This window comes from Lutra lutra, chromosome 7, assembly GCF_902655055.1.
Source record: "Lutra lutra chromosome 7, mLutLut1.2, whole genome shotgun sequence".
Lineage (NCBI taxonomy): Eukaryota > Metazoa > Chordata > Mammalia > Carnivora > Mustelidae > Lutra > Lutra lutra.
The window spans coordinates 139,205,342-139,493,033 of NC_062284.1; the positions used below are offsets into that span (position 1 = coordinate 139,205,342).

The 287,692-nt window shown below is 46.3% G+C and overlaps 2 protein-coding genes across 8 annotated transcripts; both read left to right on the top strand.

Annotated features, from left to right (window-relative positions):
* The first annotated feature begins 1,850 nt into the window (after positions 1-1,850).
* AK7 (adenylate kinase 7) lies at positions 1,851-74,942 on the top strand. 2 transcript variants are annotated; one of them, XM_047738354.1, is made up of 18 exons: positions 1,851-1,978; positions 6,845-7,033; positions 11,647-11,755; positions 21,631-21,725; positions 34,128-34,238; positions 44,975-45,055; positions 47,312-47,400; positions 48,116-48,206; positions 49,250-49,327; positions 50,187-50,336; positions 53,911-54,039; positions 55,500-55,629; positions 61,953-62,081; positions 62,453-62,521; positions 67,842-68,039; positions 70,934-71,154; positions 73,669-73,827; positions 74,076-74,942. In XM_047738354.1, exons 1-18 carry the CDS (start codon positions 1,877-1,879, stop codon positions 74,112-74,114), a joined length of 2,169 nt encoding a protein of 722 aa, XP_047594310.1. In that variant the 5' UTR covers positions 1,851-1,876; the 3' UTR covers positions 74,115-74,942. The 2 variants fall into 2 exon arrangements, with proteins under 2 accessions (XP_047594310.1, XP_047594311.1); XM_047738355.1 differs by lacking the exon at positions 34,128-34,238.
* A 12,969-nt stretch (positions 74,943-87,911) lies between these two features.
* On the top strand, positions 87,912-147,025 carry PAPOLA (poly(A) polymerase alpha). Of its 6 annotated transcripts, none has more exons than XM_047738348.1 (22): positions 87,912-88,146; positions 102,480-102,653; positions 103,234-103,300; positions 107,809-107,890; positions 109,894-110,003; positions 110,448-110,501; positions 112,912-113,023; positions 113,700-113,789; positions 113,880-114,018; positions 115,553-115,625; positions 116,941-117,061; positions 117,987-118,071; positions 123,001-123,054; positions 123,565-123,684; positions 125,150-125,259; positions 129,174-129,295; positions 133,555-133,697; positions 136,580-136,677; positions 136,909-137,129; positions 140,781-140,843; positions 142,725-142,799; positions 144,856-147,025. In XM_047738348.1, the coding sequence occupies exons 1-22, from the start codon at positions 88,139-88,141 to the stop codon at positions 144,949-144,951; spliced, it is 2,217 nt and encodes a 738-aa protein (XP_047594304.1). In that variant the 5' UTR covers positions 87,912-88,138; the 3' UTR covers positions 144,952-147,025. The 6 variants fall into 6 exon arrangements, with proteins under 6 accessions (XP_047594304.1, XP_047594306.1, XP_047594309.1 ...); XM_047738347.1 differs by having other exon boundaries at positions 87,913-88,146; positions 136,577-136,677; XM_047738350.1 differs by lacking the exon at positions 140,781-140,843.
* Positions 147,026-287,692: the final 140,667 nt, after the last annotated feature.

A 287,692-nucleotide genomic window follows, 5' to 3' on the forward strand; every position in this document is an offset into this window, starting at 1 on the left:
TGATTTTGAAAAAAGGAGTAACAGTAAAAGAAAGGTACATTACTTGTTAATAGAGTTTCATTTTCTCACCTACCAGTACGATAGATGATATAAAACTCTCTGGAAGCCATCCACTTATAACTATGGTGCTAGCTCATTTAGCTGTTACCAGGAATATAAACAATAAGAACGAAACAACGTGAGATATTTTATAGTGACACTTCCAGTTGAACAGCTTTCAAAATACCTGCTTAACTGCATATCAATGGGGACAAACTAAAAATCAAAAGGGGGCATTCAGTGAATTCTAGACTATTGGAACTAACAAGTCATCAAGAAGATCTACTCCATCAAGTTTTGCACAGGTCTTGCATGAATATTTTTACATCTTGTTAACTTCAAAAAAAAGAATGTTGCTATGAGCAAGCTGTTCCCAAATTGAATGCAAAATTTCAAAGTGTTAATTATTTTATCAAAACAAGTTTTAATGAGACATGTATAAAAAAAGACGGTGGGGTGGGGTGCCTGGGTGGCTCAGTCGTTAAGCATCCGACTCTTGATTTGGGCTCTGGTCATGATCTCAGGTTAGGGGAGATCCAGCCCAGCATGGGGCTCTCCACTGGACATGGAGCCTGCTTAAGATTCTTTCTCACTCTCCCCCTATCTTTGCCCACCATTAGTTAATTAGTTAATTAATTGAAAGGGTGGAGGCCAAAAAAAAAAAAAAAAGGAAAAAGAAAGGCTCCCATTTGCAGAAGTGGGCCTTATAAGTTGCAGGAAAAAAAAAATTTTTCACCTTTGGACACCACTACAATAAAGACTGTCAAATATGTCTTATTCAATCGTAATAGCCCTGTTAGGCTGGTGAGTTCATGCCTGTTTTAAAGCCAATTTAACAGCTGGGGTAAGGTTAAAACATTGTCCCCATCACTCACAGATGGCTGCAGAGCTGGAATTCAAGGCCAGATCTGCTGAGTGCCCAGATCCTCCAAGCTGGCTGGAACTCCTGGGTCACATCATTTTTTTTTTTAATCAATCAGTTTAAAAAAAAAAAAAAAAGAAAAGAAAAGAAAAACACCTAAAAATCGCAGTATGTGTTCAATATTCACATTTAACAAGTTGTTTGGAACACGAAGAATTTCAATAGAATCCAAGATAAGGGCAGAATGCCCACAAGGACATCTGTGGTCCTGTGATAAGACAAAGTGAATGTCCTCTTTTAACCTGTCGGTTTATCTGGGCACCTCCCCGTATAATCTCATTTGGGAAGTCAAAAGCCTAAATTCCATCCTTTTGTGAACGTGGACGACAGCCTAGCACGGAGGCCTCCACCGGCCACCACCCCCGCCCACCCCCAGGGGTCTTTCCCCGCGGCTCGTAACAGCCCCCGAGTCCGCCGAGCCCCACAGACGGAGCAGCGACTGGGGGCACCGTGCGGGCCACACACGCTGTCGTTCCGGCGTCCGGGACCCAGAACTCCACGGCGGCAGCTGCTCTCGGCGCCCGGGAGGACCATCCCACAGGGGAATGGGCTTCAGGCTTTCCCCGTTCCGGAGAACCAGCAGTTATTTTCAGTCCCCCGGGTCTCGTGAACCCTGGGGCGCGTTTCCCGTTTTGGAATGAAAGAGATGAAAGGGAGCAGCGGTCACGTGGCCCCGGCGTCAGGGCTCCGGAGGCTCCGAAAGCCGACTGGCCCCGGCCGGAGAGCACCGGGCGTGGAGCCAGAGCGCGCAGGGATGGGGAGAGACCGCGGCCCCCCAGGCCCGGGTGAGCCCCGCCCCCGCCCCGGAACGCCCCGCCTCGCGCTGTAGGCCCCGCCCCGGAGAGCCAGCCCCCGCCCCACCTCCTTGGCAACCAGAGGGACGCTTTCTCCTTAGCAACCAGGGCTGCTCCCACCATGGCTGAGGAAGAGGTTACTGCAGCCACGGAGAAAGTTAGCCGGAGCCAGAGGGTGTTCATAAACCTGCTGGATTCATACAGCAGCGGGAACATCGGGAAGGTGAGCGGCGGCGGGTCAGAGTACAGAGAGCCCCAGTCCCCAGCTCCCAGGCCCCCGCCCCGGGGTGCCCGAGCTCCCGAACCCAACGAGGGTCTGCGCCGCGGGGCGCTGCAGGGCCTCCCCTGAAGGAGGGTCCCTCGTCCTGGGCACAGTCCGCACGCGGAGCGCCAGCTGGAAGCCCAGGTGTTCGGAGCTCGCCGGTGCGGCGCGGCGTCCTCCCCATCTACGAAAGGAAACCCAGGCGCAGCGTGTTCGTTCTTCCGTCCCTTCCACGTACATTTGGAGGGTCGTTTGAGGCACGTTTTGTTTATGTGCCAGGCACTGTTTGGGGCCCTGAGTCCCACCGAACTTCCCCACCCTCCGTCTTTAGCCCTGGGGAATGAGGATGTTCTGAAAGAGGGTCCTGAGACCGTTCGTCGGGAAATACTCAGTAGTCAAAAGGAAGCCATAATTTTATCATCTCCCAGACCGGGACTCATTCATCTCCGATCTCCCCTCTGGAACAACACAGACGTGTGTCCTCGCCCTGGGCACACTTGGGGCAGGCTAAGGATCCCACTTTCAGACAACACATGCTACCGAGAATAGGATGTGGCTGCAGTGCATACCATCTGTACTGGTTTCCTAGGGCTGTGGTCAACAAAGTACCGCAAGCTTCATGGCTTAAAACAACGGGGTTTATTCTGTCTTGGTTCTGGAGGCCAGAAGCCCAAAATCAAAGTTTTGGCAAGGCTGGTTCCTTTTAAAAGCTGCGGGGAAGATTTCTGCTGCACACATCTCTCTCTCTCTCTCTCTCTCTCTCTCTCTCTCTCTCTCTCTCGTAGTTTTTGGCACTTGCCAGCAATTCTCGCATCCTTTGGCTTGTAGACTCATCACTCCAACCTCTGTCTCTGTCTTCCCATGGTGTTTCCCGCAATTCTGTGTCCGAATTTCCCTGTTTTTAGGACACTGATCTTTGGATTAGAGCCCATTCTAATCCAGTATGACCTCATTTTAACTTGATTCCAGCTGCAAAGACCCTATTTCCAAATGGGGATGGGGAGTAGGGGGCCACTACTCCATCCAGTACACCATCTAAAGATCAGTCAAAAAATATATAGATTTAGGGGCGCCTGAGTGGCTCAGTGGGTTAAAGCCTCTGCCTTCGGCTCAGGTCGTTATCCCAGGGTCCTGGGATCGAGTCCCACATCGGGCTCTCTGCTCAGCAGGGAGCCTGCTTCCACCTCTCTCTCTCTGCCTGCCTCTCTCCCTACTTGTGATCTCTGCCTGTCAAATAAGTAAAAATCTTTAAAAAATATATAGATTTAGATTACTTATATGTAAAAATAGTAATACTGTATATATGGCATGCAACAATATATATGGTAATATTTGTGATGGTGTTGTGAGAAAGGAAGCTACAAGGCTCAAGGAGGAGTCATTTGCCAAGACAGCAAACCAGGACTTAATTAGTTTCAATCTCTCCAGGAGTGGAATTTTAGACAATCATCTAGAATTCTCTGCGCAGCATCAATGAGGTGGTCTGTCACAGGGCTCTCTCCATTCCCCAAAGGAAGATGAGGTAATTTGCATGACGACCCCCCCCTTCCCTAAGGGAAGGTGACCTTGCTAAAACAATCCTTTCTTTTTTTGCTAATAACTCCTCACCCCACCCTCCTTCTCACAAAAACCTTCCATTCTGTGCGGCTTCTCTGGGCTCCCCTCTGCTTGCAAGATGGGATTTCTGCTGAATTCATGAATAACTTAATAAAGCCAATTAGATCTTCTAATGTTCTCAGTTCAGTTTTATTTTTCAGCAGTATGTACTTGTATGTGATAAGTATCTACTACGAGAGACTAAAAATATACGATACATCTCCTACATGACTAGAAAAGCAAGGGGAGGGGCAGAGAAAGGACAAGGGTACAATAGGCAAAAATAAGTAACAAAATATGTTTATTTAAAGAAAGGAAGCTTTAGGGGTGCCTGGGTGGCTCAGTGGGTTAAGTCTCTGCCTTCGGCTCAGGTCATGGTCTCAGGGTCCTGGGATTGGACCCCACATCTGGCTCTCTGCTCAGCAGGGAGCCTGCTTCCCCTTCTCTCTCTGCCTGCCTCTCTGCCTACTTGTGATCTCTCTCTGTCAAATAAATAAATAAAATAAAATAAAATAAAAACTTTAAAAAGACAGGGGTAGTATGAAGGGATTTATGTCTTTCAAAAAGATACAGATATAGAGAAGATAGGTAGGTAGATCGATAAATAGAGATGATCTGTATGCAGAAAATGTCTCAAAGTACAGGCACGTGAGTGGTCCAGTCGTTTGAGCCTCCAACTCTTGATTTTCGCTCAGGTCGTGATCTCAGGGTCATGGGATCAAGCCCCTCGTAGGGCTCTGTGCTCAGAAGAGAGTCTGCTTGAGATTCTTGGTCTCTCTCTCCCTCTCTCTGGCCCTCACCCTCACACCCCAGGATAAGCATCAAGCCGGAGGAGCTGATTCAAAGGCAAGCTCCAAGGCAGACGTTCTGAGTGGGAGTCGGAGGACAGAGAGGTGAGCGTGTGGGGAATCACGCCCGGGACAGCAGGCACAGGGCCCAGGACCCTTTAGACTTGGCGGCCCACAAATGTGTTTTAATTTCTTTTATAATCAGAAGGAAACAAATGAGATTTTAAAGTTAAAGACGGTGGGTCTTCATGGCAATACAGTCATGAAATATAATTTTTAGTATTTTTTTTTCTTGGAGGAAAGGACCCATGAAAGTCCAAAGATGGCCCTGCTCAGCAGCTCTCTGGTGCCCCATCCACTTTTTGCATAAATTTAACGAAGCGGAATCACACACGGTGGGGGGGGGGGGGGGGGTTGCTGTGGGGAAATGTAAGGGAGAGGAACAAACAGACTCCCTGGGGGCTCGATTTCACCACCCTGAGATCACGACCTGAGCTGAAATCAAGAGTCAGAGGCTTAACCCCCTGATCCCCTGACCCACCCAGGTGCCCCTCTGGATTATTTAAAAAGGGAGGTGACTTGATTGAGATCAGGAGGGTGGGAGGCAAGAGAATTTAAACTTTTTCTTTACTCCCTTTTGAACTCTGGCTATTTTTTTTACAGCACAATGTTTTCAGAACAAAAGTTTTCTTTTAGTTTGTAGAGATCTTTTCCAAAAGCTTATCGATAACAGAATGTTTCCGTTATTCCTTGACTAACCTGGGTTCCAGTTCTGAAATTTTAGGGAATTTCTGTTCTCCATACCAAGCCGCGCAGGAGTGGGAATATGAAGCATATAAAAGAAATGGCGGGGCGCCTGGGTGGCTCAGTGGGTTAAGCCGCTGCCTTCGGCTCAGGTCATGATCTCAGGGTCCTGGGATCGAGCCCCGCATCGGGCTCTCTGCTCAGCGGGGAGCCTGCTTCCTCCTCTCTCTCTACCTGCCTCTCTGCCTGCTTGTGATCTCTCTCTGTCAAATAAATAAATAAAATCTTTAAAAAAAAAAAAAAAAAGAAATGGCGGCTGGGTCTCTAGTCTTCAGGCTCCTGCCCAGCTGGGCAAGGCCAGCTGCTCCCCTGCCCCCACTCCCCAACACGTCCCTGGGAGAGAGGAGGGTGGGGGTTAGGGTCCATGTCCCGCCTTGGGGATCAGAAGGTACAGTTGCACCCCTCCCTGCCCATGCAATCTTGGGCAAGCTCCTTATAGCTGGACATCAGTGTCCTCGACTATGAAATGGGATAATAAAATGGAATGTGTATTTTTTAACTTTTTAAAAAGATTTTATATGTTTATCAGTCAGAGAGAGGGAGCACAATCAGGAGAGGGGCAGGCAGAGGGAGAAACAGGTTCTCCACTGAGCAGGGAGCCCAATGTGGGGCTTGATCCCAGGAACCTGGGATCGTGACCCAAGCTGAAGGCAGATGCTCAACCATTGAACCACCCAGGTGCCCTGGAATATGTATGTTTGAGAGAAAAATGAAAATATATATGACATACTTAGAAGAAATGTATTCCCTTAAGTGGGTGAACCTGACAAGCCGGGATTACTTACGTAAAATGACTGTTACCAAAATAAATGAGGTGGGACTTCCAGTCGGCTTGGGTTTTTTTCTGTATGTTTTCCTCCCAAGGTATGATCATGTCATGATTGCTTACATACGTTTAACATGTAAATTACAATAAAATCATTCTTATTTACATGCAAATAATTATATGTTAAGTATACACACATATACCATACACATATATATGAAACTCTTTAACATTGCATAAATCACTCCCAAGGATAACTTCTGTAAGATAAGAAATAAAACTTCACCAACCTGATTTTTTTCCTCTTTTGAGAGAGAGAGCACAAGCTAGCAAGGGGAGGGGGGAGGGGCAGAGGGCGAGAGAAAGAGAGAGAGAGAATCTTAAGCAGGCTCCATGCCTGATGGAGGGCTGGATCTCTTGACCCTGAGACTGAGTATAAGTAAAAAGGAAGATAGAAGATCTCACTAGTAATTTTTATATGGATTACTTGTGAAATTAGGAATATTTTTAACCTGTTGGGTTAAATAAAACATGACTACATTCATTTCACTGGTTTCCTTTTACTTCTGTTCATGGGGCTACTAGCCAGTTTAATTCACCAGAGTAGATAGCATGACATTACTCCATTTCTATTAGGCAAGACCAACATGGTGACCGCAGCCCTTCCCTGCCTGTTGCCAGAGCAGAAAATACCCTTGCCACATGCTTTAAGCTCTCTGAGCCAGGGTTCCTCCTCTATAAAATAGAATGTCGTGAGAGCACGCACTTTGCTGTGTCACTCAGTTAGTGTTAACTTCAGCGAGCTACCAGTGTACAGCCCTCACTCTACACTGTTCTTTGTTGTTTTCTTAGTACGTTTATGCTTTCTTGCAGTTTCTGTCTAACTGCGTTGTTGGGGCTTCCCTTGAAGAAATTACGGAAGAAGAGGAAGAAGACGAAGAAAATAAGTCAGCCCTGCAGGAAGCCTCATCAGTCAAACTTAAGGAAGGCACCTTCCAGATTGTGGGCACACTCTCCAAGCTCGAAAGTGTTCAGCCCGACTTTGCCGTGGAGACATACACTGTAAGTCTAGGTGGCTGTTGCTAAGACTAAACCAAGGGCAGAGCCACCTCGAGCTCCCACACCTTCACGGTACACTCTTAAGTCTTTGCTTCCTCTCTCTTCTGCAAACTTGGGAGTGGGAGAAAGTGAGGGGCAGATGGAAGTAGGTCCTTCTCCTCTGATGGAGAACAACCACGGTCTCCACTTTAAATGTGTGCCTTTACAAACAAAGCATTTAAATTAGATATTCTTGGAAGGGGTGGATCTAATCTAGACTTTCAGACTATACAATTTTTAACCTTGGGGCGCCTGGGTGGCGCAGTTGGTTAAGCATCCAACTCTTGATTTTGGCTCAGGTCATGATTCAGCGGTGTGAGGTTGAGCCCTGCACTGGGCTCCATGCTGTGTGCAGAGCCTGCTTAAGATTCTCTCTCTCCCTCTCCCTTGGACACCAGATAAAAAAAAAAATTTCTAAACTGTGTTTAAAATGCATTCGACCCGAAGGGCACCTGGGTGGCTCAGTGGGTTAAAGCCTTTGCCTTCGGCTCAGGTCATGGTCCCAGGGTCCTGGGATCGACCCCCACATCAGGCTCTCTGCTCAATAGGGAGCCTGCTTCCCCCTCTCTCTCTGCCTGCCTCTCTGCCTACTTGTGATCTCTGTCTGTCAAATAAATAAATAAAATCTTGAAAAAAAATAAAAATAAAAATAATGCATTCAACCCTACATTACCCAACAACCCCGGGCCATCGCGGGTGGAAGAGAAACCTCCTTTGGTAATAAACCCACCACATAATAACACATCATTATGTTACTGTCTTATTGAGAAACAGTGCTGCTCTTGTCAAAAACCCTCCTCTGCTCTGGAGCTGAAGTATAACACGAAGACAGAGTTGGGGGATAAAGAGGAACAATCATTTTATTACTTTGCCGGGCAAAGGAGGCTGAAACAGGCTAATGCCTTCACAACTCAGACCCTTCCAGTTAAAAAATGGGCAGAAGGCATGAATAGACCTTTTTCTGAAGACAGCATGCAGATGGCTAAGGGACATGTGAAAAGATGCTGAGCATCAGTCATCATCAGGGCAATTCAGATGAAAACCACAATAAGGTATCACTTCACATGTGTCAGACTGGCTAAAATTAACAAGTCAGGAAACAACAGATGTTGGCAAACATGCAGAGAAAGGGGAACCCTCTTGTACTATTGTGGGAATGCAAGCTGGTGCAACCACTCTGGAAAACAGTATGGAGGTTCCTCAAACAGTTACCCTATGAGCCAGGAAGTGCACTACTCGGTGTTTACCCAAAGGATCCAAAAATGCTGATTCAAAGGGGCACCTGCACCCCAGGGTTCATAGCAGCAATGTCCACAATAGCCAGACTGGAAAGAGCCCACATGTCCATCGATGGGCAAATGGGTAAAGAAGATGTGGTGTATCTACATGGAATATTACTGAGCCATCAAAAAGAATGACGTCTTGCCATTTGCAACGACATGGATGGAACTACAGGGTACTATACTAAGTGAAATAAGACATTCATAGACAAATACCAAATGATTTCACACATAGCTCAGATTTAGGAAACAAAACAGATGAACACACGGCAAGGGGAAAAAAAGAGTGTGGGGAAGCAAACCATAAGAGACTCTCAATAATAGAGAACAAAATGAGGGTCCCTAGATGGGAAATGGGGGGGTGGACTAGATGGATGATGGGTATCAGGGAGGACACCTGTTAGGATGAGCCCTGGGTATTATATATAAGTGATGAATCACTAAATTCTATGTCTGAAGCTAATATTACACTGTATGTTAACTAACTGGAATTTAAATAAAAACTTGGGGGAAAAAACAAATACTGTAGACCCACTTTTATAAGAAAACACAGGATCTGAATGGTTTCAATAAGAATCTGGTCAATGCTGGCAGCCTCGCTCCCCCTGTCTTCAAGGAGGCCTCCTGACCAACACTGGCACCAGCCATCCGAGTCTTGTTACTAAGTGTAAGTTGAGGTCAGTGGGTTGTCAGTATGAATACCCAGTTCCCGGGACAGAATTCTACAGAAAAGCAAGTGAAGGGGAGGGGAAAGCTTCAAGAATGGAGAAGAGAAAAACATGTTCCGTTTAAAGTCTAAGACTTCAGAAAGCAGTAGCGTGTCCATCTGAATTTCCACCCATCTTTACATTTCTGTAGCGGTTTTACTGCTTCTCCCGTGACCCATCTACTCAATCCTCATCCTGGATATTTATGTACTTCTGAGAGGGGTGTCCCTCTCATCACCCTGCCTGCCGCTCTTCAGGCCCTACCCTACAGCTTTGAAGACACCACACCGTGCAACAGCCTTTCCTCTTCCAACCCACCCAGTCCTATTTATCCATCAGGGTTTGACTCAGGATGTCACCTCCTCCAGGAAGCTCTCAGTGATTTCTGTTTCTATACTCCTTGTTTCAATACTGAGCTCTTTTCTTGTAGTCCCACAGCATCTTTACCTGCCTACATCATCACACTTGTCACACTTGATGGTTATTGTCTGTCTCTTGTGGGTGGCCCAGACCATAACCATCACCCCCTGGAGAACAGACACCTCACTTTTTCTCCGGCTCATTTGTGCCATCTTTGGCCCCAAGCACATCGACTGGCAGAAAGTAGCCCTCAGCAAACACTTGTGAGATGAATGAATGAATGAATCCCCTCCTGCCCTCTGAGGGAACTTTCTCCACCACTTACCCGTTTTCACACTCTCCAGGGGCTTTGCTCACCACCAGGTTCTTTCTTTCCACCTATCCACATGCTTCATGCTCCCATCTTTCCAAGAGTCAAAAACATCACATGTGGCCTCCCTGCTGGCTACCGTCCTCTTTCTCTGGCCCTAGCCCCAGGCCACCACTGCTACATTCACCAGCCTCACTCCTGCATTCATGGCCTGTGAGTCCCACCTGCCAGAAGGCTCTGCCCCCACCAGGGAGCTCTAAATTCCCAAAGTCCTGTCTTCCCTGCTTTCTCGGGAGTCAGTCTCCTTCCTCCTTCCTCAGCCTTCATAACCTGGCTTCTCTTGTGCATCTGAGGCTCCCTTTGAATGCGGTTTTCCCCAGAGCCCCCTCCTTTCTCCTAACGGATGTCCTTCCTCAATCTCATCCAGGCCTGTGGCTTCGGCTCCCCAACAGGAACCAATGTCTTTCACATCTGCCACCAGCCCTGTTGACATCCAAATCCAGCTGCCCTAGAGTGCCCACCCCTGCCCCCAGAAAGCCCTGCTGGCACATCTGAATCAATATGCCCCAAATTAAATTTACTATGCTCCTCTACAAAACCCCTCTGTCTTTTAGACTCTTCATTTTTATTAAGAACCCTGCTCTCTGCATCAGTCTGGGCTGTTCAGGTCTATAAGCACTAGGGAAATGTGGCAATGCAAACTGGCTTAATAAAGAAATTCTTCAGTTTATGTGGCTGGCAGTCTCTTAAAGAAGATGCACTTTCAGGGCTGGCGTGATCCAGGGGCTGCTGTTGCTTTTCCTGCCCCTTCCTGGGCTCTGCCTCCCTTTGAGGGTGATTTCATTCTCAGGCTGGCAGGAAGGAGGCAACAGTCTGGAGCCTCACAGTCACAAACAGCAATGTTTGTAGCCTCCAGACTGTGGGACATGCATGTCTGTTGTTTAAACCACTCAATGTGTGACCCTAAGTAATAGCAGCCCTCGGAAATGAGTACTGGGGGACTCCAAGGGCCTTAGGGAACTGGGCTGGGGAACCTAGCTGGCTGTGCTGCGGGTTTTAACGGGGGCATGAACCCTGCCAGGGTCCTCTCTCTCTCTGGAAAGGCATTCACTTTGCTTCTGTTCGTTAACCAAGTTATGTGGTAAGAGATCACATCTGGTCTGAAATGTTCTGCTTTAATGCAGGTGGTCAAGGAAATGGGGGGAGTATCTGATTCTCAGGATAACTGGACTAACAGCCAATGGAAATCCTGATTTGGAAATGCAGGGTCTTCTGATGGTTACCATAATACCCGCCCACTGTAGGGCACTCCTAGGAAACATACCAACTTCCACACAGGAAGGAATAACTATTTCAAACGTGGTGATCACCAAAGTTACTTTGTCTAATGTAAGAATTTTATATTTTTACCCATTAAAAGTTTCTGTATTTTTAAAATATTCCCAACTGTCAGCTGTAATAAGTCACCTTACATCTACAAAGAGGACCGATTAATTCCATCTTGAGGATTCTGAAGCAATCTGCATTAATCACTCATCAACACTTGTGAGTGGCTCATGATACATAATGGCTTGAATAATCTTGCACAGAGTTGGAGTTAATTTCAAATGCCTCACACATTTTCTTTCAGTGTGTTGTAATTCTTCCCTTCTGAATCGGGGTGTAAACAGCATGCAGAAATAGTACCTAAGATCATTATGCAATTTTTTAATCATCTGTTCCCAACTATTTTTCATAAACTTATTTGTTACTTGGAAACTACACACAGAAGAGAGCCAAAATTTCATTTTAAATAGACATCCTGCAAATGTTTCCTGTAGGACACTTCATTCACAGTATATCTAATTTGGAAATTGTCATTCCGGCTAAATATGAAGGTTAGCTCCTTTCAACAAATGACTCTCAATTCTCTTTTTTCAGACCATCTCTCGAGAAGACCTTCTCATGCGCCTCCTGGAGTGTGATGTCATCATTTATAACATCTCCGAGAACCCACAGCAAGCAGAGGAAGCCATCTGGGCAGTCTCTGGTCAGTGAACCAGTCTCTTCTCTCTCCAGGGAAACTACTCTCATGCAACGTCCTTACCCTCAGAGCTGTCTAATGACCACGAGGCAAATTATGACCACGGGAAAACCGATCTGAAACTTCCCTAAAACATGAAATGAAGTTAGGCTAATGAAGATGCCTTTGGGTCGTGTTAAAGATAAGCTGGGGCATAGGAAAACCTTCTAGAGTTGATGTGAGCAAAAACCAGTTCAGGAGAGCTTGCCATGTGGGAAGCGGTTAGAAGCGCTCCACGGACAGGAACCAGGGCAAAGACTGACCCGGCAAAGGCAGAGCAAAGCAAGCAAATGATTTGATTGGCTATAGCTTAAGCATGGCCTGACCTGGAAGAGCCTAGTTAGCTGTCACGATGGGTCATCCTCAGGTTTTGATTTCCTAACCTTGCGGCAGTTGTAGACCGAGGCTTTGGTTTGCTTATGGGGACTGCTGTGACCTTAGAGCCACCTGAGACTTAATGACCCCGTTACTGAATGAATTAAACAATGCATGCTTCCGAAGAATAGAATATTGTTACTCGTGAAAAGAAAGGAAACGGTAACTTTGGAGATTCAACCTGTATTCATGCTTAAGGAGGTGGGGTTGAACACATTGGGAACATACAAAAACGAATGAGACAAAGATTATACCCGCGAGGTCCCTGTAGTCCCAGGGGAGAGCCAAGGCATATGCGAGGAACTTCACTGTGGGAGAGAGAATGGCACGTTCGCAAGAAAGGCATCACGAGAGGGATGTGCCTTTAAGAGGAGAGGACTTATTTCTGTGAGGATTTGATTCAATTTAATAAATGTCCCCTGATAGTAAGGGTCAGTGAGGCCTCAGGAAGAGTGCTTGCATTTTTCCAATGCTTTCATAACTGTAATGAACTCTAAGGACCGCAGGTCTTAGAGAACAAGGTGATGTCTAGCAATTTGGTGCTGTTATGATTCATCTCTTGATTAAGTTGGGAGCAAAGGAGAAAACATATCAGCTTATTCAAATCACCACCCTAGACTAGCAGGACAGCCAAAAAGACACAGCACACCTTCTATTTCAATATTTTATACACATCAGTATCTTTGTTTCAGGCAGATTAGGTCAGAGGTCAGCAAACTTTCTCTGTAAAGGGCCAAAGAGTAAGTACTTTTGGCTGTTGGAGCCAACTATTGTGCTGCTATGGTGAGAACACAGCCATAGACAATATGTAAGTGATGGGCTGGGTTCCAATAAAAATTTGTTTATAAAATGAGGCACTATTTGCTAACCCTTGAGTGAGATCAACAGCAAAATGATATATTGGGTTAAGTTCAAAGAAAGGGAGTTGGGAACCCAGGTGACTCAGTTGATTAAGCCTCTGCCTTAAGCTCAGGTAATGATCCAAGGGTCCTGGGATTGAGTCCCACATTGGACTCCCTGCTCAGCAAGGAGTCTGCTACTCCCTCTGCCTCCTGCTCCTGCTCCCCCTGCTTGTGCTCTCTCTCTCTCTGTGTTGAATAAATAAATAAAATCTTAAAAAAAAATAAGGTAATGCAGCTTCAGGAATGCCTGTACCATACTCAGGGAAATAATGGAAAAGGACTATCTGTGGATGTGTGGGATTCCTCGGGAGCTTAGAATGATTTCTTTTTTCTGACTTTGTGCCTCCATTTCATTCAGTGAGAAACAAATCAAAAGCATGAACATTGTATCATCTTTTGAAGCAGAGCTTTTTTGAAAAGCCAACTTTCTGCATTTTGCCCCTTTGCAAATATTTACTGATGATGTATAATGGCACCTTCTAAAATAATTGCACTTATATTTGATTGCAGTGCAATCAGAGCTAACTAACATTTGTTGAGTTCTTATTTCGTGTCAGGCTTTGAAAATTGATTTTTCTATATAATGCATACTTGTAATGTTTAAATTTTTTTTCTGAAATTACCCCCAGATATGTTTTGAAAATTAAAAAGCACAGTAGGGCTGGGGCATCTGGGTGGCGCAGTCGGTTAGGCATCTGAGTCTTGGTTTCAGCTCAGGTCGTGATCTCAGGGCCCACATTGGGCTCACACACAGGGCAGAGTCACCTTCAGATTCTCTCTCCCTCTCTCTCTGCCCTTCCCGCGTGTGTACTCACTCTCAAAAGTAAATAAATAAATCTTAAAGTAAAAAAAAAAAAAAAAAAAGCACAGTAAGGGGGCACCTGGGTGGCTCAGTGGGTTAAAGCCTCTGCCTTCGGCTCGGGTCATGATCCCGGGGTCCTGGAATCGATCCCTGCATCAGGCTCTCTGCTTGGCAGGGAGCCTGCCTCCCCTTCTCTCTCTGCCTACTTGTGATCTCTCTCTGTCGAATAAATAAATAAAATCTTAAAAAAAAAAAAAAAAGGCACAGTAAGGCTTAGAATAAAAAGCTACGATTCCTTGCATTTCCCTTCCACTCCATCCCTATACCCCTAAAGGAACCTTGTTTACCCCACTTGTACTTTTTTTTTTTATTCACATATAATGTATTATTTGCTTCAGGGGTACAGGTCTGTGAATCATCAGGCTTACACAATTCACAGCACTCATCATAGCACATACCCTCTCCAGTGTCCATCACCCAGCCACACTCTCCCTCCCCTCCCACCCTCCAGCAATGCTCAGTTTGTTTCTGAGATTAAGAGTTTCTTATGGTTTGTCTCCCTCCTGATCCCATATTGTTTCATTTTTTTCCCTCCCTACCCTCCACAACCTCTCACCCTGCCTCTCAGATGCCTCATATCAGAGAGATCATATGATAGTTGTCTTTCTCTGATTGACTTATTTTGCTTAGCATAATACCCTCTAGTTCCATAAACGTCATTGCAAATGGCAAGATTTCATTTCTTTGATGGCTGCATAGTGTTCCATTGTGTATATACACCACATCTTCTTTATCCATTCATCTGTGGATGGACATCTAGGCTCTTTCCATAGTTTGGCTGTTGTGGACATTGCTGTTATAAACATTCAGGTGCACGTGCCCCTTCGGATCACTACATTTGTATCTTTAGGGTAAATACCCAGTAGTGCGATCACTGGGTCATAGGGTAACTCTATTTTCTTTTCTTTTCTTTTTTTTTTTAAGATTTTATTTATTTATTTATTTATTTATTTATTTATTTGTTTGTTTGTTTGTCAGAGAGAAGGAGAGAGAGAGCGAGCACACAGGCAGGCAGAGAGGCAGGCAGAGGCAGAGAGAGAAGCAGGCTCCCTGCCAAGCAAGGAGCCCGATGCGGGACTCAATCCCAGGACCCTGGGATCATAACCTGAGCTGAGGGCAGCAGCTTAACCCACTGGGCCACCCAGGCGTCCCAGGGTAGCTCTATTTTCAACTTTTTGAGGAACCTCCATGCTGTTTCCCAGAGTGGCTGCACCAGCTCAGGGCTGCCTTTGCTATGCCCCAAAGTGCCGCCTTTTGACAGCGCACGGGAGAAGAATGAGGCACAAATGAGTCAGTTGTAAGAGAATGGGAGCTGGGGACAACAGTAGAAAAGACTGTCGCCCCGAACAACTCCTCAGTCTCATATTTATTAGAAAGTGAGTAACAATCAACAAAGCCAGAGGAGATTACACATTGACCATGAGTCTTGTACATATGTGAGAAGAAAGGCAAAACATGTCTGGTCATGTAGTACGTGACCTACACGAAAGGATTGTCTGACTGCTGGTGCTCTCCAGGGGAGGAGAGACAATGGAAAAATGAAGCAGGCGGCGTTCCGCCCTGAGCGGGCCGGGCATCCCCAGCTGCTCTGCTTCAAGGACGTCCTTCAAGGACATCCTCCCCCAGAGGCCTGTTGCCAGTACATGCTTTTCTTAAGGCTATATCTAAGCATGCTTGGTAACTAGTATAATTTCTCCTAAATTATATTTTAAGCAGTACATTGTTAGGAGGGATGATTACACCAAAGATTTTGGACAGTTCTGTTTTAATTTTCATTTGTTTCCATGAATTTTTTCAATTCTTCTTTAATTTCCTGGTTTACCCATTCATTCTTTAGTGGGATGCTCTTTAGCCTCCATGTATTTGAGTTCTTTCCAACTTTCCTCTTGTGGTTGACTTCTAGCTACAGAGCATTGTGCTCTGAAAATATGCAGGGAACAATCCCAATCTTTTGGTACCAGTTGAGACCTGTTTTGTGACCCAGGATGTGATCTATTCTGGAGAATGTTCCATGTGCACAGAGAAGACTGTGTGTTATGTTGCTTTGGGATAGAATTTTCTGAGTATATCTATGATGTTCATCTGGTCCAGTGTGTCATTTAAAGCCTTTATTTCCTTGTTGATCTTTTGCTTGGATGATCTGTCCATTTCAGTGAGGGGGGTGTTAAAGTCCCCTACTATTATTGTATTATTGTCAATGTGTTTCTTTGATTTTGTTATTAATTGGTTTATATAGTTCATTACTCCCATGTTAGGGGCGTAGATATATAAAATTGTTAGATCTTCTTGTTGGACAGACCCTATGATTATGATATAGTGTCCCTCCTCATCTCTTATTATGGTCTTGAGCTTAAAATCTAATTTATCTGGTTGAATGATTGCCACCCCAGCTCTCTTTTGATGTTCATTAGCATGGTAAATTGTTTTCCAGCTCCTGACTTTAAATATGGAGGTGTCTTTGGGTCTAAAATGAGTTCCTTGCAGACAGCATATTGATGGGTTTTGTTTTTTTATCCATTCTGATACCCTTGTCTTTTGATTGGGGCATTTAGCCCATTTACACTCAGGGTAACTATTGAAAGATATGAATTCAGTGCCATTGTATTGCCTGTAAGGTGACTGTTACTGTATATTGTTTCTGTTCCTTTCTGATCTGTTACTTTTAGGCTCTCTCTTTGCTTAGAGGACCCCATTCAGTATTTCCTGTAGGGCTGGCTTGGTGTTTTCAATTTATTTTAGTTTCTGTTTGTCCTGGAAGCTTTTTATCTTTCCTTCTATTTTCAATGACAGCCTAGCTGTATGTAGTATTCTTGGCTGTGTATTTTTGTCATTTAGTGCTCTGAATATATCATGCCAGTCCTTTCTGGCCTGCCAGGTCTCTGTGGGTAGGTCTGCTGCTAATCTAATATTTCTACCGTTGTATGTTACAGACTTCTTGTCCTGAGCTGCTTTCAGAATATTCTCTTTGTCACTGAGACTTGTATGTTTTACTATTAGAATAAGGGTGTTGACCTATCTTTATTGATTTTGAGGGGGATTCTCTGTGCCTTCTGGATTTTGATGCTTGTTCCCATCACAAAATAGGGAAATTCTCTGTATAATTTGCTCCAATATACCTTCTGCCTGTCTCTCTCTTTCTTCTTCTTCTGGGATCCCAATTATTATAATATTGTTTCATCTTATGGTATCACCTATCTCTCGAATTCTCTGCTCATGGTCCAGTAGTTGTTTGTCTCTCTTTTTCTCAGGTTCTTTATTCTCCATCATTTGGTCTTCTATATCACTAATTCTCTCTTCTGACTCATTTATCCTCACAGTAAGAGCCTCCATTCTTGATTGCACCTCATTAATAGCTTTTTTGATTCATCTTGGTTAGATTTTAGTTCTTTTATTTCTCCAGAAAGGGATTTTATTTCTGCAGAAAGGGATTCTCTAGTATCTTCCATGCTTTTTTTAAGCCCAGCTGGCACTTTGATACTCATCATTCTGAACTCTAGTTCTGACATCTTATTAATGCCTGCATTGATTAGGTCCCTAGCCATTGTGTTGCCTCTTGTTTTTTTTTTTGTGGTGAGTTTTTTCACCTTGTCATTTTATCCAGGTAAGAATAGATGAATGAGGGGCGCCTGGGTGGCTCAGTGGGTTAAAACCTCTGCCTTCGGCTCAGGTCATGATCCCAGGGTCCTAGGATCGAGTCCCACATCGGGCTGTCAGCTCAACAGGGAACCTGATCCCCCACCCCCCGCCTGCCTCTCTGCCTACTTGTGATCTCTGTTTGTCAAATAAATAAATAAATAAATAAAGTCTTTACCAAAAAAAAAAATAGATGAATGAGAGAGCAAACTACCAAAAGGGTAGCAATGACATGAGAAAGATATACACCAACCAAATCAGAAGAGACTTGAAACCGGGGGGAGAAGAAAGGAGGAGAAAAAGGGAAAAAGAAAAAATATATATATATATATTAGACTGGTTAATAGAACAGAGCCACACACTTGATTTTGGATGTATTTTAGTCTGTTAGAAGGAACTACCTCTGAAAATTTTAAAGAAAGAAAAACATATGTATACAAAAATAAGTGTAAACATGATGAAGGGATGGAATATGACTGTAAAGATGAAAATTTTAAAAGATTCTAAAAAAGGAATTGATAAGATAAGAAGTTGGTTGAAAAAAGAAAAAAAAAGAGGAAAAATTGTGATCAGGCTGGAGACTAGAATAAAGCCATGTGCTAGATTTAGGGTATATTTTGATCTTTTAGAAGAAACTGTATCCCAAAATTTTAAAGAAAGAAAAACCTATTTGTATACAAAATAATAAGGTTAAATACAATGAAGGGGTAGATAATGACTATAACAATGAAAATTTAAAAAGATTTTTTAAAAAGGTATTGATAAGATAAAATAGTTTAAAATTGTTTAAAAATGTTAAAATAGGAAAGAGGAAAAAAATTTTAAAAATAGAATAAGAAAAAAAAATTTTTAAATTTAACTTTGAAAGACTAAAGGATCATGGAAAACAGCCGTGAATTCCATGTGTTGCTTTCCCCTAGCTGTGGAGTTCTGCGGTTCTCATTGATCAGTGAACTTGGCCTTGGCTGGATGTTCTTGCTGATCTTCTGGGGGAGGCGGCCTGTTGCCCTGATTCTCAAATGTCTTTGCCCAAGGCAGAATAGCACCACCCTTGCCAGGGGCCGGGCTACGTAATCTGCTGGGGTTCGGGTTCGCGCTCGGGAGCTTTTGTTCCCTGATCGCTTTCCGTACCACTTTGGAGGACGGGAATGAAAATGGCGGCCTCCCAATCTTCCACCTGGAGGAGCCGAGAGCTGGGGGCCCCACCCCACCTCAGAGAAAAACAGTCAGTCCCTCCGTCTCCCTGGTCTCCCGCTGCGCTCCGTGCTCACCCGGCCTGTGAACGAGCATTTCTGTCTCTGGCGCACGGCCCTGTTCAGAGTCTCTAAACCTAGCACATTCCTGCAGTGTATTCCCGCACCACTCCTCCTGGGGGAGGAAGGTGAGTTTCCCGGATGTGCCATGTGTGGGGTCCCTGCTTGAAAAGCAGTGTCCCGATGGTGCCGCGGACCATGGTTTAAGGTAACCCCGAGCTGAGAGCCCTTCCTCCTCTCTGTCTCTGTAGCCAGCTTCCCCGCTCAGATACCTGGGGGCCTTGCCGCACTCAGACACCCACGATCCTTCTGTGACCCTGCGCGTCCCGAGACCACACTGTCCCGGTGAGGGCTCCACCCCCGCTTAGCCTCTGGAGCGACGTCCCTCAGTGGAGCAGGCTTCTAGAAGTTCTGATTTTGTGCTCCGTTGCTCCGCCGCTGGCCGGGAGCCGCCCCTCCCCCCCACGGTCTGTCTTCCTGTCGCTTCGGATTCACTTCTCTGCATGTCCTGCCTTCCAGAAGGTGGTCGCTTTTCTGTTCCTGGAATTGCTGCTCTTCTTCTCTTCCATCTCCTGCTGGGTCTGTAGCTGTTTGGAATGGTTTGATGACTGTCTAGCCAAACTCCTGGGACCCCATGATATGTAGATCTCCTGTTCCTCCACCATCTTCCCCCTCCCCCCACTTGTACTTTTTAACGTATAAAAATCCTTGCACAGTTGTCCTTTGATTATGAATTTTAGACATTAGCCACTGCCCTCCTGCCATGACAGAGGGAACACCATGGTTTCCCAGACTTTGACAACGGTGTCTCCTTTCATGAGCTTTAAAATGGAGTGGGTTTTACTGCCTCTGTCTTCATTCTAATGAAGAGCTTTAAATAATGAAGAAGATTTTACCTCTCTATTTGGGGGAAAGGTTGTAACTGTCTTACCACATTTTGGAGAAGCAGAGTGTTCGTGTCTGTGAGAAAGTACACTTAGAGGTCTTCAGCTGCCATCAGGGTCACCTGGGGGGTGGGGCATGGGCTTGGTGGGGCTTTGAGAATTTTGTCCTTTTCCCCGATGTGCACAATCTTAGATTGGGAGTATGGTTTTTGTTTGGGGATTTTTCTTGCATATTTGTTTGTTGTGTTTTTTTCTTTAAAGATTTTTATATATTTATTTGAGATAGAGCAGGAGTGAGAGAGGGCACGAGAAGGGGTGAGGGGGGCTGAGGGAGAGGGAGAAGCAGGCTCTTCACTGAACAGAGAGCCCGATACTGAGCTCAGGGTTCCATCCCAAGACCCTGAGATCAGGATCTGAGCCAAGGTAGGTGCTTAACTGACTGAGCCACCCAGGCGTCTGCTGTTGTGGGTTTGTTTTTGTTTTGTGTTTTTTGCAAAGGGTAATTCTTACTTCTTAATAATGTTTTATTAAGTAATTTTAAAATGTTTTACTAGAAAAGGATTCTCCTACCTTGCTCTTCACAGATACTCTCCAAGGAAGGCAAGATGACCCAGAAGAAGGGAACAAAGTGTTAGGAATGGGAGAAACCATTTGCATATGAGGATAAAATGTGCTTGTTCACAAGTGAACAAGGAGATTATTTTAGGCCCATTAAAATGATCACAAATGAAAGGATAACCCACTTTGAAGAGCTCTAAGTGGGCCGAGCAGTCACTAACTAGGTCACAAACCAGTCTGAGGCATCGTGGAGCCAACAGGGTAAAAGGGTAGAATGAAATTGAAGAGGCCATTTTTGTTAATAGAATGAAAATGGCACTAAAATGAACGCTTCTGTTGGAGATTAACGCTTGGACGTCGCCTTCTCGGGCTGAATTCAGTAACGCCTTCTTACCTCAGGGTCGGCCTCCACGCGTGCCTTAGACTCAGGGGATCGTCAGCCTTTTATTGTCTTGCTTTTTCAGGGAATTAGCTCCTGAGACTAAAAATGCACCATGACAACCGTGTCACTTAGCTCCTCCGACAATTTAATTAGACCTCCCTTTAGATTTTTTTTTCTGGAAAATTATACATCGTGAAAAATATTTTAATGGAATCACATGCAGAAAGTATTTAAGGAGATTGAATGCTTCAGTGTGTGGAGAGCCTCCTCCCCTTCCCCCGGGAGGCAACAGACCCTTTAGAAATCCAATGTTCATCCTTCCGTCCACCACTGTTTTAGATTCTGATCCCTATGGAATGTTCATCATTAGCCATTCCCGCCATACCCAAGGCCCTCCAGCCACGGCCCACACCGTCCACTGCATGGGCTGTCCCCGCAACCCCCAGGACTGCTTTAGGTGAAATCGTAATGGGGTCTTACCTTTGGATTTGGGGCCTTCGCAGCCCCAGCCCCAACCTTGCTAGGGCCCCCTGCTTCATTCTCCTTGCAGCCGGCTGGCTGTCAGGCATAGTGGGAGAGCTCAGCGTTTGCAACCAGGTTGCCTGGATTGGACTGTGTCCCCCATCTCTCCTCCGTAACTCTGGGCAAAGTACACCCCAGTTCCTGGTCTGTAAAACAGAGATAATAGTAGTACGTATCTCATAGTGGTAAGGAGGCAAGAAAAGCCATGAACTGTTCTAGTCCATACCAGTGAGGATCGGGATGCTCACTGGCCCACTGCTATGGCCCAGGAGGCAAGAAGGAGGGTTAAACCTGGTAGCTGGGCTTAGTAGCGTTTGGGTGGCTGGTGGGAGAATGGCAAGAACCACAAGGGCAGGGGGACTGGCCAGGGAAGCACAGAGGTGACACCCCTCTTAATTTCAAGTCCCACACATGATGGGGAAAGTGAGGTCTTTGGGACCCGAATAACTGCTCCACTTTTTGGCCCTACAGCCCTGAATGAAGAAGTCAGCCACTTTGAGAAGCGCAAGGTATTTATTTTAGTTTCCACCGTGATGACCTGGGCACGATCCAAACTCCTGGACCCTGTAAGTAGCGCACTAGCTTTTCCTTCTTTGTTCTTAAATAAAGATTCATTTATTTAGTTGAGAGAGAGAGAGTGAGTTAGAGGGGAGAGGGGCTGAAGGAGAAGGAGAGAGAGAGAATCCCAAGCAGACTCCCTGCTGAACGAGGAGCCCAACATGGGGCTCGATCCTGGGACCCGAGAATTGGAGGCTCAGTCAGCAGGGCCATGCAGGTGCCCCTGCACTAGCCTTTCCTTTATGCAGCCTTTCACCGTTGATACCTTGTGATCTGTGTGCGGAGAGGACGTTCTGTGGTGCACCGTGTGGTCTTGCCCTCCTGAATTCTATCCCATAATGATCGTTGAACAGAAATCACTGACTCTAAGCACACTCAATTCTGAGGGCCCTCCCTGTGTTATGTGCCACTTGGGAAGGAAAAGATAAATGATACCAATTAAGCTGAAACCATGCTTACTTATCACTTAGACTTCGTATCTGAAAAAGCTCTCTTTTAGCTGTATTGAGACCTCTATTCCTGTCTTACACCTTCTCGTGCAGAGAGGAAAAGGAACATGGACGCCCTATACAGTTGTTATGGGAGCCCCCAAAGCCCTTCATCTTCAGAGGCCAGGTGGGTGACTCACCCGTACCTCCTATCTTTGTCCACACAGTAAGGCAGTGTGCACGCTGCCTTAGGCCATTTCCTTCCTTTTCCATGTGGGCTTACACTCGGTCTTCCAGAGCTGTTGGCTCTCTCTACGGATATCAGATGTACCTTGGCCGTTCTGCCCCAGTGTCTTTGTGCCTGTGAACTGAATCACAGTGCGATCTTGTGAAGGACATTTAGAAAGGCAGTTCAGTGAACAGGTGCAGTGCCTCCTTCCATTGGAAGGGATGACAGAATCAGTTGTGCTCAAGGTCAACCAGGTGCCAGCAAGGACAGCCTCAACACTTTCTGGCTGAGCACCGCTGTAAGAAGACACTGACCGCAAGACCCGTCCCAGCTTCAGAGATCAGAATGTGGGAAGGAAATGCAATATCCTAGAATCAATGGAGTGTGTTACTTATGACGAGGAGATATGGAGGGACTTAGCACGCATTGCGTTAAAGGCCATCTGTTTCTTTCATTGTCTTTCCCTTGGTGAACCGGGAGATCGTTGAGATCGGAGAGCTGTTTTCTGTCCTTTGCTTGTAAAGGTCACTCATCCACTCCCATCTGGTTGCCCTCACGTCAAAGACCTAGCCAGTTATTTGACTCCTGTTCTGGTTCCTGCACACCATCCAGTGAAGTGTCTGCTACAAAACAATCATTGGTCTCTTGACTGGCTGCTGGCCTGCCAGACTGTGCTTGCTCCTTCACTTATAAACTAACTCGTACTGAATTGAGCAAAATGGGAATGTATTGGCTTATAAGTGATAAGTCCAAAGGTGGACTGCAGGCACAGCTGGACCTAGAAGCTTAAACAATGACCTCAGAGCTCATGATTCTCTTTCTCTCTTCTGTTGCTTCCTTCCTCCTGGGTAGGCGTCATTCTCAGGTAGGCTCCCCGTCCTGCTGGCCCCCAACAGCTCCTGGGCTTACATCCCCAGAACTTCAGTTCCCTTTTCCACTTTGCTCATGTCCCACCCCAGGACTGGAATGTGCTGTGTGTCTAAGTCTTGGGATCTAAACTTGAGCCAGGCACTGCAGCCAGGGGAACACAGAGCTCAGGCTGGCCAGGCCTGGGCTTATATACTCACTTGTAGAGGTGGGAAGGATCAGCCCCCAAACTGCATGCTCTGATGGTGGAGAAGACATGGGTCCCCCAAGAAAATTGAGGAAGATGGCTGCTGTGTTAGCACCTGTGTCCTATGGCAAGTCCATATCCTCTCACCGTGGTTGTAACTTGTATTTCCTCAACAGCTCATGATGGCTTGAAGTGAGGTTTACGAAGGTATAACCTACATAGAGTTCAGGTAGTTCTACATAGAGTTCTGGATAGTTCTGTGAGCTTTGAAAAATGCATACGGTTGTGTAGCCACCACAGTAGTCAAGACTGAACCAGTTTTGGGGGGGTTTCTACCACCCCCCAAAATTCTCTACCCCATACCACACAAAAGCTCAGTTCCAGACGGATCACATAATTAAAAGTAAAAACCAACACTTTTTCATTTTTTAAGAAAAATTAATAGAACTTACAGGGGAAGAGTTCTTAGGACCCAGCAATGCTAAATATGACCCCCCAAAATGAATAAATTCAACTGCAGTGGAATGAAGGAGGTATTTATGGATGAAATGATGCTGTGTGTGAGATTTACCTTTGAAATCGCCCAGGGGATGAGGAAGTAGATGCTGGGCAGAGAGGAAACCAGGTTCCACTGTGCAGGAACCCAAATCAAATCACGTGGAAACATCACACAAACCCAACATGAAGGATGTTCTATTAAATAACGAGCTCAGAAGCTTTTAAAATGGCAGTAAAAGACAGAAAACCAGAGCTCTGCTCCAAATAAAGATGAACAAGACATGGCAGTTCTGGGCCGGACGTGATCTTGGACTGGACCTCTGCTGGGGAAGAGACACTAAAAAAGACATCACTGGGACAGTTGACAACGTTGGGGCATGGACTGTCAATGGGATAAAATTATGTATATCAGTATTAAATTTCCTGAATTTTATCACCATACTGTGGTTTCCTAGGAAGATGTGCTTAGGAGATACTCACTGAAAGGTTCAGAGAATATGTATACAGTGTATGCAGCCTGCTCTCAAATGTTTCAGAAGAAAGAAATGATACATGTATGCTGTGTGGAAATACAATTAGAAACAATGTCTTCGCCCAACCCAGAAAATCTCTCCACAAGGGAGCAGAGAAAGAAAACAAATTCATTACCTAAAAAGCACGAAAACGGAATGTCTTGCACGTCAGGGGCAATCCGCTAAGGGATGGCAAAGACAGAGGGGAATCTCCCCTTTGTCACTAGCCAAGCAGGTTCCACCCATTGCCTGCATGTTTCCTGATAACAATAACTAGTTCTTGAGAAAGGGGACTTGACAGCACCATCTGTCACAGGTAGTTCATCCGAGATTCACCTAGTAATTTGGGTGGCCATCTGGCTTAGCTAATTGGCTTTATCCAGAGGAAAAACAGATCTTTCATACCTTTATGGCAGGAGGGAGTTCTGCAACTGAGAGCAAGGGGTGCGGCAAAGTCAGGCTCCTACCTTCCTGCAGAAGCTGGAAGACAGAGGTGCTCTCTCCCTTGATGTTTCTATTTCAAAGAGATATCTCCCAGGTCCTTCAGAAAGGCCTTTCCTCGTTAGGAAGCTGCTAAGAGGCTTATTTGGCTTCTAAAAAAAATTCACACACTTGGGGCGCCTGGGTGGCTCAGTTGGTTAAGGGTCTGCCTTTGGCTCAGGTCATGATCCCAGGGTCTTGGGATGGAGCCCTGCGTTGGGCTCCCTGCTCAACGGCGTGTCGGCTTCTCTCTCTCTCCCTCTGCTGCTCCCCCTGCTCATGCACGTGTGCACTCTCTCTCTCTGACACATAAATAAATAAAATCTTAAAAACAACAACAACAACAACAAAAACAGGGGCGGCTGGGTGGCTCAGTGGGTTAAGCCTCTGCCTTCGGCTCAGGTCATGATTCCAGGGTCCTGGGATCGAGCCCCACATCGGGCTTTCTGCTCTGCGGGGAGCCTGCTTCCTCCTCTCTCTCTCTCTCTCTCTCTCTCTGCCTCCCTCTCTGCCTACTTGTGATCTCTGTCTGTCAAATAAATAAATAAAATCTTTAAAAAACAAACAAACAAAAAAAACTCACACACTTGGGGTGCCTGGGTGGCTCTGTCGGTTAAGTGTCCGACTCTTGATTTCAGCTCAGTAGAGAGTTTGCTTGAGATTTTCTCTCTCTCCCTTTGCTCCTTCCTCCCCCCCACCCCTTGTGGGCTCATGGGCTTGCTCGCTCTCCCTCTCAAATAAATTAATTAATTAAATCTTTTTAAAAAACCCACATACATTTCAAAGAGACAGAGAAAGGACTTACAGACTTTTTATCAAAGTATAGTGCTCTAAGAAAAAAGGATGGGAGAGAAGCCTCTTGCCTTGTTGTCAACAGGGAGAATGAAGCTTCTTGTTTTTAATTTTTATTTGCCCTTAAAATATTCATACAAATAGAAAGAGAGAGACAATGAGAAAACAATGTGATAATTTTTTTTTTTTTAATTAGTGGATCTGAGGGGGGGGAATGTATAGGAATTCTCAATATTGTTTTTGTAAACGTTCCTTAAATGTGAGATTATGTCAGTGTAGAAGCTCACAAATAAGTAAAATGTAGTAGAATCACCCTGGGAGCAGAAGAAAGCCAGGTGGGATTTCAGTTTTCCCTGTTTTTTGTTTTTTTAAAGATGTATTTATTTTAGAGAGAGCTGGGGATGGGGGGAGCAGTGGAAGAGGGAGAGAGAGAATGTCACGCAGACCCTGCACTGAGCGCAGAGCCCGATGAAGAGCTCGACCCCAACTGACTGCATCACCGAGTTGTCCCTTGGTTTCTCCTGTTTGAGGCACAGCTGCATTACCCTAGTCTAGGGTGTTTGTGCAAGTCACCGGTGACTTGTGATTATGAGTTGAGCTCAGCCAGATCTGTAAGGGCAGGACATTGGAGGACCTGGTAAGTGTGAGGCCCTGCAAATGTAGCTAAGACCATTTGAGCGCAACCCCTTAATGACTTCCTTTAAGGCCTGTGACTGCCTCCTTGCCCAGTGATGCTTATCATCCCAGTTGTGGTTATGGTTGGAATAGGAAGTTGGAATATCTGTCCTCAGATCTGGTTCCCCCTTTTCTAGGGACAAAGAAGCAAACTGACAGACCAGGCTGCTCTGAAGGGCAGTTTGTCCCCCAAAAATTTAACTGAAGGGTGTGGGGCAGAGGAAGACTTTGGCATCAGTGGATATCAGGGTGCAAGTAACAGAATCTAGCTGGAGTTAGCTGACGCAGAAAGAGGACGTTGTTGTAAAGATATAAGCAAGGTCTGCAAAATCCATGGTCAGAGAGGCCATTGGGCATCAGCAATTGGGAAGCTGAGCACGCCCTGTGCACCTGTCCCCCTGCTCTTCCCTGCTTCTGTCTTATTGTCATCATCCCAGGAAATCTTTTTTTTTTTTTTAAAGATTTTATTTATTTGACAGAGAAAGATCACAAGTAGAGAGAGAGAGAGAGAGAGAGAGGAGGAAGCAGGCTTCCTGCCTAGCAGAGAGCCTGATGTGGGACTCGATCCCAGGACCCTGAGATCATGACCTGAGCTAAAGGCAGAGGCTTAACCCACTGAGCCACCCAGGCAGCCCATCATCCCAGGAAATCTTTTTTTTTTTTTTTTTTTAAAGATTTTATTCATTTCATTTGACAGACAGAGATCACAAGTAGGCAGAGAGGCAGGCAGAGAGAGAGAGGAGGAAGCAGGCTCCCTGCCGAGCAGAGAGCCCGATGCGGGGCTCCATCGCAGGACCCTGGGATCATGACCTGAGCTGAAAGCAGAGGCTTTAACCCACTGAGCCACCCAGGCGCCCCCATCCCAGGAAATCTTAACAGCCAATCAAACCTGGTCCTAGAAGTTAGCGGTCATTAACAAGATACGTTAAGCTGGAAAAAATCATTGTGACCTCTTGACTTTAAGAAAGACAGATCTTCAGCTCTGTCATCATGAAAAATGGCTCACCAGCAGCCCTCCTGGGCCTCCCTGAGACACAAGGTTCAGTTCTAACGCCACTTTTTAGTACAACTAGTTCCAGGACACTATGGAAGGGACTAGATTCCATGTTCTGGGTCAGTAAAAATCTGGGTGAGCCTGGAATTTATCTTTGATGTCAGAAAGCTGAGACATTTTCAGAGATGCCCTGGGTGGTGTTGAGAATCCAAAGAGGGCTCCCCACTTGTCCAGTGGTGAAGGGTGAGCATCACGAAAATAATTTTGCATGCTGGGCATTTCCCATCTGTCCTTGCAGATCCAGACCCACTTTTCTCGACCCTGCTCTGGCATCATGGGCTAGGTCAGCAGGCAAGCTTGTCCTCTCCTGCCCACTGGGTTTGGCCAGTGGGGAGTTGGGTGAGAGGATGAGGGAAAGGAAAAGAGAGAGGTCAGCGTGTTTATCCTGTGAACTGGCAGGCTGAGCTCCTCAGCCAACATCACTGTGCCTATCGGGCAGCCTGTCCCCTCTTCTCTAGGCCCTAATTATCACTGGCTTCCTCTCAGCTTTGGGACCTACGAGTGGTACAGAGCACCCCGTTACTGACTCCAATGTACTGGATTCCCCTTCATGCTGTCCACATCTTTGTTAATAATCCTGTTTTATGTATTTTTTTAAGATCTTGTTTATTTGTTTGTCAGAGCAAGAGCGAGCACCAGCAGGAGGAGTGGCAGGGGCAGGGGTGGAAGCAGACCCCCTGCTGAGCAAGGAGCCCAATGCGGGCTCCATCCTAGGACCCTGGGATCAGGACCTGAGCCGAAGGCAGGGACCTAACTGACTGAGCCACCCAGGCATCCCAATCATCCTGTTTTTAAACTCTCCTCAAATTACCCACTTTGCGTGTACTTTTTTTTTTTTTTAAAGATTTTATTTATTTATTTGACAGAGAGAAATCACAAGTAGGCAGAGAGGCAGGCAGAGAGAGAGGAGGAAGCAGGCTCCCTGCTGAGCAGAAAGCCCGATGTGGGGCTCGAACCCAGGACCTGGGATCATGACCTGAGCCGAAGGCAGCGGCTTAACCCAGTGTGTACTTTTTTTTTTTTTTTTTAAAGATTTTATTTATTTATTTGACAGAGAGAGATCACAAGCAGACGGAGAGGCAGGCAGAGAGAGAGAGAGAGGGAAGCAGGCTTCTTGCTGAGCAGAGAGCCCGATGTGGGACTCGATCCCAGGACCCTGAGATCATGACCTGAGCCGGAGGCAGCGGCTTAACCCACTGAGCCACCCAGGCGCCCCACCAGTGTGTACTTTTTATCCTGCTAAGACGCCGCCTGACACATTGTGCTTAACTGAAGTCCACTGAGTTGGTGGAAAGCCACGACTTCATTATGCAACTCAAAAGAGAAAGGTGAGCGTGGATTGGTGTAGACGCTGCTGGTCCCCTGACAGCCACCCCACTCCCCTCTCTTCCTTTCTAGTGGAGTCCTGATTTGTTCAGTGGCTGAGCTGCCCATGAGAGCCACGGAAGGGGGATGCTATCCCCACCTCCAGGGAAATCCTTATGAATCCAAATGAGCTGTGATGGTCCCATTCTTCTTGCGAATGATGGGCTAAGGGCAGGCATGCAAGCTAATTCCAGAATGCCAGAGAGTAACAGCCAAACCCCAAACATGTTGACTCTCTTAGCCGTGGTAAAAGTTTATTCCTTATTCATATGCAACATGTGACAGGTTTTTCTGATGAATGAGTAAGTGTCCTCCCAACTCTGCTTCGAGACCCAGGGTCCTCCCACTGGATGGCTTGACCATCTTCCAGAGTGGCCTCCAGAGCCATTATGCAAATCTACATCAAGCCTGGGGACCCCAGGTAGAAGGCACAGAAGATCATGCACAGGAAGCTTTCCAAGCCACGCGTGGAAGACATATGCATCCTTTCTCTAAATGCCTTTGACTAAAACCCCATCACACGGCCAAACCCAATTGCAAGAGACCCGGGATATGTCATCTAGCTCTGTGCCTGGGAAATCAGCATGGTCCAGGATATGGCATGGAGAGGAGTCCCCCGGGAGACCTCTGTGAAGGGCTCATCCCTGCTTAGAAGATGCAGCCTTCTTCCCTCTGGAGATATTGTCTGCTCTGGACATGACACTTGGAACTAATGGCTGCTGCCGGTCTTGCTAGGAGCCGGAAGAGGAAGGGCACGCCCTGAGGGAGCTAGAGCTGAGAGAGCATCAGAAGGGCAGAGAAGCCCATCGCATGGCACCTAGGGCCACCCTGGCTTTTTTGTGTCTTGTTTTGTTTTGTTTTAAGTAGGCTCCTCACCCAACATGGAGCCCAACATGGGTCTTGGACTCCTGACTGTGAGATTGAGACCGCAGCTGAGATCTAAGAGCCGAACACTTAACCACCTGAGCCATGTAGGTTCCCCTGGAGCCACCCTATTTCTGAAAGTTATTTTGGGGACATAATGAATCTCATCAGGGTTGAGGCCATTTTGAATTTGGTTTTCTGTTCCTCGAAGCCAATAGTATCCAAACAGAAAACTGTATACAGGGCATTTATTCATTTTGGTTATTTTTATTTTTATTTTTTTTTTAAGATTTTATTTTTTTTTATTTATTTGAGAGAGAGACAGTGAGAGAGAGCATGAGCGAGGAGAAGGTCAGAGAGAGAAGCGGACTCCCCGCGGAGCCGGGAGCCCGATGCGGGACTCAATCCCGGGACTCCAGGATCATGACCTGAGCCGAAGGCAGTCGTCCAACCAACTGAGCCACCCAGGCGTCCCTATTTTTATTTTTTTAATTTAACTATTATTTTCATTTTTTTTATTATGTTCAGGTAGCCATCATATAGTACACCATTAGTTTCTGATGTGTTCAATGATTCATTAGTTGCGTGTAACACCCAGTGCTGATCACAACACGTGTGCTCCTAATTACCCATCACGAGGTTACCCCATCCCCCCACCCCCTGGCAGTTTTTTAATACATTAACTCACTTGTATTTGTTTTAAAAAGTGGGAGAATCTCAATATTTATGGGGCCTTTTTTTTTCTTTAGTGTCTGTTTTATTTTTTAAGACTTTTAAATTTTTTTAAAATTTATTTACTTGAGAGAGAGAGCGAGGCAGAGGCAGAGGGAGAAGGAGAGTGGGACTTGATCCCAGGACCCTGGGATCATGACCTGAGCTGAAGGCAGATGGTTAAGTGGCTGAGCCACCCAGGTGCCCCTAGTATCTGCTTCAAAAGTACAGCCATGTGTTTGTTTTTTAACGTGTGAGTCAAGAGCGGAGACCATTATGCTAGCCAACAGCCCAGAGGAAAAAGGACTGATGTGCTGATAGTTACAGAGTAACCTGGTAGGAAGAGTCCAGCAGGTGAGCCGCTCGAGCAAACACAGTGACCAGTGAGAAAGTGGGTCCAACACCGCGGTACAAGACAACAGATTTCAGCCAAACAGAAAGGGGGAGATCACTCTGCAGAGTCAGTTCTCCCCCTCCTGGAAGGAGGAAGCGTCTAAAGAAGCTGATTGACTGTGGTGAAGACCGGCAGAGTGTCCGGAAATGCCACCAGTCACCACCATGTGACAAACAAAGGATAATGGATACAAAGCCGACAGAAAGTCGACTCACCGTTTATTGGAAAAGCACAGATGCAAGTAGTCACAAGGAACCAAAACCTCTGCAAAAGATACAGGATCCAACTATACTTTATTTGTCACCTGTTTCTAACAAGTGACATTCAAGGACTAGAGGGAACACAGCCCAGTGGCCGGTAACGAAGGTTCCTACGTGGTGTGCAAGCCAGGTCTCTGTTCAAACCGGGAATCAGGACGACAGCTCAGTCCCCGCAGCCCGGGCTAGTGGATGGACGACAGTGCATCTGGCCAGAGAGAGGGTGAGCTTCCTTCTCCCTTGGCCCCGGTCTCACAATTTCGAGGAAGAGATTGACTGAATATCAAAACCTGTGGCCAGAGAACAGAGCACCAGGGATGTGACCATCTCTGATACGGCCATAAGGATGGAAGGAGAGGCAAATCTTAGAAGAGGGGTGCAGGGCCCCCAGGGAGCCCAGGAGGGCCAGCCAGGCAGACTGGCCACCCCATCGTGGCAGCCAGGGCTTTGGAGTTGCCAGGACTCAAGTCATCCTGAAGGCAAAGCCGGTTAGCCTGTTTCTAGACCCCAAGTAAGGATCACCAGATCTAGCAAATGCAAATACAGCATACTCACTTAAATTCGAATTTTAGAGAAACCGTGAATAATTTTTAGCATAAGTATATCCCATGGGGGTATTTAAGACATACTTACACTAAAAAATTATGTGTTCGTTTATCTGAAATTCAAGTTTAGTTGGGTGTCCTGTATTTTTCTCTGGCAACCCTGTATGTGAGCCACTCGACATACTTGAGAGATCAGCTCTCACGTAACGTACTCACTGCACATCTACCATGGACCCAGAGCTGAGGTGGGAGAGCTTGATCTTCTCCTTGGACACTGACCCTCTCCCAGTCTTCCTCCCCATGGTGATAGCACCATTCCGGCTGCCCCAGCCTCACTCCCTTCCACCCACCAGCCAATCCATCCATACGTTCTGTTACCTCAACACCCCGAATGAGACAGAATGCATCTTGCTCTCTCCCTGTATCCATGGTGATGTTCTAGCCCAAGCCTCAGCCTTTCCCACCCCTCACTACGAAAGCACCCTGGTAACTGGTTCCTGTCATCCCCTCCTTCCCATCCAGTCTTCAAGGGAACATCTTAAGTGATCCTGTGAAAATATAATTCAGGTCTTTGTGCTTTAGTTTTGTTTAAAATGCTCAAAACTGGGGCACCTAGGTGGCTCAGTCAGTCAAGCATCTGCCTTCAGCTCAGGTCATGATCCCAGGGTCCTGGGACAGAACCCTACATCGAGTTCCCTGCTCAGTGGAGAACCTGCTTGTCTTCTTCCCTCTGTCCCTTCTTCATCCTTGTATTCTCTCTCTCTCTCTCTCTGTCAAATTAATGAATAAAGTCTTTTTAAAAATTAAATAAATAAATAAATAAAAATAAAAAATGTTCAAAACCCTTCGATGCCTTTTTATGCTCTTAGAATAAATCTAAATTTCTCAATATGGTCCATAAGCCGTGATCAATAGCCCTGGCTATTACTTGCATTGTCCAATACTGATTCCCAGCTTGGCCCTGGTCACCTGGGTCCTTCCTGCCAACAACTGTGCCCCCTCTAGGTCCTCATCATTGTGTTTCTGCTGTCTCTCTGATTCAGTCCATGTAAAGCCAGGACTCAAATGTTTTGGATCGATTATCAAACTTGGACCACTGTGATGTGGTTGAAAATTTCCTTACCGAACACTGTGCTCCAGGGGCGTCTGGGTGGCTCAGTGGGTTAAGCCTCTGCCTTCGGCTCAGATCATGGTCTCAGGGTCCTGGGATCGAGCCCCGCATCGGGCTCTCTGTTCAGCAGGGAGCCTGCTTCCTCTTCTCTCTCTGCCTGCCTCTCTGACTACTTGTGATCTGTCTGTCAAATAAATAAATAAAATCTTTAAAAAAAAAATCCTCCTCCAGCTACTAGGACCTCTGTGTCTGGATGGATCTGGGGAAGTCACTCTGTACCATGAGTCTCAATTTCTTCCTTTGATTTTTGTTAAGTGTTCATTTCCTTGTTCTGAGAGGATCCTTCCATGGGTCCTCCCAGGATGGTGAGCTGTGGAGGGAATGAATGTGATGTGATGTGCTGCTCAGTGGACTGTGGAGAAATATTTTTCATCCCTGATTCCCAATGCAAATGATATTTCTCCTTATCTGATAGAAACTTACACATGGAATGCTCTTATTAACATGAGGTTGATTTGAGGGGAAAGGGCAACATGGAAAAGACAAAAAAAAAAACCCACAAGTTAGAATAAAACATGAAACTGTATATGTTGCAAAAGCTATTAAGAAATGGGTTATTTTATTTACCCAAAGGATACAAACATAGTGATCCAGAGGGGCACACACACCCCAATGTTCCTAGCAGCAATGTCCACAACAGTCACACTATGGAAAGAGCTCAGATATCCATCAGCAGATGAATGGATAAAGAAGATGTGGTATATATACAAAATGGACTATTACTCAGCCATCAAAAAGAATGAAATCGTAACCATTTGCAACAACAAGGGTAGAACTAGGGGGTATTATGCTGAGCGAAATAAGTCAATCAGAGAAAGACAATTACATGATCTCACTTATACGTGGAATTTAAGAGACAAGACAGGATCATAGGAGAAGGGAGGGAAATCAAGAAAGATGAAATCGGAGAGGGGGACAAATAATGAGACTCTTATCTCTAGGAAACAAACTGAGGATTTGGGGGTGGGGGACAAATATGGGGGAGGGGGATAACAGGACGACAGGCATTTAGGAGGCCACGTGATGTAACCAGCACTGGGTGTTGTACGCAACTGTTGAATCCCTGCCCTCTACCTTTGAAACTAACAATCACTATGTTAATTGAATTTAAGTAAATTAAAAATTTTTTGAAAGGAATGGGTTATTTAATGTCTTTAAAAGAAAGACATTTAAATTTTTTCTTTTGCTTAAGGTAAGTGTAAGTGATAACATTTGGCTAGCTAAAACATTTTCAAGGGAGTTGAATCACTGGAAAAGTAAGTAATAGCTTTTCAGATGCTTTATTTGAGCTCTCCAGAACAGTCGAGCCAGCATTCCAGGCTTAGTAGTTTTACATAGCTCTAAGCTCCATGTCCCTGGTCTGGCTTTTTGTCTTCCATAGGATGATTCTGAGATTCCATTTACTGAAGAGGATTATCGAAGAAGAAAACACCATCCGAATTTTCTGGACCACATAAATGCTGAAAAAATGGTTCTCAAGTTTGGAAAGAATGTAAGTCTGGAACAGTAAAGCATGTAGAGTGAGAGAAGTCTGTCCGGGGACGATGCTCAGTTCACACGGCCAGGGCCGGGCTGTTCCACGTGTAGGTCAATTCCTTACATGTCTCTGTGTCTGGTCTCCTTATCCTCACGCCCATGATCTCTGAGCTTCAGGTTCCCCCCCAAGATGCGCCGTCCTTGGGTTCTGGTCCTGATGTTGGTCCAGCCCACTAAGTTGACAGCCTTGTGTTAGGTCCCCAAGAGAGCACAAGCCTTCACCCACTGAAGTGTGGGTCAAGAGTCCCTTAGCCCAGAAGAGGCAAATAACTCAGAGTCAGTGTTGTGTGTGTGGGGGGCACATTTCCCCTTTTTTCAGAATCTCCCTCATCTGTTTCTTAGAGCAGAAAAGTACGTATTAACTTTGTCTCACAGATCCGGAGATGAGCCTCTCATAAGTTAAGTAACTAGCTCGAGGTCACATAAGTAGGATTTGCTGAGTACTGTCCCCGGCACTTCTTGGCCTGATCTGATCCATTCTGTACAACCCCAGTGTTGTATACATACATAGTTATGCCCATTTCACAGATGCGGGCGCTGTGGGAAAGAAGAGCCCCGTGATAGAGCTGTGTCAACCTCAGATCCAGCAGACCGCAAAGACGACAGGGTTTACTTTTATTTTTTCTTGATTCCAAAGCTCCATCAGTCCACAGAGTTGACCTGGACAAGGGCACGGCCACCTGTTACTAAGATAGACCTACGACTGGAAAACTGTAAACACCGATAGCTTCTTAGCCTTCTGGTGCAGCAAAATTGATCGTTTTGATACGTAGATATTGTAAAACCAGTGTGTTTCTTATCTTTTGTCAGAATGGATGATGGGAATGCCCTGGTGATGAATGAGTTTACTATATTTAAGAATTATCAAGAGTTTGCTCACTAAGTGCCAGGCCCTGTGCTAAATGTTTGGCTTCTGGTAGTTCATGTAATCCTTGTGTATCTCCTAGATAACTCTCAGACTCCTGTGAATCAAGGCCTGTTATCATCATCCACATTTAATATGTAGAACTTACACAGAACCCCCAAAACTCCAAAGGTTCCATCTACTACGTTTTCCCCACGGGCAGAGAACCCACAGAAGTGACATGTAATCATGGTGACACCTGGTGGTCTCAGAGGATATTACCATAGGAACTTTGTCCTCACCTTCTATCCTATTAAAACAAAAACAAACAAAAACAAATTTTTTTTTAACTCTGGCAATACAAACACTGCAAGTATAAAATGTTTGAAGGAAATAACAGTGGGATTGAGAGTTCTAGCCCCTTTTCTACCCATTGATTGATGACCTTCTCTAAGTTATTAAAGTTTTGGAGTAAAATGATTAAAGGCGCTAGACGAGACAGGTCTAAATTTCTTCCAATTTCAGATCTTGTGAGTGTATTATTTTATTAAGATTAAGCATTGCCACAGATCGAGAATCCATGATTTATTGATCATTTATGTTCAGTTATCTAGATGAGAACATATGGTCACGTACACACAAATAATTGATGTGACTGATAAAGTGGAGAATCTTACCATTTTAATATCTGTTTTCTTATAAAAACATGAAATTTGTTTCATGATCTAAATAATACAATCAAAACTTTATTTTAAAAATACATTTTTTGTGGGGCATCTGGGTGGCTCAGTCGGTCAACTCTTAATCTTAGCTCAGGTCTTGATCTCAGGGTTGTGGGTTCAAGCCCCAAACTAGTGGGGTCCTTATCTGGTTTTGGAATCAAGATCATGCTGGTCTCATAGAATGAGTTTGGAAGTTTTCCCTCTGTTTCTATTTTTTGGAATTTGAGAAGAATTAATATTATCTCTTCTTTAAATGTTTGGTAAAATTCCCCTAGGAAGCCATCTTGCCCTGGACTGTTGTTTGTTGGGAGATTTTTGATGACTGATTCAATTTCTTTGCTTGTTATGGGTCTGTTCAAATTTTCTATTTCTTCCTGTTTCAGTTTTGATAGTTTGTATGTTTCTAGGAATTTATCCATTTCTTCCAGATTGCCCAGTTTGTTGACATGTAATTTTTCATAATATTCTCTTACAATTGTTTGTATTTCTGTGATGTTGGTTGTGATATCTCCTCTTTCATTCATCATTTTTTTGGTTGGGTCCTTTTATTCTTTTGATAAGTCTGGCTAGGGGGTTATCAATTTTATTAAGTCTTTCAAAAATCAAGCTCTCAGTTTCATTGATCTGTTCTACTGGTTTTGTATCTATATCATTTATTGCCATTCTAGTTTTCCTTATTTCCCCTCTTATGCTGGCTTTAGGCTTTATTTGCAGTTCCCTTTTCTAGCTCCTTTAGGTGTACGGTTAGCTTGTATATTTGAAACATTTTTTACTGGCCTGTATTGCTCTATACTTCCCTCTTAGGACTGCCTTTCCTGCATCCCAAAGATTTTGGACTGTTGTGTTTTCTTTCTTTTTTTTTTTTTTTTAAAGATTTTATTTATTTATTTGAGAGAGAGACAGTGAGAGAGAGCATGAGTGAGGAGAAGGTCAGAGAGAGAAGCGGACTCCCCGCGGAGCTGGGAGCCCGATGCGGGACTCGATCCCGGTACTCCAGGATCATGACCTGAGCCGAAGGCAGTCGTCCAACCAACTGAGCCACCCAGGCATCCCTGGACTGTTGTGTTTTCATTTTTATTTGCCTCCATGTATTTTTTTATTTCTTTTTTGATTTCCTGGTTAACCCATTCATTCTTTAGTATGATGTTCTTTAACTTCCATGTATTTGTGGTCTTTCCAACTTTTTTTTTTTTGCAGTTGACTTCAGATTTCATAATGCTGTAGTCTGAAAATATGCATGGTATGATCTCAATCTTTGTTTGTTGAGGGCTGATTTGTGACCCACTATGTGATCTATTCTAGAGAATGTTCCATGTGCACTCAAAAAGAATGTGTGTTCTGCTACTTTAGGATGAAATACTCTGAATATATCTGTTAAGTCCATCGGGTCCAGTGTATCATTCAAAGCCATTGTTTTCTTGTTGATTTTCTGCTTATGTGATCTGTCCATTGCTGTAAGTGGGGTATTAAAGAGCCCTACTATTTTGGTATTATTATCAATGCATTTCTTTAAGTTTGTTATTAATTGATTTATGTATCTGGCTGCTCCCAAGTTGGGGGCATAAATATTTATAATTGTTAGATCTTCCTGTTGGATAGACCCCTTAATTATGATATAGTGTCCTTATTCATCTCTCATTACAGTCTTTGGTTTAAAATCTAGTTTGTCTGATGTAAGTATGGCTACTCAGGCTTTCTTTTGATGCTCATTAACATGATAGATGATTCTCCACCCCCTCACTTTCAATTTGGATGTGTCTTTAGCTCCAAAATGAGTCTCCTATGAGCAGCGTATAGATGGGTCTTGTTTGTTTGTTTTTATTCATTCTGATGCCCTGTGTCTTTTGATTAGAGCATTTAGTCCATTTATAGTTAGAGTAATTATTTTTTTTTAAAGATTTTATTTATTTATTTGACACAGAGAGAGAGAGATCACAAGTAGGCAGAGAGGCAGGCAGAGAGAGAGGGGGAAGCAGGTTCCCAACCGAGCAGACAGCCTGACGCAGGCCTGGTTTAGTGGTCATGAAATCCTTTAGTTTTTGTTTGTCTGGGAAGCTCTTTATCTTTCCTTCTATTCTGAATGACAGCCTTGCTGGATAAAGTATTCTTGGCCGCATATTTTTCTCCTCCAGCAGGTTGAACATATTTTGCTCCAGGTTTCTGTGGAGAGATCTGCTACTAATCTGATTTGTCTTCCCTAGAAGGTTAGGGCTTTCTTTTCCCTTGCTGCTCTCAGGATTCTTTCCTTTTTTAAAGATTAATTGATTTATAAGAGAGAGAGAGACACTACATGATCACCCAGAGGGAGAGGGAGCAGGAGAAGCAGACTCCCAGGACCCTGCAATCATGACCTGAGCCAAAGGGAGACAGTTAACTGACTGAGCCACCCAGGTATCCCAGGATTCTTTCCTTATCTCTCTATTTTGCAGACTTTACTATGATATGTCTTGGTGTTGGCCAGCTTTTGTTGAATTTGATGGGAGCTCTGTGCGTCCTGGATTTGGATGTCTGTGTCCTTCCTCAGATTAGGGAAGTCTTCAGCTATAATTTGCTCAAACAAACCTTCTGTCCCTTTTTCTCTCTCTCCATCTTCTGGGACTCCCATGATACGAATATTACTACGCTTTATGGAGTTGCTGAGTTTCCTAAGTCTACATTCATGATCCAATACTTTTTTTCCCCTCTTCTTTTGACCTTCATCATTTTCCTTAAATTTTACCATCTGCATCACTTATTTGTTCATATGCTTCTTTCATCCTTGTTGTCTTTGCATCCAGTCAGTTTTGCATCTTGGTTACAGCATTTCTTATTTTGACCTGACTAGTTTTTTAGTTCCTTTATCTCTTCAATGTCTTCTATGCTTTTCTCAAGCCCAGCAGGTATCCTTGTAATTGTTATTTTAAATTCTGGCTTGGGCATATTACTTACATCTGTTTTGATTAGATCTCTGGCCATGACCTCATCATGTCCTTTCTTGTGGCATGAATTCCTCCGTCATGTCATTTTGTCTAGGTTACTGGTGTGTGCACTTGTCTGATGTATGTGTGTGTGTGTGTTAGGAAAGCCTGTTATAGTTCCTGCTCCTGAGAGTAATGTCTATGTTAAGAAGAGTCCTATACTGTCCAGGACCTGGGGCTTCAGCAAGCGTCTCAGGGTGTGCACTGTGTTGTTGTGTTTTTGCTGCTCCTTCCCTGAGGTCAGTCTTCTGCAGGGTTTCTCCTGCAGTGGGAAATGTTTGGACTTCATCCACAGTGTGGACGTTTTAACTAGGTGTGTTTTGGTTTGCTTGTTAGGAGACTAGATCCTGTTTTCCATAGAGTTGAATCTTTGCAGCAATCTTGATCAGTAGATTTGGTATGAGCGAGGGGTGTGTGCTGGTCCTCTCAGGAAGCGTCCTGCTGCACTGGTTCTTAGGCTGACTTGTCCTAGTAAGATGCACCTGCTAGGTGCAGGGGGGTGGGGCTTGGCCTAATCAGCTCCAGGCTCCCCAAGGGGGCAGGGGCACTGTGTTGCTCAATGATGTCTGTCCTTGCTGGTGGGAATAGGACATAATAATGGCATCACCGCTCTCTCTCATCCCCAGACAGGGGAGTTTGCTCCTACCACTATTCAGGAAGCCCCACAAAAGAATCATCTCCCCTCTTGTTTCCCTGGCTTCCATGAGATCTCTGGCCTCACCCTGTCTGTGTCCAAGCTATCTACCTGCCAGGCAGCACAGTACTCCTCTATGTTTTATCTGGGGTACACAGCTGGGTTCCAAAACTCCATATCTTAGGCACCTGGTGCACAGGGACCTGTGCTGATCCTCTGGGGGAAGGGTTTTCCCGTGCTGTGGTCAGTGCTGGTTTGTCCCAGAACAGTAGTCACACAACCATGCAGCAGTTTGAGGTTTATAGCACAACAAAAACCCAGCACCATGATATACTGCCCTCAGCAGGTGTCTCTGTTCCTATGCAAATGACCAAGGCAGCATGTTGGTGCCTGCCAGCATTTTTGTCCCTGGAGAGGCAGCGCCACCACTTCATTCTGAAGTGCACTCCAATGGGCGCCTGGGTGGCTCAGTGGGTTAAGCCGCTGCCTTCGGCTCAGGTCATGATCTCAGAGTCCTGGGATCGAGTCCCGCATCGGGTTCTCTGCTCGGCAGAGATTCTGCTTCCCTCTCTCTCTCTCTCTGCCGCCTCTCCATCTACTTGTGATCTCTCTCTGTCAAATAAATAAATAAAATCTTGAAATGCACTCCAAGAAGGAGAGCACTGCCTCTCCAGTGCAATCTGGGGGATCCTCAGACACACTGCCCGCTCCCTCCTTCCATGCAGGAGTGCTGCTATGACCACCAGGTTCCACCCCGCAATGGTGCAGACTTCTAAAACTTCAGACTTTGGTTCCAGTGCTTGTAAAAACTTGCAGTAATCAGCCACTGTAGTTGTCCCAATCCGTGGTTTGCAGGAAGTGTTTCTCTTGGGCAATCCCCCCACATGCTGCTTTCTCTCTGTTTCTCTCTCTCTCTCCTCTTTCCAAGATCAGGGCTCCCTCCCTTCTGCAGTACTCATGATTCTTTTCTTCCTGGAATCATGTCTCTGCACCTCCTACCTTCCATAATGTGGCTTCTTTTCTCTCTAGTTCTGCAGTTTGTTCTCTCAGCATTCAGATTGATTTCTTGGGTGTTCAGAATGGCGTGATATTTATCTAGCTGTGTTGGGGGGTGAGGCAAGCATAGGGACCCCCTGCTGCTCCTCCATCTTAACTCCTCCTCCAGTGTCACCTTTTTTTGTCCATTTATCACTGAATTGCTTTTCAGTCGGAGGATGTGGTCTGGGTGGTGGCAATTCTGTAGTTTTTGATGAGATGCTTTGCTCCATAGTACACAGCCAGCGTTGTTTTTATTTTAAATTCCTTACGGACTTGAAAAACCCGTGTTTTTCAAACCTGTGTGCAATTTCCATTATGTCTCCTTAGGTCAAGTTTCTTTCTTTCTTTCTTTCTTTTTTTTTTTTAAGATTTTATGTATTTGACAGACAGAGATCACAAGTAGGCAGAGAGGCAGGCGTCGGGGGAGGCCCAGCAGAAAGCCTGATGCGGGACTCAATCTGAGGACCCTGAGATCATGACCTGAGCCGAAGGCAGAGGCTTTAACCCACTGAGCCACCCAGGCACCCCTAGGTCAAGTTTCTTAATGGTGTTTTGCATCTCTTACTAGTTTGGGGGTCTCCTGAATCTGTCAATTACTAAGAAGGGGTATACTAAAAAAATCTCCCACTATGGAGTAAACGTATCCATATCTCCTTGAAATTATTTTAGATCTTTGCTTTGTTCATTTCAAGGCACAGTCTTATAACCCCTTCACAGTGTTACACATTGTCAGAATGAAACTATAAAATCCTGTGTTTTTTCTTAACATTGGGAGCAGGCTAATATCTTAGCCATTTCTGCAGATTTCCGGACCATTCTTGGGTATTAATGAAATCTTTTCTAGCTCTCACAAAGGCTCAGACAGGTTTAATACTAAAGTCTAGGGGTGCCTGGGTGGCTTAGTCGGTTGAACGTTACCTTCAGCTCAGGTCATGATCCCAGGATCTTGGGATCGAGCCCTGTGTTGGACTCCCTGCTCAGCAGGAAGTCTGTTTCTTCCTCTCCCACTCCCACTGCTTGTATTCCCTCTCTCGCTATCTCTCTCTGTGTGTTGAAATAAATAAATAAAATCTTTAAAAAAACATAAAAATAAAGTCATGAGTCTATCATGAAATTTTCAACTTCTCTTCTGCCAGCTTAGCCTGATTCAGGCTCACATGAATGCAGGAGGGAGGGAGGCTAAGACGTGATCAACTCTCCTCCTCTCTCCACCTTAGTCAGCTCCCTTCTCTCCTGTTCTCTGTTCCTTGCTCTACCACCTGCCTGTTCTTTTTTTTTTTTTAAGAGTTTATCTATTTGTCAGAGAGAGAGAGCACAAGAAGGAAGAGCAGCAGGCAGAGGGAGAAGCAGGCTCCCTGCTGAGCAATGAGCCTGATGCGGGACTCCATCCCAGGACCCTGGGATCATAACCTGATCCAAAGGCAGAAGCTTAACCAACTGAGCTACCCAGGCTCTCCCCACCACATCCACCACCACCTGCCTATTCTTTGTCATCATTATCACTGTCCTGATCATCCTGTTCTTTTTTGTTTCCAATTTCTTAATTTTTCATCATTATAACCATATTTATCTCATAATCTCTACTAATTTATTTTCTAAAGGCATTGCAAGTCTGATTTCACTCATCGTGGATTGTTCCCTCATCAGTTTTATAATTTTGGCTTGTGAGCTCATCTTTAGTAAGGTCTTTTAGTACAAAGTTTCTATTAGTAAGTATTAGTAGCATATTTTCTTGTGATTTCGGGAACTCCAATTGTAAATTGGAGTTATTTGGCATGGATTTTTAGAAATAGCATCTCTTTAAATTGTCAATATCCATTTCTTTATCCATCACCCCTAAAAACCTCAGGTAAATGAATTCTCAGGGAAAAGTGAGCCAAGTGCACTTTATATCGAAGTGTAAAGTATATCTTCCAAAAGTGTTGCTATAAAAGTCTCAGGTATATTCAGGGGTTGGACGCCTCCAGGAGTCATTATGGTCAGTGCAAAATGGGAATCACAGAGAGACTATGCCTTACAGTTTGTAATTGGCTTGCTAGTCAAAGCTGTGCCCTCAAACCAGCACCCACGTGCTACAAGGAGGTCACCACCCTTGCTTCAGCTGTTGTCCTTTTACTGGGGCTTTAAAGGACAGGGGAGGTTCCTGGGGGCAGGGTGGGGGTGGGGGGAGCCAGGTAGAGGGAAATTTGTATTTGCCTTTTTGAGGTGCCTGAGAGTCTCACTGCCTAAAATGCTTTTTATGTTAATTTTTGGTTCTGGAATCCCTGGATTAAGCAGGTAATTTGAATGTGAACGACAAACCATTGAGAAGTATAGGGCCAAGGTTAAAATTCTTCAGGGAACCTTGGCTTAGGTTTGACGCAATTCCTTTTCACCTTCTTTTCTAGTTCACTCTTTTGTTGTGGATGAACCTTTCATATTGTGACCCAACTCCTAACCACCAAATCCAGTGCTTTGTCTCCTCTACCTGCATGTATTTGTAAACGCACACACCTAGATTATGAGAACCCTTGACTTCCCAGGGCACCCACACTGTCCACTCTTCACCACTCTTGTTTTCACTTCTGTTTTCTTTTATGTCCTTGAGAATTCTACCATCCTACAAGGATACTAGTGACATTTTACTTGGCATTTCTAGCGGTTGGAATTAGGAGGTTTTAGGTTTTTATAACCCACCATGGATTACCTGGAGCAGAAGAGAGACTCATTTTCCTGATAAAGGTTCCCAATTCTAACATGTGTGCTCGTGCCCTCTGGGAGGGGTTTTCCACAACACCAAGTAATTCTTGGGCACCTGCCAGGTGTTTTATATTTCAACTCAATTCTGACACTTATCTTCCTAGAGGTAGCATCAGATCCCACAGATTTAGGGCTCAGTCCTATGAGATTGTCCCCCACTTGCCTCACCAGTTGTGTTGTGTGGCTGTTGAGCACAACCATCAAAAAAGAATTCATGAGGGCGCCTGGGTCGCTCAGTGGGTTAAGCCGCTGCCTTTGGCTCAGGTCATGATCCCAGAGTCCTGGGATTGAGTCCCGCATCGGGCTCGCTGCTCAGCAGGAAGCCTGCTTCCCTTCCTCTCTCTCTGCCTGCTTCTCTGCCTACTTGTGATCTCTCTCTGTCAAATAAATAAATAAAATCTTTAAAAAAAAAAAAAAGAATTCATGAGACCTTGTATGGTACAACTTAGTAAATTTATTTAAGTAGCACAGGGATAGAACCTGTGGGCAGAAAGGGCTGTACTTTTGCTGTAGGAAGCTGGTAAGTTGTCCACATAGTGTTCAGGGAGTGGGAGGCATGCAGGGTGTATGAGATCATAAATGTTTTCTTGAATTTCTACTTGTAAAACTACTTTTGCAATATTTCTCTGGTGCTTACCATTCAGTTCCATATTAACCATCCGTGAAATACGTGGGCAGTCATGAGACCCTTGAAGAATAGCACAACTAGGGGGCATCTGAGCAGCTCAGCTGGTTAAGCTCTTAGCTCAGGCTTGATCTCAGGATTTTAAGTTCAAGACCTCTGTTGGGCGTGGAGCCTACTTTAAAAAAAAAAAAAAGAACGAAAGAAAAAAGAATGTAGCAACCAGTACATATTTGATCCTTACCAAAACTATGCAGGCTAGGTCAGCCTCCTGGGCTAAAGGTGGACATTTTTCTGCTTCTATCCCTCATCAGTGGCAAGCTCAAGCTGTCACCTGTGCTTCTGACCAACCTATACAGGTTGGAGGGTCCCATAACCCCTCCTACCTCTCCAAGCCTTGGATTTGATTAGTTTGTTAAGAGTGGCTTACAGAATTCCGAGAAACATTTTACTTACTAGATTACCAGTTTATTATAAAAGAATATAACTCAGGAATAGCCAGATAGAAGAGATGCTCAGGGCAAGGTTTGGGGAAAGGCATGGAGCTTTTCTGTTTTCCCCAAATCTCCACATGTTCACCAACCTAGAAGCTCTCCAGACCTTCTCCTTTTGCATTTTTATGGAGGTTTCATAATGTTTGAGTAAATCATTGGCTGTCATCTCCACCCCACCCCACCCCTCCCTGGAGATGGTGGGGAAGCTGAAAGTGGGCAATCATTCACATCTTGGGTTGGATCTCAAAGCCACCTGATTAACATAACAAAGGACACTTTTATTACTCTGCTTGACCATTCCCATAGTTCTGGGAACTCATGCCAGATATAGAGATGAGGACCAAATATATATTTCTTATTATGAATCACAATATCATACCTTATACTATTGCCTGTTACTAAAAAACTCCCTGTGTATGTCCACCTCCTCTCCTGGGTAAGTAAAGATCATCCTGGAAGGACCCATTTTTATATCTTCACAGATAATTATCTTTGGCTTTCATTTAATTAAAAGTCCCAAATAAATTTCAGTAGTGGTCAGAAGCATTCAATGTCTTTCATTCATTTTAACCACTAAAATAATCTGGTTCAGTATGATTAATAATACTAAATTTAGCTTTTTTCCTCTCCTCTATCTACTAGACCAAAAAATTCACAACTTACGTGGTTGCTGCTGGACTTCAATATGGAGTGGAAGGAGGCATCTTACATTATTTTTTTAAGGTATGACTTTTCAGTGACTATGAGGGTTTTTAGAAAAGCATTTTACAGTAAGGTTATTCAGTTTGAAGGGTTTTTTTCTTTTTCTATTTTTCTTTCCTGTATGATGACCACTCTCAGAGCAATGAGGAAAAAGATGGCTCTCCCTTCATCCATGAGACAGACACTGATGCCTACCATATTCCAGAAACTGTTGTCAATTCTGGGACTCTGATACTGTGATAATAATGTCCTTGCATTGGTGGAACTTGCATCCCAGTGGGATGGAGGAGAGTGAGAGATATGAACCCAATTAGCCAGGACACATAGAGTATTTCAGATGTTGAAAAACAGGATGGAAAGCAACAAAACAGAGAAAGAAAGAGAACCAGCGGTAGGGTTGGGAGGTTGTATCTTGAATGTGATGGTCAGGGAAGGCCTTTCTCATAATATGACACTTGAGCAGAAAGTGATAAGGGAGCTGGCTACTTTGCCTTCTGGAGGAATGGTGGTAGGAACTGTAAGAGCAAAGACCTGAGGGAGAAATTTGCAGGTTGTGTTAAGGAACAGCACATAGAAGACTGTAGCCAAAGTAGAGGAGAAGGGTAGGTGATGAAGTCCGTTTGTCCTTGTCTGTTCTAAGCTGCTCCTCAGATACGTGGCCACTGAATGTTGGCTTTCTTAGGTTCCTGCCCCAGACCTCCTTGCCTTTTTTTTTTTTAAGATTTATTTATTTATTTGAGAGCGAAAGCAAGTGCACAATTGGGAGGGGTAGAGGGAGAAGGAGAGAGAGAATCTCAAGCAAACTCCGCACTATGTGTGGAGCCCAACACAGGGCTCGATCTCACGACCCTGAGATGATGAGATGAAACCAGGAGTCAGACACTTAACTGACTTCGCCAACCAGGTGGCCCCCCTCTTGTCTTCCCTATCTGCACTCTTATCCTGGGTTGCTCTGTCCATTCCCGTGACTGGTGCCCAACGACTCTCAAACATCAGTTTCTCCAGCAGGGCTTGCTCCTGAGTCCTAACTCTGTGAATCTAGCTGCCTGTTCAAGCACCTCACTTGGAAAGTTTCACAAACCTAAATTCTACCTACAGTTATCCTCAAACCTTCTGTTCTTCCAAGACCCCATCTCAGAAAATGGGACCTTCCACCCAGCTGCACCAAACCAGAATCCAACTCTTCCCTCGTTCTCATCCATCACAAAATCCCCCAGTACTATAGGGCCAACCTCCTCAGTATCTCCTTCTCTCCCACCGCACTCCCCCCACCCCAGCCACAGGCTAGGTAGGGTGGACATCTCTTGTTCACCCAACTGTCCCAGTCTCCACCTCTGCATTTAGACTCTTACTTCCCCTCGTTCCTTTGCAAGGCAACAGAAGCAAATTTAATGATGCCACTTCACTGTTTAGAACCCTTCAATGGTTTCCAAAAGTCTGAAATATCTTACAAGATCCAGTGGTCTGCTGTGGCTGCCACCCCTATTTCACTCTTTAAAAGCAATATAAAATAATCTAGTACCTGACAGCTCAACAGTATCCAGACTGTCTGTTTCTTCTTTTAAAGATGTTATTTATTCATTTGTCAGAGTGAGAGGGAGAGAGACAGAGCACAAGCAAGGGGAACAGCAGGCAGAAAAACATGTTTCCTGCTGACCAAGGAGCCTGATGTGGGATTTGATCCCAGGATCCTGGGATCATGACCCGAGCAGAAGGCAGCGGCTTAACTGACTGAGCCACCCAGGCCGCCTCAGACTATCTATTTCTTCACTGAAATACCTAAAATGTGGGGAAAGGACAAGGGTTTGGACTTTGAAGATCAGGGTTCAGATCCAGGCACAGTAGTCACTGAGTCTCCAATGGTTTATCTACTAAGCATTTCATCTTTGAATTGGTCATAATTACCCCTGACCCATGGGAGCAATTTTAGACTTTCATTCTCATTTCTGTGTGTATGTGAGAGGATGGAAGGTATCAGGCATGTGAAAGCATTTCCTTTCTGTGTAGACACCACACAGATGATGACTGAAGATAGCCCACCAGACTATAGATTTCCTGAAAAGTATCTCAGCCTAGGTTACACCTTCTGGTTTCTCTTAATAGGATTTGATCAGCAACTAAATCTCATCAGAACTCATTTTCAAAACATCCCCTTTAGGCGATGACATCATCAGACCCCTGGGTCTTTTAGATGCCCAAAGGTCTTTTGGATGGCTGTGCGTGAGCTCTAATAGTTACATACAACCAGGGGGAAATACACTTTTGCTTTTCTTTCAGATAGCTTGGTTGGGTGAGGTCCCTGCGTTACCGGTGTTTGGAGATGGAACAAATGTAATTCCAGCCATTCATGTTCTTGATCTAGCAGGGTGAGTGTTCTCCTAGAGCTGGGACTTCCCCGGAGGTAACTGACTAATGTGTTTGTGTTTCAGTGAACACTTAGTAAGCGCTTGCCAAGTGCTAAGACCCTTACATGTGTCACTGTATCCATTCTTCATGACCACCCTTCATTATCTCTGTTTTGGCATCTGGTGGCATAATGTCCACCATCTGAAAGTGCCAGGAAAGCCCATAGCGCAGTCTTCACCCAGAGGTAGTCTGTCCTGAACGTCGGAAGTCACGAATCACCCAGGGTAGGAAATCGTACTCCCCACCCCCGATCTGGCCCCACTGCCTCTTATGGCCTGCAGCTCCCCTAAAACAGCCACGGCTTCTCCAGATCTGTGTCTGACTCTGTGGATGCCCCTCCCCAAAGCTCTGTTGAGAGACTCCCAGGAGCTGCCCAGGTGAGCAGACTTCACGGACTGAAGTCCTACAGTGGGTCAGGGGCTCTTTGCATGGCACTGGGTGAAGCTGGAGCTGGATGGATCAGGCTTGGAATCATGGCATTTCTACTTTCCCTGTGACTCTTCAGCCTGAGGCACGTTCCTTCACCTTCCTGGCTTCCATGACTGTCCCACCCATGACTGAGTTGGAAGTGGAGTGAGATACTGCCTGGCCCTGGGGGCAGTGGTTGGTTCACTCTACTTGACTCCATCTTTCTTGCTTTCTTCCCTGATGATGGTTTTTCCTGGCGGGCTGCAGAGTGATACAGAACATCATAGACCACGTGCCAAAGCTCCATTACCTGGTTGCTGTGGACGAGTCTGTCCATACCCTGGAAGACTTGGTCAAGGTACAGCCGTTCCATCTCACCCTTGCTTGCATTTCTTTTTCTTTTCTTTCTTTTTTTTTTTTTTTGAAGATTTTATTTATTTATTTGACAGAGAGAGAGATCACAAGTAGACAGAGGTGTGGGGGGGGGGAGGAAGGCTCCCCGCTGAGCAGAGCGCCAGATGTGGGGCTCGAGCCCAGCACCTTGAGATCATGACCTGAGCTGAAAGCAGTGGCCCAACCCACTGAGCCACCCAGGCGCCCCTCACACTTGCTTGCATTTCTTAAACTGTTTTACCCCCTAAAGTATAGCAATGGAGTCGGCTATGCTAACAAGACTGGGGACTCCCCAGATGGAATATCCTTAAAACCAAAGTTACTGTCGGCATCTGCAGTGTACGTGTTGGGAAATTTACAGTCAAGATGGCCTTTCTCCAGTCTGTGCACCAAAGGGAGCAGGAGGGGCCACTGTGGGACCAAGACACACACACACGAATCCCACAGGGGGTTACTAAAATATGTCCTGGATACTTGCCTCAAAATACTTATAGAGTCAGATTCCCCAGACCTACTGGCAGCTTGCAGGGACTCTTGGTCTGTGGGGGCTGTCTCTCCAATCCAGGCCACTGGCCACCTTGTAGCCCAGCTAGCATAGTGCGTGTGGCTTTCCCCTGACCACCTCCTACTCATCTTTAACATTCTGCTCAGATTTAATCCTCAGAAAACCTCCCTGCCTCCTTCCCACCTCTTGCATGGGTCAGTCGCCTCTTTTCCCAGCATCCCCTCTGCAAGACGCAGTTTGCATAATTAATCATCTGTGTACTAGGCTGCCTCCCCTGACTGAAAGCCCTTGGAGGGCCCTTTCTCCTCTCTGTCTGCAGTCTCTGGCTTGCAGTGGTGAACGTTGGATATTTGCAACACAGATGAATCAGTGCATGCCTTCAGGGCACTCCTCCTCTGTTTAGGAAAAAAAAAAAGTATTCCCTTAGGTTGACATTCATTTGAGAAATCTTGTATTAAAATCTTACAGGCAAACCAAATAGTATTTCTATTTTTCTTTAACAGTGCATCAGTAAAAATACTGGCCCTGGGAAAATCCAGAAAATACCCAAAGAAAATGCTTTCCTAACCAAGGACTTAACAGTGAGTAGATACGAGATTCTTTTCCTAAATGTATTGGTTCTTGAGGGATTTGGAGTCCAAATACCTGGGTTCCAGGTTTATCTTTGCTCTTCCTGAACAGCTAAACATTTTATTACCCTAAAGCAGTTTCCCCTTATCTTCTGAGAGCTTCTGTTTTCTTTTCTGAAAAACGCTCAGGGGTCCCGCTCAGAAAACGTATTTGAAAACTGTTTGATACGTAAATGCTTTACAAACACTGGGTGTCCTCCTCTTTGGCCTCTTTGTGTAATACAGACAGGAACCTGGGATTTCTGATTCCATTGTAACAGAAACCTACACAGCTTTAGTCAGCAGTGTGCTCTTTGAACTTGCTTTAGGACGTAGTTATTTTATTATTTTGTTATATTTTTTAGGAATAAATTGCATCTAAATACTACCTTTGAGAATGTTTCTGGAAGGACAGATATCACTAGTTGTCTCTTGGGAGCAGGGCCAAGTGGGTGGTGATGGAGATCAAAAAGAATGCTTTCCTCTCTACTTTTTCTTTTGGGTTTTGAGCCAAGGGATTGCACCATTCAAAAAATAATACAATTATAATTTGCAAAAAAGATACCTTACACTGGGACTTCCGGCATCGTCCTACTCTGAGCTGTTTGTCTAAGAGCCAGGATGCTGCCTGTCCCCAGCACAGAGGTGGGAAGATTTAGAATTCTCATAGGAAGACCACAGGGGGCGCTCTGTCAACACCGAGCGCCGCCATTGACTTCCATGTTTGGGGACTGTATAATTTTTTTTCTTTAATCACGGTGATTTTGGTCTGTTATAACTGTCGGAATGGAAGAAAAGTGTAGTCAAATCTCTAATATTCTTTATCTCTTAGCAAGAGTGTCTTGACCATTTACTGGTGAATTTGAGAATGGAAGCCCTTTTTGTGAAGGAGAATTTTAACATTCGGTGGGTTGCCCAAACAGGATTTGTGGAAAATATCAACAATATCCTCAAAGAGTACAAGCAAAGCAGAGGATTATTGGTAACTATAACAATTTCCTGTTTCGATTCCCTGTTTTAAATTCTGATTTAAGCAAAGTAAATCAAAACTTTTAGTGTAATCACGCTAATGAAAGTATTCTCTTTTTCGTATGTCCCAATTTCTAAAATCAAGTTCTTTTAAAAATTTTAATCCAGGGACGCCTGGGTGGCTCAGTTGGTTAAGCAGCTGCCTTTGGCTCAGGTCATGATCCCAGCATCCTGGGATAGAGTCCCACGTCGGGCTCCTTGCTCGGCGGGGAGCCTGCTTCTCCCTCTGCCTCTGCCTACCACTCGGTCTGCCTGTGCTCTCTCTCTCTCTCTAACAAATAAATAAATAAAATCTTTAAAAATTTTTTTTTTAATCCAGTTGTCCACATCTAACAATCTAGGTGTATATTAATTAATTAATTGTCAATCGAATATTAAATGTTTTAAAGTTAACACAGATAACGACTATTATGCTTGACACAAATTGAACATGATAGTAAGCTCAAGACTGACTACCCCAGTGCTGTCTACGTATGGAAAAATGACAGGTGCATCCTGGCCTGCCTGTTTCAACCCTGTTTCACCCTGGTTACTTACCTACAGAAGAGGGTCGGTGGGAGGTGGAAAGGAGAAGTCTGATTGTTACTTTGATCTCTTCCTCTTGGCCCAGAGATTTGGTAGTCATCTTAATCATCAAACCTTCAACGTAGACATGCTTTTAGCTCCCCATTATAGATAATGAAACTTTGTGCTCAGAGAGGTTAAGCAGTTTCTTCAAGGTCACACAGCTAGTCAGAGATTCAAACTAGCTGGGGTGCAGACTAAGCCAGAGCAGCCTAACTGCTGCGTCTCCATACCTCCCTCCCCAAAGTCAGCTCTATGTAGCCCTTGCCCAGATCCTTGATCAATCCCAGCTTAGCATCCCAAAGAGGATCATGGGTAATACAGGAGAACATGTGTTGAAAACTGTCCAGTAGCATGTGAGGAACACAAGCCATCCTAACCAGAGTTACCACTGTGCATGGGAGACTCCATACAGGCAAGAACAGTCTCATCATTGTGTCCCAAGAACCATATTCTCCTGGAAAACATGCCTAGTTAAGTAGTAGACGTGCCTCTCAGCAAAAGAAACGGTGATGCCTTTAAGCATCTGAGATACTCAGGGTGGCTATACTTGGATCCTATCCTGAGACAGATAAGACACAACTCAAATGGTGAGACTGGTGTTGTCCTCTGTGGGTCGAATGGAAAAAACAACACAGTTAGGGTACAAGACACCTTAAAGAGATCACATGGTTCCCGATTAGCAAGACTGAACAGAACATGATAGCGTGATAGAGGGAATAAGCGTCTCTAAAAATACATATTTTTAAAGATTTTATTTATTTATTTGAGATAGACAGGGAGAACATGAGTGCAGGAGGGAAAGCAAGGGGGAGAGAAAGAAGGAGAGGCAGACTCCTTGCTGAGCAGGGAGACCGGACACTGGGCTCGATCCCAGGATCATGGGATCATGACCAGAGTCGGAGGCAGACCCTTAACTGACTGAGCCACCCAGGTGCCCTGAGCATCTCTAAAAATGGAACAGTCTTTCCATCCCTAGGGGCTGGTCAGAGTAGAAGCACAGCCCAGGAAACTACCCAGGGTAAGGCAGACGGTACTATGCCAGTGACATCCCAAAACACAGAATCTTAAGCCAAGGGCTTCCATGAGTCTGGTCCCCTTAGCAAGGCAAGGTGGTCCCTGCTGCAGATGCATCAAGCTACCATGACCGGATGCCACAATAGCCCGTTCATCTAACTCTTCGTGTTCCAACAATGCTCATCGACAACCTTCCTGTCTGTCGGCTCCGAGGGAGAAATGTACCAGACACGTGCACTTGGAGTTCTGAGTTCAATGGCAGACATACTTCTCACTATTAAGTGAATAAACTGCCAATCTGCTTTTTCACTGGCCAAGGTACGCCTATCCCAGGAGATAGATTGGCCATCAGTGTGTGGACAAAAGGGACATGCCCCGTTGACAGCTGGCCTTCGGGCTGTGCTGAATGCACCAGGCCCACCCAGGAGCACAGCCCTGCCCATCAAGACTCAGCTTGAGCTGCTTTCTCAGATACCTGCCCCTCCACTGCCCGCCATCTTGGTCATCACCATCGTCCTGAAAGTGTCCCTCACCAGATAAGACCAGTCATGTTCACCCTCCTCACTCAGCACCCCTGCAGTGTCCCTGTTTATTTTCTTTACTTGGTCTCCTCGTCTGTCAAATGGTAGTAATAATGATCACAACCAAAATGCTGGCTGAAATTATATAACCTTTAAGAGCATGGACACTCTGCCAATGGAAAGTCTTCCCATCAGCCTGATTGTTGTTATTAATTAGCCTGATGAAATACGAGGCTTCAGTTCCACAACTCTTTGGACCATTTTGAAAGAAATGACCACTACTGATATTTTGAATTCTGTTGGAAGTAAATATTTACTCCCTGGTTACAAATGTCACCGAGTTTCTGGAGCACTGAAGCAGGTTTTGGCAGAAGAAGTGGTGGAGCTCTTTTTTTTTTTTAATGAGTATATTTTTTAAAACTAGAAAAAATTAACTGTGCTAAAAAATAAAGTATGATTAAAGACCCAGTCAGTTCAGAAATAATACTCATGAGGCAATAATCTCAGCCCTCTCACACTGGACCAGAAATTCTATGTCTTTGTTTTCTTTGTAAGAGTAATACGACTCATATGTGGAATTTAAGAAATGAAACAGATGAACATAGGGGAAGGGAAGGAAAAATAAAATAAGATGAAATAGGAAGGAGAGAAAAACTGTGAAAGACTCTTAACTTTAGGAAACAAACTGAGGGTTGCTGGAGGGGAGGTGGGTGGGGGCCTGGGGGTAACTGGGTGACGGGCATTAGGAGGGCGTGGGATGTAATGAGCACTGGGTGTTATATACAACTGATGAATCACTGACCTCTACCTCAGAAACTAATAATATACGATATGTTAATTAAGTTGAATTTTAAGTAAAAAAATCTTTAAAAAGTAATATATAGTGTATACTACTCAAGTACTTTGTTCTTTAGTACTTTTAGTACTTTTGTGTAATGCTTGAGTACTTGAGTCCTTTAGTTCTTCAGGATACTGTATGTTAGTTAAATTGAATTTTAAATAAAAAAGTTTTAAAAAAGAGTAATATGATAGTTTGTAATGCTCAAGTACTTTGTCCTTTAGTTCTTTTCAGTACTTTGTTTTTAGTATTTTAGTACTTTTAGTATTTCTAGTATGTCCAGAGCACATGTCGTTGAGCATTGTGTCCCCCATGGTCGGTCAATGCACGTAGTAGATGCTCACTAAGTACCTGCTAAGCAGAATGAACAGGAAGGGCCGCTGCCTGATGGGGGGGCAGCGCTGTGAGGATGAAGTGGCCCTGACCACAGAGGCCGGTCGTGGAGGAAGTGACTCCGGAGGCTCGGCAGAAGAGTCAGCCTGCAGGACCCCGAGACGTTCAGGAAAGGGCCCCTCTCGAAGTAAAGAACACTGTCAAGCCATAGAGTGTCCACAGCTCACCAGCCGGTCCTTGTTCTCCTTTTGCAGCCGATCAAGATCTGCATTCTGGGTCCTCCTGCTGTGGGGAAGTCCAGTATCGCCGAAGCCTTGGCCAAGCACTACAAGCTGCATCACATTAAACTGAAGGATGTCATCTCTGAAGCCATAGCGAAACTGGTAACATTTCTAACTGCTTCACTGGGAATTTTTATATCTCAAAAGTGCTTTCCTTAGTCTCATAATAAGGAGGCTGCTAATTTTACATGGCATCCTGCAAAGAGATTTGTTATTTTCATTGGAGTTTCTTGTTGGCCCCAGTCATGAAAACAGAGCCTCCCACAGGATGTTCCTCTGTGAGATGGTAGCGCCCTTCATGATGCCCTTGAAATCTAGTCTGTCTCCAGCTGTGGCTAAAACATGTATCTTGTATTCTCTCTGTCTCCTGGAACATTTTCAGGTTTTGGGGGGGTGGTTGTTTGTTTGTTTTTAAGTAGGCTCCACGCCCGGCGTGGGGTCCAACACAGGGTCTGAACTCACCAGCCTGAGATCAAGACCTGAGCTGAGATCAAGAGTTGGAAGCTTAACTGACTAAATCACCTAGGTACCCCCATTTTATTTTTAGTTTTTTTTTCCATCTTAGTGTGTGTTTCTCAGAGTATTATCAGACTATTTATGAACTGCTTTAAAAAGAAAGAGACTACTAGAGTGCCTTCATGGCTCTGTTGGTTAAGCTTCCGACTCCTGATTTTGGCTCAGGTCATGATCTCAGGGTTGTGACATCAAGCCCCTCATTGGGTTCCACACTGGGCGTGGAACCTGCTTAAGATTCTCTGTCTCTCTCTCTTTCTGGCCCTCCCTGCCTTGTGTACACACACACTTTCTCTTAACAAAAGAGAAACTATTTTCTTAGAAAAAAAAAAGAGAAACTATTTTGTTAGAGCAATTTTAGGTTCATAGCAAAACTGAGAGGTAGGTACAGAAATTTTCTGTACATCCCCTACCCTTTGCGTGCATAAGCGGCCGTGTTATCAACATGCCCACCAGAATGGTTCCATTAGTTACAACTGGTGAACCCACACGAATACTTCGTTAAGACCCAAAGGCCACCCTTTGCTTTAAACTTTGTTCTTGGTGTTACACATCCTATGGGTTTTGACAAATGTAGAATGACACATACTCACCATCACAGTATCACACAGAGTAGTTTTACAGCCCTAGAAATCCCCTGTGCTCTGCCTATTCATCTCACCCTCCCCTCAGAGAACTGCTTTTTATCATTTCTTTGAAAATGGTAGCGACTATGGTATATTTCCTTAAATGATTACTAGAAGTCTGAATTTCTACAAAATGTGTTTCCTTCAAGTAAGATACAACCTGACACCTAGAAAAGGGTGGACTCTTAAGCAGTTCTGGTGTTAACACAGACATGGATTCTTCTCCTAAAATAGAGTGAGAAAAACCTTGAGGCTCTCAGCCGTCTCTGTAGAAACACGCATCCTGACGACTTCCACAATGACCACGGGTGAGCGTGTTCCCTCCTTGGACACCAGCCTTTTCCAGGATCACCCGCCAGACGATTTGTGAGTAGCAGATCCATGCGGGGCGTCATCCAATTTGAGTATCCCTGTGGTATGTAGGAGGCGATTGTCACACCTAAGGATGAAGGGGAAGATGAAGAAGAAGGGGAGGAGGAGGAAGAGGAGGAGAATGTGGAAGACGCCCAGGAGCTCTTGGACGGCATCAAGGAAAGCATGGAGCAAAATGCAGGTAGTGCGCAAGGCGGGGGCTGCTCTTGTAGACAGGCTTTGTGTCCTTGTTTTAAAAGACTACTTGTTTGCTATTTCAAGTCCAGAAAATATAACAAAGAAATTTCAATCATAGTCTCATCCACTCCGGCGGGGGAAAAAATCACTATTAATATTTTGGTGACTATCTGATCATAGGATGGGAAAGAACTACCTGAGTTAATAATAATGAAAGACCGAGGGCGCCTGGGTGGCTCAGTCGTTAAGCGTCTGCCTTTGGCTCAGGTCATGATCCCTGGGTCCTGAGATCAAGTCCCATATTGGGCTCCCTGCTCAGTGGGGAGCCTGCTTCTCCTTCTGTCTACTGCTCCCCCTGCTTGTGCTCTCTCTCTCTCTCTCACTATCTGTCTGTCAAATGAATAAATAAAGTCTTAAGAAAAAGAAATTTAGAAAATGATAATAAAAGACCAAATGTGTACTTATAAATATTTTATACACATCAAAAATCACTAATTAAAAAGCAAAGGACAAACCAGGAAAAGATATTTGCCACTAAGTCAGCACTAAAATAATGAAGACTTAATATCCTTAATATATAAAATGCTCAGGCAAACTAATAAGAAAACCATTAAGTCCTTATTAGAAAAAAGAGATGGATGACATGGAGCCATAACACATGCAGGAACAAATACAAATAAATGGAAAAATACCCTTACTCATTTGGTAACTTTAACCAGTTTGTTGAACAGACTCACTGGAGTGAGGGGTCACTTTAAACACAGACTCTGGACTCATTCTTTCTCCACCCTTGGACAGTTTCAGGCTGGTTCCTTTGCAACTCCTAGATAGTAAGTAAGTCGTCTCTTTGTTTGTTCATGCTTTAAGAAGTCCGTTCCAATCTAATAATTGCAAGCTGTGTTTTGAGCTTAGATGTTTCCCAGGGATCTTGCTACTTGGCAGAAATGAGTGTAATTTATTCGGAAACTAACACCACTTCATTTTGATTTAAGTAGACAGTCGAGATCCTCCATCAAGCTGGTTTTACTGGTATCATCTATAGACTAGGCCAGTGTGTGACCACTGGACTCGGATCCATTGGAGTTTCTCCCCTCACTACCCTCTCAAGCCCGTTTGGCTTCTTTCTGCTTACCTCCTCCTCTCCTCTCTTTGCTGGTGGCCATTTCTGATCCCCCGGGGTTGGGCTGGGCATGTGGGAAGCAGGGAGGAAGGACAGAGGTGTAAGCTGGTCCTGGGTCCTGGGTGACAGATGGCTCCTTCCTGCTTTTGCCCTTCACACACCCTCCCACTGAGGACTTCCCGCTGCATTCCTTGGGGCACAGCTCTTGACTGCCCTGCCCATTTCTGGTCTTCAGATGGTCCTCTCCCCAGCCACTCATCTTCATGAGTGTTCTAGTCCCTCCATGCCTCCCTCTGAAGATATCTCTCCCCCTCCTCTCACCCATGCCGCTCCAGTCTGGTTCTTAGGGGCGGACATGGGTTTGTATGCCCACCATGGATGTCCACTTCAAGCAGGTAGCTGATTCGCTGTGTCTTGGTTTCTGTTTCGGTTTGGGCTGGGCCAGGAGGAAATGGAATTTAGAATCCCAGAGATGTCCCAGAGGAAAAGGAAGAGACACAAAAAACCCTTTTTAAAAAATTTTTTAATTAAAAAAATTTTTTTATTTCTTTTAAAGGTTTTATTTATTTACTTGAGAGAGAGAGCGCGAGTAAGCACAGAAGCAGAGGGAGAAGCAGTCTCCCTACTGAGCAGGGAGCGCAGTGTGGGGTTGCATCCCCGGACCCTGGGACCATGACCTGAGCCAAAGGCAGATGCTTAACCCACTGAGCCACCCAGGTGCCCCTATTATTATTATTATTATTATTTATTTTATTTTTTTTAGATTTTATTTATTTATTTGACAGAGATCACAAGTAGGCAGAGAGGCAGGCAGAGAGAGAGGGGGAAGCAGGCTCCCTGCCGAGCAGAGAGCCTGATGCGGGGCTCGATCCCAGGACCCTGGGATTATGACCCGAGCCGAAGGCAGAGGCTTAACCCACTGAGCCACCCAGGTGCCCCTATTAATTTTTTTTAATTAAGTAGGCTACACACCCAACGTAGGGCTTGAACTCATGACCCTGAGATCAAGCATCCCATGCTCAACTGACTGAGCCAGCCAGGTGACTCTTTTTTAAAAAAAAAATTTTTTTTAAGTCATTCCTGTGTCTGACATGATACGCAAACTTACCACCCTGAGATCAAGAGTAGCATGTTCCACTGACTGTAGAAAACCCAGTGTAGTGCTTTAAGATAAAACACTGCCTCTGCCTCACCTAGGAGACACTTAGGAGCCGGTATGCAGCTTTCAGAGAGACTAACGGGGTCCTGGCTGCCACCGCTTGAGGGAGGGAAACACCCCAAGATAAGACGTTGTGTAGTGAGGACACCTGGGAAGGAAGACTGGCAAGGCCGCATTAGAGGGCAGAGGGCTGGGATTGTAAGGACTGTACAGGTGTCCACGGCCCTGTGTGTATGCTTGGTAAGCCTGAGGGCTGGAGCCAGAGCAGGGCGCCGGGAGCCGTGAACAGCGCCGCCCCAAGAGCAGAGGATTCAGGCGAACAGGATGAGACAAAGCCTGGACGATATTTATTAGACAGAGAGACATGTCGTTGAGCTTTGCAAAAACCCAAAAGTCGTATCCAGAGTGTGTATCGGGACGGTCTGAAGTCCCGACGGGGCTCTTGGCGGCCCCGGGGAGGTGAGCACACCCAACGGAATTTCCGTGCAGAGCTGAGGACAGTCGCGGTGCTGCTCAGATGCCACAAGGGCCTGTCCTTGGCAGCCGACTCTGTTCTCCCCCCAGATGCCAAGAGAGGCCACTGATGGGTCAGCAGCCTCTGCCTGGAGGGGCCCTGGAAGGGGACAGAGGAAGTGGCCCGCAGCCACCCACCGCCTTCCTACAAGACTGAATAGTTCATTCCGTCCCCTTTAACCTTAGGAAGGTTGTTTTTGTTTTGTTTTGTTTTCTTGTTTTGTTTTGTTTTCTCCCTCAAGTTTGTCCCCAAATCCTTCCTGTTCATATTTACCTGAATCTAGAATGTGGACCTTGATTGTGTGTGGACAAAACAAGACCTTTGAATTCCCTGCACAGACCTATCTAGAAATTTCACAGCCCGAGTGAGGACACAGAGGTCAGCTCGATTTTCCCCTCGCAAGATCCAGTTTGTTAGTAAATAACTCTAACGATTCCGGTGAGACAAATTTCACAATCCCAGCACAGCAGGGCACCTCTGGGTGCCGAGAATTGCACTCCAGTCCCGACAATGCAGCTGGAATAGGGCCTTGGTTAAACCTGAATGCACCGGTCACCGATTCTATGGGCTCGCTTTCTGTTTTTCAAAAGCATTGTGGGATGATTGAAACAAGTTGGTTGGGTTCCGGGGTCATTGGCCTAGTCTTTCACCTTTTCTGTGAGTTTGAAAATAAAAATTGGGGGCGCCTGGGTGGCTCAGTAGGTTAAGCGTCTGCCTTTGGCTCAGGCATGATCACAGGGTCCGGGGATGGAGCCCCGCATGGGGCTCCCTGCTCAGCGGGGAGTCTGCTTCTCCCTCTCCCTCTGCCTCTCCCATCTCCTTGTGCTCTCTCTCTCTCTCTCTCCCTCATATGAATACGTAAAATCCTAAAAAAAAAAAAAAGAAAATAAAAATTGGGGGGAGAGGGAGGACGTATGTAACTGTATCAACTTCCTAGTGTCTACCCTCTGCATGGAGTATTTTAAAACCTTGGATGCACCTATTTTTGAACCATGTTTTAGTAATTAGGAATATGGATTCATATTAGCATTTTTTAAAGATTTTATTTATTTACTGGCAGACACACAGCGAGAGAGAGAACACAAGCAGGGGGAGTGGGAGAGGGAGAAGCTAGCTCTCCACTGAGCAGGGAACCCGACGTGGGGCTCAATCCCAGGACTCTGTGATCATGCCTGAGCCAAAGGCAGATGCTTAACCTACCAAGCCATCCAGGCACCCCTCATACTAGCATTTTAAATATTACTTGAATGCGATAGACTTAAAATTAAAAAAAAAAAAAAAAAAAAAAAGCAGGTTTCGTTTCGAAGGCTGTCCAGGAAGGCTGTGTTCATTCATTTCAAAGCAGAAGTGACAGTCCTCTTCCAAGGAGCTCCACACTGCCAGGGTCGGGGTGTATCTCTGGGAGATCAGAGTTCTCTAGAGAGAGCCACCTGGGCCTGGCCCTTTGTGTGCTCACATGCCGTAATTATCAGAAACTGCGGCTGGAATCAAGGGAGGGTTGCCTGGAGGGGCTGAAGCCTGGTTTCTGAATATAGATGTGCGTTTGCCTCAGCCACAGAACCTTCGGAAATCAGAAATAGACTGCTTAGATAAAACTCGTCTTTGAATTTTGCTGAATCCCTTGACACTTTACTTGGCTCTGTTTCTTTGCATCACTGTGAACCTTACTGAGAAACAATGTCAGATCATTTCGAGGAATTTCATTATGCAAAATAACACCTTCGATTTTCTTTTCTTTTCTTTTTTTTTTTTTTTGGTCTCAGCCCTAACATTTAAATCTCTGAAAGACACAATTAGTTTTGAATCAGGTACTGCTTAATGAGTCATGTGTCAATGATAGAAGAAAGAAGAGGCATTTCAATGACATCATTTTATTGTCATTAATACAGTGATTAAAAATAGCAGGGGCACCTGGGGGGCTCCGTGGGTTAAGCTGCTGCCTTCAGCTCAGGTCATGATCCCAGGGTCCTGGGATCGAGTCCCGCATTGGGGGGGGGTCTCTGCTCAGCGGGGAGCCTGCTCCCCCCGCCACCGCCTGCCTGCCTCTCTGCCTACTTGTGATCTCTGTCTGTCAAATAAATAAATAAATAAATAAATAAATAAATAAATAAAAAATAGCAATAACCTGGATGCTAGGGTGGCTCAGTCCGTTAAGCGTGTGACTCTCGATTTTGGCTTAGGTCATGATCTCAGGGTTGTGAGATAGAGCCCCGTGTCTGAGCTGCTTAAGATTGCCCCTGGGGGACCTAGGGAGCTCAGTCAGGTAATCGTTTGCCTTTGGCTCAGGTCAGGATCCCAGCACCCTGGGATTGAGTGAGTAGGGCTCCTTGATCAGCTGGGGGGTCTGCTTCTGCTGCTCCCCCTGCTTGTGTTCGCTTGCTGTCTGTCAAATAAATAAACAAAATCTTTAAAAAAAAATTATCTCCCTCTCTCTTTAAAACAAAATTAAAAAAAGAGAGAGAGAGATCAAAACTATTTTATATCGTAGACCCACTGATAAACTAAAAGTATGGTGTGACCCTAGAAAGGGCTTTGTAGTTCAGTCACTCAAAGTTGCCAAACCCACGATGTGGTAATACCCACATCAGTAACGTAAGGGCAGCGCCAGGTCTCAGAAACATTAGCCGTCTGATGATTGTGATAGAGTAACACGTGACTGTCACAGGGAAGCTGCATCATTTGATCCTTCAACCGTTGTAGTTTTAGAACAAACTTCTCCATCCTCAGCGATGCCACACACCGTAGGAACCGGGCATCCAAGGCTCTGGAGGGAACTGTGTAGTAGGGCTAAGGTCGTGAATGCAGATTTGGAGAGACCCGGGTAGGGAGGGCGTTGGTTCCTGCAGCTTTAAAGAGAACCGTGCCTTTGAGAGTTAGATCAAGCTCGATTTTTATTTTTTAATTTATTTTTTACTTTCTATTTTTAAGTAATCTCTACACCCAACGTGGGCCTCGAACTCACCACCCCAAGATCAGTTGCATGCTCTACCGACTGAGCCAGTCAGGGACCCCAAGCTTGATTTTTGTTCCGATGCAGCAAATATTTATTATTGTTATTACATTATTAATTAGTCGTGTGTTAACAACACATGTGAATACTATCTCACTTAACTCTTACAGCACAAACATTTATTGCTATGTATTAAGGCTATTATTACCATGTCTTAAAGGTAGAAGGCAACGTATGAAGGCATAATATCAAAACAGAATTGAGTGAACCCTGCTGGCACACAGGAACACACGTTCCACTTCACCCAGAATTTGTGACATCACCCAGAAGAAAATTTGGGAATTGCAGACATCAGCATTTGTTTCTGTTCTTTATTGCAGACAAGCACATGGGGTTCTCCTATTTTATTGTGCGTTACAGCTCAGTGTGTTATGTTCAAAATACAAAACCACATATTTGTAACTTGAAGGGAAAATAAAAGATTTTCAGTAGTTACTTGGACTACACAACAATTTTGAGATGACTTTGTAATCCCCACGAATAATGTGACTCCCTAGTAATATATATATTTTTCTTTTCACCAGGCCAACTAGAAGATCAATACATAATTAGATTTATTAAAGAAAAGGTGAAATCGATACCTTGCAGGAATCAAGGTTATATTTTGGACGGATTCCCGAAGACCTATGATCAAGCTAAAGACCTGTTCAATCGTGAGTTTGAGCGTTCCCCTTATTTATTATTATTTTTTTAAAGCTTTTCTTTCTTTCTTTGTGTAAACTCTACCCCCACCGTGGGCCCGAACTCATGTCGCTGAGGTCAAGAGCCGCGTGCTCTGTGGACGGAGCCGGCCAGACGCCCCTCCTTCACTTGAGTGCTCACCTTGAGATAAGTTGCAACATATCATAGTAATAGTCACTCAGTTAAAATTTGAAAATCAGAGAGACTGTCTAAAACACATGCTTTTTCTATTTATGGTTAGTTTTCTAGTTAACATCTAGTTAAATATTTTAATTTTTTGCCAAGGGGCTGTCCACAGTGATAGCCCGTAATAAACACGAAAATGTATATTTTGTTTTATTAGAAGAAGACGAGGAGGAAGAAGAAGAAGTCAGAGGCAAAATGTTCCCCTTTGATAAACTAATCATACCCGGTAAGTTTAAAATATTTATTTCTCGAAGGTCATATTTAGAGGAATGCCATTTTGTACCCAAACCATCTTTTTTATGTCAACAAAGCAGATCTCTCTCCCCCTGCTCTTTTTTTTGTGGGGGAGGGGGGAAGGTAAACGATACCCTTAAACATAAGCTCTCAAGCTAGGGAATGTATAGGAGGCAACAGTCAGAAATACAGCAATATTGAGTTCTGAAATGGACAGGAGTCTTTGAGAATGTTTGTTTCTGCTGCTCCCTCTGGGAACGAAGCACAGGGAGGCCAGTCCCCTGATGGTTTGACTTCTGAGCCAGTTGGCAAGACCACCAGGGACTGGGCCCTTCCTCCCGTTTTTGGTGGTAGCCATGCCCTCATCTTTCCCATCTTTCCCAAATCCAGGGTTGAGACTGGACAGGTGCCGAGCTGTTCACTGTTCACGTAGATACACAGATGTTGCACAATGTCCTCTTGGAAGTAAAGTGTAAACAACTTACTCCATGAAAAAGGATTTGCTGACTGCCTGGCTGGCATTTCTTGTGACCTTGTCTTGAACTTTTAAGGTTGTTATTTTTTTTAATCAGTTTGCATGCGATATCATCATAGGAAACACAAAAACAGCTTTTTTCAGCAAGTGAGCCCGAGGTCATTCCTTAGGGTTATAGGGGGAGCGTGCTCACTTGCGTCAGAGTCTGCACGGGAGTCAGTTTATGGCTGTAACCCTCTCCCCTTGATCCAGGAAGAGCTTGCCATGAAGCTTCTGGAAGCACTGGGGCCTCCAGAAAGCAGTCATCCTAAGGGATGGGTAGTTACTGTTTGCCTGAGGGCCCTGAAGCCTGGGACGGGGAATTTGCAATGCCAAAGGGGTGGGTTGTCTCGGAACATATGCGTTGGACTCAGAAAAAGTTAAAAACTAAAATCGACTAAAAAACCAGATCTGTCTGGTTTCTGAGAGTTTATCACTTCTGGGCAATATTCATTCATTGCAAACTGCCCGGCAAGTCCTCACGCTTTCACTGGGGCAGTGCACTGATCTGTTCGTCCATCACGTGCCCAGAGCCGCACGAGATAGGAAATCGTTGAACCTTTCTTTGCACGGTTCTGCCAGGCTGCAATTACTCCCATGGTTACCTGATCCAGAAGCCAAAGCCCAGAGACTTACCCGAGACCATTTCCCTGGTACACGAAATGGCTTAAATTCAAACTCGGTCTCCTCTTTCCTCTGCCTCCAAAACACAGAATTAATGAAACCCTTCCAGGAAATGGAATCACAAACGTGAAATGCTCAAAGATTCTTAACCGTGGTCTACTGGGTTGCCCTCTCTCTGCTTGACGTGGTCCAAACGGGTCAAATGTGTCATCTCTTTGGAATGTTTAGTCTGCTCTTAGTAAATTATCCTCTTTCTGGAAATGGTCATTATTTTCTGTCTTCCTGGAAGAAATGAGAGGATTGTCTCATTTGTACTCAGGGAATTTTAATACAGGGAGGCGGCTGGGTGAGGACAGGAGAGGCTATTGCCATTGAAAGAAGGGACCCCAGAGTAGGGGGTATACCGTCTAGATTGCGTGGGGAAGTGAGCCAGATTTGGTCAGGAAGTAGGAAACAAGAAGCAGTGAGGGGAAGCCTAGGTCATTGCCTTAATTGGGGTTTCTGCAGGAAAGGCAAGGCAGGGCTGAGGAAATAGCTTTTTTTTTTTTTTTTTTTAAAGAGGATTGGCTACTTTGAGCCAGTTCCAGTGGGTTTTGCTCTCTAGTTCCCTGGTGCCTGGGCCTGGGATGATTTAAGGCAAGGGAAATATTGGTGGCTTGGTGTGTGAGATTTATAAAAAGGGGGTGATCACTTTGCACATGATGGCCATTCTCCTGAGTAAGTGGTTGGCCATTTTTAGGAATTAGCCAGTCCTGAAAGAGGCAGTCTCTCTCCAGGTCTGTAACGTTCCCCCTGAGATGTCAAAACATCGTAAGATACAGAAAATAGTAAATCTGATTAATACAAGTCCTCATGCTTGGTTGGAGTGGTGACACACTTGAGTCTATGGTTGACCCAGTCATAGGTGGTGTTCTCTCTCCTTGATAAACCACTGCCTTTTATAACAGCTGCTAGCCTGCATCCGGGTCAGTTCTTTTCAGATCTCATTTTTTTTTTTTAAGATTTTATTTATTTATTTGTCAGAGAGAAATCACAAGTAGGCAGAGAGGCAGGCAGAGAGAGAGAGGAGGAAGCAGGCTCCCTGCCAAGCAGAGAGCCCAATGCGGGGCTCGATCCTAGGACCCTGGGATCATGACCTGAGCCGAAGGCAGAGGCTTTAATCCACTGAGCCACCCAGGCACCCCTCAGATCTCATTGTTGAAGCCGGTTAAGTTTAAACTCATACCTGCTTGGGGCTCCTGGCTGAGGCAGTAGAACACGCCACTCTTGATCTCAGGGTCATGCATTTGATCCCCACATTGGACGTGGAGCCTACTTAAAAAGTGAAGATAAATAAATATGGTTGTCTGCTTGCTTACTAGGGAAAAAATGTTTTAGGGACGCCTGGGTGGCTCAGTCATTAAGCGTCTGCCTTTGGTTCAGGTCATGATCGCAGGGTCTCAAGATCTAGCCCCGCATCAGGCTCCCTGCTCAGTAGGGAGCCTGCTTCTCCCTCTGCCTGCTGCTCCCCCTGCTTGTGCTCTCTCTCTCTCTGAAAAATAAGTAAAATCTTTAAGAAAATGTTTTAAAACACAGATTTTCAGGGGCACCTGGGGGGGCTTACTTGGTTAAGTGTCCAATTCATGATACTGGCTCAGGTCATGATCTCATGGGTTGTGAGGACAAAGCCTGTATCATGCTCCGTGGGGAGTTTGCTCGACATTCTCTGTCTCTCTCTCCCTCTGCCCCCTTTCAAATAAATAAATCTTAAAAAAAAAAAAAACCCACAACAAAACAGATTTCTCATGACTCTAGATAGCCAAACACAGTGATCTCCTTGTTATATACAATCTACCAAGCAGAAATCTATTACTTGCTATCCATAGCCAATACAAGGACAGTAGATGTTCCTTTAAAAAAAAAAAAAAAGGGCGCCTGGGTGGCTCAGTGGGTTGGGCCTCTGCCTTCAGCTCAGGTCATGATCCTAGGGTCCTGGGATCGAGCCCCGCATGGGGCTCTCTGCTCAGCGGGGGTCCTGCTCCCCTCCTCTCTCTCTGCCTGCCTCTCTGCCTACTTGTGATTTCTGTCAAATAAATAAATAAATAAATAAATAAATAAATAAATTTTAAAAAAAAGATTTGTTTATTTGAGAGAGAGAGAGAGCACGCGAGTGGGAGGAGGAGCAGAGAGAAAGGGAGAGAATCCCAAGCAGACTCTGAGCTGAGCTGGGAGCCCAATACAGGCTTGATCTCAGAAAGCTGAGATCACGACCTGAGCTGAAATCAAAAGTAAGATATTCAACCGACCGTGCCACCCAGGCTCCCCAGGACAGTAGATGTTCTGAACCATTATCTCGAGATACTGCAAAATCCTGAAGTTCTGTCTGAATCATAAGAGAGAAAGGACTTTTAAAAATATCACCTGGCTGGCTCAGGCAATAGAGCACGCAACTCTTGATCTTGGGGTCATGACTACAAGCCCTACGTTGGGTGTAGAGCTTCCAAAAGAAAAAAAAAAAAAAAAAAAAGAAACCATCTAGTGGGGAATATATTTCATCCCGCTAAAATTCTTGAAAGTTAGAAGCCAAGTCCATCACTGTTTGTGGTGTTTGGCTGACCGGAACCTTCCTTCTCCCAGTCACTGGGAAGAAAAATACAGCATCGCATTTTAAACGTCTTAGATCACTAACAGATGTATTAACTTTTCTTCTAGGTGTCCGACATCATGGAGCTTAACTAGATTCAAATTTCAGTGACTTTGTTGACATCATTTCAATTGAAGTACTATACTGGCATTTGGAGGTCTAGCTGTCTCCTCTCCTTTTCAGAATATAGCCACTCATGAAAATCAGATGATCACAGATGAGCATCTAAACTAAATTAAAATAGGTCAGAATAGTGGCAGCTTCAGACTATGGTTACGAATTTACTGGATCTTGTTCCACAAGCTCTGTCCTCAACCTTTATTTTCACTGTTAACACAGGGAGCAGATGGTACCCAGTGGAGGGCCACTTGCCCCGTAGGCACCCTCTGCTCTGGGCTCTGCTCTGTATGCTTACTTTTCTCACTCATTCAAGAAATCTTACTAGAATGCATTTGAGTGAAGATGGTCTTATTATGTGGCAAACCGATACAATTTAATTAATTAATTAATCTTTAAGTGTCTCAATAGAACTTAATTTACGAAGTCAGATGATGGGCCCGGTTTGGTCCACAGGGAACCAGTACAATTTCAGGATAAAAATTAAACGGCTTCCAGGCTTCGCCAGGTAGCACGTTATTGGTTAATGATCTGGGCACCCGCATACTCTGACCACGCTGAGAACCTCTGAGTAGTAACTCACCTAGAAAGTCTGTTTCACTGATATGTGCTCTGATGACTCATTCACGCAACTTACATCCACCGAACTTATATGGGAAGCTGGAGAAACAGCTGCTTTCATAGGCTAAAAGAAAATCACAGGTGGATGAAATGATCCCCATCGTTAATCTGATTCCCGGGTCAGACATTAGATAGGCCTCTGTTGAATGGGAGGCAGACGCTTCCTAGCCAATTGGATTACATGAGAAGAGAGCTGGATCCAGGGGAAACTCAAGTCCCATGGGGAGCCCTTGTTTTTATTAATTGGCCAAAGTGGCCATCAGTTCGCTCAGCCGCTAGTCTCCTTGGGAGCCTATGATGTTGTGCAGGGAGACGGGGGAAGGTGCAGTGGGGCCTGGCTGGGAGGCGGCTGATGGTTGATGCCACAGGGTTATCAGAGATGCGCTAATTCTGATTTCTGCTGCTTTTTGTTATCGGATTTCTTTTTACTCGATGATTAGATTTGCTACTATTTGCTACTTGGAATTTTATTTGTTATATTTTTCTCATTAGAGATTTGCGCTTTCCAATTTCTGCTTTTTTTTTTTTTCTTAAAAGGAAGAAAGGAGGGAAACAATGAGAAAGGAAGAAGGGGAAAAATAGAAAACTAACAGATCTCACAAAATACCCACTGGCTGGGCCTCATAGGGAGGTGTCTGGAAATGTCAGTGATTTGTACGCATGTAAGCTCCTCCGTGAGAGGCGGCAGGGAGGCGAGTTAGTCACTGAGGTCCAGCCTGGTCACCAGACATTTCAGTTAGCACTGGCCCGGGCCACCTGCTGGTTAGACCCTCCGTTCCTCGGGTTAACTCAAGAGCCCCGCTCTCTCCCCAGAGTTCGTTTGCGTGCTGGACGCCTCGGATGAGTTCCTGAAGGAGCGGGTGATGAACCTCCCCGAGAGCGTCGTGGCGGGGACCCACTACAGCCAGGACCGCTTCCTCCGGGCCCTGAGCAACTACCGGGACCTCAATACCGAGGATGAGACTGTCATCAACTATTTCGATGAGATTGAAATCCACCCGATACATATTGGTATGAGTGGGGCTCGAGACTACGGTCAATGTGAAGAACCACTGACAAGTGTCAGGACCCCGCCCCTCCGCCCCCAGGCACCCCCGGTGCGAGTCTGGAGTCTGTGGGCGGGACAGGGAAGCAGAGCTATGTCCCTGGGGCCAGGAGATCAGAGGACAAACAGGGCTTTCTTTCTGGAGAGTCCTTCTACTTGAGGATTTGGTGTGTGGTGGGGGGGGTGTTGGGGCATATGAAAATATATGCATAGGTTATGAAATCGGATACCAAATTGCCATTTTTTTGAAGGACACTTCAAAGATATGTATATTTGCTGCCAGCTGCTTCCGTGGGGGCGGCGTTTTGTCCCCAGAGCTTTGCAGGGCCCTGATGTTCTTCCCAGAGCCCCTCCTGGCCTTTAGACTGGCCGTCTGACCCCCCACCGCTACTCAGAAAGCAAGTTGTTCTTCATCGCATTCCCCTTTGTTTCCAGTAAGCACTGAACTCAGATCTCAGCAGCCAGCAGGCGCTCAGTAAGTAGGATCTGTCATCAGCTTCACTGTGGCCGTCACTGTTCCTGGCTCCAAATCTCAGCTGTCATAGGGTGTTTCTACTTCCCTGGGCTTTGGTGAACCGCTGAACTTCCTTTCTGGCTTCCTGGATCTTGACATTTCTTCCTCCCCTGAGTTTGGTGAGGAACCCCTAGCCTGGTGGAACTCAGTGGCCAGGCTGACCCCTGGGGGTCTTTCAGGGTCTCTCTTTGCCCTCAAGAGCCAGAGAGGACAGCATCTGGACCCTGGAGTTCCGGGAGGTGTACCGCCAAGGAACCATGTCCACATGAAGCAGGAGAGCTGGTCTCAGGGCTGGCTCTGCTCCTCTGTGTTCTCATCTGTGAAATGGGAAAATATCCCCTGCCTTGTAGAGTTATTACAAATGCAGAGATAGGAGATAGGAAGTGTCTGGTGCAATGGCTGACTAGTTTTGTTATTACTAAGACATAACATAGTGTGCTGTTAAGCAATAAAAAGATAATGCAATTTATAAATCTACAAAATCTGTTTGGCCCCTGAAGAAGTGACTGGGTTTTGTCCTCCTCCGGACATGTCTGTGCGCCCTGGACTCAGGTTTTCCATGTAAAACCTTAGGATTTGAATCTACTAATATGGAAAGTAGCTCACCCTATTTGATTAGAGAACTGGGAGAGAATGGTGAGGACATTGCACAAAAACAGTGATTGCCATCTTTTCAGTAATGCTCAGAAAGTGATTTATGGAAAAATCAGGAAAGCCCTGGGGAGAAATGTTGAGAAAGACAGAAATGAAGGGAGGACTGGATGCGTGGTCATTGTGTGTTTGTGCTGGTCACATTTGACCTCATCACCCTGACAAGGAGGAGATGACGTTAAAGGGAAGGGAGAGATAAATCTTAGTGGGGATGGATGTAGGGGAGGGGTCAAGGTCAGGAATGCAGGCCACCGGGCCCTGCCCGAGAAGGATCAGGAACACGGCTGGCACCTGCATTTTCTCTTGGCAAGTCTGGACTCCTCTCCTCTCTCAGAGTCTCTTTCTTTCTGGCTCTTTGGACCAGCATCTCTCCTCCGTCATTCACGTAGTGAACTGGGGTTGCCCCACAGCCCAGGAGTTTCTATCCTGGGAGCCAAGCCTAGAGCTAGACCTTCCACCCTAATAACACAGCCCTAGAAGGGCAAATCCAAAGTCATGGTTTGGGTAGGTTCCCACCCCCAATCAGCAGTTCCCCTGTCCCAGGGTCAGGACAAAAGTATTGGTTTGGGCAGCACTGGTCTCCAACAGTGAGCCTCTTCAAAAGTGTCTCAGAGCACTTTCAAGCACATCAAGTTGTAATTACTGTTAGAGAAATCGGGAAAAATACATTAAAGTGTCAGAGTGCGGGCAAGGTGTGGAATACATGAATTTTGTTTTTATTTTGTTTTTGTTCACTTGTGGGGGCTTGCTTCCTCCCACCAAGTGATGTATATTGGCCCTTCTTCCCCTCTTCCCAAGCAGAAGCTAGAGGTGCCTCTAGTCTGGGTCAAGGTCATAGTGTAGGAACGCAGGGAGGGGGCGTGGCGATGGTTGTGCCATGAGGGGAAGGTCCCTACTCCCAGGAAGATCTGAGGCGCTGAGAACAAAAATCGTCCACTGCACACCCTTCTGTTGGGGGCACTTTCCAAGCAAACCCAAGAGAGTGGTGTAGAATTTAGTGTTGAGCAACTTTGTAGAGAAACTCATGGTTTACCAAGAAGCTGCTGCTGGTTTGTTGTTGTTGTTGTTGTTTTGGTCTTGATGCTAAATTAGTCGGATATTCTAGAATTTGGACTTTTCCCTATTCAAGTAGGCTACCTGAAATGGTTTGTTTTACTTATTAATTAAAAATGTATCCCAGGATCATTGAGTTTCAGAAACAGGAAAAAAAAAAAAAAAGAAGAAGAAATGGGGGAACTCCTATCGGGCTTTCAGCAAGTACCGGGCTTCCTCCTGTGGGAACCCCCACAGCAGCATCTCTCTCTGCTTGGATGCTTCCAGGGATGGAGAACTTTTTTTTTTTTTTTTAAGGAATTCCATCCCACCCATCCCCCGCTGCTCAAAATCAGCACTGTCAGAGCTCAAACACTGAGCCCCCGTCTTCCTCCCAGACCCAGGACTCCCAGACACAGGGCTGGTATTTGCTCGTGAGCCAAGAAATCCTGAGCCATCCTGGCCACCAGAACAGCAAAGTCCAGTGTGGTCATTTCCTAAAGTAACATAACATAACATAACATAACATAACATAACATAACATGGTAATTTACATTTCCACGGCACATTTACGAGAATAAAGAATTTTCCCGAATGTAGTCTCAGAGTAGTAGCTTGGAGAATGTGTGTGCTGATCTCCTTCCTTTCTGCTGGTATTGAAAGACGTAGGAAAACTTGAAGACCCTCAAAACAGACTTGCCATCAAACAGCTCATCAAAGAGATCGGGGAGCCTCGAAATTATGGCCTAACGGACGAAGAGAAGGCAGAGGAGGAGCGGAGGGCTGCAGAAGAGCGGCTGGCCAAGGAGGCCATGGAGGAGGCGGAACGGGAGCATAGGGAAGCCGTGGAGCTGGCAGAGAAGATCGCTCGCTGGGAGGAGTGGGTGCGTGAGTGTGTGCGCGGGTCTGGGGGCGGGACGCCAAGCCATTTTGGCAGCTGCACTTCCCATCCTGCTCCTAGAGAAATGTCATGGAAATACCCAAGCGTGTGTTTGTGTTTGTTTTGGTTTTGGTTTGTTTTGTTATATGCCCATTTCCTAAAAGGTGCCTGTGGTCTTTTGCTTGGGATAAATCATCGCAATAATAGTACCTAGCCTTCACCAGGAGTATTGATAATCCAGATCCTTGTAACTGGGTCCCCTGGTGCCATTGGCCAACCTTGGGATTTCCTCTGATTTTCCTCCATTTACGCATCTCACCTGCATGGTCAGCCTCGTTCACCCTCCCGATTCCCCAAATCATGGATTCCTGCCTATTCTGCTATCGAAAATCGCACTCAGATCCTCCCACAGCTCCTCACTTCTGATCAGGGTCGGAGTTTCTCGCTGGAATCATGGTGCCTCCTCCCTGGTCTCCCTGCTGGGCTCCTGTCCATCCCCAGCCTGTTCCCATGCTGCCGCTGGAGGTCCTTCTAACGTACAGACCCACGTGAGCAATTCCCTGTGCAAACGTTTCACAGGCTTCCATCCCTGTGAGACTCGTTATTGGGGCCTTCCAGGTTCTGGCGTGACGCATTTCAACAACACACCGTGTCCCCAGCTAACTTCCTTACTTGCTTTGAGTCTTTCCTAAAAAGCCCTCTTTCCAAGGAAGCCTTTCCTGGACACCATATTTAAAATGTTAACCCCTGGTCTCCCCATCACATGGCCTATCCCCTTTCATAGGTCTCAATTTCCCTCTTTGCACTTATTCTCAGGGACTATATTTTTTATATATTTATCTTACTGTCTTTTCTCTGCACAGAATTTAAATCGCATGAGGACAAGGATTTTTTTCTATTGCTGTTCAGTACCCCATGTCCAATGCCAAGAACAGTGCTTGGCACCTATCAGACACTCAACAAATATTTGTGGAAGGAACGGGGAGATGAAGGAAGGATGTCCTTAAGCACACATCTTTGGGTGCCCGATTATCTCCTTAGCATGAATTCCTGAATTTTGTTAGGTCAGACTACACGTGGTTTAATTTTTGATACATATTTTGAAACTACCTTCTAGCAAGGGTAGAGCAGCTCACACCTTGTCTACCAGTGGCTTTCCCTACACTTCCTCCAACTCTGCTTTCTCAGGTTTGCTCACAAATTATCAATCAGATAACCAAAACCCCATCCCATTGCTTTAATGTTCATCTCTCGGGTCAGACGTGTACCAACTCTTCCTGTATTCATTGGCATTTCTATTTCTCATGTTGCACGTTTTCTCCGCCCATGTTTGGGCGGTATGTCCTTTTCTTAGTATTTTGCAAGAACAGCTCCCGATGAGGTAGTGTAGTCATAGAAACAGGAGGGGGCTCACGAGACGAGGGTCTCCCAAGCTGTGTTGCTAGAGTCCAAGTCTCGCTCCTTCTCTGTGTAGCTTTGTGGTTCTGTACAGATTTCTCTCTGTGTCTCCGTTTCTCCATCTGTGAGAGGAGGAGGAGGATAGTACCTGCTTCATACAGCGATGGGGTGATGAGTCAGTTATGTGCAGAAGTATGCAAATTGTGTGCCTCTCGTGATAGCCTAGCTTTTTATAATCTGTTGCAAATGGTTTTTCTCAGCTCATCATTTATGTTTTGACAGCATTTATGGTGTGTCTTCTGGACATAAAGAAGTTTTATGGTTGTATGCAGTCAAATCCATCAGTCCATTTCCCATGTTGGTTTATGGGTTTACTGTCTTGCTGGGAAAAATTCTTTTTTAACAGATAATATCATCTAGGACTCTTTATCTTGCAAGTGACAGAAAAGCAAACTCAATATGGCTTAGAAATAAAGAAAACTTACGGATTCACATCAAATCAAGGCGGGGGGGGGCAGATAGAGCTGGCTTCAGGCAAGGCTTGATATGTGACTCAGATGATTCATCAAGGACCTGGGGTCCCTCTCTCTGCTCTGCTCTCCACGCTGGCATCATCCTTGGGTTCTACCTGATGTGCTTCTCCTTTATTAATATCCACAGGCAGGAGGTGGGCTGGACTGATGGGATTAAGTCCCACCTAAACCACCAGGCTAAGAAGGGAGATTTCTCAAAGGAATCTGGAATTACTATTCCCAAGAGAGGAGAGACCATATGCCGAGCACGTGTTCACTAGATGAATACCTTCTAGACTTTCTATTAGCACTTCTGTGATTCTTTCCCTCATGCCTTCCTTCCCCCACTCCCACTCTTTCTTCATCTGGGCAGCTAGAAATTATCTTGATTTAAGATGTGAGTTTGGGATCCAGTTTATTATTTTCTAGCACACTAAGCAGTTGTTACAACACCATTTATATCTTTTCTCTGCTGTTTGCGATGCCATCTTTATCATAATCTAGTGGCCACGTACAGCAGTATTGGGTTCCAGTGTACTCTGGGGTCAATCAGGTGAACGTGTTCTCCCCTTTCTGTTGACCCCAACCCCCAAATGTTCTATTTGTAGAATAAACGACTAGAGGAAGTGAAAAGAGAAGAAAGAGAACTACTGGAGGCCCAGTCTATTCCCCTGAGAAACTATTTAATGACCCACGTGATGCCGACCCTGATGCAGGGTCTGAATGAGTGTTGTAAGGTCAGACCGGATGATCCCGTTGATTTTCTGGTAAGAGATATTTGTTTTACTATCAATTTGAAATTAAAAGATGCCCGAATCTAAACAAAAAGCTAGTTGAAATAAAGCGTTGTGTCTCGTTTTTTTGGGAAATAGCCTCTTAAGACCTTCACAGTTTATAGTAAGATTTTCTTACTCATTTGAAAGTAAAGATTTATGTACTTTTATTTTGAAATGATAAACAGTAGTAGTACTGTCTTCTAAACCGATGTTTCTTTTTTTCTCTCTTTCAATTATAGGCAGAATATCTCTTCAAGAACAATCCTGAAACACAGTGAAAATTTAAAGATTGGGTGTGATACACCTTTAGAGTTAGAGATGAGGTTAAAATTGTGATTTGGAGTTCTGCTTGAAAAAAAAATGCTTTTCCAGTTTTTGGAAAATTCTTTGTTTCCCCCTAAGCAAAGACTTTATTATTTTTTCTTAATACTTTATAATTTTGGGGGGCCAATACTTTATTAAGTAGAATCATTATAAAAGGCTGATGGCAATGAGTGACTTTGTTAAAGAACTTTATTTTAAAGGTAAATTGATGAAGTATCTGTGTATAGTTCATAGGACAAATATTGATAGAACATTTCATTCTTAGTCAAAGTGTTCTGCACACTTGGATTTACAGTAATTTATAGCATGAAGAGAATCAGACTGTATATTATTTGAACATGTAGGCTAATGACTTTACATAGTTTGCTATTGCCCTAGTGCCAATGGTGTCAGAAAGAAATGAAAATGGTTTATGCTTTGGTGACTCACGCTGAGTCAGATGTCATTGGTTTCCAGTAGGTAAATTTTTGACTCATCTTAATTAAGCAATGAGTCATAGAATTATAAACCTCTTGGTAGAAAAAAATACCATAACAGAATAAATAATCCCAGTATTTGTGGTAATTAAAAGTTAAATATTTTCAACAAACTTTATAATATAGTCATAAGCATTCAATCCCTATGGTCTTTTCCAGCTTGAAAAATCCCATGATTCCCAGAATTATACACTATGAGAAGTTACACTGAATGAGAAATGTATTAAAATATATTTCATCTTGGGGCACCTGGGTGGCTCAGTCCATTAAGTGTCATCCTTTGGTTCAGGTCATGATCCCATGGTCCTGGGATAGAGCCCTGAGTCAGGCTCCCTGCTCAGGGGAGAGCCTGCTTCTCCCCTCTCTCTGTCCCCCTCGCCCCTTCGCCCCCCTGCTCTTACTTGATCTCTCTTGCTCACTCTATCTCAAATACATAAATAAAATCTTAAAAAAATAAATTATATTTCAACTCTTTAAATATGTAATTTGAATATAACTGCACTGTTTTTTTTATTATAGTAAAATACATACAACATAACATTTACCACTGTGACCTTCTTAAAGTGTACAAGTCGGTGGCACTAGGTGCATCGGTTGTATTTATTCCATGAAAGGGAAGTATATGCAAAACGACTTCCTGGGGCTGAGGGAGCAGGAGGACCAAAGAAAAAGGCTGACAAGCCCAGCTTGACAAGAAATGGTTTATTAAGGAGATTTATGGACAGAAGTATGTCTCAGGGTAGTCCCTAGACCAGTAGGTCCCCAACCCCACCCCCCCCTTAAGAGCTGCTCTTACAGCCCTAGGAGCTGGAAGTCCACCCAGTTGGAGAACAGGTGTCTGTTGGGGCGCAGGGGTGGCTCAGTCGTTGAGCTTCTGACTCTGGATTTCTGCTCAGGTCATGATCTCAGGGTTGTGAGACTGAGCTCCCCTGGGGGTGGAGCCTTGCTGGAGATTCTCTCCCTCCCTCTTTCTCTGCACCCTCCCCCTTTAGAACAACAACAATAACAAAGAATAGGTGTGTCAGAGTCCTATTTCCAGGGCAGATCATGGACCTTATGCCCTAAGGGTGCGCTTAAAGGTGTTAAACAAAAGGAAAGAATGTGAGTGAAGGCTTGAGCTCAAGAAGAGTTGTCCATTTGTCCACTGTCAGCATTTGCCCAAGATGGCGTTGGCCTGGTTCACACAGCCTGGGACAAGCATTATCACTACCTAGTTTTAGAACCTTTCCATCACCCCAGTGGAAATCCTGTACCCTGTACTAGTCCTTCAACCCAGCTTCTGGCAACCACTAGTCTGCTTCCTGTCTCTACAGATTTGTTTCTTCTGGATATTTACATAAACAAAATCACTCAATATGTGGCCTTTCGTGTCTTCTTTCATGGGCATGTCTCCCAAGGCTCATGCTGTAGCATGGATCAGGGCTTCATCCTTTTGATGGCTGAATAATATTGTACTGTACAAATGCACCACAGGGTCTTGAACCATTCATTCGTTGAGGGACAATTTGGGTCATTTCCATCTTTTAGATACCGTGAAATGCTGCTATGCATATTTGTGTACAGGTTCTTGTTTGAACAGCTGGTGTCAATTTTACGGGGGCAGATACCTAGAGCGGAATTGCTGTCACACTGTAATTCTATGTTTAACTTCCTGAGGAACTTCTGACCATCTCCACTGTAGCTGCATCATTGCCACTCCCACCAGCAATACAGGATTCCAATTTCTCTGCATACTTAAGCTTGTTATTGTGTGTGTGCACGTGGGGGCGCGTGTGTGCACATGCCGGTGATGCTAATGGGTCTGAAGTGTGTCACACTGTGACTAAGTATGTTTACACATGCCACTGGTCACGTGTATATCTTCTTTGGGAGACACGTACGTTCAAGTCCTTTGCTCACTTCGTATTTGTCTTTTTGCTATTGAACTGTACAAGTTTTTTATATATTCTTCATGTAAGACCCTTATCAGATATATGATTTGCAAATATTTTCCCCTATTCCATGGCTTGTCTTTTCACTCTCTTGACAGGTGTCCTTGAATGCACAAAATCTCTTCATTTTGGTGACATCCAATTACCTCTTCTTTTGCTTTCCTGCACTACTTTTGACCCTGATACTTTAATCAAAGACACTAAGTAAATAGAACACATCTTCAAGTTTGAAGTCATTAGCCTTCATAATACTTACCTTCCCTGCCTTCATGATGGATACATTCTATGACCTTGCTTCTTAGTTCACTGAGAAAACCCAAGCAATCCAAAGAGCCATTCTATCCTCCTGCTACAAACTAGCTCTGTTACCCTTCTGTGCTTCCATCTAGGACCAACTCCTGACTTGTGCCTGGATGCCACCCCGTCTCACATCATCAGATGCTGCTCCTAGAACTGCTCTTCTCTCTCACAGCCAGATTTCTCCCTTGTTTCTGGATCATCACCCTTCGCTTCCAAATTAATGTACTAGCTCCTACACTTCAAAACAAAACGAGGGGCGCCTGGGTGGCTCAACTGGTTAAACGGCTGCTTTCGGCTCAGGTCATGATTCCAGGGTCCTGGGATCGAGCCCTGCGTCGGGCTTTCTGCTCAGCAGGGAGCCTGGTTCCCCCTCTCCCTCTGCCTGCCACTCTGCTTATTTGTGCTCTCTCTCTCTGTCAAATAAATAAATAAAATCTTTAAAAACAAAAAAAACAGAAAATGAGACTGAAACAGATTAAAATGCAGAAAACTTCCTTGACCTCTGCAGCCTCCTCTAGCCATGGCCCCAGTATCCTGTCCCTCTTTAGATCAAGGTTACCAAGTGATCTTCAAGACCTCCAAATCCAACTGTCAAATCCTACTTGACCTCTCTGAGCATTTCATCATTTCCTCCTTGAAACCCTCTCTCCCCTCCACCAGAATGTTGAAAGCAAGGCCAATCCAATTTCTAAGCACACTCGCCTCTCCCCCTCCGCTGCTGCTCCCGCAGGCCCCCATCTCAGGGATCAGCAATTCCATCCTTCCAGTTGCTCAGGGCCCAAACCTGGTGTCACCTTTGGCTCTTTTTTTCCTTATCCTCGCTCAGTTCACCAGTGCATCATACTGGCCCAACTTTTGCAACATATCCTGTCCGCCTGCTTCTCACCCCTTCAACACTAGTGTCCTGGCCCAAGACACCACCGTCTCCCACCTGGGTTGCTGCTGTCATCAGTCCCTTGGAAGCTCCTTCCTGTGACTGCTCTTAACATAGCAGCAGGGGGATCTTTTTCAAACAGATGTCAGATCCCCTCCAAGGCCTTGCCATCTCATGTAGGGTGGAAGGCAAAGTCCTGACCCAGCCTGAGAGGCCTTATATAGTCTGACCCCTCATGACCTCCCTGCCCCCTCACTTCGCTCTTCATTGCCAAGTGCAGTCCGCTTTGGGGCTATTGCTTGGAATCCTTGGCCCACACATAACCCTGTGGCTCCCTCTCACTACATCCTTGGTTGGATCAAACATGCTGTCCTCTGAGGGGCCTCCTCAGACCATCCTCTCAATGACCTCCCACTCTGTTCCTTTTCTCTGCTTGCACTGACCTCACTTTATAAGATGCTGTTTTTATTGTCTCTTTCCCCCAGTAAAATGTAAGCTCCACAGAGGTGGGATTGTTTTTTGCTGTTATCTCTAGAGATGAAAAAGGTACACAGCACAAAGTAGAAATGTAATATCAATGAGTGAGAGCTATTTAGCTGAAATTGTTTGTTATACAATTCAGATCTCCAGTCCTTTGATGACGTCCATAATACACATTCCATAGGCTGTCATGGGATATTTGAGGAACTCTCAGGGTCACAAGGAGGCTTCACTAAGTGACACTGATTTTGGTGAATTCATATAGAGTCTAGCCCTCTGCCAGGCAAGGTAAGAAGAGTGATCTCAGCCATGTCTTAGGTCAGGCAGGACCCAGAGAGGCTGACTTGCCTTAACTCATCTCCTAGGAGACCAGGAGAGAAGACAAGAGTACGACTGGACTCACAATGAGACACATAGTTGTAGAGTGGCAGGATACCTGTACCCATTTCCCCAGCACATTCTCTTCCTCGAAGCAGGTTCTCTGAGTAGCCGGCTGATCACAAGTGCTTGGGGAGTGCAAAACCAGGACACGGCACTGGCTTTCCCTAGCTTGATGTGTCCACCCCCACTGCACCCGTCCTGTGTTCTGGTTCTTCCTGACAAGGTGCATTTGCCCAGACTTTTGGGTGGGCAGTGAGTTTTACCTCTGTGACTCCCCTTGACACATTCCCTCTTCAGAGATATTGACATATTCATTCTTCTGGATCTTAGGTTAGGAGGCACTCTCTTTAAGGGGACTTTTCATTTTTCTGGTTTGATTCATTAAGAGTCACTTTACAATTAAGGTCTTTGAAGGCAATTTTCCCCCTAATATCTAGGCAGTCCAGCTTGTCACTGCTAAGCATCCTCTCTGTAGAACTATAATTTGGATGGACATATTCCTATATTACTTAAAAGAGCTGGTATCATTTACAATAAAGTACCTAGCTCCAATCTAAAAAAGATGTGTAAAACCTCCACATAATTATAAAACACTGCTCATAGTAATGAAAAATGAAATGGAGGAATAAACTATATTAATGCCTTGTAAAGCTCAGTACTGTTAATACTTCAATTCTTCCCCCCAAATAATGATCTGTAGAGTCAATGCAATCCTAATCAAAATTCTAGTGTGTTTCTTTTCTCTTTGTTGGTGGGAAGTGGTCATCTGATTCAGAAATGTGTATGGTCATGCAAAAGAACCTAGGAGAGTCAGAAGGAACCACAGCAAACTTGGAGGACTTCACTCTCCAGACAGCAAGACTCATTATGAAGTCACAGTGATTAAGATCAGTGGAAAATAAGGAGTCCAGAAGCAGATTCACACATTAATAAATCACCTGATTTATAACAAATTCACCTTTGCAATTCAATGGGGGAAAAGTACGGTCTTTTCAACAAATGATGCAGGTCACTTTGGAGAGTCATGCATTAAAAACAACCAAAAAGCCAAGCCCCCCCAGAAAACTCCCCAAATCCAAAAAACCTAAACCCTTGACCTCTGATTCACACTGTACACAAAATTATTTTAAGATGGGTCATAGACCTAAACAGGAAAGTCGAAACAATAAAGCTTCTAGAATTAAATAAAATGTAAGAGGAATTCTTCATAACCCAGGGTGGGCAAAGATTTGTCAAGATAACACTGAAAGAGTAAAAAGTCAGGGGGCACCTGGGTGGCTCAGTTGGTTAAGCATCTGCCTTCAGCTTGGGTCATGATCCCGGGGTCCTGGGATCAACGCCCTCGCTGGGTTCCCTGCTCAGCAGGGAGTCTGCTTCTTCCTCTCCCTCTGCCCCTCCCCACAGCTCTCAGGTGCGCATGTTCTCTCTCAAATAAATAATAACATTAAAAAAAAAAAAAGTCAAACACCTGGCTGGCTCAGTCCAAAGAGTGTGTGACTTTTGATCTTGGGGTCATCAGTTTGAGCCCCATGTGGGATGTAGAGATTACTTAGGTAATATTTTTTAAAAAAGAGTAAAAAGCCAAGCTTCAGAACTGGGAAGATATTTACAATGCATACACAAAGATATGCACAGATATGCAGTAGATATATGACAGAGGATTTGTACTCAGAATATGTCAAAAAGTCCTCAAAGTTAGGAAGACTGACAATCCAATTTAAAAACAGGAAGACTTGAGAAACCACTTCATAAAAGAGCATATCCAAATGAGCAATTAGCATATTTACAAGTGCTTAAAGGCAGTAATCATCAGAGAAATGCAAAGGAAAACTGCAGGGGGATTCCCGCACAATGTTGCCGGATGGCGGAAATTAATTGAGACTGTTTACATCAAGTGTTGGGGAGGATGTAGGGCCACGGGAACACACACATGTTGCTGGCGGACTACAGATTGGCACTACCCCTATGATAGTCTTTGGGAGTACTTTACCAAAGCTAAGCATGTGTACACACACGGTCCAGCAATTCCACTTGGGTATACGCCCAAGGGGGATGAGTGCTTATGTCTACAATGAGGCACGTACAAGAATATTCAAGCAACATTACTATGAAAGCCCTGAACTGGAAAGAAAAAACCCAAATGTCCCTCAGAGGAGAAAGATATAGTGTGATATTTACAATAGGAGAAAGATACAGTGACAGTATAGTACACGGCAATGAAAAAGCATGAACTGTCACTCCCTCCACAAAGTCTCACAGACATACTGTTGAGTGAAAGAAGTAACACACAAGGGTGAATCGTGTGTGTGTCCATGTGTATGAAGTTGAAAAACATACGAGTCCGTCGTGAGAGAGGTCAAAATAGGGGTCATGTGGCAGTGATGATGGTAATGACAGAGAATTATTCTGCTGGGGTAATGAACATTTTCTCTATCCTGATTCAGGTACTAATGACATTAGAGTGTGCACAGGATAAAAACTGATATAGTTCAATAGGCGGTGTTATGGGGGGGGTAAGCACAAAGGCCTTCATGCTTGTACATGTTACTGTTTAACTGTACTTTAATCATCTTTTTAAAAGGAACTGGTATTCTATTTTTTAAAAAATGAAATATACCATATATCGCAAACTAAAAACAAAACAAAACAAAACAACTCCTTAAAATGCGGACCTGTTCATAGCCAGAGAGTTCCTGAGATCCAGTTTAGGAAAGAAAAATGCCATCTGAATTCACATTAAGAAAAATTAGTCTTTTGTGTGAAAAAAAATTGAAATTAATCAAAATGCCATTCAAATTACTTAAGAGTGTTTTTGGGTACCATACAATATTAGGTGTTCTATACAAAGTCAGTTTAGTGGAGAAGGAAGACAGATTCTGAGATAACCCCCAGTGATCTCTGCCTAACAGTATTCACGCCTTTGTGTACTCTCTTTCCTTTGAGTGTGGGTGGTACACAGGATTTGCTTCTCTCCTATGGAATCCAGCAGATCTTAGGTTACCTAAGACTATATGAAATCATGCTAGCAGAATCTTTTGCCTTGAGCCTCCATGCTTTGATAAAGCAAGCTGCTCTGTTGGAGACCCACGTGGTTTAGCAAGCAGCCAGCAGGACACTGCTACCTTCAATCCAACAGCTCTGAAGACCTGAATCGTGCCAACAAACGTGTGTGGAAGTTAAGTCTTTCCACAGTTGAGCCTTCAGATGAGACCCCCCCCACCCCAGCGCACCATGAATGTAGCCTTGTTGGAGACCCTGAATCAGAGGACCCAGCTAAGGCATGTCCAAATTCCTGACCCCCAGAAACTGTTCAATAATAAATGTGTTTTTTATTATTTTTTGAAATGCTTGTTTTAGTTTGACATTTGTGGCAAATTGTTACACAGCACTAAATAACCAGTACCATTGAAGATGCATCATTACTTTCTAGGAGTGAGCAACCTGAGATCTTCATTGTTATGGCCTGAATGAATGTCCCAAGATTCATATGTTGAAGTACTAACTTCCTCCATGTGACTGTATTTGGAGATGGAGCCTCTAAGGAAGTAATTAGGGTTAAGTAGAGTCTTAAGGGTGGGGCCATGATCCAGTAGGATTAGGTCTCCTTAAGAGACACCAGAGATCTTGTTCTTCCTCTCCCTCTCCCTCTCCTTCCCCTCCCTCCCATCACCTCTCCCCTACTCCTTCTCCCTGCCATGGGAGTACAGTGAGAAAGCGGCCATCTACAAGCCAGCATGAGTGTCCTCACCAGAAGGTGGCCATGCTAGCATCTTAATCTTGGCCTTCCCAGACTCCAGAACTGTGAGAGACACATTCCTATTGTTTAAGCCACCAATTCTGTGGTATTTTGTTATGGCAGCTCATGCTAAGATAATTACCAACTGTTTTTGTTTTAGCCAGATTAATTACAGAATTGAAAATAATTGAAAGGAAAAAAAAATAACTGGAAATACTGGACAAATCTCAGTTGACTTTAAAGAATCAGAAACAACTTAATTCTTAAGTGCCAATATGTGCCAGGCATGGTTTTGTGCTTTCGGCTTTCAAACAATACGCTTAGGGTTCCTATCTTCATGGAGTTTAGATTTTAGTAAGAGTAACAGAATAAACAGGGGATAAGCATGGAGGCTCTGAGCAGCAAGGAGCTGGGCATTTTTAAAGATTTTATTAATTTATTTGAGAGAGTGAGCGAGTGTGGAAGCATGAGCAGGGGGGAAGGGAGAAGCAGACTCCCCGTGGAGCAGGAAGCCTAACTCGGGACTCGATCCCAGGACCCGGGGACCATGACCTGAGCCGAAGGCATACAGTTAACTGATAGCCAGCCAGGCGCCCCTAGGAGCTGAGCATGTTTAAGGAAAAGAGGCCAGTTGGGTGGAAGCACAGAGAGGAAAGGGGCAGAGTTTGAGATGAGGTTAGAGGGAAACAAGAGCCAGGTCACCGAGCCCTTGTAAGCCACTGTCAAGTTTGGTTTTACTCTAAGAGCAATGGGAAGCCACTAAACTGGGTTTGATATATATATATTTTTATTTTATAGTGAGAGTGTGATAAAATCTGAGTTATGTTTTCAAAGTCCAGCTGCTGTATGGAGGATGAATGGAAGGAAAGCCCAAACAGAAGCAGAAGAGCACGGAGGCTGCCCCCAACACCCAAGAGAGAGGAGACAGTGGCTGAGACTAGGGTGGTGCAGAAGAGTCAGAGAAGGGGGTGGTTTCTGGTGGATCAACAGGAGATGGAATCAACAGGAGATGACCATGGAGGCAGACGCTTAGCTGACTGAGCCACCTAGTAGACACATTCTTTAAAACGTAAACTAACAAAGATCTAAAAGGAATTTAAAAGAATTTAAAGAAAAGATAGCTCAAGGATATAATACGCATTAGATGAAGTGCTTATGCTACTATTTTTACTTGAGGGACTCATCAATCCGGTTAATCTTGGTTAAAATTTTTTCCCCCAAATCTCTATTTAAATTCTAGTTAACATATAGTGTAATATTGGTTTTAGGAGAAGAATTTAGTGATTTCATCTCTTATATGTAACACCCAGCGCGCTCAACATAAGTGCCCTCCTTAAGGCCCATCCCACCTCCCCTCCATCAACCCTGTTTGCTCTCCATAGTTGTCTCTTAGGTTGGTTAAAAAAATTTAAAACATATGCATCATTAGTCACCAAATGAATCTATTGTAGTTTATTATTGGGATAAAAGTCTCCATATCATGGGCACCTGGGTGGCTCAGTCATTAAGCAGCTGCCTTCGGCTCAGGTCATGACCTCAGGGTCCTGGGATCAAGACCCACATCAGGCTCCCTGCTCAGTGGGAAGCCTGCTTCTCCCTCTCCCACTACCCCTGCTTGTGTTCCTTCTCTCTCTGTGTCTCTTCCTCTGCAGAGGAAGAGGTTCTGTTCTCAGAAACATTTCTGTCCCGGGACGCCTGGGTGGCTCAGTTGGTTGGACGACTGCCTTCGGCTCAGGTCATGATCCTGGAGTCCCGGGATCGAGTCCCACATCAGGCTCCCGGCTCCACGGGGAGTCTGCTTCTCTGAACTTCTCCTCGCTCATGCTCTCTCTCACTGTCTCTCTCTCAAATAAATAAATCAATCTGTAAAAAAAAAAAAAAAATTTCTGTCCGTTTCTTAAATTTGAATGCACTATGGACCTATGAGAACCAGCTTAGGAATTCCCCCTACTTATGACATTGTTCTGTGGAAAATGCAATCTGAATGATCCTTAAGACATCAGTAGGAAGTGCCATCCCCCGTGTCCGTAGTCAGTAGAACACAGGCACTGTGGTAGGGTGAGGGCTGTGGGGATGGGGCAGCAGCTGGAGGGAGTGGGCAGGGCTCTGAGGACAAGCAAGGCAAGGCTAACAATAGGGGTCTTGTCTTAACCCGGTATACTGGTCACTGGCTTTATCTCACGCTCCACTTTCCTTGGCTCAAGTTCTGTTCTTCGGTGGACCCTAAATGCTGGGGATACTGAACGCCTACCTTATTACCCACCGGTGAAGTTTGGGTTGGATTAGATTGTAGTTACTGGGTGTATGGAGGGCCCTTCCTTCCGTGAACTGAAACATGACTCCAAGATGCAATTTTTGCTTTCAGAGTTTAAAATCTCTATCTCTAGCCCTGACTTAGCTCCTGAAACATGTTTTCACTCACCTGATGGGCATTTCTAAAGGACCCCCAGGCACTTCAAAAAACCCATACCAAGTGACTCTCATGACCTCATCTACTCACCCTTGTTATTACCTGTTTCCTATTCACTGGTAGCTCCCTCCACTGGGTCACCCTCTCTAGAACGTCTGAAATCATGCTTTTTCCTCTCCCTGCCCTCTCACATTCATCCACATTAACTACATCTCCTAAATCTCTATGAAATCAGTCCCTTTATTTCGAGCAGCAGCATCTCATACCTGAACCCTGGCAAGAACTAAACTACCCTCCAGCTTCAAAAGCTCTCCCAGCTCAAATGTGTTCCTACCTTTTGAGTGATCTTTCTGAAAAACGTAGATGTGATCTCATCACTGCTTTCAAACCTTCCGTGGTTCCCCCACTCATCAACAAAGATAAAAGCTGAATCTTCTCGATGGCTCCAGGTCTCAAAGCGAGGCCTTGTTTGACCACCTTACCTAAAGTTGACCTCCTCCGTAATTCTATTAGCTGGTTTATTTTATTCATGGTTCTTAATACAACCCGTAATTCCCTTGTCTGTTTATGGGTTTGTTGTTCGCCCCCCCACTTCCCAAGAAAATATGGTCTAACTGGGTCAGGGATCTTGACTGGTTTTCAAAGCGGGAAGCGATCTCCCAGCTTAGCACAGTGATGGTGCGTGGAAGGCGCACAACCATCTGTCACACAAAGGCCCCCCATTATCCGCTCTCAGTCCTGGGCAGCTTCATTCCCACCACGTATCTGTGGTCTAGTTACTTCAAAAGTCTCTCTGTTTCCAAATAAACTTTAAGCTATTTGTACCTTCCTTCTTTTTTTTTAAAGTCGTTTCCTGTTATGCCCTTCTCCTCCTGTTCCCTTACTAAATCCTAACTTTTCTGTCAGTGTATTTTTAAAGGTCAAACTTTTTTTTATTAAAAAAAATTTTTTTATTGATGTGTAGTTGACACATGCTGTTAGTTTCAGGTATATAACATAGAGATTTGAAAAGTGTATATGTCTACCAGAATATTTCCATATTTTTTTTTTAAAGATTTTATCTATCTGAGAGTCTGAGATGGACAGTGAGAGAGCATGAATGGGGAGGAGAGGAAGAAGCAGGCTCCCCACTGAGCAAGGATCCCAGCACAAGACTTGATCTCAGGATCCTGGGATCATGACCTCTGCCAAAGCAGATGTCTCACCGACTGAGCCACCCAGGCACCCTATCAGGACATTTCTAAAGTCACATTGGGAAATCTACCTTGATTCCACCAACAAGTCTACTTCCTTCTGTCTTCAGCAAGTAACATGGCATCTAGCACATTCCAGGTACTAAATAAATATTCGTTAATTGCACTATCTTGCTGTCTCATTCTAGAGAAGGCTCAAACAAAATCGGTGTGGAGCACCTGGAGACTGAAAGCACAAAGGTTTCAAGGACCCTGTCTCTTTCACTGTCTTCTGAGATGCCAAGTGGAGGACAGCCTTGAGCTCAAGAAGTGCCCATTCTCTAATCTGTAACATACATCATCAGTGCCTATCTTTATGAGCAAATTTTAACATTAGAGCCTTAACGTATTTTATTGAGTTCTCTGGATCTCAGATTTCCAAACTTTTAAGGGCAGGTCTGTTACTGGGTCCCCAACCCAAACCACCTTGATGACAAGAGGGTAAGGGAACAAGTAGAAGTGAGAATCAAGGACAAGTCTGTCTCCCAACAGCGCTGTTCAACAGAAATGAGGGCCATGCATATAATCTAAAACTTTCTAGTGGCCACGTTTTAAAAGGAAGCAGATGAAATGAACTTTAATGAATTTTTTTTATATATCCAAAATACTATTTTAGCATGTAATGAATATAAAACGCAGATATATTACCTATAAATATATGAATATAAATATATTATAAAATGAGATCAGTTAGGGATCTCATTCTTTTGTTCCTACGGAGATCTCTGAAATCTGTACTTTGCACTCACGCTACATCTTAAATGGACTAGGCCCATTTCAAGTGCTCAAAAGTCCCACGTGACAAACGGCTATAGCACGGGACAGTACAGGTTTAGGTCCTGTGCTTCCTCCACTCAGTCTTTATGCCTCGACCGCTTGTCAGACTAGATGTTCTGTGAAAGCAGGTAAGTCCTTTGCCCAATTTCCTGAGGTTATACAAGTCCATATTAACCTACTTAAATAATTTAGAACTTTATCCTTGCCGTGTTTATTTAATTCCTTCCCGCCCCTCCGTAAACCCTCCGTGTGACACTTCAGAAAGCGTTCTAATTAGCAGAGGGAAGGTCTGAGTACCGGAGTCGGGCTCAGGCACGAAGACTCCAGCTTTGGCTGGGGGCGGCCAATACGCTCCTAGGTCCCACCCAGGGACGGACGAGGGCTGCAGAACAGTCTGTGCTAAAATCCCCGTGGTTCCTGCCCTCGATCCTTCCACTTCAGGGTAGCTTTACCGGGAGGTTCCAGGACACCACCCGCTGGTAAAATCAGCTCGCGTTCCAGAACTCGGTGTCATCATAGCGCTGCCCCGCAAATCCATTCATTCAACAAACACTTGTCGAGCGCCTGCGTACACACTTTGGTCGACAGGTCGGCCAACAGCCCGAGAGGGGTGGACCTCGGACTAACAGGGGAGGGGAGTCCCAACGACCAGCCCGTGCTAAGCGCTGCCCTGCATCAACCAACACATGCAGCAGTCCACACGGCCCCCGGAAGCGGGTCTTACTCTACTTCGCAGGACAGCAGGAAGAGGCCGAGTAACTTGGGCCACCCAAGGCGCCAACCCGAACGGCCGCGCCCCAAGCCTAGCGCTCGGGCGGCTCACCGGGCACGCATGGGCGCCTGGGTCCCCGCCGAGCGCCGTCAATGACGCCGTTCGAGGGGAGGTGCGGCAGCTGCGACCTCGGCGGCGAGAGCGGCGGTTCATTGTGAGGTGCCGCGTGGTGCTCATCGGCGACAGGAGCGTCCCCGCTCGAGGAACGGACAGCCACCAGCGCCTCCCGCACCTCGGCTAGCCGACACCTCACACCCCCCGCGGAAGCGCGACGGCTTTGGGCGGAAATTACCGGACCTCCGGCAGCCTCACGAACTACCGTTCCCGTGAAGCTGCGCGGCGCCGGGTGGCCTTTGCGCAGGCGCACGCACAACGTGCGTGGCGGCGTCAGCAGTTCTAGAACGTTGCTGTGGTAGCGCTCGGGCGCCATGTTAGGACGAAGGGGAAGGAGGAGAAGCGCTTAAAGCGGCGGGAGCGGTGCGGGAGTGGGGTTGGACCCAGGGCTGAGGCAGGCCCCCCCCTCCCTCCCGCCTCAGTGGATCATGCCCAGGGCGGCAGCGGCGGCGGTTGCGGGGGGGAAGTGACTGGGCGGTGCCGGCGCAGGAGACGATGCCGTTGTAAGTGATTTGTATTCTGTTTTCTCTCGCACGCCGGCGGGGCCTTGGGGGCGTCGGGGGAGGGGGGAAGGGGTGGCGCGAGAGCCGGGCCGTCGCCCCGTTGGGGAGGCAGGCGGGAACGGGGCTCTTCCTGTTTCCTCACCCGCTCGCCGCCGCACTTCCCCTTGTGCTCGGTTCCCGCTTCCCCCCACCTCTTCCTGGCTCCGCGGCCGTGGGGCCGGGGGCCTTCCCCTTCCGGAACGGGCGGGGGAACCTGAACCTGAGTGCCCTCGCTTCTCCGCCCCGCTCGGGGGGCGGGTGGGGGGGGGAGAGAAAGGAAAAACAATGCCCGGCGGCGGGGAAGGCAGGCCCGGCTGGTTGCGGGGTCTGCACACGGCGCTCAGGTTCACTCTCGGCGTCTGTCCGGCTCCTTTCGATGCTTCTCTTCCTGGTCTGCCTCCGCCGCGTCCCTCTCTCCCTCCCGTCTCCAAGATGCCCACATAGTGCGCAGAGTGAACCCACTTCCACGCCCGAGCTCGCACGAGCACTAGCTAAAAGCCCAGTTGTGAGCGACGAGCCTCGCTCCCTGGAAGCCTCGCCGCCCCCCCGCCCCCGGAACCAGCCCAGGCCTCCCCAGGCCTCCCACCGTCGGCAAAGGGGCACTTGCCAGGGTGTCCTCCGCAGCGCGTTGGGTTAGGTATTGCTGTTTCTGTGCTGTTGTGATAGGCTGGTCGGAGGTGTCCTGCCTCCTTCACTCCCCGTCTCCGGTGGTGCTTGGAATTTTTCCGATTGTAGACTTAAAGCTAGTCCGTCCTTGCCTTCTCATCTCACCAGGTGTGCGTCTTACACTTTCTTACCCTTGCAGCAGTTTTTAAAAAGTTGATGTTCTGTAATCTGAGTACTCGTTGTTGGGATCGACAGTAGATTACAGCTTTTTTTTCCCTGCGTGTATCCAGCGGTGGAGAGGCCTAAATGTGAGACTGCATTTCTTCCATTTTTGAACATTCTGGTGTAAGCGTGCTCCTTTGAGACGAGGGACCGAATTTTCTTCTTTGTAGGCCCCAAATGAACCATGTAATTGACACTCGAAGTTTTACTTATGTACAAAATAAAGGTTTTATGATTTCTGGACACCTAATACAGCACCTCAGGTTTATCTGTCTTTTTTTTTTTTTTTTTTTTAAGTTTCCTTTTTCGCAGATATTACTGGTTATGGTTTTAGTTTTATTTATGTGTCTCTGTACGTGTACGTGTGCGCAGGTGAGGCTCTAACTTCGACACAGGCTTTAAGATACCTATTGCTATTTACACGGTATTTTTAAAAAGAATTTCATGCTCCTCCTCCTTAACCACTCCTGTCATTTTTAAGAGGCCTGTCAACATGTTTCTGCAAATGACAATATTACTTAGTTTTAAATAAATATGCAGATATAAAACCTTATCTACAAGATCCCTGTTAATTGATTCATTCATCCTTTTATGAGTGGAAAGACACTGGGGATACTGATTTTTTGTGTGTGGCATTTTTCAGTTCAGCCGAATTTAAAATAAATAAATGTTTTTTAGTGATGCCATGTGACTTCTTTGTGTTAGCTCACATTTTATTGCTGTGCTTGAAAAGCAACTTTGTGATGATCGTGTCAGTATTAAAATTTGATCAGCGATAGGAAATGTACAACTTAACAGTTGTATTTTAATTAGAGATAAAAGATAATTATATCATTTTTTTCTAGAAAATAAAAATACTTTTATATCTATCCTTTCCCAGCCTTCTTTGAGGAAGGGAGGTGTACATTTTCTATAAAGACTAAGAGCATAAATTTTCTTGGAAGTTCAAATATATGAAATGGAAGACAGTTTAGACAGCACATTCACACTTGGATAATTGGCTTTCCAGTGTGTTTTTTGAAATGTGAACAGTATGCCCAGTTTTTCATTAGCTGTCCCTCTCATTTTTAACCCTAAGTATGCTATATTTTTAAGTAAACAACAAAAAGACCAGACTGCCTAGTTAAATAGGCCTTTTTCCTCATTAATCAGCTTTCTTTGTTTTTCATATTCTGGTGTCACATTGCCTTTCATTTCGTTTCTTTGGAGTTTTGAATTTTGATTTCCAGGCTTATCGTGCTTGATTTCCACCTGCTAATTTTTAGCATGCCTGTCCTGTTAAATGTGGGTGGGATTGTGGAGTAGGCCGTAGTTGAGCTGTCAGAATGGGTTAAATCAAAATAGACTGTTGAAGTTCCGGTCAACATTATGAACAAGTAAGTGCTCATATTTTGTCTAAAACTCATATGTAATAATATGTATAATTTTGAAAGGCTGGTATGATTTAAGAGCCATGGTGATGAAACTTCCAAAAATTTGGGTAGTCTTTAGGAGCCATTAATACAGGGCTTCTCTGGTAGGTACTGTTGACAGTTAAGGCCAGATAATTCTTTGAAGGGGGGCGTCTCTGTGTTGTAAGGTGTTTAATAGCATCCCTGGCCTTTACCCACTAGATTTCAGGACCCCCACACCCCCATCTCTCCAGTAGTGACAACCAAAAAATGTCTCCAGATGTTGCCAGATGTATCCTGGCAAGATTATCCTTCTTGAGAATCACGTGGCATTGAGAGAGTATAAGGCCTTTCTGGGAACTGTATTCTGATTTCTGCCCTACTGTGCTGGATAGATCCATTGTTTGTATCAGCTGAGTTCTGTCACAAGTTGAAGTTAAAGATTTTGAGGAGAGTAACCATCCTCAGTGACCTAGTACTTATACCACATTCATAGAATGTTGTTTAAGTTACTAGAAGAGATATTTAGCAAGACTTGGGGGAGACAGTAGCTTTTCTCCCAAATATTTGGGGCTGTCAGGAAAAAAGAATCAGTTTCATGAAGTCCTAGCAGGTAGAACTGGGACCTCTTGGGGGATGGTAATGGGTACCGGTGATTCTCACATTGTGATCTGTGGAACCCCGGGGATCTCAGATCATTTTAAGGAGTACAAAAAAATTGAAACCGTTTTCATAGTAGTGCTGAAATGTTACGTGTTTGTTACTGGAATAACGCCGCATGGATGGTGTGAGGGGGAGGGGTGCAGCTGCTCTTGCCTTGGGGCAGATCGAGGCGCTGGTAGTCATTGTGCTTCTTCCTTACACACGTAACACACACTTTAAACGTTTCTTGATGAAACGGTAAAACGCATTAATTGTAATGAATCCTGACTCGAATTTATGTTTTACATAAGCCATGATAAAATGGGAAGTACACGCAAAACTGTATACTAAAAAGTACAGTGGTTGTTTTGAAAAAAGCACATGTCTGATTTGTGAGCTGAACTAGTACTTTTCTTGTGGAGTTCCTTCATCTAAAAAAACAGATGATGTACCTACCGTGGGTATTGACACTTGGACCATTTATCATTTTCCTGAAAATGAAGTGAGCCTGTCTCTTTGAGGAAAACAGCTGACAGCATTGGTGGCCAGTAAATTTGAAGATAAAAACTAAAATTTTGGAAGGCTTGTTTCTGTCAATTGTGGGCTTGATAGCTTCCTGGTAGTTAAAAAATGTTTCTGATTAGATTGGTAGTGTGATACTAATTTTACCATTTTAAAAAATATATTTTGTAATAATGTGTCAATATTTGGAAGATAAGCTTAATTTTGATGAAATGAAAGTACATCGGTGAAAGTTATATTCAAAGTGCAGTGTAGATCAATGGGTTTGTTTTGTTTTGTTTTGTTTTGTTTTTTTAATTTTAGTTTTAAGTAATCTGTACACCCAACATGGGGCTCGAACCCACAACCCTGAGATCAAGAGTCACAGGCTCCAACTTTAAGGCGTCCCTAGACCAATGGATTTTCATGCAGCAGTATAAGGGGTTTATTGATAGGGTTTCAACTTTGATACTGTAATTAATCTTCAAAAAAACACCACTTGTGGAGTTTTTGGTGTAGCATCATAGAAGAATATCCGCAATTATTTGTAAAGGTTATTGAACTACTCTTCCAGTTAGGAGGGTGTCCTGCCAGGTTTTCTTTCATACGTGTCTACCAAAACTACTTGTCAAAGGGGTTGATTGCAGAAGCAGATAGAGGAATATAGCTGTCTTTGATTAAGTGATAATTAAAGAGATTTGCAAACAAGTCAAACAGTGAGATTAGTATCTACATTTTTTGTTTTGGAAAACAGTCTTAAGTTATTTATGTTAACATGTAATAGAGTTCTTGTTTACTTAAGTACATAAACATTTAAGAATTTATTCCAGTTATAATTCCAATGCAGTAAATATTGGCAGATATAATCCATATAAGCAGAAGATCTTTGGGGTCCTCAGTGAGTCTTAAGAGTTGTAAAAGGAGTCTGTGACCAAACAGTTTGAGACCTTGAGAATTGCGGCCTGACAGGAACAGCTAACTGCCGCTCCAAGCTGCTGTGTGCAGTGGTGGTGTCACTGTAGCATTTCTGGGTGGCTTTTGGACAGTCTGGAGGGATGGACACACATGTGGTTTAAAGATTTATTTTGTTGTTGTTGTCAATGCAAAATAATGCATTGGATAACCTTTAGGGAAGATAACTTCTAACAGTGATTTTGGTTTTCAGATTTCAGGATTTAGAGATTTTGGAATGAATTGCTTGTTGCCAAATTAATGTTGGCTGTGGTTTTGGAATGTGGTATATTACCATAAGTCTGTTCTCAGTTCATGCTTTTTGATGGAGAAGTTAGGAGGTAAGGTATTGGAATCATTTATGAACCTCTTCAGTTCCTGTTGCCTTGTCACCCCCGTCCCCTGCCCCGCCCCTCCCAGGTGAAAGCCTTCTGGCCAGAATGAAGCCATTTGGATTCCTAGTTTAAAATTTCCCATTTTAGTGGGGTGGGAGGCATTTTTTGGTTTGTTTGTTTGTTTGTTCTGTATGTTCATTGTTCTGATTATTCAGCAGCTTTTAAATAATTGCACATTCTCAGTTTATTATTTACAGAACAGCATTGTAGGAGGTATTAGTTCCCTTTAAAGTTGGTTAAGTTGAGGGGTGCCTGGGCGGTTCAGTCTGTTAAGTGTCTGCCTTCAGCGCAGGTCATGACGAGCTTGGGGTTGAGCCCCGCATCAGGCTCCCTGCTAAACGGGAGTATGCCTCTCCCTCTGCTGTTCCCCCTGCTTGTGCTCGCTCCCTCTCTCCCTGCCAAATAAAATAAATAAGTTGGTTAAATTAAGGCTTGAAGTAGTCACCTGTCCAGGGTCTTCAGGGTGCTTAAGTTGTAGATTGGGGCTTACTTCAGCTTGGGTTCCATGTTCTGTTCTCATATATATATATGTATATGTATATACCATCTCCTGTGGACTTTCTTGGGAACTATGTTCATCAGCTCAGTTGGAGTCTGTTTAAATGTCTTAAGTAGAGGGGCACCTGGGTGGTTCAGTAGGTTAAGCCTCTGCCTTTGGGCTGAGGTCGTGATCCCAAGGTCCTGGGTCCTCTTTGCTCAGCAGGGAGCCTGGTTCCCCCTCTCCCTCTGCCTGCCTCTCTGCCTACTTGTGATCTCTCTTTCTCTGTCAAATAAACAAATAAAAAAAATCTTTAAAAAAAATAAATGTCTTCAGTAGAATTAGTTTTTAAGATCACATTTCTTGTGTGTGGAACATTTGAATCAGTTTTTTCTTTTACTTATGACATGTATCATATACATATAGTACATGTAAAGTGATACACTACAAAACTTAAAATCTTAGAATGTATTTTTAGCTTTATTTATTTAAAGTCACATACAGATTTATCACTCTACACTCATTTTGTGACCACTGCCTTCCGTGAAATGTGTTATTTTTTAATCTTTGCATTGTAGGTCTGCAGAATTATATAATATTCTCATTTGTGGAAATTTAAGGATTTGGGAAAGGAAAAAAAACTAGGGGTTTTGCTAGATATCTTTATTTTCTACCTCTCTCTTACAGAATGGTCTTTCAAATTTGTATTCTGTATTTTGTCCAGAAACCAGCTTCTTGTATTCTCTGATGGCTTTTATAATTTGGGGTTGTTAAAGAATAGTATTTCTGTCATTTCGGCCATCAGAAATATCTTGCATTTCCTGGAGTTAATGTGTTACAATACTATGACATATTTTTGACTATTCTAATACATCTTTGTACTTTTTCAGATTTTCTTGGTTTTTCTTCATTTTCAAGTTGTATTTGGCAAACTGATGCATGAGTACTGTGGTCTTGCTGGTTTTTTACTTCTTCTAGCCCCTTGGGAGAAAGAGGGCAAGGGGGCAGTTGGAAGTGCCCTTAGGAAGGAAGGAAGAATAACTTGGTCATTTTTATAACTGAATAACAAGTACGCTTTCCCTGCATAATCAATCAACCTTGCATTTCCAGAGTTCTGCCTTGGGAGTCATCATAATTTAGTCTCCTTGAGCATAAATTATTACTGGGCCCTCTACTGCTGCCTACTAAATACTGGCTGACTGAACTGGAATACATATTTTGAGAATATAGTGAGGTTGTAAATATGTTTGGTATCACTTACACAGAGCACGTGGCATGTGAATTAGTGTTCTTTGTATAATTCCTTAGTGATCAAATAGGTTGTTTTGGTTATAGCCTGGACTAAGCTACTAGTAAAATTAAAACATCCTATGTTAAACTTCTTGTGAAAGAGATATTATTTCTGTTAAGAATTAATGTTGAATACACATTCAGACCCTTAATCCTTTTCTGTCTGGTGTCCTTTCTTGCTTAATCCCAGTGGGCACATTATGTTTAAGGTTAAGACCTCTTTACAGCAAATTATATTGTGGTGAATTGTTATATTAAATATGTTTTTGTGATTTATCTGATTTCTTCCAAAGAAGACCATCAGATAGGTTAAGCTTTCAATTCTAACTTAAGTAAAACTAGAAAGAAGTTATAAAAGTGTTTTCAGTTGGCTGGTAGCTATGAATTTTCACTTTGTTGCTAGCTTTAGGCCACAGCATATTCCATATGCCCAATGATGGGAGACGGGTTCATTAGTAGTATGAGCTTTGTTTAAATTGGGATGCAAAGTCATTAAACATTAACTATTTGAGAAAACACCATTGGTGATTTGTTGTCCTTTCCTTTTCTGTGTTTGTCATCTGCCTAGACTGCCCTCCCTCCTACCCCTCATTAAAGCCGTTTGGAGTACACACCTCCTTACTGATTTTCTTTGGCATAGCCTTAATTCTTTGGTTCTGTAGTATTTGTTTTAAGCTTTTACTTTGCACTTGTTTAAGGATCTGAATCCCAGACCAAATCTGAGATTGTCACTGAGAACAGAGACTGTCTTTGTATTCCTGATTTTAGTGTTGTCTTTCATACATATTTAGGAGTTCAGTAAATTTCAACCTAATAAATGCTATACTTTCTGGCAAAATTAAGTTATATGAGGCAAAGGTGTTTTTTGAAAAACTGGATTGATGAAGTTTGATAACCTTGAAAACTGCCTTAGCAGTTTTCTGGAGCAATAAATAAAGCATGGTTTGCTTTGTATTTACTATTTCTCATTGCAGGATTGCATGGGGAAAAAAATCCATTTTTTAAAGTCTTGTTTATTTCACTTTTAGATAATGTGCTTTGATTAGCATAAACTGATTTTTAAAGTCCGGTCATCAAAATGCTAATTACTGTTTTAAATTGAACATTTATTTGGTGTGACTTGCTGCCAGGGAGTAATTTTAGGGCATGATTTTGGGCTCCTTACTATCACTAACCTAATTTAGTGGTGAATACATCGTAGAATTAGATGATTTTCACCTTTTGTATGACATCATTAATATTTAATTAAAAATAACTTAACAAGTTGAGATCTTTATAAAGTACAAAGTGGAAATTCTATCAGTTCTTCTTGGTGCATTTTTATGCAGATACAAAAACAAATAATTTTTGAATATATAAAACTGTGCATTGTGAAAGATGTATAAAGGCACTTCAGCATAGAGGTTAGATGCCTGGGTTCTTACCCTGGCACAGTAAATTTAGATAAGCCATTGTTTCCCCACTTTGTTCATCTGTAATATGGTGACAGTTAATAGTACAGTTGTTAGGAACGATTGGGACAATTGTAAAGTGCTTGACATGCTACCTGGAATATTTTGAGGTTTCAGTCAATACTGTTATCATAATTATATTCCACATCTTTTTTCAGCTGATATATTGTGTGCGTCTTTCTATGCTACCACATGTAATAATCATTTCATTCTTTTTATATGGCATAGTGTTATGTTTCAAGAGTTTACTGTAATTAACCAGTCACATTAATGGATATTTAGGTGGCTTCCACTTAGTACAGTGTATACAGTGGTCCAGTGAGCAACCTTGGACATCTTTCTGTATTATTCCTAGGAGAAGGGTGAAATTCTAGAGCCTGTGGCGTCACAGAGATACTTACACATACCAGTCACGCTACTTGTCCCCCCCCCCCCCCCCCCCCGCCCACACATAGGGGATAACCTTGGGATAGGCACTGCTCATTTCAAGTTTATTGTTGCTGTACAGGTTTTGGGGCCCATATTTGACTTGTCTTAATTGTATCCCTATCCCACAAGCGGCTAAAAAAAACTTGGATTTTTGTGTTATATTTCATGTATTGAAACTGTGTTGTAAATTAAAAAGATCATGTCTCCCAACTTCAGGGTTTTGGTTTGACTCCTGTGTCCTACTATTTCTGGAAGATAGATTGCTAGAGGTGAAGTCGTGGAACATAAACTTTTAAAATTGATACAAATGCATTTTTAAATTTTAATGAATATTGCCAGATTGCTTTTTAAAATTATGTTCATTTCCATTGTGATGGATAAGAGTGCTCATTTTCTTACACCATTATCAGTATTGTAGGTCTATAATCTTTCATTTTTACCATATGTATATCAACTTTGTTTTTCTGCAGTCTGACAGGAAAATAGTTGTCCTAATTTGCTTGCATGATGTGCAGTGAAACTTTTTTTTTAGTTGATTTAAGAACTCTATGCATTGAGACTATTACTTTTTGGGATAGGTTGCATGTATTTTCTTCACTTGTTAATTTGTTTTAACTTCGCTTATGATATATTTTTATTATATAAAAGCTGGAATACTTTTATGTAGGTAAATTTTTTTCTGTGTGGCTTTTGAGTTTTGTGTGTCTTCAATATGGTTCTGAAAATAGTGTGAAGTTTCTAGTATTTCTGATTCTTCAGTATTTTGAAATACCATGGCATCTGGAATTTAGATTTTACAATGGATAACCAAATCTATTTGAGTGTTCTGTACTTTCCTCAATGACTTGAAATGGTTATTAGTATCATTTATCTGAAGATTGATCATACTTTGACTGGATATATGGCCACTAAACTGCAGTCAACAAATCATGGGAACTTAAACTATACTATTTGAGTTAGCTTTATAATTACTGTACCAGAGTGGTTCTCGGTATTTCAGAGTACACTTTTACTAAGTTAGATGCCTAGACTTTTGAAATAAATATATAGCTGAAATAAGCAACCTGCAGTCATACACTAACTTCACAAAAATGTGCTATTCTAAGTATCTTTATCCTAATTAGAGTCCTGTTACGCACAGCCTAACATGGGGAAAGAGTGGACTTTTCTCTGAGCGTTGGATTAAAACTTCCTATGCTTGGAAACTGTTCTTCAGTGTTACAGATGTGCTAAAGTTTTTAGATTCCTAGTTTACCATCTGGTGTAGAGGAGAGAGATAAATTCTAAGGTAAATCCTTGGAGATACAACTTAGAGATAATAATATGACAATGACAGAAGTGAAACCAGAGTGATATATAACTAGTAGTTGTGAAATCAGGCCCGCTTTCTGTCTTACTACTTTATCAGATTGCTTCTGAATTGAGAACAAGCTTTGTAGACAAGAGTTTTGAATTCCGCTACCAGAAATCATGGAGGTTTTTTTTTTTTTAAGGATTTTTTTTTTTTTTAATTCATTTGACAGATCACAAGTAGGCAGAGAGGCAGGCAGAGAGAGACAGGAGGAGGAGGCAGGCTCTCTGCTGAGCAGAGAGCCCGATGCGGGACTCGATCCCAGGACCCTGAGATCATGACCCGAGCCGAAGGCAGAGGCCCCAACCACTGAGCCACCCAGGCGCCCCAATCATGGAGGTTTTTAAGGAAGATGTGCTTGGTAGCAGAATGAATGGTGGACTGGCATAATAAGGGAGAAAGGAGGAGTGAGAACAAGGTGCCAGGAGTTAAAACTAGAGTAGTTGGAATGGAATTGTTACACAGAATGTTAAAACTTAAGGAAAAAAAAAAGTAAGAATAATAAAATTAAATTTAAAAAAAAAAGGCAAAAACGGGTATGTGTCTTGTGTAAGCCTTTCTGTAATGAAAATATTTTAAATATTTTAAATGTTGTAAAGAAAATATGCTGTGTTCCATGATTGAGAGAAGAATTCTGAAAATACTAAACACTCTGGGCCCCCCAGGTGCCAGCCACTCTTCTACTCACCAAAACACTTGGGATGGGGGAAGTAATGTTTTGCTGTGGGTTTTTTTTTTTTTTTTTTTGTGGTTTTGAGAGGGGGCAAAATTCATGTACTGTAATAAATAAGATGTATTTACATCTTATTCCAATCCAGAAAGGATTAAGACAAAATGCTTTAGTCACATATTAAAAACCAGCAAAATATTTTGCATTAAAGGTTGGGTGAAAAGGAAAAATAAGGATAGAAATATAAAGCAGCAAGAAATTAGGGTACAAGTTCTTACATTGTGATAATTGCATTGTTGTAGAGTAGAGAACTTGCTGGATGGCCACCAGTTTCACCCAGAGAATTCATAGAGTATCCTGAAAGTAAAGATAAATCATGTTCATGAGATGGAAAATCTCAGGCACAGGAAAAGCACACGTAGAACGTTCTTCATAGTAAAAACCCCGAAAGAAATTTTAATAAATCACAAATACTGTAGCTCTGTATCTAGTCTGTTTTTTCTTTGTTTTGTGTAATTGTGGGATTTCATTGTTAAAATAGAGTCATGTCTAAAAACTAAATGCTGGTTAAAAAATGACTAGAAAGTGATAGATGGGGCAGATATCTAATGTGTTTGAGAATGGGAGGAAGAAGTGCATTCTTGGGGTTGATAGCTGTGTGGTGTATTGTTCTAGGAGAGGCTCTATAAAGCAGAATCCTTTAAATTACTCAGTATTGAATGTGTATTTTTGTTTTGTTAGAATAGCAAATAAAAGATCCTTAAATTGTTTTATCACTTCACTTGATTTCTAATACTAAAATTGAATGGAAAACTTCACTTTCTCCATTTACAGTCATGGTTAGCTTTTCTACTTGGGACATTTTGGACACTGACAGTGCATATGGTAGCTTGTAATTTCTAGTCCAGATATTTAAGTTAAAATTAAGCTATTTTTATTGGAGGCACAGGTATCTTGTGACTTTCAGAATATGTATTTCTTTTTTCTTACTTGATTTTGACTCATTTTTATTTTTTGATAAGTGTTCTTGAATTAGTGTATGTTTTATATATGTACTTGTTAGATACATGTTCTGTATGTATACATGTGTAGACATAGGCTGTATATGTAATTCTTTCCTGAATTAGATGGGGCAAATAAATATGATTTTATTTTAGATTATGTGATGATTTTTTTAATAAAGTAAATAAAAAGCTGTAATTTGCATCTAATTTGTTTCCCCATCAAAATGTTAAATTCCTAGAAATCAGACTCTTAGAAATCAACATATTTTTCAAATTAGGGTGAGCAGACTTGGTGTGAATTTAGAAATGTGAGTCGGTATCCTAATATTCTGGTGATATTTTTGAAGTAGATAGGACCTTTCCAAGCATTGTTATTTTGCGAAACAGTGGAAAACCTGAATATTTGAGAAAGAAAAACTGGGAAAGAGAACTGAGCCTTAACCTCACAGAGAGTGAGTACTCCTATTTTGTTGATGACCCAACTCAACTGGTAATAGATATAACCCCTTCAGAAAGGAATGAATGTAGAGAAATGTATTACTTGCTCAAAACAAAAACCATTCCACTAGAGTGGATTATTTTACCTGAAGTTATGAAAACAAATCCAGTTCACACTTGACTTGAAATCTCGCCTTGCTTGAACCAAGTCTAGCTAGAATGAACTTGTATTTGTTTTCATTTCTGGCTCTACTCATGTTAAAATCATTTATTAAGGTATTCATAATCCTGTGGTAGTCACGAAGGGTTCTAGTTTACTTGGAGAAACTCATATGAAGCAGTGAAAAATATGAAAGAATATAATCACTTTGGGGTATGTGGTCAGTGTGATGTTTTCATTTAATACCTGATATATCTGAAATCAGTATGTATAGTGTGAAGAATTCTCAAATGGTTAGGCAGTTTTGAGGGCCACTTTTTTTTTTTTTTTAAAGATTTTATTTATTAGAGCACAAGCAGCTATAGCGGCAGGGAGAGGGAGAAGGGAGAAGCAGGCTCCCCCCTGAGCGGGGAGCCCAGTGCCATGCGGGGCTGGATCCCAGGACCCTGGGATCATGAGCTGAGCCAAGGCAGAGGCTTAACCAGCTGAGCCATGCAGGTGCCCTGAGGGCTACTCCCCCCTCCTTTTAAAAAAGATTTTATTTATTAGAGAGAGCGCATGAGAGGAGAGAGGTCAGCAGGAGAAGCAGACTCCCCGAAGAGCAGGGAGCCCGATGTGGGAGCCCGATGTGGGAGCCCGATGTGGGATCCCAGGACTTCGGGATCATGACCTGAGCTGAAGGCAGCTGCTTAACCAACTGAGCCACCCAGGCACCCAAGAACTACCTTTTTGATGTCACTTTTATGGAACCTGATGGTAACTTTATTGACAATATGTACTAACCAAGACATGAATGCGTTTTCACTTAGGTTAATTTGTATATTTTAATCATAGAAAATGCTACATAAATTTGAAAAATAGAGCATTAATGTAAGATATTTAGTCTGAGACAGTATTTGATACTCATGTGGACTCCCAGCTCTGGGAATTAGCATAGCTTTTGTATAGCTTTGTAGTTTAGGTTACAGGAGTAGGAGGAAGGATCTAAAATGAATTAATTGCTGCAACAGATAATATATCTGACATATTTATGTCACATATTTAAATGTTACTACAAAGCCTGGATTAAAATTGAGAAAGTGCATAACTAGACCAGGAAACATTGACTAGAGAATATACAGACCAATGGTGAACTTAGAAACAAGCAGTATGAGTTTCTTGGCATTCTTATTTCTGTGTTGCTATCAGAAGACAAAATACAGAACACTGTCCAGCACTCACTGTATAAACCAGAACCCAGCGGGTAGGTATTAAATGCATAATGGGACTTCCATGCATAGGATTCTTGGATTTGGCATATTATTGCTTAAGTAGATTATTGCACTTCAATTATTTTTTTCTCTTCAGTATAAAAAAAATTACGTACTTAGAACTTGGAAAGAAAAGTAGGCGTGTGTGTGTGTATATAAAACAGACACTTTAATTTTTTAAGGAACAGATATGGGAGAAATAGGTTCCTAACCCGTTCCTCATTTTGTATGGTATTTGACTTGTTAGTTTTTAAATAATAATTGTGCTACTTATCTTTAGAGCTCTTATCCATTGACTTACAATTATTTTAACAGAGAATAAGAGACAAGAATGAGTTTCATCAAAAAATACTTGAGTCTAATTTTCTAAAGCGTTTCAAGCATGCCATGCCTTTTTATATTTAACTAGTTACAGTAAAATCCCACTGATTGTAAAAAATCTGGAATTTCTCTAAAAGTAGGGGAAAACTACTTCTAGATTAGCATCACTGTTAAGTGCCAGTCTCTCACCAGAAATGTGTAATAAGTTTGTGTGACTACAGAGTCCCCCATTCTGCAAGTTATCTTTGTTATTTGCCCTGTATTTTATAAATTTTTTTCACTGTGAGTCAGATACTAAATTCTATTTGTGTAGTCTCTTGTATTGGTTAAATAGTGTGTGTTTTTTTACTTTATTAATTGTAGTGTGTTTATCATTGCTTTAGAAATAATACAACAGATTATGGCTTCTTTTCAAGAAGTAGTTTCTCAGTTCACCATATTCTAGATTGTGTTTTCTCTACCAGTGTATTTGATCTGGATTCTTACAGCTTATTTAAGTATCTAGTTAATGACAAAGATAAAAGTCCTTGGAGTGGGAAGAGATACAGAGTTTTCTCTTCGGTCACTTGCTTTTGGTTGGTTACTTTTTGTTCTGAGATGTCTTTTGAAAGGAGTCTTTTTGAGTATGGCAGGGAACCAACTGTGTTTAGAAATGCATTTTATTAAAGCAGTTTTTCTAGTCAAATGGTTTGTTTCAAATTGTAGAAATTCTTCGGCAGTAATTTTATCTCCTTTTGTTTGTAGTCCAGTTACAACGCAGGGATCACAACAAACACAGCCGCCCCAGAAGCACTATGGCATCACCTCTCCTATCAGCTTAGCAGCCCCCAAGGAGACGGACTGCCTGCTTACGCAGAAACTAATTGAGACTCTGAAGCCCTTCGGGGTTTTTGAAGAGGAAGAGGAACTGCAGCGCAGGTGAATACACACATATTTTTCTTTTAATTTGTAATTTTTCATCAGTGTAATAAACTAATTTTTTTAAGAGTTTATTTTATTTGACAGAGCGAGAGATCACAGGTAGGCAGAGAAGCAGGCAGAGAGAGGGGGGAAGCAGGCTCCCTGCTCAACAGAGAGCCCGATGCCAGGGCTCGATCCCAGGACCTTGAGACCATGACCTGAGCTGAAGGCAGAGCCGTAACCCACTGAACCACCCAGGCACCTCAGTAATTTTTGAGGCATTATCTACTCAGAATATTCCCTGAAATCTGTCTTGTACAAGAGCGAAGCTTAGAAACTTTTTTCCTACAGTGAATTTTATTCCCTTTTGATTTTTGATGCTTTTAGTTATTACAGTACAGAATTGTCAGAAGGAAAATTCTTACTCAGCTAAAAGAATGCCTTACCCAGCGTAACAGTGCCTGTAGTAAACTGCTGTATACTTTCTGATAACTTAAAAACTGGTTGAAATTTAGGGATCCATCTATTGAAAACTGATTTTCATTTTAATTAGTAATGAAACAACTTGATACTTGATTGATATTTGCTCTATCAACAGGATTTTAATTTTGGGAAAATTAAATAACCTCGTAAAAGAGTGGATACGAGAAATCAGTGAAAGCAAGGTAAGGTGGCTTATTTGTATAGGAAATGATTCGTCAGCTGAGCAGCAGCAGTCTTAAGCTGTTCTTATTACAGTGAATTTGAGTCTTTAATGCAAAGTCCGTTTTAGACTATTTGATACCAGAATTAGATTGTTTCTAATTATTTTGAAAGCAGGGAAATCTGAATTCAGTGATTTTATAAATACTTTTTTGTTGCAGTATTTTAAGTTGAAACTCCATAATTACTTATGCTTCACAGAAATAATAGATATTGCCTGAAGAGGTGCTTTAAAAATGTATATTAAATATTTGAGAATCTTGTTACCTTTTAAGCAACCTATGACATTGAACAGTTTTTAGGTTTGCAGATAGTAAACTCTCAAACTCAGTATCTCCTTAGTTTTTTATAATATTCTCTGAGTTCCTAAAATTTTATTACGAAAAATCATACATACAGTTGATGAATCCATGACTGGGCTTCTGGTAAAGGAAATGTATTCTTAGAGCTGTGTATGGTATTCATTTGACCCATTTTTAAAAATTGCATAGGGACATCTGGCTGGCTTAGTCTGTAGAGGGTGCAGCTCTTGATCTTGGGGTTGTAAGTTTGAGTCCCATGTTGGGGGTAGAGTTTATATTAAAAAAATTGCTTACATAGTGGTAATTTTCCCAGGCAGTACAAAATGCATATTTAATCTATAATACATCTTGAAAAATTGATGGAAAGAGAACCAGGGATTGAACAAAACTTGAGAGAGGGGTTTAACAAAGAAGAAAGTGTTTCGATTTTAGTCAACTTTATACTTTTTTTTAAAGATTTTTATATATTTATTTGACAAAGAGACAGCGAGAAAGGGAACACAAGCAGGGGGAGTGGGAGAGGGAGAAGCAGGCTTCCTGCTGAGCAGGGAGCCTGATATGGGGCCTGATCCTAGGACCCTGGGATCATGACCTGAACCGAAGGCAGATGCCTAACAACTGAACCACCCTGGCGTCCCAATATAATACTGTCTTCTTGAAACAGCATATATATATTTTAAGCAACTGATTAAAATAGTGGGAGTGTTCTAAATGGGGAACTCCATGTATTATGTGGTTTCTCACTGATAGAATTCCTGATATGAATGAGGTTTTGTTTTTTTATTTATTTTTAAAGATTTGGGGGGCGGTGCAGAGGGGGAGAGAGAATCTTGGGCATACTCCCTCGGAGCCTGGATGTGGGGCTTGATTCCAGGTCCCTGAGATCATGACCTGAGCTGAAATCAAAAGTTGGACCCTTAACCAATTGTGCCAGCAGGCACCCCATGAATGAGATTTCATAAAGGAAGGTTTTTTTTTTTTTTTTAAAGATTTTATTTATTTATTTGACAGACAGAGATCACAAGTAGGCAGAGAGGCAGACAGAGAGAGAGGGGGAAGCAGGCTCTCCACCGAGCAGAGAGCCCGACGCGGGGCTCGATCCCAGGACCCTGAGACCATGACCCGAGCCGAAGGCAGAGGACTTAACCCACTGAGCCACCCAGGCGCCCCAAGGAAGGTTTTTCTTTGAGCTGAGCAGCAGATGTCCAAGTTAAAGTATTTTTTACTTATTTATTGAAATTAGTGTTTCCTTAACCTGTGGGAAATAGTTTTTTTTTTTTTTTAAAGATTTTATTTATTTATTTGTCAGAGAGAGAGAGCGAGCGAGCGCACAAGCAGTCAGAGGGGGAGAGAGAAGCAGGCTCCCTGCTGAGCAAGGAGCCTGATGCGGGACTTGATGCAGGACTCGTTCCAGGACTCTGGGATCATGACCTGAGCCTAAGGCATTGGCTTAACCGACTGAGCCACCCAGGCATCCCAGGAAATACAGCTTTGTTTTAATGGCATTTTTTAAATGTTTAAGTTTAAAGCCATAGTCAAGTAGACAAAGCCAAAACTTAGACTTATTTATTGTGAAACATGAATACTGCTTCATGGATAGTTTGTTTCAGGTATTTACTTCAGTAAGTTTCTTTCACGAGTAATTCTTTTTTTTTTTTTTTTTTAAGATTTTATTTATTTATTCGACAGACAGAGATCACAAGTAGGCAGAGAGGCAGGCAGAGAGAGAGAGAGAGAGGAGGAAGCAGGCTCTCCACTGAGCAGAGAGCCCGATGCGGGGCTCGATCCCAGGACCCTGAGATCATGACCTGAGCCGAAGGCAGAGGCTTTGACCCACTGAGCCACCCAGGTGCCCCTCACCAGTAATTCTTGATACAGTTCTTCCTGCTGGTTTTACTGCCGTAAGAAAATGTCTTAGGATGACTGAAAGTAGTGCTTATTCCTGTTGGGTTTTATCAATGTCCTTTCCACTATAGCCTAATCATTAGTAGTCAGTTGGTTAGAGAAAATTTTGATCTTTTGTATCTGCCTTTTGTAGAGAGAATTTCTTCTCCAGATGGTTAGTTTTAGGACTTGATACAGGATTTCTTGATGTTGACACTATTGATATTTTGGGAGCAGATAATTCTTTTTTAGGGTGCTGTCATGTGCATCATAAGATGTTAAGCAAAACACATCCCTGACCCCTTTTTACTAGATTTACTAGTAAACCTGCCTTCTCTCTCTCTCCAGATGATGACTAAAAATGTCTCCAGACATTCCTGTATGTTCCTGGAGGAGTGGAGTCATCCCTTGTTGAGAAGCAGTGATTAATAGATAGTTCCAGTTAATTTATTTATGGTATTGGGGGGGGAGTTATGTAAGATTTGAATTTTTTTTTTTAAAGATTTTATTTATTTATTTGACAGATCACAAGTAGGCAGAGAGGCAGGTGGCGGGGGGCGGGGAAGCAGGCTCCCCGCTGAGCAGAGAGCCTGATGCGGGGCTCGATCCCAGGACCCTGAGAACATGACCTGAGCTGAAGGCAGAGGCTTAACCCACTGAGCCACCCAGGTCCCCCTAAGATTTGATTTTTACTTTAGTTGTCTTGTTTGCTAATATTCTGATACTAAAAAAAAAAAAAAAGATTTTGCAATTTATTTTTCTGTGACCTGAATTAAAGAATCTTAATTTTCTGGGTTAAAATTACTAAAATAGCTATAAGCATATAAATGTGTAAACGTGCTAATAATAGTAGCCATAAGTGACATGTGGCTGTTTCAGTTTAAATGAACTAAAATATCTAGCTCCTCAGCCAAGCTAGCTTTATTTCACTATATACACATTACATACGTATTTCACACCGTAGTGGCTGCTATATTGGACAGTTTAGAGTTCACTTATCCAAAAGATCTGTTTTACTAGAAAAGTTCATAGATCATTGTTCTCAGGTAGTTTCTTCCTAACTCCCTTTGTAGACGTATTCCTGCAACATCTTCCTGGCTTAATTTACATAACCGGGCCATCTTTGCAAGTGAGATTTTTAGATTTCTAAATGTAGGAAGACAAATGTAATATATCTACATGGTCCTTTTTCTGTAAGTGTTGATTAAATGTGCCCTCAAAAAACAAGGGAGTCCCTGAATCTTTACAATTTATTTTTAAGGTTTTTGTAGTATGAAGTAACACTTTCATTTATGTTACTTGAGGAGGAGTGATGGGTGTTTTGGTACTGAATAAGATGTTACTGAGGAATTAGAAAGTGAAGAGAAACATTGACCAAGCACACATTAAAATTGTTTTTTGTTTGGACAGGTACCATCCTTACCACCAGTGGTATTAAGTACTCACCATAGTACTTTAAAGTAGTACCAGGGCCAGGAAGATGATTTTTTTTTTTTTTAAAGATTTAATTTATTTATTTGTCAGAGAGAGCACAAGCAGGCAGAGTGGCAGGCAGAGACAGGCTCCCTGCTGGACAAGAAGCCCGATGTGGGACTCGATCCCAGGACCCTGGGATCATGACCTGAGCCGAAGGCAGTGGCTTAACCGACTGAGCCAACCAGGTGTCCTGGGAAGATGAGTTTTAAATGCTTGCCTTTATCATTGTTCTTGGTGTTTCTACTCTAAGAAACTATCACTAAGTTTTAGTTCTGTTCAAAGTAATCCCACCAAAGCCTTTGGAAATCTCAACTGTTATGTAGCAGTATTGGCTTTAAAGTCACTTTTGATATGGTAAAATTATGTCTGATGTACTATGGAATATTCAGTATAATCATTGAATGTAATTTTTTTAAGCCATCAAATATGTTTTTGTTTTATTCTAACATTAATGATATTTGCAGCATCTTGGTCATGAATAAAATCTGCTTCTAACATTGATCCAATGGAATCACATGTTCTCCTGTATGATAGTCCTCTTATATAGCAGTTTCCAGAAATGTGGCAAAATTCTAAAACGGTATGGGTAACTAAGTCACATTCACTAAAATTGGAATTTGCTTTTATTTCAGAATTGGTTGCTACCTGAAGACCTGGTATTTGGTAGAGCTGACAGAGTTTGTTTACCTTCCATGAATTTGCACTGAATTTGAATTCTTGGGTTTTTAAAAATTATTATATAGTGCTGTTTAAAATAATTTCTTTTGTGCTCCACTGATAAACTATCCCATTTCTTGTTTGTTTAACAGAATCTTCCACAATCTGTAATTGAAAATGTTGGAGGAAAAATTTTTACGTTTGGATCTTACAGATTAGGAGTACATACAAAAGGTAAATACTGTTTTAATTATCTTGTGAAGGAATACCCTTTTTAGTTCTTAAAAATCATAATGACGCATTCATCACAGTTACTTGAGTGAGTTTGCCTGGAAGATAGAGTACTTCAGGGAGCCTAAAGTTAAGAAGATAAAAACAGATGCCTTCTAAACCTGCACTGACCAATGTGGTACTAAGTAAACTTAAAAAATCAGGTCTGTACAGCATAGGCAATATAGTCAGTAGTATGGTAGCGATCTTGTGTAGTAAGAGGTGGTAACTGTACTTGAGAGTGGTGAGCAGAGCATAGTGTATAGACTTGTGCAGTCATTGTGTTGTACACCTGAGGCTAACATAACATTGAACATCAACTATACTTAAGCTGAAGAAGTTAAGTGCGTGCCTCAGTGGAAGTAGCCACGTTTTCATTGTCCATTAGTAACATGGTGGCTAGTGGCTACTGTGCTGCAAAGTGCTGAGAGAACTTACTTCCATTGGAGGGTTCTTTGGACAGTGTGCTGTTCTCTGTATCAGTTCCTCTACCTAAAGAATATCAGCTCAGGAAATCAGAAAAAAATGAATACAGACCTTTTTTTTTTTTTTTTTTAAAGGTTTTATTTATTTATTTGACAGACAGAGATCACAAGTAGGCAGAGAGGCAGGCAGAGAGAGAGGAGGAAGCAGGCTCCCCGCTGAGCAGAGAGCCCGATGCGGGGCTCGATCCCAGGACCCTGGAATCATGACCTGGCAGAAGCTTAACCCACTGAGCCACCCAGGTGCCCCGAATGCAGACCTTTTAAAAAGACCTGTGGATTTTCTTTCCACCATGCTTTTTTTAATAGTTGTGAAATACATTTGAGCAAAAACCAGACCACAATAGTGTATGTGCAGTCATTGATGATTACTATTAGTTTTCTTGCTTATGCTTGTACTTACACAAAGAAATACACAGTGAGAATGGTACCATGACAGAGAACATTTATTGGACTTTTTTGGTGGGCACTGAGCTCATAGTAAGCTTTTGGTCTTCATTATCTCATTTATTCCTCAGTTCTCTTATTCTCATGTAACAAATAGATGTCTGAGGCTTACACAAACAGTAGGCATGAACAGTTTCTCTCAGCCATCTCTTGGCAGAACTAGCATTCTTCAACCATTAACCACTGGCTTCTTTGTTAAAACTGTCTGCCAGGATAGTGTTCTCTTTGTCCTGGCACCCTTTCTTCTCCCTATCTCCCACTGCTCTGTGCCAGTAGTAGTTAGGCATTTGCTTTTGATGTGTCCTGTGCACTGTACAGTTTCTTCCTTTCACATATATGCTAAATATACAGCCTTCAGAGTAGTGCCTTAGCTATTGAGTCTTCTAGAGAAATGACTATGTTGACCTGATTCCAAATAGTCATTCCAAATGACTATGTTGACCTGATTCTCTCCCTTTTATGATTCCAGTTATTGATTTAAGTCATCTTTGTTGTGTTCCCCCTATGCGCTTGAGGCTTGGCTCCTGTCAAGCACTAAATTAGTAACAAGTATCTTAACCATGGTATGCCTTTTTGCATTCTTGCCAGTCATCCTTTTGGGAGTTTATTCTGTAGGCCCCATTTAGGGGCCAGGTAGAGGCTTATAAGCACTACTCACATAATGTGTGTTGCGGGGGGAATACTTTGTTACGGTTTGCTAATGAATATGGCTATGACTAGTAACATCAAAATGTTGGGTGTCTTCTTGAACAGTTCCCTCTCTTTAACATAAAAGTCCTATCTGAGTTACCTTCCTCTGACTCCCGGGTCACCTGGACCACTACAAAGAGAGGTTATTGCAGGAAAAAAAGATAACCCGTCAGTTAGGATCCTGTTTTTCCTCTACTGACCGTAATGTTTTTTAAGGGGAAGGGCACATTTTTAGAGGCTCACCGGTATAATGTTAGCAGATTCTCAACATCAAGTACTGCCATGATAAGATGCAAAATAATTTTATCGTAATAGTAATTCGTGGTTGATGGGCTTAATTTTTTTTAGGTGCCGATATTGATGCGCTGTGTGTTGCACCAAGACATGTTGATCGAAGCGACTTTTTCACCTCATTCTATGACAAGTTGAAATTACAGGAAGAAGTGAAAGATTTAAGAGTGCGTAAATGTTTGGGGTGAGAGGGGAGGAGTTACAAAAATTAGTGAAATAGAGCAAATTTTGTGGTATAGCCGTCATTTATTGAACTCCTGCAGTTTGCCCGATCCTTTCAAGGGCTGAATGTGCGTGCTTGCATTTTATTCTTTACAAGCCTAAAATAAATTTCATCTCATGTTCAGAGTAGGAGATCAGGGACAAAGAGTAAGTATTAAGCAGTGTTGCTACAGTTACATCTGAGTGGCAGAAATCAAGGCTTTGAACCTAGGTTTATCTGATACAAGAGCCTAGTGTCTTAACGCTAGTTGCTGAGAACCTAGTCTGTGTCAGGCATTATGCTAATATGTTTAAACAATTTAAAGGTCTCATTCACTCAAAAGAACTAAAACTAGTATAGGTCTGATATGTAGTTTCAGAGACACTGAACTCCCTTAATCTTCTTACAGGCTGTTGAAGAAGCATTTGTACCAGTTATCAAACTGTGTTTTGATGGGATAGAGGTAAGGTGTAATTCAAATAGTTCTTGCTCTGTACAATGTTGATTGTTGTAGGTTAAAAATTATTTTAATTGGTAAGTTGCTGTGATACTATTGTTTTTTTTTTTTTTAATAGAAGTGACTCTGTTCTTTGTAGAAAATCAGTTCTAGTCTTTTTTATTTTTTAAAATTTTTATTTATTTTTTTAGAGGGAGTGGGAAGGGAGAGCGAGAATCCTAGGGTGGCTCCACGCTGGGCTCAGTCTCATGACTCTGAGATCATGACGTGGACTGAAATCAAGAGTTGGATGCTTAACCGACTGAGCCACCCAGACACCCCAGTTTTAGTGTTTTTTTTGTTTTTGTTTTTTTAAAGAGATTTATTAGAGAGAGAATGAGAGAGATGCGCTGCGGGGGGCGGAGAGGGAGGGAATCTCAGACAGACTCCTTGCTGAGCACAGAGCCTAGAGTGGGGCTCGATCCCAGGATCCTGAGATCAAGAGTCTGATGCTCAACCAACTGAGCCACTGAGGTGCCCCTTAATCTTTTCTCAAAGAGCCTCATGAAATTAAGAGCTAAAATATAGGCAGAAATAACTAAACATTTACTGTGAAATGCTTTTACAAAACTGTTCACTCCGCAGGTTTTCCATTTGCAAATTTAAATACTTTTAGTCTTATTAAGGTAGTAATATATTTTTGCAAATGGAACTTTGCCTTGACTTCATTTAAATTAAATATTTAAGAAGTTGAGAGAAAACTGACCTGATAGTGTGTATGCAGAGATATTTTCTGGTAGGGGAGGATTTACAGAGTTCAGATTCTTTAGATGATACTCATTTCTGTCTGCTGTTCTCCACATTTGTAGTGAAGGCATTTGGAACAAAGCTGTAAGACAGTGAAGCAACTTCAGTTACTTACATTATTTCTGTCATATATAATAGTTCTGGAAAGTCACTGGTAGTGAAGATTGTAAAATTTGGGGAACTGGAAGAATAATCCTTCATCGTTCTGCAAAAAAGGCAACTTCTAATTAATTGCTGCATAAAGATGGCCAGCTTCGTCGTCTTGAAAAGTCGAATGATTAACCTTAATTAAGTAGACGTAAAATGTTAAATTTAATGAAGGTTTGTTCAGGTAGATTTTGCTGTCACTGTTTAAATAAATATAAAACAATGTATAAGGTAAGGTAGTTTCCTGCTTTCCTCAAAAGAACATTACCAAAGAGGGGGAGGGTTGTTTTTTTGTGAAAGACCCGACTCAATTGTGTGAACTTTTCAGGATGGAGATGAAAGTCAGATGGTTTACTTGAAATATTTAATGTGTTAGTTTTCTGTCCATACATTGTATATAAAAATGACACTATTTTAGGGAATGTCTTTACATTAGAACATTTTAAAAATTACTTTATCCTAACTTAAAATGTCAATATCTGTTGCCTTGCTTTTTGAGTTACGTGTTTTTGTAGCACATAATCTTCATTTCTGTCTAAATTCGGGGAGCAACTGAACTTTGGAATCTGTTTCATTTGAACATTTATGCTGTACCACAAGTTAATTATTTATAAAAGCGTATAGCTGTTTTTCTGTTTTGTAGGTGCATGTTTTAAATGATTTTTCACAATAAGCTCATTTAAAATACTGCCTTCTAAAGTGATTTTCTAAAAAGGCTTATTTCTGGCAGCATCCAAAGTTTTGGAACCATAAAATCATACCCTCAGGAATAATAACCAAATCCATACTAAGTTTGTTCATACTCTCACCTTCCCTTGGAAAAAAGGGAGGGGTGCCTGTGTGGCTCCGTTGGTTAAGTGTATGACTCTTCTCAGCTCTGGTCTTGACCTCAGGGTCAAGAGTTCTGGGCCCTGCATTGGGCTCCATGCCCAGTGACGAGTTGGGGAGGAGTTTTGTCGGTTGCATCTATAAGCCTTCAAAATTAGCTAGTGTTTATTTTTGTTTTGTTTCTATTTAATCAAAAGTAAGTTGGGGAAATCTACTCTAATGGTAGATATGTGAGTTCTTAAATACAAGGAACCCCCTTTTTATTGGCAGGTATATTTGGGCTAAATAAAAGGACGTTGGCCTTATAGTTGGGCACCTTTTAATATATAATCAGTTCACAATTTATGTATATAGAAAACAGTTAATTTTAAATAGTCTGGTAGTAGATGCATTAACAAATGTAGTATATCCAGTAGATGCATTAGTAAGCATGATTAAAATGAGAGGTATTTATTCAAGTTCTCTTTCATAATGCAGTGTTTTAACATCTGATTAAAATACCTTTGATAAAAATCAGTGGACTTTGGACTTTTGGAGGCACTGTCATATTTATAGTTGATGAGAAGATCCTGGATTTAAAATGTTTTCTTTGTTAAAGAAATGCCTTACAAATAGTCCGATGGGTATGGAATATTAAGTTTTATTTTTGTTTTAGATTGATATTTTGTTTGCAAGATTAGCACTGCAGACTATTCCAGAAGACTTGGACTTACGAGATGACAGTCTGCTTAAGAATTTAGATATAAGATGCATAAGAAGTCTTAATGGTATGTTAAAACCTACTTCTATTTGCATAGTAGCAGTTTTTGTCAAATACAAAATAGGTTTTACCTCAGATTTAAAATGGAACTTTTTATAGCCCTGCTATTTACCCATAGTGAGTCAGATAAAATATGCTTTACTTAATAGTTAAGACTGCAGAGGGGTATATGGTAATTTATTTTACTAGTATCTTACACTGTTACTTCTTTTCTTCCTGGGGCATTTAAAGACTGACATTTGTACTCTATTACTAGTGGTTTAGGTTTCACTGCATAACCCTAATTAATTGTGATCGTATACTCTTGATAACCTTTTCAGCTGTTGTGTTTAAAGGGGTTACTTTTGAACACTATTGTATTTACATTGCTATTACCCTGTTCTCAAAGAACAATTCTTACAAACTTAAGTGGATTAAACCTTTGTCAGTATATCTGGATGGGAAGAAGTTTTAATTATACAGTCAAAGTTTGAGATTAGGCAGATTGTTTGGTTTACAGTAATATTTGTGATAGGAGATTAAAGTTTTAGATTTTTTATTTGCCTTTTTATTCAATTAACGTTACTGATTCAATGAAATAGTTTTTATTTAAGTTTGACATCGGTCTTAGAAAATTGAAAAGAAACATTATCATTGAACTTTTGATGATTTAACGTTTTGTTTTTTCACTCCCTGTTAATCAGGTTGCAGGGTAACCGATGAAATTTTACATCTAGTACCAAACATTGACAACTTCAGGTTAACTCTGAGAGCTATCAAACTGTGGGCCAAACGTGAGTTCAGAATTTGTTGGCTAGCTTATTAAAAATGTTTCAACTGTTGTTCAACACTAACTTTTCTTTTTGCTTTTCCCTTATCAACAGGCCACAACATCTATTCCAATATATTAGGTTTCCTCGGTGGTGTTTCCTGGGCTATGCTAGTAGCAAGAACTTGCCAGCTTTATCCAAATGCAATAGCATCAACTCTTGTACATAAATTTTTCTTGGTATTTTCTAAATGGTATGTGTTTAGATTATATTAAAATAAAATTGATTGTAGACACTGAAGTTTAGTCTTATTTCTATGACATTTCTGCAGCTGGTTTCAGATTCAAATTTTAGTTCATGATGTAGCCATTTAGGTAGCCTTGGGGAGATCATGTTGTATATAAAATGGCAAACCTAAATTCCTTTCCTTTTCCCTAGCTTTCCCAGGATAGTAAGGCAGGTGCTTTTTTTGTGCTTCCGTATCCTCTAAATAAACCCAGAATTTTAGCCGTCATGCCTGCTAAAAGCCAGTGAATTTATATCAGTTTTAGGAAGTATGGATGAAACTACATATACCACTGCTTTTACTCTTCGGACTCTTCTGAATCTCTAGGTCGTTTCTTGGAAATTTTCTTTTGCTGTCAGCTGCCCATTTATCTCTGGTAAAATATTAAAAATGTATATATAAAAAGCTTTTAAGAATAACTATAAATGTGTTAAAAAATAGCAATTTTGTCATCCCTTTGAGATTAGCTATTAACCCAGGAGAGTATTTTTAAAGCTTCTTCATTTCAGCATGTTCACAGTTGTCAATCATTATTTCTTTTAAGAAAAGTAAGCTAAAAAAATGATTGCCAATTCATATTAGTTGCTTTGGCCTAAAAGATTAGGTTTCTTGGTTTGTAATCAAATTGATCTTTGAGATCTGTCTTCCCACTCAGTACCTGCCAAACCTTGTACCTCCTCCCTCTGCAAAAATAGTTCTTTTTTAGTTACTTTATACAAATTTAAGTTACTAGAGATTTACAATATAGAACTGTGCCCCACTTTCCAGTACACATTCTGTTATATACAGATCTGATGATGCTTAATCATATATCAGTTTTGATGAGATGGACTAAAGAGTGTCATAATTTCTGTAATGCTACACATACATAGTAAATCTAAGAAGCTAAGCTTGCTACGAAGGATGGCAAATATTTTTGAATTTTTAATCTCTTCGCTAAAGAACTGAGGTAGCTAACTCGTAGAATGCGTCTTGAAAACAATGTTATTCACGTCACAAAGTTTCATCACACATATTCATGTTAGAACCTTTAGGTTGTGAGAAAAATTTCCCTAATCCGTCTCTGTAATTATTCATATTCCTTTGCCGAAATGAGTTAACTTTTTCACCCTCACTTGTCTTTGGACGTAGCCAGTATGAGGATAGGACTTTTGTCTTTCAGGAGGGGTTTATCCTGTTGAAGGTTGAGGTGAACACATCGGATGTCTTGGGATAGTATTTTCTAATTGAAATAGTGCTTTTTCAGTTCTTTGAGAGTCAGAGAAGATGTGTGACTTACCAGCCTGAGAAAGCTACCAGATGGTTTAAGTTGATTTCATAGTTAGAGGAAAAGTATTTGAAGTAGTCTTAACATCAACAGATTAGGAGTAAAAGATGATAAATATCAAGAGGGCAGAATGAATGAAGAAGGATCACATTCACAAATGCTGTATGTTTAACAAAATACGTTTAGATGGTAATATCCAATAGTCTTATCAAGTGCTACAATCTTTTTAAACAGGGAATGGCCAAATCCAGTGCTATTGAAACAGCCTGAAGAATGCAATCTTAATTTGCCTGTATGGGACCCAAGGGTTAGTGTATTATTTTTTCCCCTACAAATTCGCACTGTGCAATAACGAGTAAAAATCATCTGCATAATCTTCAGGGAGACCTCCCATCCTTTTATGTATGAGTGGACATGTCCGTATTACACTTTCTTTTAGATAACCTCAACTATAATTGTCCTCTGATGTGAGAAGCATAATTATGTACCCTGTAAACTCCTTTTAATTGTACATAGTTTATAATATCAAGTTCACTAACATTTTAATTTATTCTATATAGAACTACCTTGTAAGTCAAAGTTTGTGTGGGCATTTGTGCTTAAAAAAAATAAAAGGATACTCAAAATCCCTGTATTTTTTTATTTGATCTAAATATTCTGTCAAAATTGGGTTGTGGTAGGAAAACTGTTTAACGTTTACATGTGGCAAATAACTTCTGAGCAGTATCACTCTAATTACTATGATGTAATTGTAAAAATTGGTTTGGATATTTCAGATTACAAAAACCTGGTTGGGATAAAAGAAGAGCTTCTGTTCTGCTTTTGGGGAACCGCTTACGCAGTTTAGATGTTAACAACATGCACTTTATTAATTGATAAATAGAGGTTTCAGTAAGGCTTTTAGGTCTATAAAATTCTATTTTTCTCCAATAATTTCCTATTTTATTACAATATTGAAAATTATGACCGTTTTAAGTCTGTTAATTATATCAAGCTATCTGTTTTCAAGTTTTCCAAACCTCAGTCATTTAATTTTGGAAGGATGTGAATTGATAGTTTCCTTTGTGGAAATATGTCCGTTATCATGAGTATACAGGTAAAGATAAGTTACTAAGTAATTTCATTTTTTCTTAAAATGATAACACAGATAATATAGCCTCAGCATGTTTTAAGAAGCTTATACTTCCTATAAGTTAATGATATATTAAAAACTGTGTTTCCATTTTGTTTAAAATTTGTTTTGCACAGAACACTATTTAGCATGACATTTTTGAAAAGTGTAATTGTGTGTGCATCCCCATTTCTGTTGTTGAAAAAAGAAAAACTAAGCATCAATAGATGCTCAGCTAGAACCTTTTTTGCTTGGCAGGCACACTGTTTCTCGTAAGGTTGCCAAAATAGTCATGCCCAAATGACCGAAGCAGACCTTTAGTTGAGACCAAATCTCGGATTCTGTGAAGAATTCCTATAAAAACAATGTCGCCTTACATGGTTTTTCTTTCTCAACTCCAGCTATGAATGACATAAAATGTAATCATTGGTTCAGTTTAACAAGGGGTAAAAAGTCCAAGTGTCTGTTGCATATGTACTTGAAGAAACTGATTGGCTGTTGTTGTATGTAGGTAAACCCCAGTGATAGGTACCATCTTATGCCTATAATTACACCAGCATACCCACAACAGAACTCCACGTACAATGTGTCCGTTTCAACACGGATGGTCATGGTTGAGGAGTTTAAACAAGGTAAGTGTTTATCCTTATGCTCTCCTTTATACACGAAGGATCTACATACCATTGTAGACCCAGTAGTTGGCTATGCAGTTTAAAATGAAGAACGCAGTCACTGAAGTGGGTTTTGGTGTTTAGATTGCAGTATGTATTTGAGAATTGACTTGAAAAACTCAGTTTTTATCCTTTGAGGCAAATTATTTTTGATTATAGACTAAAAAGTTAACCAATTTAAAGCTCTCCCCTTAGGTGGCCCTTTATGGGCTACTTTAGTGCTATGTGGTTGCCTTGTAAAGTTTTAAAATGATTCCAGCTTGTCTCCACTGGTGACAGAAGAGATGCTTTTAGCAAGCTGTATACTTTGAGTAGGGGTGGCGCCAGAATGCCTATTACTTGGAAGAACCTGTAAGCTTTCTGAATCCCAGCAGTACTGTTCCAGTTCCATTGCCAAAAATGGTCTTTGAGGGAAGTAGCTGGAGCAGGATTATTTGATTTGATTGATAATAGTCATGGAAAGAGAAGTAGCTGCACCACTACCAACTTCAAACTTAGGAGTGTAAAATTCTTTTCTCTTCATGGGAGAATGTTGCTTAGAAACATCAGGAAGCTTGTTTTTAGAGAGGCCAGAATCAGAGCTTATGGGAAATTTTTCTTTCTTGGTTAACTACAGTGCTTCACTTTTTGGAGAGAGCCATCCTATGAGCATGGCATTGAGAGTAATGCTAATTTTTACCAGAAATCTGGCTCTCAAAAACTCCTCCACCTTCTTGAGAAGTGTTTATGTGAGAGTCTATATGTTCTAAGGTCATAGACTGAAATTGCTATTTGTTAAAGTTACGATTTTAGGATTATAGTGAATGCATGTGGTATGTTTAAGATCTTTAAAATTCTAGATTGTTAGACCGAAGCATGCCAACATTCTAATATGTTTTTAATTTAGGTCTTGCTATCACAGATGAAATTTTGCTGAGTAAGGCAGAGTGGTCCAAACTTTTTGAAGCTCCAAACTTCTTTCAAAAGTACAAGTATGTATTTTAAGGCATGTCAGACATGTTGCTCTCTTAAGTAATGGTTTAATGGTAGCGTATGTGACATCTCTTCTTGCTAGACTAACGTAGTTTTTAATTTTCCTTTAAACATCTTCCATAGGATTTTCCTTCCTGTCACAGAGGGTGTACTGTTTTTAGTAAACCCTTTATTTTTCCTTTGTTGAGGTGAAGTGTAGCCCCTATGGTTTGCTGCCTGGTGTAACCGAACTACATTTGTAGCAACGTTAGTTCTGTAGGCGTCTTTAAGTCATCACCAGAACGCTCCATCCATATGCCTTGGCAGAGGAGTGAGCAGTTAAAATCTGTAGTTACAGTTCTCTCTCAGGAAACGAAGCATTTTGCAAGTTCTGGAAACTTACCATTGAGATTCTATATAACCATAGGCAGATCTAATAAAATGTGGACATAGAGTCAGTGAAGTGTTTCCATTAGTTATAGCCCATGATTGGCCTACCATCTTCCCCGAATGTTAATAAAGCCCCTCAGATAGCTCTACGAATAATTTTCTTGGAATCTAAGTGGGTGTAATATTTTTTACGAATGGTTTTAATATAATGATTTCATACCTTAGTACAGGATAAAAGCCTGATTGTGTTGGTTTTGATGAAAATTGTAAGTTATAATAAATCTTACTTTAAAAAAAAAAAATGGACTTGCACTTTTATTTGCCCTGAGCTGAAAACTTGCCAAAGTCCCACTTAAAATTTTTTTCTTTAATGCTTGAAACTTTCCTGACCATTTGATCTTGTGTTGGATTGTGTTTTGTAATAATCTAAGCAAGATTGCTTTATGCTATTTCCCCAATTAAAAACAAGAATGATGACCTTCATGATGTCTCTGTGTTTTGTTTCTGTATCTTTTGCATGAAAAAGCAATATGGAGCCAGCTTAATTGTTGTGTTCTGGGAGCACGGCGTTGTCAGTAAATATTTAAATAGCATAACATTGAATGCTCTTGTTTATTACTTATTCCCCATAAGTTGTGCTTTTCCATTTGGCGGATAACTTTTTTTGTTGTTTTTTATTTTAACCGATGTTGAGGAAGTACCTTTGAACATTTAAACTAATAAACACATATTCTGATATTTAAGACTACAACATCAAAGTATGTAATTGTTTGTATGGAGAATAAGGAAGAAACTGGTTTTTTAGAAAAATACCAGCATCTCTTAATACCTGAGAATCAAAGACTAAGCTAGAGTCATTCTTTTTCCTGTCTCACTTCCTCATAGGACTAAGGTGGGTAGAAAGAAGTTTTTGAAAGTACTCAAGTGGCTTCCTTCACTTGAAAGATTAATTGTTGAAATTGAAACCTTGATAGTGTCATCTGTTGGAATACATTTGCATTACCAGAACTTCGAAGGGTTTTTTTTTTGAACCTTGTTTAATCTTTAGTCTTTTAGAAGTTTTAAGTTGTCCTTTATGCCAAATAGTACTTCTAAAGTCCTCAGTGGACTGAATGAAGGATCATAGATTATTGTGTTTAGTGAGTTCTCTTGAAACAAATCATTTTAGGTGATCAAAAACAACTTCACAAGCATGATTAGGTGTGAGGAGGCAGCAACAAATAGAGGAAATTGTGTCATAAAATTTAAGTTTTAGCTGTGAGTCCTGAGAAAGCAGATTTGAAAATGTGACAGTAAGGGGCTAGTTTTATCTATATCAAATCCTGTTTATATTTTTAACTTCTCCAAAAATGTTCCTCTCTATAAATACCTAGTGCTTACTATCATTAGAATGTAGAGGTAGTCATAGGTTTGAATTTTTCTTTTAACATATCAAATGTAATACCCCCCAGATCGGCTGTACAACTGAATTGAAATCCTTCGTTTTCTCTTGAGTCTAAGTTGGTTAAGCCTTGTTTGAAGTATATCCTGAAAGTAGTGCCATTTGTTAAATATTAGATTTTAAATTGTAATATACCTACCTGTCAGAAGGGAGGGAAGCATGGGAAAATTTCATTTTCTTAAAAAAGCAGACAAGTCATCTTCCAGAAGATCTCAGTGTTCCTTGAGAAAAAGGGGTAACATTGCTTTGTGCAATTTTAAATAACTATAAGAAGACATTTTTCATGTTTTTCCTTTAAGATAATTCAGGTTGACACATAGCCGTAAAATCATCATTGACATAGGAAATGTGAATACTTATTTCAGGTATTCCATTTCACTAGGAAAAAGAGGAAGGAAAGGTAATAGCAAGAGGCCAGCATGTTTTCTAAGGTATAAGATTATTCATGACCTCAAGGAGTATGTGTGAATAGATGAATTTAGCCTTAAAATGTTTTAAAAAATTAAAATACTGAACTTTAACTCTTGGGTCCCGAGTTGCTTACAAGGATTTTTCTCTAAGATAATTAGATTTTTCAGTGCACATATTTGAGCTATAATCTACCCAGGTAAATTATTAATGTGATGAAATGGCCAGGAAACCTGCTTACGTACTGTTTTTTGGGTAAATAAGGTATTTATTAGGTTATTAAGTAATAAAAGCTGCTAAATTGTTCTTAAGAATTTTTAAATAGGTTTTAATTCATTGGAGATATATTTTTATAGTAAAATTTTTTTATTGGAAACTGGAGATCTTTAAATTTGGGGGAAAAGTATGACTTGCATTAAGAATTGAGAGTGTCTCCTGAAGGCATTTGAATATCTTGAGCAAATAAATGATGGTGGCAGTTGGAAATTGGAGATGACATTTTTTTGGGATAGCAATAAAACACATGTAGTCTAAATTTAGAAATACTTCTTGGTCTCTCTGTTTTCTGATGGGGACCTTAGGAATTGAATACCAGTTCTGGTTTTTAAAACTTAACAAATTTGGTTGGTATTTTGGTTTCAGTTTCTTAGCCGGATGAGTATTTGTTTTATAAGTGGATTCCTAATGGCAGGTTGTTTCTATTAAACTTAATTATATTTTATATATCCTTTTTTGCTTAAAATTGCTTAGATGTGGCTGAGTAAAGGACATAACCACACCCCCCAGGCCTCCCTCATTACAATAAGTACCAAAGGTGAACTTTTTAAACTTCAAAACTTTAAACTTTGAATTCCACCAAAATTATGTTCAAATGGATTGTATGTTTTGCCTTTGTAAGTAGAGAACATTGTGCATCATTTGTTGAAGACTCAGGTGGTGATTAAGAACATCCATTTAAATAGTGTGGTAAAAGTGTAGTTTAGAGACTGAGAGACTTTTGTCCCTGCCCTAGGTGAATGCAGACAACTTTGCTTTTTGTGCACATGCCTGCTTTTTATAGTTTGTTGTCTCTGTAAGTTGTCACGCTTCTGTCAGAGAGCTCTTCTCCATTTTCCTCCCCACCCCCGACCCGCCCAATCTGCTCAGGTTGCTGACTGAGCTTGTGAGGAGTTTAGTGCATTTAAGAGAATTTAAGGGCTCTGAGAGTGGGTTTCTGTGTTCAGAAAATGCATGAGCTTTTAGTGCTTTTATGTGACTTTTATTAACTTCTATTTTTTTGAGCCATCTGTGTTTGTTCTGTATATTTGGTTTGATCCAAATAATGCTGAACAGATTTAAACTGGTGGTAAGGGAAGTATTGGTCTATACGGATTTGAGCTGCATATTCACATATATGTCTACATGTTTTCGTATTTATACATAATACCTCTGTTACCTTGTTGATAAATACTTGAAGTTAGATCATTTGAGCTTCACTTTTTCCCTGCCAGTGAGAGGCATTACCCTATACTACAGATGACGTACATAAGCAAATCTCACTTGGGTTACGTAGTTAGGAAGAATCATAACTGGTTTTCAAGTACTTAATGAGAGTAAATAATGAGTAATCAAATGGAATATTTTAAGGAAGAATGGTTTAAAAAATGCTTTAACTTGCCAAATTTCCACTGTCCCTAACCTAAACATCTTCTCTCTCTCTCTCTCTTTTTTAATGGCTAATTTGAACTGGGGTTATTAGTTTTTTTCAGACATTTGGTTTTGGTCCGAAACCTTATTTATAATATGTGAAAGATAAGGGTGTCAGCCTTTTTTAAAAAAAAAAGAATTAACTAATTTAAAAATTTCCATCGTGCTCTGGTATTTAAGACTAGTGCCCATACTGTCCGTTTGCTTTTTTTGTGAGGTAGTTTCTGGTAAGAAGTTTGGCTTCTCGCACCTCAAAAATGGGTTCTGTGGAAGAGTACGTTGGGCTGGACTTTTTTAATACCATAAAATTACATGAATTATATTTTAGTTCTAAATAGTTTGTTTTAAAAAGACTTAAATTTTTAGCATTTGGTTATGATGGCATTTTATAAAATGAAAACTTGCCTTTTCTCTAATTTAATGGAATTGGATTCTGCATAAAAATCAGATTTCTTCTTTGCTCTCATGTTAGTCATGTCTGCTTTTTAATAGAAATTTACGGTGTTATTTGAAAAAAATCATGAGGCCTGTCTTTAGTATTCAGTTTAATTTTTGCTGCCTATTAATTTGAGTAAAAAGCATGGTGTGTTTGAACTGTTTTTGAGCTTACTGACGTAATATGTATAGTTAGTGATCTTGTGTTTTTGTGGCTAGAGACTTGGTGCATTATTTCTGTTAAAAAAACCTTTGTTTTAATAGACTATATTTTAGTGAGCAGCTTATAGATATAAAGTACTCCACCGGAGTCTTTGAACAAACTATCAGTTAATGTTTGTTTATTGTTCTTGAACTAAGCTGCTTTGGGATAATTTATAAAATCACTCTTTTTCAGAACAACTAAACCCACCAATAGTTAGAAACGAGGAATTGAGCTTTTAGGATTTTATGTACATCTTAAGATTGCAGTCCCCCTTGCTAAACTGATACTGATCTAGAACTGTCACAAAACTATTACATTATGGTGTTAATATCCAACACAAAGCAGTTAAATAAAATAAATAGCATGTTGTCTTTATCTCCAAAGGCATTATATTGTACTTCTAGCAAGTGCACCAACAGAAAAACAACGCCTAGAATGGTGAGTATAAGATTAGACTTTACAGAGAAAATAAGCAAAAATCAGATAGCTTCAGAACACAGCAGATGGGAGAAAGCTTGTCCTCCCATTCAGTCTGGTTTTATCCATAAATGGAACTTTCCTACTTGTAGCGAAGTGTAGGCATTTGGGGATTCATACACAACTGTTTTTTGTTTCCCTTATGGACATCCATATATTATTAACTATATTTAAAGCTCTTTGTTTTAGCTTACTGATTTTTTTCTTTTAAATATTTGCAGGAATGTCTTTTGTAACCTTCTTAGTTTGAAATGTGGCTTGATTATCCTTCCTCAGTTTTGCTTCAGCATTTTTGTTTAGAGCCTAAGACTGGTTTTATCTATGTGAGTTCATATGGTTGAACTGCCCTCACATGTATTTAAGTATCATCTTCTTTTTACTGCTTGGTGTAAATGTATTTGACTTTGTGCATTTTATTTTATTTTTTAAATTAACCAGAACTTTCATTAATACTAAGTGACATTTGTTCAGGGTGGGCTTGGTGGAATCAAAAATCCGAATCCTGGTTGGCAGTTTGGAGAAGAATGAATTTATTACGCTGGCGCATGTGAATCCCCAGTCATTTCCAGCACCCAAAGAAAATCCTGACAAGTAAGCAGTCTTCTAATTTCATCTAGTTTCCTTCTCTCCTTTTTAACTTGTGCTCATAGAAGCTTAGGCAGTTTTTAATAACTAGAGTCACCATTCTGTTGATCATATATGGCATAAAACCAATTTGAGATTAGTAGATTAGGTTTTCCAGATTGGAAACAGGAGAAAAATTATTTCTTGAGAAAAATCAATATTAAAATACTTTTCTCTGATAATAGTCTAATGATATACCTATTAACTAATTAGAGTTCAAATGATGCATATCTGCCTTTTAGCATTTCTTGAAACTTCTCACCCGTGGTATACAGTGGTCATCAGAATAGCTGCTATCCCAGATGTGTCTTGCTTTTCATCTAAATTTTTTGAAAGAGAGAACATGCTTTCAATTTACCTTGCAAAAATCTGATTTGTGTTAGATTCTGGAACACTGGGAAGATCTGTTAATAAAAGGCTCCCATTATTCTTTTAAGGGTCTTTCAATTTCTGGTTCAGTTCCTGTATTATTATTTACTTGAGATTCTACTTTGCCTATATTTCATTGCATTTGGAAGGTGAAAGGAGTTAAAAAAGATAAAGTAGCATTAAAGAAAGATTGAAAAATGTAGGAGAACTGATCGTTTGAGATTTTGTGACAGTGGTATGGCCATTACTCTGATTTGTTGATAGAGATTATTTTCTTTTGCAGTCCCGTAAAAGAGTTGTTATGTGAGCTTTTTTATCACTTTTTGTTGCTGCAGTCTTAATTACTAAAAGACTGATCCATTCAGCACATAGATTATTGATTGTTCAGAAGTACCTGAATCACCCATTGTTCCTACTATATTGTGCTGTAGTCAAATTACTTTCATGTCCTCTTTCTTCTTTCTCTTTTCTAAAAAAAGATTTATTTGTTTTAGAGAGAGAGAGAGAGCAGGGGTCAGGGGGAAAAGGAGCACAGGGAGAGGGAGAGAGAAACCCAAGCAGACTCTGTGCTGAGTGCAGAGCCCAGCGCAGGGCTCAGTCCTGTGACCCATGAGATCACAACCTGAGCCGGAACCAATAGTCAGATGCTCAAACCAACTGCACCACCCAGGCGCCCCTCATGCCACCTTTTCAACTGAGTTTTAAAATTTTAAGGATTATATGTTAAGTTCTAGTTAAAATTTTTGTCTAGAATACTCTTTCTTTCAGATTTTTCTAAAATGCATTATTCCTTTTTCTTTGTTAGTTTGAACATAATTTTGTTGTGCCTTTCGTACTTGGGATCATCATTAACATTGGCTGTCACTACCCTGTGTATATAGTCATAGGAATATGAAGGACAGGCATCGGGGGGGTAGTTTTGATGGAGTTTTGGTTTAGAACTTCACTTAGTTTGTGGACACATTTGTATTCCAAGTTCTTCCGCATACGTCAGGTTGTCAACCACATTGATAACATTTTCATGAAGTCTTGATAAAATAGTAACACTTTTCTTACTTTGCAGGGAAGAATTTCGCACGATGTGGGTGATTGGGTTAGTGTTTAAAAAAACAGAAAACTCAGAAAATCTCAGTGTTGATCTCACCTATGATATTCAGTCTTTCACAGATACAGGTATATCTCTCCTTGGATGATCCAAACACGTAATTTGCATATTTTAATTTGTCTTCATGTGTACCATAGTAATATTTGCAATAACTGTTAATTTACTTGGGAAAATTAAACAGTGATTATCAGAATAATCGTAATGTTTTGGATTAGTTATTAGTTTCAGTAATGTCTAATGTATAAAGGGTTTTTTTGTATTATAGCTTTAAAGTTAAGTAGGATCATTTTAATTTGTTCACAGTTATTTTTGAAGTTAGAAGAGAATTTGATTTTGTAGAAGACTGAGTCTGTGTCTGACTGCCTCAGTAATCTTGAAGCTTAGCCATTGACAAAGCTAGACTTTAGACTTCTGGTGATGTGAGGAAGTTTTATTCTTTGTGTCAAATATATAGACTCAAGTGTTGATTCACAGGTAGAATATCGGTGATTAGAGCTACATTTCAGATTGACCTATACCCTGAGAGAGAGAACAGAGATAGAATAGTTTATCTAAAGAACAAATGGGTGTAGTTCACAGAAGCAAAGGCTATACACAGATGTACAACTTTTCAAGGGAATGGTAACTATGTATAGAGACAGAGATGAATATGCTGGTGTGGCGACTAGAAGGTGGTTGCACTATGTGTGGGATCACTAGCAGTGTGCCATCCGGGAGCTGCCTTTGGCGGTGTGGGTGCTGTCTGTTGTGATTCTGACCATCAGCAGCCTTGCTGTTGGTGATACAGAAGCAGTTTAAGTTTTCAAATGAAACAAAATGAACTCTAAATGAGACCCATGGTAGTTGCCTCCTTGGAGAATTCAGATTAAAAATACTCTGTTTTTATGAAAAATTGAGTTGATTTCTCTCAAATAATTGATAAGTAGGTTTTTCATTTTTAGGCATGTAAGTGGCATAATACACAATTCTTGATGAGGAACACTGGGAACACTGAAGGATATTTAGTGTCCCTAGCAAGTAGTAACCCTTAATAACTGACAACAAAAACACTCATACAGATTTTTTTAGGATGTGATTTGGAGGGTAGTAACTACATTGCTGAACACCGCAGAAGTGTTTTTTTCCAGAATAAAAATTCTGATGTCAACTTGAACTATAAGAAATCCTGTAGAGGTACTTGAATTAGAAAATTTGTTTTGTGCATTTCATCCTCAATTTTTTATCAAAGATTGTACTGATGAACCATTGGGATTTTCAAGGAATTTTTATTTTGGGAGGGAAGTGTTTAGTTGTCCTGGATCTTGAAACATTTTAATGGAATACTTTGTGGGATTTTCTTTTTTCTTTCTTTCTTTCTTTTTTTTTTTTTTAAGATTTTATTAGAGCGTGAGTGAGTGTGCACAACCCCGCACAAGCAGGGGGTAGGAGCAAAGGGAAAGGGAAAAGCAGGCTCCCCGCTGACCAGAGAGCCCCATGTGGGGCTCTATCCCAGCACCCTGAGGTTACGACCTGAGTGGAAGGCAGATGCTTAAATGATTGAGCCACCCAGGCTCCCCCTTTGTGGGATTTTTTTTTTTAATTTTTTTTTAAATTCAATTAACATATAATGTATTATTGGTTTCAGAGGTAGAGATTAGTGATTGATCAGTCTTACATCACACCCAGTGCTCATTACATCACGTGCCCTCCTTAGTGTCCATCACCCAGTTAGCCCATGCCCCCCACCCTTCTCCCCTCCAGCAATCCTGTTTGTTTCTTAAACTTAAGAGTTTCTTATGGTTTGTCTCCCTCTGTCATTTTGTCTTGTTTTTTTTTCTTCTCTTCCCGCATGATCCTCTGTGTTGTTCCTAAATTCCACATATCTGCGAGATCATATGATAACTGTCTTAATTTCATATGATTGACTTACTTTGCTTAGCATAACACCCTCTAGTTTCATCCACATTGTTGGAGATGGTGAGATTTTTTTTTTTTGATGACCAAGTAGTATTCCATTGGATATATATACCACATCATCTTTATCCATTCATCTGTTGACGGACATCTGGGCTCTTTTCCATAGTTTGGCTCTTGTGGACATTGCTGCTATAAACACTGGGCTGCACATGCCCCTTCAGATCACTACATCTGTATCTTTCAGGAATACCCAGTAGTGCAATTGCTGGGTCTCAGGTAGCTCTGTTTTCAACCTTTTGAGGAACCTCCATGTTGTTTTCAGGAGTGGCTATACCAGCTTGCATTCTTTGTGGGATTTTCTAATAGAACATTTAATATGTTCAGTACTCAAATTCTTTCTTCCAGTCTCTTCCGATCTTTTTGATCTCAGGTATTGGCAGCTATATCCCTGTAGTTGTTCAGGCTAGAAATCTTAGAGTCCTCCTTGACTCCTGCTTTTCTCATAATTTGATGATGAATCCTTTTGTCTCTACTTTTAGTATCTGTTGAGATTCCTGCTACTAATTGCTATCTGCTGCTTTCCCACTAGTCCAAGCCATTTATCATTGTTCTGTTGTATTATCTCATTAACTACAGTTTCCTTGGCCTGTCCTAGCCCAGCTACTAATGGGATAATGGTTATTCTCAGCCAGCATACGAAATGATATTAAGCCAGATCATGTCTTGCCTGCTTAAAAACTAATGGCTACCATTCTCATTTGGAAAGAAGTTCAAGTCCTTCCTTACTGTGGTTTGCAAGCTTTTACCTAATCTGGACTTCCCATTATGTCTCTGGCCTCATTTCCTTTTGTAAGTTTAAAATCCTTTATCCATATGTCCTGGGGCCAGAAAGGTAATAAAGTTAGTAAGTAATATTCCTTGTAGGGCTTGGAGCAACATTTGGTAGTCAGTGACAGTTAGCATTTCTTCAGGGAACTGTTTTGGATTCACATTAAGCAAAGGTAGAGACCATATAGCCACAAATAGGTTAGATCAGGGTTTGTTGTTACCAGATGAGTTTTGGTGCCAATTTTGGGAAGAACTTATGTTTTGGGAGCTTTTGGGATTTCTAGAATTGCTCTTAAGGGATTATGGATTTTGATTTTTTTCTTCTCTCCAATGGCCTTTTTGTTGTTCTTCAAACATCCCAGACATGCTCTCAACTGAGGACATTTTGTCTTTGACCTTGGATCTCCCTAGAATGCGGTTCCATCAGTTATCTTTGCTTACTTCACTTTGATTTCAGTCTCTGCTCTGATGTCCTCTCAGTTTCTACGCTGAGCTTCTTGTTTTCTTCCCTACTCAGTTTTTCTCCATAGCACTATCATCATTTGATATGAATTATTTTTTACTTCGTTGTTTATTGTATTGTCCCTACTAGAATGTAGACTTGAAGTTCTTTTGGTCTCTTATTCTCTACTGTATCCCCAATGCCCAGAACAGTGTGAGACAGTATAGGTGCTCAATAAATAATTTGTCATATCACTGAGTGAATGAATTTTTCCATTTGGGGATTTTCTGGAACTTATTTGGATGAATTTATTTTTAGCATTTTCTTTTTGTGCCTGTGACCTCTGTTATTTGAGTGATTGTACAATAGAAGATGGTGAATACTTAAAGTTTTATCCTGCACATTCTTGAAAAGGTATCTTTGGGTTTAGTCAGTAAGCTTGACTTTTGCTGCATTTGTTACATAATTAGGCTAGAATTTTAAATAGTGGTAGCACAAAAGGGTATGAAGAAGCCCTTTTCCCCCCCAAAATTCTGCTGTTTCTTAGAGTTCCTCTTTAAAGTTAATATTTTAAGAGTAATTAACTGGAAGAGTTAGTATACTTTGTGCTTTTATTCATTCTGTAGACCTCGTGGTATAAAAGGTACTTAAGAGTTTGATTAGGCAATGGATTATGTCAGATGAGAGGTAATTTTGGCCTGATCGTTTTATGCACAGGATTGATATAAAGTGATCCTTACTTAGAATAGCTTATCCTGGTTTAACTGTCTTTGTTAAAATGTTTCTATTTCTTGTAACAATTTCCTAATTGTGTAGTTTATAGGCAAGCAATAAACAGCAAGATGTTTGAGGTGGACATGAAAATTGCTGCAATGCATGTAAAAAGAAAGCAACTCCATCAGCTACTACCTAGTCATGTTCTTCAGAAGAAGAAAAAGGTAAATTTAGAAAGTACTTACAAAAGCATTACTAGCATGATGTTTTTACTGTGTTCAGCCTATCCCTACTTCAGCATTTAGACTCTGTTTAAGGCATGCTTGAAGTAGATCACAGCATTTTAAAAATCTGTTCCAGGGAGCAGTCCCATTATGTGAAACCTTGCTCCCAGTCGTGTTTCTTGCACATACTTGGAGACCTCAGACAGACTAGTGGTGATGCTTCCTGTCCTTATTTTACATAGGCTTATAGTCTTCTTTCAGAGTCTTCTGTTTTTATCCATTTAATACCCACCTCAGTAGCTAATTTCCTTTCCTTTAAAAAGTAAATTAGGTAACATGTGGATAAATTACATGACTTTTTATAAAATGGCTTTGTTTTATTAAGAGTATAGATGTATATTATTGAAAAATTAAGTTATTGAATATAAAGATCACAAACAGAGGTGACCAGAATTAATGTTTTGTAGCATGTCGTTCTGGTAATAGTGCTTCCTGTCAAATAACTTACATCCATATTTTTCTTTTATTTATTTATTTACTGACTTCCTTATTACATTTTTTTCTTTAACTCTTAAAGGACATATTTTTCTTATTTAAACTTACTGTAAAGGACATACTAGAATTTTAGTGCAGAGATGACAGTTACATTTTTACTTTATGTGATTTCAAGAATAGGTGGCTAATTTCTATAATGGAATATACATTGCAGTGAAAATGAATGGGTTAGAGCTACATATATTAGTATGTTCAGTTAAAAGGTTCTGATGAATATGTATTATTTAATAATTTAATAATTTTAATTTTACAAGTTTAAAAAATGTAAAACAATATATTATTTAAGAGAATATGAAAGAAAAGTAGTATAGTATATAGTATGATATAGGCATCTAAATCAAGGAGAAGAACTTTGGAGTAGATAGGCTGGTTCAGTTTCAGTTCCACTGCTTCCCTACTGTGACTTGGGCCACCTGTATAATCAACATCATGTTCTGGATTTGCTTCTCTAAAATTAAGATAATATTCCTCATTAGATATTTTGTGAGGATGAAATGAGTTAATACCTGTAGGAAGTGGTTTCGACTAGTGCTTAGCACATAGCAAATGCTCGTATTTGTTTCTGTTGCCATCACCATAACTTGGGGGTAGAGGTACTTGCTTTCTTAGTCTGGTCTAAAATGCAGTTTTAAAAGGCACTTTTGTTTTTAAAGTAACTTGGTACATTAAAGCCTTTATGTGACTTGTTCTGTTCTCATCCTGATGCTTTTGTGAGTTAACTAAATAATCTAGAAAGTGGCAAAAGGTACTGTTCTTTTCTCAAGCCATTTTATTTATTTGTAATAAAATATACATAAAGTTTGCCATTGAATAATTTTATTTTTAAACTAAAATATCAAGCCAGACATTTGTCTTCTGATTGTCCCTTGGTGTTATTAATGAGTTTAAACAACCATACTTAAATGTGTCTTTACTCCATGTAAAAGTATATAAACATTTTGTGTGTTTTCAGAAGTCAATGTAAATAGATTGTTATGTTCTTTAACATTATTTAGCTATTTCTATTTTATTAAAACATCTATTTATGTCTGAGGGAATTAGATTTTCCAGAACCCTTTATTCTCCGATTACCTTTTAAAACCCCTATTCTCATGGTATTGTTGATATTTGAAACAATGAAAGTATAGTTTATTATTTTTTTTATTTTTTTTTAAAGATTTTATTTATTCATTTGACAGAGAGAGATCACAAGTAGACGGAGAGGCAGGCAGAGAGAGAGAGAGAGAGAGAGGGAAGCAGGCTCCCTGCTGAGCAGAGAGCCCGATGCGGGACTCGATCCCAGGACCCTGAGATCATGACCTGAGCCAAAGGCAGCGGCTCAACCCACTGAGCCACCCAGGCGCCCGAAAGTATAGTTTAAATAAATTTTATTTTTATTCTATTTCTTAAGGTATTATCTATCTAAATATAATCTTCTAGAAACAAAAACGATTATTAGCATTCAGAAATAACTTACTTAATCTAAACTTTGTTATTTATCAAATAAAGCTTAACCGTACTCTCATCACCCAGTAATAGCTACTTTTCACATTCCAGTGTGTATTTCTACATAGTCTCTTGGTGCACATATGTAATCACATATCATATGTATTTTTATTTTTTATTTATTTATTTATTTATTTTTATTTTTATTTTTATTTTTTATTTATTTATTTGAGAGAGAATGAGTGAGAGAGAGCATGAGAGAGGAGAAGGTCAGAGGGAGAAGCAGACTCCCCAAGGAGCTTGGGAACCTGATGTGGGACTCGATCCTGGAAGTCCGGGATCATGACCTGAGCCTAAGGCAGTCGCTCAACCAACTGAGCCACCCAGGCGCCCTCATATATATTTTTAAAGAGTTTTTGATGGTACATGCCTTTTTGTGACCTGCTTTTTGGGTGTTTATTATGTGTCCAAATTATATTACATTACAGATACGATGTGGCTGCTTAGTATTTCTTTGTGTGGCTATAGTATGACTATATCTGTACTTTATTTGACATCATGTGGATTATTTCTAAGTTGCCACTAGTAAAAAAACACTTTCTTGTTTTTAGAAGTAGTATCTAGAAATCTAGATCCATGAATCTTTTCTTAGACTCTTCTTGATTACTTCCTTTTATTAACTGCTATTTATTTGCAAAGCACTGTATGAATGTTTTTCTATGTTTTTAATGATACGACAACCCACAGGTATTGTCTAATAGAAGAAACCAAGTGGTTAATAAATTTGCCCATGGTTGTATAATAGGAGATGTGAATTCGACCTAGGTTTTAGTGCACGTGTGTTTATTTCTCTTTGTAGTATGCTCTGTCATTATTTATCTTTTATTCGAAAGTGTGGATAGAACATTTATGGTATCTTGGTACTGAAGTCTCTCGTGCCAAATTTGGTATAGACACAGGCAAAGCAGAGCAACTGTTTTGTGTTCAAACCAGCCAGTTAAAACCTTCAGGTTCACAGATCATCCTCAGCAGTGGCTTGTTGCCTCACAGATGTTTGATCACCTGGGCAGGCAGGTAACTATGTAGATTGAGTGTAATTTAGTTACTGTGCACTGGTGGAGAATGAAATTGGTAGCATTTTTGCATAGGAAAGAAGCTCATTAGAAAATTCTTTTCACAACTGACTACATAAACATGTGGCATTACTTTCTCTTCTCTCCATTCTGTCAGGTCTCATCTTCCCCATTTGATTAATATTGATTTATGTACAAAAGTAATGTCTGTAGTGCTAGATCAAAGAATGTCTTGTCATTTGGGGAACTAGAGCACACACATACACACACAGACACACACACATATGGGAAATGGGTTTTTGTCAGCAATGCAGTCGTTTCCATTAAAATCTTTCTGTAGGTAAGTGGAGCACCAAGGCTAAAAAGTATTCTGGAAAAAAAAAAGCTGAAGAAATCAATTTGATATTGCAATACTATTGATTGTAGAAACGGAAACTAAGTTCTTTAAAAATCATGCTTTATTTTGGTTTTCCTATATTAAGTAACATGTTGAGTGCTTTGATTTTTGAGAAGCAGGACTAGCATTAGGATTTACATGTGGATATTAGGTTTCACTTTCAGGAAGTTATTTCTGCTGTTTCTATTTTCACAGGATAATTTATACTATTAGATGTACTGTGTTAAAATTCTAAGTTGGCAGGCAGAGCACCAGAAATTCTTTCTTTTGAGAGAGCCTCATTTATTTATAGATGTTTAGAAGTGGTACTATGCTGTACTTATTTGATAATTTTTTTTGATATTACACAATTTTATGTTCATTGTAGAATAATTAGAAATTGGTCACAGTCCCCAAAGCCAGAGATATTCATTGCTAGTATTGGGTTTATCATTAAGACTTTTTTCCTTATATGTGTATGTGTGTGTATATATTTATAGTTGTCTGAGTTAAGATCCATGTGTTTTCACATTACAGTGCTTTTTAGTGTGCAGTGTATCTTGTGGACAATGTGTACGTTTAATGTAGCATTCCTTTCTCCTTTTTTCTCCCATTGAAGAATTGTAGTGTAGTCAGGCCTCTTAAAATTCAGAAGGTGTGTATCTACAAAATCTTCACCTTATATTACAAGTCAGCATGACACTTCGGAGTTTTCATGCATTTACTGATTTATGCTGTGTAGTAGGAATCATTTATCAAAGTAAAAGATGTTCGTGTTTCAAAGATGTGGGCAAACTATATATTTTACTAAATATTTTTATTAATCGCAGCATTCAACAGAAGGTGTCAGATTGGCGCCTCTGAACGACAGCAGCCTCGACTTGTCTATGGACAGTGACAACAGCATGTCTGTGCCTTCACCTACGAGTGCTGTGAGGACCAGTCCATTGAACAGTTCTGGCAGCTCTCAGGGGTAAGGAAATGGAGGGAGTGAAGTGGACTGGCTGTTCGCTAAATGCATTTGATGAATCCTCTTGTTAGAGTTGTCTCTTTAGCATATTATTTTTATTCCTTCTGATTCTTTAAAGATAGCAATTAAACTGATTTTGGGGGGAAAGTAATTTTTTTTATCCTATTGTGTCATACTTGTATTCCGTTTTTGAGACCGGTGTATCTTAATTCAGATGTGAATGAATGTTAGTGCTGTAATCCCTCAGATTTCACATATAGATGGTCCCTGACTAACATGGTTTGACTTCAGATGTTTTGACTTCACAGCGGTGTAAAAGCAGTACACAGTCCATAGAAACCATAATTTGAAGTCTGAATTTTGACCTTTTCTAGGGTAGCAGTACACACCACCGTACACACTGCTGCGGTACCTGGCACAGCAGTGAGCCTTGGCTCCGGGTCAGCCCTGCGCTCCCAGGGTCAGCAGCCACTACGCCCGCAACCATTCTGCACCCCTGCGGCCATTCTGTTTTTCCCCCTTAGTATAATATTCAGTAAATTACAGGAGATAGTTAACACTTTTTTATAAAACAGGCTTTACGTTAGGTGGTTTTGCCCAATTGTAGGCTAATGAGAGTGTCCAGAGCATGTTTAAGGTAGGCTCGCTAAGCTGTGATGTTTGGTGGTTATGTGTATTAAATGCATTTTTGACTTAAGGTATTTTCAGTTTATGGTGGATTTAACTGGATGTAACGCTGTCTTAAGAAAGATCTGTATTGAGGCTTCTCCTGCCCCCAGGTGAACTGTATGGTGCTAAGGAGAATGGACAAGAGGGACAAAATCGCCTTTCTGTCCTGGGGCTGCTTACATCTGTATAGCTGGGGAGCAGATGTGTGGACATACTGGGGGTCTTCTAAGGAAGGTGAAGGTCTTTGTGGGCTGCTTTTAATTACAGGAAACTTTTTTTTTTTTTTAAAGAATTAAGCGTCTTTAAAATCATTTAACACAGCTAAACATTTTTGTTAAAGAAATAACATGGCTATGGTGGCAAGAACTAGAACACAAAGAGCTGTATTTATTTTTAATCTTCTGTAAATTTTTCCAGTGTATCCTTGTAGAGTCTTTTTTATTTTATTTTTTTTTTATTTTTATTATTATTTTTTAAAGATTTATTTATTTGACAGAGAGAGATCACAAGTAGGCAGAGAGGCAGGCAGAGAGAGAGAGAGAGAGAGAGGAGGAAGCAGGCTCCCTGTTTAGCAGAGAGCCCGATGCGGGGCTCGATCCCAGGACCCCAGGATCATGACCGGAGCTGAAGGCAGAGGCTTTAACCCACTGAGCCACCCAGGTGCCCCGAGTCTTTTTTATTTTTAATGGAAATACTAGGTTACCTTCAAAGGGATTTGTATAAAAGCCTTTTGTATTTTGAGTTCATGCACATGTATGTAAAATAGTAACTTCAGAGTAATGAAGTAAGGAACTAAGTAAGTAAGTGCAGAAGCTTAAACAACGGTAGTTTCCTATATAATACAGAGTAACATCTCTAAATAAGACTTCTGGATTTTAAGTTGGTAATTGTATATTTGCTTAGCATATTTTGAGTATTTATTATGCGCTAACCATTTTGCCAGCTCTTTCTGGTTTTCTTTTTGCATCTGTGGTGGTGCTCTGGCCAGCTCTCCCTTTCTGTTTAGATCATTAGATGTGTGTGCCTTTGAGGATGCTCTTGTCCTGGCTCAGTATTCTCCCTGGGGGAGTGGGATCATCTGCGCTTATTGACTTCATTTACTTCTGTGTACCAGTGAACGCCAAAACTTTTTTTTTTAAGATTTATTTATTTGGGAAAGCATGAATGGGAGGGACAGAGAGAAAGGAAGAGTGAGAATCCAGCAGACCCCGTGCTGAGCACAGAGCCTGAAATAGGGCTCAATCCCAGGGCCCCAAGATCATGACCTGAGCCAAAACCAAGTGATGGACACTTAATCGACTGAGCCATCTGGGCTCCCCTGAACTCCAAAGCTTTAATAAGCTGACAGTCCTGGTTAAATGCAGATGTCTTGTAGGCACCAAAAGTTGAAGTCCTTTCTTGCCGCCACCTTGTCAGGATGTCATTGTGCCACAGTTGCAGAGTGCCAGCTGTAGCGTGGGAGTGAGAATAACCAGGGGACTTTGTGCTTTTATTTTTCTTTCAAGGGGTAATTAAAATGAGATTATTTAACTGCGATAGGATTTATTTGAGACAAAAAAGTTGAGGAGATAGAGTAAAGAATGGATGATTTCAGTTTCCTGAAATGACAGGAGGGAGTAGGATCCAGAACATAGAAGAGGAGGGATGGCTTTGAAAGCCTTTGTTGTTTATCTGGGCCACTGGGTGGTCTTTTAGGGTGTCACGAACCCTTAGAAATTTATTTCTGTTTCTTAGACCATCTTCTTATTTATAGCCTTTGACAGGATTTTCTTAAACCTCAGATCCATTAAGTCTTTTCCCCTGAATCAGATACAGATTGTTTTTAAAACTGTCCTGTTTAATAGGCTAGTTACTAGCCAAATTTAAATGTGGTGATTTAAATTTATTAATATTAAATAAAATACTCAGTTTCTCACCAGCCATATATCAAGTGCAGAGTAGCTGCATCTGTATGGTGACTACCGTACTGGATAGCATAGCTGTGAGACATTGTTCTAGAGGGTTCTGTGGGACAGCACTGCTTTAGAGTGAGCGCTTTGGGTTGTTGGTCATATTTATCAAATAAAGTCAGTTACTGATGTATACACAGAAGTAAAACCAAACAATCATTTCCTTCAAATAATAATTTCCATATTAAATTTTGTTACGGAATTTTATTTTATACTTTCCTGTTTGAGATTTTCACTTTTTTTTTTTTTTTTTTCCTTTTTTAGCAGAAACAGTCCTGCTCCAGCTGTAACAGCAGCATCTGTGACCAACATACAGGCTACTGAAGTTTCTGTGCCACAAGTAAATTCCAGTGAAAGCTCAGGGGGTAAGGAGATGGGGTTGACAGGCTTGAGAATCCTTACACAGTGTTTGGTGTTAGCCTTCATTTCAAAGCGTAGCTTTATTTGTTGATTAAGTGGTTTGAATTCAGTTTTTTAATGTTACTGTGTTATTATTGATGAAAAAATAAAACTCAGAGACTTAAAGCTTTACTTGTAACTTGCTGTTGACAGGATTTACTGTAATTTTTATGGTGTTCATGTACTTACCTACTTAGGTACATCGAGTGAAAGCATTCCTCAAACTGCCACACAACCAGCCATTTCACCACCACCAAAGCCTACGGTCTCCAGAGTTGTTTCTTCAACACGTCTGGTAAACCCACCACCTAGACCTTCAGGAAATGCAGCAACAAAAATACCTAACCCTATAGTAGGAGTCAAGAGGACGTCCTCACCTCATAAAGAAGAGAGTCCTAAGAAAACCAAAACAGAAGAGGTATCTATATATTAGTTAGCCATGGGAATACCAGTCTGCCTATTTTAAAGTCCAATAGAAGAAAATCTTTGTGAGCCAAAATTAAGAAGCAGCAAGGAAGAAAGCATTTAGAAAATGTTCAGGTAGTGCCTTAGGGCCATAGTCTCTCTTCACCCTTCTACCATCTCAGTGCCTACCTCGTCCATAAAGCTGGGCCTCGTTTAAACTTAGCTTGTCTAGTCTATAGCACAGTTTAGCATGTCATCTCAATTTCTCTTTCTCTCGTAGCTGTATCTTTTACGTGTACTGCTTCTTTGATAGCCCCTTTGGACATAGTTCCAGGATCCAAGTGGAGTTTTGGAGTTTCTTACACCATACTTGGTGTTATAGGGTTACTGACTATGAGAGGTTTTCAGGGAATTCTTACTGAATAACTGGCCAAAGTTGCAAAGTTAGATTAATTTTGAGACCTTGAATAACTGCTTCCTCCAACCCTTCAGGAAAATTTTCTCACAATACTTTCACTTTTTATAGTGGCCAATTTGCCTTGCCAAAGTCTCAGACAGTTTTAGGGAAACCGTTAAAAGTGTACGTTGATTTTGGTGTGTGTTTTGAAATATAAAACAGAAGTAAGTAGGCTTGTCACATAATTTCATTGCTCCCTGGACTCACTCTCCTGTTTTTTTCCAGTTAGTAGGACAGTCACTGTTGTCCCAGAGATAACAGTCCAAAAACTAATTTCATTGTGATTTTTGGTTGAAATTTTGTTACTTAGGAATTTACTCATTTCATCAAAGTTTCTTTAGAATGGGAAAAAAAAATCTGGATTTTTCTCATGAGAGTGTTTTGATCTGTAATAGTGAAATGTTATTGTCACTAATTTGTAAGTGTTCTATTCCCTAGCTTATTCTGAAGCCTATTGGTTTAGATTTTTTTTGAATATGGTCCCTATTAACTGAATATGAATAACTTGATGAATTTTGTCACTCTAATGGTCCTGAATTAAGAATGATTATATCATAACATGCTTTACAACTCCTATCCTGAAAACCCATCTGCGTAGTTAATTTTTAAGGCAATGATTTTCAGCCTTGCTTGCATATCAGAATTTTTCAGAGTGATTTTTCCCTCCCTCCTAATAGAGATTTTACAGCCTCCTCCAGATACACTGAATCAGAGACTCCAGAAGTTAGGCCTGGGAATCTTTTATTCAAATCCCCAGTGCCGCATGACTTTTGTTGTGCAGCAACCTAAAAGTGTGCTGGTTTTGGTGGAACTGCACATTTTGTGTGTCTCTTGATACTTGTTTGGAATTTGGCAGAGCATTGCAGAATTCAGAACTCAAATTTCTTTTGATCTTAGTAAAGTACACGTAAGGATAACTGGAGATGCCTATTCATTCTGTTTACTTCTGTTAATGGTTTAATCCCTTAATGGCTCCTGAGAGCTCTGACTCATGGAGTACCGGCATAATGTTGGTAGTTTCATTTGCACTTACCTTGGTAGAAAACACTCCTGTTTCCTGTCTAGATACGAAGGCAGTAGGATTATAGGATTTTTTAACTTACTATGGACAATTTTAAGTCTGTACACAAGTAGAGAGTCATTCCCACTGCAGCTTTGGGAACAGTGGGCTCTGCCAGTCCCTACACCCTTCATTCTGTGGGCCTTTTCCATCTCCCTCTATCTGTATTACAGAAATTAAAAATCCAGACATCATATATCATCAGTATTTTTTAAATCATGTATCTAAAAGATAAGGATTACCAAAAAGAAAGCATAAATAAACTTATCCTGCTTAGAAAAATCAAATATCTAGTCAGTACTCAACTGACCCCGATTGCATCATCATTGATTTTTTTTTTTTTAAGTCTTTGTTTGTTCTATTCTTTAACTACATAAGATCCCTGTGTAGCTATTTATTGATTTCTCTTAAGTATTCTTTAAAACAGACTTCCCTCCCTTTTTTCCCTGCAATTTTTGTTTTGTTTTTTTATGTTTTCTCAGAGTCTGGGTTTTGTTTATCACAGCCTCATGGAGTTGACTAACAAAAACAGCTTTATGATATACAAGAGACATGAGGGTCTGAGGTATCTCATGGGCTGATCTCCTCATTTCCCAGAAGGAGGAGCTTGAGTTTCAGTGGTTTTTCCGTTTATAAGGCTAATTAAAGTCAGGTAGGATTAGAACCCAGGCCTAAATCTCATGGTGCTAAAGGAGAAGATTATTATGAATATCATCACTTTGGAGCTCTCCTCAACTGGATCTCTTATTTTCTGTTAATGAGTACTTGGTATTAGAAATTTTAACCAGATAGAAACACTGGTCTTAATTAATCATGTGCTAACATGTATACAGACAGGGAGGTTCAGGGTGGTCAGGAGGTGTACTGCCCCTTGATTTGCATCATAGGCGAAGGCTTTACAGATATGTAAAATAAAAATAGACTAATGTTTGCTCTGGATTGTATGGTTAAGTGATGCTACTACCTATGTATTTTTAAACTTTTTCTTATGGAAAATTTCAAACATGTACAAAATTTTAATGAACAGTCCTGTTTGTATCACTTAGCTTCACATTTAACAGCTCACGGCCAGCCTCCTTCATCTACACATCTACTTCCTTTCCCTTGTTATGAAGCAAATCCCAGGCATAGCATTTCAGCCATAAATATTCTGTGTGTGTCTAAAGATAAAGATTTCTGAAAACACAAGTACAGTATATTATCACCATATGTGTGCGTGTGTACATATCTATATATGTATATGCCAGTATATTTACGAGTATTAGCAATAATTCCATAATGCTGCGTATCCAGTCAGGTTTGATATTTGCCTAGTTATGACAAATTACTGTTCTTGAAGTTTGTAATGTTTGCAGGATACAAATAAGATCCTTATTAGAATTTGTTAACTGTTAAATCTCTTCTACTCATAGAAACGTAGTTTCTATGTCTTGTTATAAAGCTGCATTTAAAATTATAATTATGCCTAGTAAATACAGCAGAGAAATTAGGGTTAAAATAGTTATTCTTAAAGGGATGTTAATTGCAAATATGGGAAAGTGCAGCCATCTTTGGCCTCCCTTTTCCTTCCTTTATCAAATGAGTTGTTTTTTAATATAACTCTAATAAATTAAAAAATTAAGACTGGGAAGAGAGCATTTCTCAAACCACCTGTTCTTCAGGATGTTACTAAGTTTTACTAAGCCAGAGGGATTCTGTGGTTAATAAGTTGGGGAAAGTTAAAGAGGTATTCTTTATAGAACTTCTTAGAACCTTTTATAAAAAGTGCTGGTATGTATGTGAATTTCCCAGAATGGGGGTGATAGGATTCCAAGTTTCTAAATTGTTAGATCAAAGAACTCGTTTTTTTCTCTTCCTTACAAAAAATATTTTATGAACTTAGTGGTTTTAGGAAAGTACTTTAGGTGGTATTGCTTAACAGTAACAGCTTTCTTCGTATTCTTTGTTTGGAAGATATTGAAGCCGAATTAAATACGTTACATTAAAAATTGTTTTCAAGTGAATGAGTAATCTACTTTAAGGCCATAGTTGATCTTACAGGTTAAATTATTTTATAATTAAAAAATTTTTTTATCAATTAAAGCGTTGATTGGCAAATAATCTAAATTTTTCATTTTAGAGAATAAAGCTTTTTTTTTCAAAAACAGGATGAAACAAGTGAAGATGCTAACTGTCTTGCTTTGAGTGGACATGATAAAACAGAAACAAAGGTATACTAATTTAGCCTCGGAATGCATACCCAAGAGTACGGAAGATGTGATAGAAATGTCTCTAGAATATGGTACTGTCTTTTCGTTCTCTAGGTTGTAGGTCGTTTTAGTATTCTTTTTAGAGAAGTGTTGGTCCCTTTTGAATGTTAACTTATAATGGTGAAATTGAATTTCTCAAATGTTTGATTGAGGTCCTTCTAAATGCAGAGTAATCTGGGTGGATACTGAATGGCATAAAATGACAAGTGAGCCATGTTTCGTGCCTTTAAAGGAACTTGTAACTAAGTAGAGAAGATAAGAGGTAGGAGCAACTAATTATATTATCAAAGAAGATCAGAGTAATTGAGGCTGCTGGGGTGGTGTGAAGGGCAGGAGCAGTGGGTTGTTATTTCTGACTGAAGAAATATTAAGAGGCTTTGTAGGAAGACCGTGTAGTATTTGACATAGTCCTTGAAGGATATGTAGGATTTGGGGCAGTCCAAGATGAGAAGGTCATCTCACTCTTGGTGCGAACGTGTGGTATGTTTTGAGAACCAGTGTTTGGCAAAAGGTTCTGGCAAGAGCCTTTTGGCGGGCATGGGGCCTGAGATGAGGTAGATGAGATGAGAGAGAGTGGTTTAGCCAAACCACATTAGACTCCGGACATCATTTTTTCAGAAATTGGAATGTACTGTAGGCTTTTAACTTTTTCTTCTTATTGTAGAAAATTTGGAAATCCTCCTCCTCCCAAATTATTCCCATAATCGACATTTTAGGAAGTATTCTTTTGGGTCTTTATAGATTTTATTTGGGCACACACACTAATGCCTTTTGCTTTCAAATCTTTATTCACTCTGTAAACCAGGAAAAATTGTTCCTTTGATGATGTAATTTACAAAATATTAATAGCTATCTTAAGGCCATAACCATATTGTATTCAACCAGTTCCAATTGTTGCAGTTATTTCTGTTAAAAAAAAGAGAGTTCTTTCTTACTGTAGTATTGACTGTGGGTAAATACCTGCTGTCCATTTATATTTATTAGACTAAATTAATGAAAAAGGAGTTACTGAGGCAAATAGTATGCTTACTTGTAAAACTCAGTAGATCACTCCAGTTTGTGCTTCAGAAAGCCCGTGCTTCCATTTCTGTTACCTGCATCCTGTTTACCCTCTTTTGTTTCATAAGAGAAAATTGACATTTCATTGTTTTTTTACTATATATGTTGTTTTACAGAAATTCAGATTTTTACATGTTTATTTTCATCTCTTTCTGGATATATGTAGTATTTTGTTTTGTGCACAGCTTTAAAAACGTTGAGAGCAGTGGCATGACGTGGTTCTCCCCGTATTTTCAGATAATACATAGAGTAGATCAGTACATTGATTTTTGAGGAGGGGGAGGAAAAACAAAAAAAAAAAAAAAAGAAGGAATATTTTAGGGACTTTTTCTACTTTTAATCAAAGGTGTGGGAGCAGTTTTTATCCTTTTGAAAAGGTAGTTTTATTTAATAATATTAACCAGGTTTTTTTTTTTTTTTTTTTCACGTAAGCCAGGGCTTAGATTTCTAGTGTATTAATTATTGTCTGGGCAGCATTTCATAATGTGCCCGTGTGTGTCTTTAATTATTATCTGCTCCAAATGTCTAAGTCGGAGGTAGTTGGAGAGTCAGGAGATCTTCTGACCGTGCCCATGGAGTTGAAGTAGGCGGAGAGAAATACAGGCGATGTGACGGGCGAGGCGGCCTGCGGCCAGGCTCGCTACATGACCTTGTGATGTGGGCCCGTCTTTCTCTTGATCCTCCTGTCTTCCAAGTTGTCTTCTTTATGAGCCACCAAACCCAGTCATGTTCTTTTATTCTTTTTTTAAGTCTCTTTCCTCCCCCGTCCTCTTTGTCTCACAGGAACAACTTGATACAGAGACAAGTACAGCTCAATCAGAAACTATTCACACAGCGGCTGCTCTGTTGGCCTCTCAGGTACTAAGTGCAAAATGCAAGGAGAGTTTTATAAATGTTGGCGTGAGTGCGTGCAACGAACTGGAAGGCCGTTGAAACTCTCACTGTAACAGTGACTAACCCACTAGCGTATCCGTGTGTGTCGTAGTTTCAAGGTAGGGCGTCAGATTCGGTAGAACCGCCGTTTTGCACTGTCAAGATGCTAACCCATCTCCTTACAGGTTACTTGATACTGCAAGTTATTTAAATCCTCACTAGTCACAATATGCACTATTCATATAAAGGTTTTCTCTACAGACCAGAGAGTGAATTTTGAATCATGACAGAACTAAAACACATTTCTTTGTGGATCTTTTTGTGAGGTTAAAATGATTTTTTCTTTTTAAAATGTGTTTCTGTCTCCCATTTTACTCCTGATTTTCAATTATCAATTGAATGTAACCCATAATTCTTTCAGATTATTTATTTGTCCTAGAAATTTTGTGATAGTCCCTTGTTACATACAGTAGGCACCTAGAATCAGTTTCTTTTTGAATACTGATTTGTGAACCTTCGTTTGGTTTGTGAAACAATGGTTTTCTTTTTGAACCCCTTCAGTTTGAGTATACGTGGAATCTAGGGTATACTCTGACACACAGTAAATACTTTCTTTAAGTAGACGTGGAGCTGGTGACGCTCTGCAGCCCCACTGAGATCATTGCTGCTCACGGTGAGGCTGCGGAACTGGCGCACTGATATTTGCTGCTTTGTGGCTCAGAGTTATTTTAATGTGATCATTTTAAGATGTGTTTTTGCTAACTATTAACCCTCATAGCCTCTAAAGGGAGAAATACCATTTTGACTTTCTAGAATGTCTTTTATTTCCATAATTTTTATCTAATAAAAATTTGGGATGGAGGAAGTAACTAAAACAACACGAGGAAATATGCTTGGCATTGATACCTGGACAAAGCACTCTGTCAGGCTTAAGCTCCTGTGATGTGACTGCATGTCTTTTGGCCTGCCACATTACTCTGGGGAACTGTTTTCAAAGTTTGTCTTACTAAATTCATCCCTATGGTGATGAGTACTCGTGGGTAATTTACCTTTTTGTATTTTTATGGGGAGGTAGAACTTAATTTCTAATGGAAAGATTTGTAGAGACATTGAGAGAAAAATGACCCAGTTAATAAAAAGAATGATGATGTAGATTACAAAAAAAAACACAAAAAACCTATATTTGGTGATATAAGGGGTATATGTCTTTCCGGGAGAGAATTATACTATTGTGGCTGTGTGTAATAAAGAATCCTTATTGTTTTGAGATAACTTGAGATACTTACAAAACATCTCTGGGATTTGCTTCAGAGTAAGCTTGGGAGTGAAGGTGGGGGGACAGTGGATGGTTCTGGTTGGGCCGCTGGCTAAGCTTGGTAATGGCTATATGGGATTCATCATCATAGAACGTGCTCTACTTGTGTGGATGCTTGGAATTTCCCATAATAAAACATTTAAAAATTTATCTCTCTGTTTTTGAATGTTAAAGAAGGCTTGTGATTTAATTGTTTTTTTAACATGAAGTTTTCCTAAAATTTAGAATAACTGAATTATTGCTGAGTTGTATAGACTTAATTTAATAATGTATAGGGTCAGAAAATAATGTCTTGGTAACTGCGTCTCCAGGGTGTGAGGTGAACTTTAAGTGTTCTCCCACACGGGGGTGCTCCAGCACCAGTTAACTTCACAGCTGTTAGTGTTACTACGAGTAAATACAGTTTAACATGACTTTAATAATTATATGATAGGTCATTCTTAGAGGAGTGTGGCTGTAAAAGCTGTATTTTAAGATTACTTAAGAGTTTTCTGTGTATTGCTAAAATATTCATATTTTATTATCTGAAAATTACAAGTATAGAACAAATAATCTCATAGTAATAGTCATATTTATTTGCACTTTATTCTTGTTTCTCTTTAAATTTTTAGTACTTCTATGGTAAGGTTTCCATCCATTTCTTAGAGAGTCAAGCAGTGGAACGTAAATCTCATTTTTAAGTTACAGTGCTTTGAACAATGTTGTGTTCTTTGCTTTCGTTCTCAGAAAACATCCAGTACAGACCTTTCTGATATCCCTGCTCTCCCTGCAAATCCTATTCCTGTTATCAAGAATTCAATAAAACTGAGATTGAATCGGTAAAAACAACCTCAGGGGTCCATAAACAATCTCTGCCAACTCAACCTGTTGTCTTCAAATGCTAAAAAAGGAGAATGGAGGGTACAAGACTAGACATGACTGAAAATGGATTTAGGTTTTTTTGGTGACCTCCCTTACTGGGCTAATCAGCACTTGATCGGAAGTCCAGGTTAGTATGCGAAGCCAGGAGTACTATTATTATTGTGTTAGCAACAGTTGCATTAACTATTTCAAAAAATTACTGCCTTTAACAAAAAAACAAAAACAAAAAAAAAAACCAACCTCAAGCTGTATTTGTATCCATAATTTGGCATCCAGATTGGGTTATGTTCGATGCATTGTTCGGGAAATTTGCAGCACAAACCGGCATGAGAATCCCTTGTTCAGCGGCACACTTCTATGTATGTTTTATTAGAAAGTAGAACTAATTTTAGATTTTCAGCTCGATGGATTTTCATTTTTTTTCCTGAAGAATTTCCTTTACCATTAGTCTTCAAATCGGATACCATTGTGCAGTGGCGTACTGTTCTACTTCAGAGAAGGGATGAGAGGACACCTAGTTCAGTCCCTGTGCGGTAGCTGCAGCCCTTAACAATGAAATGTCAACTCTGAGGGTGTATATTTGACATTGAAATAATAATTAGGAAATAGTTGGTTTTGATGGGGTCATGATTAAGAAGTGATATATTAGTTTTATTTATAGAATTGTTTAGAGTGCATACAAATCAGCGATCAGCCAGCAAATATTTTTCTTTGAGCTTATTAAGCTCCATATGCTTTTGCCTTCAATCTGTTGTCTTTGAAACAAAGCTCTTTGCTCCTTCCCCCTTTTCTTTTTCCCTCTTTGCTTATATGCATAAGATAGAACTTAATTTCATAAGAAACAAAATGCCAGTATTTTCTTAAGCCATGATGTGAAGCCAATGATCCTGTGGCCATGCGGCACAGAGCACTAAATTTCGGTCTCTGGGCTGAAACTTTAGGGGGACTAAAAGAAATGCGAGTGGAACGTGATGCCCTGTCTGGGACGGCCATTCGATCTCTGGACATGCGGAATTTTGTACACTCCACAGAACAACTCTCTGTAGTAAAGTCGATTTTCAATTTTAAACACGTGGGCAAAAGGCATTTTCTCCAAGAATTTTAAAGTAATTTTTATTTTTAAATGGTTGACCAAAATTTGTCAGTAAATTTTACATGTAGAAACATTTTAAAAATCATTTCTAGCAAGTACTTGGCATCTAGTCAGCTCTCTACTCCTTTTTCATTTTGTTTTATCCGATCAATAGATTAGGAACTCCTTTCTGCAAAGAAAAGAAGTCCTCATAATTAAGCAGCAGAGCATCCATCGTCACGAAGTATGAGGGGTGCCGGATGTTGATAAAGTTAGTTATTCTTTCCTAATCTGGACAAAGCAGACCTAGCGTTTTCTGATGAGCATGTTTATGAATCTCCATCGTGCTCCATCCTATCACATGTGCATTTTCCATGTTAAACTGCAGTTACTTAAACTCTTCCCCATCCTCCTAAATTAATTTTCCAAAGTTGGAGTGTAGTCTTTCCCCTTAGGCTATGCATTAATTGAGGCTTTCGTTTCAACGTACCTTATGATGTCTAGTAGGCAGTGTTTCCGCTTCCCACATCTTCGCTCCGCACACTCACCTTGCCCTTCCTCCCACCACCTAAGAAAAAAAGATGGTCATGCTAACAGGTGAAGTGTACAAGGTGTGTGTGTGTTTTGTGTAGCTTCAGAGTTAGATTGAAATTGCCAGGCGCAGACTTAGTCTTGTCATTCTGTTTACACATTGGGGGAAAAATTCAGTTTATTAAACGTTTCATGTAACTGCACCCAAGTTTTGCCAAGCTGGAAACTTGGACCTTTTCTGTGTAGTGACTTTTTAATTCTAGTTTTCATAACCTGGAGATCAGACTGTTGCTTTCGCATGATGTATGTAGTGTCTCATGACTGGAGTTTGCTTTGTTTTATAGTATCTGTACTCCTTGTATTTTTCAAGAGCTATTTTGTAAACAGATGATGTATTTCTCCATTGAAAACACAATAAAAAAAAAAACAGCACAATCTCACAGTCGGCTGGTTTCTTTTGACTGACTTTATTTCTCTTGTTTTTCAGTGATAAATCGGTTCTGCTTTAAAGTTTATAGTGTGGCCGTAAGTGAAGATTTGCAAAAGAATTTACTTTGTTTACATTTAGAGACGATGTGCTTCTGGTTCGTTTATGCTGTTGGCGGCAGCCTAGTATTAACTGATACCTTCCGTGATCACTGTTCTTCATATAAATGATCGTTGGGGAGGAAAACGTGAATGTAGTCACTAATAATTCCCTCTCCACCATCCCATTGCCCACAGAGCTTATTTTGTGCATGTAGACTCTATGCCTTTTCTGTATATTTGTTTCGTGCATGTAGACCGTGTACTGCTGGTTCATTTCCTTTTCAGAACTGTTGGTTTTCAATGCAGTTGGTGATTTATTTTTATGTCAGCAGGTGGCACTGTTGTTTTTCAGTGAATTTAGGATTATAGACCACAGACCGGCTAGGATCTTCTGTTTCTCATTTTACTAAACCCAAATCAGATACTGCTTTTTTTAAGCCCCCAAATGCTCAGTATTGGCTACGAAACTCATGGATTAGGAGAGAACTGCTTTGAATGTTTGTAATGGCCGACTCCTAACTCTGGCGGCCCTAAGTGCTTCGAGTGGAGGGATGGACCTTCTGATGTCAAAGCCATTATTCTAATGAACATGCAGTTGTGTTTGTTTTTTTCCGAAATTCCAAATTCTGATACCTTTATTATATATAAAACAAGATATGACTGCAACATGTGATGACTTGTCATTAAGCTTTTGAGACTGTTCAGTGAAAGGGAAGATACTGTACAAATTACCCTTGACTCCATTGTTCACATCTACAGAGTTGAACTCGGGGGACTTCCTCTACCTCGATAGACACCTAAACATGGGACTGAATTGCCCACTTTCGGACTTTGATCGCCCACATGGTCTTTTGGCTTTTCGTGCATCTTGCTGAATTTGTAAAACAATTGGAAGTTGTGTGTTTTGTGGCTCTGGGTATATTCTGGAATAAAGTTTGTATTTTTCTAATTAACACCTGTTTTTTTCTCCACACAGAAAAATGTTTTAGAGCTCTGCATAGTATTAATTCTGCCTGCACTCAAGGTGGCAATGAATGATCAGCAGCTCCAAGTAGTAATTCATGTAGGAAAGGGTAGATCGTTAACATCCATCAGCTTGTAGACCAGGCCCTGGGAATGCTCACTGTTCGTGCACTTAAATGCATTTAAGCAAAAAGAGAAACTGTTTATCTAAAAAGGTATTGAACAATCCTTTGGCTATACTTTTGCCTATTTTAATTCTGATAAAAGAACAGCACAAGGAAAATTAATTGTTTTTAGCCTGAATTGTTTTTTGTTTTTGTTTTTGTTTTTAATTCTCTGCTTTATTCCTTCACTGTTTTTTTTTTCCAAACCAGAATCCAAATGGATGCTGTCTTAACTTAGGCCTGAACTTCTTGGTACATGAGCAATTAAGTGTGTTCTGTAATAAACATGACTTTCAGTCATAGAGCGACAAGTGGTCTGTTTATTTCTGTGTAGTATCTGTTTTTCATATTTGTATAATCAATTTATTCATCCTTTCTCTATACTTACCAGTTTAAACATTCTTGTGACATCTTACGTAGCTTTACTGGCATCCAGAACGATAGCATCAGTATTTCTGAGCCATGTATTTTAGAAGTGGTTGTGTATACTTCATCCTAGAACTGATTTCATATACTTGGGAAGTCATTTCAACTTCTGCTTCTCTTCCTCAGAGACATATTTTTTTTCTCCGTGTTCTGCGAACATCATTGTAGCTGATCAGTGATCAATCATACATGGATTTTGCTGAAAGCTTAGAATTTTTAAAGTGCATTTTATTTCTTTCCTCATCTCCCAGTTCACAGGCCTTTCCTCAAAAGGGTAGAATTATGCTATACTCGAGTTCACATCTCATAAAGCTCACATTTGTCTGAAAGGTTGTGATTGTAATTACTGTGCTTTTCTTCTGCATTTGCCTTTTTTTTTTTTTTTAATGTTCCACATTTACAGATAGCTAACAATCGTATCTACAAACGGAAGAGTATTGTTTAGATTTCGTACCTTAACCACCAGCTATTTAGAATGTTAACTTTGGGGGCACTTGGGTGGCTTGATGAGTTAAGCTTTCCGCTCAGGTCATGATCCCAGGTCCTGCGATCAGGCCATGCATCAGCTTCCTGCCTGGTGTGGAGTCTGCTTCTCCCTCTGCTGCTGCTGCTCCCCCAGCTTGTGCTCTCTCCCTCTCACTCTCAAGTAAAATAAAATAATAAATTAAAAATAAAAAAATAAAATCTTAACTTTGAAAATATACTTTAAGACAGTGCATTTACTTTCCTTCCGTTTTGGAGATCTTTAAATTGCATTAGTAGGATAGGAAATGGATCCTCTTCTGAAATGAAAAATAGAAGTAGTCTGTTGTGTTTTTTCATCAAAGCTTTATATTTTTGCTGCGATATTTCTAAGGTACAGGATAATCCCTTAAATCAAAAATAGTTTCCTCCGGGCTCCTGGGTGGCTCAGTGGGTTAAAGCTCTTCCTTAGGTTTAGGTCATGATCCCAGGCTCCTGGGATCGGACCCCACCCCCCCAAAAATCAGGCTTTCTGCTCAGCAGGGAGCCTGCTTCCCCTTCCCTCTCTGCCAACTTACGATCTCTCTCTCTCTCTCTCTCTCTCTCTCTGTGTCAAATAAATAAATTTTAAAAAATCTTTAAAAAAAGTTTCCTCCTTGCCACCCAGCTTAGAGTTTTTGTTTAAGATATGTTCTTGTTTGTTTTGTACTGGTGACAATGGATTTATGCTACACCCTCCACACTCCCTCTTCCCTAGGTGCCAGAATCCACCAGGGAAAGCCTAAGAGCATGTGGGTTTGGTTTTACGTTGTGGAATAATTATTATTACTATTATTGTGGAATTATTGTTGTGCAGTGAACGGTGAGGGTGTGGGAGCCCCAGAGCTGATTGACCCTGGGCTCAGACTTGCCACTGATACTTAGTCTTAGCAGTAGAGTGGGTTTCCCGCTTGAGCATGGATCTCACAGCCCTAAGACCAGTGACCTGAGACATGCTACAGCGAAAATACAGTATTTGGAACAGTATAAATTCAGTGACAAATATCATAGTCTTCAGTACATCATATAAAAATCGCTTTACCTGTAGTTGAATATTTTTCAAACCATTGCATCAATGGATGGAGATAAAACAAGGAAAACCGTTAAAGTCTAAGTCGCAGGCTGAGTATAATGTCATTAACAGTGACAGTGATAACAGACATACCGTGAGTCGCATGCATCTTGATACTTGGAAATACTCAGACTGTGCATTCTGTTTGCACCTAACTGGGATGTTTTTAATTTCATATTAGGTGATTAGGACCTGATTTAAAAAGAAAAAAAAGAAACCTAAGTCTCTTAAAAATACTTTGTAAGCCTTTTAGAAGCATTTCATTTAATTAATTTGTAAGATGCTATTTTCTGATTCAACAGATTTCAGTCTGAAAATATGTATTTTGAATAATTCAAGAATTTTAGTTTTATGGGTTTCTTACAGCCCCTTGCAGACCGTTCTCTCGGTCTTGGGTGTTTGCTAATAATCTCATATAGCCCTAAAATCGTTAAAAATTTTTTTTAGTATAATACAGTTTTTGCTTTAAGAATGATGGAAATGCAAAACAGCAGTTATTTCTGGGGAGTAAAGTGATCCCGTGCCACTGCTGTTCCCCTCTGAGTTCTCATATATACACACATATGTGGATATCTGGGTTCTTTTCAAATTTTAGGCATAAGAAAGTAGGTATATGTATTTTACTGTAATAATGCAAAATGTCCCGACTTTGTGCTTGTTCCTTGTGGATGCTGTCTGTCTCTTGGCACAACACCCTCCTTACAAACTTTCACACTGTGTGGTGCCTGGTGCTATGTGATTTCCAGAAATCTGGCATGAGAATTGGTCCTTGTTTGCGTTTTCTGACTGCAGAGGAGCTGTTAATAAAGAGATTGATGATAAAGTTGTTGGAAAGAGACAGTTGGGCAGAACTGCTCCCCATGAGTGACAGAGGGCATGATCTGCCTTCACAGCCAAGAAAGCCGCCCCCAGCAGAGAACCGGCCGTGCCTGGACACTGTGCCAAGACTATTAGAAGGAGTTTTACTGCACTATTAGACTACTACCTCTTTAATTTATTTATTTTTTATTTTTTATTTATTTATTTTTTTCCTCTTTTTTTTTCCTCTCTTTAATTTAGACTTGCTTCCCATTCCCGTCTTTATGCTTAAGTTCATGGAATGAAGGCTCAGGACGGGACACACACTTCCCAACTGTACAGTAATTATTCTTGCAGATTCTTGAAAACACTTGTAATTCATCCTAATTTGGCTTAGTAAAATTAAGTTTTATTTAGAAAATAGGACTACAATTTTTATAGAAAGCCTGCTTTTCTAGATGGCAGCCTCAAAATCTTGAGTTAAGTTTGATAATCTCAAGAAGCAGCATTGGCTGAAGTAAGTATTGGTTTACGGGTTGTTCAGTCATAATTACTCTAATTGTGTGTGTTTTTTTACCTATCGCTGATAGACGCTTAGGCTGCTGGCATTCAGTTAAGCTGTTGTCTGTGTGGTCTCCTGGATGGTCCCCTAGAATTTTGCCACTCTAACACTGAGTTTAAAGATAGAGATTTTGCCTAAATGTTTTTAACTGTCCTAGGTTATATGAGAATTATGTCATTGGTCAGCTGTCTTTTAAGGACACTACTATATTATTGTGGTTTTTTATAAAGTGACCCAGATGTGGATACTTTAGTTTCTTGACAATGAAAATTCTTGTGTAATTTTGCAAGTATCATTTTTGCCATCTGCCAAAACTGTTGGGTGGATGTATACACGCCACACACAAACATAAACGTGTATTGCACGAGGTGTTTTTTTTTTTTTAACTTTAAAAATATGTTCATAAGATCTCAAAGTTAGAAGGAACCTAGTGAAGCATCTAGTTCATTATTACCCATGACAGCCTCAACCATTGCCATTGTGGCGGGGGGTCCAGATTTCATCATTTCCATTGCTGGGCCCTATTTAAAATGGCAGATTGAGCTCAAGGTGGTTTCCTTCATTCCCAGTAGTCTTACTGTTCCTTTTAGAGGCAAGTTCTGACCAGTTTCTACTTCTTTAACAGGAAACCTTTGAAATAGATTGCTGAGTTTTCACTGGTGGTTTTTCTTCCCTTCAAGTAAAATCATGTGCTGGCAGGTGTTTTATGGCCAGTGCATTATGACTGTGAAGCCAGACCAGACCAGAGGACGTTACATCACTCGTTCCATAAACTTTGAATCGTGGTGATCTAACCCTTTGCGTGCATTCTCCAGCAGCTGGACAACTGGAGGGGAATTAGCTCAAACTCCTACCTTTGAGCATATCATAATCGGGACGAGTCTTCCAAGTGGAGTGGTACTTCTGGGAGTAATGGGGCAACTTGTCCTTAGGGTTATATCAGATTCTTCTAGTAGACGTTCTTGAGGTTGATGTTAAGCATGAGCTGATGCTAAGCTGGGAATGCACTGATACAGGAATGAAGAGTTTGGATATACACCAGTGACTTACAGTAGCTAAATAAGCTTAAGTAATTGGTCAAAGATCGTGTAATTTTTCTCCAGGTCTGTTTGACTTTAAAGTTTTTTTTTTTTTTTCCCCTCTGCCATTCTACATTGTTCTTGACTTACCTTTGATTTAGGAGGAAATAAAAGAGAACATTTGCAGGATCATGGTATAGTGAGCACGTTTCACAAACTATTTTCTGTGGCCAGGTTGGTGGTGGTAGTCCTCTGGACCTCCCAAGAAGTTTTATTGGACAGACTCCCCAGGTTGGTTTCGCAGAGTTGGTTTTGTTCTGTCACGGGCCTGTAAACCAGTCCTTAACAAAGTGGACTTGGGTGCTGGGGAGGGCAGGCCAAAGGGGAGAAAGGGGAGCTCTGAGTCCCTCTTGCCCGTGTAGTACTTTTAGTGAAGAGTTTTAGATTTGGCTCTTGTTAAGCAAATAGGCTATAGGAACACATGAAAATTCTCCATTTCCAGAAAGGTTTGAAATGGCTTAGACCTGAGAAGGCTAAGAAATTAAAAAAAAAACAAAAAAAAAAAAACAAAAAAAACCTTATAAAGTATGGTTAGCGCAATGTTACATTAGTGTCAGATGGATGACACAGTGAGTCAGCTTCTCTGCGAGGTGGGCACTCACCACAAGTGTGACCACCATCTGTCATCATGCAGTGCAGGTGCCTGCGTCCTCGACTGTTCCTGTGCTGCGCCTTTTATCCTCGTGATGCTCGTTTAGTAGCTGGAAGCCCACATCTCCCTCTCCCTTTCACCCATTTTGCTCATCTTTCTGACTTTGGCAGTCGTTAGTTTGCGTTCTTCATGTATAGGTCTGATTCCGCTTTTTGTTTACTCGTGTTTTAGGTTCCACATAGGGATGAGATCATAGGGTGTTTGTCTTTCTCTGACTTATTTCTCAGCATAATATCCTCTAGGTCCATCCATGTCATCACAGATGTCAAGATCTCCTCCTTTCACATGGCTGTGTAATACTCCAGTGTCCCGCACATCTTCGTGACATTTTTTAGTATATGTGCTGCTGAAGCAAATGTCACTCTTAGTGACATTTAAAAAAGGTAATGCATTTGGGTAAAGGGGGAAATGACCGTTGTACAGTAAAGTGAGGCCAGAAACCTAGAGAAAATAATACCCCCCTTGTTTATTCAACTAGTATTTTCAAATCTGCGTCTACACTTGTCTAGTCGCTGGCTTTATGGAATTTATATTCCAATGAAAGTTAATTTTTTTAACCTTTTTCTTAGTAATGGGTGGTTACTAAGTCACAGAAATTATGAAAACTTTAGAATTATTAGGGAATTCGTGCTTGTAATTTTTGGTCACCACACAAAATTGGGGCATCTAAAGCAATGAAGTTTGCATTAATGACAGATTAGAAGTAGAAGCATTTAAGGGGCTCTGACTTGTGTTTTACTTGAATCCTGCCATATTGGTTACCATGGGGAGATGGGAAGGAGAATCCCATCTGGGTGTTTCAGGCGTGAACAGACACAAGCCAACTGGAAGGTTAGGGCCCTGTGGAGAATAAGAGATGAGGTCTAGGCTTTTTGTTCAGTGAAAGGCTTGAGCTGCCGCTTCAAGGGGGAAGTGGCATTGTGGTAGGGATGCCTAGTCCCTAGTGTAAGAATTCTATAGGATACTGGATCTGTGTCAGGGTTGGCACATGCTAGAAATGGTATTTAGCAAAATTGCCCATTAAGCCATCCATCCTGACTGTCATTTTATCACATTAGCTAATTTGAAACATTTAGCAGACAACTTTTCTGTGTGGCAGTGGAAGGAATGCTTGTTTTTGAGTCAGAGCTGCATTCAGACCCAGCCTGAGCATTTCAGCCTTCACCCTGGAAAGCTCATCAGCCTTAAAGTTTTGACTAACAATTTTAGTTCTTGGTTGTGTTAGCCCAAATGGTCTGTGGCGATCTGAGCTTTGGTCCAAGCTAGGATTTAGGAAATCCAACACTGGAAAGAGGTTGTGTTGTAGATGTTGCCAGTTTAAAGTCTGTGTCAGATCACCTTGGTGAATTTTGTTTGTAAATAATTATTTTAGCCAGCTACTGTCACCAATTTCTTCAAATTTTGTATCCATGTGGTTGGTGCAAGTAGCCTAACACTTGCCCCATGGAAGATTCCTGGGTAATAGTGGGAGGGGGAAAAACCCCAGAACTCTGGTAAGTAATTTCTTTCTGGTTAATAGGTTGGATATTGCCAAACCTTGGCCTTTAGGTTCAATTCTGTACTCCACTTTGCATCAAGTCGTGAGCCTTATGCTTCTGAGCCCCCCCCCCCCCCCCCCCCCCCGCCGGTGTGTGTGATGCTTAATGAGCACTGAGAAGTGAAGCTAGTCCAGTGATTAGAGGCAAAAGCCCTGGTGGCAGGAAGGACAGATCCTACCTTTATGTCCACCAGGGCCTGGTGATCACGGGCAAGTTTTTTTAACACTGAATTTCTCAGTAAAAATGTAGATAAATGTTATTTACTTATTTATTTTTTAAATCATTGGTTCAGCTTTTAGATTTTCATTCTTAAAATCTTGTTATGTGCATAGAAAATATTTTTGAGTCTCAAATTTATATTAAAATATATACTCAGAGAATCACTACTCCGATTCTGCCTTATTTCCTGCTCCCAATCAGGAACCACTTGTATTTTTTTCAGGTTTATATTTCATTCTTATTTTACTTATTTAACACTCTTAATTTTCTAAAAAGATTTTATTTATTTATTTAGCAGAGAGAGAGCACAAGCAGGGGGTCGGGGTGGCAGGCAGAGGGAGAAGCAGACTTCCCGCAGAGCAGGGAGCCTGGCGTGGGGCTTGATGCCAGGATGCTGAGATCATGACCTGAACTGAAATCAGATACTTAACCACCTGAGCCACCCAGGTGCCCCTAACTTCCTAATTTTTAAGAGACATTCTGGCCTAGTTCACATACACTGTTGTGTTAGTTTCAGGTGCACAATATGGTGATTGAGCACTTGCATATATTACTCAGTGCTCATCGTAAGTGTGCTCCTAATCTCCTTCGCCTATTTTACCCGTCCCCCCACCAGCTGCCCCTCTGGCAACCATCAGTTTGGTCTCTACAGTAAAGAACCTGTTTTGGTTTGTCTCTTTTTTCCCTTTGTTCCTTAAATTCCACATATGAGTGGGATCAATTGGTATTTGTCTTTCTCTGACTTATCTCACTTAGCATTATGCTTTGTGAGTCCATGTTGTTGCAAATGGCAAGATTTCGTTCTTTTTTCATGGCTGAGTAATACTCCGTGTGTGTGTGTGTGTGTGTCTCTGTGTGTGTGTGTGTGTGTGTGTATTGCATCTTTTTTTTTTTTTTTTAGATTTTTTATTTATTCATCTGACAGAGATCACAAGTAGGCAGAGAGGCAGGCAGAGAGAGAAGGGGAAGCAGGCTCCCCGAGGAGCAGAGAGCCTGATGCGGGGCTCGATCCCAGGACCTGAGATCATGACCTGAGCCAAAGGCAGAGGCTTTAACCCATGAGCCACCCAGGCGCCCCTGTATTGCATCTTCTTTATCCATTCATCTATCAATGGACTGCTTCCATAATTTGGCTATTGTAAATAATGCTGTAATAAACATGGGGTTGCGTATATCTTTCCGAATTAGCATTTTTGCATTCTTTGGGTAAATACCCAGTAGTGGAAATACTGGCTCATATAATAATTCTATTTTTAATATTTTGAGGAAAGTCTGTATTGTCTTCCACAGTGGCCGCACCAGCTCGCATTCCCACCCGCAGTGCGTGAGTGTTCCTCTTCCTCCTCATCCTCTCCAATGCTTGTTATTTCTTGTGGTTTCGATTTTAGCCGTTCTGGCAGGTATGAGGTTCTCTCTCACTGTGGTTTTGATTTACATTTCCCTGATGATGAGTGGCGTTGGGCATCTTTCCATGTGGCTGTTGGCCATCTGGATGTCTGCTTTGGAAAAACATCTTGGATTATTTGTTTTTTGGGTGTTGAGTTGTGTCCATTCTATATATTTTGGAAACTAACTCTATCAGATATGTCATTTGCAAATATCTTCTCCCATTCAGTAGGTTGTCTTTTAGTTTTGTTGAGTGTTTCCTTTGTGTGCAGAAGCTTTTTATTTTGATGTAGTTCCAATAATTTATTTTTGCTTTTGGTTCCCTTCAGGAAGCCTCTAGAAAAATGTTGCTATGGCCAATATCAGAGAAATTACTGCTTGTGCTCTCTTCTAGGATTTTTATGATTTCACGTCTCACACTTAGGTCCTTAATCCATTCTGAGTTTATTTTTGTGTGTGGTGTGAGAAAGTGGTCCAGCCGCGTTCTTCTGCGTGGAGCTGTCCGCTATTCCCAGCACCGCTTGTGGAAGAGCCATTTTCCCATTGCGTATTATTTCCTGCTTTGTTGCACAGTAATTGACCATATATAATCATGGGTTTATTTCTGGGGTTTCTGTCCTGTTCCTTTGATGTATGTGTCTGTTTTCATGCCAGTACCAGACTGTTTTGATCACTACAGCTTTGTAGCATAACTTGAAATCTGGGACTGTGATGCCTCCAGTTTTTGTTCTTCGTTTTCAAGATTGCTTTGGCTATTCGGGGTCTTTTGTGGTTCCATACAAATTCTAGGATTATTTATTTCTTTGTTTCTTACTGGAATTTTATGTAGATGAGCAAGTAAGCAATGTGTAAAGAGAATCCTAGATTTTTCTCTTTTAAGTGGTAGGTTAAACATAATTTGAATTTGTGAAAGGGCAGACAGGCCAGTTGCAGACTGTGAAGGAGTGTCTGCAAACCATCCCTCCTGATTCCCAAACTGTCTGCTCATTACAAAATTTGGGCATGACCAGAATAAGGGGGAAAAAAAAAAAACGTGGAGTCCAACAAAGCCCTTTTTAATTTTCAGATTGCTGCAACCTCTAAATGAGAAAACCTTCTCCGCTTTGGTGCCAGGACAATGTAGTGCGCAGTGAGCGGGCCCGTCTGCTTCTGCTGGGGGCTCTAGCCCTGAAAGGAGGGGGCGAGACTTGCTCACCGTGGCTAGTGTCATGCCATCATCGGTCTTATTGTTACGGCAGACCGTGAGGTTGGTACCGACACGGTACGTGCCGTCCCCATTCACAGATGAGGAAATCAGGATTAGTTTGTGACACACCTTGCTGATGGCAACACAGTAAATTGGAATTTGAACCTGCTTCCAAAACATAATCCTAAAATATCACCTTGTGTTTTCCTATTCTGCACAGTTGCTTTTTAGTATTTCTCTTTGGAAATCCTCACTGGAAAGGCCAAAGTTACTCACTCTTATTTTGTGTAGCTTCTAGTTTGAGGACAGCTCAAAGTCCTTTCTGCCGTTTGAATGCCCTGGAGGCTGGCCCTCCGCAGGGGAGGAGTGGCAGAGACCTGTGAGGGTCTCTGTGTGTGAATGAGTAGGGGAAGGTTCAGGCTTTGGCTAGTTCATACCAACAATTCATCTGATAATTGGTTTGCCCTAAAATTTGAATTTGTAAAATATGTTAATTTTTCATATCGGCTAGGATGCTTACTTTCGTATCAGTATTTTTCTTTCTTTTTTTCTTTTAAAGATTTTATTTATTTATTTGACAGAGATCACAAGTAGGCAGAGAGGCAGGCAGAGAGAGGAGGAAGCAGGCTCCCCGCTGAGCAGAGAGCCCAATGCCGGGCTCTGGGAGCCCTGAGATCATGACCTGAGCTGAAGGCAGAGGCTTTAACCCACTGAGCCACCTTAGCATTTTTCTTTTTAAACCAATGAAGATAAGAGTACGTAGAACAAAAGATGAAAACATTAAAACTCCTCAGGAGAGCAAATGGGAGTATTAACACTGATAGTCCGTAGGTTTTCCCAGGACATGCTGGAAGTACTTATTTGAGGGAAAAAAATTTTACTGAAAACACAAAATTAAGGAAGAAGTACCCTTAAAGGGATTAGGTAAAAACAGTAGTTAATTTTTTTTTTTAAAGTAAAAATAGAAATCATTATCTAAAAATGAGTTTTTGTCCGTGGTTGTATATAAAATGCCATGATTGTGGTAAACCCTGTCCGCACAGCGGATTGTGGGTGAACATGTCATGTCGCAAATTCATTATCAGGTGAATGAGTTTTAGGCAAATTTGATGCTATCTAGATATTGATAATGTTTTTTTCTGATCCTAATAAGAATGCCTGTAATACTCAAAAAAACAAAAGAAATGAAGAGAGTAAAAATCATCCGCAACCCTACCTCTCAGTTTTTTTAATCTCTTGTGTATTTTCCTTCTTTTAGAGACTTTGTTTTAACAGAGTCGAGCTCATGCTAGGTAAGCAGTTTAACGTGCTCAGCATCTTCCTACACCCAGTCACGCCTGTTGAACAGGCGGGGAAAAGAGTCCAGGACCAGGTCCCCAGGGCATCTGAGAAGCTACCCTTTGGAGTGTGGCCTTAAGGACTTTGGAAACATGGTGGACCCAGGGGTTAGCGGAGAGGGGGCAAGACTGTGCAGCGGTCAGGGCTCTGGAATTCCTCGGGGGAAGACTGGGTTCCGGCCGCTCCCCATGGCGATGGGCTTCCTGCTGCGATGAATACATCCCTATCACACGGTTGGCAAAAGCAAGTAAGTTCAGAAAGTCTTAAGTAGCCAGCTCTTGCCTCACAGTCCCCCCACCCCCGCCGTGTCTTCGCTGGGTAAGTCCATCTAGTGGATGCGGCTCTGCCTCCTGGAGGACTCATTCATCGGGCGAAGGGTCACTGCCCCCTGGGCCCGGGGTGCTGCTACAGAAGGGACTCTGCTGGGACTCACTGGATGTCCAGTGACCTCACACTTCGCTGCTTTGATGGCCCTTGTGAGCTGTGGAGTGGTCAGAAGTAGGTGGCATCCGTCTGGTTCCAAAGCCCTGGCCCTCTTTGGTTCAGCGGTTCTGTGGAGGCCCAGACCTGAGTCCCGCGGCAAAAGAAACGGGCACGAGCCCCTGTCCCGTGACAGCCTGCACTTCCCGGGAGTGGGGTGGCAGATGAGGTGCGCATCAGTGCAAGGCTCCGGAGGACGATACCGCGGTGCTTCCGAAGGGACAGGAGCGCCAGAAGAACGGTGGCATCGGCCGGCCCGGCTGCAGAGTGAGGGAGCAGCGGGTCTCCCAAGTAGCAGGGAGCTCCGTGACCACAGCGGAATGGGAAGGTGCCAGATTTGGGGGAGCTCAGGGAAGCTCAGGGAAGGAGGGTGGGTGGGGTAGAGAGATGCCAAGGCCCCGGCGCGTCACAGTGTGACAGCAGAGACAGAAATGCCGAGGAAGCTCCTGGTGGCCTTGGGGAGCACGGAGGAAAGGAGGCGCGTGTGAACGGGAAGCTGGTGGTGATGGCGGAGCGCAGGGCCCGGGCTCGGGCAGAACGGCACGGTGGGCCGGGAACAGCGTGCGCACACCCGGCCGAGCGTCATCGGAGGTCTGTAGCTCTACCCGCGTGGGTCTTGAGGGTCGTAGAACAGTTCAGTATGGCCCAAGACGTGGCCCAAACTCTCAGCAAGGCTGTGACCTAAGAGGGAGAAAAAGGAGCACAAGTGCACTAGCAGGTGGTGGGGAGGGGGTTTCAGTCCCTCTCAAGCTGGTACCTGTTCCTGCCTCCAAACTGCTTGCCACGTGCCTGTGTCGTGCTTAGGGTCTGTGGCTGGCCAAGGGCACCAGCCCTGCTGGGACACCTGGAACTCTCACTGCCGTGCCCTCCCTGGCGCTCCTCATTTCCTCCCAGATCCAGTTTCAAGCCCTTTAGCTTGCTCCTGGCTCAGCTCCTGGAGCTTTCAGTACTCCCGGGTTTTCCCGGATCCGGGTCTCTGGAGACAAACGCCCAGCCCTGTAACGGGCAGTAACACTGATCTCTGGAGTGCCAGGCTTGCACTACGTGCTGTGTGGACCCCACTGCGTGGGTCCTTCCACAGCCCCGTGAGGGTGTGCATGACAGATCCGATCCCGCAGTCCGTTCAGCGAGCTGGCACTTAGGGCCCAGTGCGGAGCCACAACGCATGTGGTCAGACGCTCCAAGGCTGCTCCCCTCCTTGCCTGGGCTGTGGCCCCAGCACTGGGCTGCAGCACTTCCCCCCGGCTGTGGTGGCCCCAGGTCCCTGAAGCACAAGTTCATCCGGCCTGCGAGTCGGAAGGAGCCGTTCGTCGCTGAAGCCGGCAGAGGCTGCGAGCCGTGTGCCCTTTCCCTTCCGACACAGGTGTGGGGACCGTGATGGGACCTGTTTGAGTCGGGCCTGCCTCTCTGCAGAGTCCTCCCCCGGAAAACCTGCTAGTCCTTGACCTCCTCCATTGTGGGGGCTCAGCTCTGCTAGGCTGAATATGTATGAGTCCTTATTTAATTAAGGCTAGAAACAGCTCTTCCTCTGTTCGTAGATAAGCGCAGGCATCCCCTCTTGCCCGCGCCACCTCCCAGCTGCCGGCCCACAGCCTGCTTGCGGCCCAGGCTCTGCTGCTCACCGACCTCCAGGCCCTGTACCCCGCCCCCATCTGCCCTGTAGTCAGAGCGGTCAAGCCTGGATTCCTGTGGGTGCCCCGAGTCTGGGTCAGGGGAGAGGCACCTGCACTCGCCACTGGTAGGAGACGCTACAGTTTGACCAAAGGGCACCCCAGTCCCAAGGCATTTAACAACCTGTAACCTGAGCAGAAGACACTGGAAAAACAACCGAACAGGCATTTGGGGACATGGCCGTCCTCTTGATGCTGCCTGTCTTTCCGTCCACTGGTTCTAATCACAGCCCCCGCTGGAGGCTGAAGCGGAGGCTACGGAGTGAACAGTGAACGTCTCAGGCAGGAGAGGAGCTCGAGCGGGTGTGCTGTGGGAGTCTGGGGCAGGACCCGGCGGGCAAGGGAGAAGTGAGGACAAAGCCCTGGGCACCTTTGCCAGAAGGAGTCATTGGGAGCGTGGCTGGGGCAAGACCCTGCTCCTCCTGGTCCCTGCTTCCCCAGGTATGCGCCTTCTCCCCCGCCGCCTAAACGTCCCAAACCCAAGCCACCGGGGCCCCAAAGTAGCAGCCTGGCCCCATATACCCGATGAGGCCCCGGCACAGCTGCCCACTTGCTCACACACCACCCTAGGCTCCCTGCGGGCTGGTTCTGCTCTGTTTCCTCTTCTGCAGGGAGGGCAGCGTGTCTTCTCCCCAGAGCCCTGGAGCCGCCCCTCTGCGGCAGGGAGGACGTGCAGCGGGCTGGCCGCTTGCCCCCCCGAGCGCGCCCCGAGTCCCAGGGGCCCAGCGAGAGTCCTGGCTGTGTCGGAGCAGGGAGACAGAGCGGACTCCGTCCCAAGGGCCACTGCACACTCTTCCTTACACCCGGAGAGTCTTGTCCGCCTGCTCACTGCCCGTCCCTTTTTTTTTTTTTTTTAAGATTTTATTTATTTGACAGACAGAGATCACAAGTAGGCAGAGAGGCAGGCAGAGAGAGAGAGGGAAGCAGACTCCTCGCTAAGCAGAGAGCCCCTCGTGGGGCTCGATCTCAGGACCCTGAGATCACGACCTGAGCCGAAGGCAGAGGCTTTAACCCACTGAGCCCCCACGCGCCTCTGCCCATCCCTTCTGTGCCCAGCTGGGCTGAGATGGCATCTTCTCCATGAAGATCGTTCAGGCTGCGGTAGGTGCCCTACCCCAGTGCCTCCGGCTGAGTCTCTCTCAGCACCTGCTGTACTACTTTCCTGCCCCACCTGGAAACGAGCTCTTCAAAGCTGGGGTCATGTCTTGATCCGTGTCTGTAGCCACAGCCCGTGATGTGTGATAGATGCTTTGGTGCAAGTTCAGGGATGAAGGACTGATCAGCTCCTGCCCTGAGGAGCTCTGGAGGTACTGGGGGAAGAGCAGCTCGCGTTTCCAAGACTTGACGTACCCGGCTGCTGCTGAGCGCTTTATCCACAATCCTGGGAGCAGAAAACATAGTCCCCATTCGATGGACCACGGAACTGAGGCCCAGAGCCGTTGAGTACTTGTCCGGGCTCCCGCACCTTTTAGATGATGGAGCCCGTCACTGGGAAGGGAGCCTTTAGGGTGACGCAGCAGGGAAGGGGGTACTTTCTGTAGCTCATTCGGCTCTCAAAACAGCCCCATGGGAGACAGGAGTAGTGTCGCTGCCTGCGACCTAAGCGTTCGGGGAGATGCGGTGTCTTGTTCAGGGCCACCAGCGAGGAAGAAGTTAGATCAGAATTCAAACACTCTGACCAGTGCTGAGCAGACAGACCCTGAGGAGAGGACCCCGGAGGCCAGGGGGACCTCAAGGCAGGAGCTGTATTTGCCTGTGGTCTCTCCCACCTGACTGTCAAGACTCTGATGTGAAAATTCTCATTGTCTTTTAGTGAATGAACCATGACAGGGAGCCCAGCTAATGGGGATGTGGGTGGGAACTAGTGGGTCCTCCTAGATCTCAGGGGTCACTGTCAAAACCCTTTCCTTGCATCAGGACTGGCTGCTGGCTGCCCGAAGTCTTCCAGCCCGCCACCTCCCTGGCTATGGCAGCTTTTGTGGAAGAAAACGACAGGGGCCAAACAGGTGGGCGAGCAGGCAGGAGCAGACGTGGCCCGGGGCTGACCAGCGCCGGCCGGGAAATTCAGCTGTAATTTACGTGAAGGTGAAAAACAACAGCCCTATCTTGGCCTGTGATTCCGTTTTAGAAAAATGAATGCGCTGTCAGCAGCCCGATGCCCATTTCTTTAGATGCGAGAGGGTTCGGGAGGGCAATGCCAGATTCACGTTCGGCCTCAGCAGTTTGTCCTCCGAGGGGCGCAGGCTGACCGTAGAGGAGCTTCTGCAGTCGTCCAAGAGGAGTCGGCCGGCCCAGAGAGGGTGCGGACTCCGGAGGGAGCGCAGACCGCCTCGGCTACAGGCCTACAGGAGGAGACTGCGCCTGGGCCTTTGATGTGCAGACACGCTACCCCACTGATCTGCCCCGAGTCTCTGAACGGAGCTGTGAGCAGAAAGGGCTGCTCAACTCCGGGCAGAAACGTCGCAGGACCCGTGCACCAAGCTGCCCTTTCCTCTTTGGGGCCATAGCCAAGCTCTCCGTGGCTCCCAGGTGGCATTCATGGCTAACAGCCACCAGATTATCCTAGAGGCCTTGAACTTCAGCTAACGTCGTCCACACCGGACCCCTGCAGTCCTCTCGGGAAGCCAGCGAAGTAGGCCTTGTTACCTGCAACCTACAGGTGAGGAGACTCGTTCTGATAAGAGGTGTCTAGCGGGTAGGTTGCACGTATCCAGCACACAGGGCTGCTTTGCTGATCAATTTGCTAATCTTGGGTGGGCGGAGGGGAGCTGCTTTGGGCTTCAATTACCTCTTTAAGAGATGGGACACTTTGAACCCCGGGAGTTTTGTCTTTTCTCTGCGTCCAGCTGTGCAGCCCCGAAAGCTTGTGCACGAATTGGAGAGGGGAGCCAGAGGGGAGCCAGAACGGGGCTCAGAGTGGGGTGGAAGGAAGGTGGATGTGGGGGGAGCTGTGAGGCGGCTGACGACTCCACCCTAGGCCCCGAGATGCTGCAGTCCCGGCCGCTCCGGGATCCCCCAGACCTGGCGGGTCCGAGCTCATGGGACTTCCTCCCAGAACACGCCGCGTGTCCCTGTTTTAGGTTCTTCCAGTTCGCTTTGTTGTCCGCCGCGGCGGTGAACAGGAGCGTTCTTCCCTTCCCGAGCAGGGAGAACAGGGCGCAGACGCATCCCGAGGCAAGGACCGCAGTTTAGACTTCGTTTTTCCTCAGCACAGCGCTCGGCAGAAAAAGCAGTGACCTTCTCGGGACCTCCTGGATCTTTCTTCAGCTCTATGAACAGAAGTTAGAGTCCATATGCACGTATTTGCACGGGAACCCTGCCCTGCTCCAAAGTAAAACTGGCCTGTGTGTCTCTGCGAAAATTATTTTTCCACTCCGGGCCTCAGTTTATCCATCAGGAAAATGAGGCTGTTTGTCTTGGGGTACTGGGGGGAGCTTCAAGCTCCAAGCTCCTTTGGGTTCTAATCTCCTCTTGGATACACAGTGTTTTTCCTCCAAAAACTGATTTGATGAAGACTTGGCGTTTCCTCCCGACCTGCCCCGGTGGCTTCTCTCCTGCCTTGCTCTTGTTCCCGCCTCCCCGCCCTCCACCTCCCTTTTTTTACCGACTCTGGAACTAGAGCCGGAGCTGGCCCCTCCGGGCTCTTCAGGGGGAGTCCTGATGAATTCAGATCCGGCCTCGTTTGCCTATGAGCTCAGATGCCAGTCTGCAGCCAGCTGCGCGCGGCGTAAGGTGACATTCAGATTCCCCAGCCCGGCCACGGCTCCTCCACTTCTCCATCAGTGGTCCGAGTGGGCCCCGTTGTATGTGCACAAGTTCTTCCCCCCGTCCCTCTGTGCTGCTGTGGGTTTCCCTCGAGAGCAGCAGGCCATCTGGGCAGAACAGCGACTTGAAGTGAACTGACCTGGCCCTGCCCAGGCCTCTTGGGATCTCCGGGACTTGAGTCTGGAAGCGGGACCGGAGCTCCAGCCAGCCCGCCCCAGTGGGACAGCAGTAACCTGCGGGAACAGGCCCGAGGGTCCCCCTCACCTCCTGCAGGACCCAGATCAAGCTCCTTTCTGGAGTTGGAGGCTTCCCCGGTCTGCCCCGGGGGTTCCCATGACCCCTGTCCTAGGGGGCGTCCGGACTTACCTGCCAGCTCCAGACAGGCCAGGCCTTGTTGTGCCTCCCCGTCTCCGCACTGGCTTGCATCCACCCTCTCCCTGGCACTCGTGCGGGCCCCTCCGTGTTCCTGCGGCTCAGTAGTCTGCCTGCGGCATACACCCGCACTTGGAGCCCCGTCAGCCCCCACCGGCCCCTGGGCCCTCCCTGGCCCGGGCCCAGGACCCGCACACCGTGAAGAAGACTCAGGGCCAATGCTCTGGTAACTCCCTTGATCGAGAGTTCAGTTTTAGGGGGCGCCTGGGTTGCTCAGTGGGTTAAAGCCTCTGCCTTCGGCTCAGGTCATGATCCCGGGGTCCTGGAATCGAGCCCCGCATCGGGCTCTCTGCTCAGTGGGGAACCTGCTTCCCTCTCTCTCTGCCTGCCTCTCTGCCTACTTGTGATCTCTGTCTGTCAAATAAATAAATAAAATCTTTTTTTTTGTTGTTAAGATTTTATTTATTTATTTGAGAGAGATCACAAGTAGGCAGAGAGGCAGGCAGAGAGAGAGAGGAGGAAGCAGACTCCCTGCCAAGCAGAGAGCCCAATGTGGGACTTGATCCCAGGACTCCGAGATCATGACCTGAGCCGAAGGCAGAGGCTTAACCCACTGAGCCACCCAGGCGCCCTAAATAAATAAAATCTTAAAAAAAAAAAAAAAAAAAAAAAAGTTCAGTTTTAAAACCTTGCTGGCTCTGGCCCCAGGTGTGTCTTTCGCAGAGGCTGAGAGGAGGAAGAAAAGCCAGCCCATGGGGACCATCCGGGCCCCTTTAACGGGGAAAGGGCTGGATGGAGAGGCTGGGCGGTGTGGGGAGGGACTGTTTTTGCTGGAAGCTCGTTCCCAGGAAAGCCCTCCGATCCCCCTGGGGGAAGGACCGGGAAGTCGCTGGTTACCGAGAGGCAAGAGGCGGGAGGCGGTGGACGCTGCCTCCCTGCTCCAAACCCGCCCTTGAACCAGCCCCTGCCAGGTCTCCGAGGTGGCCACTCTCTCCACTCCTCCGCTCGGAGAGCTGGAAGAGTAGAGGGGCTCATGGAGTTTATATAGCCCCCCTGTATATATTTAGAGATAAGTTCATTTAGGGATTAGGGGCTGCTTCTTGTCTATGCATCATTAAGCATACCACATCTGCTACTGAGCTAGCAATCAGCAGAATATTGAGAAAAGTTATAAAGAAATCTTTGCGACGCTTCATTTTCATTCCCAGCTCCCGAGTCCTGGCTCAGACTTTTGCGAGGGAGCCTCAGGGAGGAAGTGGAGCTGGGGCTCCAGGAGCCGGCGCTGGGTGCCGAGAAGCGATTCACTGGACTGGGACCTGCCGCCTCCCGCGTGCACACGTGCCTGTGGTCATGGAGAGCGGACAGTGGACGGTGGCAGAGGTGACCTCTGACAGAGCTCCATGTGCATTTGCCCGTGGAGGCCACGCTGGCAGGGCAGGTGGCCTGGTCCAAAGCTGAGGGGCTCTCAGAGGTCCTGAGCACTGCTCCATTCCTCTGGGTGACCTTGACCAGGCCCTTTCCCCCTGCGGTCCTCAGTCTCCTTATCTGCGAAATGGGTGTTTGGCTGCTACTGCTCCCGGAGGTGCTTCAGGGTCTGGCAGCTGCTCTGCCCAGCAAGTACTCTGGCCTTGGCCGCCTGGGGAGGGGTGGCAGAGGGCTGCTAGCTGGTGCACTGGTCCTGGACACAGCAGAAGCACCATTGTGGGTTTCGGAGGCACGGTGCTCGGAACCGGGGGCAGCAGGTGGGTGTCCAGGCTCCCCGGCTTCTTCAGCAGCCCAGAGAACTGAGTTGCCTCACCCGCATTCCTTGGGGACCCGGGGTCAGCCTGGCCTGTTTGGCCCCAGGGCTGGTGGAGTGGTGGCCGGTCCGCCAGTGTGACATGTGGCGCATTAAACTGCAGGTGTCACTGTTAGCCCTGCAATGGGGGCTTGGCTCTCTGGCCCTAGGGCGGCCACAAAGGAACCTGATCGCTCAGGCCCCCGGGCTCTGCCACCAGCAGCTCGGCCAGGGCCCGGACGTGTGGCGCCCCCTCCTCTCGCCGCCCCTTGAGCTGCAGCCCCGGGGAAGTGGAGGTCCCCCACCCCCCAGGCCGCAGCGCGTGTGCGCAGAACCGGGGGAGGCACCCCCACCCTGCGGGGCGCGTGGGGCCTACCTCGGCCTCTCTGACCTCGCTGACCTCGGGGCAAGGGGGGCGGAAGCCGGCTGGGAGGCCGCTCGGGTGGGGGGCGGCATGCAGCCGCGTCCATGCGGTCAGGCGCCTGAAGGCCTTGGGGACCTGGGGCCCGGGCTGGGCAGGGACCCTGAGCTGCAGAGACCAGGTGCATTGCCCTTTACTGAGCAGCCAGCAAGGGAGGAGACATGCGAGGAAAGAGGGGTCCGCCCCGCCCCTGGTACCTCAGATGGCCACCCATCCCCCTCCTGCCCCACCAGCAGCTTCTGGCTGTGAAAGGTCCCTTCTCTGAAAAGTCCGTTTTTCAGAAATGACCAGGTGGCTGCTGTTTTCCAGGACACTCACCCCAGAAACCACTTTCTGTGTGTTGTGCTCCAGGGGATGCCAGGCCGTGGCGGGCACCCCAGACACCGCTCCCCGCCCTGGGGGCAGGTTCCTGCAGGTGCCCAGCGAAGCCTGCCCACCTGGCTCTGGGGTCTGCTTGAGCCCCAACATGCCCTCCCCCACTGGGTGTGCTCCTTTTAACATCCTGGACACACAGACACCTCCTGGAACCAGGTTTTGGGGGGTCTCCCTCTGGGAGCGGGGGGGCCCTCCCCACCCAGCGGCTGCACAGAAGGGGCTGCCCAGCTCCGGGCTCCCTTCTCTTGATTTGTTTTAAAGACGACATAGAAAGAAGGGTGCGCATGTGCGAGTGTTGGTGAGGAGTGAGGACACGGAATATTTCCAGGCCTTAAGAAACGGAGAAAAATAAATTTTTGAATAAGAATGGTCCATGTACCGTGACCGCAGGGCAAATGCAAATCTCTGTTTTCAAACACAGACTCGTGAATTCTTATTACGAGTTCGTGACTGAGCCTCCAAACAGGACATTACATATGCATCCGTGTGAGGCTCCTTGGCCCCCCACATCAGGTGTGGCCTTCCCAGCACCTGGTCCCTTTAATCACAGGGTGGGGGGAGGAGGAGGAGAGAGAAGAAGGAGACAAGGAAACCCATGACCGGCCGCATTTGGTCTGTTCCCTTCAGTCCCTAAAGTGTTAAGGGACTAGGAGATAGAAAGACGCGCGCAGGAGAAAGCAGCAGCCACAGCGATCCTCCACAAAGATCTTTTTAGTGTCAACTTAAATGTACACAAATAGCGGATGATGATCTCTTTTATTGGACTAACATTTATCCAGTAATATCCACACACTTTTAAAACCATTGAGGCCGCCTCTTCAGGTGTTCATTTGAATAGAAACAGCTGAATGAGTGTTTTTATAATTGATCCCCTGAGAACTGAATGTCTAGTACTGCATAACCAACATTTTCCCATCGCTGGGGTTTCTTTTTTTTCCCCCAAATTGCCACTCTGCAAAATTAGGATTTTGTACAGTTTTGATAAGAGAATTAACCTCCCACGTGCCAAACTCCCCGAGTGTGAGGGGCTCCCGGGAGTCGGCCTGTGCAAGGTCAGCTCCGCCGGTCGGCTCATTTCTGGGGCTGCATCTTGGTTCCGGGGAGGAAATTCTCCGGGTTGGGATGGGAGGTGGATCTGACAGAGGCTCCTGGGCCCAGGAATGCCGGCTTCTTACTCACCCCCTTTGTATGCAGCAGGGCGGGCCTTGCCCTCCCCAGCAGCTCCCTGGCGGATGGCCCACACTGGCCTGGGGTTGCTCAAAGCCCCAGACCTTGGGAAGAGAACAGAAGACTTTGCTCCCCTTCTGGTGCTTTCTCCGAGTGCTGCTAAGTACTTTTAATGATCCACTAGTTTGGGGGTTATGATCATAAACGCTCACTGCAGAAAATCTGAAAACTACATAGAAACATCAAGTTGAAAACAAGTATCACCCTAATTCCACTACCCAGGGCGAGACATTGTTGGGTTTCCCGCCAGTCTTTCTCTCTACGGGCACGTGTTAAGTGTACGTCTATGAAATCGGGATCCTGCCGTACCTACAGTTTTGTCTCCGTTTTTCTCTTTGAGGCAGCTCCCGCGCCTTCCCGCATGTTGTCAGCGTTAGTGTGACTGCCGCGCTCGGCCGTCCAGTGGCTCCCCGGAAAGAATTTAATTGCTCCTATTGATGGACAGCGAGTTGAGAGCTCACGTACGAAAGGAGTGTCCCTGGCCCTTCGGAGGGAGGCTGATTTAAACCAGAGCAAGGAAGCAACTTAGGAAAAAATTTCCCTTTGCGACCCTGAAGGGATAGAAAAGGCAGATCCTTCCCCTGAGCAGTGCCAGGCTTGGTAAGACACATCCCCGGTGACTGGAGCAGGTGACAGTGGCCAGGATGCCTGTGAGCAGGGGCCTCGGGTCCCCATCCCTCCTGGGCCTCACGTGTCCCTTCCCGCTGAGTCAAGTTGCCATCAGTCCTGGATCCTGTGGGCTGCTTTCCGCTGGAGCGAACAGAGCCCCAGCTCAGCCGGCTTCGAAGGCAAGGATACGGTCACAGGACAGATTCCCCGAAGTGGCAGCTCCTGGTGGGCCGATTCAGCCACTGTGCAGTATCACCAATGGGACCCACGACTCTCCCAGCCACCCTCTGCACGGGGGTTCCGCCCAGCCCGCCCCGCTCCAGTCCGGGCATGCCCTCCAGACACGGAGAAGGCCAAAGGTGGGAAAGGGACTGTTCCTTCGAATGGGATTTTTGCGGATGGGGAAGTAGTCTGCAAGGACATGCTTTTCCAGAAGGCCAGGCCTCTTTTCGGTCTGGCTTCCCTCACCTCTCATTGGCTGAAACCACAGGCCCATACCTAAGCCGGTCATTGGCAAGAAGGGGTTTCATCCTTCCCGAGGCTGAGGCTGACAGCTACCTGGGAAGGGGTGAGAGGCAGTGGGGTGCCTTGGGATGTGCACTTTGCCCTTCCGGGTGTAGAATCCCTACACCCCAGCTTCCCCAGGCCTCTCTAGGCTGCGGGCATTGACTTCATCAAGCTGTGAGTTCACTCAGAACCCGAGGCAGCCTCACCAAGTGACCGGACTGTTAACTGTCCCAGCCTCAGAGGCTGGTGGGAGCACTTGGGATCCTGGAGTGAACTGTGAGACCTGGGGCCTTCCCAAACTCCAGGGTGCCCTAGGAGCCTCCGTGGTGGCTTTGCTTGGCTGGACCCCTAGAGGCTGCCTCGTTGTTATGGATCTCCTCCCCTGCCTCCTGTGCCCTGCTGCCCTACAGTGTGCTTCTGCCTTCTCAGGTCCGTCCCTCCCACTTCTGGAAAAGGAATATGAATTGTCCTACGGAGAATCCCTCCACCATGGGCAGTCATCTGGATTGAGAGAGGCCGACCTCACCCCAATCCTGGTACCGTGACCGGTTCAAGGTGCTGGATAGCTGGTCATGGCATCACCCACCTGCCTAGAGCAGTCCGATCAGTTACTTCGGGGAGGGGCATGTGATCCAACATTGTTTCAATAAGCACTGAGCCCAGAGGTGGTGGTCCCCAACTCACTAACCCAGGAGAGAGTCTGCCTGACAAGAAAGCCAACAGAGACAAAAGCAGAGCTTAAAGATGGAGAGAGATCCAGGTCCCGATGGCATCCACTGAGCCCCTAGATCCAGCCATGCCTGAAGCAGCACTACCCCTGAAATCATCACTTATGGAAGCCAGTCATTATTTTCTTTTCACATGGACCAGATTAAGTTGGGTTTTTGTTGCAACCAAAAACAGTCTTGATTAAAACATCCCCCCCTCCCCTAGCAGTGGGTTGCTCTTCCAAAACCAGGATCCCATGGCCGTGTTTTGTTAACTCTTCTTGATCCTGGCGTCAGGCCAGGCCCCAGTGACCCCAACTTTGCCACTTCCTTTGGGTGCTAAAGCCTAAAGCCTTGTCAGACCCTTCCTGGGGCCACTTCCTCCAGTCCACGGAGCTTCTCTGCAGGACAGCTGCTTGCCCTGTGCCCTCAGAATGGTCTGGTGTCCTCCTTTGAGAAGAAATCAGGAACAGGAAAGGCATTTCCCTCCCTCTCCACACTGACTCCTCCCTCTGCCCAGACTTTCACGACTCCGGGGATAGTTTCCTGATAATTCAGCTGAAAATTTCCATGGCTCACTTTCTGCGTCTCTGAGCTGTCCCCTCGGGCTCCTCTAGCGACTCGGCTCCTTCCCCAGGCCCGCGGTCGGAGTACGTCTCTGGCCATGGCACTGTTCAGCCAAGCTCGGCACATTTCCTGTGTTCATCCTTCTTCATAAATCATGTCTCCAGCCTGCTAATCACTGTGTGCACAGTTCAAGGGATGCTTTGCCATTTTCGTCGGCCCTGGTGTTGCGAGTCCTCGCTCCTTTTCTGTAGCAAGGGCCCTTCCCTGCAGAAAGCTACGTTCCCTGTGTCCAAATGCTCATGGGGCCAGAAGGGAAAGGGAACCGGGGGAGGGGCTGTGGGGAGCAGGCCCGGTGTCAGTTGTGGATAGTGGGCTGTGGCAAAATCGTGCCTGGGACCTGCCCAGAGGGGGCGGCGGCCTCTCAGGGCCTGCCAGGTGTCACCGCGTGGGAATCAGTCTCTGCACTGTCGAGGTTGTGATTTCTTGGGGGAAGGTGGACATCCATGTTTCTAGGTGAAAGTTCCCTTTAAAAAAAAAAAAAACAAAAAACTGCTGGCAACACAACAAAACAATTTAAATGCTGTGACACCAACCGTCTCTTAGACCACCTGTTTGTGACTTTAGTCCGAGCAGACGAATAAAGTGACAGGATTGTCAGACCACAGAGCGCGGGGTGTCCTAGCGGACGGATCCTAGGTGGAGTGGGGAGGCCTGTGTTCTGGTTTTCCCCCACCCGCTGTGGAACCTCGTGCACATTATTTGGTCTTCGACATTTCTAGCTGTGTATGTACATTTCCCTAACCTTTGCGACGGTCCTACAAGATGGATTTCGTTATTCTCATTTTGCAGAGGAGAAAACCCGGCTCAGGTTGGTGAGACCTTCCCGCCAGAGGGCAGGGCTGGAAAGGGGCGGAGCCCGTGTTCCCGGTGCTGGGCTGTTTGGGTCACATGCCAGTTCGTGCCTTGAGCCCGGGCCCATCTCCCGGGTGACCAGGAGCCGGCCGTGTGGGTGAAAAGAGTTTGGAATGTCCAGTGGCTCAGGCTGTTGCAGACTCCGGGACCTCCCAGGCTCATAGGTGGCTTTGTTTGTGGCTGTGACCTTGCCCTAGCCCTAGCCCTCCACATCGTCAGCACACTGTGTTCTCTAGCCCCATTTTCTTGCCATGTTCTTGGTTCTGGGTCATGTTTCAAAGACTGTTGGCCCTGGGTTAGGATTTCATGATTGCAGAACAACTCCAAAAGGAGCATCCCGTGTGAACGGGTCCTCCCGTGAGGTCCGCTCTGCCCGTGAGTGAGACTGTGGTGCCTGGTCCTCCTTGTCATCTGATTCTCACTATCCCTTTGTTCACCTGAGAAAATGGCTTCTGAACGGAGGGACATCTCACACAGCTTGTAGGCTGCGGAGACAAGACCGCACCCCAGGCCTGCGGGCCATGAAGTCCTCTCCCCGGCACCATGGACGCCCCTTCTCCCTCTTTGGGAGGGACTGTGGGACCTCAAGCCTGACCCGCCCCCTGGGAGGATGGTCAGCGCTTTTGCAGCACACTGTGACCCCCAGCTCTTCTTCTGCTCTGTGGGTGCCGGCCCAGATGGGTTTGGAGCCTGGGTTCTTTGGCCTGGGTCCTGCTCTGTTCTCTCTGCTATGAACAGGGAATAGTTACCTCCACGCGGACGCAGCCGTGTGCCTGGTCCACACCATGCACTCGCACGCACACACCAATGAATAGTGCTTCTCGAGACACTGGGCCTGGCTCTGGGCAGGCTTTGACCCTGTGGCTCCTCTCCAGGCCCCAGCCAGCGTCCTCCCAGTGCCAGATGGGGCCTGCTGTTTTCTTGTGGTGTGTGGGGCCCAAGCTGCAGAAACATGGATGCCAGGACTCTCCCCAGGGCTCTCGGGCTGCCCCACACAGCGAGGAGGGACGGGAAGAGCAGGGGGAAGGTGGGAGCCATGGGGGAATCAGAGGCAAGACGAGCTTCATCACCCGTCTTCCTGCTCCAGACCAGCCTTGGACCCTGCAGCACCCTGCCCTGAGGGGCCAGTCCCCCGCTGAGATGCGGAGGGACTCTGTCCAAAGTCAGGACCCTGACCAAGGCCTGGCTGTGGAGATGCGACCTCCCCTTCCTGCTCCCCTGTAGCCATGCAAACTGGACCTCACGTTCCTGTCGCCTGGCCTCTGGTTTTTAGCTCGGTTCTCGGGGCAGTCACCCAACCCATCTGCCTTCGTAGCCTTTTCTGGGAGCGTGGGGACTCTCCTGCCCACCGAGAAACTGGGAAAATGATTCTCTCGGCCTGCAAGTGAGCCTCACCTCTGTGGGAATTTCCTCCTGCATTGACTCCCTCAGTCCTGTCTCAAGAGGGTGGTCGTTTGCAAGACGAATGTGGCCATTTCAGGTCTTGGGAAATGGAGCAGAATTTGGGCGGGAAGGCTCTCAGCTGCTCCTGAAAAAAAAATGGGAGGAAGAAAGTATGGGTGCTTCTGGGAGGCGGGAAGGAGGCCCCGGCCCCAAGCACAGACTGCAAGGGGGCCTCCCCAGATATCAGCAATCAAGAGAAATAGTAATTTAACGCCCTATTTTAAAACTCAAGATTGCTGGAGAAAACCCATGATGAACAAAATATCAACATTTCGAAGCCAGGATCAACCATGCAGAACCCCATTGGCGCTTGAGGCAAAAGGAAAAATCAGTAAGCATGATCCTGTCTCTGTTTAAAATGTTGATTTTTGTTCATCATGGATTTTTTTCCCAATACTTTTTGCATTAAAATACTACTTATCTTGATTTTGGGGACACCCCCTTCAATTCTGTGCCCAAGGTGAGTACCCTCTTCGCTTCAACCTGTTCTCAGCCCTGGGAGGACAGTGGTCCCCGAACACGGGAGGACCCCCCCACCCCCGTAGGACTTCTGGCTTCTTCTCTGCTCCTGGGATCCCTTGTGGCCCCTGACTTGGGTGGAACCCCTCACATGGACAAAGGCCTCATGCGTTGAGTATTTTCTTGTGGAAATTGAGGGAAGCACTGCTTTCAACACCCAGAGAGATGCCAGTAGAGCCAAGGGGGCTCATGGGAGATGACCCAGGGACCGGGCAGTTGGAGACAGAGGTGGATGTGGCTCTTCCTTGGGCAGGGCTTGGGGCCGAGCCCCTGTGATCTAGAGCAGGGTGGGCTGGCTGACTTCCTGACACAGCGCTGAGGTCAGCTACCCGGCTGCAAGGCAGATCCTCTGTCTTCATCCCTGCTGGGCATTGCTCCCCTCTGGCTGTGCCCCGCCCCCGCCCCCCGGGACAAACAGGGCCCCGAGAATCCCAGAAGCTCTTAGGGGCAGAAGAAGCACAATCTTCTGGACAGCAGAGGGCATCGGAGTTTGGTCACAGATCTCCAGCCAAAGCTCATTTTTGGGGCTGGAGGGTTGTCCTCCTGGTTTGACTCTGCTTTTCCAGGGGCTGACAGATACCCTGCCAGGGGAGGCTGCGTCCCCTCCCTCCCAGAGGAGCAATGGGGCAGGCATTGCTAACAGAGCTCGGTTGCCAAGCCCAGAGGACCGTTTTAACCCAGAACTTCAGGATGTCACAGCCAATTTGCAGGAGGCGGCCCCCCAAATGAAATTTGTCCCCGTGGGCTAGGTTGTTTCTTCTGTCTCTTCTCCTTGGTGGTGGTGGGTTTGCACTTGGAATTCTGTGTCCTGGAGGGAGGATTGGGGGCTGACGGACTCATAGGGATAGAGGTATTAGGGCAGCAAGATCACAAGTGAAACTCAGAATTTATGGCTGTACTGTTGACCCTTGAAGAACACGGATTTGTACAGTGTGGTCCGCTTAACGCGGATTTTTTCCAATAAATACAGCACAACACTGTTGACTGTATTTCTTCCTTAAGACTTTCTTTCCTTTATCTTTTATTTATTATTATTATTTGTCTATTTAGAGAGAGAAAGAGGGTGTGCACGAGCGGAGGGAGGGGCAGAAGGAGAGGGAGAGAGGATCCTAAGCAGGACTCATGCCCAGCAAGGAGCCCGACCCTGAGACCATGATCTGAGCCCAAACCACGCGTTGGATGCTTAACTGACCAAGCCACCCAGGTGCCCCACCTTGTGATTTTCTTAATGACATCTTTTCTCTCTAGTTTACCTTATTGTAAGAATATAGTATGTAATACATGTAATGTACAGAATGTGTGTTAATCCACTGTTCACGTTGTTGGCAAGACTTCTGGCCAACAGTCGGCTGAGTACTGAAGTTTTTGGGGAGTCAAAGTTATGGTTACATTCAGATTCCGGACTGGGAGGAGGGGTTGGTGCCCCTAATGTCTGTGTTGTTCAAGGGGCAACTCTAAACACACATTTATAGAGTAAAAAAAAAAACAAAAAACAAAACAAAAAAAAAAACAAGAGACTCCAGCAGGCTGAAGAGACTGCCAGAGACATTGGACAGGTTGTCACTGGTCATGAAGGATACCGTACGGGGAATTTCCTGGTACTACTCTCGTGAGGAAAGTTTTGGGGTCATTGATGCCAGCTGTTTCAAAGGATCATACAGGTTCCCAGGGCCTCCACTAGCTCCCGTGCATGTTCGAGCCCACGCTGGGCCGGCCAAGCCTCATCGCTGGCCTGGTCTGGGGTCCTGGCTCCACTCTAGACCACTCACGCCTTCAGCACCCAGACTTCTCACCTGCCGGATGGGAGGACGTCTTCTCTCCGGTGGTTGGGAAGATGGAGGAAGGTGTGATTTCAATGCTCAGCGCGGTGATACACACATTAGGCACTTACTGAACGCCGGCCCTCCCTGTTGCCCTCTCTGCCCTTCTCTGGGTGATCCTGTGTCCAAAGCTGATGCCTTTCTGAGTTGAAGACTTGGCCTCTGCCAGTCCCACCTGAGACTTACTCTCGATTTTCATATCTGGAGCCCAAACCTCGGTGAGGATGAAAAGGTGTAGAAACTTTACACCTGGGGCAGATCCGGGTCTTGTGGGGGCGGGGGTGGGGTGTAGGTCTGGAGTTTATGCAATGTGGAGTGTCCTCTCTCAAAACTATGCATTCCAAATCGGGCTCAGGACCATGGAAGGGGCCTGGGCAGGCAAGGAGGCCCGCAGCTGAAGCTGCTTTAGCTTCTCAGCAAATCCCCAGTGATCACGCGTCACTCAGGCAGCGAGCGGGGCTCAGGGTCTAGACCCCGTCGTCTCCTCCTTGGACGCTTCTTGGAAGCCCCCAGAGTGGAGCCTGGGGAGGAGGGGGAAGAGGCGGAGGAGGGGGGCCCTGTCTCCTCCTTAACCACGCCCAGGTGCCCTGCCCTTGAAATTTGGCTCCTCTGGGAGCCCCCTGCACACCCGCAGCCCTGAGACCAAGAGGCTGCTGGGGACATGGGCTACAGCCAAGAGGCCTAAAGCTGGAATCCAGGATGCGCCCTGCCTGCCAGGCCCTCCTGAGCCTGCCCAGCTCAGAGATGAGGCTTCTGCACCCAGGTCTGTCACCCCTTCCTCTCCTTCCCCTCCCCCACCTATGCCCCACCCCACCCCTAGCCTTCTTCCTGCCCAGTCTCTCTGGCTTCCCTCCTCCCCTCCCTCCTCTCCCTTCCCACCCTCCTCCCCTTCCTCCTCCTCCTTTGGCCCAACCCCCAGGTGGCTGGGCTCTGGAAGGCTCTTCTCCCTCTGGGGGTATCTGCTCAGGTCTACAGGATTCCCTTCCCTCCCCCTCCCCAGCACGGGCCCAGATGGGACGAGGGTGATGCGAAGCCGTTCAGTTGCCTGGAAAGGGCTGACAGCAGACACAGCCCTGGTCGGGCAGAGCAGGTCCCCAGCCAGCTGGTGAGGGGATGGGCCCGAGCCAGGTAATTATTGCCTGGTGCAGAGGTCGAGAGCCGCAGAGCGGCTGATGTACTAATGAAACACAAATGGGACATCTGTGTTCAGGAGTTCAGCAAACCATGGAAAGCCCAACTTTGCCAGGAGTTTATGGACTACTGAAAGCAGCTTCACTCCTTCCGGCTAAGGGAGCAGTAAACACCCCAGAAGCCATTTCCTTGCTTCTGCACGTGTTGTGTATCTGGGGGTGTTGCTGTACCCGTCCCCCACCCCCAACCCCCGGGACGGGCGGCGTATTGGCACAGCTCAGAAAGCCCCCAGGCCAGAGCTCTGGGGAGGGGAGGGATGAGAGGTGGCAAGACCATGTCTTTCCCTACAGGCTCTGCATCCCCTTGGGCTTGTGAGGGGCCGGGTCGGCCCCCGCTCCTCCCGCAGCACAGAGAGCAGAGGACTGCAGAGGCCAGAGCCTGGGGGGCCTGGGAGCTGCCAATCACGTGTGACTTAGGCAATGTTACTGAGAAGGGGTGGTCCCAAGGGTCCCATGGCCTCCTGGTCTGTTTGCTCACCTGTACAGTGAGGGTGTGGCTAAGGCCCCCTGTGTTCGAGCACGGACTGCCTGTCTTACCCAACAACAGAGCTCCTACTGCAGGAAGGGAGTGTTTTGGGCAACGGGGGCGGGGAGGGGCTGGCTCAGGAAGAACAGGAAGCAGCCGTGGGACCAGGCAGCCGGAGGTGGGGGGGGCCTGCCCTTACTGGACTTCCTCCAGGTCCCCCCACACCCAAGTTTGGCACCACTAAGCCTCAGTTTCCATTTCTTGGGAGGAAGAGTCTTTGGCCCAGTCACCAGGTAACTTTCCTGGGAGAGGGTGGGCACCACAAAGTTTGGCCACTCAGGGTGAGCCCCTGTGCGGGGGCGGGGGGGCCACTACTTCCAGAAGGAGACAGCCACACAGCACTAGCGGCCACGATGCGGCCGTCACAGCACTGGGACACGCAGTTCTGCAGAGGGTGCCCTGTCCTCTTATGGCCGGAAACCTCCTGGGGTCTGATGTCCCCGCTCCCACCTGCCTCCTGACTCCCGACCTTGGCCTCACGGCTAGCTTCTCACTTGCCTCTGGGACCACCTCTTTAGCAGGTCCTGGTGGGAGCACACCTCGATGCTGTTCACACTTGCCCTTGGGATGCTGCTGCTTCCATAACCACGACAACCGACATGGACCGGGTCCTGACTGGTCCCCGCGCCACGGCTGGGACCTCCAGCACCTGCCCCGAGCTGGGTAATGGAGCCTGGCGGGGGTGCGTCCTGGGCTGGGGCGGGGCTGTGCATCCTGCCCAGGCTGTGCGGCTGGAGAGCCAAGCGCGTCTCACTACCCGAGGATGCAGTTCCAGCGAGGCCTGTGCGAGAGCCCGTCTCCAGGGGACAGAGTGACCTCAGTCAGGGACCTGGGGCTGAGGGATGAATCCGATGCCAGGAGCAAGCTGGGTGGGGGGAGGGGACCCCAGAAGGCCTCGCCCTCCCAGGTGACACCCCCTCCGCCCCAGTTCCCAGTCTGTCATAATTCCTAGGCTGGAGGAGAAGGGTTCATGGAGACTGTCTTAGACGTCTTCCAGGACAACAACTGCCAGGACGACATGGTGACTGGAGCCGTGGGGGGAGGTCGTGGGGGTGGGATGGAGGCTGCTTCCTTCTGAGCCGATGTGAACCTGTGGCTCTTGGGGCTGACGCATCCCCTCCAATCAGGGTTTTACCAATTGTTACGACTCATTTTCCCAATGTCACGGGGAATGCCCGGTCTGCTTCGCCAGCGGATGAAGACATTCACACCCAAAGCTCTGGTGTGAGCAGGTGTGGCAGACTTGTGGCGCTTGCCCGGCCTCTCATCCTCATCTCTCTCTGCTGCCAGATTCTGACTCGTTCTGGGTCCACCTGCTCCACCGGCCTTGGCTTTGTGAGCTGTGATCAGCCTGGGCTTCTCGATCCCCTCAACATGGAGGGGGGTCCCCAGACCTACTGGGTGTGAAGCTGGTGCCACCTCAGTGTCTCGTGTGTGTGAGACCATGTTTCTGTCATCGGCAGCCCCTATAGTCCCCACAGATCCTGCACAGGAAAGTGGCTTTCTGTGTTTATGGAAGATGAGATTTGCGGGCATGAAGCCCTCCACAGTACGACCAGGAGCTGGATGGGGCTGGGGGAGGGCATCAGATGAGGCCCTGTTCCCAGGTGAGGACGATCAAGGCCGAAGACAGAACTCAGACACGGGAGGGAGGGCTTGGAGGACAGCAGAGCACCGAACGAGGCTGCCCCGGGGCCTGGCAGCTGAGAGTAAGAGAGAGGCCACAGCTGAGCTGGAGAACCAGATCCATCCCAGGGCAGCAGGACGTGGTCAGGGGGGCCCAGCGCTGGGGGCGGGGAGGAGGGGCTCCTTTCAGTGCTGACCACAACCACAGTGCTCCGCAACTTCCAGCTTTGTGCAAAACACGCTGCGTGGTTGCACGTGCTCTGATGTGTCCCTGGGAGAGCCTTCGTTATTCCCATTTTTGCATGAGAAAATGGAGGCACAGAGAAGTGGCGGGGGGGGGGGGGCAGCTGTGCTCTGAATGGGAGCCCAGTGCTGCAGAGATCCTCGCCGTTGTGCTGCGCTGAAATCATGACCTCCACGCAGAAAGCAAGCCAAGGAAGCTCATGGCCCTGGAAGGGACAGATGTGGACTCCCAGTTGACCTGCACCTCACCAGGAGGCACCCCAGGATCTAGATAGCGAGCAGCTCCCCGTGGGACCTTGCCGCACCCACAGCGGCCTCAGGCCCGGCCTGGCGTGTAGCACACAGCAGATGTCCGGCTGGTGTTTGTTGAATGAATGAATGAACGAATGAACATCTGTATCAGAGGCTGGATTATCCAGCTGGTTCAAAGGAGAAAACTGATCCTGGAACCACAGCCGGTCTCAGATGATAAATAGAAACAGCTCGGAGAAGGTCAAGGAGGTGTGGTCAAGGAGAAGGTCAAGGAGCGTGTGGCCAGTCGGGGAGAGTTGGGGGCTGAATCTGGGGCTCCTGCCATCCTGTAGGCTGTTGCCCAGAGACCTCATGTTTTTCTGCGGGGGGCAAGTGCGTGGTCAGCAGGTGTGTGGGGAGGGGAGGGAAGCACAGGGCGTGCGTGTCTGTGGGATGAGAAAGAGCACGCGAGGACCCGCACAAGAGGGCAGGTGAGGGGAACTGTTGTCCTTCTCAGGGCCCCTGTGAGGGTGAGTGCTGGCAGTCAGGGTCCTTCTCTGGGCGGCTGACCATGGCTGCCATACCATATCAGAGCTGCGGTCGGGGACCAGCCTCTGGGGCAAGCGAACCATGGGAACATCAAGAGGAGGAACATAGCAGCTGGACTTCTTTCTAGTCCCACGGGGCCAGGCTGCAAGGGTCTTGGGGTTGTGGCTGGAGTAAAGAGATATCCTGACAGTCTTGTCCTGGAGTGGAAAGACGGGGGTGCTGGTACCGTGATCCATGGGCTTTCCCTGCCCCGGGAGCCCCCCACCACCCCTCTGAGAGGGCAGGAGCCACATGAAAGGCTCCGTGGGCCGTGGCTTTGTATTGCCAGGGATGAACTATGCTCAAAAGTGCTCTGTAGGCAGAATGAGGAGTAGCAAAAAGGCTTTCATGCACTATTTCAGGATTGCTGGCCCTGAGCATTTATCACTTACGGATGCATATAATTTGCCTGATGACTCAGTTTCATATATTTTAGTTTCCAAAGATAAACAGTTTTTGCATATTTCCTGCAAATGGGAGTTATATTTAATAATCTCAGGGTAGGAGGGTTGGATGCTGGGGACAGGGAGTTCGAGGAAGGCAGAGGACTTGAGACAGCCTAGGAATAGCGGGCTGGGGGCGTGGCCTGGGCTGAGAACTTGGACCAGAGGTTGGTTCAGCCCCGTAGACCTTTGAGATGAGGTGCAGAAGGCTGGCCCGAAGATGGGCTTGCTTTAGAAGTGGTTGCACTGAGTGCATACAGCCTTTCATGCCTGTTTCTGAGGACCATGGGTCTCTGGTTAAGGGGGCAAGCCAGGGCTGGGCGTTGGGATGGAAGCTCCCGGGTTCTGAGCCAAGGCAAAGAGGCTCACCTGCTTCCCACAGAGTCCGGACTGGCCCTGGCTGGTCTCCTCATCGCCTCTGGTTACAACAGGTCAGCCTGGGAGGAAGGACGGTTACCCTTTATGGAAGCCAGAACCCCGAGCTGGAGCACGAGGAGGAGGAACGGGAACCCCAGGAGATGCACCCCCCAACGGCTCTGTTACTGACCTGAGAGCAGCAAGGACAGAGTTTAACCAGTTTGAATCTCAACAGTAACGTTTACCTCCAGGTTTCCCTAAGGGTTGGGATGCTCTGTGTCTCTTCAAAGTGCCTAGCCCAAGAGTACGTGCTCCGTAAATGCTTCTCTCCCCAACATGTGCTTAGCTGTGGGTTAGCCACTCAGGGTGACTGAAAAGACGCACCATGGGTCTCCATCCTTGAGGAGTTCATGTTAGAGATGCGAGGCACATTCTTGGGCAAGTTCAGCTGTGGTCATGGAAGACAGGGTCTGCGTAGACGGCGCTCTTCATGGGGACTCGCGGTGGCGAGCGACAGAAACCCCGCTCAAACGCTGGAGCACGTTCCCGTAATCAGACAGACCGAGGGTGGCTTCCTCTGCAGGTGACAGCAAGGCCCCAAGTGAGGTCGGGACCCCACCTCCTCTTGTCTCTGGGAGAGCCCCACCTTCACACACGTTGTCTTCATGGGGGCCAAGACCGGAGCCGGGAGCTCCAGGTGCTGTCTGAGCAGCGCCAACGGGAGTAAGTCCTGCTCTTTCTCTTCAGCCTAAAAGAGAGGCTTAGGAACGAATGTCATTGACTCAGTTGGCCTGACTCGGGTCCTGTGCCCATCCTCGAATCTGCGGTGAATGACGGCGAAGGCATTACCAGGTGAAGAGGGTGGTATCTTCCCGCATTGCCCCCAGCCCTCACCACCCTCTCCTCTCCTCCTCCACCACCTGCTGGCGGTGCCTCCCCTCCCCCGACCTCGAGCCCGGGCACGGGACTGGCTCTGGTGGATGCCACGTGAGCAGGTGCGACGCTGGCCACGCCGGAGCAGAAGCGATGAGAGTTTTCCCCTTACGGGTTTCTGCCAGCTCCCTTCTTTTTTTCCCTCTGCCTTTGGTAGGGGCCATCAGAAATAGAGGCCGGATCCGAAAATAAAGAAGACACGCAGAGCAGAAATAAGAAAGAGACGAGGAGCCGAGCGCAGCCCACCTGAAGGCTGTGAAATAAATGGGAGAAATGACTATTTGTGGTTTGAGTCCCCGAGATCAGGGGACTGCTCGTTACAGCAGGACTGCCCAGTGAAAGCTGACTGATACAAACACAATGAGCCCTGGGGGGCAGAAACCACAGGCATGTCCCCCCCTAGAGGCAAGAAGGCGACAGAATCCCCAAGCTCCATGGATTCCCAGAGAAAGCCCCCCTGACAGGTGTAGGGCTTGAAACAGTGGGTGGCCCACTGACCTTTGGTGAATTTATGGAACCACATGAGACAGCTGGGTACCGGGTTCTCTCGGCCATTACGACACAGGTCAGATTGTTTTGTCCTAAATCCTGTATTCTCTCAGAGTTCCCTTTAAAACACACTCCTGATCACATGACTTCCTGGCTTGGGATCCCTCAGCAGGTCCCTGCTGCCCCAGGATAAAGTCGAGACCCCCCAAACACATCATGCGTGGCCCTCCTTGACCTGCGAGGGTCGGGTCAGTGTATGAGCCAGTAAATAGGACTGAGTGCATTTGCTGGGGTTCCCCTTCCCCACTGCTTACACCGGAGCAGAGCCCTCAGTGTCCCTTACTGAACTACGACTATAGCCTGGTTGATTCCGGGCAGCCCCTCCAACCCACTACTCCCCAGCAGCTCACAGGGTCTTCTAAAAATGCAAATCCTGGGGCGCCTGGGTGGCTCCATCGGTGAAGCATCTGCCTTCGGCTCAGGTCTTGATCTCAGGGCCCTGGGATTGAGCTCTGTGTCAGGCTCCCTGCTCAGTGGGGAGCCTACTTCTACCCCCACTCGCGCTTGCTCTCTCTCTCTCTCAAATAAATAAGCAAAATAATAAAAAAATGTAAACCTAGTCATATTGTCATCCCATGGCATGTTGTCACACATACAATAAGACCCAAACTCCCTGCCGAAGTGCGGGAGCTGGCATTTTCCCGAAGTGACCATAACCGTCCTACCCGCCCACTCCCCACACTTCTTCCAAGGTGACCTGACCCTTCTCTCCCGAGAAGTGGGGCCTCTGTCCGTTTGGGTGAATCTGGACTATGGCGGAAAAGACACTCTGTCCGGGGCTGGGCTGTGTACCAGGTGACAAGGTTTCCGCTTGGCTTTCTTGGGCTGCTCACGGTGCGAATGCAGCCGTCACCCTGGGAGGAAGACGAGCAGCCTGCGAAAAGGCTCCCGTGGAAAAGCACGGCTGAAGCCAGCCTGGGGAGCTGTCTTGGTGGTGAGCTCTCCGAACCACCTCCTTGCGGAGCCAAGACAAGCCTTCCCTACGAGCCCTGGTCAAGCCTCTCATCCCGGAGCAAATCAATGATGGTTGTTGTTTTAAGCCACCGAGCTTGAGGGGTTTTATTTGTCAATGTCAGTGACTGATGCGCTGGTGCAGGGCCCTGGCGAATGTGACTCCTGCCAGCTCCAACTCCCTCCCTCATTCTCGTGTTCCCAGCTCTGTTGTCTTCTTCTCAGACAAGCCGGGCACAGTCCTGCCTCAGGACCTTTGTCTATGCTTTTTTCTCTTCATGGTGCCTCCTTCCCCCATTCCAGCTGCCAGCTCTGTCTCATCCTTCCCGAGTCCTGAATATGACCTCAGAGAGAGCCTCCGTGGCCACCCTGGCTTCCGTCACTCCTGACCCCCACCCCCACCCCACCCACTGTCTACTGACCATATTTGTTTTACCTTTTCCAAACCACTTACCCCATCTGAAACCATCTTGCTTGTTTGTTTCCATATCGTCTGTCTCTCCCCACTATTCTATAAGCTGTAGGAAGCAGGGCAAGTCTTTCTTTTTTTAATTGAGGTGTAATTGACACACGACACAATATATTATTTTGGGTGTATGACGCAGTGATTCGATATTTGGATGTTGTGTGAAATGGTCACCACTCGAAGTTGCTAATGTCCATCAGCTCACAGAGTTACACCGTTTCCCTTATGATGAGACATACTCCCTTCGCAACTTTCAAACACGCAAACCGGTCCGGTAGGCTGTCTTCACCATGCCGTGCCTGACATCCTCATGGCTTCTTTGTTTTATAATTGGAAGTTTGCACCTTTGGCCTCCCCCGCACAACTCCGCAAACCATTTGGCTCACCCCCACCTCCCACCTCCGTCAACGGCTGATCTGTGCCTATAAATTCTGTTTCTTGTTTTTGCTTTTATTTTTTAGATTCCGCATTTAATGAGACCATACAGCCGTATTTGCCTTTTTCTGTCCAAGGAATTCCACTTAGGAAAGTGCCCTTAAGGTCTCCCCATATCGTTGCAAAGAACAAGATTTCCCATTTTTCATGGCTGAATGATATTCCATTGTCTATCTCTACCACATTTCGTTCATCTGCTCATCGGCTGATGGGCACTCTGGTTGGTTAAGTCATTCTTGCTCACCATGTGTAACAGTTATTTTACGTCCACCTGACTGGGACCGAGGTGCCCAGATTCATCATCATTTCTGTGTGTCCGTGAGAGTGTGGCCGGATGACGTCAGCAAGAGACCTGATGGGCTGAGGACAGCAGGTGGCCGTCCCATGTGAGTGGGCCTCACACTGTCTGTTGGGGGTCCTGAGTAGAACAGAAAGGCAGAGGAAGGAGGAATTCACTCTCCCTGCCTGAGCGTGAAGTGGGGACATCCGTCTCCTGCCCTGAGCAGAGTCAGGGCTCCCCAGAACCCCCTCCCTCCTGCCCCCACTCGTTTCTTTTTTTTTTTAAATTTTTTAAATTTATTTTCAGTGTAACAGTATTCATTGTTTTTACACCACACCCAGTGCTCCGTGTAATCCGTGCCCTCTCCAATACCCACCACCTGGTTCCCCCAACCTCCCACCCCCCGCCCCTTCAAGACCCTCAGATTGTTTTTCAGAGTCCATAGTCTCTCATGGTTCACCTCCCCTTCCAATTTCCCTCAACTCCCTTCTCCCCCACTCGTTTCTAAGCACTCTGCTCAGGCACGCCTGCTCTGGGGACTCTCTTGGCCCTCCCTTCAGGCCAACTGCTGTCCCCGCACCTCCCAGTTGCTGTGGGTCTCCGCCTTCCATGGGCTGTAAGCTCCCTCCCTGGCCACGGAGCCTTCCAGCATGGGACGGGAGCAGGTAGGACCACCGAATGGCTCTCAGACGAGGGCGGTGGCGAACATGGGGTGCAGCCGACTCTCTGGGGTCAGGACCCTGCCCTGTGTTGGATGGACCCAAATTCCTTCCCTTTGGACTCTGATGTTTTTTTCCCTCCTGTCCTCCTTTAGGGGTTAGTTAGAGCTTTGGGGAAAGTTATGGCGGATTCAGGTGTGATCCGGGAAGCAAGGGAAGGAAGGAGGTCTTCCAGGGTCCCTCGCTGAGGACAGCGGGAGGCAAGCAGGAGACCTCCAAGGGCAAGGTCAGAAGGTCAGGGATCAGAGAGAGGGTCACTTGGTCACCCAGACTTTCTCACTCGGACACTGTCTTTTCAGGGTGAGTGTGGGGACTTCTGGGGTGAGCTGTGACTGTAGCCATCTGCCTGGTGCAAAGCACGGGGAGCCGTCTCTCCAGCCCAGTCCGGGCTCCTGCGTCTCCCCAGCAGGACACCTCCAGGGTGCAGTTTCTTTCCTTCTGGGGCAAGCTCTCTCCACCCGAGAACACCAGTGCGTCCTCCTCCCTCTACCTGGAAATCTCCCTCTCGTTGCCCTGTCCTACCCTCCAGCTGCTCCTAGGGGGCTCCCTGCAGTCCGTGCCACTAACTGTCCCCTGCACTGAGCACCCTTCCCTGGCTCCTCCAGACCAGAACTTCTGTTTTTTTCCTTTAAAGCCCTCGCACGGGAACAATTATGTGTCCCAGGCTGTGTCCGCCCTCGGCCCCTTGTAGGTCAGTCCCAGGAGAGCAGGGACCAGCACCGTGGTGGTCACCCCTGTCCTGGCCCAGGCAGCTCTGACAGTGACCAGCACCCCAGGAGGGTGGGTGGAGGTTTCCGTTCTGTTAACGAGGCCTCAAAGCCAGCCACGGTGGGGTCGGTGCCATCATGAAGACCCGTGATCCTGGGAGGGTCTGCCCTGAGGAAGGAACCTTCTTCCTTCTGCATCTTGCTCGTCCGTGCTTCAGAAGCTGCGCTGGATGAAAGGACCCTACCTGTCCAGTGCCGTTCGAGGACCGGTCTGTCAAGTTTGTGTTCCCTCCCTGGGGATGGGGGCTGTGTAGAGGAGAGGCTGTGAGGGGCCCAAGAGATCACAGGGACCAGCAGGGGCCATGGCTTGGTTCTCACTTGGATTGTGACCATTGTTCCTCTGTGAGGCTGCCATCAGGTTTTGTGTGCACGGGGTGCCCCGGGGCGGGGAGGGCACCCACAGGTCCATGTCAGGGAGAGACTGGAGTGCTGTGAGGGGTTAGCTGCGGCCCAGGCTTGGCCCCTCTTAGAGGACTGGGACAGGGACAAGGAGAGAGGGTGGCATGGTCAAGAAAGGCTTGAGACAAAAGCTGTCTTCAGGGAGGCAGAAGATGGGGAGGGGGTTGGCTGGGCACAGAGCGGCTTTGCTGTGTTCTTTCCATGTGCTGGGCAGCCTGAACACAAGAGGATTTCCTCATGAGAAAAGACGAGGCTCCAAGAAGCCAGAGCTTTCTTGGTGGACACCAAGCTGTTGAGAGGACGCCAGGAGCTGGGACAATGAAGAGAGACGTTCATGAAGGGAGACCAGCAGGTCCCGCTGCACAAGTCTTGGACCCCCTCTTTCTGCCTGTTCCCACCCGTCTCTCCCTCTGGAGACCTGGACCCAGAAAACCTCTCAGGTGTCTTGTTAACTAGAGAGAGTCTGAGCTGACCCTTCTCCTCCAGGAACCAAATGAACTCTTTCTTCTTGGGGTGTCTGTGCTCACAGAACCCCATGGGAGAGGGTGCTGTGGTGGGACACTTGGCCATACTAGTCAGGGTGGGGAAAGCCATCAGCCAAATCGGCCTGCACTCATATTCCTGCAGAGAGTGGGGTGCGTGCAGTCTCCTCGGGAATGGGCTCTGGTGCTCTAGCTAGGACCCGCAGTGTGAGGTAGAGGAAGATCGTGAGGTCCAAGTGTCTCCCTGACAGCAGGACTATTGAGGAGGCCAGACAGTTCTGGAGTCCCTGTCACTGACCTCTCAGGGAAGGGGAGAGAGGGCTGGCTGGAGTGTCCCTCATTCACCCCATCTTCACCGCTGCTCTTCCCCACCAGGCACTGTGTGGAGCTCTGGAATTCCAGAAGGAACTAAGACCCATTGCTGCCCCCATGGAGCTCCCAGGCTGGCCCAGGAGGCCCAGCACAGGGGGACAAGGAGGTGCCCAGGGGCCATGGCAAGGTACCCCCACCCTCTCTGGTCATCCAAGAAGGCTTCTTGGAGGAGAGAACTTGGGGTAGAGAGACCCTCAGGAGAAAGTCCGGAGAAGGGAGAGAACGTGGCTGCTCAGGACGATTAGGCCATCAAGTTCAAAGAGTGCATCAGCAGGAGACAGGGCTGGCCCTCGACAGTGGGGTGGCAGGAGCCATCAGGCTGCTCTGGCTCTGGACAAGGTGTGATCTTCAGCCCCAGATTCATGCCTGCATCACCGTGTACCTTGGCACACCAGAAAGCAAGGTCCGTCCGCAGCGGTTTTCCGCTATCGAGAAAAGCCCTCCACAAGTGAGACCCTCAGGACCCACCGGGCACTTTGATTCCAGCCCGGGTCAAGGAAACACAGGACGTATTAAGGGCACATTTGCATTCTTCTCGAAAGACGGACGCTTGCTTCTGGGACCCTGCTTCCGTCTTGCAGATCCTCAAGGCAGGGGGGTCCTGCTTCTCTGCTCAGAGGCACGTGGCCGAAATCGAGCAGAAAGCCCTGAATGGAGACAGCGTGGCCTCCTCACGTCTGGCTTCGGCTGTCCCACGGACGCTGTGGGGATGGGTGGTGGGGGTCAGGCCGGGTGGGCACTCGGAGCCCTTGGGAAGCCGTGAGATTGGGAAGAAGAAGGGGCACGGTGTCCCCCTTTACCCCTGGTGGCAGGTGAAAGTCTGGGCGTTTCCAGATGAACGTCTACTATCCGCTTCACCCACAGCTTCCGCGGGTCATTGGTGAGGTCCCGGAGGGAGTGCGGTGGCGCGGAAGGCTTGGAGCCCAGCAGGTGGGACGTGGCTGGCCCGGGTGAGGAGTCCGCGCTTCCTTCATAGCTGGGCCTCCCGGGCCGGTGGCTTCCCCTCTCTGAGCCTCAGTTTCCTTATTGACTGGTGGTCGTTGGAGGGGAGGGAAAGAGGATGACTGGCCTTCGGGTGCTCTGAGAACCACGAAGGCGCCTCCTACAGGCTCTAGCATCATCTTGCACGGGCACCGTGACTCACGGCAGCCAAGGTCACTGCTGCCTTGCACCTTGGCGGTTGTTTTTAAGATACCTGCTGGCCTAAAGGAACCGTCAGGGGAGCCGAAGGCCCTGCCTCTCCCTTCCTGGGCCCCCTGCAGCCCCCGCTCAATGCCGGTGAGTTAGGGTGCCCCGGGCTTGGAATGGGGGTCTGCCTAGCCTCCTCCTTGGGATGGGCACGGAGAGGTGTCTGGTTAATCCCTGTTGGATGAGGTCGGGGACAGAAGTCTCCATGCGTGGCGTGAGATGCTACCCCCTCTGCGCTGACCCGAAGGCATGGCTGCCTGTCCTTCCCACTTGGCAGGTGGGTCCCGAGCACGCCTCTTGCTTGGTCCTCTGAGCACATGGAGAAAAGTGACCTCCTCAAGCTCCCCTGTCGGTGCCCGACCTCCCAAGCCTCCTGGAGGCTCAGCCCTGGGCTGGAGGGCGTTGGCAAGCTTCGGGGAGCCCTCTCCCCTGCTTCCCGTGGATCCAGGGTCCCCACCCCAGCCCCTGCCAGGCCCCCTCCCTGAGCGAGCTCCCAGCATGCTGCCTATTGTGTGATCAGGGCTTTTGACTGTGGCTTCTTTATACATTTTTTCTTCCGACTATAAAACTCGTATGTGTCCATGGTGGGAAATTTGGAAAACACACAAAATGACAAAGAGGAGGACGGCAGCTCCCATTACGGCTCCGGCAAAGTCGGATGTGTCCCGGAACTCCCTCCGCTTCTCAAGTTTCTCTTGTCGCCGAGGTTTCCTCGACTGTGTCTTCTGGGCGAGCGACCGAGTGTAGCATCTCTTCAGCCGGATCCCCTCTAAGTCCCTGTCTTGTTCCCAGGTTGATCCTTTTATTGTTGTGCTCGCAACCAGCTTGATTCAACACATGGTTTCCGCGGCCGTTTCTGTACATAGTTTTTCTCTCTTTCTACCTTTCTGTTGAAGGCTCTTCTCTGGCCTGGAGCTCGCCCAAGGGTGGCGCTTCTCAGTGTCCGTCTGTGTTTAAGAGCGAGGCTCTGGGTGCAGGGGCGGGGTCGGCGGGCTGGGGCTTCTCCCTGGAGGATGGGTGGTGGGCCTCCCGGTCACTGATCTGGGAGCTCCCAGATCTCAGGTTCTGCTGGACGGTCTCCTCAAAGGGGGGTGTCTCCCAACCTCCTGGGAGCTGGGCTGTGTGGAGGGCAGGGCTGGGGTCTAAGCGCTGCGACCAAGATTCTACCAAGGGAGGAAGGGGGGCTGTGGATCCCACCATACTCTCTAGCCCCCATTTTTAGTAGGGTCTTCACTGTGCCCGGTGTTGTTAAATATACAACCTGGTTCATTTTTACCACCCAATGAACGTTCTTCCCATCTTTCTCCCGGGGTGGGAGGGACAGTTTCATAGGAGCACAGTGAGGCAGGGATGGGGGGGAGGCGGATGGAGAGGAGACCTGGGGTAGGACGACCAACTGGTTTGCCTAAGGCCTGAAGCCCCAGCATCCCAAGGGGACCCCTCAGGTCCAGGCAACCAGGACAGCTGGTCCTCCCATCTGGTGGTCTCACTGTCCTTATGCCAACTCCCCACCAGTCCTCCTGTCTTTAGTCCCGTCTTATCCTCCAGCCTTCAGATGTCCTTGGTCCTTCTGGCTCCGGAGCCTGGTGGGCTTTCTGTAGGGGGAGCAGGTTTGTTTCTTGTTGACCCCTCCCCCCCTTTGAAATCAACTAAATTTGAGCTCTCTGGTGTGCTAAGTCAGTTACGACTGGTCCACGAACCGTCCATCTTCCAGAATTGTGTTGACGTGTCTCATCACTGTGTGATCACCACTGTGTTCTTTGTTCTTGTGTGTGGGTAGACATTTCATTCCGGTAACATCATTTGGGTGAGGTCCTGACCTGAGTAGGGTCCTGATCCTTTCCTGCTTAGCTGCACGCCCCTCCGTGCTTCCATCAATCAGACCCCCCCACTCCGAGGCTGACTCTCACGCCACCTCCAATCTCGACTTCCAGTTCTGTATTTATAACTCTAAATCTCTTTTAAAATCGTAATTCCCTAATTGTTGAATTTCAGTTCTGTATTTAAATGGGTCCCCATCCCTGCCATGGGTGCCACGGGTGTCTCTCCATATTTCTTCCTTCCACGGTTCTTTATTTGAACGGGTTGATCTACACAAGTCACATTCCCAGGGTTTTGCCGTATTTGGGAAGAGCTCTGGTTTACATTATACTCAAATAGCATCTTTTCAGGCTGTAATTCTCTTCGTGTTTCTAGAACTCCAGAGTTGGTGGTCTGGTGCTCCCTGACGTTGAACATGGCTGCTGGTAAATCGTTGGCCAACTAGATATTTTTCTCCTGGTGGGTGATTTGCCTTTTCTGTCTTGGTCTCCAAAGAACCCATTTTTATCCCCGGTATTCCAAGACTTTAATCATGCAATGTTTCTATGTTGATGGCTCTAAGTTAAGCTTTTCTGAAACACTGTATATATATATTTGTGATCTGTTGAAAAATCCATTTATGGGAAATTTCCCATTTATGAGAAATTTTCTTGTATTATTTCTTTAAGTGCATCTTCAGTTCACTTGTTGGATTGCTTACTTTAGGGACACACATTGCCTACATTTTACCATCTTCATCCACTTTCGATATTAACTTATTTCTAGTTATTTCCATCTCCTGATTTCATCTGCATTCACTGACTTTGTTCAAGCTTTTCCATGATGGCACTGGCTTGGGTTTGAAGCATCTTCTGCTCCTTGTCTGAAGGTTAGTTATTACTCTGTAGCCATGTTTCTACTTCAGCCTTTCCCCTAAGAGCTGAGCAATCGCCCTTTCCATCTCTCCCCACTGGTGGATTATCTCGCTTCTCTGCTTTTGTTTGGCTGAGTTCCCGAGCGTATTCGTTGTTCCTTAGCGAGGGATTTCCTTCTCTTCGGTGAGTTGTAAGCTTTCCTGTAGGTCCCGGTCTTTGTCTCGCTGTCTCTGTCTCCTTTCCTTCCCCACTCTTCTCCCCAAGGACTGCGCCATGGGGGACAAGTTAATGTCACCAGGCTGCCTCTCCTGGGGCAGCTCTGTCCAGGCACCACGTGCTGTGTTGGAAGGGCCTTGGGGAGTGTGAGGGTGACTTCCTGGCTCCTTTCCCACCGAACTTGACAACACTTTGTGTTCCCTCCCAGCTGCAGACTGAAGACGTAGGGAGTTCGGGCCGCTCTTCTATCACCGTGGGGTGGTTGGAGGTGGTGGGGACCACTCCGTGGAGAGGCTGGGAGGTCTTTATCAAGAGGCAGGGACTCCACGCCCTCTTCTGAGATTAGTTCTAGGTCCCCTGTTAGGGTTTGCTTCCTTGTTGTGGGACAGATAGTCGTCCCATGATGGTTCTCCTGGAGGGAATGGCCCCGAGGCCATTCTGTTGAGCTGTCGGCCCCTTCTGACACTGTTCCCTGTGGGCCATTAGGGATCAGGGCCAAAGAAGGCAGAGGCACGTAGGGTGAGGCCCTAAGGAAAGACATGGGGATAGGGACGAGGCGAGGGGCCTAGGGCTCGGCGCTTAGATGCTTGGGCCAGAGGTGACGTCCGGCTGGCGGGAAGCATCTGTCTTGATTTCAGTATCTTCCAGATTCCCCTCCTCGGGCCCCCTCGCTGAGGACGGTCCATGCGTAGTCAGGACCTGGCGTGCTCGCAATCAAAGAGGAGAATTCCCTCAGGAGGGCTCATTTGGATGCTGGGGAGCTGCTGGGGGGCAGAGGGCTGACAGTAACCGGCAGCCGGGGGATGACATGTTGGGTGGGCGCATGTGCTCTGGGACGGGTCCTCCCCAGGCTCCTGTCCTGGAGCTCTCAGCACTCCAGGGCCAGCCCCCCATCACCCCATGAGACCTGTCCACTGTTCTGAAACCTGAGGCCTCTGCAGGCCCAAGGGGACTACGGGTCACCAGTGGTTTGTAGGAAAGGACTGCCTCCCCAGAGGCCACCCCATCTCCTCCGACAGCAGAGCCTGGGCTTGGGTGCTTCTACTGGGAACTGAATCCAGACCCTCGAAGTGAGTGGGAGCCCCTCCTCAGTGTCACTTGCCTCCTGTTTTTATCTCCTTGGTAGCACCTATCGCTCAGGGCTGTGACCACCTGTCTACACGTCTACACCGCACCTGTGTGTGAGCTTCTCGAAGGCAGGGGCCGTGTCTCGCTCCCCGAGTCCCTGGTGCCCAGTAGGTGCTCACTAAATGCCTACAGCATGGACGAAGGGTTTCTCTGGAGATAAATAGGTCTCCTCTTCGCCGGGGCCTCTCCATGTCCCCTTCCCCGCCCCCCCACGCCGGAGGCCACACCGACAGGGGCACACCTTTAGCGAGCGAGTGGGCAATTTTAAGCTAATAGGATTCATTCATAATTACATAGTTAAGTAAAATTTATGTTTGGAGGAATTAGCCGAGCTCCCTGAGGGCAGCATAAACCAGAGAGACGCTCCGTTTCAAAGTCCCGTCTTCCCGTTTAAAAGAGTTTGTCATTCTTTTGTGGCAATGGTTAAGAGCTCCTGGAGGCCCACGGATGCTTATTTACTGATCCAGAGATGACGGATGGTATATCCCTGCTTTGTTTGGAAGGGAAAACTTGAACAGCTTGTCTGCACCTCTCCACTCGGACATTAAATCAACATGGCTCTATTAGTGGCCTTGGGATGCCAGCTGAGCTGTCTCTGAGCCTGTCACTGTGATGTCTTCATCTGTAACCAGAGCAGACGTGAGCTCCTGGCAGCTTCAGGAGGTGACAACAAATCCAATTAGCTCCTCTCCACGGCGCCGCAGTACCACCGCGAAACGGCCTGACAGCGAGGGTGGCGGCCGTACCCGGCACAGTGGGACGTGGCATTCGCAGGAAGGAGAGAGAGAGAGAGAGAGGGAGAGGGAGAGGAGGGGGTGGGAGAGAGAGAGAGAGAGGGAAGGAGGGGAGGGGAAACAAAGGGACTGAGCCTCATTGTTGGGGTGACTTTCTGCACCAGTGGCCAGAGCTGGTGCCAGGATGGCCTGACCCGGGCCAGGCCCCCTGGGTCCCAGACAGTGGACAAGCCTGCTGGAAGCCCAGCTGACAGAGGCCCCACTTTGAAACCTTGCTTGACTCTGATGTGAGTTATTCTCAGGGGACCACTCAAAACCCCATCCCCTTCCTCCTTCCCCACTTCTCTCCTGGTTCCTGAGCTCCATGCACAGTCCAGAAAAAAACCAGAAATTTTGGTGCTGGTGGGAGGTAAAAACTTGGTATTTCTTTCGGTCAAGGTGGGTGGCCAAAGACAGCTTCTCTCTCTGGGAAGGTCGGGGGGTGGGGTGCGGTGGGGAGAAGCTGCCTAGAGGAGGACCTGGAAGACAAGTGGCAGCGGAGGAGAAGCTGGGTAGCAAGTCCTGGCTGTTTGCTGGGTGTGGAGACACTGGGGGGCAGGGGTGTGGGGGTGGAAAGGGGTGGAGAAAAAAGGAAACGGAAAGAGGAGCAAACCACCTTCCCAGGAAGCGAAGACCAAAACCAGCTCCGGGTCTGAGTTCACTCAAGTTTCGGCGTTCCTGAGAGGATCACAACATGAACGGCTTCTTGGGTCATTTATTTCCTAAGAACGAGTCCCCTGCTGGCTCCAGGGCCTTTCCAGCTCCTGCCAGGCCCGGGGACCCTTTCTGGAATCAGGTCTTTTCCACGCTCCCAGAGTCCCCAGGGATGGAAGAGGGGACACGACAACCAGGACAGTCGCCCAAGGGGACCCCTGAGTTCTCAGGGCCCCAAAAGTGAGTGTTTGGAGGAGAGAGGCCAAGAAGAGTGGGGAGGAGAGGAAGATGTCAGCGGGCCTCTGACTACTGTCCTAGATGCAGACCTAGACGCCTGGTCTGCACAGGGCCCCCCACCTCCGTGGTAGAGGGACCAAGTGCCTGGGGCAGAGTCAGGGGGCGGGGGCTGCGGGCAGGGGCGTGTGATGGAGTCCAGAGGCCCTGACTGAGCTCGTCGACTTGCTGGCTAACTTCCCATGCCATGCTCACCCTTGCCGAGCTTCCAGGTTGTCCACCAGCAAGAACGAAGAAGCGAGTCCTCCCGGGCTGCGGGGTGGGTGACATGGTGGCGCGCCCAGCAGGGACTGGGGACGCTCTTTTTCTTTTATGCCTCTCATCTTTCTGGGTCTTTCGGGAGCTGAAACGAGGAAACAGGTCTCTGCCTGCAGAAGCCAGGCCTTGGGAATGCCTCTGGAGTTTGGACCACATGAAATGGGCCAAAGTCCCTTCCAAGAAAGGGCTGCATGCATGGACGCCTTCCCGGGAGAGGCCGCGAGCGGGAACTCGCAGCCGCCGTCTGCCGCAGCCAGTGGGACAGGAGTCAGTGGCTAATGGCTGGCAGGGTGGGGGGGCTCCGCTGCCAGCTCGCCGGTGGGGCTGCCGCTTCCTGCCACAACCTGGTGCCGTCTACCTGCGGGGAGCTGGCCACGGCAGGGCCCTCCGGGGAGCAGTGGGAGGCGGGGAGGCAGGGAGGAGGGAAGAGGCCGGCAAGAGGCTTTGCGGTCCTTCTTCTTGAAGCCGGCTGTTGTGAACACGCGTTATCAGAGTCCAACTCATTCCAGATTAATTGGGCAGGATACGGAGGCATCTGGCTATCGCATAGATCCGCCGAAGATTCCGCGCTGGAGGACCGGGCCGCTTTTGGACCCGGCCCAGTGCTGCCAGGCACAATTATTTTCAGCAATGTCTTTCTGCCACCGAAACTTAGGACTGTGGACTTTGGCATGCAAGCTAAGTGCCGATTTGCGAGCTCACAAATTGACATGATCCTTGATGCGAGATGTTGTACGGGGGCCGAACGGCAGGGAGAAGGACCCCCGCCCGCTGCCACGTGGTGGCTGGGCCTGTTTGAAGCAAGCTCTTTGTGCGTGCATGTGTGTGTGCCTGGGGTGGGGGGAGGACGGGGCTGGGGGGAGCCCGGGTCCCGTAGGCCAACAGGAGAGCTTGACTTGAACTGGGGACAGGGAGGAGGACCTCTGTCGTTTCAGCCGGCAGTCCCTCCAAAAAGCCCGGCTGTCCTGCAGCTCTGCACGACACCCCTCACCCCACCACTGTGCCATGCCGCTTGCCAGGGTGGTTTGTGGTTTGAACGTCGACCCTTCTTTTACTTGCTGCTTCTCTTGCGCAAGAGAACAAAAGGGGAGAAAAGACTGTGTTTGGTCTCACCAGTTCCCCGACACCCAGCACTGGGCAGCACCTGTTGGTGGCGGGATGGGCTACCCTTGGCGGGGGGAGCATGACCTGGACAAGGAAACCGTCCCCACACCCCCCAGGCTAGAACCTCAGCGGTCCAGGTAGAGATGAGGAGGCTTCGCTTAAGCAGAGGAGATGGAAAGAGGTAACAAGTGAGGAAGATGCTTCAGAAGTTGAGGAACAGGACTCTTCTCGTGCTCTTTCCATGGGAGGCACGAGAAGGAAGGGGGCCAGGATGACTCCAGATTTCTGTTTTGGGGGGGTGGACGGGGCACACGGGCCGGGGACGGGCAGGGGTCTGGGAGAGAGAACCGGTCAGCAGCCACGGGTGTGCCAAGGCAGCAGGGGTGGTGGTGGGCACCAGACTGGAGCATTTCCATTGCACCCAGGGGTCTGGACCTCTGGGGAGCGCCTGGGTTGGGAGTCCTGTGGGTCAGGAGCTGTGGCCAGGGGTGAGCACGAGCGGGAGCACCCCAGAGCAGCTGAGAGTCGGGGATAGAGATGATGGGTTTAGGTAGCACTGTAGGTCATGGAAAAGAGACTGAAAGCAGTCTGAGGAGGCCCCGTGGGAGAGGTGGCTCTGATGGCCACTCAGGAGCCAATGAGCTGCGGGCTCAGGGGCAGTGGACGGGAGAGGCCGAGACAGCCGTCTCTGGGTTTGGCCCTGAGGTTGTCCCAGGAGGACGACCTGTGAGCCGTGTGGGTGGGGGCCAGGTGAGGCACAGCCAGATGGCAGAGGACTGGGCAGCACAGGGCATCTCTCGGTTACCACTCATGGCACCCATCACAGTTGTGTCTGGAGCATGACCGCAGCCGATGGGCTCTGGGGCCTGCCTGGGGGAGGAGGGGAGGGCTGGTGGCCGCCCTTCTTGGGATCCCTCCTTTCCCCCGTCCAGCAGAAGGGCTGGGTCTGAATCCTGGCTCTGGCACCTGCTGGGTGGAGACGGCGGCCCCAGGTCACCTCTCTGAGCCTCAGTTTCCCACAGCCTGAGAATTACACAGGGATTAGAGGAGATAATGCTTGTAAGGCAGAAAGGCAGAGCTCCACCGATGTGGGCTTTTCCTGCTCTTCAGAACAACCAGTGGGCTGGACGCTAACATGCCTCATACTTTCCAGGTGAGAACCGGAGGCTCAGAGAGGTGAAGGGGACTGGTTCAGAGTCACACAGCCAGGAAGTGGTAGGATCTGATGCAAGGCAGCTTGACTCCAGAGCCCAGCACCAAACAAGCTGGAGGAACCCATCCAGAGTCTCGGCTCTGCTGTTGTTAACGAGGGACAATCGAATCAGTAGCAGTCATAATAGGCACAGTATTGAATGTGTGTGCAGGACAATAGCCTGTAGCAGTCCAGTGGGGGCTGGAGCATTGCATGAGCCATGGGATTCCGGCAGAAATCTCTCTCCCCCCGGGCTTTGGCGTGCCCTCTGGTCCTGCAGATAGAGTTATGCAGTCTGCTTTGCCTGAGGGACCTTGTTGCCAAGACCATATCCCGGGACATAGGAGGGCCTGACCCAAGCCGTGTCATTCTCTGGGGAATTTGCACCAAGGGGCCCATGTCCCCACACCTGTCCATTCTCTTCACAGTTCCTTCGAGAGCCAGCACTTAATTACTGTCCTCCCTTCACAGCTTGCATCTCTGGGGTGACACCGGGGAAGAGCCCCAGGTGATCAACCCTGCGGAGCAGCGGGGGGGGGGGGGCAGACGGCCCACCTGACGTCACGTGCAGGTGCTAGGAGCCCTAGGAGGTCAGGGTGCACGTGGTTCTGGACGGCACGCATGAGGGGCTTAGCTCTGCCTGGGGCAAAGTGAGGGATCATGGAGGGCTCTGCAGCAGAGGTGACATTTAGACCGGGTGTTCTATTTTCCAGCCGAGACCACAGTCCAGGTGGCCAAGGCACCACAAGCAAAAGCATGGATGGACAAGCCTGTGCCATACGTTTGGGGAGCAGAGAGCCCCGAGAATGGGGCGGCCTCCTTTAGAATCATCCTCTTCACCCAATCAAGGCCTCCCACCCTCACAGCTCAGAACAAGGGCCATGTTCCTGTCCCTTATCCGCGGCTGGGAAAGAACCCCATAGACTCGTTGTTGAGAGAATATGGCGACGATGCATTCCCAGTCCCCTCCGCGTCTGGTCTAATGGGGAAAGGCAATGGGGAAAGGTTGCCCCAGAAGCTCTGGGTTCCAAACTGGGAGAAGGAGCCTGGACGCTGCGGTGGATCTTGGCAAGAATGGCTCAGAGTCCAAGAGGTCCGAGAGGGTTGACAGGGGACGCCAAAGGTGGGCTCTGACCTGGGGCAGGGAAGGTGTGCTCTCTTTATACTTTCTTTCATCCTGCTCTCAGAGGGGACCCCTGGGTCTGTGGATTCTAACTGTGCTCAGGAGGGGAACACAGAGGAAGCCCCAGCACCGTGGCAGGTTGGATAATTCAGGGCAGGACGGAAAACTCAAGAGTACGGTGTCACTGGATGGAATTACTCCACAGGTCAGCGCTGCCGTGGGGGGCCACGGGTGTGTCTCCGATGCTCCGATGGCACCGGACACGTCCGAGATGCTCAATAAAAGTTCATTCATTGACTCAATGAATCTATGAATGACTGGGACCCATTGAGCCATAGTCACCCACTTGAATAACAGCAGCCACTGTGTTGCCCATAAAGTGACAACATCAACCTTATCTAGATGACAGAAAAAATTGCCTATACCAGCTTCATCCAGATCATGGAAACAGCCAGGTCTCTCCGACAGAGGGGGTACCCCTGCAAGAATAAACAGAAATGAGGAACAATAAAAAAAGAAATGAAGAATAATAAAGAAAGAAAGGAAGAGTAAGTAAATAAATAAATGAGGGGCACCTGGGTGGCTCAGTGGGTTAAAGCTTCTGCCTTCTGCTCAGGTCATGGTCCCAGGGTCCTGGGATCAAGCCCTGCATCAGGCTCTCTGCTCCGCGGGGAGCCTGCTTCCTCCCCTCTCTCTGCCTGCCTCTCTGCCTACTTGTGATCTCTGTCTGTCAAATAAATAAATAAAATCTTTAAAAATAAATAAAGAAATGAGTAACAATAAAAAAATAAAGAAGTGCTCTGAGTATGAACACCGCGCGTGGGGACGGTCCCAGGCGAAGGAGGGTCCTGTCTTCACATTAACCTTCCTTCAACTTTCTACAAACCCTCTTGTCCAGTTTTCCCTGTTTATCTTCCTCTTTCATGGGTCCTCTTGTCGAGTTTCTGTTTTTACTGAAGAATTATTCTGTGGGTTGACTCTCAAGTGCTCTGATTGGATCCATCTCGTCACTCACATTTTTCTTGGGTCGGAGACACACGTCACCATCATGTGTCTCTAGCACATGTCCAGCCTCCCCTTCATGCCCATTCTTCTCTTCACAACCACTAAGTCTCATGCCGTTAGCGTGTATCACTTTGATTTCCTGCTATACTTTTATGTGTACGTGCCCCTGAGAATAACATATGGTATTATCTTTGCATTTAAAAAAAAAATTTCCCTGGAATTGTAACCAGATTCTACATTTAATTCCACAAGTCATTTTTCTTCCAATCAGCATGATTGTTGATTCATCCAAGTTGTAAATCGAGACCTCGTTCATCTTAGAGATTGCCGTATCATCTTCCAAGACATGGACCCGCCATTTTTCATCGACATAGTCTCCCAATGATGGGTGTTTTTATTCTTGATTTTGCCACAACAGACGATGCTGTCGTGAATACTCTCGTACCCATCAGCTTATAGATGATTCTCTCCAGGTCGAGGGCGTACACGAAGAGATGGAGCCACTGAATAATGGAGCACGTGGGAATGGGAAAACGTGGCCACATGAGTTCACAGATCCTCCTACCTCTTGTCGCTTGGTTGGCCCTGTGACATGGTTTGACCAGCAGGGTCTACCTCAAGCAAGTCCCAAGAGTGGCCTGCCCCAAGTCACTGGCAACTTGATTTCTCCCCTCTTGGCTATCCCAGTGTGACTTTACAGCCACAGTCCCTACCAGCAAGGATAGCTGTCACCCAAGAGGGAGACAGGTGGGAAGGGAACCAAAGAGGCAAAGTGGCTCTTACAGCCCTGTCATCCCTCCCAACCTACTCCGGTGAGGAGAAGCCTGATAGGGGAGGGTCCTCATGGGTGGGATAGGGAGAGCGGCTCTGTTCTACCTGTTTCTAGGCCCTTCTTCTCCAGAGAGTTCTTTAGCCCTCTCTGCAGACAAGTCCTTGATGCCTGATGGTGCTCCCTGGGGAAGAGGGAGCAGGTCAATGCTCCCGCTTGTGCTGGGCACTGAGTCAGCTGATGAGGGAGAGATTAGGGGCATCTCAGAAAAGATGTGTCTAGGAAGGTCAATTTCCAACCTTCCTGTACCTCCTTACAACCCTTCTGTGCCCAAGATGTGAAATTCAGCCCCTCAGGGCCTTTTATGAGCATGGAGTCAGAGCTGTTCCAGGAGCTACTGAAGGACATCGGGCTGGGTCTGTTGTACATTCCTCCAAGTTCGTGGGAGACCCCAGGCTCGGATCTCGCACCCCCAAGTCTGCCTCACACCCCAGCTCTGTCCGGTGTCCCCTCCAGACAACCCCACCAGACACGGTCATGTCATCTGTAGGAGGCGATCGTGTCACCATTGGGCCAACCATATGGTCCAAGCGAAACATGACCCACAGCCTGAAATGCCAAGATATCGGCCCAGCTTGCAAATAGGCCCTTGAGGCTCTCTTCTGTTTAAAGGTTAGACAAGGTGATCCATCCCTTGTTTTTCGAGATTACATTGGAGAAATTAAAATCACGACACGTGTACGGTCTCTGTCCTGCCCACAGCTCTTGGGGTTCAGCCCAGTTCTAGGTACAATCTGCTCACGTGGGCATCTGTGTGAACCTGTGTCTCCTTGTTTCTATCCCACTGCATGAAGCATCCCCCTCTCTACCCCTTGCCTGCCGCCCCAGGGTTGAATGAATGGGGGTGCCTCTGCTTCCTCTCAACTTGTCTTCCTCCAATTTCAAGTCCAAGGGGAAGGAGGTTGCCTCTCCCTCTGGCCCTCCACTGCCCCCTATAGTCATCCCTGTGTGTCACGTCTTCACAGTTCCCGGGCCCTCATCAGGGCACCCCGCCCAGCTGTGCTCTGGCAACCACACCGAAAGCCAGCAGGGCCCCTGGAAACCATGTGCCTCAAGTCAAAGCAGCACTCTCAGTGCCCCCGAGGGGACTACTTTTGGGTGGCAGTCTAGATCATGGGTCGTAGAGACCAGATTTTTCTAGTCGGTGTATCTGGAAGGGGATGAACGCATTCAGAAGCAATGGATGTGGTCGAGCTGCCCTTGGCTTCTATGCCAGTCCGAGGGATCGCCCATCTGGGAGTCTTACATGCAGTTGGGGGGATTTCTCAGCAACAGATTGATTTGGGCTCCCCAAGCCCCTCCTAGAAAGATTCCATAACCTAGGGGGAAAGCCTCCATTCCTGGAGAGGAGCTCTCAAACACTCGTATCTCCTGGAGGAATTGAGGACTCTGTGAGTTGTGGTCACTGAGTTTCCAGGCGCGGGCAGGCTGAGGTCCTCCCCACTGTTAGTGTTCGTTGACTCTGCCGCCTTTCCCAAGGGCTGGTCTCCTTTGTCTCGTTTTCCGGACCCGTGGATCCTTGATGGAGGGCGGATCACCGTTTCTCCCTTTCAGTTGGATGCCCCATTGGGATCAGGCCCTTCAGCAAACCTCAATCGAGCATCCGACCCTCCACACCCCTGCCCCTGCCTCCTCTCCTGGCGACTCTGGTGGGGTACCTCACCAGTCCCGCACACTCGCCCATGGCTCTGCCTTCTACTTGGGTTTGCAGACAGACTTGTGCTCGTGCCTGCAGGGGGCGCCACTTCATTCCAGCCCCTGTGCCTCCCCTTGGAAGCTGTAAATAACCCCCGACTTTCAAGAGCCAAGCCTGGCTCTCCGAGTGCTTCCACTCTGCTGGGCACCCTTCCCTTCACACCTGCTGCCTCCTCCCTGCAGTCTTCCAGCCCCGAGCCTGGGAAACTTTCGCACGCCATGGCAGGCCCTGTGGCCCAGCACCCTCACGTCTCTCTCTGCCCTGGCCCTGCCTCTTCAAGGTGCAGGCTCTCTGCGGTTCATGCAAGCCCCGGCTGGTGGAGGACTCCAGCCCCCACCTGATCTCAGGCTGCCGCGTGTGCTGGGGCTTTCTCTCGCGCGTGCTCTCTCTCTCCCGCAGTCCCTGGACTGCGAGACGCAGAACTTTTGAGCTGACTCCATGTTTCCTTGAGTTTCTGGTGACCCCCTGCCAACGTCAAGACAGATTCTTCAGCGGCAGTCTTCTGTCTCCTCTCCCTGTCCCTTCCCCGTAGGCTTTGTGCTGACTGCAAGATATGCACTTGACTTTGAAGCTTCCTGCCTCGTTTCTGACACTTTCCTTTCAAAGCCAAGCCCGTGTCTCTAGTTAGGCTGCTTCCTCTGGCAACTGATGTGGCTGCAGACAGAGTCAAGGTCACATGTCTCGCCCTCCCAGCCGCCTTCTCAATCTCCCACCCCCCTGTCTGGCGCAGGCAAGATGCCCAGGGAGAGGATCTGGATCAAGTACGGGCACGGACAGGGAAGGCTGTGTGAGCGGCTCAAGGTGGAAGGGTTGCGGGGTGTTCTGGCTCCCACGACGCCCACTCTGGTGAGGACGTGGCGGTCAGGGACAGCAGGCGGTGGCCGTGGGTCAGTCTGGGAGGTCGGCCTGGCTCTGGTCAGCTCTGTGCCCCCTGCCCGCTCTCGCCTGAAGCCCGAGCAGCTCCAGCCCTCGGAGCTGGAGCCCACCCCAAGCCGGGGGAGGAAATAAAGAGCATCTCTTGCCAGCGCGATCTTCCCTTTACGGTTTTTGGCCCTGCCCCCTGGTGCTCACACAGCCGCCATCTGGCTCTCTGTGCTGTAGCCCAGCCCCCGCAGGCTCCCAGGCCTTCCAGGGAGGGGCTGTTTGCTGTGAAAACCTAGGGTCTGGGGGAGCGGCATGTGGCACGCCAGGCTGGAATTTCTGAAATCCTGGGACCAGCTCCTCAGGCAGGGTCCTCCCCAGCAGCTCCTGCAAGGGTGAGGCCTCGGTGTCCTTCCCAGAACCCTGCAGAGAGCAGGTGGGCCCCATCTCGCCTCTCAGCCCTGGGGGAGCAGAACACTGCGAGCTGTCTTTGGGGGACGCTGAATGCCACCCCTGGGCAGGCAGTCTGCCGGAAGCCCACCCAGAATCCCACTTCATGGGCTGACAGCTTTTATGAACAGCCCCCTCGCCCTCCCCACACACACACACACATTCCCCCGATTTTATTTTTAAGGAAATAACAACAGCAATTAGCTCTTCCTTTGTATGGTTCCAGTAAAGGAGTCATTTAAAGGGCCCTGCATGTTGGAATTGCCCCTCTCATCCTCCCTGGGAGGCAGAGGGAGACAGCCCGCCTCGCAGGGACTCAGGGCTCACCCTGCGCCTCTGCTCCAAGGCCGCACACCTTCCCGCCCTGAGCCCCAGGGTGGCCGAGGTGGCCGGGAGGGGTTCAAGTGCACATTCCAAAGGTGCTAAGACAGAAATTGACAGACAAGCTAACAGATCAAACATGACGCTTCAAAGAGAAGAGCCACAGGATGAAGCCGTGTGGCACTCTGGTCCCCAAACGCGGGGGACACAAAGGCTCCTCCCTGCCCAGGGCTCGGCCGCATCCGAATCCCAGCCCAGAGCGCTGCGGCGGGGTCTTCAGGGACGACATGACCAGTTACCGCGTTCTCCGTGCTCAAGCACTCGGAGGGGCTAATTAGTGCTTTTAATATGCAAATCAGAGCCTGGGCAGATTAAATCCAGGAAAAAAAACAGCTGGTGAATATGTTATTTTAATTATTACTCCAAAGGAAATATGGGCCTGGCTTAAGAGGATAGGGGGCGGGTGGGTATGAAGTTCTCGCAAAAGGATCCTTGGTGAGGGGGAGAGAGCGGGTGCAGGGGTGAGGGGGAGAGAGCGGGCACGGGGGTGAGGGCTCAGGGAGGGGCTGGAGCCCCCCTTGGCTGTGTAGTCTGGGGCAAATCACTTTTCCTCCTGGGGTCTCAGTTTTGTCGTTAATAACCAGAGGAGCTTGTAGAGATGACCCGTCCGTCCGTCCGTCCATTCATTCATTCCCTCATTCCCTCATTCATTTGTTCATTTGTTCGGCAGATACTGATTGGCCACGTACCAGGCGCTAGGAGCTGCACCAGCAGCAAGGCCCCTGCCTTCGTGGGATGCGCCTCTCAGGGACAATCAACAAGTGACCCACAATGCTGGCTGATGGACGGGCGCAGACGTACTGTAGAGAGCAATGAGGAAGACCGGTCTGTCTGCGCGGGGTGGCGAGGGAAAGTTCTCGCCGCAGATGCCAGGGAAGCTGAGAGCAGAGGTCGACTAGGAGCAGGGGTGGGAGTGGTGGGGGGTGGTGGGAAGGAAAGTCCCCATCCCGTGGGGTGGCACTGAATGTCCCCAGGGTGCTCCCGTCGAACTCCGGGATGATTGATCCAGTCGCATGGAACCGGGTCCTATTTTAGGAAATGGGGGAGCAGGGAGAACTGTGACATTCTCGGGGTAAGCGGGAAACACGTCTAGGGGAGCTGGACGCAGGGTTGCGGCACATGACAGCCAAGGAAGAATTCTCGAGATGTTTCCGGTGCAGACAGGTGCACGGGGACAGGACCCAGGGGCGGAAAGAGCTACCCTGGGCTTGTGCGCAGTGACTGAGCAGCGAGTGCGTGAGGGGTGAGGAAGTCTGCGAGAGATCTGTGTGTGCTGAAAGCCAGATTCACGGGACCCTGGAGGTCTGGCTCTGGTCAAGATAAGGTCACCCTTTATTACCTAGTAAAACCTCCATCACGAAAACCTTCAGGAATGTCATGCCCTGTGTGTCTCCGATGTGCGTCGGGGGCCACGTGTTGCAAGAGGACTCACTTTCGGTCACATCCTTCCTGCCTTTGTTTTCCCCATCAAGCTGGTCCCGACTCAGTGTTTCTATTGAGACTAGAGCAAGGAAGGGAAACTCGCCAGCGGGGTGTCTGTTTCTCTTTTCCTCTGGTCTTCCTCACAGTACTGGCTCCGGAGAGGCAGGGGAGACCTGCACACAGTCTCCCTTGAGCGTGTGCCTGCGCATACACATGTGAGTGTGTGCACATGTGTGAGTGTGCACACAGCCAGGGTCCTTGACCAGAAGAAGCATGATTTCCCGCTCCTGCATCCTTGGAAACTCAGAGCTTTTCTGACAGGTACTTGCCCTCCTGCCAGGGACTGGGCCGGAGGGAGCTTCCTGGTCCCCGGGCTACCGACAGGACCCAGTCCACTCTCTGTGCCCAAGGTTCGCTGCTCTGACGTCCCGGACCTGGTGCGTGACTTCCTGAGCAGGGCTTGCTTTCGTGGGGAAAGGACAAAACCAAATGGAGAGATCAATGTGCCTGTAGTCACGGACAAAAGGACCTGAGTTCCACTTTCTTGGGTACAGTAGCAGAATAATGGAAAAACAAATGAAAAATTCATTCTTCTCCACCAACTTTGCCTGGAGGCGGCAGGAGAAAATTCTTTGCACGGGACAGAGAGCAGAGAAGGGGGGCATAGGACGAATAGGAGTGAAACAGTCACAGAGGAGGGAGACAGGGAGAGAGAAGAGACGAGAAGGGAAGAGAAGAGATAGAAGAGAAGAGAAGGGGAGAGAGAAGAGGAAGGGAGGGAGGGGAGGGCACAAAAGGAGACAAGACAGGAGGGACAGAGAGGTGATGTCAGATGGGAGAGGAGGCAGAAGGGAGAGTAGAGGAGAAGGGAAGAAGGGGAGGGTAGAGGACTCGGTGCAGACTAGTCCCCTGGGAGCAAGGTGGGGCTGGGGAGTACGGACCCTGAACCAGCTCTCACCAGTCAGGCTTCCCCAGCACCCCTGCAGCCCAAGTAGGACTGGATGCCTGTTTTCCATGCAAGCAAGTTTGCAGCCCGTGTGTGTGTGTGTGTGTGTGTGTGTGCGCGCGCGTGTGTGCGTGTGTGCGCACACGTATGCGCTCACACGGCTCCACAGCCCACAGGAAATTATGGGGCCTGCCTGTGGTAGCGGAGGACGTGGGGGTCAACAGGTGTGACAGGTATGTCCCAGGCCAGAGCACAGTGGGCAGGCTCGTGCCCTCCACTCTGGGCGATGCACTCCCTAAGCCTCCCGCCCCCGGAGGCGTGATGATTTTTACCCCATCTGAAAGTTCAGCGAGCAGAAGCATAGAGAGCAGAGCCCTGTGACCATGACAGGCAGGCCCGGAGCCCCAGCAGTGTACCCGGCCCAGCCCCCACTCTCCCGGCCCCTTCCCGGTCCAGCCCCTGACGTCAGCAGCCCTCTGCATGGGCACCGTCTGCACTTCCTGGCTCAGGGGACAGGGACCAGCCCTGTGCAGGACAGGGGGAGAGGACAGAGGGGGAGTTGACTCCAGGCCTCGTCAGAGTAGAACCCTCTGCTGCCCACCTGTGAACCCGAGGGCAGTCCTGTGAGCCGGGTGTTACCCCCATTGACCCAAGGTCCCCTGGGATGGTCTTCTGGAGAGCATGGGCCAAGGTAGGCTATTTTTCACTAAGCCAGGGAAGGCCCTCGAGACAGGAGGACTAATGCAGGCCAAGGCCTAGAGTCTGACCGTGGGGGGCCAGTGGTGCATATAGAAGACGAGTCTTGGGGGGGCCCGAAGCTGAGGATGGCTGCCCTAAAAAGTGACAGTCACAGTGTGAAGAGGAGTCACAAAGGGTCTTAGGAAGGGGAACAGCATTATTGGAATTCTGGGAAGTTCTGGGGGGGCTATGGTGTGAAACCCTTAGTCCTCTACCCCGTAGATCTGTAGGTCTGAGAGATCTTGAGGAGCCCGAGGCAGTGACCCAGGTCAGAGGCAATGGGGGCCCACCCCAGGGCAGTGAGTCACAGCTAGAGCAAAGGGGACAGATGGAAGAACCGTTTGGGGAGAAGGGCCGGAAGCCCTTGCTGAAAGTGTAGAAGTAGGAGAAGGACTTCCAGTGCCTCCCCAGGTTTATGATGTATGTATGCCATGTATCGTTTCTCTTGCTCCCTATAGCGATATCTCAAGGCATGTATGCCTCAGTATTCCCACTTCATAGGCAGGGAAAGCAAGGGGCGTGGACAGCTCACACACGGTGAGTGGCAGGGAGGGGTCCCAAACCCAGGTCTCCCATCCCAGGGCCACCAGTGCTCTCGGAGAAGTCACTCCCTGGCCTTGGTTTTGCTGGGGTGTGTCTAGGCTCTGACCAGGGCTCGTTTTCCTAGCTTACAAAATCTCAGAAGACGCGAGGAGACCCTGCCCCCTCCCCCAACACCCCCACAGATACATCTGGTCTTCTTTGTGTTCTTAGAGCAGGGGTTGGCAACCGACAGCCCGTGGGCCAATCTGGTCTGCAGCGTGTTTGTGTCAGTAAAGTGTTACTGGAACAGAGCTGTGTCCGTTTGTTTACACGTTGTCTGGGGCTGTTTTTGTACCAGGAATCCAGAGTGCCACAGCGCCGACGGAGACAGGCTGGCCGGCGGAGCTGCAAATATTTACTATTTGGCCGTATTGGAAAACATTTGCCAACCGCGTCTTAGACACTTGCTATGATCTGAGTGTTTGTACCCCTCCATCCCGTCCCAAATTCACCTGTGGAAATTCTAATGCTCAATGGGGTGATATTAGGAAGTGGGGGCTTCGGGAGGTGCACTGTCTTACAAAGGAGGCTCCAGAGAGATCCCTGGTCCCTTCTTCTACCGTATGAGGGGACATGGAGAGAAGGCACCATGCTATGACCCGGGAGGGGGGCTCTCACCAGAACCTGACCACGGAGGCACCATGATCGTGACCTCCGAGCCTCGAGAAGCACGGGTCGTCTGTGTTTGTTGTGTATAGATCACACAGTCTGTGGCATTTTGTTATCACCTGAATGGACTAAGGCTTCTTTTCTTTTTTTTTTAAGATTTTATTTATTTGAGAGAGAGAGCGAGCGAGCACACAGGCAGGCAGAGTAGCAGGCACAGGCAGAGAAGCAGGCTCCCTTCTGGACAAGGAGCCCGATGTGGGACTCGATCCCAGCACCCTGGGATCATGACCTGAGCTGATGGCAGCGGCTCAAACGACTGAGCCACCCAGGCATCCCTGGACGAAGGCCTCTTATAAGACAAGCCTAACAGAGATTTGAGGGACTTCCAGGTAAGATTGTTAAACCCCGAAGAATGCAGTTGGTCGTGTCGATGGTGATAGTCTCTCAAGTTCAGTTTGAGGAACTACTCTGGTTTGTTCCAAAGTTCAGCTTGCTGGCTGGGATGGGGGCGAGAGGGACCCGTCACGGCGTCAGGGAGAGGCGGCTGCCTTCCCTTCTGGGATGCCCGCAGCCCACAGGTGTGCCAAGGAGGAGGAGGTGGGAAGGGAGGGTCTTGCTCCGAGCCTGACGCTGGTGTGTAGGTCTCACACACACACACACACACACACACACACACACACACACACACACACGGCTGTGAGGGGTGGACCAGCCTTTCCTGGGAAGGAGGCCCAAGAGAGTAGGAGCTGGAGTTGGCACCTCTCTGGCCGCATCTCCATAGGGCCTGCCCTCTGAGGCTGATTGGCATTCATTACCACGCACACCTAGAGCGTCCGTGAAGCGTCTGGTGGGACGCAGTCAAGGGCACTGAGATCCTGGAGACCCCCTCCAGCGGTCATTGCGAGCCGGCCTCCGTTGCGGGGTGGGCAGGGTCACCACCAGCAGCTGGCCATGTTCCAGAAGCCAGGTCAGGCCTCACTCCAGTTCAAGGGCTTCTGAGCCTGTCCTCAAATCACTGTCAGCGGGAGGTGTGGAGTCCGCCTGGGAGATCTGAACGTTAGGTATGGAATCAGAGGAGCCTTTTTCAGAGAGTCAACGGGTCTTGGTGACTGCCCAGATAACATGACTCTCAGTCCTGTGGAAGCCTGGGCACCCTTGGGGATGGGGCTCTCACCACGCCCTGGGAAAGCCAGTGCTGTTAGATCATTCTCCTGCTGGTTGTCCCTCCGTCGCTCACCTGGCAGTGTCCGCCCCCCAGCCCCAGGCAGGTGGACTCCAAGCATCTATGTGCTCTTTCCTGGCGTAACCGGAAGAGCAGTGTGGACACGCAGTGGCCTCAGGAGTCGCACTGCCTGGGGACTCCTGGTCTACCTGCTCGTTGAGGATTGTGACCTTGAGTGGACAGCCAAACCTCCTGGGCTCTGGAATTATTTCCAGAAATGGAAATAATGGCGCCTGGCCAGTGGCAGCTGGTCCAGTCAGTTGGTCATTTAGCACCGCTTTGGTGGTGAGCAGGCGATAGGAAGGTCTTCACATTTCCTACCTGCTCCCACCTGTCCATCCCCAGGTCTCCCTCCCACACCTCCGTGGTCCGGATCTTTCAACCTTTCTCTTCATGAGCCTGGTGGAGATATTTGCCATTGACCTTGAGGCATATATATTCCAACTTAGTCACAGGAGTGGATGAACGGGTGTGCCCCTTAGGCTCGTCCATGGGGAGGGGTCTTCCTTCACTGCCGACGTCCAGATCACTGCTGAGTGTGGCTGTTAGGAAGCTGTGTTGTGCATGTCCGGCTGGGTGTGACCTTTGGAGACCCTTGGCTGCCACCCCAGCCTGTCGTCTGTTAGACCCGTGGGCCTCCTGGCTTCTGGTAGCACTCATCCCTGTTGCTATCAGTGAAACGAAATTTTGTGCTAGCCTCTTCCATCATCAGCCCTAGCTTGCGGGGGTCGGGAGGGAGTGGTGCCCCCGGAATATAATTGGTGCTGGTGCTCCTCAAATTCACCCCATTTATTATGGCCTTGGTAAAGGGTGTATCTTCCAGGGCTTTCTATGTAGCATAATCATCTCCAGTGTCCTCCAACCTTACGCTGCATATCTGCTCTGGCGGGCCCCACATCTCAGACACTTTTCATGTCTTCTTGAGCTGCCTGCTATGGCAATCCTGGCATCTTGGGCTCAGCGTGGACGAGTTGTCCACACTTCCTGGAGTGATTCCAGTAGCAAGGCTGCACCATTGTCTGGTGTCCTTCTCAAGAGGTCAAATCCTGTATTCTGGAAGAGCACACCCAAACTGAGGAGCTCCCCCTTGCCCAGCCTCATAGTCTGGCTCCCTTGACCGAGCACCTTCCACGCATACTCTTCTGACCAGTTCCTGCTGGTGCTCGCCAGCCGGCGGCTATAACCAAGATGGCAGCTCTCTCGTGAGAGATGTAGCCCCTCTGGAGGAATGGGAAAGAAACAAAACCCTCCATTCTAGAGTGGGGGGGGTCCAGAGGTTCTAAGGGCCAGGTGGTGCCTCAAACAGGAAGAATGGAATTTCCACCCTTGGTTTCTCTGCGGGTCCCCATGAGACATCTCCGCGGGAAGCTGGGCTCTCTGAATCGGTCAGCCGGTAAAGGAAGTTTGCAACTGCAGCTCTTTGGAGGGATGAAGTTGGATGCATGAGCCTCACCAATGGGTCTGGAGCCCTGGTCCCACCCCAGAGCTGTAGAAAGCCCCTTGGCATGAGGCCTGGATATTGCTTTAGGAGGCAGTGAGGGCTCAGGGAAGAATAGCACTTGGGAGCAGGGTGTGCTCAGAGAATGTGGGTGTGATCTCTTGTGATATTCAAGGGAATTCCCAAATCCTTAAACCTTTGCCCTTGAGGCTTGTGATTCCCCTTCTGAAATGACCCTGACCCTAACCTTTCACTGAAGATACTGTGTATTTGCCTGTACGATCTGGCATGTTGGTCCCATGGAAGCTGGATGATCAGGTTGGCAAGGGGATGGGGTACAGTTGGTCCCTATTTGATCCAACACCCTCCTAGAGCATTGCCTTTTCTGGTGGCGGTGGTAGTGGTGGTGATGGTGATGGTGATGGGGGGTAAAGTATACTTCATCTCTAACGAAGTATACTTTACCATGAAACTCATTCAAGCCTACAATTCGATGATGTTTATTAAATTTGTAGAGTTGTGTGATCATCACCATACTCCTTTTAGAGAATTTCCATCCCCTGGTAGTTCCCTTGTGCCCATTTCTGTGGGCTGTGCCCACCCCCAGCTCATGACAACCACTGATTTGCTTTCTATTTCTATAAATTTGTCTTTTCGGGACATTTTGTGTCAATGAACTCATACAATATGTCTTTTACGTCTGGCTTCCCTCACTTTGCATGGTGTTTTTGAAGTTCACCCCAGTGGTAGCACGTTTGAGCGGTTTGTCCCTTTTTATTGTCCAATAAAATCCCATTCTTAGGATAGACCATGTTGTGTTCATCCATTCACCAGTTGAACATTTGGGTTGTTTCGAGTTTTTTGGTGATCGTGAGCAATGCGGCCATGAGCATTCACATGTAAGCCTTTGTGCAGACAAATGTTTTCATTTCTCCTGATCAGACAGCCAGGAATGCACCTGTTGTGTTGTATGGTACTCTTATGTTTAGCTTTTGAAGAAACTGCCACACCCTTTTCCAAAATGGCTGCACCATCTTTCATCCCCACCAGCAGTGCGTCAGGGTGAAGTTCTCCCACAGCCCTGTTGAATTTTTATTGTCTTTTTGATGATAGCCATGCCAGTGGGTGTATAATGGTACCCCATGCTGGTTTTTATTTGCATTTGCCTAATGACTGATATGCTGACATTTTTCATACACTTATTAGCCATATCTAACTTCTTTGGCATGTCTCTTCAGTATAGTCTATTTTTCAACTGGGTTTTTTGTCTTCTGATTATTGAGTTGTAAGCGTTCTTTTTGTAATCAGGATACAAAGTCTTGATCAGATATTTGAGTTACAAGTATTTTCTTCCAGGGTGTGTCCCCTCTTTTCATTTTCTTATGGGTATCTTTTGAAGTGTAAATGTTCTTAATTTTGAGGAAGTTCAGTTTATGACTGTTTTCTTGGATGGATTATGTTTTTGGTGTTCTGTCTCAGATATCTTTGCTTAGCCCAAGGTTCAAGGTTGTTATTGCCAAATTTTCTTGTAGAAGGTGTGCAGTTTTCATTTATATATTTAAGTTTGTGGTCCATTTTTAATTATTTTTTATATTTAGAGTGAGGTAAGGGTCTAAGTTCATCTATTGTGTATGGATATCCATTTGTTGAAAAGACTATTGGTTCCTTATTGAATTGCTTTGGCACCTTTGTTAAAATCAGTTGATCATAAATATAATGGTGTAATAATTGACTTTCAGTTCTGTTCTATTGATCCTTTTCTTACACCAGCATTGCATTTCCTTGAATCAAGCTTTATAAGTTTTAAGGTTGGGTAGTACAATTTTTTTTTTTTTCTATTCTGGGTCCTTTGCATTTCCCCATGAATTTTAGAACCAGCTAATCAATTTCTACTAGAGAAAAAAAGCTGACTGGGATTTTGATAGAGATCACGTTGAATGTATGGATCAATCTGGGCAGAACTCTCTTAACAGCACTGAGTCTTGAATCCATACTCACAGACCATCTCTCCATCTATTTAAATCTTCCCAACAACATTTTGTTGTTTCAGTGTAGAAATCTCACATTTCTTTTGTTAAATTTAGTTCTAAACATTTTACTCTTTTATTGTGAATGGGATTTTTTCTTAATTCTATTTTCAGATTGTATGTTGTTAGAATATAGAAGTACAATTAATTATTGTGTATTAATATTATGTCCTGTGACTTGGCTGAACTCATTTGTAAGCTCTAGCAGGTGTGTGTGTGTGTATTTCTTGGGCTTTTCTATGTATGAAATCATGTCATCCATGGATAAAGACAGCTTTATTTCTCTTTCATTACAGATGCCTTCTATTTATCTTCCTTGCTTGTCCGCATTGGCTAGAACTGTTGGTGTGGTGTTGAAGAGAAGCAGTGAAAATAGACATCTTGTCATGTTTCTGACTTTAGGGGGAAAGTGTACATTCTATCACCATTAAGTAGGGTATTAGCAATAGCTTTCTTGTAGATGCTCTTTATTAGCTTTCTGAGAATTTCCCTTTTATTCCTACTTGTTCAGAGTTTTTATCAAATGTACATGTTAGATTTTGTCAAAATTTTTTTTTGTATCTTCAGATGTTCATGTAGTTTTGCCCTTTATTTTATTAATAAAATGTATCACGTTAATTGATTTTCAGATGTTAAACCAACTTGCATGTCCGGGACAAATCCTAATTGGTTATGGCTAATAATCCTCTTTATGTATCACTGGATTTAGTGTACTGGTGTTTTGTTTAGATTTTATGTCTTTATTTTTATGAGAAAGAGTGAGAGAGTGAGCACGAGTGGGGATGGGGGACAGAGAGAGAAGCAGAATCCCCGCTGATCAGGGAGGCCAATGTGGGACTTGATCCCAGAACCCTGGGATCACAACCTGAAGCTGAAGGCAGACGCTTAACCAACTGAGCCACCTAGGAGCCCAGTTTACCAATTATTTTTTTGAAATTCCTTACACTGATATTCATGAGGCATATGGATCTTGAGTTTTCTTGTGGTGTCTTGTCTGATTTTAGTATCAAGGAAATACTGTCTGATCAAATCAGTTTTCTGAAAAAGTTTGTGAAGTGTTGGTATTATTTCTTCTTTAAATATCAAATAGAATTCATCACTAAAGCCTGGGGTTTTCTTCATGGGAAAATTTTTAAATTATGAATTGAAAATTTTAAATGAGCTATTTTTAGATGGATCATAAGTTTTATTTCTTCTTGACTCAGTTTTGGGAATTTGTGCCTCTCTAGGAATTTGTAAATCTTTTCACCTAAGTTGTCCAAGTTATTGGCAGAAAGTTGTCCATTGTATCTCCTATAACCCTCTTCAGCTTCTGGCTCGTAGTGATGTTCCCTTTTTTGTCCTTGACCTTGATATTTTGTATTTTCTCGAGCATCTAGCTAAAGATTTGTCAACCTCGCCGATCTTTTGAAGAAATAAACTTCTGGTTTCATGGATTTTCTCCATTGTTTTTATGTTTAATGTTTCACTGGATTCTGTTCTTTATTATTTACTTCCTTCTGTTTGCTTTGGGCTTACTTTGCTCTTTGTTTTCTGGTTTCTTAAGGTGGAAGCTTACGTTTTTAATATGAAACATTTCTTCTTTTTTATTTTTTTATTTTATTTTATTTTTTTTAAATTTATTTATTTGACAGAGATCACAAGCAGGCAGAGAGGCAGGCAGAGAGAGAGGGAGAGGGAAGCAGGCTCCCTGCTGAGCTGAGAGCCTGATGTGGGACTCGATCCCAGGACCCTGAGATCATGACCTGAGCCGAAGACAGTGGCTTAACCCACTGAGCCACCCAGGTGCCCCCATTTCTTCTTTTTTAATACAAATGTTTGATGCTATGTATTTCCTTCTAAGTGGTGCTTAGTACATCCAAGAAAATTTTGTATGTGTGCTTTTTTTTCTTTCTTTTTTTTTTTTTAAAGATTTTATTTATTTATTTGACAGAGAGAGATCACAAGTAGGCAGAGAGGCAGGCAGAGACAGAGAGAGGAGGAAGCAGGCTCCCTGCAGAGCAGAGAGCCCGATGCGGGGCTCGATCCCAGGACCCTGGGATCATGACCTGAGCCGAAGGCAGAGGCTTTAACCCACTGAGCCACCCAGGTGCCCCTGTATGTGTGCTTTTATTTTCATTCAGTTAAAATATTTTTTAAAGATTTTATTTATTTATTTATTTATTTATTTATTTATTATTTATTTATGAGAGAGAGAGAGCACCTGCATGTGAGAGCTCAGGAGCAGGGAGAGGAGCACAGGGGAAGGGAGATGAAGAGGTACATTATTTCTTAATTCTCTTGTCCTTCTCTGTTTCTGTCTCTCTCAATCCTCTTCTTCTGGGATTTCCATGACACATATATTGATATGTCCCACATGTCTCCCAGGCACTACTCAGTATTATTCATCCTCTCCCCGCCTCTTTTTTCATATTGGGTAGTTTCTACTGACCTATCTTCCAATTTGTTGATTCTTCCTTATGTCCATCTCAGATCTGTTGTCGAGCCCTCCTACGCATTTTTGATTTCAGTTATTTAACTCCATTCACCTACTTCAACTCCAGAGTTTTCATTTTGTTCTTTTTTTTAATAATGTCTATTTTTGTTGATATTCTCTCTTTGTTGAGTCATTACCATTATGCTTCCTTTTAGTTTCTCAACAGATGATTTTCTGAAGATATCTATAATAGCTCTCTTGATGTTTTTGTCTGCTAATTCCAACATCTGGACCCCCTTAGACAAAGTTTCTACTGATTGCTTTTCTTTTTTCTTTTTTCTTTAGCATGGCTCCCACTTTCCAGTTTCTTTCAGATCTCATAATTTCTTGTTAAAAACTGGATATTTTAAGATTATATATTATGGCAACTCTGAATTTGGATCCCCTGACCTGCAAGGGTGATGGTTGTGGCTGTTTGATTATTGAATAACTTGTCTGAATTAAGCCTGTGGCATCTATTTTTTCCTCAAAGTGTAGCTATAGATGTCCTTGCTTAGGGTTTTGTTTTTGTTTTCTAAATTCTCTCTCTCTTTTCTTAAAGCCTGAAGACCTGGAACTTACCTTGTGTCTGTAGAGTCTACTGGTCAGCCAGTGATGGGTCAGAATTATGCTCAAATACCTTGAGCAGGTAAGGCTTCAACCCTCTGTCAATGGGTCAGTGTGTACAGGTAAAGAGATGCATTCAAAGTTCAAGCAGTTCGTAAGTCTGTCGCCACTTTTTTGTTCATATCTTCTCAGCACATATGTGCAAGCTCACAGTCAACCTAGGAAATCTGTACAGCTTGGGCCCTCTTCTGTCTCTCCTACAAGGACGTGTCTAGAGCTTATCAAGGTGAACTGTTGTCTCATTTCCCACATGTCCCTCTTAAATGTTTAGCTAGTCTGCTAGTCTGTGCATGCCCGGATGAGAACTGTATCCTCGGGCTAGCTGAATAGCTGGTCTCCCTGTTCACTTGCCACTGAAATTGCTACTGTTACTGATGATATCACTAGGTGAGGAGTTACTCAGTGCTCTGCTCCAAATCAGCTCATACTTCTCTGTCATCAGAGTTACTGGCATTCATGGCTTGTCCCATGTTGTGAGAAGAGTCTGAGGTGAGGGATAGGAGCAGCTCCAGGCAAGAATGCTGTGTGCCTTCACCGTTCCTGCTTGAAGTGCAATACTTTTTCATGAATGCCCACTTCTCAATTTCCCTTCTTCCTTCCCTCCCTCCCTCCCTCCATCTATCCATTTACCTTTCCTTCCCCCCCTTCCTTCCTCTCTCTCTCTCTCCCTCCCTCCCTCCCTCCATCTTTACATCCATTCATCCATCCATCCATCCATTTGCCCTTCCTTCCTTCCCTCCCTCCATCTTCCTTCCTTCCCTCGGTCTTTCCTTCCATCCATCTATCCATCCATCCATCCATCCACCTTTCATCACTTATCAGACCTTTGTCAAGAGTTCATTCCATCTTAGGCACTGTGTTAGGAACCCAGAGAACAAACACACCTAAGATAAACTCCTTGTTCTCAAGAAAAGTACATGAAAAGGGCAGAACGTCATAGTGATAATTAGTGCACCAGCATTACTTATGGGAATGTCTGCATAGGGCCAGATAGAAGGGGTGGGTTGCGGTGAAAGCATAGCAGAATGGGGTGTTCCTCTGGCTCTTCCGATAGCTTCTCCAGACTCCACTCTCTGTTCCTGCCTGACAAACTTTGGTCCCTACCAAGAGACCGCTGCAGCCATAGCTCTTACGTCTAGCAGGGTGCCCACTTGCCTTTGGGGGGGAAATGTCTTCTCTGCTTCATGTCACAGAACTCTAGGTAGCAGTTCTTTATCTTCAACTGAGAACTGCTTCATGCTCTGGCATAGCAAAGTGTCTGCAGACAGAGATAAGCGGTGTTTTCACATTTTTGTCTACAAAATTAATGATCTACAACTAGAGTAAAACCCTCCTCCCCTGTCACCAGTGGGGATCACAGGACATTTTGAGCTTAAAAACACACACATACTCACACACAGAAAACCTCAGTGGCAAAAAGTGCAGATGTTTTTATTTTTCTTTTTCCTTCAATAGTGTTTGCATTTGTTAGAAATATGGAATCGTAAAATGCTATTGTCGAAGCACTCCTGGGAGATTTTCCAACCCAAAGCCTTTATTTCACCAGAGGGGAGATGGGAGATGTGTCCAAGGGTGTCCTGTCGGTGGATCTGCCAGGTCCAGGACCTGGAATCTTCATTGTCAGCCTTGTTTTCTGTTCTTCAACCCCCAGCAGTGAGTTTACGTTCTCTGTCTGACCCAGGAGGCCCCAGCCCATTTCTTGGAAAGCTGGCTGCCAGAAGTCCCCAGCCCGCTCATTTCCCGATGCCTAGTGGTTCCTGCACTGGCTGAGCGTGGGTTCTGATCGCTGCCCATGACTCCGCTTCGGGCTAACGCCCTTATGCCTCTCTTCGGACTCAGGGGAGCCTCTGAGGCAGTAAGAAGCGGTAGTTCAGGGGAGGCTGACATTTGGCATTTGTTTATATTCTGGGGATAGAGAGCTGCTGCCTGATCATCATGGATCCCCCCACCCCCGCCTGACCACCCAGTAATCCAGCAACTGAGGGGTTAATCCTGGCCAGCGAGGCTCCCAGGTTAGTCTCCTTAGCTCTGGGTAAGTGCGTGGGGTCCAGAGCCAGCCTGGTTGGATTGCAACGTTGGTTCCTCTTTGGCTCTGGGACGAAAGAGTGGTGGTTTAAATTCTCTAAGCCTCAGTCTTTCCATCTGCAAATACAGATAAATGTATACCCCAGAGGGCTGTTTTGAGATTCACACTAATAGAAATGTCCTGGTTTCTATCTTTCTCACTGCTCTCACCCCACGCTTGCTCTCCGTGTCCCTAAATCAGCAGTGAGGTGAGCTGAAGGCCTCTCTCTTACCCTGAGAACCATGCAGGACAGAAAGCAGAGCTTTTACCCCTCGGATCATGCCGGTGATGCCTGTGACCTTTTGGGCCCTGGCCTCTGCCTGCATATACTGATTGTTGCTTCTTTGTTGTCAGGACCACTGGGGTCTACTTCCTTAAAACCAGCTCTCCTCTCCTGCCACTAACGTTCTGCTCTCAGCCCAGTGGGTACCTTTCTGAGAACTGGAAAAAAGCAGACCCTCTGAACAAGCATATGACTTGGCAATCTGACCACAGATCAGATTTCAGTTTCCACTCACCCCTTTGTCCATGTACCCTTTGTGCAGTGCACATCCCATACAACTGTATATGGCATCCCTGCTGGCAGCACTCAGGGGGCATTTAGGAAGAGATCCGATAGATTTGCAAACTAACCACTAACTAGAGTCGTTAATCCAAGCTTTGCTTTAAAATCAAACAGCATGATTCATTAAGTGTCCCAAACCCTTCATATTTATGCAATAATCATTCGTTGAGCCTACTATGTGCCAGACTCTGAAGATGCAGACATGACCAGGATCTGAATTTGATCCCTGAGGGACATGGCACCCAGGAGAGATGGAGCCACACAGATCAGAACCTCCAGTCCCGGACTAGTCAGGACTCAGCACTGGGGGGCCAAGGCAGGAAGACCCATCTGGGGCTGGAATCCCGGAAAGGGTGAATGTTCTTGAGCAAGGAAGCAGCCTGTGTTCTCCTCTGCCGGGCCTGCCTGCCAAGGCTGGCCTGTGCTTTGCTTTAACTCCTCTGCTGGAGAAACTCAACTTTCCTTGCTTCCACCCCCAGCCTGCTTGGAGGCCCCTTTCTTTGAGAGGCAGAGGCTGAATCCTGGTGTCTCAGCCCAGCCACCCCCTGGAGGTGAGCTGCCGCTGGCTGGGAGTGGACAGCACGCTCCCTGGACAACTTCGCAAGTGCAGCGGTGTCAGGAAGATGACACCGGGAACCTGTGCGGGGTTTGCCGACGAGGGAGTTTTGCCGACGCGAGCTCCTGGAACAGAATAACCTTTTGCACGGTATTAATGTAAAAGTTTCATTTAAAAGACACCAGCTGTGGTCCTACCCAGGTTTATTCATATGGGACCTTCACTGGGTCAACTTAATACTTAACTACTGCTATTATCCCATCAGTCTTCAGGGACAACCCATGATCTAATTGCCCAGCATTTATGTTGCTTGGTAACCACAAACAGAGAATAATAGTCCTTAAAGGGGCAGTGTGGAATTTCATGCCCCTGCAGTGAAGTACACTTCATTTCCCAGAGCACCCTGTGTTTTTTAATTCAGTGAATAAAAATGTGTAATGAATAATTAATTATGTGCTTGAAGCTACAATAGCTGTCTACTTTTGAATATTCATCAGTGGCATTATTAATTCACTAGAAATCCCAGGGAGGAACGCGATAGGCTTTTAGCCTAGCTGGAGGACTTAAAGATAATGCTTTGCAACACGCACAAACTTTTTTAGCGCTGACTTTTCTCTGGGAGGCGCTTTCTGGGTTATTTTCCTCTTTTAAGAACATTTCTCCGTTCCTGCAGAGCTGGTGGGATGCAGAGGCCACCAGTGACCATGAAAAAGGCCCACTCTGGCCCTCCCGCCTGCAAAGTGCATTAATAACCAGGCCCACTCGTCCCCCGTGGCCCGGAGTGTGCTCCTGGGAGTGAGGAGCCCGGCGGCGGAGGCGGGAGCCCCTGTTCACTTCTGGAAATGAAAGCAGAGGGCGTGCTTGACAGCTTTGCACTTTCCCACTTGGGACCTTCTCCTGCCGTGGAGAAGGGGATGATGGCCTCTCCCTCTGCAGCCTCTGATAGACTGATCTGGTCTCTAACAGGTGCCGGCAGAGAGCCTGTGTCAGGACCCGAAGCCTGGCCTGCTGTTTCCTTCTGCAGTTTTCTGCAACACCTCCCACCATGGGGCTGTAGCTCCTTGCCCCACGTCTCCAGTTAGCCTGTGGGGATCTCCCTGTGATGGGAATAGCTATCTGTCTACCCCACCTCCGCCCCCTCTTCTTCCTTACTAACACCGCCTCTTACATTTTGAAGGCAACATGGTGCCCAAAGATGGCACCTCCCTGCCTCCTGCAGCTAAAGGCCGTCAGGTGCCTAAGTTGTGACCAATGCGACGATGCCTGCAGAAGAGGCTGGGCAGAACTTCTATGGAGCGTTCTAGAAAGGAGGTGGAGGGGGAGTCCTGTTCCCCTCCTCCTTACTTCCCTCCTCCAGTCTGCATCGTAGATGAGATGGTGGAAGCTCCAGCCGCCATCCTCGCCCATGAAGTAATTCTTAGGATGAGCACAATGTGCTCGGAGGTTGGGGAAGAAAAACGGAAAGAGCCTGGCTCCCTGGGGACCATGGAACTACTGTGCTAGTCTAGAATTTCCTCCCTCTGGTCTTCTTCCACATGAGAAATGAACATCTCATTGTTTAATCTGAATTATTCTAGGCCTTCAGCTGTGTTCTGCTGAGCCAACCTTCCTCTAGATCCCCCTGCTCAGAGTTCTGTCATCGTTCCTGCATCTGTCCTTTCTGGCAGATGTGGAAGTTCCTTAAAAACTGAAGCCTCGGTAATAAATAGAGTCTGTGTACCCCAGGCGGAAGTAGATGCTTTAAAAACAGTGTTCTGTTAAGGAGGGCTGTAGACTCGTCTCTGCATCTGCCTGGGGCCTCAGAATCTTGCCCGGAAAAAGCAGGAGGTTTGGGCATCTCTCTGTAATTTTTTTTTTTTAGGATTTTATTTATTTGAGAGAGAGAGAATGAGAGAGACAGAGAGAGCACGAGAAGGGGAGTGGGAAAGGGAGAAGCAGACTCCTGCTGAGCAAAGAGCCCGATGCGGGACTCGATCCCAGGACTCCAGGATCATGACCTGAGCCAAAGGCAGTCGCTTAACCAACTGAGCCACCCAGGCATCCCTTTTGTAATTGGTTTAAAGGAGTTATTTAATTTGGGACTTTAGTCAATGAAACGATCGTTCCAACCGGGTTGAACTCACGGTCTGAAATGAGCACTTTCACAGTTCATCATATCCAAGGCGCTATCAAACCCAGGGTGCCCCATGATTTTATGGGTCGCAAGGAAGAAACAAATTCCACCCGTTATCACTGTAAGATGCATCCTGATTAAATGTGAAAAAAAATGTGCTTTTTAGAATCAATGAACTAGGGTACAGATAGCTAACTATACGCTTAACACAATGATTCACGGTAATCACAGCTACTATAAAGAACTCCATAAACTTCCATTTCTTCTTGCCAAGAAAGAGGTGAGACCTTTCTGGATCTCAAGCAGCTTTGTTCCACAATGAGAAGAGCAGGAAGGAGGCCCTGTCTGGAGTTAGATCCTTATTTCAATTTGCAGAATAGACCTGTGAGTCTATATATGCATTTATACCAAGTTTACTTGCAGCACTATTCGCTCTCACTGGTGATTGTGGGGATTTGATCTCTCCTCTCTGCTCTGGAGAATCCCTAGTGATGGTCATGATGCAGACTTCCTGGAGCTTGGTCCTCTCTCCCCCTGCTCTTGGGCCCTAGGTTCTGTCTGTGAGTGCCGGCGCACTGTACCTGCATCTTGGGGATGGGAGGGATTCCTCTGTCTCTATCAGATATCTTTGATGTCCTGACCCACGTAGACTCAACGCATGGGCACAGGTGCAGCTGGTATGGACTGTCTACAGCCCACCAGCAGCTTCCCAATGAGCCTGAGTCTTTTCCTCTGCCTTCTGGTTTTCCCCATCATCTTAGAAGTTACTATAGTTTCTCAGCTGGAGGTGGGTAATGGGTCCAGCTTCCCCTTCCTCTGAGGGTTAAATTGAGGCCTGCTCACATGGCTTCTCAGAGGGACCCCAGCAGGATCAAACCCTGGTTTCCCACAGTGGCAATCCTGCCATTGCCTCTGGATAAGGTCATGCTATGAGGGACCCTCTAGGACTTTATTGGGTTTCTTCCCTTCCCTGACTCCTTTTCCCTACATCCCCACTTGTGTTTCCCTGAGCTGCTTCCCCAGTAGACTATCCACCTCCAAGTCCTTTGGTCAGGATCTGCTGTGGGGGAGTTCTGTTTATCAGGAAGAGTAGCTTCCTCATTGGGGTTCAGCCTGAACATATATATTTTTTCAATATACAGAAAAGTGGACACAGTAGAAGAAACCTTTCTTGTGACTTAGGAGTTGTGACAATTGTTATAGTAATGGTCCTAGACGAGCCCTCCAGGGATACATGATTTTCTGCAGTCCCCTTCCACGTGGATGCTGGCCCAGCCTCCTGGAGGATTGAGCAGAACTGAGACATCCCAGCCAACAGCCAGCAACGACTACGAGATGTCAGTGAGGCCACAGGCCAGGATCTGTTAGCTCAACAGCCCACCTTCATCAATCTCAAATGTTTACACCTTGAATTGTTTTAAACACTGCCCAGACCAGCAAATTTCTAGCCAAGTAGACCCTGCTTGCTTGGCATACCCTGAGAAACTGTGCCCAACATCTGCTAGACAAAGGTAAGAGAAACCTTGTCTGTGGCCATCAAGAAAGACCCCAAGCTGATGCTGCCCTTTGATGCCCTCTAACCCAGCAACTCCTCTCTGGGAGCAACATCACCTTGGTGTGTAAGACCCCTCTCCAATCCCTCTCTCCCATAGGAGTTCCTCTGCCTTCTTCCCCTTCTAGATGGTGGCTTCTCCTCCTTCTGCCATTGCCTCTGGACAGGACCATGGTGGGAGGGCCATCTCTTACATGCAAACCTGTCAAAGCTGCACCAAATAAAAATCTTTCCATGCTACTGCCACCTCACGGTCTTATCTTTCCCACTGATCCTTGCCCAAATCCCTCACACTCACTGCCACGGTGGGGAGTCAGAACAGACTCGACCCACCAGGGCTGAAGCCTTCGAGAAGAATAGTAATGGGTCCACCCTGGGAGTTGTAGGGGCTGAAAGCCTGTGAAGACAGGGCTTGCTGATGTCACAGTGACCCACGGCAAGATGGCCAAGATAGAAGGGATAGAAAAGTGGGCTAGGGTAGGAGAGGGGAACCCTCCAAGAGCCTCAGAAGCAAGGAGAGGACAGGTAATTGTTCAGAGCTGCTAACGGTTATGATCTTTAACAGATGCTCTTGCCTGGACTTCACAGCCTTCAATGGGACGTTGTTCCAGGACCCAACCTCTTGGTTCAGGTTCGTATCTGAAACACAATGAATTTTTTTTTTTAAAGCCTTCTGGTCAAGAAATAAAGTGTCCTAGATTCTTCTCTTTCACCAAATTCTTAACTGAGATACAGTGTTTTCACTGCTTACAAGTGAAACAACATTCACGCATTCATGACTTTAACATCCTGTTTCCTCAACAAAGTTATACTTTAGTAAAGTTTTCCAGGAAGCTCAGGCCTATGGACTTAGATCAATGAAGACCTTCTTGCACTTGGTTCTTGGCTTGGGTTGAGACTGGAAGTAATATTGACATGTATCTTTTATTCCTGGGACTATAACGTTGTGCTAATAATAACCGTGAGAAAGCAAGTGAATGCAACATTCTAGACTTATCCCCCCTTATGTTTCAAGTAAAGAGTGGAAGAATCATGAATAATAAATATGGAGATAAGAGAATGAAACTGGGAAATCAATTTGCTGCAAAATATTTGCATATTTTATTAAAAGAAACTGTACGAGACCCATAACAGGGTGGGATGATTTATATTTTGATTTGATTTGTGTACATCACGCCCCTGGGAGGAGTTGTCTTTCCCATCAGTGTCGAAGACCTGGTGGTGCGTTAGGGTTCAGGGGCACTCAGATATTGACTCTGAGCCTCCTGTATTACAGAAATGGAAACTGAGGTCTGGGGGAAATTATAAGAGTGGCGGCAGACCCACAATTCACCTGGAAGAGATTCCATTGTCTTAAAAATGTAAGGAGCACGCTAAAGACATTAACTAAGTCATAGGAGTCTGTAGCTCCACAGGTTTTTACATCTTTGTTTAAAGTCAAGAGGAAAAGAGTCTTTACCTCCTGATCTTAGAAAAACACAGGTGAAAACACAGATTTTTTTGTATCTATTTTGACAGAGACAAATTTTTCACTGGATGTACCCAAGATACCTGTCTCCCCTTGCCCCCATCCCCACACTGCTCCAAGAACAAGGACAGCAAACAGATCTCTCTTCAGTGAAATGGGGGGGGGGCGCATTTATGGGATATTCCCTCCCTACTTCAAACCCTCTCTGCTATATAAAAATTGTTTTGATGGCTACTGCTGATTGTATGGCAATGTCTAAAGCTTGGGATTGTTACCTGCTTAAAACCAGAAGACCTGGGATAATCAGCACATTTCCATTTGGTTTGTCTGCAAGTCATGTCATCCACAAAACCACAGTTGTATTTGGTAGCTTCCACTCGGAGTTGATCTTCTCAGGAGACGACTCTTCCCTTGCAACAGCATGCTGCCTTACAGATTCATGGGTCTACCATGCTTCTCAGGAACCCTCCATGTTTCCTGGCTAGTTCACTCTCCCATTTCCCACAAAAGCTCTTCTGAACTCTCTCCACTGTCCTCATCCTCCTTCCTTCTCAGAGGATGGCTTGTCCCCTGCTCATCAGTAAGCAGCAGCTGCTCAGGTGCCTGTGCACAGCTTGGCTATTAGGCTGCCTACTTTCAGCACAATGCCTGGCACAGAGCATGCTTGCTGAGTGGTTGAACTAATGAAGAAGTAGCCCTAGGAGGTGCAGGTCCAGTGAAGCAGAGGTTAAATGAAAATAAGCAAAGGTAGCATCACAAAGAATTCATTGGAAATACCTTGTTTCAGAATGGGAAGACTGGGATCTAAGCCAGATTAATCAATAACTATCCATATAACTTTTGGAAAATATTCTTCTTTTCCTTCCTTCTTTCCTTCCTTCCTTCCATCATCCATCCTTTCAACCCACATCCATCCATCCAACCAATCATCCACCTATCCATCCTCTTATCCATCCATCCATCCATCCATCATCCATCCATCCATCCATCCATCCATCCATCCATCCATCCTTCCTCCTGTCCTTTCATCCATTATTCCATCTTCACATCTATCTACCCATCCATCCATTCTTCTATCCTTCCATCCATCCTCACACCAATCCAGCCCTCCTCACATCCATTCATCCATCCAATCAATCATTCATTCATTATTCCATGAGCCATCACCCAACACCCACCTCAAGCTGGGCATCATCCTGGGCACTGAGAATACAGACACAAAGATACCCACCCTCCCTGTAGAATGCTGTCCAGTAAGAAGCATGAATAACTAATACAACAGAGTGAAGGCTGCAATGAAGCACAAAGTGAGAGGGAGCCCGGAGGAAGGTGGTCAGGGAAGAGGGTGGCCATGGAGCTGGAGCTGGAAAAATGAAGGGGAAGGAGTCAAGTGAGGGGAGAAGGGAAGAACAGAAGGCTCAGGCAGGGCAGAAGGAGGTCGCCAAACTGCAGTAGGGTCGGAAGTGTTCTATGAGTCTATGTGAATTTCTACGTGCAACAGAATAGCCAGTAGGAGAACATTCTTTAGCTAGGCCATCCAGTTTCCATGATGCCACTGGGGGACCAAGTTCTAGACTTGTCATGTCAGGTGGATAAGACAGCTGGTGTGAAGGACACTTCAGGATTCCCAGTCTACGCATTATCAGCCTTTCGACCTTGGATGCCTGCCTTGGGTCTCGGGGACTCCCAGGCTCCCTTGCATTTGTGGACGTGGTGTGTCCTTGAGGTACAAATGAAGACACTGGGTCCCAGAGAAGGGCAGGAACTGGTCCAGAGTCACATATGTACACGAGCGGCCAAAATGTTAGGTGGCATTACTCACAGAGGCATTCAGAGATGAGGAGAAAACAGTGCTATGCAGAGAATAGGAGTCAGAGGAAAGGCAGGCTCAGGATTAAATTCATTAGAAATCTGACGGATTAAATTCATTAGAAATCTGACTCACTCGCAGCTTTTAGAGAACAAAGTGAGTACTGGATGCTTTCTTGCTTCCTGGATCTATTCCTCCTCCTGCTCACGCATGCCACTGCCTCCGAGGGCACCACCCCTTCTCCTTTGTATCCATTAAAGGGTCTGTAGCTCCCTAGGTCGGGAATGGGCACTTGACCTGGGGCTCAAGCAATCAGATTCTCTCCTGAGATCCTTGGCCAGAGACAGACAAGTATTTAAAAAGGCTGGTGCAGTTTCACCTCAGAAATGGCCTCCCAAGGGATGCTCTCCAGTCCTTTCTACCTGCATTCCCAGAGTCGCCCTGTTCTGTCTGTGTGTGTCTGGTCCAGCTTTCCCTTCCCTTCTGTGAGTGTCCCACGTGTGTGGCCCTGGGTGGGCTGTTTTGTCTCTCTTAGCCTCCATCCCCTCATGTACACAATGGTGTAATTGTCCCACCTTGCAGGGCTGTTGTAATAATCGAGTGAGTCGATGGGGCAAATGCATCCTGCACACTGTGAAGTGCTCTAGGTATTCCTGAAGCTATGATGATTATGATTATGACCAGCAATTGGTCACTGAAACCACAGCGCACGAGTGTCCTGAACAGCCCTTGTGAGAGGACATGACTGCTTTCCACCAGCGACTCCACTTAAAATGTATTGCAGAGCGAGTCCATGGGGAACAGACTCTGCTGAATCCATCATTTTGCATGCTGTTCATTAAAAAGAATTTCTAAAAATAGGCCTATGTCAGAGAAGGTGCCCCAGACAGGAACATTTTTCTGAGCTTGACCCAAATCCCTGTGATCTCATTCTCCAACAGCTGGGCTGCCTGGGAGACAGACCTGACCCAGCCCAGCTTCTGTGGTCATTTCCTGCCTCTGGAGAGGTCCAGATCTCTTTCTATGCATGTTTGGGGCATGAAATCCCACCTGGAAACACAACCTTCCCAAGTGCTGGAGCCCAAGTGCCTCCAGATTCCTGTCCTCCTTACTGTCAAGCAGCTTCCTTCTTCGAGAGCACTTAGAGTCATGAAGGCAGGCCTGATGGACTCATCTGTGATGTGCCCTGGGCCTCTACTTTAGGTCCTTTCCTGATCTTCAGACCTGTGCAAGCAGTACCTGCTGAATGTTTCTCCTGGATGACCATAAGTACACGGGTCCGTGATATGCTCATTCTTCACTAGCACCCACCTCTCTTGTCCCAAACTCCACCTCTAATTGCCCACCTCCTCCACCCACACAGGAGCTGAAGCCTGACACTGGGACTCCTCCCTTAGGTCCCCTTTCCCTGTCCCTCATGTTCTGTATTCCAGCAAGTCCTGCCAATATTCATGCCCCAAGTATCACTAGGCTCTGCCCACACTCTGTCTGCATCTTCCCTTCTGGAAGCTCAGTGGAATGATAACTCTGAAGGCTTCTTTCTTTCTTTCTTTGAAGGGGAGGGAAGGGAGAGAAATAATAGTAAGTGGGAAGGAGAGGACTCTGTAATTCCTCTAAGAATAGGCCCCTAGATGTTCCCCTAGCCCACAGAAAGAGAAACTGAGGTTCTCAGAAGACAACGAATCAAGGCTGCTGCTCGCCCATCTAGTGTCTTTGTAAGAATTAGGAAAACATGCCCTGTCTCTGGGCTGACACAGCCTTGTACTAGTGTGCATGCCTTGGCAAGCAGAGCACAGACCAGATTTCAACTTCTAATCACTGCTTTGTGCAGTGAACTACCTGCACAACCATACAGGGCAGACTTGAGAGTGACTTGCCTAAAATCCCACGACAAGGAAGCTGAGACAGGACCCGAGGACTTTAGATAGGTTCAGAGCTCTTTCCTGTGTTCTCTTTGACTTTTTGGGGATCCCTCTTCCCTCCCAATGTGCAACAGAATTTCAACAGCAGGTGACAATGCAGCTCCTGCCAGTATTCTGTCCTAGCACCTCAGGACCTCACTCAGTGGAATAGAATCTTCACGATAAAGAGCAAAGAATATGCTCAGCACAGAGTCTTGACAATCTGATGCAGTGTTGGTGGGTAGTACTAAGGTGCCCTTGGATCAGAGAATCAGCCCCCAGAATAGTCCTCCCTTCAATCACCCATGGAGGTTGTCAGGTGCAGACTGTGTGCTGTGACTGACACCAGCTAGAGTTGGGGCCTGATGGAGCCCTCCCACACACAGACACAGGGGGCTCAGTGTGTACGTGATCCAACACAGGCTTCTGCTGAGAACACAGCAAACTCTCCAGGACACGGGGTCCATCTTTGACAAGGCGGTCCCATTCCAACCTCATTTTGTGCGAGAGAAGGCAAGCCGTGTGCCTGGTGAGAGTTAGGACATCAAGATACATTTTAAACGTGTTGCAAATAAAGCAGAGGGTCAACAGCTATTCCCCAAGCTCCCCCAGGATGGTCTGGACTTAGTTGCTTCCAAAACCTGCCCCTTAACCACTTCACTCTGTGGGCTTTCTAGAACCGAACTGTGGTTGCCTGCATCATTTATAGCAATTTTTATGAATAAATGATTGGATCAGACGAACTTTGAAGGGCTTCTTGGGCAAGGCATTTCCCGCATCCTATCTCATACGTGATGATCCAACAACTCCACGAGGCACCGTTGTGCCCTCATCCTCCCACTTCAGTGACAGGTAAACTGAGATTCGGAAAGGCGCGGGGCAAGGAAGGGCTACCCTTGCTGTTCCCACCTACCTCGTGGTCTAGCAGCCAGAAGATCCAAGCTCTTGCTTTGTTTGTCCTCTCTCTCCAAGTCTTCCATTCCTTCGCCAAAGGAATGGGGGAAATAATACCTCTCAAGGCAATCTTACATGCTGTTGTGATAACAAAAAGGAGAAAATTAGGTAGGGTGCATTGCAAGGGCATCAACCATATGTTAACGGGAGCCATTGCCAATTGCTTGCATTGCCGGGGAGGCCCGGTATGCCCGGAGGTCAAGCCCTGCAGCATTCTGCTAAAAAAAGTCCACATGCGGGCGCCTGGGTGGCTCAGTTGGTTGGGTAACAGCCTTCAGCTTGGGTCATGATCCCAGAGTCCCTGGATCCACGGGGAGTCTGCTTCTCCCTCTGACCTTCTCCCCTCTCACGCTCTCTCTCACTGTCTCTCTCTCAAATAATAATAATAAAAAATCCACGAGCTTGCAGGCCAGAGCGCACCTTCCTGCAGCCCAGTGACCGTGGAGGAAGGAATCCCCTTTCCTTGGGGTGATCTCCCCAACCTCTTTCCTTAAACCCTGATGATCGGAGGCATCCCCAGTAGCTCTAGGAAATCAGAGATTTAGGAACGTACTGAAACATGGCGGAGTCACGTCATTTGATTCATTTTCTGCTGTTTTCCAAGTTCTTTGGAGATGTAGAGATGATTCATGATGAAAAGAATCAATCTACTTATGAAAAAAAGGGTCGTTCTTCCTGATCATACACTGGTCAAGTCTTAGATTCCTGTCGGCATCTCTGCTGTGGCCAGGGCCTCTCAGGGAGCCTCAAAAGTTGTCCCTACTCTCCTTCTCAAATCCCAGATGACAAGGCAAACACCGGCCCTGTCCTGTGGGGGCTTCGTGTCCTGTTGGACGTAACGGGCTGTGGCTTGTAAGGCAGTAGAGCTGGTTGCGGGCTCCTCTATGCTGCTCATTGGATGCTTGACTGAGAGCAGTGTTTCTTGGACAGATGTGGTTTTGCCCTGCTGGGAGCAATTGGCAAATTCTGGAGATATTTGTGGTTGTCACTGGGGAGATGTCTTGGACGTCAGCAATGCTGTTCAACATCCTGTGATGCACAGGAAAACCCCTAGCCTGGCCCCTCCCGCCATAGAAGCATCCAGTTGTGAAGGTCAGTAGTGTCCAGGTTGGGAGGCTCTGGTCTCCAGGACGTCTCTTCTGTCTGGGTCTTGCTTTCATCATCTGGAAAATGGCAGTGGAGGGGTGACATGAGATGATGGCTAGGAACCCCTGAAGCTGCCATGATCTAATTGTGACTCCGGCTCGGGGTGACTCATCACTGACTTCCTGCCCCTGTGATACAAGAGCCCCACGGAGCAACTCCAATGCCAGGGTGCCCACGTGATGTGGTGCTCGGCTGGCAGACGTCAGCAGGAGGCTCTTTGCAGTTACAGCCTCCAGAAAATGCCACCCTGGAAGGCAAACCATCTCAACCCCCAAACTCTCATTTCGTCTGTGTCCTTGTCACCTCCTTAAATAGGGCACTGTGGCTTCTGCACCTGCCAAGTTTGACTAATTGGACCTTCTCATCAGGCAATCACACAAACACGGAACCCTGCAACTTGCCCAAACTTTCCAACATATTCCAGTTTGGGTTGTTTTTTTTTGAGATGGGTTCAAGCAGTGTATAGGTTCAAAGAGTTGATACTTGATTTCAGGATATCTGTCCCCTCTGGCTTTTCATCCTGCCACCCAAGGATTACCTCAGGCACCCCCTCCAGTCCCGCCTGCTTCATACCTGTCTCTTTGTTCTTTGTCATCTGCATTTCAGTGAGACACCTGGTGGGACTCCAGTCCTGACTCTGACGCTTCTTTTTTTTTTTTTTTAATTTTATTTTTTATAAACATATATTTTTATCCCCAGGGGTACAGGTCTGCGAATCGCCAGGTTTACACACTTCACAGCACTCACCATAGCACATACCCTCCCCAATATCCATAACCCCACCCCCCCTCTCCCAACCCCCTCCCCCCATCAACCATCAGTTTGTTTTGTGAGATTAAGAGTCACTTATGGTTTGTCTCCCTCCCAATCCCATCTTGTTTCATTTACTCTTCTCCTACCCCCTCAACCCCCCATGTTGCATCTCCTCTCCCTCATATCAGGGAGATCACATGATAGTTGTCTTTCTCCGATTGACTTATTTCGCTAAGCATGATACCCTCTAGTTCCATCCACGTCGTCGCAAATGGCAAGATTTCATTTCTTTTGATGGCTGCATAGTATTCCATTGTGTATATATACCACATCTTCTTTATCCATTCGTCTGTTGATGGACATCTAGGTTCTTTCCATAGTTTGGCTATTGTAGACATTGCTGCTATAAACATTCGGGTGCACGTGCCCCTTCGGATCACTACGTTTGTATCTTTAGGGTAAATACCCAGCAGTGCAATTGCTGGGTCATAGGGTAGTTCTATTTTCAACATTTTGAGGAACCTCCATGCTGTTTTCCAGAGTGGTTGCACCAGCTTGCATTCCCACCAACAGTGTAGGAGCGTTCCCCTTTCTCCGCATCCTCGCCAGCATCTGTCATTTCCTGACTTGTTAATTTTAGCCATTCTGACTGGTGTGAGGTGATATCTCATGGTGGTTTTGATTTGTATTTCCCTGATGCCGAGTGATATGGAGCACTTTTTCATGTGTCTGTTGGCCATCTGGATGTCTTCTTTGCAGAAATGTCTGTTCATGTCCTCTGCCCATTTCTTGATTGGATTATTTGTTCTTTGGGTGTTGAGTTTGCTAAGTTCTTTATAGATTTTGGACACTAGCCCTTATCTGATATGTCATTTGCAAATATCTTCTCCCATTCTGTCAGTTGTCTTTTGGTTTTGTTAACTGTTTCCTTTGCTGTGCAAAAGCTTTTGATCTTGATAAAATCCCAAAAGTTCATTTTTGCCCTTGCTTCCCTTGCCTTTGGTGATGTTCCTAGGAAGATGTTGCTGCGGCTGAGGTCGAAGAGGTTGCTGCCTGTGTTCTCCTCGAGGATTTTGATGGGATTCCTTTCTCACATTGAGATCCTTCATCCATTTTGAGTCTATTTTCGTGTGTGGTGTAAGGAAATGATCCAATTTCATTTTTCTGCATGTGGCTGTCCAATTTTCCCAACACCATTTATTGAAGAGGCTGTCTTTTTTCCATTGGACATTCTTTCCTGCTTTGTCGAAGATGAGTTGACCATAGAGTTGAGGGTCCATTTCTGGGCTCTCTATTCTGTTCCATTGATCTATGTGTCTGTTTTTGTGCCAGTACCATGCTGTCTTGATGATGACAGCTTTGTAATAGAGCTTGAAGTCCGGAATTGTGATGCCACCAACTTTGGCTTTCTTTTTCAATATTGCTTTGGCTATTCGAGGTCTTTTCTGGTTCCATATGAATTTTAGGATTATTTGTTCCATTTCTTTGAAAAAAATGGATGGTACTTTGATAGGAATTGCATTAAATGTGTAGATTGCTTTAGGTAGCATAGACATTTTCACAATATTTATTCTTCCAATCCAGGAGCATGGAACATTTTTCCATTTCTTTGTGTCTTCCTCAATTTCTTTCATGAGTACTTTATAGTTTTCTGTGTATAGATTCTTAGTCTCTTTGGTTAGGTTTATTCCTAGGTATCTTATAGTTTTGGGTGCAATTGTAAATGGGATGGACTCCTTAATTTCTCTTTCTCTGTCTTGTTGTTGGTGTAGAGAAGTGCAACTGATTTCTGTGCATTGATTTTATATCCTGACACTTTACTGAATTCCTGTACAAGTTCTAGCAGTTTTGGAGTGGAGTCTTTTGGGTTTTCCACATAGAGTATCATATCATCTGCGAAGAGTGATAGTTTGACTTCTTCTTTGCCGATTTGGATGCCTTTAATTTCTTTTTGTTGTCTGATTGCTGAGGCTAGGACTTCTAGTACTATGTTGAATAGCAGTGGTGATAACGGACATCCCTGCCGTGTTCCTGACCTTAGCGGAAAAGCTTTCAGTTTTTCTCCATTGAGAATGATATTTGCGATGGGTTTTTCATAGATGGCTTTGATAATATTGAGGTATGTGCCCTCTATCCCTACACTTTGAAGAGTTTTGATCAGGAAGGGATGCTGTACTTTGTCAAATGCTTTTTCAGCATCTATGGAGAGTATCATATGATTCTTGTTCTTTCTTTTATTAATGTGTTGTATCACATTGATTGATTTGCGGATGTTGAACCAACCTTGCAGCCCTGGAATAAATCCCACTTGGTCGTGGTGAATAACCCTTTTAATGTACTGTTGAATCCTATTGGCTAGTATTTTGGCGAGAATTTTTGCATCTGTGTTCATCAAGGATATTGGTCTGTAGTTCTCTTTTTTGATGGGATCTTTGTCTGGTTTTGGGATCAAGGTGATGCTGGCCTCATAAAATGAGTTTGGAAGTTTTCCTTCTATTTCTATTTTTTGGAACAGTTTCAGGAGAATAGGAATTAGTTCTTCTTTAAATGTTTGGTAGAATTCCCCCGGGAAGCCATCTGGCCCTGGGCTTTTGTTTGTTTGGAGATTTTTGATGACTGTTTCAATCTCCTTACTGGTTATGGGTCTGTTCAGGCTTTCCATTTCTTCCTGGATCAGTTGTGGTAGTTTATATGTCTCTAGGAATGCATCAATTTCTTCCAGATTGTCAAATTTGTTGGCGTAGAGTTGCTCATAGTATGTTCTTATAATTGTCTGTATTTCTTTGGTGTTCGTTGTGATCTCTCCTCTTTCATTCATGATTTTATTGATTTGGGTCCTTTCTCTTTTCTTTTTGATAAGTCTGGCCAGGGGTTTATCAATCTTATTAATTCTTTCAAGGAACCAGCTCCTAGTTTCGTTGATTTGTTCTATTGTTTTTTTGGTTTCTATTTCATTGATTTCTGCTCTGATCTTTATGATTTCTCTTCTCCTGCTGGGTTTAGGGTTTCTTTCTTGTTCTTTCTCCAGCTCCTTTAGGTGTAGGGTTAGGTTGTGTACCTGAGCCCTTTCTTGTTTCTTGAGAAAGGCTTGTACCGCTATATATTTTCCTCTCAGGACTGCCTTTGTTGTGTCCCACAGATTCTGAACCGTTGTGTTTTCATTATCATTTGTTTCCATGAATTTTTTCAATTCTTCTTTAATTTCCTGGTTGACCCATTCATTCTTTAGAAGGATGCTGTTTAGTCTCCATGTATTTGGGTTCTTTCCAAATTTCCTCTTGTTATTGAGTTCTAGCTTTAGAGCATTGTGGTCTGAAAATATGCAGGGAATGATCCCAATCTTTTGATACCGGTTGAGACTTGATTTAGGACCAAGAATGTGATCTATTCTGGAGAATGTTCCATGTGCACTAGAGAAGAATGTGTATTCTGTTGCTTTGGGATGAAATGTTCTGAATATATCTGTGATGTCCATCTGGTCCAGTGTGTCATTTAAGGCCTTGATTTCCTTGTTGATCTTTTGCTTGGATGATCTGTCCATTTCAGTGAGGGGAGTGTTAAAATCCCCTACTATTATTGTATTCTTGTCGATGTGTTTCTTTGATTTTGTTATTAATTGGTTTATATAGTTGGCTGCTCCCACGTTAGGGGCATAGATATTTAAAATTGTTAGATCTTCTTGTTGGACAGTTCCTTTGAGTATGATATAGTGTCCTTCCTCATCTCTTATTATAGTCTTTGGCTTAAAATCTAATTGATCTGCTATAAGGATTGCCACTCCTGCTTTCTTCTGATGTCCATTAGCATGGTAAATTCTTTTCCACCCCCTCACTTTAAACCTGGAGGTGTCTTCGGGTTTAAGATGAGTTTCTTGTAGGCAACATATAGATGGGTTTTGTTCTTTTATCCATTCTGATACCCAGTGTCTTTTGATTGGGGCATTTAGCCCATTAACATTCAGGGTAAGTATTGAGAAATATGAATTTAGTGCCATTGTATTGCCTGTAAGGTGACTGTTATTGTATATTGTCTCTGTTTCTTTCTGATCTACTACTTTTAGGGTCTCTCTTTGCTTAGAGGACCCCTTTCAATATTTCCTGTAGAGCTGGCTTGGTGTTTGCAAATTCTTTCAGTTTTTGTTTGTCCTGGAAGCTTTTAATCTCTCCGTCTATTTTCAATGATAGCCTAGCTGGATATAGTATTCTTGGCTGCATGTTTTTCTCATTTAGTACTCTGAATATATCATGCCAGCTCTTTCTGGCCTGCCAGGTCTCTGTGGATAAGTCTGCTGCCAATCTAATATTTTTACCATTGTACGTTACAGACTTCTTTTCCCGGGCTGCTTTCAGGATCTTTTCTTTGTCACTAAGACTTGTCAATTTTACTATTAGGTGACGGGGTGTAGACCTATTCTTATTGATTTTGAGGGGGGTTCTCTGAACCTCCTGGATTTTGATGCTTGTTCCCTTTGCCATATTGGGGAAATTCTCTCCAATAATTCTCTCCAATATACCTTCTGCTCCCCTCTCCGTTTCCTCTTCTTCTGGAATCCCAATTATTCTAATGTTGTTTCGTCTTATGGTGTCACTTATCTCTCGAATTCTCCCCTCGTGGTCCAGTAGCTGTTTGTCCCTCTTTTGCTCAGCTTCTTTATTCTCTGTCATTTGGTCTTCTATATCGCTAATTCTTTCTTCTGCCTCATTTATCCTAGCAGTGAGAGCCTCCATTTTTGATTGCACCTCATTAATAGCTTTTTTGATTTCAACTTGGTTAGATTTTAGTTCTTTTATTTCTCCAGAAAGGGCTTTTATATCTCCCGAGAGGGTTGCTTTAATATCTTCCATGCCTTTTTCAAGCCCGGCTAGAACCTTGAGAATCATCATTCTGAACTCTATATCTGACATATTACCAATGTCTGTATTGATTAGGTCCCTAGCCTTTGGTACTGCTTCTTGTTCTTTTTTTTGTTGTGAATTTTTCCGCCTTGTCATTTTGTCCAGATAAGAGTATATGAAGGAGCAAGTAAAATACTAAAAGGGTGGCAACAACCCCAGGAAAAAATGCTTTAGCCAAATCAGAAGAGATCCCAAATCGTGAGGGGGGAGAAAGGGGATAAAAAGGGGTTCAGAAGAAAAAAAAAAGAAAAAAAAAGAAACTATTAAAAAAAGAAAGGCAATAAAAAATATAAAAAGGAAAAAAAATATATATATATATATTAGATAAACTATTTAAAAAACGTTAAAAAAAGAAAACGGTAAAAGTTAAAAAAATTTAGCAGAAGAAGAGAAAAAAAATTGAAAAAGAGAAAAAAAATTAAATTAACTGCAAGGCTAAAGAATCATGGGGAGAACGCCATGAGTTCCGTGCTTTGCTTTCTTCTCCTCTGAAATTCCGCCGCTCTCCTTGGTATTGAAACTGCACTCCTTGGTAGGTGAACTTGGTCCTGGCTGGGTTTCCCATTGATCATCTGGGGGAGGGGCCTGTTGTAGTGATTCTCAAGCGTCTTTGCCCCAGGTGGAGTTGCACCGCCCTTACCCGGGGCCGCGCTGAGTCATCCGCTCGGGTTTGCTGGGTTTGCTTTTCGGGAGCTTTTGTTCCCTGAGCGCTTTCCGTAGAGTCCGGAAGACGGGAATGAAGATGGCGGCCTCCCGCTCCTCCGCCTGGAGGAGCCGAGAGCCTGGGACCCCACTCCTCAGTGCACCCTCAGAGAACAGCGCCCAATGACTCCCGTCACCCTGGCCTCCGGCCGCGCTCCGAGCCGACTGAGCCTGCGACTGGTTCAAGGCAACCCCGAGCTGAGAGTCACTCCTCGGCTCTGTCTCTGTAGCCAGCTTCCCCGTTCTAATACCGGTAAGCTCTGCCACACTCAGACACCCCCGATCCTTCTGCGACCCTGCGGGACCTGAGGCCGCGCTTACCCCTCCTGGGCTTCACCCCAGTTAAGCCTCTGGAGCGATGTCCCTCAGCGGAACAGACTTTTAAAAGTCCTGATTTTGCTCCGTTGCTCCGCCGCTCGCCGGGAGCCGGCCCCTCCCCCCGCGGTCTATCTTCCCGTCGCTTTGGATTCACTTCTCCGCCAGTCCTACCTTGCAGAAAGTGGTTGATTTTCTGTTTCTGGAATTGCTGTTCTTCTTCTCTTCGATCTCCCATTGGATTTGTAGGTGTTTGCAATCTTTAGATAAGCTATTTAGCTGATCTCCCGCTACCCGAAGTAGTCTCAGCTGCTACTTCTCCGCCATCTTGACTCCTCACTCTGACGCTTCTTAACGGGGATGAGGACGTAGCAACGGAGGCGTCCTGCCCAGAACTCCGTCCTGGAGAACCTGCTGTGGGCAGGGTCGTTGGCAGACAGAGTCTCTGTCTGTTACACCTTCAAGTCCTCAGCAGTGCTCACCCAGAGGCCATGACCTTCCCTGGCTCTTCCCAGCCAGGGACCTTGGTGGGGAGGTGGGGATGGAGCATCACTGCCTGACTGACCGGGATGCCTCTTACAGGGAGTCCTCATTCTGGGGCTCCCAGAGTTGGCTGGGGCTTGCTTTGAGAGCCGCCCTGTGGTCAAGCAACTCCTCTTGGCCTACTCTCTTCCTTTTCTCTTGTCCCAGGTCTCAAACCCACATCATAGTCAGAAGGCTCCCCCTTCCCCCTCATCCTTCCTGACATCTGCGTCTCGAAGGACCTGAACCAACACATCTGAGCGAGTCCATGGAAACTCCTGAGTCTCAGGTTCTTTGTTGGTAAAACAGAGAGATGTGATCAGATCTGCTGTATCTCACAAGGTTATTGTGGGACGTCAAGGACCAAACACATATAACTTTGTACACCACACAGTCATGCAAATATTGTGTGCTCTTGTTCCCATCAGAGCTTGCTGGCCCTATGTCTCATTTCTGTAAGCACCCTTGTAGGCCAGTCCCAGGAAAGCGAGATCGCTCCTGAGGTTTTACCTGGAACTATTCTTGGTAGGGGGTGAGGTGGGGGGGGTGATGGCATCCTGTTTCACATTGAAAGCCCCCCTGCTGAATGCCAGCCCTCCTCCATAATTGTGACCACCAACAAAGACCTACCATTTCCAAATGCCTGCTCTGGGGCACTGCCGGGCCCGGGTGAAACCACGGCGCTAAACTGAGAACAGCTGAGATGTTCCTGGGGCCTCATTCCTCCCAAAGCATTTACTCTCCAGCCCTCTTATTTATTTTTGTCCTTTTAAATTTGCTCGTATTTTTGTAAGTGACCTCATTCCTTTGCTGAATGAGATTGCAGAAGAAACAAACAAGCAAAAGAATCTGTTCACCTTCTGATGCTGCTCCGATCAGTCCCATAAGGGGCTGCCTACTTTATGGGCCGGAACCCCTGCCCTAGCCAGGCAGCAGCTCCAGTGGTGGAGAACTCCGTTCTTCCAGAGTTTCCTTGCTGCCCACTTGGGGAGGGTTCCTGCTGTTTCCCTGCTCTAACCATCTTATTGCCTCTGCTTCTGATTCATGGCATCTCTTAGTAGCCATGCAATCTTAGGCAAATCGCTTCACCTCCTACAGTTCCCTGACTGGGAAGTGGTGAGAATTATACCTTCCCTGCCTGACTCAAAGGGTCTTTGGATGGTGGGTGAGAAGCTGTGTTGGGGAGGGTAAGATCTTGTTTGCAAAAATGGCCACGACTGTCCCCTCATCTCTAACCTTACAATTTGACGTTGCCTTCCTTTCATCGAGGGGAGTCCTTCACTTGAACCTATGAATCTGGCCTGTGACTTGCTTCAACCAAAGAAGCAGAGGAATGACGGCATGCCATTTCTGTCTTCAGCCTCTAGGCACCTTCACACTGCCCCTGGCTCTCCTGGACCGCTGCCTCTGCCGGGTAAGTGCTCCCAGGCTGGCCTGATGGAGGAGATTAAACAAGCTCTTGCAGCAGAGGTGAGCTGTCCCATTGGAGGCCACCCCAGACCCACCGGCCCAGAGCCAACATGGACGCTAATGACAAATGTGCAAGGGAGCCTAGCTGGGACCAAAGGAACACCCAGTGGCATCCATCTAAGTTGCCTGCCCTGGGATCATAAGCAAAATAAATGGTCACCGTTTGAAGCCACTCAATTTCAGGACAGGTTGTTATGCAGCCAAAGCTAACTGATGCACTTGGTATAGAGGAAAGCTGCGGGGGGGCGGGCGGCAGTCATCCCTGAAGCCCAGCCCCATTTCACAGCTCTCGAGAAGGTGCGAAGGAATGAGAATTCAGAGCAGGTGCCCCTCCCCAGCATGCTCAGGGCGGGACAGAAAGTGCTGAGCAGTTGGGTCTCGTATGTCAGTGACCAAAAACTGCATGCAAGCAGAAAAAAAAAAAAAAAAAAAGCCTGGGTCTAAGGTTGTTATTTATAGCAAAAATTTAAACAGGGAAGCTCTGTCAGTTTTCTGAATTACTGACAGTTGCAGAAATGTTAATACAAATCTTTATAAGACTGGCCAGATGTTCGATATTAAACAAGCATCTGTTTTGTATAAAAGACTTTTTATGCCCCCTGAACACTGTCTCTTCTCTCTCTCCCCTCTTCGCCCCTTATCCCAATCCCGTGATAGATCAGGGCAATAACTGAGGGTAATTACCTCAGCTCTGGGTTTATTTAGTTTCTGAGTGCCGGTGTCCACAGTGTCAAAAATACACCCAAAAAATAACCCTGGAAAAGGTTAATAATGGCCTTTCTGGTGTCATATTCTGCACTTTATGTGTTGTGGTAATTACTATCATTAGGGCTGTAAGAATGTCTAGTTATCTTTCTTAATCACATACTATAAAGAAGTGCTTCTGAACACATATCTATTATTTAATCAAAATTTCACACTTATTGGCATTTGTGCTTCAGCAGGGCTGTGTTTATTTTCTGTTTGCAAGGGGGAGCGTTGCCTCCCAGAAGAGAGGGGGCCCCACGTCCATACCCACTTTCATCACTGTCATAGCGTGTGGCACTCGGTGCTATTAATATCGGAGATGCCAAACACGTGTTATTGTTCCCCACTCCCCGCTTTTGGTGGCATTCTAGGAAAAGCACTTTTATTAACAAATGCAAGGTGGGAACATATGCCCTAGATGAACCCTGTGGCCTGGAAGGGGGATTTGTGGGGCTGAGACCTTCGGGGAGGTACTGTCTCCAGGGTCGGAGAGTGACTCAGGCGGTGGGACCACTCTGGATGCCCTGTGATGACCACCTCGCCCTGTGAGTGCCCCCTCCTCCCCACTGGCCTGCAGGGGACCAGCCCCCAAAGAGGCATCCTTGCCCCATTTTGCAGGGAAGGAAATAGGGGCTGGAGAGTCACTTGCTCAGGTCGCCTCTCCGTTGAGCTGGAACTTGAGGCTATGGTCACATCAAAACACTGCCGCCCACTCCCACCCATGCTGGCCGAATAGTGGCCACCAGCTCATGTGGCTGCTGAGTGTTTTAAACGTGGTGAGTCCACCTGGAGATGTGCTATGAGTGGAAAAATCCACACTGGTCTTCCAAGACCCAGTACCAAAAAATGTGGGGTATCACAGCAGTCGTTTTTAATATTATTCCAGGTTGAAATGATATTTTGGATATATTGGACTTAATCAAACATGTGATTGAAACCAATTTCACCTGTTTTCTTTTTCTTTTTAAAATGTCACTCCTAGAAAATTTAAAATTAGAACCATGGATTGCATTTGTGGCTCACCTTACATTTTGATGGGAGCGCGCGTCCCTAATTGAATTCGTATGTTCCTTCAACAACGTTTCATCTTACTGCGGTAGAGCTGTGGCTGAGGGCAGGGCTGGGCGCTGATTTTGCCCCCCAGGAGATATCGGGCAACACCTGGACTCCACTTGGGCGGCCACAGTTTGAGGGGAACTGCTGGTGTCCGGCTGGTAGAGGGCAGGGACGCTGGCCTAGACCCTGCAGGGCACAAGGCGGCCCCCACCAAGGAGCACTCCTTGATCCAAAGTGTTCATAACCCTGAGGTAGAGGACCCCTGGTTTAGAGTCATACTTGAATATCTTGTTCCCGCTTTGGGGGTCCCCAAGGATGTCACCGATGCTCTAAGAGAAAGAAGAGGAGTGCCATGATGGTGTTCATTTGATCACTTCTTCCCTCCTTCCTGCTCTTTCTTCCCCACAGAATCAGAAGCGCTTGTCTGACTCTAATTTTTGCCCTTCTTAGCACATGTCCGGTGGCCATATTTCCTTAGCGGTGTTTTGTGGAAGCAAAGCCCTCCTCCCATGGGAGATGGTGCAGCCCCCTGGAGGGAGGACACACTGTTGGACTGGGAAGACCTGCCTGGAGGAGGGGGGGGGGATAAAGGGGAGGCGACCCTGGGTAGGAGGTATGTAGGCACCCGTCTCCTGGGCAGACAACGGATGGGGGCAGAGAATCCTTACCCTTGACATTTTCTCTGGGCCCCAGCCGGGAGAAAAGACCAAGGAGAAAGAGCGGAGGCCCGGTTTGGGATACCTGCAGCTGTGCCAAGGACCTGGGTGTTGGCAGGTGCAGAAGGGTTGACTCTCCAGGCTACCCCCCAGGGCCCAGGCTCGGCCTGTGCATTCTCCAGACAGCTGAGGCAGGCGGTGCTCTAGGAAGAGTCGGGCATGGCCGAGGCCAACCCACAGGGACTTGAAAAGTGGGGGTTTGAGCTGGAAATCCAGAGCACTGCAATGCACCTTTCCAATTTGTGCAGAGTGGGAGTGCTTGGTTGGGGATGCGGGACACTTGGCAACCAGCATTCAGGGACAGATGGAATAAGGATCTAGCTCTGGGTTAGGACCTAAATGTATCCCAGGGAGGTGGGGCCAGGGCAAGACATTTGCTACAGTTGGGTAATTGGCATGGAGCTCAGGTTCTTAGCTCATATGTATGAAAAATGCCACTCAGTTTTCTCATAACCAGCTGAGGCGCACGTGGCCAGCTGCTCAGGCAAGCTTCCTGCTCCTCTTCTGGACTATCTGGAAGTGGCTGTCCAGCCAGGGTGCCATCCTCCAGCCCCCCAGCATCCTGGTGGTGGTAGCGTCTGGAAACCGTTTTTGCATCACCTTGCCTCTGAGGGCTGCAGGGCTGACGTCTGGGCGAGGTTACCAGCCAAGGACACAAGAACATGAGGGCATGAGGACCTTAGGACATGCCAGAGAAGGGAGGGTGTGGAGGAGTGAACCCCGAGGGCCGAGTGGGGGGAGTTGGCGTGTTTTGAGTCCTCAGAAGCTGCCCCCAGAAGCTCAGGCTCCTTTGCTTGTGTTGGGCTGTGGGGAGTCTGCAAAGTGGCCGGGAGCTGTGTGTATTCCGAGAGGCTTTCAGAAAGCACCTGCTATGTAGCAGGCTCTATGTTTGGCCCAGGGGCGACAGAGGTGGCTGTGATGCGGGCTGGAGCCCAGCCAGTGGGGGAAGAGATGCAGAATAAAAGCGATCCCTTGACTGAATGTGCATTCTCGGCCAGGGAGGACTCTTACGTGTCATGTATTAACTCAGTTCCTTCTTCCCACCTGCTTGGAGAAGAGATGCTGTCATTACCAGCATTTCCATGTCATAGACCATGCCATCTGAGTTCCACAGGTCAACAGAAGGGTTGGTAACTTACCCAAGGTAGTAGAGCTGGGACTCTGATCTAGGCGAACTGCCTCCAGAACCCACCCTCATCCCCATGGGAGACTGTTTCTTGGGGGCAGAGAATAAAAACCAGCTCCTCTCCCTCTCCCCAAATCCAGACTAACCCTGATCTCCCTTCCTATTCTCTAGCAGAATTGACTACACCCCCATCACGTGCACCATAGAATTTTGTTAAGACAAAAATTACAGATGTTCATCTCTGCTCATAGGTTGTGAGGGAAGAAGAGGCTGTATTGGGTTTTGTAGCAATAATAATGTGGAGCTGACAACCCTCATATCTCAGTGGTTTCCTAAAAAATGATTTCTTTCCCTCTTACTGGTCTGTGGGTCGGCTGTGGCTCATCTGGGCCAGACCGGGCTTCCATCCAGATTTGCTCCAGAGTCTGCCATCCCAGGGCCCAGGCTGAGGACACAGTGACCTCCTGGGAGAAGCTTTTCCATGGCTGAGGTGGTGGCACAAGAGCCCCTTGAAGCTCCCACTGGGGCCATCACGTGGTCCTTGGTTGTAGTTATTGTCCGTCTCATGGTCAGGCCCATAGTCGGTGGGGTTGGCTCAACTCCCAGGAAGTAATGGCAAGGGAGGACGGGAAGGAAGATCTGTGAGCCAATGATATGTCTCTTTAAGGCCCCAGTGGGAAGGGTTTGAACGCAGAAGACCTGGGGAGATTAAACTGAAGAAGGAGCCTTCTCTGGGGGCTCGAGGAAAATAGGTGAGAGCTCTTGTGGACACACCTAAGCCTGTAGATGTGGGGCTGAGAGGCAGAGGATGTTCCTCCCCATGACCTCCTGCTTTCCCTATAGAGGATTGGGTGGTCATCCCTCCGGCAGTGGGGCCAGGTGTCCGAAGAGTGTAGAGAAGGTTCTGAGTGCAGCTGGCTCTGGGAAAGCACCAGGAGCTGATCGGGGCTGTGGGAAGGACTGGTGGGCAGTTCTGCAGTCCAGTTGAGTCTCTGGAGACCCCAGGCTTTCTATCCCCCACCCCTGGGTGGAGGTCGTGATCCTGTCTCAACACTGACCTGTCTTCTACTCACCATGTCAATGTCTTGTCTGTTGGGTGTGGGATGAACACAGTGGCAAACCAGTTGCAAAATAAAGTTGTAAGTCTTGCCCAAAGTGCAAGATTTGATGTCAGTGCAGGTGACACTAGGGAACTGCTTGAAGTCTTTGCAGACACCACTGGCAAAGAAGACCTGGAGGTCTTCGAAGAGTTACCACTTGATTGCCGTCATGGCTGATGATGTGATAGATGTTTTGAATGATGTCATATCAATGGATAAAGCAAAGCCCTTGGGAAAATTGATTAAAACTTTGAACTTATTAAAAAAGGACTTCTTTATTAATACCCTGGGAAGTCAAACTTGAAATGAAAGGTTGTTGTAAACGTGGTCTTATAATTTTGTTGGGAAAACCATGGCCCCTCACCAGTGTACTGCTTATTTGTTCTAAGAATTCATGTGTAGCTGCTCATTACAGCCCAAGTTTTAACTACAAGGAAAATAAACATGATTTTGTCATTTTTGCTTGCACTTTTTAAAAAAGATTTTATTTATTTTAGAGAGAGAGAGAGCAGAGGAAGTGGCAGAGGGAAAGAGAGTATCTCAAGCAGATCCCACACTGAGCGTGGAGCCCAATGCAGGGCTCGATCTCATGACCCTGAGATCATGACCTTAACTGCCTGAGCCACCCAGGCACCCTAATTTTTACTTGCACTTTTTAAGACAAAGTTCCAATCACACCATTTTACCAGTTATGGTCATACCAGGTATGAAATGTTGGTTCATCAAATCCACTGATTTCAGCGGATTCATTCTTTATGGCCCCTTGTTTCCTCCTTGGGTGGTGAGAGCTCCCACATCCAGCCTCCATCAGTTCATGCTGTCCTCCTGCAGGCAGGAGCCGCAGGCAGCCCTTCATCCCTCTGACTTAGCCCTCTGCCAATGATCTCAGCACAGTAGAGTCAGCACCCTGCGGGGCCAAGGCCACGGGAATGCTGTGTCTGGATACCCGTTGGTGGGATGTATTCTGTCCTGGGCAGACTTCGATGCTCTGCTGTGTGACATTATGATGCCATGACCTGTTCTGTGTCACACCGAAAATAACTGCCCTGGATGCAAAAACTCAGACGTTACTGCTTAATCACGCCACGCCCAATGTTATGTGGGTTCTGATTGCAGTCTGGGGAAGTAAAAATACAACCCAGGATGGGGAAATTGTTAAAGTGATTGAAACATGGAAATGAATCTGAGCAGAAAGGTCTAAATCTTACGTGGGTTAGCATTATTGTTACAATAAATAATCGTAATAATCCCATACATTTGATAGCTAACAAAATCCTTCTTATACGTTACTTCGTTTGTCTAGGTGAGGGAGAATAAATCTTAAGGCTTAATTTCTCTTGGAAATATCAATCTCTAGTCTATACTATACCTGACTGCCTTTTTAATGGTCCCAAAGCACAGCTTCCCTGTTCACTCCCCAGCTCAAAAACTTGGAAAAACTTTCTGTGTCTAGAGAGTAAACTCCAAACTCTGTAGACTGGCCTTCCAGGTCTGCCAGGATCCTGCTCAAAGCTCTCATTCCATCTGTGCCTCTGGATGGACTTCATCCAGCACCTTGCCTTTACACCCGACCCCAGCACTTCCTGCATGCACAGCTCTGTTCCCATGCTGGTGCCTTTGCCCAGGCAGCTCCCACCCTATGGAGGCCCTTCCCTCACCTCCTCACATGTGTATGGTCAAGCCAAACCCACCTTACAAAGAGCAGCCTTCAGACAGCTCCCTGAGTCCCCCTGCGAGCAGGGACATCTTGCATTTGAGATCCCTCAGCACCTTCTCGGAACCCCTCCCTAGACAGCTTGCCCTATAGTAGAATAAGAGAGCACACAACCAGTTGCCTCCACTTGGCTAGAAGCTTTTGGGTCAGCAGGACCTCAGCTTGACCTTCCTACCTCCATTATTGGGGCCCTCCCCATCCTGCCAAGTGTCTAGCCAAGAATCGGCAAAACCTTTCCTGGAAATATCCTCAATGTTTCAGGCTTTATGAACCATGGGATCTCTGTTGCAACTATCAATTCTGTCACTGAATGGTGAAAGCACCATAGCCAATATGTAAATACACGAACATGACTGTGTTCTAATAAAACTTTATTTACAACAACAGGCACTGAACTGGATTTGGTCCATGAGCTACACTTTGCTGTCCCCCTGGTTTAGCCAGATGTCTAGCGAAGGTGTTACATAAATGTTTTTGACTGTTGACTGGAGGCATGAGAGAAAGAACAATGTACAAGTATTTGGGACTTGGGTCTACCCAAGAACACAAGGCCAAGGTCAGGGCCCTGTTACCACATAGCCATTTGCACAACAGAGGGAAAAAAAAGAGTTGCCTTGCCTGGAGACATTCTTATTCTAGGAGAGGAGTGGTCCCTGAGAGAAGCTGGCAGGTCTCCCGGGCTTGGTGGCATCGGAGGAAACTTGGAGGGCAGCCTTGTGGGTCAGTGATGTGTGGAGTAGCCAAGTTGGAGTGATGGGAGGCCTGCTCAGCCCCCGTGCAGGGCCCCGGCCCACTGGCTCACACTCCTGTCACCCCTTAGATTAAGAAGGCTGATGTCTTGGGGTTGCTGCTTCCCCAGAGGAGATGTTCCTTTGAGCAATGTGGTTCCCACAGTGTGGGGCGCTCAGCTTCTCATCCATCTCAGTCAACCCAGAGCCAAGAGAGCAGCCTCAAAAGTACTGAGAAACAGGTGGGAGGTGGGTCCTGATGATTCATCTGTGTAACTGCCTTAACCCTGTGGCGGGACGGAGCCTGGAGCCTGGAGCCCGGAGCCTGGGGTCAGTCCCCTGTAGAAGGACACCTGCCACCCTCGAACCCTTTATGGCCCACGCAGGGGCTTCCCTGTACCTCACCTACTGGATCCGCCCCGCCTCCCCACCTTCCAAGGTGAGCATCAAGATTCCATTTTCCATGTGAGGAAACAGGCTTGGGGACTGTGTGGAGGATTTGCTTGAACCCAGAGGCCACCAAAGGGGGTGCCATCTTTTCCAGTGGGAGCAGAGCTGAAGGGGGGACCCAGAGCCAAAAACTGTCATGACGTATTCTGTCTCCAAGCCCTTTTGCCATCACAAAGCACAGCTCTGTTCACTGGCACGCCTGCCTTTCCGTGGGATGAGCAGAAACCTTCGCCACTGGAACCTCCGTGGGTGGGGTGAGCCCTCTCTCGAAGTGCTGGGACCTGTAGCAAGTGCAGGTAAAGGTCTACATGGGGACCCACGTCATAAAGAAGAACCGACTGCTGGGGACCAAAACAAGGAGGGCCACAAAGTAGAGGGCATGTCCCAGTCAGCTATCCATCAGGGTATTTCAGAGCTGAAGGCGGACTTTTTCCAGATCTTTCCCAGGTCACGAGGGACCTGGATGACACCTGAATTACCTTCTCCCTCTGTCACATGAAGACACAGGTAAAAGAAAAACAAAACTCACATTTCTCAAGAAGAGATTGTGTTGTAGTGATTGAGTGAGGGACATCATCTCTCTTCCACGAGTCTTTGAATAAAAATGCTCCTTTGGAGAGGACTGTAATTCTATCTGATAACACCCATGATTGTTTTCCATGTGAGTGGAAAGCTAGAGCCATAACTTGAAGAAGTTGAACGTGAAGCACAGTTTTATTTTTACATCTTGTCTGATGGGAAAGTTCAGGACCAAACCATTGAAGAGCATTAGGAAAAGAACTCGAAATACAATGATCCATTCAGAACTTTTACAGAACAAAACAAAACCAATGAAGGCTGCTTCTTGGAATCTTTTTCATCTTTCTAATTTTTTTCCTTGTAATGGATGAGAGAAAAAAATGATCAAATTAGGACATGAAACAAAGAGGAACCCAAGTCGGGGCAAGATGCCGCTTCCTCTGGGGATTCTGGGAGAGACAATGAACCATCCCCTGGTCCACTGAATGAAGGGAGGCCCCGCTCCTGAATTTCCTCCCTCTGCCTAGACTTCCACTCGCCCCAGGATTTCTTCTTTCCCTTCTCAAGCCTCGTTCACCTCCCTTCCTCCTTCCCTCCCTCCCTCTCTTCTTCTTCCTCCAGTGTTTAAAACCCTGCCTCCCAGGGGCACCTGGGTGGCTCAGATGGTTAAGCCTCTGCCTTCAGCTCAGGTCAGGATCTCAGGGTCCTGGGATTGGGCCCTGCATCGGGCTCCCTGCTCAGCGGGGAGCCTGCTTCTCCCTCTCCCACTCCCCCTGCTTGTGTTCCCTCTCTCGCTGTCTCTCTCTCTGTCAAATAAATAAATAAAATCTTTAAAATAAATAAATAAAACCCTGCCTCCCACCTCTCAACATTTAAAAAATTCTTAATGATGCAACCTGAGGTTGCCATGGCAACTGATTTCCTTGCCGAGGCGGTGGTAGAGGCCCGTGATGGCGCTGCCACTGAAACTGCAAATAATTTTGTTTTTCTTTCAAAATTAAGTAGGCTGTCTAAAGGGTCCCACGTGGGTTTTCCTGCCCCCAAAGAATAAGTCTCCCATGCTCTGAAATACCCAGTTACTGCATTTGCTCCGTATCTTTTATGACTTCCTTCTCCACCAGCATAGAGATGGTCCCTCCGGAAAAATAAGGAGAGCACACTCTTTGTTATTTCTCTTTTGTCAGGGTGAGAAATGCTTCTGATGATGGGTCCCCCTCCCCTTTTAAATTGTCTTTGGTTTCCCATTCTTAAAAACAGTTAGGTTTCTTTCTCCTTGAACGGTGAGGACAGCTTCGTAAATACTCATCAGAGCACAAAGAAGCTATTTGGGGAAGGTCTGCTTTGGCATCACCCCACACGGACTCAGTGGGGTGTCTCTCCATCTCCCCTGTAGCTCAGCAGTTTCCCCGCACTGGCAGGGGCTTGATGCCCTCTCAGGACGCTGCCTCTGTTCCCGCATCACCTTGAACAAACCCCACCTGTCTGCCTTCCTGCCTCCCATCTCTTGCTCACAGCCCACACTGAGCCCACTCTCCCTGAGGTCAGGGTGGTTTTCTAATGCCGTGCCAACATGGCATACTTTCTGCCTCAGTTTCCCCCGAGGGGCTGGGATTGTTCAAAGCAAAAACCAGTTCACTGGTTCTGAGGCTCCTCAGGCAGGCCAAGAATATGAAAAATGGAGGCAAGGAGTGAAACAAGGAAGGCTCTGGGCAGAGGTTATGCCTCGGAAAGGCGACCGTGTGAAGGAACAGGCAGGCGGGGGGCTAGAAGAGGGAGGGGTCCACCGTGTTCCCTCCCCACCACAGAGCACCCGTCTGGGCAGGGCCTACCCAGGAAGGACACAGTCTTACCCGCAAATGGAGCGTGGGTCACTTTCTTGTTCCAACATTCTGGTAACCACAATTGCCTCGGTGATTCCCAAGTGGCCCCCGGACAGGATGTTGCCAAGAATGAGCAGAAAAGCCCTGCGAATCTGTCAGAGTTCAGACTCCCTCCTGATGAAATGTAACGGGGAGGCAGGAAACGGCAATACAGTCACCTTGTGCTTGCACGAGATGCCATGAGCGTTCAGCATCCCACCCACGGCCCGTGAGTGCAGGAAACACTCTCTGGTTCTTCTCTGGAACTTTCTGGGCCCTGGCGCCCTATTAATCCTCGTCTTATTGAATTCTTTCCTTGTTTGGCTTTAATAATAGTGATCTCTCCGTGATGTCCTCCGACCTCTCTGACTGTCCTTCTCGGCAGCTGGCTGGTGTCCTTCAAGACTGGCCTTTCCAACTTGCAGACGAGTCCCTGCTTCTTCCCTGCTCCCTGCTCTTTGCATAATCTTTACTGTACCACTTGTACACTCACAACCCCAAATTTATATTTCCAGCCTCTAAACAAACCCGATGCCCATACCACCATCTCCTGACAGTCACCCCAGAGGGGAGCTCTAGAGCCCTCTGACAGGGGCCCCACAGAACCCATCCGTTTTATCCCCATGCTCTTCCCTGGTCCCACCAACATGGTGAGTTGTCTCACTCTCCATGGGGCGGAAGCCTGAGAGGCGGCTTTGAATCTTCTCTCCTACAGGCTCTGTGGTCGACCAGTTAGCACGTCTGTCAAGTCAACCCCGGAAGAGCCCCCACGGCAAGCCCAGCAGAGCTTCACCATCCCTTGCTCGGACCCCAGTAGCAGCAGCCTCCCCCTCGTGACGCGCCCAGCTTCCCGTGCTGCCCCTCTTGGTCACAGAGGAGCTCTCTCTGCTGCAAACAAGACTGGCAGGTCCCTTCAACAAGGAAACCGCCCTTGCATTCAGGGTGCAAGTCCAAGCCCTTGGTTTTGCCTTTCTGGGCTCGAGGAGCCTTGGCGGGTCATCCTGGGCCAAAGGAAAGCTCTAGGCCCAGGGCAGACAGAACTACCGTGCGGGTCGTGTTATTGCCTGTCTCTAGGGGTTTCTTAGCAGTGTATGTGCGTCTCACCAGGGCAGAGGCAGGATGTAAACTCGAACCTTCAAGCCCTACAATTTTCTTGGAGGATGAGGGCTGGTTGCCATGGGCAGGGCCCTCATACTCTTTCTTCCCCTGTCCCCCCGAGTCAGAGCATGCAGCACACAAACCATGGCAGCATGACTGTCTCCTGGACAGTCTGGACTGGCTCGGGTGTTTATTCAATTCCCACCTGCTGCTGCACCTGCCCTGGGCCAGTCCCGCACTGAGCGCTGGGAAAAAGGAGCAGGTAGGAAATCACCCCTGTCTTCCAGCCGTCCCCAGTGTAGGGGAGGAGTCAGACACTGGAAGGGGCCACTGTAAATGATGGGGGGGGCATGCCACGACTCCCTGGCTGGGTGGCCTCGGGCAACCATCTTTACTTCTGCAGCCACTGGTTCTGTGTCTGTGAAGTGGGGTGACTGGGACCTTCCTGTGGCCGGGCTGGGGGACTGCACAGGTCTGGGTGGATTCCTGGTGCCTTCTTAGTAACTGTGGCCTTGGTCACACTGTGTAAGCCCACAGTGTCAGTTTCCCCATTTGCAAGGTGGGAACAGCCAGAGGTTTCACCTACAGGGCTATGGCAGCGAGAGTCAGGTGAGAGTATGTGTGTGTGTGTGTATGTATGTGTGAGAAGATGCTCGGGGCAGTGACTCCCCATCTGGAGAGGTTCTTGGGTACATGGCGGAGGGAGCTGGGGGGAGTTGGTTAGGAAGGTGTCTTGGGAGAGGAGACTGAAGTGTAGGGGTAAGGAACAGCAAGGGCTTCTGGGTGCATTCCCCATTTTGTGCAAAGTGCAGATAAGTCCAATTATCTGGGCTCCTGTTAGCAGGCAGTGTCCCGGGTCAGCACCCCAGGGTGGCTCCGGCATACAGGCTCTGCACACCTTTAGCTGACAGTCCTCTCCAGCCTCTGTGTCCTTCGGTCACGGACAACCGAATGGATGGTATGCTGCGTGGCAAACAAGGAAGGACGAGAGCCCTTTGCTTGGGTTTGCTCAGTGAGAGGCTTGAGTGCTGGAGCAGGTAGGGCAGGATCCATGCCGCAGGGGACGCCCAGTGAGACCACATTCCAAAACAACAAACAGGTCTCTTAGGCACCTTCCGGTAAGTCTCAACCGGTAGGTGCTAGGTAGCTTAGCGAGGCATAAGTGCCTTAGAGACTGGAGAAATTCAATTAAATTCAGATAACCTTCACATCCACCATCCGGTTTCCACACACACAACCAGACAGACCTCCGAACCATCTCAAATTTGCCCAGCATTAACCACCTTCTCTTTGTGTCTCCCCACTGTCTACTGAGATAAATGGAGGTCCCCAAAGAAAACCCTTCATTTTGAGCAAAGTCGATTTATCTGGCATCACCGGGGGTTAGGAATGGCTCAAAGCCTTGAGTGGAAACAGAGAGTGTATCTATTTACCTGGAGAGTTTCCTTTCCAGCTCCTTCACACGGGGCATCCGAACGCCGGCGGAACAATGCCTACGGTGTGCGGGTGGAAGCAGCCCCAAAGCAGAAGGCAGCAGGATGCGCGGGAGTCAAGGTCTTCTGTGACTGCACGAGAACACTCGGTAATGATGATAAAGCACTCAGAAAGTAATGATGTACTTCAGCGTACACATGAAGCACTTTTAATTTTTTTTCTTTTCGACAAAGAAAAAATTGAAGTGGGCAGCTTCAGTGAAACGTACACCTCTGTCCCTAACTTATGCTGAGTGCTCGATCTAGGAATGTGGGCACTGCTGCCGAAGGCATTATCGCCAACAAAACATTCTTTCAGAGGCTGAGAAGCGGACCTTTGCCTCTGTTGCTTTCTCTCTCTCCTGAAAGCATTTCTGCTGAAGTGTTGCTTCGGGAGTGGGATACTCCGCTGGTGTCTACAGGATGTGGACGTTTGGAGCAGAACTTGTAGACTGAGGAGGCAAAGTATGATTTGGTGATGACTGGGGGAAGCACGTAGGACAGTGGGGGTCTAGTTCTGGGTGTATGCGTTAGCAGATGGGAACCTAGGGAGAGCCCCAATGAGTCAAACAGGTATTGGCTAGTTTTTGCTACTAAGTGCTGCCTAACAAAAAAAAGCAGAAACTCAGTGGTTTTAAATATCACTTATTCTGATAAATCTGCAGATTGGCTGGGCTTACCTTGGCAGCTCTGTTTCACTGTATGTCTGCTTGGTGGAGTGACTCTGCTCCACATGTGTTCATTCTGGGCCCCGACAGAAGCCTACCCAGGGGAAGGGCTTCTTAGGCTATGGAAGAAGCACAAGACAACATGGTCTCTTAAGGCTTAGGTTGGAGCTGGCTAATTCACTCTGATCCATATGTCATTGGACAGAGAAAGTCACACAGCCAAACCCAAAGTCATCAGGTAGAGGTAACACGAGGTCCATGACGAGGCCTTGGCTGGGGTATGAAGGCAGGGAAGGGTGAAGAATTATAGCTAGTCACTCCATCTGCACGTGAAACAGCGTCTGAGTATCTACCATGTACCATTTTCTTACTCTGGTCTGTTAGATCCACTGTCTAGTTTCTTCTTGTCAGCAGGTCTGGAAAACAGAATTAGTATGCCCATTTTATAGATGATATTTGGTGAGGTTGGTTAATCTGAAGAGGATGACATAGCAGAGTTGGGATTAAAACCTAGGTCTGTCTAATTCCAAAACCAACTCTTTCATCTATCCATCTGTCCATCCCTCTGTACATCCATCATTCATCCTTCCATTTATCCATCCATTCATCCATTCATGGATCCATCATCCATCCATCCATCCATCCATCCATCCAACCATCCATCCACATATTCATTCTTTCAGCCAATATTTCTCAAGTGTTATTCATAAGAAAGAAAACAAGCATGAGGAGATGTCAATCAAATGAAAGAACAAAAGACAGATATGTTTTTAAAGAACCTACTATGTGAGGGCTGTTTGACATATGACATCAAGTTTAATTCTTACACTAGCTTGAGAAAAATTATGTGGGGTTTGGCAGTGGGGAGAAAAGACTCAGGGAATTCTGCCCTGCCCCAAGGTCATAGAGCTGGTAAAGGCAAAGCCAGAACTGAAATCCAGTCCTTCTGACTCCCTAAACCCTTTTGTTTCCAGGTGCCTTGCCATCTGCCCTCCCTGGGCTTGTTTCTCCAAAAGGGCACATCCAGCCATAACTCCTAAGAATTTCCTGGTAGGAAAAAAACCTCATCGTGTTACTCTGCCCATGACCCCTAATGAAAGCCCAGGATAGCCTGTGCTGAGAGTTGCAGGCTCGGATTTGTCCCATGGCACTGCATCTCTGATGGGCAGAGATGGCAAGACTGTGACAGGAGAACCAGGACAGATGGAAGAACTCCTTGGCTTCTCACTCTGCCATGTTGATGCTGCTCCATTGTGAGGACTGCTGGTCGAGCATCATTGTGCTGTGCATTCCTTCTCAGGCTTCTAGTGCCCACAAGAGGGCTGTCATTGCTTCTAGCTGGATGCAGTGTCTCTCTGAGCCCCTGGGGACAGCCTGTTGGGCACTGGGATATTATCCCGAGGCTACAGAGTGACAGGAAGTTAGAGATAGAAGAGACTTGGGAGGTTCTCCCCCCCCAAAATGGGAAACCTGAGTCTGGAGAATGTAGCAGAAGCTGCTGGTGCTCCACCTGGACCCTCTGCCATCATGGCCATTGTCACACCTACTTGAAAAGCCAGTGGTGGGTCCTTTTGTTGGAGGACCACCCTCCGGAATGAAGTCCACTTGGCTCATGTACACAAATGACCCAAAGTGCTTGGGAATCAAAGTGTGAGTACCACGGTGCCCTCACTTCTCACTGGGACAACAATTAGGCATGCCAGAGTGCCTGAAGGTTTGCACCAGTTACCCTCTGTGGGACTTTGCTGGATGCCTCTCCCTTGTGTGGGCCCCTTCCCTCCCCATCCCACTTCCTTTGTGTGGCCCTCTTCCTTTGTGTGGCCCCCTTCCCTCCCCGTCCCACTTCCCTGCTCCTCTGGGAATAGCTTCTTAATCAGTTATTTCGCAGGAATCCTCATGGTGGGGGCTGCCTCTGGGGAACCTGTCCTAAATCAGAGAAGTGGAAGGGTCTGAGGAAGAAATGATGACTAATCTTACACCAAGCAAAGCCAACTTATAGCTGGGTTGACCATCATTGAGTCCAGGTAACCAAAGGTCATGGGTGTGATTGGGCTCTTGCCAGGTGGTCTGGCTGTTCTCGATCTGATCAGTTCAGCAAACATGAGCCGAGTACCAGCTGTGTGCCAGGCACTGTGCACTGCATACTGAGAGGCAACCAGTGAGCAGGCAAACTCACTTGCCATAGTCCAGGGTGATGGTAGAGGATGTGCAGGGAACACAGAGGAACACTGAGCCTGTTGAGGGGGTCGGGTAGGGCAGTTATGGACATCCTGTAGGAACTGGGTAGGGTTGGTGAGGTGGAGAAGTTGGGTGGGGAGGCCATTCCAGGCAGAGGGAACAGCGTGGACCATAGCATGGGGGGCACAGCAAGGTGTGGCTCAGAGTGGCTGAAGTATCAAGTTCAGGGCAGAATGTAGCAGTTGTGACTAGGGAAGTCAGGGGCAAAATCAGAAGGGCTCTGTAAACCACTGGTAAGAGTTGACCAATATTCAAGGTAGTCAAATGGAGTTTAGGTGGGGTGGTGACATGATCCAACTGAGATTTCATTTTTATTTTCATTTCTTTTAAGATTTTATTTATTTATTTATTTGAGAGAGAGCGAGAATGAGAGAGAAAGAAAGAGCACGAGCATGAAGAGAGAGAGGTCAGAGGGAGAAGCAGACTCCCCACTAAGCAGGGAGCCTGATGCGTGACTCGATCCTTGGTCTCCAGGATCATGACCTGAGCCAAAGACAGTTGCTTAACCAACTGAGCCACCCAGGCGCCCCCCAACTGAGATTTTAGAGAGCACATGTCTGTTGCAGTGTGGAGGACAGTCTGGAGGGATCTGGATGGAGACAGGAGGCCACTGTCATGGTGCTGAGAGCCTGAACCAGGGAGATGCTGGGGAGGAGAGGAATCCTCCCTGCACTTCAGGCTCTGGTCACATCAAAGATCTCAGATTCCCTCCATCATGATTTTCTTTCTTGTGATGCCATGTCTGCTTATGCTGACCCCTCTTCCTGGACTCCTCTCATGTTGCTTTAACCACAGGGCTCTCCCTCACTCATCCATCAAGCCTCAGCTCAACCACCATCTTCTGTGATAGACTTTCTCTAACTTCCCAAAGCCAACTAGGGACTCCATCCTCAGTGTCTCCACCACCCCCAACTACGTTCCCACTGCTCCAAGAACCCCTTGAGAGTTGCGGCCACATTTTCCCTTTCCTCTGCTTTGCACTGTGCTTCTCACCTTGTAGATGTGCTCCAAGATGCAGCAAGAGAAAGACCATAATGGAGTACTGCTAAGGGCTGAGACGGGGACAGGCATTTATTCATCTATCCATCCATTCATGGTTGGATGTCGGTGACCACACGTCCGTGACCCCAGCAGCCAGCAGAGCCTGGCATGGAATAGAAAGTGGCTGAACGCTGACTGATTGCTCATCACAGTGTGACACTGTGGGGCAGGGACAACGGGAGCAACTGCAGTTCTCTGGGTTTTCTCAGGGTCATGAGGCAGTGGGATTGTAGGGTCCTCCACCACGGTGGCTTCCACGCTAGATGAACCCAGAGTTACTAGTGGTTCAGTCTCCATATGCTTGTTCCTCACTCACACCACTGACTGGCCTGGCAGCTTGCCCTGTGCTCAGTGGGTCCTTCCATCCTGTGTCCCCACTGCCGTGGAATGCTCTCCTCACTCAGCAGTGGATGGTGCAAATTTGAAAGGGCACATGGGAGGTTGTTCTGGGCCAGGCTTGGCACTGGTGCCCCTTCCTTTTGCCCACATTCTCTTGGCCAGAACTCAGTCCTGAGGCCACACCTAACCAGAAGATGGAACATCTAATCCACCTGCATGGCTCTGAGGAAAGGAGATGGGTTTTGATGGACACACAGCAGTCTCTACCACAAGCAAGTTGCTTAGCCTCTCCGAGTTAGCTTCTGCTGTCAACGGGGAGTAATCATACCCGCTTCCTCTGGGTACTGCCAGCACATGGCAGTATATGCTCTCCTTAGGATCTGGCCACACTGGGAACTCTTAGCTCTCTCACTATCCTTCTTAAACGGTTGTTGCTATGATCAGAACTGGCTTGACACCATTGTGTGGGGACAAACCCACTCTTGCCCTTAGCAGCATCCCACAAAAACTCCCATGTCCAGAGCAGAAGGAAACCCCACAGCACCCCTTTCAGCTCCCACACATTGCCTGATTGGTGATGTCTTCCCCCGGTAACTGCATGACATAGAGACAAGGCACATGAAGTGTGGCACTCATATTAACTGTGACACATTATCCGCTGGCCAGCACGACACCATGGGTCCCAGCCCACCTTCTGCACCCTCATGGGTGCTGTCACTGTCACTCAAAATACCTGAAAAAATACACTTTATTGACTCCATTTTCACATTGAATGGAAACATGTAAGTCCGCTTCTTTCAATACAAATGCTTTCAGAGTACCCCCCTTCTCAAATTCCTCCTTTTTAAAATAAAAGACTCCCTTTTTTCTCTCTCTCTGTCTTCCCTTGGCTGTGTTGTTCCACAGACAGTATTATGTGGAGGTTTTTCTACAGTGAGAGCCTTTGGTGACCCTTGTCTTAAAAACCTGCTTAAGCATCCAGTAATAGCCCATCCAGCAGCTCTCTAAAAATAAACATCTGCTTATAAAGAATTTAACCTAGGGACGCCACACTTTAGAGGAGAGGGCATCCTTAATGGACTCTTAGTGCAGAACCGAAAAGGACTCTATTGCAGCAGAAAACTGACAGCCTCTCGTTGTCATGATACCAGGGAGATTGTCGGCAGCTGGGCCGGAGGCGGGGGGGTGGTTGGAGGGGTGGCAGGGATGGCGGCTTGCCAGGAACCAGGGAAGAAGGGCACCTAGTACAGACTTTATTAGTCTTTGGATCATCCTTTGGTCACCCATGAAGAGGGAGAAGTAGAAAGGAAACCAGGAAGGACGGGAAGAGGTGGCACATTGGGTGTGACCATGAGGATAGCCATGGGATGCGGCCAGACCTGGTTTCCTATTCTGGTTTTGCCACTTCCTGGCTTTGAGAATCTGTGCACACCTTCAACGTTCTGAGCTCCGCCGAGAGCAGAATCCACACTGTTAGAGGTGCCGGAAGGATTAGAGATGGCGTGTGTGAAACTCCCAGGGACAGTCTGCAAGATAATGAGCATTTAGTAATACAGTGGTGGTTATAACTAGTCCACCCATCTGGAGAAGGCGGGCAGAGGCATTGTGGATTTGGCTGAAGAAGAGACAAAGCTCTGTGTGTTGGGTCTCAGGACACAGGACTAGGGAGCACCCAGGGACATGGTTGGAAAGACGCAAACATTGGTTGGGAGTTTGAGGCCAGTTCCAACTATTTTTCTTTTCTTTCTTTCTTTCTTTTTTTAAAGATTATTTGTTTATTTATTTGACAGTGAAAGAGAGAGAGAGAGAGAGAGAGAGAGAGAGAGAGAGAGAGAGAACAAGCAAGGGGAGCAATAAACAGAGGGAGAGGGAGAAGCAGGCTCCCCAAGGAGCAAGGAGCCTGACACAGGGCTCAATCCCAGGACCCTGGGATCATGCCCTGAGCCAAAGACACCAACCTGCTGAGCCACCCAGGTGCCCCCAGTTCCAACTATTAATGCTACAAGCGTCTTCTGTCAGGCTGTCCCCACCACAGCCCTCCAGAGGATGTTCTCCCATTTCCCAGGTAAGGGGGTTGTGGCTCAGAGCTGTGAGCACCCAGTCTGCCGGGAAGGCTGGAGTGCAGACTCAGAACTGGGCTCTCTTTTGCATGGGATGTTAATTCCCTTAGTGTTTACTCCCCCAAATCTCATGCAATCTGAAAACCATAAATAAGAGCCCAGCTTTCCAATGTACTGCTCACCAGCATGAATTCCACCATTACCCACAGTACTCAGTACCTAGATGGTATATGGATGCAGGTAGGGGAGAGGTGGCTACACAAAGCTGTCTGCTCCAGGGGAGCCCCATGTGGATTACAAGCTAGAGATGGGTAGGCAACGACAAGTGTTGGTGCCGATGGGAAAGAGCAGAACACTCAGACACCATGGGTAGGACCATGAAATAGTGCAGCCCCTGGCAAAAACACGTGTGTAGTTTCTCAAATGGTAAAACGTGGAGTCCCCATAGGATTCAGCAATTCCAGTCCCACGTATGCACCCAAGAAGAATGAGAACTTGTACACAAATGTTCATAGAAGCACTATTCATAGTCGCTATAAGGTGGACACAATCCTAATGCCCATCAGAGATTGGATGGATAAACAAAGTGGTCTGTCCCTGCAACAGAGTATCACTGAGCTATAAAAAAAGACTGCAGCACTGACAAATGCTACAAAGCGGATGAGTTTTGAAAACCGTGAGGAGAGCAAGTCATGTAAGACCTCACGTTATGTGATTCTGTTGGTATCATGCAGCCCAGGCAAATCTATAGAGACAGAAAGTAGATTAGTGGTTGCTTAGGGCTGGGGTGTGTGTGTGTGAAAGAATGAGAGGTGATACCTAAAGTGTACAGGCCTTATTTTTGAGGTAATGAAAGTGTTCAAAATTGACGGTGGTGATGACTGTGGACATCTGGGAATATATTAAAATGGTTGAACCGTACAGTTTAAATGGGTGAATTGTATGGGCTGTGGTTACGTTTAATGAAGCTGTTATTTAAAAAGATGAGATGGAGAGGAGTGGGTGCTGGATAAAGAAAATTAGGGTGTCCGTTCCAGAAGATTCCTGACGATGCTGGGTGGAGGAAAACAGTCCATGCTCTCTTCTACACAACTGTCATGACGATGAAATGATGCTGTGTGTAAAGGCAGCACATCTGGCACCTGATAGCTGGGGGACTTCAGCAAACAAGTCTGTTTTCCTTAGTGTAGGCTCAAAACCCCAATGGAGTTACCAAGGCCAATAGTATTTCCTTCCTACTTTGAGGTGGGAAACTGCTGTCAGCCAGCATTTCTACAAGGGAGGAGGCAGGTGAGAGTGTCCCATAGCTATCTGACCTTGGGCAACACTTGAGTCCTGTAAGAGGTCACCTGCACCTGTCAGTGTATGTGTGAGTCTGGCCAAGGACCCCCCTCTCCAACTCCATCCCAAAGAGCAACTAGTGTGATTGGTTTTCCAGGGAACCAATTTGAGAAATATTTGAGCCTATTATGATCTGTAATCAAAGTACCAAGGGTATTCCAAGACCCCAGAGCTGCATCCTTTGGTCAAGGGCATAGCAATCACACTGGAGATGCTCTTCCTGATCCAGTTTGAGGTCCCTATTGTGTTAATCTAGCTTCTTCTCACCTGTCCCTCAAGCCACCTCATCCCTCAGCTGATGGGTCTCAGAAAGTGCTCCAAAGCCACTTGGTTTTGGTGCCTAGGGGATACGCAAGGTTGGAAAGGTCTCCCTTGTGCCTGGGAGCAGGCCAATAAGGCCATGTGCCCCTGGGGTCATCCTGTACCAGGAAAGAAGCAAGCCCTGGTCACCCCAAGAGGGGGTCTTTACCTTCCTAAAGCCCCAGACAACCTCAGACAGCAGAAGGCGATGGGCTCTCAGGGGTCTCCCCTCTGAAGGCTGCTCTCCAGCTCCCCAGTCAGACTTCTCTGAGAGCTTCGAGGACCCAGGTCTTCCTATGCAAACGAGGTAATAACGCCCATTTCCCGAATTACGGTGAGGTTTAAATGAGACAAGCTCGTGTGAAAACATCTAGCAGAGTGACACAAAGGAAACAGATGCTCATTAAAACTTCATCTTTGTCCTCATCATTGTCATTGTCATCCATGAAGTGGCCCCAGGTGACCACTCCCTTCCAGGTCACTCATGTAGGTGGGAGCCTTTGCAGAATGCTGGATGCTGCATCCATTTACACATTCCCAGGTATTTGGGAAACAGCCTCCCGACGTTTGGGCAAGGAAACTGAGATGTGCCCAGCTCACTTAGCTGGGGTCAAGTTTCCCTAAGAGTATGAAATAGAGGTTAGGTTTCTGCCCAGACTGCTTGAAGCGTTTGTCTCTTTCCTCTCTGGTGAGCCCCTGCCTTCCCCTGAGATGAGCCAGGCACTGTACTAGGAGGAGACCTGCAGGGCACTAATGAGGGGTCTGCTTAAAAAGCCAGAACATATCACCCCCAGACATCCCCCTAATGTACTCAAGCCATAGGTCACTGGCTGGGTTGCCCTCATTAATGGGATCTGTCTGTTGGGGCTGCTTTTGAGAGCATGCCCGTGGAGGAGACACTTGCTGCTTCCATCAGCCTAGGCAGAGAGCTCCTGGCAGCTGGGCAGGGGCCTCAAAGCCGGCCCTGTCATCATTCCACTTTACCAGGAAAGAGCTGGGGACCCTTCTCCAGCATCTCAGCTTGTTGGGGGACACTTGAGGTTGGAGAGCCCCTTCTTTGAAAGTATCCCCCTTTCTCCTCCAGGGAAAGGATATCCAGGAAAGCAGCGGGTCTCACCTGGGCAGGGTTAGCAGGACAGAATCACGCTCCTCGGCCCACTGGTGGTTCAGGAGCCGTATTCCATCTGTGGGTGCAACTGCTTATCATAAAGTAAAGGCAGGCCATGGTCCCAGCCTCCATCCCCATCTGGGCACCACGCACGAAGCCCTCATCTGCATGTATCCCAAAAGCCTGTTTCTGAAATCTTCCATTTCAGAATAAGAGAGAAAGGAAGGATGCATGATGTGGCTTCTGTAAACCTTGGGCTGCTTTTAAATTAGTTTCTACCATATAACTTGGTGATGACGGCTTTCATCATGAATTCTTTAATTTTTTTTAAAAAAGATTTTATTTATTTATTTTGACACAGAGAGAGAGAGACAGCAAGAGAGAGAACACAGCAGGTGGAGGGGGAGAGGGAGAAGCAGACTTCCCGCCAATCAGGGAGCCCAATGGGGGCTCCATCCCAGGACCCTGGGATCAGGACCTGAGCCAAAGGCAGATGCTTAACCAGCGGAGCCACTTAGGTCCCCTATTATGAACTCATCTAAATCTCCTTCTGAAAGTGAAGGACATAGACAAATATAAGAGATTCCTTTTTAGGGTGGGGGGGCTGATGAATTTTGTTTTTGTTCTTTGTCACTTGGTTTTATCATAAGGGTTCCACGTATAAGCGCACGAGACGCAGTTTTTCTGTCTAACAGTCATCTGGGACAATTAGACATCTTTGCCATACTTTGCTTCCCAACGTTCTTCATACAGAATGGCTTTATTCTCAGGCCTCTATTTTATAAATAAATTCAACCTACTGAGTCTTCTGTCAGAAGACTTGGGCCCATCTTCGATTAAGAAAATATGATCTTCGGGGCGCCTGGGTGGCTCAGTCGGTGAAGCGTCTGCCTTCAGCTCAGGTCATGACTCCAGGGTCTTGGAGTTGAACCCCGCTTCAGGCTCCCTGCTCATCACAGAGTCTGCTTCTCCCTCTCCCTCTGCTACTCTCCCCTGCTCTTTCTCTCAAATAAATAAATACAATCTTTAAGAAAAAGGGATTATGATGTCCTAAGAGGGTAGAAAGGGCACGGGTCTGGGGGCAGTTGCAGTTCCTGCTCAGCCACGAAGGGGCCCGTGGTCTCGGGGAAGTCATGGCATCCTGGTGGGCCTCAGTTTCCCCATCTGTGAGATGATGTGGTCGAATGCAATCATCTGAAATGTGCTTCCCGGCCCTATCTTGTCCAGGTCTCTCTGGACTGTGAATCAAAGCAGTTCTTAGTGCCGACATAAATACCCATTTCCCATAGCTCAGAAAATCTCTGGGTCAGATTTTCTGCTTACCTGCCCCATGGAGATTGAGTCTGCCTGCTGGGATGAAGCCTTTGTGCACAGATTCTTGAAGGATAATAAGTCCTTTTCTTATCTAGCAGTGCATTAGGGATAAGATGACTATAATTTCTTGTCTGCAAGGACTCGGCTTCAAAAGCAGAGTTCCTACTTGCAGAAGCTGAGGGACAGCAATGACAGCCACAAAAATGTACGGGAAATTAGAGGGGAGAAAGAAAGGCTCAGGCACAGCTATTTTGGATATTTTCCATATTTTCCATCATTCAGATTGTTTGGGAAATAGGAAAAACACATTGTCTGCTTCAAAAACAACCCTTCAGGAAATTATTAAAAACTCCGAATTCCTGTATAATCACTAAATTTCCTAAAGTGTGAAATTACACACGCAGCGAATGGGAATAAATTTATTTCTAGGAACTCACTTGGAATGAACTTACAGTCAGGCACTCTTTGTTGTGGTGCTAAATGAGATTTTAAAAGAGAAATCTTTTAAATAGACACATGTATATATACACAAAGGGGGGAAATTATCTATAGATTGTTGGGACATTTCTTCTTTTCATTTGAATTGAGAAAACAGTGTGATGGTAAGATCCAAGAAAACGGTGAAAAAAAAAATCCCTGAAGTCTGAATATTCAAATCTTCTCATAATTATTTCCATTTTTCTAGGTTTATTCTAATACTTGTTCATGAGCATACACATTTTACAATACTATATAAATAGCATAGTTTCATTTTATGTCTTAAACTTTTCCTTTTAACAATCCATCATAAGCCTCTTTCCTTGGGGGTCCAAGCTCTTCACCACTGTCATTGTTCAGAGCTGTGTAATATTCCAGCCAGTGGAATTATGTCAACTGGGGCGCTCATTCCCCAAGAGCCAAATGTTTGGGTTTTCTCCCATCCATGCTCATGGGAGCTGATCAAGCTTCAGGTAATATATTCTCTATGCACCCTCTCATCTCTGGAATTAGTCTAAGGAGCGAGGATTACTTGTTCGAGGGCGTTTTTCAGGCTTGTGAGATTTGCTATCTTTGCCCTCCGAAAGCCATCTATTATAACGATGCCCTATTGTGCCAGGTTTTCAACTCAGTTGCTCCAGCTTTGCACAGGACTACTGAAGACTTTTTTCCTACCTAACTGCCAGAACAGGTGCGCCCAGGGCGTTTGTGTCAGTCTACTGCCTCTGTGAGGTTTTCTGTGACCCCCTTTTACAGATGGGGAAACAGAGGAGAATGTCTGCCCGGGGATGTCCGGAAGGTGGATGGCTTCTCTGTGCCACCCTGTCTGTCCGAGGAGCCCTCATATTCCCTGAACTGGACGAGAAGGCACCCACCTGCATGACAGCACGTCTGCTGTGTGCAGGGGTCTGGGTTCAAGTTCCCCGGAAGGCCACCATGCATGGAGGGGATGCCCCAAACAGCTTCTCAGAGCCTTGTGACCTAAGCTGGGAAGGGGAGTAAGGTCTGATTGCCAGGCAGCAGACGCTAAGGTTCTTTGCAGACATGGGTGACCAGGGGTCCTCACTCTTGGGTAGAGGGGCGTGAGGGTGGGGACCGACTTGGAAATTAGGGGCTGATCCTGGAGCAATGGGAAGCCACCTATTCCTTCCTGGTGGCCCCATAATGAAGTACAGCCCTCTTCCCCTGAGCCTGGGGTGGGCTTTCATCCATCTCGTGTTTTCCCCGGATCGGGCACCAAGCTACGCAGCAGCAGGAACTTAGTGAGTGGCCCAGCAGATGCACAGCATAGCCCGAGCATCTTCGTGAATGTGCTTCTGACCCTGTCAGGCTCCAAATCGTCCCTCAGCTCCTCGATGTCTTCACGACGGTGTCCTGGCACCTTTCCCCGCCCTACAGGTTCCCCAGCGTGGGCCTGGCTCCCGTGTCACCCTGTGGGGAGCTGGCTGGGGGCGTGGGGGCTGTGTCCCGAAGAGGTTGAGAGCGGGACCTCGAGCCAGCCTGCCTGGGTTCACAGCGGCCCTCTGCCACATACGAGCCACGCGACTGGTGGGCATCTCTGAGCCCCGTCCTCTCTTTTCTACAGAGGCAAAATGAGAGTCTACTTTTGCAGTTAAATAAGAGCATGGGCATGGGATATTGTCCCCGGCTCCAGGGGGTCAGCTGCTCTGAATATTTTCTCCACAACTCTTCCTTCATCACCTATCACCAATAAGCCCTCATTGGAGAATGACCCCGAAATACCGCTCGCACGGAACGGCCAGAGTCTGCTGCAGTCCGGACCGGTGGGTGGGCTCCCTCGGCAGGCAACAGGCACAAAGACAGTGATTTTCACTCTCGCGATCAGAGAAAAACAACCAAACTCTTCCTTTTCAAAAAAAAAAAGAGGAAAGGAAAAAGAAAGAAGGAAAGTAAAGAAAAGAAAGCAATCTCACTTAAGAAAAGAGGAAAACTCAGCTCGTCTCAGTTTATCCAAAACCTTTTCATATTTTCAGTTTTAATAAGATGTGACGGAAGCTGACATTTTTGCAAGCACCAAGAACTCACGTCACTTTGAAAACTTGCAAGTTGATCTGAAGAAGCACCAAGAGGTAGCCAAGACTCGCGCTGCTCACAGATGGTGGGGGAATTAGGAGCCAGTTTGCCGAAAAGCTTGGAATCGGTAGACGGCGGAGGGCAGCTGGCTGAGACCACCCGTGGGCAGGCAGGACAGGCTGCCCGGCAGGAGGGCCTCGAGGCCTTGGCCACACCCCACCGGGCGCAGGTGAGAGGCGGCCAGGTCCTCATCCGGCCTCCTCCTGGCGCTCACGTCTGAGGGCAGGACGGGCCCTGGGGGCTGGGGGCCTTGCTTGTCCTTGGCGAGCGCAGAGCCCAGAGCTCAGATGGAAAATCCCATCCTTGCGGCCACCTAGCCGTGGGGCCTTGGGCAACTACTTCATGTTTGTGGGCCTGAGTGTCATCTGGGGGAGGGAAAGGGGGAAAGATCAATGGTAGGAGTGGTCACCGCAGAGACCTCGTGGGTGACTGGAGGAGTAGCAAGGCCATTTCAAGAGCGCCTTTGTCTACCTGTGAATCCAGTGACTTAATGTCGCCCGTGCGGTGACCCGGGGAGCAGAAGGGTCTGTGGGGAGAACGAGGAATTCCTAGTGAATGATGGAATGTGTTCGACAAGCCTCTCTTCTGCTGTTCTGGGAGGAAGCTGACTCCCCAGAGGAGAGGGAGGGTCCTCTCTGGGGGCGATGCCCGCTGGGGGCAGAGGGCCTTCAGGCAGAAGTCCCAGCCCAGAACAGACCCCGGGGCCTGCGAGGGTGGGGCCTGTGGGGAAAGGGCCCCCCGGCCGTCCAGGTGGCCGGAGCTTGAGGGAGGCCCCTGGAGGAGGCACGGGGACTTCTGAACACACGAGGAGTTAGGATGCAAGGGACCACTAGCTGCTTTCTGGTGAGGAGATCGAGCTGTCCTTGCATGAAAGGCTGGAGTCTTTGCATGACTTTCCAGATGCCCAGGGGCTCAGCTTCTCCTCTGAGCCAGACCCGAGGCCAGAGGTGGCTCAAAGATGGTGTCTCCTGTCTGCAGGAGCATGAGTGGGTGAGGACAGAGGCTGCTTCCTCTCTGGAGCCAGCCGTGGCTCCCTGAGGCAGGCGTGTGCGGTCCCTGAAACGGCAGGGAGGTGGGAGACACAGGGATGGATGGGATGGCTTTGTCTTATCCCCTCGATGACCCTGGGCTCTCTGCTCAGCAAGTGGCACCGAGTACCCTCACAACCTCTGCTTTTCCTGCACCGTCAGGAAGCCTTGGTGTGAGGGTTTGCCTGTGTTTGTTCATGCAGCTAAAAGAATAGGAAGGGGACTCTGCCCTGGGGTGGGGTGTGTCTCCGGTCGTAAGACAGACTAGACCTCTTTCTGTGGGTGGCCAGGAGGTCCCAGCAAGGAGGGAATTTTCACTTCCTCTGCAGATCTCCCAGGGCACCCCACCTCTGAGGGGACACGCATCCTTCCAGCATGAAGGGACAAAGGGTCACTGGCCGTTCGGATGCAGGTTCGAATCCTGGCTCTACCACTTCCAAGCTGTGCATCCTTGCACAGATTACTTGGCTTCTCTGTGCCTTTTGAGACACTAATGTCACCCCAAGTGGCTGCCACGGGAGTGGGTGAACTGAGGTTGAATGGAGGAGGGTGATGTTTGGAGTGTTGGGTCTGGGACAGAGGAAACATTTAGAGAATCTTTGTTGAATCTGAATCCTAAGACCCTCTCACGGGGTGTGTGTGTGTGTGTGTGTGTGAGAGAGAGAGAGAGAGAGAGAGAATAGTGAGCTATTGGCCAATCAGAAAGGCCAGCCATAAAAATTGGCTTGCTCACACCAGGGTGAAAGTTCACGCCTGTCCCGCCTCTCCTCTTTTTAAAAGTTTCTCTGGAACCCTCCATAAATGCAGTGGAAAGAGTCAAAGACGAAGACTTTTTGGATTCCAAGGAACATTTAGTTCAAAGCAGATCAACCAGCCTTCTGCTTACTGCTAATAATAACTAACGTTTATTAGGCACTCGCCGGGCTGGGCACTCTCCCAGTGTCACCCCAGCCAAAGCTCACACCAGCCCTCTGATGTACACCCCAGACTCACCCCCATCTGGCGTCGGATGGAACTTTCTAGGAAATGGAGCTCGCCTGGCCTCACGCACTTAGTAAGAGACAGAGTTGGGACACAAACCCAGGCTGCCTGCCCTGAAACCCAAGCCCACCAGATGAGACGGCCTTCCAAACGCAGAAATCCTTTCTGCAGCCCAACTTGGCCCAACTCTCTAGCTTTTGGGAGAAATACATTCCATCTCTTCCCATCGCCGAACCCGAAAACGAGGCATCTTTCCCTTCACATTTCACAGCCGAAATTCTTCCTTGCACATAAAATCTATCAATCCCGCTGGCCCCCTTCCCTCTTCTGGGCACATAACACAGGCTGCTGGCATGTGTGTCTACATAAACATCCATCAGCCTGGATCCTTGCAGACCGATTCCAAACATTGGCTCGACAGGGTGGCACTCGGGGCTCGCAACCCCGCCCCCTTGCCCCAACACACTTCGAACCCTCCCCTTTGTGCCTTGAGGAAAACAGGGCGGCTGGTGGTGTCTTAGGCTTATGCAGAACCTTGTAAAAACCTCTGTTAGGCTGAAGTGACCTGTGCTCCTGTTCTGCTTACCAACCTAGGAGGGTTACCTGCTTACCTAGGCCTGGGGTGGAGGGACTGACATTTACTGTCTCCTCTGTCTCGGGCTCTGGGCAGCCTGTGTGACATACCTCGTCATTCCTTGCAGCAGGCCCCGGGAGGGACATATTCATGGCCTCCTTTCTGGGAGGTTAAAAGGAGCGGCACATTTTTTCAGGTCATATGGCCACGTTGAGGCAGCACTGGGATTTTTGGGACCTCCCCATTAAGCCAGCGAGATCATGCATTATTCATGCAAACCCATCTCCTTGGAGTCTCACGAAGGGTCTGTCCCAGCCTCCCAGCAAAACGTTCGTTGAGTGACTGACCGAATAAAGGAAAGAACGAACAAATTCCAGGAGAACAGTGGAGAAGGACCTCTCTGGAATGATTTAGGGGTCTCGTTTAGAAGCACAAACTAGACTGGAAGGGCACTGGATAATAGAGGTGTTCCATATATCAGATACGGATTTCACTTTTCAAAACTTTGGAACATAATGATACCAATAACATAGCTCAAAACCCGGCCAAACGCATTTCCCACAAATCACCCTTTGTTCCTTCTGACGCTGCATGAATGGAATTTGTTGCATCTGATGTATCAGGGTGGCCACTTTTTTAGTCTGTTAATCGATGGAGAGGTTTCTCACATTCTTTGAACGATTTGAACCATTTCTCAACAGAGAGATACCACGAAAGCCAAGCCTTGGCAGACAGGATGGTGGCAACATCCTTCTTATTGCGGTTGAGTTTACAAACCTGGTAAGTCTGACTTTTAAAACCAACATTTGAGGGGCGCCCGGATGGTTCAGTGGGTTAAAGCCTCTGCCTTCGGCTCAGGTCATGATCTCAGGGTCCTGGGATCTAGCCCCGTGTTGGGCTCTCTGCTCAGCAGGGAGCCTGCTTCCCTTCCTCTCTCTCTGCCTGCCTCTCTGCCTACTTGTGATCTCTGTCTGTCAAATAAATAAATAAAATCTTAAAAAGGAAAAACCAATATTCGATCATATAGCACAAATTGTCCCTCATTTTTAGTGGCTTTTTTCTTTTTGTAATGGTTGCTAGACATTTCTTGATAGAAGGGAGTTCAAGGTCATCATCCATTCTCCCTGTTTCAGAGACGAGGACCTCGGTTTCCTAGACAAAAGCGGCACCGCTGGAAACCGGCAAAGCTCACCCCAGAACCTGGGTGTCCTGTTACCCAGACAAAATTCTCTGCTTAAATATAACCCCAAGCAGACTGGGGTGCCTGGGGGCTCAGTTGGTTGAGCACCGGACTTTTGGTGTTGGCTCAGGTCATGATCTCGCAGTTTTGGGATGGGGCCCCACGTCTGGCTCTGCACTGAGAGTGGAGCCTGCTTCAGATTCTCTCTCTCCCTCTCTCTCTGGATCTCCCCTCCTCCCAACTGCTTGGGCAAACTCTCTCTCAAAAATAAATAAACAGAACAAAACCCCAAACCCAAGCCGTTCAGCTTCGCCATATGCAAACACAGGCACTGCTGTTCTAGGTCTCAGAGGGTCCCTGTCTGGTAACGGAGTTTTAAAGTACAGACATTCTTGGGCCGCCAGCAAGAGTAGGTCTGGCAAGGGGTGATGTGCTCAGCTCCTGTAAGGCCCCGCCTCGGCATTTACCTCAAGAAAATAATCAGAAATGTGGATCGAGATTTACATGCCAAGATGTTCATTGCTGTATTATTTATAATGGGGGGGGGGGGAAAAGGGAAAAAGGAGGTAAGCTAACAAAAGAAAATTCTTATTAAGCTGCCATTGAAATAAATTTCTGAATACTATTTAATGACTTTGGAACGTGTCTAGGATAAAATGTTAAGTGAAGAGGGTAGGCCAGAGCCATGTAAATATAGCATGACAGCAAATATGTAAAAAAATATTTAAAAAAACCTAAAAAATTAAATTTCCTTCTAAGCACACACACACACACACACAAATATGCAATATACATACCAAAGAGCCTGAAAAGCAATGTCACAAAATGTTGGTAGATGGAATGTTATCATTCCATGATAATGCATTGCCTTAATGGATCCTTGTCTTACCGATCAGGCACTGAGCTATTCACAAGAGACACAGTTTGCAAAATGAGTGGGTTCCTACCGTGATGGATGTTGTTGTCAGGGTAGGGGTAGAAGAAGAGGCAATATTAAGAAAATAATCATGAAACCAAACTTATAAGTATAAATTGTGTTATTGCTATTAAGAAAGTTATTTCTGTAGGGTGGGATTATGGGTGATTGTTATATTCTTTTTTGTTTTATGCTCTTGCAAATTTCTTTAGATCTAACATTTCCTACCATGGCCTTTATTGACTTTATTATTAGAAAAGTAGAGAACTTTGGGGCACCTGGGCGGCTCAGGCAGTTGAGCATCTGCCTTCAGCTCAGGTCATAATCTCAGGGTCCTGGGATCCAGCCCCGCATCAGGCTCCCAGCTCCATAGGGAGTCTGCTTCTCCCTCTCCCTCTGCTTCTCCCCCTGTTGTGCACTCACTCTCTCTGTCAAATAAATAAAACCTTAAAAAAAAAAGTAGAGAATTTCAAAAAATTACACACAAATGCAAAATTCCCAAGTAGTTTCTGGTGGCCCCACACTGAGAGCAGAGCCCTCAGGAGAAGCCCGGACATGTGTGGAGGAGACAAAGACCTTCAACCGGAGCTGTTGGGACTGTATTAGTTTCCTACTACTGCTGTAAGGAATTACCACAACCTTAGTGATGGAAAACGACACCATTTCTTTCTTTTACAGTTCTGGGAGCCCCATGCTTGGAATTAGTTTCACTGGGCTATAGAGTCAAGTGTTGACAGGGCTGGTTCTTTCAGAGGCTTTGGGGGCCTTACTCCGTTTCCAGCGGCTGCCTGCCACCCTTGGCTCACCGTCCCCTTCCTCTGTCCTCCATCATCACATGGTTTCTCCCTCCCAAATTCCTGTTCTGCCTCTAGTGATTCCAATGAGGCCCCACCTAGATAAGCCAGGGTCACATTCCTATCTCAAGGTCCTTAACTTAATCACACCTGCAAAGTGTCTTTGCCATATGTTGCAACATTCACAGATCCCCTGGGGGTCACAGCATGGTGTCTTTGGGGACCATTATTCAGCTGCCATAGGGGCTTGTCAAAAGTTTGCAGCTTTCTTGATTTTATCAAATGTTAGCCAGTCTTAGAACAGCCCTTGCTTAATCTGGAGTGTGTGTGTGTGTGTGTGTGTGTGTTTTCTTGAACAAAAAGAAAGGATGGAATGTCTGAGAATTCATTTGTGCCACAAATGCTTCTTAAATCTTTGGTAGCTGTCCTCATAACCCACCAGATCTGTTGTTATTGTAAAGAATTTGCTCGGTGGTTTGCATCAAAAATGGGAGAAATGGCTGGGTACACAAATAAAAAGAGAGAGCGAGGCAGAGAGGGGCGGGGAGGATTATTGTAAGTTAATGCTTGCATTTCAAACATTCAGTCCAGTGGAAACGTTGACATCCAGCATTGTGTATGTTCCTGGGAGAGAGCTCTCCGAGTTGTGTATCTCATGAGTGTCATTGGATGTTATTGTTGCCTTGCTAAATATTCATGGATGAGTATGTGGAATAAATTCTCTTGTAAACTGACAGAGGGCAAGTAAGTCCTGTCCTTGAGCCTCTCATCTGCATCCTCATTTCTGAGAAACTGTCTATTTGGGCATGAGTGTGTGTGTGTGTGTGTGTGTGTGTGTGTGTGTGTACGCATGTGTGGGTGCTATGTACTTGGTTAATTTGAGCAGAAGAATCCCATTTTCAGCGGAGTGAAAGATGCGTCCCCCAGTTGGGGACCTCCAAGTGGTCGGTGGCTAAAGAAGTCAAGTTTTGCACAGAGAATGGCTTTGGTAAAGCTGCCGCCTTGCTTCTAAACTAGCATCTTTGGGGCGCCCAGGGGGCTCAGTCAGTGAATTGTCTGCCTTTGGCTCAGGTCATGATCCCAAGGTCCTGGGATTGAACCCTGTGTTGGGGGGTCCCTGCTCTGTGGGGAGCCTGCTTCTCCCTCTCCCTCTGCCTGCTGCTCCCCCTGCTTGTGATCTCTCTCTCTCTCTCTCTGTTAAATAAATAAATAAAATCTTTTAAAGAAGCTAGCATCTTCAGACCCATTAGGGGGTTGTGGCTTATTTGTTTGGAGGTAAAGTGGCTTCCAAGGATAGGGTGACAAAAAGCTGCCATGCATGTATGTGCACACACTCACATTCACACACACTCACACACACTCACACACACTCACACACACTCACACACACACACTTACAGAAGAGCTTCTTTTGGCTCAGGACAGAGTCCTTGAGGGTGACCATGGACCCGCATGCTTCCAGGCAGAGAGGGAGACCGTGGTGGGGAAACTGAGGACACTGGATCATAGAGCAAGGGCATGTAGAGAGGAAAAGGGAGGGAGTCGCTCTAAATACGTCCTTACATTACTGTCCCGACCCTTTGTCTTGTCCTCCACCGGGTCTAGCCCACCACCAGGGCTATGGACAGACTCAGCAACAAGACTGAGTGGGCCCGGCCCATGACCTTACGAGGGCACCCTCTAGCCCTGTTGCCCCAACTTACCTGAGAGAGAATTATAATTCTTGATAAAGATCTGTTCTTTGGGGGCTCTGTTCCAGTAGCCTGTGGAAACACTCCTATAATTCTTGGGATGTTTCCTCACTGAGAGACCACGGGCTCTGGGACTCTTTGGATGCCCCAGCCATGATTCTTTGCCATCTCCTCACGGCAGACAAAATGGCAGCCCCCGTCCCCAGCCAAGATGGCTCTGTCTCACTTCAAAAAACCTGTGAATATGGTTCCCTTATAGACAAAAGGAACTTTGCAGGTGGAATTAAGTGAGGGAACTTGAGCCCAGGAGATTGTCCTGGATTATCTGGACAGGCTGCACATAATCACAAGGGTGTTTCCCAGCAAGATGTGACAATGGAAGCTGAGGTCCAAGGGAGGTGGAGGTAAGACCCTGAGCCAAGGAATGTGGGCCGCTTGCAGGAGGAAAAGACAAGGAAACGGATCCCTTCCTAGAGCCTTCCAGAGGAGCCAGCCGTGCAAACCCATCTTGAAGGTCTGACCTCCAGAACCGTCGAGACTAACTGTGTTGTTTTGATCCACTGAACTGTGGCAATGTGTTAACAGCAACGATCAAAAACTAGTAATCTGTTTGTCCCCACTGCGTCCCTGAACAGGGCTTCGAATTCAGGTGGTCAGATGACCTGGGCTGGAGTGTGCTCTAACACCCACAGGGGTCCCAAACACTCCCACTGCCCCCCGCATGTAAGGGAGGCATGGAGAGGGTTCACTCTCATTGTGAGTTCCAGGCCCCCCGACTTCAATAGTTTGCTGGGCTCTCTACTCCCCCCCCGGCCTGCAAGCTCAGAGGCCAGGACCCATGGGGTCCCCTCTTCCCTCCCATCCAGCAAGCTTTTCTGGTTTCCCTCTCACCCTGGCCCACTCTCACCTTGCTCAGAAACCTTTGTTGACTGTCCCTGCAGTCCGGACTCCTCAGCACAGCACACAAAGGCCTTCACACTGAGGAACAAGTTACCCGCTTCCTGCCCTGGTTGCCAGCAGAGTCCTCCCCCGGGACCCCGGATTCCCTCCTGCTCCTCCCACGGGCCCCCGCTCCTTTCCCACCCACCACACTCCTGCTCACCCTGAGACCCTGCAGCTAGAGGTGGCGGAGATGACAGCCCGTGATCTGGATGGGGTCCCCTTCTCCCCACTGGGCCAATCCCTTCCACTTGAAGCCTGTTTCTCCTTGACCAAACAGCAGCAGTAATGGTTGCGAGTGTTAGATAGGTAAGGCTCACGGAGCACACACAGGCATTGGCTGTTACCGTCGTTACTGGTACCTGCTGCCTCTTCCATGAAGCATTACCTGATTTCCCCCAGTTCAATGAGTGACTCTTTCTGTGGTGGCACAGCTCTCTCATGGCCTTGGTATTTGGCATCACCAAGCCTCTCTCTGAGTAACCAATTCTGGGACTGTCCTAGTTTTAGCACCAAAAGCCTTAGGTCCCTAGAGACCCTTTAGCCCCAGGCGACCAGGTCAGCCTACTCCTTCTGAACAACTAGCTCCTTTTTTCTGAAAAAGATTTTGTTTATTAATTTCTGAGAGAGAGAGAGAGAGAGAATGAGCAAGGGGAGGGGCAAAGGGAGAGGAAGAAGCAGGCTCTCTACTGAGTAGTGAACCCGATGGGGGGGTTCAATCCCAGGACCCTGGGATCATGACCTGAGCCGAGGGCAGCAGCTTAACCGACTGAGCCACTCAGGTGCCCAAGAAAAAACTATTTTCTCAGGACGCCTCCAGCCCTGGGTTTCACATTCTCAAGAGCCGAAGCTTGAAGGACTGACAGGAGGGTGATCTGTAAGGTGGGAAGAGGAGCAGATTCTGCCACCTGGGAAGGGAGGACGTTCAGGATTGGGATGAGGGTCCTGGTGGGGAGGAAGAGAAGGGAGAGGGCCAATGTTCTCGTGCCTCACTTCCCAGGGTCAGATTCCCAAACAGGGAGCTCCCTCCCTGTTTTCTAGGCTCAACACGGAGACCCCCAACCCACCCCCAGAGCTGGAGGTGGATGCTGAATGGTGGAGAGACGTGGACAAGGGAAGAGTTCTGGTGAGTGGGCCCAAGGCAGCTCGCTGGGCTCACTCTCTCGGGCAAGGTGCCCAGACAGCAACGGAGAATCTGCAGGCTCTGGGAGGTCCAGAAGGGCTGGAGTCTAGTGGTGACCTGGGTTGGATGAAGAGGCCACATGGTGTGGACTCTTGGAACCAGAATCAGCGAGCATAGCACAACACTTGAAGAACCAGCAGACGCCAAAGCAGGACACCCAGAGACCCAGCAGCCATGCTAGTCATCAGAGGACACGGAGGGACAGAGACGGTCACCTGTGGTCCACAGGGTGCGTAATGCCCGGACTGGAGGTCAGCTCTGTCCCCAGCACTGCATGGACCCCTTGACCCCAGACTCTATTGTGGAAAAGGAGAGGGGAGGGTCCTTGAAAACAGACGGGCAAGAAGTCCTGAAAGACATTACGCTCTCGATTGGAAATGACGGGGTGGTCTCACTGGCCAAAATCAGGGTTTCTGCCGTCACAGGACTCGGGGCAGAGAGCGAGATGAAAGCAGTTACCAAAAACAAATGAAGTCACATTTTTTTTCTGCACACATGCGTCATCCCAGTCTAGGGACTGCTGGGGAGGAAGGAGACACATGGGAGATGTAACTCCCGCCCCCTGAACCTGGTTCTCGCTGACCTTCTGGAATCTTCTCATTGGCTTGTTGCCAAGGGGGTCGACCCAGGTGGCAAGGGGACCATGCACCAAGGGGAGCCTGAGGTCCCCCTAGGAGCTAGTCCCACTCTGGTCAGGTCTTGTCAGGAGCCGGGGAGGGCAGCGAGGGACACCAGCCCATCTCCCAGACCTCTGTGGGCTCTGTGAGGTCACTGCTGCCCTGGGGATACCCTCACGGTGGTCCTTCAGGCGTTACTTAAGAGTTCAAGTACTGGGAGTCTCCACAAGTGAGCCTTCTCAAGCTATCGCTAAAGGCCACCCAGGGAAAGCAGACGTGGCACCTGCAGGGACATGGAGCTGTGTGACAAATGGCTTTCTTGTTACTGGGGCCACTCCTGTCTGGGGGCTCAGATGGGGCTTGGCAAGGCACCTGGTTGTCTCCGCCGGCGTTGGCTGAGCTGGCTCTCGGGTGGGCCAACCTCTGCGCTGTGTCCTTCCTGAGCTGCTCTGCCTCTTGGGGTTTCTTGGGGTTTCCTCCATGTCCAAGAGTTGGGGGCGGTCAGAGGACACGGTCCATTCTATTAATTGATTGATTGATTTGATTGATTTGATTATATTATGTTAGTCACCATATAGGACATCATTAGTTTTTGATGTTGTGTTCCATGATTCATAATTTACATATAACATCCAGTGCTCCATGCAATCTGTGCTGTCCTTAATACTCATCACTGGGCTACCCCATTCTCCCACCCCTCCCCTCTGAAACCCTCAGTCTGGTTCCCTGAGTCCATAGTCTCTCATGGTTTGTCTTCCCCTCTGATTCCCCCCTTCGTTTTCCCCTTCCTGATCCTAATGTCCTCCATGCTAATCCTTATGTTCCACAAGTAAGTGAAACCATATGATAATTGTTTTTTTCTGCTTGACTTATTTCACTCAGCGTAATCCCTTCCAGTTCTGTCCATGTCGATGGCAATGGTGGGTATTCATCCTTTCTGACGGGTGTGTAATACTCCATCGCATATATGGACCACATCCTCTTTGTCCATTCGTCTGTTGAAGGGCATTTTGGCTCCTTCCACAGTCTGGCTATTGTGGTCATTGCTGCTATGAACTTTGGGGTGTGTGGGCCTGGAACCATAGGACATCAGAGCTGCCAGGCCTCCCACTCCTCCAGCCTGCCCCATTCGTTCCGTAAGATGGGGGAAGGGGACTGGGAGCTTAGGTGACTTGCCTAAGGTCCCACAGAGTCAAAGGCAGGAGAAGAATGAAAACTTGGGTCTCCTGATGCCCAGATACAGTCCTTCCCCAGTGTCTCCCTGCCTCTCATTCTATTTCTTCCTCCCTTGAGATTTGCCCTTTCTGGCCCTTGGGAACAAATTAGACCCCTCGGTGCGCCTTTCCTGAGAGTCACCTTTCCAAGGACAGAGGGTTGTCTGTGATCAAACATCTCTGCACTCAGTGCAATTCATGAGAGGAACAATTTGAGCAGAAGCACCAGAGACACCCTTCCCGCTCCCCCCGACCCCACGTCTGGTTCTCTTTTTCCTCTGGGCACCTGTGATGACTCCACTTCCTGCGCCCTCCCACTGGAGGAGCCAGGGGACCCGTTCTGGCCAGTAGGCTGTGAGAGGGAGTGACATACATGTCTTCCTATCTGCAGCATTTAACTGCTAATGAGGAGACTCTCCAGCACTTTCTATTCCTGCTGCCATGACTGAGAGGCCACACGCATAGGTGGTGGGGACCACAAGATGGCAGAGCCTCATCACCCTGCATCCCCGAGTGTGTGAAGCAGAGTGCTCTGCCGGGGGACAGTTTACCCGAGTGGGAATAACCATGTCACATTGAGCAACGGAGATCTCAAGGTTGCGTATGACAGCAGCAGAACCTAGAGCATCCTGGTGATTATAAATGGAGACTCTTTGTGAAGAACCTGGTCTTTCCTCTGGAAACAGAGCCACCAAACACCCAGTCAGTGGCCATTCGGGGTGGGAGGGGGTAGGAGCTGAATGAATTTATAGTGAAGGAGTGGACTTACATGTTATAGACAGAAAGCAAAGTGGTTCTCAGACTGGTGTGCCTCAGAATGGTGGTGGAGGAGGGGCGGGGAGTGTTCTAGACAAATCTAGATCCTTCTCATTTCTGCAACCCCAGATTCTGATTCTTGAGGTTGGAGGCCAAGCCAGGCAGCCCAGGGGAGTCTGCTACATGAGGTCTTGGCTCCTGCCTTGACAAATCCTCACGTGACACTCCTGGGAGACCTGGATTTGAGTCCTGATTCCGTCACTAGCTGTTGGCTTTGAAGACAGTTCAACTCTCGGAACCTCAAGTACTTCTTCTGTAAAATACAGAAAATGCTACTTGACGCCCAGGGCCGTGTAAGATTTCAGTGCAGTAAAGGGCTTTAGCATAATGCCTGGGGGCAAAGTGAGCATTTAGTACGAGTTCTTAGTTTCAGTGTTAGTGTTGGTAGTAATTATAGGGCTTTATTATTAAAAAGAGAGATCTATGTGTTTGAACAGGGTGGGGGTGCGCTGGGCAAAAGTCTTGAGGAAACACAGCATATGACCAAGTATCGCCAACTCGCTGGCTGAGAGTCACCATCCTGCGGGGGTCTGTTAGGTCATTCCTGCCACCATCACCCTGCTGGTTGCCCGTGAGCTCGTCTGCTCCCAGGAGAAGGGACGTTGGGCGGTCACACAGCATCGGTCCATGATCAGTACCTCCAGGGCTACCTGTGGGTCTGCTCCCCACTGTTCACCCCTCCTGGCTGGGTTGATGGCCCCGGGGCCATTGACATGTCCCCAAAGCCCAGTCAAGGCTTGTCACGAGCACGGGCTCAATAAACACTAGCTCTTTAAAGATTTTATTTATTTGGCAGGAGAGAAAGAGCTCAAGTGGTTGCAGGGTGGGTAGCAGGCCGAGGGGGAGGTAGGCTCCCCACCGAGCAGGGAGCCCGATGCGGGACTTGATCCCAGGACCCTGGGATCATGACCTGAGCTGAAGGCAGATGCTTAACCCACTGAGCCACCCAGGCGCCCCAAACACTTGCTCTTGTCCGAAGTGCCCCGACTCCCCATTTGCTCAAACCACATGCCTTTAACGGCCTCCCCAGGTGTCTGAAGTTGCAAGCTGTCCATTTTTCCAGGCAGGAGGATGCCTTCCAGAACAGACTGGAATCCTGTACTGGCAGGAGTACACTTCATGTTCCCTCGGTCTGAGTTCCTGATCAAGGGCAGCAACCTTGCCACCCGCTTGGCCTGATGAGCTCCTCCTTGTTTTTCGGGACTGGGAACAGGTGCCCCATTGCACCGATGCCTCTCGGGCTGGCTGGGTCGCCTCCAATGCCCCTGCCCCTTGCACTCCCCCGGACCTTGGCACTGAGCGCCCACCCTGCGTCTGTGTGCGGACGGCAGTCTCCCTGTGCAGAGTTTGAGCTCCTTGGTGGTAGGGGCGTGGGGTCAGTCATGCCGGGCCCCACTAGGCTCTCAGGGCACCGATGTGGCCTGACCAGATGGAGGAAGGGATGGGTGCAAATCCACCATCGAACCTTAACAGCAGGACAGCCACAACCTACCCCAGCAACACTCTGGCAGAGGGTGGGCCCTTGTGTCTCATCATGGTGCATTCAGGGATGTGCTGTGTGTTCCCCATTTGGGAGCTTGGGTTTCACGGGAAAATTCCATGAGGAAATAGGAGCCCTTTCCTCCACCTACTGTGTCATCACAGTGGGGGAGGGGCGGGTCCTGCCTCATTTCTTTGGGGATCACACCAGCTTTAACGTTTTCTCCTTCTGTGTGCTCCCACCCCTGCCCTGAGCAAGCCGTGTACCAGGGGAGGAGAGGAGAGAGTTAGCCGAAGGTTGCATGGCCTCTGCTCCAGGATTCTGGCTCTCCTGGTCCTTGGCCAGCTCACCCTGCAGACACTGGGGCCTCAGGGGCGGGAACTTGATGCTCCACATGTTTGATTTTCTTGTGGGTGGAGCACACGGGGGCTTGGGAGAGGTCCTCAATCATGACCAGGGACTGACCCACAGACCAGAGGCCAGATGATAGATGGGAAAGGAAAAGGCCTTTGCCTCCCTACCCCATAGCTCCTATGGAAAAGCAATCCATTTATTCAGGAGCTGGCTATCAAATTAGGGACCTACTAGGATCCTTCCCTTGCTGCGTGGCAGGGTGGATCAGGGTCCCTATAAGAGGTGAGAAGAGGCATCTGGAGCTCGGCACGCCCAGCACCTCGGGGGGGGGGGGGTGGGTGAGGAGCATCACCAGGGGTCGTGGGACTCCAGGTATGCCAGGCCTACCCCCGGCTCGCAGAATCCCCCAGGAGAAGTCCTCTCACCTCTCCCGGCTCTGCTTTCCTTATCTGCAGGGAGGTCGTATACCCTGGACAGCCTACCTGCCGAGTCCAGCTGGGGTGGGGCGGCCCTCTTGTGCGGACAAAGCAGGTCTGACCACGAGCAGGGGTTGTACATTTCACCAGCCAAAAGCTTGGCGGGAGCGGATGTGGAGCCTGCTCGCCGCAGCGGAGGGCTGGGTTTCTGCGGGCTCCATCTGCCTGCCAACCCCATTTGGCCGAGGCTCAGGAATCTGGCCCGGATTTCGGAGGCTGGTGTCAGTGTGTCTGGACGCCGTGTCCATACTCACGGGTCATTGGGTAGTCTTCCATCGAGCCTCCATCCGTGTCATCTATGCCAGAGCTCATCTCGTTGCTCCTGCAGCCTTTCCTGCCGTGTGCCAAGCTCTGTGTTAGGTAGAAACATACATACTCCGTGGTGTGTTTGTTTCCTACGGTTGCTAGAACAAATCACAAGTTTGTTGGCTGTAGACAACACAGACTTACTCCTTCATAGTTCTGGAAGTCAGGAACTGGCTGCGGTGTGAAAATCAAGGGGTCAGCTGGGCAGGTGCCTTTTTTCCTGGCTTTCCCAGCTTCTAGAGGCCACCCAAATTCCTTGGCTTGGGACTGTTTCTTTCATCTTCCAGCCAGAGGTGTAATATTTCCAGATCTCTCTGATTGGTTTCACATCCCTTCTCCTCTCTCTCCTCGGATCCTCTGCAAGGACCCTTCCTCTCACGACAAGAACCCTCATGATGACGCTGGGCCCCGCTCAGATAATCCAGGATCCCCTCCCCCATCTCAATGTCAGTCATTCACACCTGCAAAGTTCCTTTTTACACGCAAGGTGACAAAGCCACAGGTTCCAGAGATCAGGATGTGGGGTCTTCGGGGACCATTGTTCAGCCCACCAGGCCTGCCCTGGAGGCACAGGGGACCGGCAGCACTCCTACATTCTGGATGCCGGCATGCTAGTCACCCCTGGTCCCAGTGTGCCTCTCGGTGACACCCATTCCACTGGGACGCTCCCCTGAAAAGGAACATGGCGGGATTGGACTTAAACTATCCATCTAGTTAGCAGGATGAAGGAATTAGGCTCCTGGGGGGCCGTGGCAAGACATTGTTAAATTATTTAGCACTGTGTGCATTAGAAGGCCATTACATAAAGTAGCGAATTATAAACACCAACTTCCACAATAAGGTAATAAAATAAATAATACTTTAACGAGGTGCCGTGCCGGAGTCGGAGTGGCTGGCAGTAACGGAGACCTGCAGGGCGTGAGGCCGTAAAGCGGCGGGTGTTGAGTGATGCTGCCTGGCCTGCTGGTGCCCAGGATCGAGGGCGGAGGGGTCACCACCAATGCCACGGCGGCCAGGGTGCCTCATTCTGGAGCCTGCGTGGGGTTTTCCGTGAAGCTATGGGGTCCCCATACCTCAGGGCTTCTGTCTTTCGCCTGCCCTCCTGAGATGCCCACTGAGCTTTGAGATGCCATAGGCTGAGTTACAAGGCTCTGAGCCCCAGTGACCTGGGTTCAAATCCCAGCTCTGCCTCTTACTAAGCCCTGGTCTCCTCTCTTGAGAAATGCAGGGTGCTGAGAGCATCTGTCTGGTAGAGCCACTGTGAGGTCAGCTGGGAGCACCACGTGAAACTCCAGGGGATAAGATGACAATTAGCTACCAGTATTGTGGCCGGCTGGCTCACGGTCCCCAAAGATAGCCGGGTCCCTATCCCCATCCCTGGAATCTGAGTATGCCACCATACACGGCAAAGGGGGCACTGTCTTCATGGTTAAGTCAAAGATTTTGAGCTGGAGAGTTTCCTGGTGGATCCCAGTGGATCCTAAATGCATTTAGGGACTGCACGAGGCCAGGCTCCGTCTGTCCTCCAGCTACTTCCAGTTCCTGGATCTGCACAGTCAGTATTTGTCGAGTACTTAGTATATTCCAGGTGCTTTTTTTCCACCCCCCCCCCCCCGTGTTAGACCTACAAAAATAAGGCAAGGCGGCACACGGTCTATTGGAAATAGAAAGCTTGCCCACAGGGTCAAGAAAGTAGACGGTCTGGGGATTCTGAGATCACACTGACCTGGACCTCAGTCCTAGCTGCACTTAGCTGTGTGTCTCTGGGCAAAGTGCTAACCTCTAAGGGCCTCCCAGTCTGGGTCTTTAAAGTGAGAGAGATACTAATAGTATCTCCCTCATGGTATCTGTGTGGGGACTAAGTAAGTGTACACAAAAAGATTTTAGAGCAATATCTGAACCGTACATCACTTACTAAGGGTTAGTTTTTATTTTGAGAGAACAAAACAGGAAGCCCATATTTCACTTAAGTTAGGAACGTTCTTTCTGCATTCCTGGCAGAGGGAGCAGGATGTGCAAGGGCCCCGGGGCAGGAAGAAGTTGTGAATTCAAGAAACTAGACACAGACCAGAGGAGAGCGTGGCATCAAGTGAAGATGTGGGGCAAACTGAGGCCACATGAAGCAAGTTCTTGGAAGCCACTGTGAGGATGTGATCTGGGTCCTGGTAGCCGTGGAAAACTTTGGAACGGTTTTTAGGCAGGGGAGTGGTATAGTGTGATTTGCACCCTTTAAAGATTACTCTGATGGCTGAGTGGAGACAGGAAGGGAGGGGAGTCAGAGAGGCTATGGGGAGAATCGAGAAATGATTTTAGCAATTTGGAGGGGAGAGTCAGGCATGCTTCCCAGGGACAGTTGTCTTGGATTAGGTCAAGAAAATTAAGAAGCGGAGTAGAAGTCGGAAGTCAGAAGAAGCAAGAGAGACAGCATTTTCGGATGCCCATTTGCACGGAGGAGCCTGATGCGTATGGAACAAAGAGGGATACAGGGTGGCAAGCAGGTGGGAAAGGCAGTTGGAGTCACAGGGTGAGAACAACAGAAGATGAGTGCCGCAGCATGGTTCAGACGCCTGAAGAAACTGTCCTGTCCAGGGCTGCCATGTACAGTGGAGCAGGCTGGTCACTGCACAAGGGTACACTTGTAGGGTACCCCTGCCCTGGTATAACCCCTGCCGTGGTCATCCCGGAGATGAGACTGAACACATCTCAAAGCTCCGGCATCTGAGGTGGGGGCAGAACAGTGGGGAGGGGCCCCTGCTCAGTGCTTAAGGGATTTCCAGCAGAACTCCTGCCCTGTCAGCCTCCTTCTGTTCTGGGAAAGGGGACAATACATTCTCCTCCACTCTGCTCACCAGAGTCCTGGGCCTCAGAAAGGATTCAGAGAGCCTGCACGGCACCCAGGTCTCCCTACAAACCGCCAGGTCCCCACAGCGGGAGGCATCACGCGTGTGCTAACTGTTACTTTGCTAGTTTCTGCAGCGCGTTCCAACCCCACCTCTGCACACGGACTCCTGACCTCCAGGTCACCAAGAGACCTTCCCTGACCGCCAGTGCTCTCATTCCTCTTAACGATGCTTCCTTCCCAGCGATCATCCCCATTCGTACTTCGCTTTCTATTTTTTGTTTGTTTGTTCGTTTCCTTCCCCTCATGAAACTACAAATTATATTCATCTCTTCCATCTCAGCTGCTTTTGAACCTCTGGCACCCAGAACCGTGCCTGGTATATGTTAGGTCCTTGATAAATATTCATTGAGTGACTTGAAGGAGTGAATGGGTGTAGGGCCCCTGGAGAACCTCTCTGTATGTCTCATATGCACCGACACCCTAGTACTGCCCGGAGGCGGCTCTGAGGCTGACCAAAATGGGGGCGGGGACGGGCATCTGCTTGTCCTTTCTAGAAAGTGGCAAAGAAGCCAGGAGGTGGGGTGGAGGGGTTGAATATCAGCATGAGAAGATGAACAAAAGAGAAAGGGGCTAGGTGCGTATTTTATTTTATTTTATTTTATTTTTAAAGATTTTATTTATTTCTTTGACAGAGACAGATCAGAAGTAGGCAGAGAGGAAGGCAGAGAGAGGAGGAAGCAGGCTCCCCGCTGAGCAGAGATCCCGATGTGGGACTCGATCGATCCCAGGACCCCGAGATCATGACCTGAGCTGAAGGCAGAGGCTTTAACCCACTGAACCACCCAGGCGCCCCTAGGTGCATATTTTAAATTTTGTTGCGACTTCTCCGCATTTCCAGGCCGTGCCCGATGCCTGGAATGCTCCAGCTGGTCCCTTGTTGCCAAGCAGGCCTCAGTTAAGAATGGTTGATCCGAGGTCCCTTCTGTCTGATTTCACAGAACGAGAAAGCCAGGTCATGGAGACTTTAAGGGGACACTGAAAAAGCAGAACCTTTGATTCAGATCCATCGGGTGTTAATGACGGATTGTGAGAATGTTTTAGGAAGGTGTTTCGGACCCTCTGAGATCCTTCTGTGGAGGCTCCCATGGAGCGGGGTTTTAGACGTACAGCTGAGAAACCGCCTGTGGTTTCCCTCTGCTGGGCAGCCGTAGCAGAGGAAGAAAGCTTTGGAGCCTTGTTCCACGTCCTGCTTGAGTTTCTGGGAAATTTGGTCTTGCCATCTGCTCTGAGCTCTCTCTCTCTCAGCTCCCGAAACCAGCCTGCCTCCCCGCCTTGAAATTTCCGGAATGTACTTAGGACTCATTTTGGAGAGAAGCTCCTTGGAGCAAGCGATCCATGCATCTTGGTGAACTCTTCAACGCAAATGTAGAAAAATCAAATTTTTTCGTAATGAGATTTCCCTAACGTCAATTTATCTATTGGATGCTTTCTGAGCTGTCCTCGGGTGCAGGGGCTGTGGCCCCAGCCCCTGGCTCAGTCATATACGATTTCACTAATCAGAAGGGTTTGGAAAATATTTTACCCTTGACAGTGACCTGTATTACAATTAAAGCTTATGATGGGGGCCTCTTATTTGCCTAAGGAGACAACGAGATTTGCTATGTAATTTGAGAAGCACTTACAGTACAGCTACCATGCTGTAAGCTGATTATAAATAAAGTTCAGCCCAACTGCTTCTCTAAGAATATCAGGATTCACAGTCAAAGAAAAGGACACAACCCCAATGTGCTGTTGCTTTGCATTGCTTTTGTACATAAATCAGATTTTCTTAGGAACTGCTGCATATCATGTTTATTAAACACCTCCTGGTTATTACAGAGCAGGGTACTAAAAAATCCCTCTCAAAGTCTCAGAAAATCTTTTCACACATCAACTATTTTAAAAGTCTCCCAGGAGTGGGGCGGGGGGGGGCACGCAGCCTTCTTTCTGCACAAGGAGGCACTTTGGGGGCTCCTGGTATTGGGTGGGTTCTGGGAATCCTGTGATGAGAGGGCTTGATTTTATTTTATTCTTTTTTTTCTTATTTTGTTTTCTCCCCAGCAAAGCAACTGGTTGGGTCCTCATGCCGTGGTCCTCAAGGTCCCATCCAAAGGATGGGAAATGAATCTTTCCTTTTGTCACTGCAAACAGAGAACTGAGGACTCTTTGAGTTCCAAGGGGCTTGGGACATTGCTGGTGGGACAGAGGAAGAGACCACAGAGCAGAGCGGGGAGGTGACGTGTGCCCACGTGCCCACACGGGAGCGAAGGGGCAGAGTGCCTGTCTACAGTTCTGGGCTCCGCTTCAGTGCACAAAAGCTTTCCAGCTTCTTCTATGCATCCAGCTGTGTTCCTAATGTCTAGTATTGGAACAGTGCACACTTAGAGAATGCAAAAGGCAAAGCGCGCTTCCCCTGCCACTCCCCTCCCAAGGCCACCTCCCTCCTCCCAGCTACACACGGTATGATACCTGAAGCAAGACGCCCATGGGATCTTTTGCTATCAGTGCGTGCAAATCTGCCTCTCGTTTTTTGCTGGCTAAGTAGTATTCCACAACACAGACAAACACCATGCATTCAACACTTCCCTGTTTGAAATATTTAACTCCCTTCCACCTTTTTTTTTTTTTTCCAGTTACAAGCAATGTTCCAGCGAACACCTTACACAAGCTATCTGCATGGGTATTTGAGAATTTCTCCGAGAAGATGCCTGGGAGTTAAACCGCTGGATCAAAGGGTATGTGTGGTTTAAATTTTAATAGACATTGCCCGATTGTTCTCTAAAAGGACTGAACTAATTCCCATTCCCACCAGGGGTATTGGAAGCTCTTCCAGGCAGGCAGATAACTTTGCTGACGATTTCATATTAAGGACTTCATTTTAAAAGACAGTATTTCAATTCCAATTAAGGATGTTATAAAAAATAAAACCTTAAAAATATTACGCAACTGCAGATTCCATGGTAGAAGGAATTAGCAAAGGTGGAAAGAGAGGGAAAAAATTTAATAAAAGCCCAAATCACCCAGAACTCCCCCAACCACTGATAATCACACTTAGTGAGCTTTTCTTCTAGGCTTTTCCTAAGCAGAAGAGATGCGCCCATAATACAGACACGGATTCACACCACACACACTAACAACGGCTCTCATATACTTGCAGAGCTGGAGCCCTGTCCAAGGCAGCTCACTACCACGAATTTGCACAATCATTTCAACACTGGACAATAGTTCCCAATCCCTTACAGTTGGACCCTTGGCACGTTTCCAGTTCTCCACCATGGTGCGCAACGCTGTGGCTTCTGTCTAGGCGTCCGCGTGCTCATGTCCCATCTCTCTTATTTATCTCATCCCTCTTTCCTGCTTCTCTGCTCTTGTCCCAGAGCCCCCTCCAAGGCTCCTGACATAGGCTGCTGCCCCTTGCTCGCTGGTGGCATTTTCCTGGAGCTCCCTGGGCGTGCCCACCTCTGCCTCTCCCCGCTGGGGCCATCAGGGATGGCCATGACCTCCTAAAATGACAAAAGCCCGCCTCTGCCCAGAGAGGCCTGTGTTGGTTTCCTGGGGCTGCCCTCCCGTGGCCGACAGACCTGTATTCTTTCCCAATTCAGAAGCTCTACATCCGACATCAGGGTGCTCTCTTGGAGAGCTCGAGGGGAGACTCCGTCCTGGCCTTGTCCACCTTCTGGAGCCTCCTGGCCTTGCCTCATGCTGATCTCTGCCTTGGCCTTCACGAGACCTTCTCCTCTATCTCTGTGTGTCTCTTATAAGGATTCGTCAGGTGCAGGCTCCTCCTCCTCGCCTAATCCAGGATTAGATAATAATAATAATAATAATTCACTTAATTTCATCTACAAAGACCCTTTTTACACATAGGGTCACATTCCCAGCTTTCAAGGACCACACTGAAGCCACGACAAGACCCTTCGTGGGATCCCGTTCCCACTAGAGTCTCCTCCCCGACGTCACGGCACCTGCACCACGATCTCTGCACTCATAAAACCCCTTCTCACCACCAGAGCACTCCAGGGCCTGTGGGTGCTGAAAGCTTTTGAAACCATGGCTTTTGGGGCTGTTCCTCAAGTCTTGGCCAAAGAATGAGACCCTGTTTGGGGGGGCCCAGCGTCCCACATGCTTCTCCAAGCAGATCTTAGTCATCTGCCTCCTTCGAGGATGGTTTCTACACTTGGTTCTCTATCCAGCCTTACCCTCGTGCACTGTGGCCCAAGACATGAGGCCAAGTGGGGCCGGGGTCTGGGGTCCCTTAGACAAGCAGGAATGGCACCAACCAAGATAGTAGGGTCGTGCACGAATACCCAGACCCGTAAGGTAAGAAGAAGTGAGATAGATTTGTTGGCATTCCAGAGCCTTCTGTTCCTTGTGGGCATCTCCTGGACCTTGGCAACTCTCCATTCTCTATGGACAGACTCCATTTTTAGAAACGATCACGAGCCACAGGGGACTAGAACAATTCATGAGACGGGTGACAAAAAAGCTGGAGAAACCATCTGGAGTGAAGAAGGTTGGCGGATGGGAAGCCAGAGGTGGGGGGGTACAAAGAGCAACTCTGGTGGTCCCCCGGGGTGGCGAGCCCCCCAAGTCACTGCTCCACAAGGGACTCCCAGCAGACTCCAAAATACTCACATTTTTGTCCTGAAAAAAGAGAGGAGCACGTTGTTCTTTCTGTCCCTCAAAAACAAGGGGGGCCGTTTGGTGGGGGACACATGCTTCTTTGCTTCCCAGCTCCTTCTCCTGCCCCCGGTGCAGACGTGGACCTGGGGTATTCGATCAGGAAATCCCAGCAGAGCCCCAGCCTTGCTGGTTGCTCTGAGCCCTCCTTGTTTTGAGCCAAATACTGTGGGCATCAACGGGACTCAGCGTCATTGCCTGCTGTGTTTTGTGTGTGTCTGTCTGATCAAAAATATAGGCACAATAAAACAACTTCTCACGTCCAGTCGCCATCACTTTATAAACAAAAGGAGGTGTTAGCAGCAAAAAAGTAGCAATCCTATCATGTCTGAGCAAAGAAATCCTCCGAATTGAATAGATTTCGATTTAAGAAGATTTTACCGGACGAGTCTCATTTTTCTCACTTGGCCGCCGGTCAGTGACAACTTTGTTGATAAAGTGACGCTAGCCGACGATGAATGGGAAACAGAAGACTCCAAGCCACAGAGTCAGGTGGTACCATCTAAAGGACCTTGAACCCCAAAGCAACTCTGCAAGGCAGACACTGTGGTCCCACGTTCCATGGGAGGCCAAGTCACTTTGCTCACGAGCACCCAGAGGCCCATGATGGGGAGGACTGGGAACCAGTGGGCCTGGCTCCAAACGCTGTGTCCCTTCCCACCCTCTGTACTGTGTGACAGCCAGCCCGAGCGTGCTCTCTGGGATAGGAACCGAGGGCTTCACATGCACCAGCACGGGCCTTGGTGGAGCCAGTCCCCTGGGGGAGGTCAGGCCAGGCCCTGGGTTTAGGGACTAGAATAAAGTGCCCCCCCACAACCCCTGCTGGCTCTCGCCCCAGCCCAAGGAACCAGCCTGTTGACACAAAACCACCAATGACACACAGCTGGGAAAGCCATGCCACTGAGAGAGGTTGCAGGGTGGGAGGGTCTGGGGGGAGACGGCATGGAAGGCGCGCCAGTATTTTGTCTTTAATCGACATGGAATCCAAACATGCAGGTGATAAAGATGACAACAACTTATCGTCAGAAGCAGGCGAGTCTTTCCGGAGGGCGGCTTGACCATTTACATTATTTTTAAAGACCTGTGTTCCCTTTGAACTGATAATTCCATAGCTAGGAAATTATGATTATTATTACTATTATTATTTAAAATTTATTATTTATTTTGAGAGCCAGAGAGAGTGCATGTGAGTGGGAAGGAAGGGGCAGAGGGAGAGTCAAGCAGACTCCACGCCCAGTGAGGAGCCCGACGGGGGGCTCGATCTCATGACTCTGAGATCACGACCTGAGCCACAACCAAAAGTCAGGTGCACCACCCAGGCACCCCATCTAGGAAATCATTTTAAGGGCATAATCAGGACAGTGGGTGAAGGTGAACATCTCACGGACGTTCACTATAGTCCTCCCCGTGGCGTGATACAGGAAGCCTATTTGAAATATAAACTTCTGTCCTCAAAGAGAGTTCTGCTCCATAAAGAAGCATAAACTGAGGGAAGCCATGCATGGATTCGAGGTCAAGTACTCCCGTCGAAGAAGAGACAGAGAGAGATCTGGGGCCAGGCATGGCTGGAGGCCGAGTTCGTGACCTTGAGCAGGTCACAACCT

Excerpts from the sequence above, each read along its gene's own strand:
- AK7 (XM_047738354.1), top strand. The coding sequence starts at position 1,877 with ATGGCTGAGGAAGAGGTTACTGCAGCCACGGAGAAAGTTAGCCGGAGC. Across the intron at positions 34,239-44,974 it reads TTCTCAAGTTTGGAAAGAAT|ACCAAAAAATTCACAACTTA; the intron begins GTAAGTCTGGAA and ends TCTATCTACTAG. Across the intron at positions 48,207-49,249 it reads CCCTGGAAGACTTGGTCAAG|TGCATCAGTAAAAATACTGG; the intron begins GTACAGCCGTTC and ends TTTCTTTAACAG.
- PAPOLA (XM_047738347.1), top strand. Across the intron at positions 129,296-133,554 it reads TTCTTCAGAAGAAGAAAAAG|CATTCAACAGAAGGTGTCAG; the intron begins GTAAATTTAGAA and ends TATTAATCGCAG. Across the intron at positions 136,678-136,908 it reads TTCCAGTGAAAGCTCAGGGG|GTACATCGAGTGAAAGCATT; the intron begins GTAAGGAGATGG and ends TTACCTACTTAG.